This window comes from Grampus griseus (assembly GCF_964374135.1).
Source record: "Grampus griseus genome assembly, chromosome: 2".
In the NCBI taxonomy this organism is placed as follows: Eukaryota; Metazoa; Chordata; class Mammalia; order Artiodactyla; family Delphinidae; genus Grampus; species Grampus griseus.
Window position 1 is genome coordinate 145,172,788 of NC_139018.1, and position 288,358 is coordinate 145,461,145.

At 44.2% G+C, this 288,358-nt stretch overlaps 6 protein-coding genes across 10 annotated transcripts; 4 read left to right on the forward strand and 2 right to left on the reverse strand.

Annotated features, from left to right (window-relative positions):
• Window positions 1-12,054: 12,054 nt before the first annotated feature.
• Window positions 12,055-147,512, forward strand: TRPM1 (transient receptor potential cation channel subfamily M member 1; the record flags this gene model as incomplete). 2 transcript variants are annotated; one of them, XM_082648546.1, is made up of 27 exons in its annotated part: window positions 12,055-12,129; window positions 65,643-65,722; window positions 74,412-74,607; window positions 77,162-77,375; window positions 78,004-78,128; window positions 79,222-79,393; window positions 83,159-83,333; window positions 83,767-83,890; window positions 85,250-85,322; window positions 85,993-86,093; window positions 93,265-93,438; window positions 94,531-94,665; window positions 95,411-95,461; window positions 98,282-98,422; window positions 99,307-99,336; window positions 105,085-105,377; window positions 107,792-108,020; window positions 118,839-118,961; window positions 119,505-119,636; window positions 121,689-121,817; window positions 124,153-124,404; window positions 125,498-125,672; window positions 127,184-127,204; window positions 127,973-128,117; window positions 129,592-129,794; window positions 130,866-130,998; window positions 146,255-147,512. In XM_082648546.1, the coding sequence occupies 27 exons, from the start codon at window positions 12,055-12,057 to the stop codon at window positions 147,510-147,512; spliced, it is 4,959 nt and encodes a 1,652-aa protein (XP_082504672.1). The 2 variants fall into 2 exon arrangements, with proteins under 2 accessions (XP_082504672.1, XP_082504671.1); XM_082648545.1 differs by lacking the exon at window positions 12,055-12,129 and having other exon boundaries at window positions 65,595-65,722; window positions 125,498-125,690.
• LOC309818685 (palmitoyl-protein thioesterase ABHD10, mitochondrial-like) lies at window positions 102,851-103,807 on the forward strand (the record flags this gene model as incomplete). The annotated part of the gene is made up of 1 exon (XM_082648547.1): window positions 102,851-103,807. The coding sequence occupies one exon, from the start codon at window positions 102,851-102,853 to the stop codon at window positions 103,805-103,807; it is 957 nt and encodes a 318-aa protein (XP_082504673.1).
• A 10,124-nt stretch (window positions 147,513-157,636) lies between the features above and the next one.
• On the forward strand, window positions 157,637-202,115 carry MTMR10 (myotubularin related protein 10). The gene is made up of 16 exons (XM_082648969.1): window positions 157,637-157,813; window positions 158,355-158,415; window positions 168,867-169,003; window positions 170,792-170,864; window positions 171,643-171,785; window positions 178,090-178,180; window positions 184,580-184,763; window positions 186,703-186,790; window positions 186,872-186,960; window positions 189,389-189,519; window positions 190,633-190,702; window positions 191,298-191,368; window positions 195,081-195,250; window positions 196,374-196,544; window positions 197,786-197,968; window positions 199,057-202,115. The coding sequence occupies exons 1-16, from the start codon at window positions 157,754-157,756 to the stop codon at window positions 199,651-199,653; spliced, it is 2,319 nt and encodes a 772-aa protein (XP_082505095.1). The 5' UTR covers window positions 157,637-157,753; the 3' UTR covers window positions 199,654-202,115.
• A 1,010-nt stretch (window positions 202,116-203,125) lies between these two features.
• On the reverse strand, window positions 203,126-231,588 carry FAN1 (FANCD2 and FANCI associated nuclease 1). 2 transcript variants are annotated; one of them, XM_082647434.1, is made up of 14 exons: window positions 231,552-231,588; window positions 229,461-230,867; window positions 226,560-226,700; window positions 223,695-223,896; window positions 221,905-222,138; window positions 217,287-217,418; window positions 216,545-216,653; window positions 215,335-215,454; window positions 211,841-212,005; window positions 211,248-211,395; window positions 207,500-207,603; window positions 206,770-206,964; window positions 206,033-206,161; window positions 203,126-203,368 (listed from the first exon to the last, which is right to left on the reverse strand). In XM_082647434.1, exons 2-14 carry the CDS (start codon window positions 230,713-230,715, stop codon window positions 203,231-203,233), a joined length of 3,072 nt encoding a protein of 1,023 aa, XP_082503560.1. In that variant the 5' UTR covers window positions 230,716-230,867; window positions 231,552-231,588; the 3' UTR covers window positions 203,126-203,230. The 2 variants fall into 2 exon arrangements, with proteins under 2 accessions (XP_082503560.1, XP_082503561.1); XM_082647435.1 differs by lacking the exon at window positions 231,552-231,588 and adding an exon at window positions 231,345-231,419.
• An 11,044-nt stretch (window positions 231,589-242,632) lies between these two features.
• MPHOSPH10 (M-phase phosphoprotein 10) lies at window positions 242,633-258,656 on the reverse strand. Its single transcript, XM_082649049.1, has 11 exons — window positions 258,528-258,656; window positions 256,013-256,691; window positions 255,303-255,457; window positions 254,605-254,776; window positions 252,374-252,515; window positions 251,447-251,514; window positions 249,873-250,010; window positions 247,282-247,392; window positions 244,427-244,534; window positions 243,185-243,415; window positions 242,633-242,825 (listed from the first exon to the last, which is right to left on the reverse strand). The coding sequence occupies exons 1-11, from the start codon at window positions 258,614-258,616 to the stop codon at window positions 242,676-242,678; spliced, it is 2,043 nt and encodes a 680-aa protein (XP_082505175.1). The 5' UTR covers window positions 258,617-258,656; the 3' UTR covers window positions 242,633-242,675.
• A 473-nt stretch (window positions 258,657-259,129) lies between these two features.
• On the forward strand, window positions 259,130-284,925 carry MCEE (methylmalonyl-CoA epimerase). 3 transcript variants are annotated; one of them, XM_082649544.1, is made up of 4 exons: window positions 259,170-259,206; window positions 263,117-263,215; window positions 267,582-267,919; window positions 284,530-284,925. In XM_082649544.1, exons 3-4 carry the CDS (start codon window positions 267,632-267,634, stop codon window positions 284,680-284,682), a joined length of 441 nt encoding a protein of 146 aa, XP_082505670.1. In that variant the 5' UTR covers window positions 259,170-259,206; window positions 263,117-263,215; window positions 267,582-267,631; the 3' UTR covers window positions 284,683-284,925. The 3 variants fall into 3 exon arrangements, with proteins under 3 accessions (XP_082505668.1, XP_082505670.1, XP_082505669.1); XM_082649543.1 differs by having other exon boundaries at window positions 259,175-259,210; XM_082649542.1 differs by lacking the exon at window positions 263,117-263,215 and having other exon boundaries at window positions 259,130-259,210.
• The last annotated feature ends 3,433 nt before the right edge of the window (window positions 284,926-288,358 follow it).

The window sequence follows — 288,358 nt, forward strand, 5'->3', positions numbered from 1 at the left end:
TTTGTAATAGTTTCTTCAAGAGGTTGCCCCAAATTGTACAAGCTTTGGGCCTTGCTAAACGCAGACCTGCCCTTATAGATGCACCTAGAAACACAGGGAAGGGAGGCTGTGAACCTGCCGGGATCCAATTGGCTGCAGACCCGGATTCCACTGAAAGTGGCTGCTGGAGCCCCACCCACTGTGGTTCTCTGCCTCATTGTGGGCGGGGAAGACGGAGCACCTTGACAATGGCACCCTGCAGCACCCCCATCTGTGGGTGAGACAGTGAGAAAAGCGAGTGATATGGGTTGGCCTAGAACAACTCCACTACAGCAAACAGGATCCCAAAGCCCCTGTCCGGGACCTTCCTGTCTCACCATACGCCCACCAGGACCAACAGCTGCCTTGTCATCTTGTTCCCTCCATGAAAAAGGAGGGGTTTGTCCACAATGCTTTCCATGCTCTGTGGCAACAGATGATAAATGAAAGCATCAGCCTTGTGGATTAGTATGGGCAGGAAAATATGATGTGGTGTGTGGCACGGCATGGCACGATGTCTGGTGTATGGTGTGGTCTGTAATATAGTATGGTGTGGTATGGTGTGATATGTGAAATGACGTGACATTCTTTTTTTGTTTGTTTGTTTTTTGCAGTACGCGGGCCTCTCACTGTTGTGGTCTCTCCCATTGCGGAGTACAGGTTCCGGACGCGCAGGCTCAGCGGCCATGGCTCACGGGTCCAGCCGCTCCGCGGCATGTGGGATCCTCCCGGACCGGGGCACGAACCCGCGTCTGCTGCATTGGCAGGCGGCCTCTCAACCACTGCGCCACCAGGGAAGCCCCGACATGACATTCTTGAACTCGGAGTTTTTAGGATGTTGGTGATATCAGCCCACGTAGCCTTTCCTCTGGGATTCACCTCTAGTGCTCATCGACCCTGGAATCCAGAGTGACAAGAGGGGTCTGCCTACACTGCCCACCCTGCCCCTGGGTCTTCTGTCGGATGGTGTTATGAGTTGGAAGGTGTCCCCTCCAAAATTCCTCTGTGGAAGTTCTCATGTTACCCCAGGATCTCAGAATGTGACCTCCTTTAGTAGGAGGGTCTTTGCAGAGGTAGTCAAGTTAAAACAAGGATGTCATTTTACCCTCACAGCCACCCGTTGGGCCCATGAGAGGATGAGGGGCCCCAGCTCAGAGTTCTGTCCACAGCTTCGCCTCTGCTGCTCCCAGGGGTCTCTCAGGCCCCTTTGCTTCCTTTGCTGTCTCATTCATAAGAGTCAGCCCTGCCCACACTATATCGTCATTGGCTCCAGGGACACTCTTAAATTCACCTCGCTCTTCCCCATTGCTTTCCCACCCATACCCAGCAAATGTGCTCAGTCCTTTGCAAATGTCAGACACTCAACAAATGGATGTTGAAAACAGCAGAATGGGTGACCGTGGCCCCCATTTGTCACCGTAAAACCTCAATCACGGCAGCCAGACCTCAGGCCTTACGTGACGGAGTTTCCTGCAGTTTACAAGGGACTGAGGGCCGCTAGGGCTTTTGCAGCTGTGGGAAATAAAGACGCCCAAAGTCCCACGGCCGCCACGTGGCCGGGCCAGCACTGAGCCCAGATCTCCCGGCACGGAGCAGGCAGTCTCGGGGAGAGGGCAGGGCCACCTGTCTTGTCCTGAGATACAGGGGCAGATGGGGGGCCAGATGGGCCATAGGGAGGACAAAAGCCACCCCGGGCTGCTCTCCCAATACAGGTGATCACCCCAGCTTCTGTGTACGGGCTCAGCTCCGGCCTGGCTCCACAGGCTTGCCTTTAATCCTGATTTAGGACGCTCCCTAATGCAGGACACTTAAGCCCGGGGAATGGGGCAGGAGTAATAACATTTGGGCTTAGTGTGAAGTTAATTCTTTCCACTCTTTGGGGTCTGGAGATCGCGGAGAGCGTGGGTTTCTCAGGCACATGTAAGGACATGAGCTCTCCCGGGCTCTGTGTTTGCAGTAGGTTCCCACCCAGTCTGCTCCCACCCGGGGAGGAGCCCTCCTCCCCGCAACCTTGACCTTTCTTTGGGTGCTGCTATGAGGAGACATTTTTCTTCATTGGCCCCAAACAGCAAAGCCTTTCTGTGTCCTGATAAACCAGGGGGCACACTTTTAAGAGGCAGACGAGTCTATAGAAAGAGGGGGAAGGAAGGAGAGAGACGGAGAGGCAGAAAGAGAAAACAGCAGAGAGATAGAAGGACAGAGAGAGGAAGAGATTTACACACACAGTCAGGGCAAACATAATGTTCTTAGTGAAAACCAGAGGCTCCTGCAGCCCTGACACCCAGACTTGATGAATAGATGAAGATACAGCTGAGTGCCAGGCCCACCTAGAGCAGACATTACTGATCCATTGCAGAGTTCTTTATTCCTGGCTTGTTTCAGGTGTCTTCCAACCCAGAGACCCGGCAACCACAACCCTATATATTTGGCAAGAAACTCTATCAGAGCAGTCATTTTATTCTGTATTTGGTAAATATTTATTTTTTTTGGAGGTGGGGGGAAAGTCTGTGAATGGGAGTCTTTTTTTTTTTTAATTGAAGTATAGTTGGTTTACTATAGGATGTGTTAATTTCTGGTGTACAGCAAAGCGATTCAGTTATATGTACCTATATATTCTTTTTCATATTCTTTTCCATTATAGGTTATTACAAGATACTGAATATAGTTCCCTGTGCTATACAGTAGGACCTTGTTATCTATTTTATATATAGTAGTTTGTATTTGTTAATCCCAAACTCCTAATTTATCCCTCCCTCCCTTTCCACTTTGGTAACCATAAGCTTGTTTTCTATGTCTGTGAGTCTGTTTCTGTTTTGTAAATAAGTTCATTTGTATCATTTTTTTTTAGATTCCACATATAAGTGATACCATATGATATTTGTCTTCTTCTGTCTGACTTACTTCACTTAGTATGACAATCTCTAGGCCCATCCATGTTGCTGCAAATGGCATTATTTCATCCCTTTTTATGGCTGTGTAGTATTCCATTGTATATATGTACCACATCTTCTTTATCCATTTATCTGTTGATGGACATTTAGGCTGTTTCCATATCTTGGCTATTGTAAATAATGCTTCTATGAACATTGGGGTCCATGTATCTTTTTGAACTAGTTTTCTCTGGGTATATGCCCAAGAGTGGGATTGCTGGATAATACAGCAACTCTAGTTTTAGTTTCTTCAGGAACCTCCATACTGTTCTCCATAGTGGCTGCACCAATTTACATTCCCACCAACAGAGCAGGAGGGCTCCCTTTTCTCCACACCCTCTCCAGCATTTATTGTTTGTAGACTCTTTAATGATGGCCTTTCTGACTGCTGTGAGGTGAGACCTCATTGTGGTTTGGATTTGCATTTCTCTAATAATTAGCGATGTTGAGCATCTTTTCATGTGCCTGTTTGGCATTCTGTAGGTCTTCTTTGGAGAAATGTCTACTTAGCTCTTCTGCATTCCTGGTAAATATTTACATTTACTGTCCCACTGGCAGAAGGTAAGCTCCTTCGGGGTGGGGATCTTGTCTTTAGGAATGAAACTGACCTAGAAGTTTCTAAACAGTGGATGATGTCAATCATTAGGGCTCATTCTTTCTGAATCAACCCCTCCTGCTCCCACTCCAAGTTCAGCAGCTCTGCCCACAGAGTCCTGGAGCTGAAAGATGGACCCCCCCTCCCCCTGCCTGCAACCACCAGGGAAATATCCAGATTTCCTTCATCAGTGACTCATGGCAAAATCTCCCCAGTGAGCTGGGGTGAGAGCCTCCCGGTGTCACCGGGAGACAGGTTTGCAGGCAGGGAAAGTGTCAGAGGGGGAAGGAGGGAGGGAAAAACTCATGTTTCCACAGATGCAGCTGTGGGATCGGTCCTTCTGTACCAAGTACAGGTTTGATTCTCTTCAGACCAGTGTTAGCGTAAAATAACTTTATTGTTGAACGCTAAGAGTCTAAAGGTAGTAGGATTGTATCTGGTATGTGTGTTAAATCATTAATAATCAGAGCTTTTGATTAACCAGAACTCCCAATTGGGATGGCTAGTGAGGATTGATTCAGCAACTATGCCTCTAACTGCACCTGAGAACTTCAAAATCATCCATCCCCCTTTTTTTTTTTTTTTTTTTTGCGGTACGCGGGCTTCTCACTGTTGTGGCCTGCTCCCATTGCAGAGCACAGGTTCCGGACGCGCAGGCTCAGCGGCCATGGCTCACGAGCCCAGCCACTCTGCAGCATGTGGGATCTTCCCGGACCGGGGCACGAACCCACGTCCCCTGCATCAGCAGGCAGACTCTCAACCACTGCGCCACCAGAGAAGCCCTCGTACACCCCCTTTAACCACCAGACAAGGTCCCTTACACCAGGTGGCCTCCATTCAAATTCCTTCTGCCTCAAGCCTGTTTTTTTTTCCCCCCATTCCATCTCAGCTGAGAACTCAATTAGCACCTGTCAGATCAGTAAACACAGGATGTTGCAGCCATCAAGCCATCACATTATAGCCACCCGGAAGGTGAGCCTTGAGGGAGCTCAGGATGGAAATAGGATGCCCACCATCTAGCAGTCAGACACTGCAGTCACCCCCAACGGTGCACCCGAGGGGCTTCAGGATGAGAAAACGCAGGATACTGGCCCCAGATAGCTGAGGTGCACATCAAAGGAATGATTTCAGTGAGCCCAAATTCTTGCATCTTCCCACACATAGAAAAGCCCTAAATTCCTTAACTTGAGATATCTGGTTTTCTTTAATTAACAGTAATCTTTTGATGTTCCAGCTACCTGATTCTGTTGCAAAAACTCCTATATATCCTGGTTCCCCACTTTGGAACAGTTTCTCAGTTATCTGAGATGCGGTGTCCCGGGCTTAGGTTCTCAGATTTGTCCACCAAATAAAACTTAACTCTCAACTTTCAGGTTGTGCATCTTTTTTCAGTCAACACAGCTTAGGGATAAACTGTTACTTTTAACTCTAAATAAACATGTTACATATCATCCCCTTTCCTTATCTGCCTGAGCTCACCTAGAACAAACATGATTAGGAGTCATTTCTGTCTTTATCTCCTTGATTGTAGGGCTGGGATGCGGGCGTTGCTTCCTGATGCCACAGACAAATCGGACAGTTGCCTCTCTCTTCAGCCAGCCTTCGGGAAACTCCACCCAAACTCCACGTCTTTGCTGCTCCAGGGTTACTTGGAACATTCCGGGGTATCACTGAGCTATTCAAACTCAGCAGCCTGCCCACAGCCCCTACCTCTTCACTATCCCAGCCTTCTATTTTGCAAACAACACAAGGGAAGGATGTCAGCAGGTCAGTGTTGACACTTTGGAGACCAGTCGTGGAGAACAGGCCGCAGCCAATGCTGTGCTCGACGGCTCCAAAGTAGATGTGCAGGACCCGGCAGGCGGCCGCCCTCACTGCCCCTTCATAAAGAGTGTGACTGTCCCTCATAAAGATGCCCCATCCTCTTATCCAGACACACTGTTCCAGACACCATGACCTAGCCTATGTGTGTCCAGCTGGCCGAGCTGAAAGCAGGCAGCTGCCCCTTGACCGCCTGGGCTGGGAAAGGGAGGGTCCAACCCCTCGGCCTCCTGAGCAGGGACCAGAGCCTCCAGGAGGGCACCCTTCTCAACACATGGATGGGAGTGGATAGAGAACAAAACCTCACAATTGTCCCCCCATGGCTGCTGAGTGTACTTCCACGTCCCCGGAACTTCACCGGCCTGGGGAGGTATAAATTGGGAGTTTGGGTTTAGAAGGTACAAACTACTATATATAAAATAAACAACAAGGACTTACTGTATAGCCCAGGGAACAACTATATTCAATAGCTTGTAATGACCTATAATGGAAAAGAATCTGAAAAAGAATATATGTGTGTGTGTGTATGTGTGTGTGTGTGTGTGTGTGCGTGTGCGTGCGTGTATAACTGAATCCCTTTGCTGTACACCTGAAACGAATACAACTTTGTAACTCAAATATACTTCAATTAAAAAAACCAAAGAAACATGAAAAAAACGAGACCCAAATGTTCAACCAAAGGCAAGGATGCGGGGTCCGGAGAAACAAATCACGGGTCATGTGATGGACAGATTCTGATGGACAGTCCCCTCACTGCTCAGACCTGTGGGGCTGTCAGTCAGGATGCTTCCCTGAGCAGCTGCCCCTTCGCCCACATGGGGATTCCAGGCTCAGAGGCCACGGTCTGGCTGCTGTGCCAAGGACAATGCGAGGAAGAGAGATGGGGAGAGAAGATGTGATCAGGGGAGCGTGGAGGCTCCTCCTCCATCGTCCTTCTCGCCTGCTTCCTTCAACTAGAAGAAATGTGCCACACGCAGGGCGCACCCTTTCCTTTTCCTTGAAAGCAAGAGAAACTACCATTTAAGCAAAAGAGGAAGCAGCCGGGCATCTTGGAGCGGGTTTTGTTTATTCTTCAGACACTCTGCTCAGTAGCGGCCCTGGAAGGAAGTTGAACAAAGGAGGCGCCGTCACGAGGGGGAAGGCTTCGGGAAAGGTGGGCGGCAAATTGGATGGGGGCCGAGAAGGACATGGGAGAAAACAGACTTTAAACCCTGACCCCTTCTCTCAAAAAAGAAAAGTACGTTAAAAAAAAGTGCAATGTATAATCCTATACGTATATAATTATTTTTCATGACATAAATAATACCGTAACATGCTCTATTTGTATAAAATCAAGCAACACACAAAAAAGCAAAAATCCACCTTAATTATCCTCCCCACGTGGGTGCCCCAGTCCCCCTCCCTGGACCTGCTCCTCTCAGCTGCTTTTTGGCCTCTTGCCGTACATTCAGGGCCGACAGACGGTGTGTAAACACATGGGAGGATGCAGTCTGGGAAGACAGTATCAAACACTTGTCCTGTATCCACTTAAAACTGTAGCTGGGATGTCTTTCCATAGCCCCACCTCACTCTGCAGCACCTGCCTACTATCTCAGAGTATGGATGTACCATCGTCTACTTACCAACCCCCTACCAATAAATACCTAAGTAGTTTGCAGGTTCAGTGAGAACCAGCAATGTTTCAATGAGAATTTTACTCACAGCTTTGTGTCCACGTGTGCACGTCTCTTGGCGGTAGATGGCCAAGAAGTGGATTTTGAATATTCATAGAAGCGGCCATTTGCTTTCCGTACCAAGTAAATTTCTTTGCCCATTTAAGTTTTTTTCTTCTCCAGAAATTTTTCTTTTTTCGGTACGCGGGCGTCTCACTGTTGTGGCGTCTCCCGTTGCGGAGCACAGCCTCCGGACACGCAGGCTTAGCGGCCATGGTTCACGGGCCAAGCCGCTCCGCAGCATGTGGGATCTTTCCGGACCGGGGCACGAACCCGCGTCCCCTGCATCAGCAGGTGGACTCTCAACCACTGCGCCACCAGGCAAGCCCTGCAGAAATTTTATAAAAGAAAATAAGTAGCACCTGAAATCTCAAAACTCTGAGATAATAAACATTACCATTTTTTATACATACACACGCGCACACACAAAGACACCCACATCTACATGAGTGGGCCTCACCAGCATGCATTATTATAAAAAACTTAAGTGTAAGGTCGGATCTTAACAAACGGCACCGCGAAACAGAGGAAAGCTTCAAGTGAGCTTTATTAGGGAGCGCTCCCGGGCGAGGTTCACTGGTCCGAGACAAAGGGGCCCGAGAAGTCGCACCCGGGCGAGGGTTGGGCAAGACTTTATAGGGGAAGAAGGGAAAGGGGTGTGGTGAATCTGGGAGGGCGCAGGGTATTCCTTATTTGGTGGTCTTTTCGGGTATCCTGGGGGACCGTTAGTCCCGCCCCTCGAAAGGCGGGGCTGGGTTCAAAGTCCCCGGGTCAGTTCCTGGAACTGGGTGGTCCGCAGAATTTCGGTCTGATGCAACCTGTGAATCTGATTGTGTTCCCCTGCCTCGGGCCAGTTGGCCTTACATTAAGTACTCTTTGAATGCAGTCATTTTCCTTTTGACTTTCTCTCTCTTTCAACTCCCCACCTCCCTCAGGCACTAATCTTTTTAATCTAATATGGACTTCTGGTTAAACATGGTGGACTGAAAATATGCATTAACCTCTGCTCCCTCCCCAAACTCCACTAAAATGACAGTAAATGGATGACAAAGGCATTATCCCTAAAAGACAAAGAGATCAGCAGAATACCGGACAGCACTCGAGAAATGCCCAGGACATTTGGGAAGCTGGAAAGCAGCTGGGTTGACCGCTATCCTTGATTCAGCAGGGCTGGGGGAGCTGAAACCTCGCTGCCTTCAGTGGGAAGCCCACAGCTGATTTGCCCCTGATGACCCCAGACATTTCAGTATTGAGGGGCATCTGAAATCCTTTGGGAAAATATGAAATCAGAAGCAGTTTTAAGTCAGCCCAATAAGCAATTTGATCTCCAGGTGGTCTCCTTCACCCCTCAAGTGACTTCCCTCCCCTCTCCTGGTAGGAGATGAAGTTGCTGTCTGCTGGGGTTGAATCATAAGGCCCGTGGATGTGGGAACCCCATGCACAGCCCAGGGAATGAATTCCACTCTGGACACAGGGCACAAGTGGACGCGAAATGCTTGGGACCACTCCTCCCTGTGAAACTTAACAGCCAAGCTTATCCTCCCAAGTCAGAGGCTGGGGGGTTTCTCTCTGCAAGAATTACTTTATAGAAAACATACACAGATGCTGGTGTTACCAAGGCTGTTGCCCCAGAATCACACCCCTGCCTTCCCTCAGATAGAAACCAATTACTCTTATCTAAGTTTTGGGAGAAAGCTACAAAAAGATAAAAACAAGAACTGGTTAGAACCAACTAGGCCCAAGATAGAAGGAGACTTGACATCCAGTGGACCTTGAGCCTCATTACATGCGCATTGTAATTCATTAGCTAAATGATACACCCATCAGCCCTTGACAGTTGACAGTTGCCATGACAACAACCAGAAACTCCCCTGCAAGGGGAGTTGCCTCAGTTCCGGGACCAAACCACAACCCTGTTCTCAGATAACTCATGAATGTTCCTCAAACTCTTTCCAAATCCCTCCCTTTTAACTCAACCCTCCTATAGATTTGATGTCTCCCACCAACACCCCCCCTCACAATTGGGTTGAGCAGTTGATTTGCAAGCTAGGTTCCCACTTCTCCATCCTTTGACCATTGAATAAAGCTTGTGCTATTCCAGTCTCAGCATCAGTTTCATCACTGGCTGCATGAATCTGATCAAAAAAAGATGAGGGATGGCGAAGATGAGAGATCTTGGCCCGGCCTAGGATCCCAGTGTGGGTTCAGTCGACCAATTTGGTAACACTAGCAAGTCCCAAATACCAGGTCCACGCCAGCCCCCTCTTCACTGAACTCAGCAGTCAGGCACGCTCTCCAAGCTCTTATTCCTAAAAAGAACATTTGAGAAGAGCTCATCACAGGAAAGACAGAAACCAAACCAAAGCAAAGGAAAAAGAACTCAGAAGAAACAGAAACAAGGCAAGGAGCAGAAGAAAAAAAATTTCTTTTAATACAATATCTTCAGAGAGACAAGTGAGTATTGCATCTGTGGTACCAGATGTTATTTTTTAAATGTAATTTATTTATTTATTTTTGGCCGCACTGCATGGTTTGCAGGATCTTAGTTCCCTGACCAGGGATCAAACCTGTGCCCTCTGCAGTGGAAGCACGGAGTCCTAACCACTGGACCACCAAGGAATTCCCCAAAAGTGTAATTTAGGGAGTGAACAACAGCTCTTGGAAATTAATAACTCAATAGCTAAATTCAATTTTAAGGATGGCAGGAAAAGCTGGGGACATTTCCAGAAGATAGGATCGAAAGACAAAGTGAAGGACGTTAGGAGATAAAAAGATTTAAAAAAAAAAATCAGAGCATCAATCTAGAAGGCCCAACATCTGAAGAATAGGAGTTCCAGAAAGAAAAAGCAGAGAAAATGAGGGAATGGGGGGGTGGCGGTGGGAATTTAAGAAATACTAATTGTGTGGCTGGACCACACTGGCTGCAATTTGCCACCTCCCCTTTCTGCATGACTGAGCTGTAGCCTACTCACAAGGAATGCACCCAAACCAGATGAGTTCCCTGCCAACTTGTACCCTTGCCTCCATGTGATATGAAATTGAAGAATGCCTTTTTGCTGGTGCAGAGATGGTTAATGCTGCTCAAGGAATAATGGTCAAGAGACCCGGGTAAAAATCCCGGCTCCTTTCGGACTAGATGTGCTTCTCCCTTAGTAGTCAGATTCTGTATTTAGCTTTGGCCCCTTTAAATTCCCCTGTACCCCTTTCCATGGTGCATTGTGTAACAGGGAATGCTTCCAGATCCCTGTCTGCCCATCCTACCTGTATGTAAATTACATGCAATAAACTTCATAATTGTACTTTATGGAGTGCCTGCTTTTTTTTTTTTTTTGGCTGCCTTGGGTCTTCATTGCTGCACGCGGGCTTTCTCTAGTTGTGGTGAGCGGGGGCTGCTCTTCATTGCAGACCATGGGCTTCTCACTGTGGTGGCTTCTCTTGTTGCAGAGCACGGGCTCTAGGTGTGTGGGTTTCAGTACTTGTGGCGCATGGGCTCAGTAGTTGTGGCTCGCAGGCTCTAGAGCGCAGGCTTAGTAGTTGCGGTGCACGGGCTTAGTTGCTACGAGGCATGTGGGATCTTCCCGGACCAGGGCACGAACCTGTGTCCCCTGCATTGGCAGGTGGATTCTTTTTTTTTTTTTTTTTTTTTGCGGTACGTGGGCCTCTCACTGTTGTGGCCTCTCCCGTTGCGGAGCACAGGCTCTGGACGCGCAGGCTCAGCGGCCATGGCTCACGGGCCTAGCTGCTCCGCGGCATGTGGGATCTTCCTGGACCGGGGCACGAACCCGTGTCCCCTGCATCGGCAGGCAGACTCTCAACCACTGCGCCACCAGGGAAGCCCGGCAGGTGGATTCTTAATCACTGCGCCACCAGGGAAGTCTCGTCTGCTTTGTTTTTTGGTCTCAAAGTTCTTTCTCAGTTCTGAGGATATTATTCAATATCTTTTGAACAATAACGTTTCCTAGAACTGAATAACATGATTTTCCAGATTGAATGAGCCCATTGTTTCCTCCATAATTTTTTTAAAAAATACCATACCAAGGTACATCATACTGAGATTTCAGTACACAGGAGATAAAGCAATAACCTCCAAATAGGAAAAAGAAAATCACATTCAAAAGATCATGAATCAAAATGGCAAGGCACTTCTCAACAGAACATCGGGAGCTAAATATAATGGAGCAATGCTCTCAGTATTTTGAGGAAAATGATTTCCAGGCTAACATTTTTATACCCAGCCACAGCATCAATCAGATATGAAGGTAGAATAAAAACATTTTCAGTTAGGCAATATCTTAAAAAATTATACCTCATATATCCTTTAACAAAAAGCTATTGAGCACCAAGTGAGGAGGCAAACCAAGAAAGAGGAAAACATGGGCTCTAGGAAGCAGGATCTCACACAGGAACAAAGTGGAGGGACAGAGCGCCTGAGTGCCAGCCCAGAATGAACAGGCAATTGACACAGGATGTACATAAAAGGCCGTGTTGCCAGGTTAACAGGGGAGAAAGCGCATACCCAGGGCTCAGAGGAAGGAGCTGTGACCCAAGGGGCTGGGCCTTTGTTCTGATCTTGCTTCCAGACTCTGGAGTTTGGGTTCCGTCCTCTGGAGGCTCAGCCTGCAGTTGTGGGCTGTCTGCCCCGCTTTGCCCATTTCTGCTCTGCCCACCCAAATCCCTCCCGTGTGACCACCCTTTGCAGCCATCACTTTCTCAAAGTGGATTTACTTTCAATCGCCATTTGCTAAATCTGCCCCCTCTAAACCTTGGGGGGAATGTAGGGATTAAGCCTGATTACAGATGTTATAGAAGGGCCCGCCTGGGAGCACCGGAGCGGGAGTGGCTGGAACTGGCACCCGCTCCGCCTGGGCTGACCCAGCTGCCCCGCGGGGGCTCCAGGCTCTGGACCCCTTTGCCCGGCCCCGCAGGGCCACCACGGGGGCTGTGCCTCCACCCATCCAGGGATGCGGGAGGCATGCTCATGGGTTCCGTGAAGAAGATGAGCAGCTCCTTCAAAAGGGGTTCACTCAAGAGCTCCACGTCGGGGTCACAGAAGGTGAGTGAGCCGGAGGGCAGCCTGCACGCAGGGGGACCACAGGACGGGGGATGTGGGTTTCCTGCTGTACCGCTTTGCAGCGCCCACAGAGGATGGGGATGGGGGCCCACGTCTAAAGCTCCTGCATCAGAACCACTTCTCGGGAGGGGGCCTCACACTTCCCGTCACTGTACCCGACACCCATACCCTCTAGGCCTGCCCCACCTTGCACACGCTCCCCACGGCACACGGGGAGGCGCTGGGAGTGTGAGCCGTGCAAGTGTGGAGTCTCACACCGTGATGCTGCCCCCTTAGCTCTCGGTGTCATGCCTCCCATTTCACCTTCATTCCTCATCACATGTTTGTGCGAGAATCATGTGGACTTGGGGAACCCTCAAGTGACCATCAGAGACACCTCAGAGGCCCCGGGAAGGGCCAGGTGGCTCCCAGGACTCAGAGCAGGCTGAGGGGAAGGGGCTGTGAAGCCCCCGCCCCTGGGCCCCGGACAGGCCCTTGCAAAGAGGTGTGCTGATTTGGACACCTACATGTGCTTTTCCCAGGTGGCCGGACTGGGGGCCCTGGGCACCCAGGGCTGCCTTAAATGACCCTCTGAGTGCAGGGGGCCTGGACAGGCCACCACCTCACCCTGCTGCCCTGACTACCACTCAGAGGGGTGGTGAGATCCAGCCAGGGGCCCAGCCTGGGCCACCCTGGAGGCCTCTGGACACCTCCTTATCTCCCCAGGCTCAGGGGGGATCTCTGCTTCTTCTGTGGCGTGCCCACTGAGGGCAGAGGTAGGGGAGGCAGCGGAGGTGCTCGAAGTGCACGAGCAGGGGCACACCCTGTGTGGGCAGAGGGGACAAATTTCTCCCACGAGCTCTCACTAGCACCACTTGCAGGTGGTGCTCCAGGAGCTGGACCCGAGCCGGGAAAGGTCACTCACCTGGGCTGGAAGCCGAGGGGTCACCACACAGCTCACCAGGCTTCAGAGTCCCAGCTGTAACTGGGTGGGCAGGTGTGGGCAAGTCTCTCACATCCCATGAGCCTGAAAATACAAACGGAAAAAATGGAAGGCTTTCTTTTTTTAATAAAGAGTTAAAACTGCTTCAGAAATAGGAAGGCCCCATCCCTGGGGGGCTCCGTGGGGCATCTATCTGCTTTTGTGCATGTATGAGTCAGCGTTCTTTTTAGGGACAGCGCACACCCATGTCTTGTGCATATCAAAATCTGCAAACCTACCGCAGCACTTGGCAGGAACAAGAGACTCAGGTGCAGCCTGGGGCCACGTGACCTCCTCCTCCCTAAACCAACCCGTCCACACAGCTCTTGATGATAAAGTCTGAAAAGGAGCAGGCTTTTGTTTTTCTCGAAAGTGACGTCTCCTGTTGACCTGTGCCAGGTGTTCTGCCTCATGCTGGTGATGGCATGGGAGCTGGGGAGGCCCCAAGTTGTAATAGGCGGGTTCTGGGCGCAGGAATTCGACAAGATGGGAGGAGGGGGAAGCACTTAAATTTTGCTCAAGACTGAAAAACAGCACCTCACTTATACACACACACTCACGACTTTTGCTGCAGGACCACACACTGCCAGTTACAAGTCTAAGAACAAAGATCTCCGCCACGGCCCCCCACCCTACTTCCGAGGAGACAAACTCCTCGAAAAGCAGAGAAAGTCTTAATGGCATCCTTTGCCCTGTTTATAACAGCCCTCAAGCTGAGAAGCAAAATTGCTGATAGAAAAGTGAATGACGACACCTATGGCTTTGAAGGAAGCTGCTCTTTAAGGCGGGGCCAGGAAACAGCCACAAAGTCACACAGGCAGAAAGTGCACGGTGCTCATTCTGCTCTCTCACATACTTGGCCCTACTTTGACATCACTAGCTTGCTGCCAGTTCCCTATTTCCTAACCAGAAGCCACATCCCTCTGCCCAGTGTTCACTGAAACACACTAGCTGTCCCCACGGGAAAAAAAGCAACACAAGGTACAGCGTGTACAAGCCTCCCTGGGCTCATCTCGGCCGGACCTCTCATTGTCAAAGGCAGATCTGACCCTTTGTCCACGTCTGGTCAGCTCTTCCCGCTTCTGAGGCTCTTCCTTTGCTTTTAGACAGACAGGGATGGCCAGCGTGCAGTCCCGGGGCCATGAACAAAACCCAGTGGACTTTGGAGCCCCTGGAGCTCCATCCTCAGCTCCATCCTCAGAAGGTCCCCCTTCCAGAAAAAGCCTCGAGTATTTATGTGGGAGATAGAAAATGTGCCTGTGATTCTTTGTCTTCACTTTGATCCCTGTCTACATTTTATTTAGCTAAAAGATGCAGACAACGTTTAGAGCCCACAGCCAAGGTCCTAAAGACAACTAAATAATAGTACAGCCCAGCAATTATACCCTAGAGTCGACCTCGAAAAATTGTAGCCCACGTACTCAAGGAAACGTACACAAATGCTCGTGTCAGCATCGCGTGCTGCAGAAAATCAGAGAGAACCAAACGATCCATCTAGGAGAGTGAGGATCAGCCTCTGTTTATTCAAACAATGGAATACCCTACAACTCTTGAGATGAATAAGCAAGCCACTTGTCTCGACATGGATGCATTGAATAAAAAAGCGAACCCTGAAAGTGCACTCTTTACAGAAATTCTAGAACACAGGAAAATTCCACGTAAATACATATATTTCTTCAGGGTGGAGGTGGTTAGCTGTATCTGTAATGTACTCTCTCTCTCCCCCTCCTTCCTTCCCTCCGTCCTTTTAAAGCGGAAAAAAAAAAAAAATACGAGGCACATATGGAAAGTCAAAGCATCTGTAACAGGACTGTGGGTCCTCACTTATCTGTTGTATTAGTCATGTCTCTGATTTTGAAATCAAAGGCATGTTTTCATGACTTTTAAAAACTGTTCTAATACTTTTAAAGGAGGCCACGGGGAGAGTGAGGGTAAACCCAAGTGTCCTGACCTGGGGCTGCCCCAGCTGACCCCACAGAAGATGAATTCTGAGTGATGACAAAGCACATTACAAAGTCAGGCTGAGAAGGGACTCCTGTAAACTCGCCCTGAGTTTTCTGAGCTTCCTTCTTCCGGTCAGTGTGCTTTGCTGGCCCCCTAGCTTCAGGCTGGGGTCACGGCCATCGGTGTCACCTCCTGCAGCCCCGCCACCCCTCCCCGCAGAGCAGCAGCGGCAGGAGGTGTGTGTCCAGGTCAGGGACAGGGCTCCTACCTCAATAACCTTTGGCACTAGGACCAGATCCAGCTCCCCAAGGGGTCGTGCCAACCCCACTTCTCAGAGGGCCTTGCTGGAACCTAGGGTGTCATGTACACCCACATAGCCTGCATCTGGAATCCACTTGAATGCAGAATTCCACACGTAAATCCAAAACAATCCCCATTCTGGAGCGGGAGGGGACCCCGGCTCCCCACTCCTTGGTAAAGGCCCTGAAGGTACCAGACCCATCCCAAACTCACCCGTCCCTCTACGGCTTCCCCGTCACACACAGAGCAAAAACTGAAATCTGAGGGTGGTGAATGGCCACTTGTGGTCTTGTTAAATTTTCAATCCATTATAGACCGGTACCTTCATAGAATGCAATAAAAATGAATTACTAAAAAATGAAATTTTACAAAGATATACAAAACTGAAGCCTTAAGGTTTGTAAAAAAGTTATTAAATTTAACAAACGTCCATTGATTCCTTCAAATTGCTGACCGACGCTGCTCTCGCCTTCTGCCCTAATGGTCTGCAGCCCATGCTGGGAGCACAGTTTGAGTCCAAGTGTCCAGGAGACCACACGTTCCATTTAATCCCCGCCCCCACCCCGGGGAGCAGGGACTCTGGTCCCCTTTCAGGCTGAGAAAGAGTCGCAGAGCGGAGCCGAGCCAGGGGAGCCTCAAGCCGGCCCCGTCTTTCCCCAGGCGCTGCGGTGCCTGACCCGCCAGCCTCTGAGCTGGGCAGGGGGGCTTGGGGGGGCTCCCGGGCCGAGGAACAGGCCCCAGACCCCGTGCCCACACCTGAGCAGAGTTCCCCATGCAGCCGGGCAACCCGTGGGAGAAGGGGCACAGGGCCTGGGTGAGGTAGGGGTGCCACAGCGGGCCCCAGCCTGCGGACAAGCCAGCCAGCCGGCAGATGCTCCCTTCACCCACGTGACGATGGGTATTCCTGGGGACAGTGTGTCCAGCGCGTCTCTGGGGCCGATGGGTTTGCCCCACCTGCCGGCAGGTCTCAGCTTCTCCTTTGCTTGGATTCCTCCCTGTTGTGCAGCCCCTACCTTTAGCCCGGGGGCAGAAAGATCACGGGTCTGGTTCTTCCACTCTGAGAGGCCCAGACCAGGTCGGGGAGTGGGGAGGAGGGCAAGGAATGGGCTTTGGGGTCATTGGCTCAAAGGACACTGCCCTCTGCAGGACCAGAGAAGGGGCGACGGAAGGAACTGCCAGGGAGACACGAGGCCAGAGGTGGTGGGTTGGGCTGCGGGCTCTGTGTTTGAGGAGGTTGGCGGGGAGGACGATGGAGGGGAAGCACCCAGGGGCTCAGGGCTGATGCTGCGTCCAGGCTGGGCTGAGAGGCACCCCTGGGCTGCTCAGGAGTCGAGACCTGGCCAGAGCCCCCCGTGGCTGCTGCATCGTCCATCTAGCACCCCCCCCCCCACCTGTGGCTGCTGCATCGTCCATCTAGCCTGAAGCTCTTGCTTCCCGCAAATACTCAGGGGGAGCTGCGTGACCCTGGGCAGGTTCTGCCCCTACCCCGCCCCAGGGTAAAGGGGATGCCAGGGGGAGAGACCCTTGGAAGGCGGCCCTGTGGATTCCGTGGAGGACTCTGGCCAGGAGAGTCGGGAAACATTCGGTTGTTTTGTTCAGTCAGCCTGAGGGTGAAGGACAGGCATCACAGGCTTGAGTAAAAATCTCTGATGCGTTGGGAGTGGCTGTACTTAACGAGATGTCCTCTTGCTTCAGAACCCCCAGGGGACCCTCTAAAACCTAACACCAACTAAACCCTGGAGACAGCAGCCCCAGGGCGTGCTGAGCCCCAAACTAGAGGGACCACAGAGTCCCCTGTTAGAGATTCACAGCACACACCAGCATATTAAAGGTTCTGATAAGTCTTGCAAGAAAGAAACTTCCATTTAACTCAACATGCCCTACAGAAACCATTTTCATGTCACTAGTTTTGGAGCCCAGGCCTGAAACACCATGCTAGGCTACAGGAAAGGCAGGAGTTGGCTCCTGGGGGTGAAATACAGAATCCCCCTCACTCCTGATTCCTGCACAACCTTCATCCACCCAGGCCCCGGGGTGCGGCCGTCATGGAATGCCGAAATGTTTGTGAAAGAAAGGAGAAGAAAAAGATTTTGCCACCAAAAGTCACTATCGAAATGTTGAAGTTCACCAGCAGAATATTTTTAAGTTGTAGCTGACACTCTTGGCAGGATGTCTGAAGGAAAGAGGATTTGAAAGGTGCACATAACCGGCCACTGCAGCCACTGCACCCCGAGGGCTCCGTGCGGCTCCCAGTTCACGCGCAAAGGCGCGAAGACAGCATCCGGTTTTCAGGCCCCCTCCAGTTACACACAGCAAGCGATTGCTGAATGCCTTGCAAACACTTGGTTTCTTAAAAACAGCCAGAGACCCTCCCTCCTTAATCTGATCTGGAATGCTGTTTTCTCAGGGATTTATATGACGTCACTGGGGGATGCAGCCAGACGGGTCTCCTCAGAGACCAGGGTAACTCTTTTGGCTGCGCGCACTTCTGAAAGCCACCTTCTCTCACCCACCCCCAACCCCAAAGCCATCAGGGGCCTCTGGTCTTGCTCTGTCCATTCCTGTGTTTCCCAGTGTCACCCAGAGCGTCCCCAAAAGCCACAGTGGCACCCCAGGCAGCCAGCAACCTGGAAGTTTTCGTGTCCTCCGAGGTGGGCCAGAGCCCTGGGGGGAGGGTCTCTCCCAGCTCCTCTCTGGCTCCTCTTTTCCTTCTCCTTCACCCCAGGTTTTGCGTCCCGCCTGGTCTCCCCAGCCCTCACCCAGGTCCCAGCACCTGCCCCCTTCCACCCTCAGGTCCCTCCCAGGCAGAATGGTGATGCTTGTGGTTAGGCTGATCCAGTGTTTTCCCAGCATCCTGACGTGTGACATTTTCCTGTAAAGGGTCCAGCCGTATCTCAGCCCTCGGGGTGTGCATGTGCGGGGTGTGGGAGCTTGTTCTATTTCTAGGTGTGGTGTACAGGGCATCTGCGGGCTGCCCAGGGCCACGGCAGACCCCTGGTGTTCAACCCCGGGTGCCCGGCTCCTAGCAAGCCCCGGAGATGATCAGCCCACCCAGCCGTTTTATAGCCGGCAGAACTGAGGCCACCCTGGGCGCTGTCTGCATGCTGGTCAACCAGACAGCCGCCACCCTGCTCCTCAAAGGTTTCTGGGGGAGGACTAAATACAATTGCTCCCGGAGGTGGCACGATGAGCATCCTGGAACAGCATCAAGCCAATGGGAGCTCTCCTTCTCTGGCCTGGATGCTGGGCTTCTGTAACTTGCAGGAGGACAACACCCACCAGCTGCTCTTTCATCTTTCTGTTCTCCCATGGGGGAGGGACAAGCTTCCCCCATTCCCAGAACAAGGCCACTCCTGCACGGTGAGAGGCCCACAGGCACCTGACAGCTCCTCCTGGTTGACTCATTTGTTCCTGGGGACTTCGATCTCCATGATGGAGAAGGAGCCTTCCCCCCTTTGCCACGTGGGATGCTGCTCAGTCAGAGCAGCCACCCCGAGGTCCACAGCTGGAGGGTTTTCCTGGGACCTCATCGCTCACCCCAGGCTTATTAGCACAATTTCATTCTTTCATCTGCGTTTCAAAAGGTCCAGAGGCCAGGGCCCTGCTGTCCTTAGGCCTATGGTTCTGATCCATTTCATTGGAAGATCTTTGAATGGGAAAGTCGTCTTGTGGCTTTGTCCCTTCGTGAGACCCCTGGGCTTTGCCTGGCCTGTCTCCCTTCCCTCCAAAGACACACTGAGCAGCTCTTGGGGAAGGCTGAGGATGCAGTGGCAGCCCTGGTGACCTCCGACCCTCCCCTTGCTCCCTGGTCCGTGTTGCATTTCTTCCATTGCACACAGCAGATCAGAAGCCACAAACCAGGGCTTCCCTGGTGGCACAACGGTTAAGAATCTGCCTGCCGATGCAGGGGACACGGGTTTGAGCCCTGGGCCGGGAAGATCCCACATGCCGCGGAGCAACTAAGCCCATGCGCCACAACCGCTGAGCCTGAGCTCTAGAGCCTGTGAGCCACAACTACTGAAGCCTGCACGCCTAGAGCCCGTGCTCCGCAACAAGAGAAGCCACTGCAGTGAGGGGCTGCGAGCCATGGCAAGGAGTGGCCCCACTCGCCGTAACTAGAGAAAGCCCACGCACAGCAACGAAGACCCAATGCAGCCAAAAATAAATAAATAAATTTATTAAAAAAAAAAAGAAGCCACAAACCAAGCCCTTCACCAGACCTGCCATCCGTAGAAGGCAGCTCAGCTGCCCCCCACCTCCCTGGGGCCTCAGCTCTCTTCAAAATTCCCTCCCCAGGAGTTTTTCGGCAGCTAAGAAAATTCATGGCTTCTCCACATCAAGTCCATCTGTGTCTTGGGACACGCTTCCTCTTGTGAATGCAAGTAAATGTCTGGAAAAGGTGCGACTGACCCTGAGAGGTATCACACCATCTAACAGTGGGCTTTGCTGGCATCCTTGATCATCAGCTCTGGGGCGACACCAGCACCCAATCTGAGAGCAGCCTGGAGTGCTAGAAAAGAGCCAGGGGGAGGGGGGAGGCCTCAGTCCAAATCCCAGTTTTGCTGTGTGGCCACAGGGAAGCCACTCAACCCCTGTGGGCTTCAGTTTCCTCATCAGTAAGATGAGTTGGTTCTGCATGTACCTTTTCACTAGAAAATTCCTTCCTTTCTACATGGTTTATGCCATGAAAAACGAAAAAAAAAAAAAAAAAAAAAACCCAAACAAACTTGTAACAGGTCACAGGTTTAATTTTTAGAACACTGGCTGAAAGGCAAACCAAATCCCATGACGATCCGCTAGGAAGTTGTTGGTAGAAATGTGACATGGTTCTCTGCAAACCCACCGTGGTGTTTTAGTAAAGCCAGGTGCCCGCCGTCATTCCCCAGCGAGCACATCTGAGCCCTGCTGCATGCTGTGGGGATCCTTCTGGAGCTCAGGGGCCACTGATGGCAAATCAGAAAACACCACCACTGTCAGGGGCAGACATCCAGCAGGGTCAGCCTGAAGATGTGCACCACGAAGGGCCAGAACATCAGGACAGGGGCTGCAATTCTTCGTTGGTCCCAGGGAAGGAGACATTGAGCAGAGGTCAAGGAGGGGAGGGAAGGAGCCATCCAGACGCCTGTAGGAAGAGCATTCAGGCAGAGGGAACAGCCAGTGCAAAGGTCCTGGAGCAGGAGGGTGTCTGGTGAGTTGGAGGAGAGTGGAGAGGGAAAGAACTGGGGCGGGGGGCGTGGGGAGCAGCAGGAAACAGAGAAGGACCTGGAGGCCCTCAGCTCTGGAGGCCACCGCACAGAACTTTACTGCAGTTGGCTTTTACCTGTTATGAAGGGTTTTGATTCAATAGTAAAAGGGAGATTGTCCAGGAAGGCTGAGATTTGGGATTTGTTGCAGGGGGGAGAGGTTGAGCTAATTGTCTCTGGATTAGACTGGATTTCCCTTGCCACAGGCTTGGAAGAAATGCTGGCTTGAACAATGCAGTGCTCCAGATGCTTTCTAATTTTACATGATGCTGTGACATGTATTTCACGGTGGAAGACAGTCCCTGTGTTCATAGGGCAAGCATGACAGGGGCTGGCAGGGTGAGGGGAAACACACAGGGAAACAGAGACAACGTTGCAGTGGCTGGGGCGTCCTGCTCCCCTGAAACCCCAGAGTCCACGTCAGCGCCTTCCTGGCCCCCTGCTGCCCGTCCCCCTCACCCCACATGCAGAGGAAGCAGCACAAGCCCCCCCCTCCCTGAGATAAAGCCCACCAGCCACATTTTGCTTACAGCTCCTACACGCTCAGACTGAAAAGTATACACACGTGGAGGGGTTTGCAGGTGGAATCATCTTTACTCAAATGGGATTACATAATTCTCATCACTGCAACTTTAGTGGTCCATTTACTCTTTCAGGGAGCATCCCTATAAACTAGTACATTTAGAGCTAACTCTCTCGCATTTCTGGGTATTTCATCCATATGTGTGTACCTGTAATGAGGACTTTCTTTCCCCCCCGCCCCTTCCCTGCCCACGTAGCTATGCATGTGTAACACGGCTTCATTATCACTGTGCTCCAATGAGCAGGCAGTAGAGTCTGTGCACATAGAATGTGTACACATATCTTGGGTTCTTGTCAGTGTTTGCTTCTAAAGATGGGATCAAAATTAACACGTTTCTCTGTATTTTGGGACATAGATGATTTAAGATTCTTGAAACCAGGCCAATCCCTTCATTTGAGGAAACCGAGGCCCAGAAAGGGGTGACCTGCTAGACTTGGCTGGGCCTCCCTTGCCCCGCAAGACCCTGTCCCCCTTCCCTCCTCCCCCCTCAGCGCTTCTGCCGACATGGCGCCCGCGGCTCCGCCCACTGGTCCTGCGGTCTGAGGGCCTTGCACGCGCTGCTCCCTCCCCCGGGCTTCCTCCCCCGGGCTGCCCTCCCCAGATGCCTCACTCATTCACTCCTTCAGGCCACCCCGTCTGCAGCAGCCACCCCCCTTAATTTTCCCTCTTTACATGACGGATCCGCTTGTTTATTCATGCTCAGTCTGACTAGAGTAACAGCTCCAGAGAACAGAGCTCCGTCCACCTTGGCGGCCCAGCTCCGCAAAACTGCAGCCCGAGTGAGTGAGAGGGTTTCCTTGGGCCTGGAGGGCCCTGTCGGGGACGAGCCCGCCGTGGGGTCAGCGTTTCCCTTGTGCTCCTTGGCATTCTTTTCCTTCATTTCCTTTCTGCAGCCAGATTCCCACCATCCGCCTCTCCAGCCCCTCTGTGGTTAGAGAGACTCTCTGGTACCAAAAACGAACAAAATACATCTGCACTTGAATCCCCCTGCCCACTGCGAGGTGTTCCAACTATAGATGCCAGAGGTCTCCCTTGGGAGGGGTGCTGCAGCCAGCCACGCCTCCTTCCCTAGGGTCTCCTATCCCCCCAGGCCCTCGGAAGAAAATGCGCTTTTTAATACCGGTAGTCGTGGTTAATAGCAAAGGGGGTCTCTCTGGCTGGAGATCTGAGGGGCGCTCATTTTGCTGGGTAGCCGGTGGCCGTTCTAATACAGAATTAGGGCTCGTTGGGTAGTAACAAAGAAATTGACTCTACCTGGCTGTTTACCAACTGGGACCGGGCAAGTCCCAAACGCCACCGAAGTGCTGGGTCAGCCAGCTGAGCGCGGTGTCGTGGCGGATGGCCTTAGGCTTGGACGAGAAGCCCCCACTGCATCCTCCGCTGGTCCTGCGGATGCGCTAAGCGCGCCTTTCTGCTCCTGGACCCTGCGGATGCGCCTGTAGCCTCGGCAGAACCCGGTGCGCTTTTCTTGGGTTCCTGGAGCGGCTCCTCGGGGCCGTGGGAAAGGGCGCGGGACATCCTGGCGAGATGGAGGCCCCTCGCTGGGAGGTCAGAGGTAGAGGAGCCGCTCTGGGGCCACGGAGACCGTGGGAGGAAGGGTGTGCGCTCAGGGGGCCAGGCAGCCCTGGGGGTCATGGACTCGCCTGCGGCCCGCCCCCTTGGGCTGCAGGATCCCCAACAATCCCGAGACAGGGGGCTGAGGGTGACTTTCAAGGGTAATCCGCGTAATGGCCCAGGAAGTGGGGTGGCAGCTGGCGCGGCTAATGCTCCTTAATATCCGCTTTCATGTGATTAATGGCTGTGGATAAATCCTTGAACCCGGCAAAGCGGGCCGACGGCTAAGCCTGGCCGAGAGCATCACTTTGGGTTATGTTGGGAGCGGGGAGTATTTCAGCGATTTAACATTTTAACGCAACAGTTTGAGGACAGCAGCCATTTCTATTTAGTAGAAATACTAAAAGCCAAATAATAAAAGAGGTGAGGACCTGAACTCATGGAGAGGGCAGAAGGGACAGGAGGGAGCCTGGTGCTGGGGCTTGAAAACGGCCGGAGCCCCAAGTGCCTTTTCACTGCTCCTCCCGCGGGGCTCGCGTGTCTCCTGCTGCACCTGGACCACTCTAGGCTGCACCAGTGATAACACCACGAGTGTTCTGCCACTATATCGTCTACGCATCTTTTCTCAGTATGTGGTCCCATCTGCTTCTCACCAGGGGTAAACAGCAGGATCAGTGCAGACGGGTCAGATGCCAGGAGGGGCATTAGGCAGGTCCACAGACGCACCAGGCATTAACCCTTCAGTTGCCAGTTCATGGAGAGGTGCCCAGGGTCCCAGGGGAGGCACTAGGGCACCTGGGCAGCTCTGGGCAATGGCTATTTCCTGACCTATATGGAGGCATCCTGATATTTTCCCATCTGGAAGTGCATCCCTGCTGAAGACCAGCCCTGCCTGTAACATGGAGCAGGCAGGTGCTTGCTTCCCAAATTACAGGTGAGAAAACTGAGGCTCAGAGAGCTCTGGAACCTGCAAATGTCCCCACCAGAGCCAAGCACTGGCTGAATTCGACATGTTCTTTCCCCTCTGCCAAGTTGGCCTGCTGCTGGAACTGAGGGTCATTGCCCCAAGGCGGCTCTCACTCATTCTCCAATGTTCCATAACCTCTGGGCCAGGAGAGGCACAACACACAGGTGTCAGATGTCCCCGCCCACCTGTCCTCAGGGGAGGAGCCCTTGTCTCTCTCCCAGGAACAGCGGGCTGCGCGGAGACAGCTGCCTCTGCCTGGGGCACCCAGTGGCTGCTCTCCCTGAACGCACCCTCCCTCCTCATCCTTCCTGGTTCTCGGTGGTGGTGGTGGGGGTGAGGGGCATTCCTGCGGCACCTCTTCACTCCCCACAAGCAGCCAATTTCCATGCCAGCGTCTAGGGCCGCCCTCAGAGCGACCACAGACAGCTGACAGATACCCGGGCTCTCCTGAGCATGTGCTAAAGTTGTAAGTCAGCATTGTTCTTTATACCCATGACTTTTACCCTATACAGCCGACCTCCATTCCCATTTATAAGACCCTGCTGATCAATGGTATGAGGTTGAGCCATTGACAAATTGCCATTTGTATGGGTCAAAACCAGCCAACCAGCAGCAATATTCTGTTCTTTCAGGGAGTTGTCAAATTAGAGCCAGCTACAGCTCTGTGGAGGTCAGGTGGGCTCTGGAGGCGGCCAGGTGGGGGCAGCAGAGAGCTGAGCCGGCACAGCCAGGGTCCACAGGTGGGGCTGGGGCCAGAGCCAGGGCCAGAGAATGACCTGTCAGGGGCCCACCAGATGACCCAAAGTGAGAGGGCCACACTGCCTGGGAGCCCTTGGCTGGACAGAGCTGGAGGGTGAGCACAAGGGTGGCACCGTTACTGGGGCCTTGCACCAGCCGCTCGGAATAGGCCCTCCTGCCCAGTGTAGGCCAGCTCACCTGCAAAGCCCCCCTCCCCATCCTACCCCCACTCCCCGACCCCAGTCCACAGTGGAGAGATGACCTGGCCAAGAGCAGCGCCACACAAGGCTGGGGAGGCTGACCCACACACAGCTCCCGGTGACTGAGACCCTGAGCCCAGTTTGGGCTTGTGTGTTTCCCACAGGATTCCTTTCCACTCCTGCTGGTGCCCAAGGAAGCCCCACGCGAGCAACATGGGGGCCTCGGCACTGGACGCAGGCTCCTCTGGTTTGAAGCCAGAGGGGCTTTTGTCAGGATTGGCTACAAAATTTGCTGGGTCCAGTGCAAAAGAAAAACGCTGGCTTTTTGTTCAAAACTGATTCGAATTTCAAGACATCAGGAGCAGAGCATAAGACCAAGGGCAGAGTCCTTCTGCGGGCAGGACCCCCTGTGAGTCACAGGTTGGGGTTCATGAAACCGGCTCTGGCTTCGTCTTGAGCCTGGATCCTGTCTGGAGTGGGTTTGGGGAGGGGGCAGCTGCCTTCTGCACATCCATCTGCGCCCAGCAGAGATGCCGGCGGCTCCAAAGCTCTGGAAGCAGGGAACCCCTGGCCCGGGCAGCCAGTGGTGTCCATACTGCCCTTCCCACCCCCTAATTGTGAGCAGGAAGGGAGCTGTGACACCAGAAATAAGAACAGCACCAAAGTCCTGAGGCTCAGAGGCAGCATGGGAACCTTCCAGGTGAAATGGGGAGTGTGCCCAGGTACGCACACACCTGTGTGACCCGGCCTGGTCACAGCAGCCAGCATCTTTTACAGTTCATGGCTTCTCGGGAGTAGGGCTCAGACAAGAGAATTAGGAACAAAGATAAAACCATGCAGTTCCACAAGAGAAGGAGGAGAAGGGCGGAGGAGGAGAGGGGCCAGACTCTACGGCAGCTGGCTGGGGCAGCCCAGGGCACCGAGATAAGGATGCTGTCATCTGTTTCCGTCCCACGGCTGAATATTGCATGTTGCCGTGGATTGCTGAATAGTGTACATTTCACTCCTGGGCGGCAGCAGGCTTGGTCCCTCCCAAGGTAGGATGGTCACCATTCCTGATGAGCGCATTCTGGAGCTCATGGCGAAGAGGGGAGCCTTCCATCCTGTCTGCCCTGTTTGACAGAGTGGGGAGGGGTCCACAGTCAAAGACCTGGCTGATGAGCTCCAATGTCTGTCCTGGCTCTGCCGAGGACCAGCTGTGATGTACACTGTCACCGGCTCCCTGGGCTGAGTATCCTCATCTGTAAGACAAAGGAAAGAATGCCGCCTTCCTTCCTCACCAGGTATAGACCTGCTTGCCACGGAGGCCCCAACCTCCAGCCCCCAGGCATTATTTTCTTTCTAACACTTAGACCAGATTGGTTCATTTCATATCCTGGGAGGCCGGTGTCTGCCCTAAGATGTCTGAAGATCTCTGGTCCTCCCATTCAACGGTCACTGCTGGTTCCTGTAAATTCTTGATGCCCGCCCCTCCCCACGCAGCCCCAGAGCCTCCGAAGGAAGCTCCTGCAGCTCTCGTCACCACCATCATATCCCAAGTGTGGAACTGCACCCTTTGCGACCCACCCCCCAAACAACCTTTAGCCAAGGCGGTTATATGAGGCCGAGGTGTAGTGAGGGTTTGGGAGCAACCGTGAGATCAAAATGGAATGTTAGGATCGCCATCTCCCTGTGCTGAGCTGCCCCAGCCTGCTGCCATGGAGCTCTGCCCCCTCCCACCTTCCCTTGCCCATCCAATTCACCTCACTTATCTTGTTTGTTTGCCATCTCTGTGTCTTCTTCGGTGAGGTGTCCAGATCTTTTGTCCATTTTTAAATTGGGTTGTTTGTTTTCTTACTGTTGAATTTTAAGGATTCTGTATATTGGGGATGTAAGTGCTTTATCAGATGTGTCTTTTGCAAATATTTTCTCCGCGTCTCTGGTTTGTTTTTCCATTCTCTTAACAGTGTCTTTCACAGAGTAGAAGTTTTTCATTTTAATAAAGCCCAACGTATCCATTTTTTTTCTTTCGTAGATCATTCTTTTGTTACTGTATCCACAGTCATCACCAAACCTAAGGTAACCTAGATTTTCTCCTATGTTATCTTCTAGAATTTTATAATTTTGTGTTTTACATTTAGGTATTTAGTCCACTTTGAGTTAATTTTAGTGAAAGGTGTAATTTATTTGCATGTAGATGTCCGCTTGTTCCAGCACCATTTGTTAAAAAGACATCCTTTCTCCATTGGATTGCCTTTGATCCTTTGTCAACGATCAGTATATTGTATTTGTATGGGTCTATTTTGGGGCTCTCTATTCTGTTCCATTGATCTATTTGTCTATTTTTTTCTGCACTAATACCACACTATCTTAATTATTGGAGCTTTATAGTAAGACTTGAAGTCAGTCCTCTGGCTTTTTTCTTGTTCAGTTTTGTGTTAGCTATTCTGATCTTTTGCCTTTCCATATATACTTTAGAATCAGTTTGTCAATATCCAAAACATACCTTACTTTGGGGGATTTTTAATTTCTCACCATTAGTTATGATGTTAGCTGTAGAGTTTCTGTAAGTTATCTTTATTAAGTTGAGAAAGTTTTCCTCTGTTCCTAGTTGTTAAGAGTTTTTATGATTTACAGATATTGGATTTTGTCAAATGTATTTACTGCATCTGTTGATATAATCATGTGATTTTTCCTTCTTAACTTGTTGATGTGATGGATGACACGAATGTTGAGCATGAATGAAGGTATCCTTGAATACCCAGAATAAATCCCACTTAGTCATGATGTTTAACTCTTTTTATACATTATTGGATTCAATTTGCTAATATTTTGCTGAGGAATTTTTCATCTATTTTCATGAGAGAAATATTGCTGTAATTTTCTTGTAATGTCTTTGTCTAGTTTGGGGATTAGGATAATGCTGGCCTTGTAGAATAAGTTAGAAAGTGCTCCCTTTGCTTCTATCTTCTGGAAGAGATTGTAGAGAACTGATATAGTTTCTTCTTTAAATGTGTTGTATAAATCACTAGTGAACTCATCTAGTTTCCTGGTGCTTTCTGTATTGGTAGCTTATTAACTACTGGCTCAGTGTTTTAGTAGATATGAACCTATTCAGGTTATCTATTTCTCCTGTGTGAGTTTTGATAGATGGTATCATTCAAGGAATTGATTCATTTCATCTAGGTTATCAAATTTGTGTACATAAAGTTGTTCATAGTATTCCCTTATTACTCTTTGAATGTCCATGAGGTCAGTAGTGATAGCTTCTCTTTGATAATGATATTAATAACCATGTCTTCTGTCTTTTTTCTTGGTTAGCCTGGCTAGAGGTTTATCGATGTTATTAATCTTTTCAAAAAGTTAGCTTTTGGTTTCATTTATTTTCTCTGTTGATTCTCTGTTTTTCATTTCATTGATGTCTGCTCAGATTTTTATTATTTCTTTTCTTGTGCTTGTATTAGATTTAATTTGTTCTTCTTTCTCTAGTCTCCTAAGGCGGAAGCTTAGCCTGTTAATTTTAGGTATTCCTTCTTTTTAGTAAATGCATCAAGGCTATATATTTCCACCTAAGCACTACTTTTGCTGCATCCCACAAATTTTGATTAGATGTTTTTACATTTTTATTTAGCTCAAAATATTTTAAAATTTCTTTTGAGATTTCTTCTTTGACCCATGTGTTATTTAGAAGTGTGTTATTTAATCTCTGAATATTTGGGGATTTTCCAGCTATGTTTCTATTACTTATCTCTAGTTTAATTCCATTGTGGTCTGAGAACATATTTCGTCTGATTGCTAGTCCTTTCAATTTGTTGAGGTGTGTTTTACATCCCCAGATGTGGTCTATCTTGGTGAATGTTCCATGTGAGTTTGAGAAGAATGTATAATCTGCTGTTGTTGGGTGAAGTATTCTATAAATGACAACTAGGTCCAGTTTACTGATGGTGCTATTCAGCTCAACTATATCCTTATTGATTGTCTGCCTATTGGATCTGTAAATTATTTATAGAGGTCTGCTGAAGTGGATTAGTCTATTTCACCTTGCAGTTCTATCCGTTTTGCCTCACTTATATTGACTCTCTGTTGTTAGGTGCATGGTCATTAAGAATTGTTATGTCTTCCTGGAGAATTTTCCTCTTTACACTATGTATTGCCCTTTTTATCTCTGATAAATTTCCTTTTCCTGAAGTCTGCTTTGTCTGGAATTAATATAGCCAGTCCAGCTTCCTTTTGATCTGTGCTAGCATGGTAGAGTCTTTCCTCACATTTTTACTTTTTGATTTTTTTATGTTTAAGGTGGGTTTCATGTAGACATAATATAGTTGTGCCTTGTTTTTATTATACATTCTGACATTTCTGTCTTTTAATTGGTGGGTTTAGACCAACCACTTTTAAAGTGATTATTAATATAGTCAGATTAATATCTACCATATTAGTAACTCTTTTCTATTAATTGCATTTGTCCTTCTTTGTTTTTAAAACTTTCCCTCTTTTTCTTCCTTCTCTGGTATTAATTGATCATTTTATATGATTCAATTTTCTCTCATCTCTTAACTTATCAATTATACTTCTTTATAAAATTTTTAAGCAGTTGCCCTAAAGTTTGCAATATACATTTGCAACTAATCTAAGTCCACTTTAATAACACTGTGTCACTTCATGGGTAGTGGGTAATATAACAGAGTATTCCCATTTCCTGTCTTCTATTCCTTATAACATTCTGTCATTCACTTCTCTTACCTATAAGCTATAATCACCCAATACATTGTTACTATTATTTTAAAATAGTTAGCTATTAGATTAATTGATAATAAAAATAAAAAGGTTTATTTTACTTTCATGTATACCTTCTCTAACATTCTTCCTTTCTTTATGTAGATCTGAGTTTCTGACCCATATCTTTTTCTTCACTTGAAGAATTTCTTCTAGCATTTTTTTCTACTGGTGACAAATTCCCTCAATTTTTTGTCTGAGAGAGTATTTATTTCTCTATTTCTATAGGATAATTTCTCTGGATACAGAATTCTAGGTTATTGGGGTTTTTTTCAGTACTTTATTTCACTCCATTCTCTTCTTGCTTGCATGGTTTCTGATGTGATTCTGATATAATTCTTATCCTTCTTCCTCTATAGGTAAGGTGTTTTTTTATTCTCTTGCTTCTGTCAAGATTTTCTCTTTGTCTTTGGTTTTCTGCTGTTTGAATATGATATGGCTAGGTGCTGATTTTTTGATATTTATTGTGCTTGGCGTTCTCCAAGTTTCCTGGATCTGTGGTTTAAGGGCTGTCATTAATTTTAGAAAATGCTCAGCCATTATTACCTCAAATATTTCTTCTGCTCCTTTTTTTCTTCTCCCTCTGGTATTCCCATTATGTATCTGGTATTCCCTTTGTAATTGTTCTATAGTTCTTAGATATTATATTTCTTTTTTTTTCATTCTTTTTCCTTTTTGCATTTCAGTTTTGGAAGTTTCTATTGATATCTTCAAACTCACTGATTCTTTTCTCAGCCATGTTCAGTCTACTGGTGAGCCCATCAAAGGCATTGTTCATTGCTGTTAAAGTGCTTTTGATTTGATTTGATTTCCTTTTGACTCTTTTTTAGAGTTTCCATCTCTCTGCTTACATTACCCCTCTTTTTGCATGTTGTTCTTTTTTTTCCACTAGAGCCCTTAGTATGTAATCATAATTATTTTAAATTCCTAGTCTGCTGATTCCAAAATCTCTGCTGTATCTGAGTCCAGTTCTGTTGTTTGTGTTGTCTCTTCAGACTGTTTTTCCTTGTCTGCTAGCTTGCTGTGTAATTTTTTGTTGAAAGCCAGACATGTTATATTGGATAATAAGAACTGAGGTAAATATAACTTTAGTTTGATGGTTTATATTTATCTGGCTAGGAGTTACACTGTGTTTACTGTTTACTGTATCTGTAGGTGTCTAAGGCTTTACTTTCCTCTAGTGTCTTTCTTTTTTTGCTCTCCCTGTTGTCTTTGAGTTCCCTTGAAACTCCTTAGAGTCTGAGCCTTGCGGTTCACTCGGCTGTAACCCTATTATTATATAGGAGCCATGTTGTGGTGGTAAGGTATGAGGGGCAGAGAAGCATCCTATCAACCTAAGATCAGGTCTCAGTCTTTTAGTGAGCCTGTGCCCCTGGGCTCTGACCTTCACAAGTGCTTCTCAGCGTTTTTTCTCCCACTTACAGGAGAGAAGAAGACTGGAGGGGTTTGGAGTTGGGTATTTCCCTTTCCCCACATCATTTAGGTTCTGACTAAGTAGTTTCCCTTGAGGGCAGATGGGGAACAGAAGGCCCCCGGCATGTTTCAAAATGGATATGTTTCCTCTCCTGCTGCCAGAAGCATGGGGAGATTTTTCTCTGATCTTCACCATGAGAGCCTCATGGGGGTTCCTGGAGGTAATACTCACAAAATTGGGGGGGCCTCCTAAGACTGGGCCCCCTGGAGTTTTTAACTCTCAAGCTGGTCCAGTCTGCTTCCAGCAATTTGTCAATTACAGTTTAAGGTTTCCTAGCCTTTCCTGGGTGGTGGAGAGGGCAAGCTGGGGGACATGGGGGAGTCTGAAGTTGCATGTGTCAAATAAATTTGAACCAGGTCATCTCTGAGAGTCTGTGCACTTTGGATCAGTGACCCTACCTGCATAGATTTCATAATGGATGAAACTACGGGTAAATCATTCCCCCCAGCCATCCAAACTTAGCCTCAGAGCTTTTGCCCTTAGAGATGAGACTGTTTAGCTAAATTTATCTCTGGTCACTTTCATGGCTTTAGAAGGCTGTGATTCTCTGTACTTTCCTGTCTCTCCAGTTTTCTGGGTGTTACTTCCTATGACCTTGATTCTCTTATGGATTTAAGAAGATTTTTCTTGTTGTAAGAGTGGGAGTGATTGGGACTTCCCTGGTGGCACAGTGGTTAAGAATCTGCCTGCCATTGCAGGGGACATGGGTTCGATCCCTGGTCTGGGAAGATCCCACATGCCACAGAGCAACTAAGCCCGTGCACCGCAACTACTGAGCCTGTGCTCTAGAGCCTGTGAGCCACAACTACTGAGCCATCAGGCCACAACTACTGAAGCCCGTGTGCCTAGAGCCTATGCTCTGCTACAAGAGAAGCCACCACAATGAGAAGCCTGTGCACTGCAACAAAGAGTAGCTCCCACTCGCTGCAACTAGAGAAAGCCCATGTGCAGCAACAAAGACCCAATGCAGCCAAAAATAAAACATTAAAAAAGAAAAAAGAGTGATGACTTTCAACATCTTTACATATCCAAGCAGAAAACAGAAGTAATTTTCAAGTATTTAAATTCTGTATCTATTTTAAATCCCATGCGATATTACTGCTATTATTTTATATAGTTGTTATCCATGTAAATGTACACACACATGTACTATTTTCATTGTTCTTTATTCCTTTCTGCTCCATACTTCCATCTGTGATATTTTTAGCTCTCTCTGAAGAAAGCCCTTTGTAATTCTTTTAATATGTGCTTGTTATCTATAAGCCCTCTGTTACTCTTTGCCTGAAAAAGATTATATTTTCCTTTCATTGTTGAAGGATATTTTTCTGGGCATAAAACTCTAGGTTGGCAATTGTTTCCTCTCAGCACTCCGAATAGATCATTTCATTCTCTTTTGACTTTCTTTATTTCTGTGGAGAAATCAGCTGCCTTTTTTAGTAGCTGTCTGCTCTGTTGAAGCTAATCTGATTTTTTCTCTGCAAACTCTTAAGGCTTTCTCTTTGGTTTTCAGCAATTTCGCTATAGTATGTCTAGATACACATTTCTCTGTATTTATTCTGCTTGGAGTTGATTGGGATTCACAAGTTGTGGATTAATATCTTTCATCAGTTTGGAAGATTCTCCGCCACTATCTTTTCAGATGTTGTTTCTACTCTGTTTTTCTCTACTCCTTCTGGGATTCCATATAAACACTCTGAGAACTTTTTTATTGAATTCTCTGTCTTTTATCCTTTCTTCTATGTTTTCCTTACTTTTCTCTCTCCTACTCCATTCTGAATAATTTCTTTTAATTTGGCTTCCAATGCATTACTTCTCCCTTTAGTTGGTCTAATATATTGTTAATCCAGTCCATAGATTCTTAACTCCAGTTACTAAATTTTTCAGTTCTAAAATTTCTAGTTGGCTGCCTTTCTAAGCTGTTAAGGTATTTTTTATCGTTTTACACTTTCTGCAAAAATTTTAAACTTTGTCTTGATCATGTAAGGATTATTGCTTTAAAGTCTGTATCTGGTAATTCCAATACATGGAACCCCTGGAGTTCTTTTCTATTGTCTGTTGTTTCTGCTGGTTCTTTTTCATGTTGTCATGTATCCCAAAGTGTCTGCTTATGTTTGGCTGTGTGCCATAAATTATATTTGAGAAATCATTTGTAGAAATAATTTGAGGCTTAGGATGATGCTATTTTCTTTCAGAGAGGATTTTCTTTCTTTCTTTTTTTTTTTTTGCGGTACGCGGGCCTCCGGTACGCGGGCCTCCCACTGCTGTGGCCTCCCCCGCTGCGGAGCACAGGCCTCCGAACGCGCAGGCCCAGCGGCCACGGCTCACGGGCCCAGCCGCTCTGCGGCATGTGGGATCCTCGCGGCATGTGGGATCCTCCCAGACCGGGGCACAAACCGGCGTCCCCCGTATCGGCAGGCGGACTCTCAACCACTGCGCCACCAGGGAAGCCCAAAAAGGAAGGAAATTCTGACACATGCTACAACACAGATGAGCCTTGAGGATATTATGCTAAGTGAAATAAGCCAGATACAAAAAGAAAAATATTGTGTGATTCCACTTAAATGAGGTACCAGAGCCCTCAAAGTCATAGAGACAGAAGGTAGAATAGAAATTGCCAGGGGGTATGGGGGAGGGGAGAGTGAGTGAAAAAGTTCTGGAGTTGGATAGTGGTGATGGTTACACAACAAGTGAAAGTACTTAATGCCATGAAACTGTACACTCTAAAATAGTTAGAATTATAATTTTTATGTTGTATATAGTTTACCACAATAAAAAAGTTTTAAGTTAATTAATTTAGAGTGTTTTATAGGTGTGTAAAAAAATGTTGGCTGTTATTAGCTATTCTGAGATGGGGACAAAGAGGAGGAGCAGATGATAGTTCATCATTAAAGAGCCTCGGGGCTGTTTGGACATGTCATGGAGAAGCCACCCACTTCTCCTGTTTCCAGGTTAGAGCCTAGCCCATCCCCTGCAGTTTCCCAGACTACTAGGTCAGGCAACTTCCCACTTCCCCATGCCCCACGATGACCTGACACTAGGGCCATGGTTTCCAGAGTGGCAGAGCAGAACCCTCAGAAATATTTCCATTTCTAAACCTATACTCACATTTACTTGCACACACGTAAAAATCTTTATGTTAAATGCCCTGGCCAGCAGGGCATTTAACACTCAGGGGAATACCTACCAGGCCCATGGGGACTCCTGGGCTATGATGATGTCCCGTCCGGGGTCGGGGAGCTCACGTCTGGCAGGGACCATCGGCCTGTGCACAATCGTTCCCATCCAAGGCGGAATGGAAGATGCTAGGGAGCCAAGGACAGCACAGCCCCCAGGCTGGACCATCCAGGAAAGAGTGCGTCCTGCTGGAGATGCTGCCCCCGCGTAGAGCCTGGCACAGAAAGTGGGGCCCACTCTTCACAACATGCTGGATAAAACGTCAAAGTCCAGGAAAGAGGAGGGAAGAAGGGCGGTCTGTAGATCCCTGCAGGGAAAGGGCAGAGTCAGCTGGTTTGATGGGGGTGAGAGCAGGACCACAGAGGTGGGTTTGCACAGAATGCTGAGCACAACCAGTGGTCCTGCAGAGTGCCCTCCAGTAGCCACAGGACAGTCACCAGAGCACCCTCTGTCCCTGGCTGTCTCCAGGTCCTGTCTGGCAGGGGGCTCAGGGGGCAGACCCTGGAGTCTGAGAGGGCAGGAGTCCACCTCCTCTTCCCCATGATTTAGCTGGGACACTTCTTTCAGGTATCATTCCCTGACTGGAGGTGGGTGAAAGTGTGTCACAGTGGGAGTGATTCAGACAGAACCCACATTGGGAGTTGATCCCACCTCACCAAAGCCAAGGGAGGTTTCAATAGGGACCATCAGCCTCCCATCTCCATGGACCTCAGGGAGGCAGTTTGCTTCAATACAAAACAGTCATCAGCCCCTCAGACGGTTAAGCTCCTGGTACCTGAGGGTGAGGCTTCCCAAACCCTTCCTTGTGACACTTTGGATCTGAGAGACATATGCTGGTACTTCAGAAGAAAAGGGGGGATTCAGGGTCAAACTAGTTTGGGAAATGCTGGGTTACCTAAAAGCAAAGAGGTTTCTTCATTGTAGGACTTCTCAGAGCCTTTCACATCCTAACATGTGAATCTCTAAGAGGAAAATACAGTATGCAGAGTGGCCCCAGTTAGTTCACATGGGATCATTTTTTGAGAACATCCAAGCTCTGAGAAGCCCAGTTTAGAAATTTAGAGATTTTATTTTATTTTATTTCTGGGCAGGCTCAATTCTCTAAGAGCAGCATCTCTGAGTTAGGAGCCCCTCAGAGCAGATGACATTCCTCTTCATCCCAGTGACTTAAAAAAAAAAAAATTTAATTGGTACCTTGGGAGGAGGGAACTGGGCATGACGGGAAGGAGAAACCTCAGCTAACGAAGTTTCCCAGCACTAGGGGAAATTTGGGACTCGTTGCTAACAATCTCTTTAGCCAGCGTGTTTGTCATTTGCTTGCTTTCTGAATCAACTGGGAAAGAAATGATGACCTGAAAAAGGTAGAATGATTCAGCCCTGAGAAAGAAGGAAATCCTGCCCCCCCCCTTTTTTTTGACAACTCAGATGGACCTTGAGGGCATTATACTAAGTGAACTAAGTCAGACAGAGAAAGACAAATACTGTATTATATCACTTATACATGGATTCTTTAAAAGTTAAGCTTTTTTAGGCTCTCAGAGAAACAGTGATGATTACTAGGGGCTAGGTGGTGGGGAAAATGGGGAGAAGCTGGTCAAAGGGTACAAAGTTTCAGTTTAAGATGAACAAATTTGAGTATCTAATGAACAGCATGGTGATGATAGTAAAATACTGTGTCACACACCTGCATGTTAGGAAGAGAGTAGATCTTAAATATTCTCACCACAAGAAAAGAAATGGTGACAGGGTGGAGATGGTAGCTAATACTATGGTGGTAACCATTTTGCAGTTTATCAATGTATCAGATCGACCCTAGTACACCTAAAACTTACACAATGTTGTGTGTCAATCATATCTCAATAAAGCTGGAAAAAAAATAAATGTAATATGAGACCTTGGAACAGAAAAAGAACATTAGATAAAAAACTAAGGAAATCTGAATAAAGCATAATCTTTAGTTAGTAATAATATGTCAATGTTAGCTCATTAACAACATACCATAGTATATATGGTACCATAGTAATGTATACCACATATACACATTTATATCATAGTATAAATGGACCATAATAGTATGTTAATATTATCAGAAGAGTACAGGGGAGACGGAAACTCTCTATACTGTCTTCTCAATTTTTCTGTGAATCTAAAACTGTTTTTAAAAATAAAGTCTATTAAAAAAAATTTTTTTTGAAATAGAATGCTAGAATCTTTCCTGCTGTTTCCAGAACTGGCCCTTACCCACTGTAAGCTCTGTGCTCTCACACTGGCCACCTCCCTCCAGAGCGGTCCTGCCTGCTCAGAGACTTCAGGAGACTTTTTTCCAAGAGATTACAAATCAAAGACTTGTTCCTAATTAAAATAAGATTCAAGCGACAGGAGTACTCAATGCCCAGAACATTTTGTTTAAAGCTTTACTGAGATTTACAGGATGTTCCTAAATTTTTGTTTTGGTGCTTTTTTTTTTTTTCATTGGTTATTGCAACAAAATTGGGTAAAATCCAAATTTTAGTAGCGGTGAAGCGTCACTCAGAAGAGATGAGGCTGGTAGGAGATTATCTTGAACACCATTACGAGCTCTCCCTTTCCAATGAGACGTGAGGTGTGAGACAAATAACTTATGCTAAAAGGATCACTGGGAGATAAAAGGGGAACCTGGAGCTTCAGGAAGCCAGCTGTGCCTTCTCACAGATGGGCCCTGAAAGGTGCCTCAGAACACGGACACCCGTGACAAAGGAGAGCCCTGTGCGTAGAACGTGTCCGTGCTCTGAGGCATCTTTCGGGGCCCATCTGTGAGAAGGCACAGCTGGCTTCCTGAAGCTCCAGCTTCTCCTTTTATCTCCCAGAGATTCTGTGCTGATGCAGGCCGCTGCTATAAACAAAGTCAGACAGAGGCAAAATGACTTCTTGTATGGTTCCTGCCCAAAGCTCTCCTCAGAAACACAGACATCTCAAAGGAAGACAAGGTCACACTGACTTCCACATAATTGGACCCACATTTCGGGAGACTCGCCATCACTCCAGAGTGAAGATTAAAGAAGTATTAGCCACGGCGTTTGGAATTTTGAATAAGTGCCCTCCTCGCTCCCACCAGAGGGCAGAAGATTACATTCAGACGTGTAGCGACTCCAACACTGTGATGCGGTGGGGCTTCTTACACGTGGGTGGTGGGCTTGCAGATGAACCAGATGTCAGGAACTTGGTAAGAAAGAAAACCAGCTAGGAAAATGCTCACTCCTTGGCACTTCCAGAAGCTCCAGCCTTGGCCAGGCCAGCCCGCAGCAGCAGAAGGTACATTCCCTCTTTGCCCAGACTGGCCACCCCAGATCCTGACATTCACACCATTGTGAGACTCCTACAAAGCTTTGAGACAGTTGGTCATTTCCACCGCAAAATCACCGGCTTTCTTTTCACTGTAGAGATTATTCTGGAAACTATAATGTAGTCAACGTTTGGCAGGGTTTTTCTGCCCATGGACTTGTGATCCCAGGACACTTCATCTGCCAACATTACAACATAACCCACTGAGAAGCCAAAAATAAATAAATAAAAGAGAAGAGAAAAAGAATGAAGAGAAAGCTCCCGTGATCAAACAGGAAGCGGTTGTCCACTTGGGATCCTCCCGTTGGTCCTTCCATGGGAGGCTCTCTGGGCCTGTGTCCTGCACTGCAGAGTGGCCGGCACTCCAGCTTCCGCCAGCCTGGAGCTGCGTGCAGAGGAGGAGGGCGATGCGAAAAGGCTGCTGCCAATATTCAGCTACTGACCAGCCAGGCATCCTTTGGAGAGTGACCGACACATTTTGGCCAACTTGGTCCTTGAGGTTCACCAGAAAGACCCTCTGCCTGTCAGACAGAGAGAGGGGAGCTTCCCAGGCCTGCAGACCAAATGTTTGAGGATCTTCTTTCCCCCAAGTGGCAAAAGTTACCTTGTTCTTCGGGCAGTCGGTGGAGGATTTCCAGAGCAGTGGAGGCAAAGTTTATGATGATCAAAGGCATTGATGGGCCTATGAGTCTCTGCCTGATCTAGTTATCCATTTATTTATTTATTTATTTATTATTATTATTTTTTTTTGCGGTACACGGGCCTCTCACTGTTGTGGCCTCTCCCGTTTGCGGAGCACAGGCTCCAGATGTGCAGACTCAGCGGCCATGGCTCACAGGCCCAGCCGCTCTATGGCATGTGGGATCTTCCCGGACTGGGGCACGAACCCGCGTCCCCTGCATCGGCAGGCGGACTCTCAACCACTGCGCCACCAGGGAAGCCCTATTTATTTTTATGATTATCCTTGATCACAACACCAAAGGTTTTCATTTCTGCTCTAGCCTTCCTCATGCTAGAGGCATTGTTCGATGAAACATGAGTTTCATTTACAAAGCAAATGTATTTGTTTAATATATCTACCACTTTAGCTTCTTGATTTCGGAGATTCTGCTGATGGAGTCGCTCACAAGTCAACACCATCTGGTTTTAAACTTTATGTAAAAAATTCAGAAATATGGAAAGTGGATGCTCACGCCTGCAGCCGATCCCAGGAGTAGTATAGTTTGCCACACAGATATAAGTCCTACCTCAAATGAGACTTTGAGAAGGAAGGTATTTGGAACAGGGCCTCCAGGTCAGGATTCACAAACCTTTTGCTTGGCCAGTGCTGGCCCGAGCCCTCGGCACTCCCCCGCGCTCTCCTACCTGCCCTCATGTCCCAGCCTGGTCTTCTCCTTTCCCTCCCTCCCCATCACCTGTCCTAGCCTGGGACCCATGCTCCAGTCCACAGGGCCTGCTGGTCTGCCTGCAGACCTCCTGTATCCCACCTCCAGCTCTTTGCCTAAAGCGCCTCCTTTCAAATCTGCCACCTGGACTTGCACCCAAACTACATGCCCAGATGAAGCAACCCCCCCTTCTTTTAACAAGTTCTCTCTCCTTTCATATTTTCCTGTGGCTTGGCAAGTGTGATTAGAAAGAATCCCATGGCCTGCCTTGTATTCCAGTGTGTCGGTGTCAGTGCCATCTCCCCCATTAGCCTGTGAACCTTGGGAGTCATGTCTGAGCCATGCCCACTGCACAGCCTAGAAGAGGCTATGTCAGTGGTGAATTGAGTCAAGTGGACAGAAAATAGCAAGGAAGCAAGAAGCCAAGGCTAGTAAGTAAAGTTAAGAGACATATGTGACAAACTGGGGGAAATTATCTGCCACTTTATCATAATCACAAGCTTGCTATCTTTAATATATATGAACAAGATTTAAACACAGAGGAAAGAACCCTATAAAATGACCAGGGGATGTGGAAAGTTCACAGAAACAGAATGCAGGTGGCCCTTAAACATGGAAAGATGCCCAGACTTACTCATACTAATATAAATGCACATTAAAACTACACCGAGGGCTTCCCTGGTGGCGCAGTGGTTAAGAATCCGCCTACCAACGCGGGGGACATGGGTTCGAGCCCTGGTCTGGGAAGATCCCACGTGCCGCGGAGCAACTAAGCCCGTGCGCCACAACTACTGAAGCCTTTGCGCCTAGAGCCTGTACTCCGCAACAAGAGAAGCCACTGCAATGAGAAGCCCACGCAACGAAGAGTAGCCCCCACTGGCCTCAAAAAGAGAAAGCCCGAGCACAGTAATGAAGATCCAATGCAGCCAAAAATAAATAAATAAAAATATTTTTTAAAAAACTACATTGACCTACAGACATCTAGTAGAATACTCCACCCAACAGCAAGAGAATACACATTCTTCTCAAGTTCACATGGAACATTCACCAGGATAGACTATATGCTAAGCCTATGTAAGTTTAAAAGGATTGAAATCATACAAAGTATGTTCTCAACCACAGTGGAATTAAATTAGAAATCAATGACAGAGAGAAATATGAGAAATTCACAAACATGTGGACCTTAAACTATATACTCCTAAGCAACCAGTGGGCTAAAGATGTCACATGAAAAATTAGAAACTACTTTAAGATGAAGAAAAGTGAAAGCACAACATACTAAAACTTATGGGATGCAGCTAAATCAGTGCTCGGGGGAAACTGATAGCTGTGGACACCTATATTAATAATGAAAGACCTCAAATCAATAATCCAACCTTCAGCTTTGGAAAACTAGAAAAAGAAGAGCAAACTAAACCCGAATCAAGTAGAAGAAAGGAAATAAGACTAGAGTAGAAAGAAATAAAATACAGAATAGAAAAAACAGTTGAAGAAATCAATGAAACCAAAAGTTGGTTTTTTCAAAAGATCAACAAAATTGATAAATCAGCTAGACTAACCAAGAAAAAAGGGAGAAGACTCAAGTTAGTAAAATCAAGAATGAAAAACAGGATACCACTACTGCTTTTCTAGAAATAAAAAGGATTTTAAGGGAATACCATGAACAACTACATGCCAACAAATAAAAAACCCAGATGTAATGGACAAATTCCTGAAAAGACACAAATTATTGAAGCTGGCTCAAGAAGAAATAGAAATATCTGAATAGATCTGTAAAAAGTAAAGAGATTGAACTATTAATTTTAAATTTTCCCACAAAGAAAACCCCAGGCTCAGATGGTTTCGCTTGTAAATTCCACCAAACTTGTAAAGAAGAATTAATACCAATCTTTCACCAGCTCTTACAGAAAATAGAAGAGAGAGGACATTCCCCAAGTCGTTCTATGAAGCCAGGATTACCCTGATACAAAAACCAGACAAGAGCATCACAAGAAAAGAAAACTATAGACCAAAACTCTACTGAGACACCATTTCTGAATAAGATTGGCAAAAAACCCAAAAGTTTAACAGCACATTGTGTAGACAAGGCTGCAGGGAAACAGAACTCTCGTAAAATGCTGGTGGAAATGCAAGATGGTACAACCTCCATGAAGGGGAATTTTGCAATATTAGCAAAATTACATGTGCATTTACCCTTAATCCCAGTAATCTCACTGTTGCGAAACTAGAGATGACTGGCAAAATGCAAAAGGAACGTGACAAGGCTTTTTGTTGCTATGTGATTTCTAAAGACCAAAACCCACCTAAGCGTCCATCTGGTCGAATCAATTTTTCATCCATTCACTCAAGGATCTGGGCTACGCAGCTACAAAAAGAAATGAGATACGGCTAAGCAGTCCCCAGGAAAAGTGGAGAAGTGCAAAAAAAGCAAGGTGGCAATAAGTGTGTAAAGTCCTCTACCATTTCTGTGAAAAAGATACATGTATCTATATAGACACAGAATTAATATTATATACTAATACTCAAAAGCAGACAGATTAAAACAAAAAAAATGTTTTCAAGTTTAATCTTGGGGAGATACTAAAGTTTACTACGGGGGAGATAGAAATAGTAGCCAGACACTTCCAAATAAATCTTGTTTGCAGTTTTGACTTGGGAACTGTTTATATTATATATTTATATATACATAAACTTCATAGTTCTGACTACTGAAAAGACCTAGAAACAATTCAATTCAGAAGCGGATACTGGTTTCTAAATACCACTTCCCACTAAAAAGAACCATGGCTCCTTGGAGGAATAGCCAAGTCCAGGTCTAGGGGAAGAAATGTACAAGATGAGCCCGATAGCAAGGAACTTCTCAGATGCTCCTGGTGTCATGCCAGAAGGATTCAGGAGCCCATGTGAAATTGGGACAATTCACAACAGTAAGGAAACAGTAAAGGAAATTAGTGTTGTGGATTGAAACGCATCAAGTATGTTTCAAGTTCAACGCATGAACTATGAATTCACAGCTGACACTCTGGAAAAAGAAACATGTTAGTCACCTTGGGAGGGTGCCAGGGAACAAACTCATTTCTCTGGAAATGGAAACCTTTTCCCTGCCTTTCCTGTGTGAACGGTGTTAACCGACGTAGTCAGGGGAAGCTTCTTGTAGATGAATTCTACAAGAATAGAATAAACGAGGCTAATAAACAAGACAGGGATGGTGGAATGACGTCACCATCTTGCAAGTCCTAGTGATGTCCAGGCTGTAGACCATCGCCATCAAGGTCCACTGACCTCACAGAAGGGAGAAAAGCGACATTAGGTGGAAGGACAGACACCACCCGTGAATCTTGCCAGGAAGTCCTCCCTGGACCGGAACAGGCTTTGAGATCTCACTGTTGGTAGGGAAATGCAGGGGACAGAGGACCAAGAGAAAAACATCATGGGCTTGTCTCCGATTCTCCTTGGAGGGAACCCAAACCAAGACCCCCCCAGACAGAGTGTGGGCGCTGCCTCCACCCGGGGCGCCCCTGCCGCCTTCTCAGGGGTCCACACTGCAGGGACGCACGGTCACTGTCCCCATTCCCCTCACCAGCTGTGACCCTGTGACCACAGGCAAGCTGCTCACTTCCTCAGAGCCTCGGTGTCCTCATTCTTCACCCAGGAGAAGAAGTACGCCCACCTCTGAGGCTGGGTGACGACTGAGTGGATTAATTCACAGACTGCAGACCTGGTACCACGTAACTACCTGCCCAGTGCTTCTTTCCTGTCGCTGGTCTTGGTGCCGTTGTCATTGGCTCGGACGGCTCCCTGGACACGTAATAATCCTCACACACGAAGAGCCCGTCCACAGCTCTAGAACGTCGTTCCCAAGCACCTTGCCATACAAGGAAGAGACCCCCCAAGAATGGGGATGCTGCCCAGGATCCCCTGCCCCCTGCAGCCCTGGCTCAGAGCCTGCCAACAGGAATATAATGGGAGCCACAGCAGTGAGCCCCAAGAGGTCTTCGCAAATCTTCTAGTAGTCACTTTTTTAAAAAGTAAATGGAAGCAGGTGAAAAAAAATAATAATACATTTTATTCAGAAAAAAAATCAGATTGCAAATTTTTTTTATAGAGAAAAAAATCACATATATTTTTATTAACATAACCTGTTAGCATATTATATTCCTTTCTGGTCCTTTTTTCTCAAAGTATATTTTTACAGTTAGAGTCAAACAGTACATAAAATTGACTCCTACTTTCCTCCTAGGATGAATCATATTGAAATTTAACATATTGAAATAAAATATATTAAAATACTAATGATATATATTTAAAATAATACATTATTTTCAACCCCAAACATCCAAAATATCATTTCAACATGTAATCAGTAAAAAATATTATCACCAGTCTTGGCCATCCCATGTTTTTTATGCTCAGAGCACATCTCAGTGTGCACCGGCTGCATTTCAAGTGCTTGGTCACCAGGCAGACGGGGCTCAGGCCACCATGTTGCATGTGGCAGTCCCAGGGTGCCGGCCCCAGGAAGGAAGGGTGCTGGCTTGCAGAGGTCTGGGGATCTCTGTGTTATCTGACCCTGAGAAGGGGTCTATGTGACCATTAACAGTCGTGTTCACTGGCTGGAGAGGCACTTACTGGCCAGCTGGGATGGGGCACTGTCCTTGGCACTGACCACGTGGCTTCATGCTTTGTAGCCATGGTGGGGTCCCTCCCGTGGGGCCTCCCTGGCTGCTCCCAGTCTGATTCCTGATGTCCCAGGAATGCCCTGCATCAATAATTCTGCCTTGGCCATGCAGTCAGACCTACAGCCACTTACAGCATCCCCTCTGCCCCCGAGGGACTCCTGCTAAAAGCCGTGAGTCTATCAGGCCTGCAGAGCCATCAACAGTTTATAAGGCAGACAACTCTGCTGCCGGGCCAGAGCAGTGGCTGGGCAGGCGGACACTGCCGGGCTCACCCCCAGGCTGTGCACCTGCAAAGCACGGCGGAAGTCACACTTCATCCCCCACAACCCCCATGCACCCACTCTGCTGGGGCAAGGTTGTCAACCTTTGGTGGGCACAGACCTGAGAGAAGCTGCTGAAAGCAAAGGATGGACCCCCTCCCTAGAAAATGGCCCAGCCCCCCTGCCCAATCCTGCATCCACGTCCAGAATTCAGAGGCTCCCCGAGCCCCTGGGCATCCCCCCGGTGTGGGTACGAACTCCTGCAGCTTGCGGTGGGGACTGGTCCCAGGCTCAGGCTGCAGCCCCTGGGCTCTATGGGATGAAACACGACAGCCGGGGCCAGTCAATCTCCTCCCCGCTTCACAGGCTCTCTGGGCAAGCAGCCACGTGACTCACATGAGCCTCAGTCTCCTCATCTGTAAAGTGGGAACTGCCCTAACGGCCCTTGGGTCCAACCTGTCTGCACCTCTGTCCCTTCCTGTGATGAGGGAGGCAGCCCAGGCCGAGGAGACTTACAGGTGGGAGGCTGGGGTGGGTGACTCCCCTGCGTGGAGGGTCACGTAAGGGAGAATTTCAGGGTTTGGATGTCTTCTTTCCTGTCAGGCTGAGAAAGCTCACTGATCACTGGCTTAACCATGCGTTATAGCAAACCCCAAAAGCTCTCCTTAGGGCGGTTTTGGGGTGACTATGGATACAGGTCACTCGGGCTGCTGATGGAGTAGGGACCGCGAGTCTTAGGGGCGCCTAGACAAGGATGACAGTCACATGGGACTCACGCCGCCCTCGCACTGGAGTTCACCTCAACCTCTGGTCCAGCTTCAGATGATCTGAAAAGGATTAGTGATGATTAGTGCCATGTGCTGCCTTCCCCCAGCTCCCCAGGGCTGGGCACCGCCCGCCTGATGAGGGGCTTCTGAAAGAACCATTTTGTCCAATTGTCTCAATTATGCAAATAGTGCTGACATTTCTAGCTGAAGGGCTGGTTGGGGGAGGGTCACTTCAAAGGGAAAGCTCTCGCTCCCCTCCCCTCCCCCCAGATCCCAAGGCTGCTTTTGTGGGATCCTCCATTGAGCAGCCTGGCGTGGGTTTGGCCATGGTTTCCTCTCCAGGCCTGGGAGCAAGGTCACGAGACCGTAGCCTCGTGGGGATCATGAGGGATCAGCATAGGGGCTCACATGCTCTTCCTGCGGATGTTCCCTCTTAAAGGGTGGGCCCTCCTCAGCCATCCTCCTGCCTGGCCAGAGGAGGAGACCGAAGGAGGCCGGCTGCACCCTCTCCACCCTGCTGCTGCGGCAGGTAAGCTCCGATGTGGGTAAGCTCAGGCTGGCTGGACAAGGTCCTGTGGGAATGACCAATGAATCCATGCTCCCTGAGGGGACAGGCCCCTTGTAGCTGACCATCACCAGGCTTCAGCATCTAAATGCAGGTGCCGGGGGTCTGCTGAGAAGCCCCCAGCTCCAGGGCTCAGCGTCCTGGCCTCTCAGTCCCTAGCACCTCCACTCTTGCTTCCCGGAGAATGTGAGTCTTCCCGAGAGCCTCCGAGAGCGCTGAAGTTCCTGGCGTTTATCAGCCAATATTTTAACCGTTAGTTAAAACCTCAGGGGAAAGACTGATTCGGCTGTAAAGAGAGCTGGAGATTCCTTCTCACTGCCATGGGTAGTGGGAGCTGGTTTGTGGAAGGCAGTTCCGCAGTAGGTGCCCAAGTCCAACAGTTTCATGTCTAGGGATCCATCCTAAGGAAATAATCCTAAAGGAGTAATGTAAATATAAGCCAACATTCTAGAGCGTCGTTCGCTACAGTCACACATAGGAAACAATCCAAATGCCCCAAATCGAGGGTTGGGCACATAAATCATGGTCTATCCACAGGATGAGATGTAATGTAGTCACTTTTTAAATGACAGAGAGGAATGCATAACGACAATGTAGGATGATCACATTTCTCATTACACACATACACACAGACACGTCTAATCTATTTATAGGAAAAAGCCGAGGAATACATTGAAATGTTAGCCAATATTTTAGATGGAGGCTGTATGCGTGATGTTTATTTATTCCTTTGTACATTTCTTTTTCTTTTACTTTAACAATATTCTATAACAAATACATCTTCCTTTTGTTACCAGAAGTTGTATCTTTTTTTTTTTTTAACCTTAGCAAATATAAGCAGAAATAGTGGGGATGTGGGAAAGGATGAAAATATTCACGGGAATTGTTCCTGGTTGACCAGAGATAGGAGATGAGAATAAAACAGGGGAGAGAGGTCGGGAGAAAAAAGACAAGACAAATTTGCTCTGTCTGAATCAAGTATTTAGGGAGGAATTGAGAAGGGAGATAGGCCTCTCTGGGAGTGGACTTGAATAATATGGGCTTGATTTTTGGGAAGGGTTGTCTTTGGGAATGTTCGCCAAATTACATTTTGCAAACCGTCACGCAGCAGTTTTAATTCGTGGCGTTTGCAGTGATATTTGTAGCATAAAGTGGTCGCTCCCTGCCGTGTATTTTAGGCCCCAGAAACTGTAATTGGAAACATCAATGAATGTGGAGGGTGTTGCTGTCATTGTTTATGTTTTATTGGTTATTTTCCAGGAAAAGTCTGGGATTTTGTTTGGTTTGGCTCTTTGCAACCTCATTTATTTGCTTTGCAAAGTTGATAAGTACAAGACACAGAATGACGCTCCGGCATCATAAGTGGTTAGTCGTCATTCTGAACTAAGTGAAAACAAAACAGACTTTCTATTAACTTACAATCCTCTCAACTTGGAGCATTAGGTATTTTTAGAAAATTCTCTTTTGCTTTGTTTGAAAATGTTTTCAAGATGTCCTATAATTCTGTATGTGTGTGTGTGTGTGTGTGTGTGTGTGTGTGTGTGTGTGTGTGTGTGTAAGTTCTGGACCTGGGAACATAGAAGCCCTCAACCAGGGGACTAATTGGACCTAGTCTCTGACCTAGAGATTAATGGGGTTCAACATCTTAACACCTCCATTAAAAAGACAGTCTCTGATTCACTTTGTTATACAGCAGAAACTAACAACATTGTAAAACAGTTATACTCCAGTAAAGATGTTAAAAAAACCAAAAAGAGTCACCAGGGATACGTTGAGACATAGAAGGATCTTACCTGCCCCTCTTTCTCTAGATTTAATGTTAGACTCAGCAGTCAGTGAATGAATGACAGCATCCGTTGGGAGCAACCAGGGTCCAGGAAACGGCTGGTGCACACGTCACACACAGCAGCAAGTTTCCTAGGCTCCCATAGAAAGCACCTACTAGAATTTATCTTTCCGTTTTCCAGAAACTGTGTCTTCAATTGCTATTCAAGGAGGGGGGAAGAATGCATTTATTATGCTAGAGATGCTTAAAGAAAACTAGCTAATGTCAGCCCACAGAACTCCCGTCCGCAGCTGCTGGGGCCTTCTTGTTGCTGGGTGCCTCCCCGCCACTGCTTCTGGCTGTCACCCCCCTGGTCTGCCTTCTCCATGAACATGGGGAGGACAGAGTGTCCCACTTCTGTTCCCCAAGGGTTGGTCATGCTTGATATGCCCCAAGGTAAAGGTAATGCTGAATTAGCGGATGGCCTCTCTCCATGGACCATGGCCTCCGTGGAGACAGGGCATCAGAGCGGGCAAATTCATCAGGCATGGTGAGGTAGAAAGCATGCCGGCCAGAGAGCATGACAACAGCATCCTATTTTGTTTGTTACTCGTTGTAAAAGTGATATATGAATATGTAAAGTTGTACAACCATGTGGAAGAGCCAAGTATAGGTCCTGCTTCACACACTTCTCCTAATCCACTCCCCACTGCTGACCACGCTTGGTGGTTTGATGTCTGTCATTCTGGACTAGGGCTGCCCGATCACCTGGGGCACAGATATCATTTTACATTGTAGAGTAGCTGCATCCAAAAGAGGTGAAGCAATGTCAAAATAAGTGAAATTAATATAAAAACATATTTAACTCAATATATCCCCAACATGATCATTTCAATATGTAGCCAACATAAAAAGCACATTAGTGAGATACTTTGTGTCGTTTTTTGAATACAAAGTCTTCAAAATCCAGCCAAACATCTTTTCTTTTTGAGGTCTAATGTTAGACATAGCAAATGGTAGTTTGCTGTTTTAAACTCACAGCGCATCTCAACTCAGACCGGGCTGGATTTCAGATGCCCAATAAGCCACATGTAGCCAATGGCTACCACGTTGGATTCTAGACGTTTACATCTCAAGGTTGGTTCTTGCACAGCTGGATAGTACCAGAAAGATCTTACTACAACTTTTTTTCGGTTCATAATAGAGACAGTTACACTTTAGAACTTAGAGTTCTATTTTAGTCTTTTTAATAAGTGCATGATACAGTCCATCGTAATTGGTTCAACCAGTCCCCGATGTAGATGAAGAAAAAATTGGTGCTTTCCAATTTTTCACTCAGTTCAAAAGGTACTGCAACGAACACCCGTATATGGCCTTGTACACGTCAAGGTATTTCCAGATAACAGGTCCCTGGAAGCGGGTGTGCTGGTCAAAGGGTGTGTGACTGGACTCGACAGATGCTGTCCCACTCCCTTCCAAAGACATGCTGCCAGAGGTCTGCGAGAGGGACGCCGGCTCTCAGCCAAACTGGCCACCAACTGGCCTTGGGATTTGGACCTCAGGCCCCTTAGAACCGAAGTAAAACCTAAGGGTTGGCCTAAACACTCCTGAGTTCCTGAATGCCCAGCTCCGTGGCTGTCATGGCGGTGGTTCCAGCCCATCCGTTTGGCGCATAGAGTGGTATGTGGGTGAGAGGTGCCCGTGTCACCTTCAGCAGGGCTGGCTTGGAGGGCAGGTGAGCAAACGAGCTCCGCACCACCTTGACCGAGGTCAGAAGACAACACTCAGCGAAGACCCTAACTCTGTTATTTGTACAATTACGATTACACTAATTCTTATTGATATGGGATCACGTATTAAGTGTTGTCACAGCGAAGAGGCAGCGGGGCAAGGGACAGCCCAGGCAGGCAGGCTTCTCAGCTGCCAGCCTCGGGCATGCCTCCTGATGGCGTGGCATCCCGTACCCTTCCCCACCCCGGGGGCCCCAGTTCACACCACAGTCCCTGAGGGAATAGGAGTGCTGGCTACCCAGGAGCCGACACCTCACAGGTCTACGGGCTGGGTCTGTGTTCACGCATGCCACCCATGCTCTGGGCATCCTCACAGGTCCCGAGAATCCTGGGAGAGGAAGCCCGGGGGACAGGAACCGGGAGGGGTTGGAAGGACTGAAAGCACCCCTGAAAAGGAGAGGGCATCCCCCACCGGGGCCAGGTGGGCACAGGGGGACTGGCCTGGTCCTGCCACCCTCTCTTCCATGGGCACAGGACTGCACCCTCCCCACCACTGAAAACCAGATCGGGATCTCAGGCAACTACAGGGAGTCCCTGTAAACAGCACCTTCCCAACTCACTTGCCCTTCTAAGCAAGTTGTCCGGGTGATGCTGGCCAAGCCAGGAAGAGGCACTGGGGAGGGACCCCCAGATCCCTGTTTTCATCCCCAGGCTCCCAGGCAACCAGGGAGGGGCTGGTGAATGGGAGGAAGGGAAGCTTGAACCAAGCATCTATCCCCTGCTACGTGATTCTTTTTCTCTCTCCTCCTTTTGTTTATTCTTTTAAAATATTTTATCATGAAATACAGTATTTATAAGAAGTGTATATCTGCATAGAGTTTAAAGAAGAATAACAAAGCAAGTCTTGTGTATTACCACTCGGACCCCCCTGGTTCTCCTCTCCTCTCCCACAAACACCCTGACTTTTGTGATGCTCACCCCTTTACTTTTCTTTTCTCTCTTGTTTTGCTTTGAGGTTGACATGGTTTTAAGTTTAAAAAATAATTTATTGAGATGAAATTCATATAACATCAAATTAACCACTTTAAGCTGAACAGCTCAGTGGTATTTAGTACATTCACGATGTTGTGCCGTCACCACCACCTCTATCTAGCTGATCAGAACATTTCCATCACTACAAATTAAAATGCTGAACCCATTAAGTGACTTCTTCCCATTCCCGTTTCCCCCACCCTCTTGGAAACCACCAGTTTGTGTTCTGTCTCTATGGATTTATCTATTCTAGTTAATCATTAATCTAAGTGGAATCATACGGTGAATTACTGTGTCTGGCTTCTCTCCCTCAACATAACATTTTCAAGGTTCATGCACATTGTAGCCTGTATCAGTACTTCGTTCCTTTTTGTGGCTGAATACTAATCTCATTGTATGTATGTACCACAGTTGGCTTATCCATTCATTTCCTGAATGGCTTTTGAGCCATTTCCACCTTTTGGTTATTGTGAATAGTGCTACTCCGAACACAAGTGTACATGTACTTCTTTGAGTACCTGTTTTCAATTCTTTGGGGTATCTACCTAGCAGTGAAACCACTGGGTCATATGGTAATTCTACATTTAACTTTTTAAGGAACTGCCAACCTCTTTTCCAAAGCAGCCGTATCATTTTAACGTTTCTACCAGCAATGTATGAGGGTTCCAATTTCTCCACATACTTGACAATACTAATTACAGTTGACCCTTGAACAATGTGGGGGGTTAGAGGTGCTGACCCCCCAGCACAGTCGAAAATCCACATACTGCTATCTCTGCCTCAAAAACAAAGACATTGATAAATGATTCACCCCAGGGCAGGAAATGAAGAAGTCTGGCTAGAATCAGGACTCAAACCCTAGTTCTTTTGATTCCACACATTATGATCTACAATCAGACACAAACTTTTCCCCACATGCAGTTAAAGATCTGTAAAGTGAAAATACAGATACTGTATTCATTGAGAAAATCCTCACGTAAGTGGACCCGTGCAGTTCAAACCAGTGTTGTTCAATGGTCAGCTATACTTCCTTTTGTTTTGGGAAGCTCTTTTATTATGGCCATCCTGGTAGGGGTGAAATGGTACTTAATGGTTTTGATTTGCACTTCCCTGATGACTAGTGATGTTGAGCATCTTTTCATGTGTTTGGCCATTTGTACATCTGCCTTGGATAAATATCTATTCAAGTCCTTCACCCATTTTTAAAATTGGATTGTTTCTCTTTTTGTTTTTGAGTTGTGAGACATTTTTTTTTTTTTTTTTTTTTTTTTTTTTTTTTTTTGCGGTACGCGGGCCTCTCACTGCTGTGGCCTCTCCCGTTGCGGAGCACAGGCTCCGGACGCGCAGGCTCAGCGGCCATGGCTCACGGGCCCAGCCGCTCCGCGGCATGCGGGATCTTCCCGGATCGGGGCACGAACCCGTGTCCCCTGCATCGGCAGGCGGTCTCTCAACCACTGCGTCACCAGGGAAGCCCGTGAGACTTTTTAATATGTTCTGGATACTAGACCCTTGCCAAATATATGATTTGCAAATATTTTTCTCTCATTCTGTAGGTTGTCTTTCACTCTCTTGATAGTGTCCTTTGAAGCACAAACATTTAAATTTTGATGAAATCCAGTTTATCTATTTCTTCAATTATTGTATTATACAAAAGCATGAGTCTATGAATCCGTTGCTAAAACCAAGGTCGTGAAGATTTACCCCTATGTTTTTTTCTAAGAGTGTGATGGTTTTAGCTCTTACATTTAGGACTGGTCTGTTTTGAGTTAATTTTTGTATATAGTATGAGATAGGAGTCCAAATCCATCCTTTTCCATATGGATATCCAATTTTCCCAGCACCATTTGTTGAAAAGACTTTCCTTTTTGCTGGACTTGCAGTGACCATCCTCCAGGCCAGCAGTCCCTAGCCTCTTTGTGTCACAGGAACCCAGGGTGGCTCTCAGGCCCGTCTCCGCCCCCGTCCCCATGCCCCCAGGAACGTGCCTTCTGGGTTGTGAGCCCAGGTCCACGCAACATGGACCTCACCACTGCCATCCAGCAGCCATGTGGCCAGCAGGAGGGTCAGCCTGCCAGGGTCACTAGCCACTGTTGTGGGCCAGGTGCCAGCCATGTTGGAGTCTGAGGGAGAAGGACCAACGCGCCCTCTATAGGCACTCCTCAGAATACGCTCCCCTGATTTGAACTGCATGGGAGAAATTTGATAAGAACTCTACGATCAAAAAGCATGACTATATATAAGGCCTGGCACTGCCCTACATGCTGGCATGTCATTGTCAACCCTCACACAACCACCCAGGGGACTCCCAGCCCCAGGACTCTGAGCTGATCAGAAATGACCTTTGCACAATATTGCAAGGTCACAAAGCAAGCAACAACACAGCCTGCCTTTAAAATACTGATATTGTGTTCACCAAGGATTTTTTTTGCATTGATTTTATTTTTTTAATGTTGTGTGAAATGTTATTTACCTTAATCACTGAATTTGCGGTGCCCCAACATGAGTGCCTGACTGGCCTCACCCTAACCCCGGCCCCCGCCCATCAGCCGAGAAAGGTCCAAGAGCATTTCACCCACTCAGCAGATTCTGAGTGAGCCCGGATTTCTTCCCCGGGGTCCAGAGGTAGGCCTACCCTCAGAAGCATATCCTCTGACCTGTCTCTCCTACACTGGAACATGCAGTTCCTTGAGAGGAAAGACCCAAACGGAGGGGCAGGAAGCTGAGCGCAGCACGGGCAGTGGGGCTCAAAAGCTTGTTAAAATACAGAGTCCTCGGCCCCAATTCTGATTCCAGGGCCTGGAGTGGAGCCCGGATATCTGCAGGTTTTTTTTTTTAACATCTTTATTAGAGTTATATCCGACATAAGCAGATGTCATAAGTAGATATCATATGCATAAGCTGATGTGAGTTGGTCCCACGAGGCCTTCATTCCAGGATATCAATGCTGTGTTAGCTTCTGCTTTATAACAAAGTGAATCAGTTATACATATACATATGTCTCCATATCTCTTCCCTCTTGCGTCTCCCTCCCTCCCACCCTCCCTATCCCACCCCTCTAGGTGGTCACAAAGCACCAAGCTGATCTCCCTGTGCTATGCGGCTGCTTCCCACTAGCTATCTATTTTATGTTTGGTCGTGTATATATGTCCATGCCACTCTCTCACTTCGTCCCAGCTTACCCTTTCCCCTCCCCGTGTCCTCCAGTCCATTCTCTACATCTACGTCTTTACTCCCGTCTTGCCCCTAGGTTCTTCATGACCATTTTTTCTTTTTTTTTTTTTAAATTCCATATATATGTGTTAGCATACGGTATTTGTTTTTCTCTTTCTGACTTACTCACTCTGTATGACAGACTCTAGGTCCATCCACCTCACTACAAATAACTCAATTTTGTTTCTTTTTATGGCTGAGTAATATTCCATTGTATATATGTGCCACATCTTCTTTATCCATTCATCTGTTGATGGACACTTAGATTGCTTCCATGTCCTGGCTATTGTAAATAGTGCTGCAATGATCATTTTGGTACATGACTCTTTTTGAATTATGGTTTTCTCAGGGTATATGCCCAGTAGTGGGATTGCTGGGTCGTATGGTAGTTCTATTTTAAGTTTTTTAAGGACCCTCCGTACTGTTCTCCATAGTGGCTGTATCAATTTACATCCCCACCAACAGAGCAAGAGGGTTCCCTTTTCTCCACACCCTCTCCAGCATTTATTGTTTGTAGATTTTTTGATGATGGCCATTCTGACCGGTGTGAGATGATATCTCATCGTAGTTTTGATTTTCTGCCGTTTTTTAAATTTTTATTTTCAATTGTGGTCAAGTACACATAACGTAAAATTTAGCATTGTAACCGTTTTTCAGGGTACAGTTCGTTGGCATTAGGTACATTCACATTGCTGTGCAACCACCACTACCATCCATTTCCAGAGCTTTTTCATCTTCCCAAACTGAAACTCTGCCCCCATTAAACACTAACTTCCCATTTCCCCTCCCCCAGCCCCTGGCAGCCACCTTTCTACTTTCTGTCTCTCTGAATTAGACAACTCTAGGGACCTCATATAAGTGAAATTAGACAGTATTTGTCCTTTTGTGACTGGCTTATTTCACTTCACATAAAGTCCTCAAGGTTCATGCATAGTGTAGCTGGTGTCAGAATTTCCTTCCTTTTTTAAGGCTAAATAATATTCCCTTGTATGGATAGACCACACTTCCATCCACTGATAGACACTTGGGTGGCATCCTCCTTTTAGCTATTGTGAATCACGCTGCTATGAACATGGCTGTACAAATATCTCTTCAAGACCCTGCTTTCAATTCTTTTGGGTATATACTCAGGGGTGGAATTACTGGGTCATATGATAATTCTGTATTTAATTTAATTCTATATTTAAATTTTGAGGAACCATCACACTGTTTCCCACAGCAAACGCACCATTTTTAAATCCTACCAATAGTGCACAAGTGTTCCAATTTCTCCATGTCCTCACCAACACTTGTTATTTTCTGGGTTTTTTTTTTTTTCTTTTGATAGTAGCCATCCAAATGCTGTAAACTGGTATCTCACTGTGCATTTCTCTAATGATTAGTGATGCTGAGTATGTTTTCATGTACCTGTTGGCCGTTCGTATATCTTCTTTGGAAAATGTTTATTCAAGTCCTTTGCCCTATTTATTTAGTTATTTATTTAGTTAGTTATATTTTGGCTGCATTTGGTCTTCATTGCTGTGCGCAGGCTTTCTCTAGTTGCGGCGAGTGGGGGCTACTCTCCATTGCAGTGTACAGGCTTCCCATTGAGGTGGCTTCTCTTGTTGCGGAGCATGGGCTCTAGGCATGCGGGCTTCAGTAGTTGTGGCTCGCGGGCTCTAGAGCGCAGGCTCAGTAGTTGTGGTGCACAGGCTTAGTTTCTCCGTGGCACGTGGGATCTTCCCAGACCAGGGCTCGAACCCATGTCCCCTGCATTGGCAGGTAGATTCTTAACCACTGCCCTTTTTTAAATCAGGTTGTTTATTTTTGTTGTTGTTGAGTTGTAGAAGTTCTTTATATATTCTGGATATTAATCCCTTATCAGATATATGATGTGTAAATATTTCCTCACATCCCATAATTGCCAAATATCTGCATCTTTAACAACCTCCCCCATAATACACTTTAAGGAACACTGGCCCAGACTCTGAGGACACCTTTCCAGAAGCAAGTTTCTGGGCCAGGCTGTACGTAGGGGCAGGGGAAGGTACCATCAGGAGGGCTGGCTCCACTCAGCACCTGCTAACCCATTCCAGGAGAGGGGTGGACCCTGGCCTGAATACACACTACCTAGATACGGGTCTCTGGCTCTGGAAGAAGAAGGCTGTAAGGGTGGCGCAGGTTCTGGTGCTCAGAAATTGGTGGCTTCCCCCATTCACAGAACAAGGCATGTCCCAGGGCACGACCTCATTCAAATTGTGATCCTGAAAAGCAGGGGTTGTCCCGGAGTCCATCCTATGATGGGGAAGGAAGACCACCCACAGCTGTAAAGCACAGCTTGTGTTGAGGAGTGTCTGCCTGGCTTAGCTTTGTGCAACCCTGTAAATGGGGAGCAGAGACATCTGACCCCCAGGCAGGGGTGTGACCTGCAGGAGCTCTCTGCTCAGATTCCAGACCTGGGGCTAAAATGATGGGGTGGGGTCTCCCTGAAGGGCCACAGTGGGGAGTCGCAGCCAAACCACCCAGAAGCGACCTGTTGGACCTGGGGCCAGGGCCTCCTACAGTAGTGGGGTGAGAGAGTAAAGTGTGGGGCGGGAAGGAAGGATTGTGGGTTTTAATCCTCTGTGCATGTGAAGATGGGTGGTTTGTGCCAGCGCTCTGGAGAGCTCCCAGGCACGTAGGTGCTGCCCCAGGTGGGGTCTGCAGGTGCCCCCAGCGGCCAGGCAAGGGCAGGGCGGGGTGTGTGGTGACCCACTGTCCCCTGCAGCTCTGCAGGACATCAGTCAGAGTCCCCACGTCCCCAGGGCGGTCCAGAGCAGCCGGAAGTCAAGGTTTTCACAAAGGACTCTCCCTCTCGGTTAATAACAACAGCTAATTCTTCTCTTAATACAAGGTCAAACCAAGTCCACGTGTGGGCCAAGTGCAGCTGTGGGATGAGAGCGTGAGGCGTCTGCTCTAAATAGACACATGAAGACAGCGGTTTCTTTCAGCTAAATTGGTCCACAAATCAGTCATTTCACTGTGGCATTTGCTGTTAATTTTGGCCCACGAAACAGGGCCGCTGAGTAAACAGAGACTCGCCCAGCAGCAAACCAGCTCTTAGGTTCCCAAACCACTTCCTGAGGCCGAGGCCCGGCTGCCCTGTTGCCTCGGTCCCACCCTCCCCTCCCCACCTCCCCTGTCCCCCCATCCCAGCCCTGCCTTCTCCAGGGTGTCCCCCTGCAGCCTGCCCTACCCTCCTGCACCCTCCCCAGAGGCTCCTCCCCGTCTACGTGGACCTGTTCCAGAACGTCCTGGTGCCCCTGCTTCCCGGTGAACCTCTCCCGGGGGTGAGGCTGGCTGTCTACACTTCCTCAGGCCTTTGCCCTAAAGCCACATAAAAATCCAGAGGATGATCGAGCATCCTGTGACCACCCCCCGGATCGTACAAAGGCTACCTCGGTCATGTTTGTAGCAGATACTTCCTTCTTTTCTTCCTTTCTTTAAGCAAACAAACAGGGCTTCCCTGGTGGCGCAGTGGTTGAGAGTCCGCCTGCCGATGCAGGGAACAGGAGTTCGTTCCCTGGTCTGGGAAGATCCCACATGCCGCGGAGCGGCTGGGCCCGTGAGCCATGGCCGCTGAGCCTGCGCGTCCGGAGCCTGTGCTCCGCAACGGGAGAGGCCACAACAGTGAGGGGCCCACGTACCGCAAAACAAACAAACAAGCTGTCAGGGCCCGTTCCCACGCCCATCAGCCCACTTCTCTCTCACTTCCCTCCCACACCTTCCGGCCCATCGTGGGCACACGGTCCCTGGTAGACAGCACTCCGAGGCCCCCGAGACGCTGTGTCTGTCCTCCGCCTCCCCGGCCTTGCATCCTCAGCCCCCTCCACTGCTCCTGGGGGCTCAGGGCCGCCGCCTTCCTCTCTTCTTCCTGCAGTCACTCCATCAGCAAGCAATCCCAGTGACTCTCACTGTCTAGCATTATCTAGATATCGCCTGTGCGCTGAGTCCCATTCGTGCCACCAGCTGCTGCACGACACCTCTGCCCTCCCTGCAGGTCCAGTGGGCGCCTGGAGCCTACAGTGTCCACTGCTGGGAGCTGGCTTTCCTCCTCAGGCTGGGCCTGCGTGGCCCCCTCCACAAATCACACCACCAGCCGCCCGCTCCGCCAGCCAGAAACCCAGGGTCGCGCTTGGGCTCCTCCCCTCCCTCCATCCTCACGGGCAGCAGGTCCCTTCCCCGCCTGCCAGCCACACCGAGTATCTCCCGTCCACCCACCCACTCCCAGCCTAGCCCCGGCCTCCAACCTCTCTGGCCTGGACCACACTCCGGTCTTCCCACGGGTGCCCTGCCCCCCTTTGCCCATGTATAATCCAGTCTCACCAGCTCATGTCACTCCCTGCTCACCAGTCACTGTGGCCTAAAGGCCCTGCAGAATGAGCCCCACCTGCCTCCCCAGTCACCAGTTATTCCACATTCCCAGCCCAAGCCCCTCAGCCACCCCCCAACCCCGCAGCTCTTCCCACTACACACTGTCCCCTCAGTGCGCACTGTTCCCTCCCCCTAGAATTCTCTGCCAGTCTTTCCGTTCTCAGTTGAAATGTGGAACGTGTTTGGCAAAGACTTCCCAATGCAACAAGGCCCCGGCCCCATGTGCACACCCCGTACTCTTTCATACCCTCTTCTCTTGTCCCTTCCTACTGTTCCCCAATCTGCAGTGCTCTGGCTTATTTGCTGCCTTGTTCGTTGGCCATGAGCTGTTACCTGACAGCAATGGAAGCCTGGCTCACCTCCACCCCAGCTGGTGGCCCTGCACGCAGCCTCACACTGGCCACACAACGGGCCCCCACGTACACGGGGTGTACGAAGATATGGCAGCTTGGTCTGTGCCTGCTCTTCCCTTACCAAGAGAAGCCCCCACTCAAACGCTCCTCTCGTGCTGGGTCCTCTCCTGCCGCTCCACAGCCCAGCCCCCTCCTACTCAGATGCGGGGTGGCACAAGGCATCTGCCCTCCCCCCCCAAACCCCGTTCCCTTGCCTTTCTGCTCCTTGGTACCACCCCTCCCCCTCCGCTCTCCAAACCTGTCCTCACTGTACTGCTTCCCACCTGCTGCTCCACCCAGCCCACCACGCCCCGGCCCCAAGCGTCTTCCAGCCACCTCTCCAAATCCTGCCCACCCTTTGAGACTTAACTCCCTGCACTTACCCACCCCCTGAACTCCCAGCCCCTCGTGGTCTCTGAACCACCAGTTGAAGCCTTGCTGACACACCACCTCTGTTTCTGTTTGCATCTTACTACCCTGTGATAGAAATGCAGTCGTCCCCCCTCATCCGTGATTTTGTTTTCTGCAGTTTCAGTTACTTGCGATCAACCCAGTCTGAAAATATTAAATGGAAAACCTATTGACAGAGAACGTCTTATTCTTTTTTTTTTTTAGAGTTTCAGAAAATTGACAACTGTTCTATGATTCAGGTAACAATCCCCTACTGATAAACAGCAGGTGACTCCAAGCCTTTTGATATCATAAGCAGTGATGCAGTAAATAACCCTGGACATGCGTCATTTGTTCAGGCATATCTGTAGAATAAAATCCTAAAAATGGCACGTCAAAAGGTATAAGCTTCATAATTGTGACAAATTATTGCCAAATCACCCTCGATGGAGAATGTACCAATTTCCAGTCCCAGCAGTGGTGTTATATGAATACGTATTTCCTCACAACCTCCAATATTTTTTTTTCTTGGAAAATACTTTAATTCTCCCAAAGAGCCATTCCAAAAAAAAAAAAAAACCAAAATACATGAAGGAGAGATATACACTAAGATAGAAAAAACTTGGTAGCTACATAGGACATCAAAAACTGACCCATTCAAGAAGATGCTACATTAAGTCCTTTTTAAAATGATTAATATAGTACCTTTTAAATAATTCAGAGATAAAAGTTCCAATTTTAAAAAGAAGAGGACAAATCAGATAGCATAGTTAGAACTTACGGGGTGATTTCACCAATTAGACAAAAGAAAAAATTGTCCAGTCTTCCTGCAGTCATCAGAGGTCTGCTCAACAGGTGAACATGAACATCTGCTCAGAGATACTCAGGATATTGGTCAAACTAATAGAAACAAAGCATTCACATAGTAAAGAAAATATATCACTAAGATCGAAGACTGGATATGCTTATGCTAATTGGCTTTCACCATGTATTTTCTTCACTAACAGCCACTTCTCATGGATATAGTTTGTAGTCATAAAAATAAATTATTTTATAAAACAACAAATCCCAATTGCATGTTAATATTGTTCAACTCCTCTTAGAATGGTTCACTTAGGAAATGTCCAAGTATATAATCGTGCTGTCAGACCGCAGAGTGACCTGAAAATTCTTCCCGTCACACTCATCCCAGGAACACTTTGCCTTTTGCCTTTTTGTTTTAATATATCATTATCATGTTATAGTGAATATTGCTATTTAATTTTCCATAAATAAACATTCTAAACTTTTGTATATGATATGAGAATAGTTTTCTGGTTGGCCAGAAAATAGTAATAGTAATTTTGCTCAAAAATATAGGTGCTTATAATCAAACAATGGGATTTATGGTACACACTTCAAAAATGCTGAAGATCAAAGAGTATAGCAACTGTGAATATACTTAAGGATTATCATTTAGTTAGTTTATATTATTCTACCAGTTTAATACACAAATTGTAACCTTCTAATTGCTAGTTCCAAAGACTCACATTGTACATAAAGAATCTTCAACAGCTGTCAAAATTCTCTACTTTTTCTTTCCTATAAATGTCTCGATTGGGAAAGATAAACACAAAAAGAACTGTATGGTTTTCATTAAAATAGGAAAAATAGAAATTAGGGAACACTGCATCCTTTACAGCATCCTGGGTCCCTAGAATCCTCGTGGAAATACACAGTTGCCAGTGATACTAACCAAACAGAATGACGGTTTTTTCCAGGGATAAGTAGCACCTACTTTATACTTCTGGAAGGAGGAGAGTGTTATAGCTTCTTGACTTCTCCCACTGCTTGAGATTCTGGAAAGGGTTTGCCAACTACCTGATATATGTATACCAGGTACATCTAGCATGGAGGAATTTACTGAGAGGTAGGTGAGTTATAGGTCAAATCTCAAGCTTCCCTGAGCATTTGTCCAGAACTAGGCCCCAGACTTCCTGGAAGGCTCCCTCAACATATGTTCAACCACACTTGTATTTGGGAGGTTCTTATATTGAACATGGTCTAAGGACCACAGTTACAAATCCATTTCTCCACAGTCTACTCCTTGATCCTTAATGAGTTATTTAGCCAGTAACCATGAGGTATATATTTTTGTATATTTTGTAACTGGGGATCATAAATCCCCAGACATATATAGGTATGATTTTATGGAACACAATCTGTTCTTTTTGAGCATCATCATGGACTTAGGGTTTTTTACAGATTCAACTAGTTCTAGTTATTATAATCATGGTCTTCTTTTTCATATTTAAATTATCAAAATTCAGTCAATAAAAGGTCTTTGAAGTTGGCATCTTTGTCAGTACTTCTAAACATCTTGGAAAGTATTCTTGCTTTCTCACAACAATAATATATTCTAGACCAGTCTTATTTATTCTGGCTGCAAACATAAATGCAGTGTTCTCCAAACAATTCTGGCTCATTTTAGTTGACAATAGTATCTGCAGAAGGCCAACAAACAAGATATTTAAACTCAGAGAGCCTTAGTTTCCTCTCTACAATGAGTATTTTAGAACACACTGAGCACGCTGAAAATGTTTTCTAAATACTATTACCCATTATACAGAACCAGGGCTCCTTGGAGAAATGGCTCACTTTAAGCCTGGGTGAAGAAGTGAACAAGACAGGCATATAGTATCTTGTAACAGAAAGAAAATAAGTACTCAAAACAATGTGCTACCTAGAAAAAAATTTAACAAAAGAAGTGATTCAGTGTACAAAAGACTTGTACACTTGAAATTATAAAACATTGTTGAAAGAAATTAAAGAAGATTTAAACAAATGGAAAGATAGCCTATGTTCACAAATTGAAATGCTTAACATAATTAAAATGGCAATATTCCCCAAACTGATGAAGTGATTCAGCACAATCCCCATCTAAATCCTAGCTGCTTTTTTTTTTCCTCCCAGAAATCAACAAGCAGAGCCTCATATTCATATGGAAATACAAGGGACCCAGGAAAACCAAAACAATCTTGCTCCCTCTGCTATATTTTGGAAGAGTTTGAGAAAGATAGGTGTTAGCTCTTCTCTAAAAGTTTGATAGAATTTGCCTGTGAAGCCATCTGGTCCTGGACTTTTGTTTGTTGGAAGATTTTTAACACAATTTCAATTTCAGTGTTTGTGATTGGTCTGTTCATATTTTCTATTTCTTCCTGGTTCACTCTTGGAGGGTTGTGCTTTTCTAAGAATTTGTGCATTTCTTCCAAGTTGTCCATTTTATTGGCATATAGTTGCTTGTAGTGATCTCTCATGATCCTTTGTATTTCTGCAGTGTCAGTTGTTACTTCTTTTTCATTTCTAATTCTATTGATTTGAGTCTTCTCCCTTTTTTTCTTGATGAGTCTGGCTAATGTTTTATCAATTTTGTTTATCTTCTCAAAGAACCAGCTTTTAGTTTTATTGATCTTTACTATTGTTTCCTTCATTTCTTTTTCATTTATTTCTGATCTGATCTTTATGATTTCTTTCTTTCTGCTAACTTTGGGTTTTTTTGTTCTTCTTTCTCTAATTGCTTTAGGTGTGAGGTTAGGCAGTTTATTTGAGATGTTTCATGTTTCTTGAGGTAGGACTGCATTGCTATAAACTTCCCTCTTAGAACTGCTTTTGCTGCATCCCATAGGTTTTGGATTGTTGTGTTATCATTGTCATTTGTTTCTAGGTATTTTTTTATTTCTTCAGTGATCTCTTGGTTATTTAGTAGTACATTGTTTAGCCTCCATGTGTTCGTATTTTTTACAGATTTTTTTCCTGTAACTGATATCTAGTCTCATAGTGTTGTGGTTGGAAAAGATACTTGATACAATTTCAATTTTCTTAAATTTACAAAGGCTTGATTGGTGACCCAAGATATGATCTATCCTGGAGAATGTTCCATGAGCACTTGAGAAGAAAGTGTATTCTGTTGCTTTTGGATGGAATGTCCTATAAATATCAATTAAGTCCATCTTGTTTAATGTGTCATTTAAGGCTTGTGTTTCCTTATTTATTTTCATTTTGGGTGATCTGTCCACTGGTGAAAGTGGGGTGTTACAGTTCCCTACTATTATTGTGTTACTGTCGATTTCTCTTTTTATGGCTGTTAGCATTAGCCTTATGTATTGAGGTTCTCCTCTGTTGGGTGCATAAATATTTACAATTGTTATATTTTCTTCTTGGATTGATCCCTTGATCATTATGTAGTGTCCTTCTTTGTCTCCTGTAATAGTCTTTATTTTAAAGTCTATTTTGTCTGATATGGGAACTGCTACGCCTGCTTTCTTTTGATTTCCATTTGCATGGAATATCTTTTTCCATCCCCTCACTTTCAATATGCATGTGTCTTTAGGTCTGAAGTGGGTCTCTTGTAGACAGCATATATATGGGTCTTGTTTTTGTATCCATTCAGCCAGTCTATGTCTTTTGGTTGGAGCATTTAATTCATTTACATTTAAGGTAGTTATTGATATGTATGCTCCTATTACCATTTTCTTAATTGTTTTGAGTTTGTTTTTGTAGGTCTTTTCCTTCTCTTGTGTTTCCTGACAAGAGAAGTTCCTTTAACATTTGTTGTAAAGCTGGTTTGGTGCTGCTGAATTCCCTTAGCTTTTGCTTGTCTGTAAAGGTTTTAATTTCTCTAACAAAACTGAATGAGATCCTTGCTGGGTAGAGTCATCTTGGTAGTAGGTTTTTCCCTTTCATCACTTTAAATATGTCCTGCCAGTCCCTTCTGGCTTGCAGAGTTTCTGCTGAAAGATCAGCTCTTAACATTATGGGGATTCCCTTGTGCGTTACTGTTGTTTTTCCCTTGCTGCTTTTAATATGTTTTCTTTGTGTTTAAGTTTTGAAAGTTTGATAAATATGTGTCTTGGCATGTTTCTCCTTGGATTTATCCTGTATGGGACTCTCTGTGCTTCCTGGACTTGACTATCTCCTTTCCCATATTAGGGAAGTTTTCAACTATAATCTCTTCAAATATTTTCTCAGACCCTTTTTTTTTCTCTTCTTCTTCTGGGACCCCTATAATTCGAATGTTGGTGCCTTTAATGTTGTCCCAGAGGTCTCTGAAACTGTCTCAATTCTTTTCATTCTTTTTTCTTTATTCTGTTTTGTGGTAGTTATTTCCACTATTTTATTGTCCAGGTCACTTATCCGTTCTTCTGCCTCAGTTATTCTGCTATTGATTCCTTCTAGTAAATTTTTAATTTCATTTATTGTGTTGTTCATCATTGTTTGTTTGCTCTTTAGTTCTTCTAGATCCTTGTTAAATGTTTCTTGTATTTTCTCCATTCTGTTTCCAAGATTTTGGATCATCTTTACTATCATTACTCTGAATTCTTTTTCAGGTAGGTTGCCTATTTTGTCTTCATTTGTTTGGTCTGGTGGGTTTTTACCTTGCTCCTTCATCTGCTGTGTATTTCTCTGTCTTCTCATTTTGCTTAACTTACTGTGTTTGGGGTCTCCTTTTTGCAGGCTGCAGGTTCGTATTTCCCGTTGCTTTTGGTGTCTGCCCCCAGTGGGTAAGTTTGGTTCAGTGGTTTGTGTAGTCTTCCTGGTGGAGGGGACTGGTTCCTGTGTTCTGGTGGATGAGGCTGGATCTTGTCTTTCTGGTGGGCAGGACTGCGTCCAGTGGTGTGTTTTGGGGTGTTTGTGAACTTATTATGATTTTAGGCTGCCTCTCTGCTAACGGGTGGGGTTGTGTTCCTGTCTTGCTAGTTGCTTGGTATAGGGTGCCCATCACTGTAGCTTGCTGGTTGTTGAGTGGAGCTGGGTGCTGGTGTTGAGATGGAGATCTCTGGGAGAGCTTTCCCTGTTTGATATTACGTGGGGCTGAGAGGTGTGGTGGACCAATGTCCTGAACTCGGCTCTCCCACCTCAGAGGCTCAGCCCTGAGACCAGTCTGGAGCACCAAGACCCTGTCAGCCACTTGGCTCAGAAGAAAAGGGAGAAAAAGAAAGAAAGAGAGAAAGAGAGAAAGAGAGAGAGAGAGAGAGAGAGAGAGAAAGAAAGAGAGAAAGGAAGGAAGGAAGGAAGGAAGGAAGGAAGGAAGGAAGGAAGGAAAGAAGGAAGAAAGAAAGAAAGAAAGAAAGAAAGAAAGAAAGAAAGAAAGAAAGAAAGAAAGAAAGAAAGAAAGAAAGGTATTAAAATACAAAATAAAAAAAATTAAGAATAAAAAAATTAAAAAGTATTTAAAAAAAGAAAGAAGAGAGCAACCAAACCAAAAAACAAATCCACCAATGATAACAAGTGCTAAAAACTATACTAAAAAAACAAAAACAAAAAACCGGACAGACAGAACCCTAGGACAAATGGTAAAAGTAAAGTTATACAGACAAAATCATACAAAGAAGCATACACATACACACTCACAAAAAGAGAAAAAGGAAAAAATACATATTTTTCTTTTAAAATAAAGGAAGAGGGCAACCAAATCAATAAACAAATCTACCAATGATAATAAGCTCTAAATACTAAACTAAAATAAACATAAAACCAAAAACAAATTAGATGCAGAAAGCAAACCCCAAGTCTATAGTTGCTCCCAAAGTCCACCGCCTCAATTTTGGGATGATTCGTTGTCTATACAGGTATTCCAGAGATGCAGGGTACATCAAGTTGATTGTGGAGATTTAATCCACTGCTCCTGAGGCTGCTGGGAGAAATTTCCCTTTCTCTTCTTTGTTCGCACAGCTCCTGGGGTTCAGCTTTGGATTTGGCCCTGCCTCTGCATGTAGGTCGTCTGAGGGCATCTTTTGGGAAGTCTGAGGTCTTCTGCCAGTGTTCAGTAGGTGTTCTATAGGAATTGTTCCACATGTAGGTATACTTCTGATGTATTTGTGGGGAGAAAGGTGATCTCCACCTCTTACTCCTCCGCCATCTTGAAGGTCCTTCTGCTGATATTATCAGTGTTGGGTGGGGATGAAGCGACAATCTGCCAAAATCTGAACCATCCTTGCCAGGTTTGGGGTTTCTGCAGAGATGTTACCTCTACCAGGTCTGACTGCCATAGCGCAGGAAAATAGTGCAGTCATTCCTCCTAGCGTAGAATGTACTTCAGAAGAAGATGTTTAAGGGGTCAGTGGCCCCTCGCTGTCTCCCTGGAGGCAGCCCTACAACAGTTGCCGCAGTCAGAGCACCACCCCGAGGTGGGGTACATCAAGCCTGCCCTCAGCTCTCGGATCCCACCTCCAATATTTTTAATTCTAAAAATAACATTCAGTGAATCTGAGCACCAGTTAGAAAAATTACCTGTAAATTAATTAATTAATAAAAAATGACTATGGTGTGTGGGGAGCCTGAAAGTCTGGAGAAGATGGGGTCTTGAGAGCAAATCAAAGACCTGACCCTAGACTGGCCGACTTTGTCAGCTTCTCCGGTAACTCACGTCCACACCAGGCTCCGTGGGGCACTGGCTTACTCCAGGGGCATCATTGTTCTCCCTTTGCAGACTCTGACTAGCATACAAAACCCAGGTTGTAGCCCTATGGAAACCATGAATACATACTTCTGAGCCATTTCTCTTAAAAGAAACCAGAGCTAAGATCCTGAAAGACTTGTGTCCACCATTCTTGGACGTGTCTATTCAGATGTTTTGGACAGACTTCCTGTTACTACTCATTTTATAAAAGCAAAAGAATGAACTCTGAGGATGGCTTGGGAATATCTTGGTCTAATTTCCACTTTTTTTCTCTTCCAGGGACAGAAATCTTGGATAGAAAAAACCTTTTGCAAACGAGAATGTATCTTTGTAATTCCCAGCACTAAAGATCCTAACAGGTAAGTTGGAAGCCATAATTAAGACATTATTCAAACTTGCACTTCTCTGCCAGTTGCCAGCAACGATTCTGGTGTTTGGGGGAGGGAGAGAAGAAGTCAAGGACAACTAGAACTTATGCCCCATGTGAGTCATTAACCAGGGAGTCACCTGGGCTATAAGTTCCTCTGTCAAGATGCAGACAGCCTCAGGGGAGAGGCGCTGTCCTCCATTCACTCATGTGAGTTTTCACAAGCAGATGGGCCCACACTTTCCTCTTAGACTTAGTGAGATCAAGGAGCTGAGGGCTTTAGACAGATTTCCAGGGTATCTTCTGGCCTTTTTGTTAGAGTTCCTAATGTTATAACACACTGGGAAGAGAAGGGCAAACTAAACCTGAAAGAAAGAAAAGGGAGGAAATAATAGAGAATAGAATGGGAGTTAATGAAATAGAAAATCTTAAAACGATAGAGAAAAATCAATGAAATCAAAAGCTGTTTCTTGGAAAAGAGCCACAAAATTGACAAACCTTTAGCTAGATTGATGAAGAAAGAGAGAAGACTTAATTCTAAATCTAAAATCTTAATTCTAGAATCAGAAATGAAGAGACATTGCTACCAATCTTACAGAAATAGAAATGAGTGTAAAGGAACACTATGACCTGTATACCAATGACAATAAATTAGATAACTTAGATGAAATGGACAAATTCCTAGAAAGACACAAACTGCCAAAATGATTCAAGAAGAAATACATAATCTGAAGAAACCTATAAGAAGTGAAGAGGCAGGATTAGTCATCAAAAATTACCTACAGGGGCTTCCCTGGTGGCACAGTGGTTGAGAGTCCGCCTGCTGATGCAGGGGACATGGGTTCGTGCCCCGGTCCGGGAGGATCCCACATGCTGCGGAGCGGCTGGGCCCGTGAGCCATGGCCGCTGGGCCTGCACGTCCGGAGCCTGTGCTCCGCAACGGGAGAGGCCACAACAGTGAGAGGCCCACGTACCACAAAAAAAAAAAAAAAAAAAAATTACCTACAAAGAAAAGCTTAGGTCCAGAGGGCTTCACAGTTGAATTTTACCAAATATTTAAAGAAGAACTGATACCAATTCTTCCCAAGCTCTTTCAAAAAATAGAAGATGAGAGAGCACTTCCCAACTCATTTTATGAGGCCAGTACTACCTTGATATTAAAACCAGACAAAGACAGCACAAGAAAGGGCAATTACAGATTAATATCTCTTGTGAATATGGATGCAGAAATCTTGAACAAATACTATCAAACCAAATCCAAAAACATATAAAAAGAATTACACATCATAACCAACTGGGATTTATCCCAGGAATGCAAGGTTGTTTTCACAGCAGAAAATCAATTAATGCAATACATCAAATTCATAGAATAAAAAACAAAAATCACATGATCACCTCAACTGACACCAAGAAAGTGTTTGACAAAATCCAACACCTTTTTACGATTTAAAAAAAAAAACAGAAAACTAGGACTAGAAGAGAACTTTCTCAACCTGATAAAGAGCTTCTGTGAAAAATCCATGGCTAACATCATACTTAGTGGTGAAAGATCGGATGCTTGCCCCTAACATCAGAGACAAGACAAGGATGTTCAGTCTTACCACTTCTATTAAAATTTTACTAGAGGTTCTAACCAAGGCAATTAGGTAAGAGAAAGAAATAAAAGGCACCCGTATTGGAAAGGAAGAAATAAAACTATTTCTATCAGCAGATGACATAATCTTGTATATAGAAAATCCTAAGGAATCACTAAAAAACTATTATAACTACTAAAGAAGTTCAGCAAGTTTGCAGCATACAAAATCAATATACAAAAATCATATATATTTCTATAAGCTTGCAATGAACAATATGAAAATGAAACTAACAGAACAATTCCATACACAATAGTATCAAAAAGAATTAGACACTTAGGGATAAACTTAACAAAAGAATTACAAAATTTATATCTGAGGGGCTTCTCTGGTGGTCCAGTGGTTAGGACTCACTGCCGTGGGCCCAGGCTCAATCACTGGTTGGAGAACTAAGATCCCACAAGCTGCGTGGCACGACCAAAAAAAAATAATAATAACAAAACTTATATCTGAAAACTATAAAACATTGTTGAAAGAAATTAATGACAATCTAAATAATTGGGAAAACATTCCATGTTCATGGATTGGAAGACTTAACATAGTTAAGATGGCAATATTCCCAAAATGACCTACAGATTCAAAGCAATCTCTATCAGAATTCCAGCTGACTTCTTTCTAGAAATTGACAAACTGATTGATATGGAATTGCAAGGGACACAGGATAGCCAAAATAATCTAATAAAAAAAGAACAAAGTAGGAGGACTCACTTTACATGATTTCAAAACTTACTACAGACCTACGCTAATCAAAGTAGTATGGTACTGGAGTAAGGGTAGACATACAGACCAATGGAATAGAACTGAGAGTCCAGAAAGAAACCCATTCATCTATAACCAACTGATATTTCAGCAAGGTTGCCTAAACCAATGGGGAAAGATTAGTCTCTTCATCAAATGGTGCTGAACACCTGGACATCAAAGGAATGGATTTAAGTCCCTACATAACACGATATAAAAAAATTAACTCAAAATCGATCAAATATCAGATGTAAGAGATAAAACTATAAAACTCTTAAACAAAAACATAGGAGTAAATCTTCATGACCTTGGATTTGGCAAATAATTCTTTGAAATGACACCAAAAGTATGAGCAGCAAAAGCAGCAAAACAAATATTCTTTCTTTCTTTCTTTCTTTTCTTTCTTTCTTTCTTTCTTTACATCTTTATTGGAGTATAATTGCTTTACAATGGTGTGTTAGTTTCTGCTTTATAACAAAGTGAATCAGTTATACATATACATATGTTCCCATATCTCTTCCCTCTTGTGTCTCCCTCCCTATCCCACCCTCCAGGCGGTCACAAAGCACCAAGCTGATCTCCCTGTGCTATGTGGCTGCTTCCCACTAGCTATCTACCTTATGTTTGGTAGTGTATATATGTCCATGCCTCTCTCTCGCTTTGTCACAGCTTACCCTTACCCCTCCCCATATACTCAAGTCCATTCTCTAGTAGGTCTGTGTCTTTATTCCTGTCTTACCCCTAGGTTCTTCATGACATTTTTTTCCCCTTAAATTCCATATATATGTGTTAGCATATGGTATTTGTCTTTCTTTTTCTGACTTACTTCACTCTGTATGACAGACTCTAGGTCTATCCACCTCATTACAAATAGCTCAATTTCGTTTCTTTTTATGGCTGAGTAATATTCCATTGTATATATGTGCCACATCTTCTTTATCCATTCAGCTGTGGATGGACCCTTAGGTTGCTTCCATGTCCTGGCTATTGTAAATAGAGCTGCAATGAACATTTTGGTACCTGACTCTTTTTGAATTATGGTTTTCTCAGGGTATATGTCCAGTAGTGGGATTACTAGGTCATATGGTAGTTCTATTTGTAGTTTTTTAAGGACCCTCTGTACTGTTCTCCATAGTGGCTGTATCAATTTACATCCCCACCAACAGTGCAAGAGGGTTCCCTTTTCTCCACACCCTCTCCAGCATTTATTGTTTCTAGATTTTTTGATGATGGCCATTCTGACTGGTGTGAGATGATATCTCATTGTAGTTTTGATTTGCATTTCTCTAATGATTAATGAAGTTGAGCATTCTTTCATGTGTTTGTTGGCAGTCTGTATGTCTTGTTTGGAGAAATGTCTATTTAGGTCTTCTGCCCATTTTTGGATTGGGTTGTTTGTTTTTTTGTTATTGAGCTGCATGAGCTGCTTATAAATTTTGGAGATTAATCCTTTGTCAGTTGCTTCATTTGCAAATATTTTCTCCCATTGATTTGAGTCTTCTCCCTTTTCTTCTTGATGAGTCTGGCTAATGGTTTATTAATTTTGTTTATCTTCTCAAAGAACCAGCTTTTAGTTTTATTGATCTTTGCTATCGTTTCCTTCGTTTCTTTTTCATTTATTTCTGATCTGATTTTTATGATTTCATTCCTTCTGCTAACTTTTGGGGAGTTTTTGTTCTTCTTTCTCTAATTGCTTTAGGTGCAAGGGTAGGTTGTTTATTCGAGATGTTTCCTGTTTCTTAAGGTAGGACTGTATTGCTATAAACTTCCCTCTTAGAACTGCTTTTGCTGCATCCCATAGATTTTGGGTTGTCGTGTCTCCATTGTCATTTGTTTCTAGATATTTTTTTATTTCCTCTTGATTTCTTCAGTGATCACTTCGTTATTAAGTAGTGTATTGTTTAGCCTCCATGTGTTTGTATTTTTTACAGATCCTTTCCTGTAATTGATATCTAGTCTCATAGCGTTGTGGTCGGAAAAGATACTTGAAACAATTTCAATTTTCTTAAATTTACCAAGGCTTGACTTGTGACCCAAGATATGATCTATCCTGGAGAATGTTCCATGAGCACTTGAGAAAAATGTGTATTCTGCTGTTTTTGGATGGAATGTCCTATAAATATCAATTAAGTCCATCTTGTTTAATGTATCATTTAAAGCTTGTGTTTCCTTATTTATTTTCATTTTGGATGATCTGTCCATTGGTGAAAGTGGGGTGTTAAAGTCCCCTACTATGAATGTGTTACTGTCGATTTCCCCTTTTATGGCTATTAGTATTTGCCATATGTATTGAGGTGCTCCTATGTTGGGTGCATAAATATTTACAATTGTTATATCTTCTTCTTGGATCGATCCCTTGATCATTATGTAGTGTCGTTCTTTGTCTCTTCTAATATTTTTTATTTTAAAGTCTATTTTGTCTGATATGAGAATTGCTACTCCAGCTTTCTTTTGTTTTCCATTTGCATGAAATATCTTTTTCCATCCCCTTACTTTCAGTCTGTATGTGTCTCTAGGTCTGAAGTGGGTCTCTTGTAGACAGCAAATATATGGGTCTTGTTTTTGTATCCATTCAGCCAATCTGTGTCTTTTGGTGGGAGCATTTAGTCCATTTACATTTAAGGTAATTATCGATATGCATGTTCCTATTCCCATTTTCTTAATTGTTTTGGGTTCGTTATTGTAGGTCTTTCCCTTCTCTTGTGTTTCTTGCCTAGAGAAGTTCCTTTAGCAGTTGCTGTAAAGCTGGTTTGGTGGTGCTGAACTCTCTCAGCTTTTGCTTGTTTGTAAAGGTTTTAATTTCTCCATCAAATCTGAATGAGATCCTTGCTGGGTAGAGTAATCTTGGTTGTAGGTTTTTCTCCTTCATCACTTTAAATATGTCCTGCCAGTCCCTTCTGGCTTGCAGAGTTTCTGCTGAAAGATCAGCTCTTAACATTATGGGGATTCCCTTGTGTGTTATTGTTGTTTTTCCCTTGCTGCTTTTAATATGTTTTCTTTGTGTTTAAGTTTTGAAAGTTTGATTAATATGTGTCTTGGTATATATCTCCTTGGATTTATCCTATATGGGACTCTCTGTGCTTCCTGGACTTGATTAATTATTTCCTTTCCCATATTAAGGAAGTTTTCAACTATAATCTCTTCAAATATTTCCTCAGTCCCTTTCTTTTTCTCTTCTTCTTCTGGAACCCCTATAATTCGAATGTTGGTGTGTTTAATGTTGTCCCAGAGGTCTCTCAGACTATGCTCAGTTCTTTTCATTCTTTTTTCTTTATTCTGCTCTGCAGTAGTTATTTCCACTATTTTATCTTCCAGGTCACTTATCCGTTCTTCTGCCTCAGTTATTCTGCTATTGATCCCATCTAGAGTATTTTTAATTTCATTTATTGTGTTGTTCATCATTGTTTGTTTGCTCTTTAGTTCTTCTAGGTCCTTGTTAAATGTTTCTTGCATTTTGTCTATTCTATTTCCACAGTTTTGGATCAGCTTTACTATCATTATTCTGCATTCTTTTTCAGGTAGACTGCCTATTTCCTCTTCACTTGTTAGGTCTGGTGGGGTTTTATCTTGCTCCTTCATCTGCTGTGTGTTTTTCTGTCTTCTCATTTTGCTTATCTTACTGTGTTTGGGGTCTCCTTTTTGCAGGCTGCAGGTTCGTAGTTCCCGTTGGTTTTGGTGTCTGTCCGCAGTGGCTAAGGTTGGTTCAGTGGGTTGCGTAGGCTTCCTGGTGGAGGGGACTAGTGCCTGTGTTCTTGTGGATAAGGCTGGATCTTGTCTTTCTGGTGGGTAGGTCCACGTCTGGTGGTGTGTTTTTGGGTGTCTGTGGACTTATTATGATTTTAGGCAGCCTCTCTGCTAATGGGTGGGGTTGTGTTCCTGTCTTGCTAGTTGTTTGGCATAGGGTGTCCAGCACTGTAGCTTGCTGGTCGTTGAGTGAAGCTGGGTGCTGGTGTTGAGATGGAGATCTCTGGGAGATTTTTGCCGTTTGATATTATGTGGAGCTGGGAGGTCTCTTGTGGACCAGTGTCCTGAAGTTGGCTCTCCCCCCTCAGAGGCACAGCACTGACTCCTGACTGCAGCACCAAGAGCCTTTCATCCACACAGCTCAGAATAAAAGGGAGAAAAAGTAGAAAGAAAGAATTAGTAGAAGAAGAAAGAAAGAAAGAAAGAAGGGAGGGAGGGAGGGAGGGAGGAAGGAAGGAGGGAGGGAAGGAAGGAAAAAAAGAAGATAAAGTAAAATAAAGTAAGATAAAATATAATAAAGTTATTAAAATTAAAAGATAATTATTAAGAAAAAAGAAAACGGATGGTTAGAACCCTAGGACAAATGGTGGAAGCAAAGCTATAGACATACTCTCACACAGAAGCATCCACATACACACTCACAAAAAGAGGAAAAGGGGAAAAAATCATAAATCTTGCTCTCAAAGTCCACCTCCTCAATTGGGGATGATTCCTTGCCTATTCCTGTATTCCACAGATGCAGGGTATATCAAGTTGATTGTGGAGCTTTAATCCGCTGCTCCTGAGGCTGCTGGGAGAGATTTCCCTTTGTCTGTTCGCTAGCGCCCGGGGCTCAGCTTCGGATTTGGCCCCGCCTCTGCGTGTAGGTTGCCCGAGGGCGTCTGTTCTTCACTCAGACAGGACGGGGTTAATGGAGTAGCTGATTCAAGGGCTCTGGCTTACTCAGGCCACGGGGAGGGATGGGTATGGAGTGTGGGGTGAGCCTGCGGCGGCAGAGGCCAGCAGGACGTTGCAGCAGCCTGAGGCGCACTGTGCCTTCTCCTGGGGAAGTTGTCCCTGGATCCCGGGACCCTGGCAGTGGCGGGCTGCCCAGGCTCCCCGGAAGCGGGGTGTGGATAGTGACCTGTGCTCGCACAGAGGCTTGGTGGCGGCAGCAGCAGCCTTAGCGTCTCCTGCCCGTCTCTGGGGTCCGCGCTGATAGCCGCGGCTTGCGCCTGTCTCTGGAGCTCCTTTAAGCAGCGCTCTTAATCCCCCCTCCTCGCGCACCAGGAAACAATGAGGGAAGAAAAAGTCTCTTGCCTCTTCGGCAGGTCCAGACTTTTCCCCGGACTCCCTCCCGGCCACCGGTGGCGCACTAGCCCCCTGCAGGCTGTGTTCATGCCGCCAACCCCATTCCTCTCCCGGCGCTCCGACCGAAGCCCGAGCCTCAACTCCCAGCCCCGCCCGCCCCGGCGGGTGAGCAGACAAGCCTCTCGGGCTGGTGAGTGCCGGTCGGCCCTGATCCTCTGTGCGGGAATCTCTCTGCTTTGCCCTCCGCAGCCTTGTTGCTGCGCTCTCCTCCGCGGCTCCGAAGCTTTCCCCCTCCGCCACCCGCAGTCTCCGCCCGCGAAGGGGCTTCCTAGTGTGTGGATACCTTTCCTCCTCCTCGGCTCCCTCCCACTGGTGCAGGACCCGTCCCTATCCTTTTGTCTCTGTTTATTCTTTTTTCTTTTGCTCTACCCAGGTACGTGGGGGGTTTCTTGCCTTTTGGGAGGTCTGAGGTCTTCCGCCAGCGTTCAGTAGGTGTTCTGTAGGAGTTGTTCCACGTGGAGATGTATTTCTGGTGTATCTGCGGGGAGGAAGGTGATCTCCGCGTCTTACCCTGCCGCCATCTTCCCGGAAGCCCCCCTCTTCTGAATAACTAGGCTTTAAAATGCTTAGGCCCTGGATTCTACCTCACCCAGTTTCTGACTAAAACTGAAGTGGATTTAGCCCCTACCTGGCTTCCGAATAACTAGGCTTTAAAATGCTTAGGCCCTGGATTCTACCTCAGCAAGTTTCTGCCTAAAACTGAATGGATTTAGGCCCTAAGCAGCTTCTGAATAACTAGGCTTTAAAATGGTTAGGCCCTGGATTCTACCTCAGCCAGTTTCTGACTAAAACTGAAGTAAATATACTTTCAATGTTACTTGTGTAGAGAAATGTTTTACATTTCTTTAGCAACAGAATAATTCAATAATATTGAAAAATCATTGCAGGTCAACTCTGCATGGGGGAGCGTGATTGTCCTTTGTCACAGAATATTCAGTGATTGATGGCCATAGTCATGTTGTCAGGACACCAGAAAGCCTAAAAATGTGTTCAGTAGGGAAGGGCAACCATCCAATGTGTTTAGAATAGTCTGGTATTTATACTTTTCTGGTATGGAAATAGATATGCATTGATTATCTGGAAAAGGACATCATAAGTGGCATTTCTGTCTCCAGTAAAGCTGGATAAGGAAGGTGTTAGGCTGCTTCTGTTCAGGTTAACTCATCTTAAGGAGGAAAATGTTATAGAAAGACTGAGCTTTGCCTTTGTTTTCAGGTGTTGCTGTGGCCAGCTCACCAACCAGCATATCCCCCCTCTGCCGAGCGTAACAGCCAGCAAAAATGGAGAGGAGAACAAGCAGGTGGAGACTCAGCCCGAAAAATGGTCTGTTGGCAAACACACCCAGAGCTACCCAACAGATTCCTACGGGATTCTCGAATTCCAGGGTGGCGGATACTCCAATAAAGCCATGGTAAGAGGGGCCTTGGGAAGGGATGCCACTGAGCCGCAGCTTCCATCAGAGGCCCCGCCTCCCGGACTGCAGACACCTGGGTCTTCTTTCTTTCCTGTGGCTCTATCTTCCTAGAGTTTTCAATGCAAAGACAGGAAATATATCCACACACTCGAGTTTTTAGCCATGAGATTTGGAAACTGGGCGCTATGATAGGGAACACGGAGTATCCTTTAAATCCGTACCAAGATTGTGAATTCATACATCACAGTCCAGCCCCACTCTACAAAGATACCACCCCATCTCCAGTGATGAGAGACGAATTATGTTGTTTGTTTTTTAGGGTTGTTTGGGACTTTGTTTTGTTTTTTCTCACAGTGGACATTTACCACCCCCCTTACATGGGTTAGGAGTTTCTGGAAATATTTCCCTCTGAAGTCCACACACAGCCTCTCTGGGCTTGCATTCAGCTGGCCCAAGAAGACGGAGGCCTTTCACATTTGCATGTAAACAGGGAATGCCCTCTGCCTTTCTCATGAGCCCTGCCAAGAGGGGAGGCGTCAGCACTGTGATCCCTTTCAGCTCATTCTGAATAATGCTCTCACGTGCCCAGTGAGACCATTTTTGCAATTTCATTCTATTTCACCGGCCCAACATCATTGTTCAAATAAAATTCAGTTGTGTTCCAAAGACCACAACGTAAGGTCTTCTGGAAGGGCACCCTGCCTACTGGCCTGGACACAAAGAGGCTGTTCACAGGGGCCAAGGCATCTGCTCATTAACCTCTTCTTCACCTTGAGGGGAAGGTCCAGCCCCGAGGTTGGCTGTTGATCCCCATTCCCAGCACCCACTCCCTCCTCATCGTCCTGGCCAACCTCTGGATCCACATTCTAGCTGAGCCAGCTATGGAATTTTTAAAAAAATTTTTTATTGGAGTATAGTTGATTTACACTATTGCGTTAGTTTCTGCTGTACAGAAAAGTGAATCAGTTATACACAGACATACATCCACTCTTTTTAAGATTCTTTTCCCATATAGTCATTACAGAGTGTTGAGTAGAGTTCCCTGTGCTATACAGTAGGTCCTTATTATCAATAGTTATCTATTTTTTATATAGTAGTGTGTGTATGTAAATCCCAATCTTCCAATTTATCCCTCCCCCGCCTTTCCCCCCTGGTAGCCATAAGTTTGTTTTCTACGCCTGTGACTCTATTTCTGTAAATAAGTTCATTTGTACCATTTTTTTTAGATTCCACATATAAGTGATGTCATATGATATTTGTCTTTCTCTGTCTGACTTATTTCACGCAGTATGACAATCTCTAGGTCCATCCATGTTGCTGCAAATGGCATTTTTTCATTCTTTTTTATGGCTGAGTAATATTCCATGTATGTATATGCATGTGTGTGTGTGTGTGTGTGTGTGTGTACCACATCTTCTTTATCCATTCATCTGTTCACAGCAGACAGGTTGTTTCCATGTCTTGGCTACTGTAAATAGTGCTACAATGAACTTTGGGGTGCATGTATCTTTCCAGCTTTGGAATTGATGCCTTCAAGATTAGGGTTGCCATTGGATAAAGTGAACAATATTCTATTTTGGAACATGTTTGCTTTTGATTGCATCTAAAGTGTATATAATTTCAGGTAATTCTGAACTGTGATTTACCTGTGATTTACATAGCCCAACAATGACTAATTGTTAAGAAGTTTTACCTAAAAGTACATAAATTCATAAGTTGCTCTAAATTTTGTGTAAACCTGGCAGGTATATTTCCTAGAAGTTTCAGAAGAGCAAAAAGTATCCAGAGATAAAATCAAACGAGTAATTTCTGTGTTCCTAAGAATGCTAGACACATTGAAGAAGTATTTCAAATTTTGTTTAGAACTATAAATGGTCTTTGCTTTCAAATTTTAAAATGTTTCCTTTAAACTCCAGTTTTATTTTCTACAAATATGTTTCTACAAATTTCCTACGAATTTGTTAATTTGGAGACATTTGCGCATATATGCATGTGTGTGACTGCACATAATTTTTGATGAACTCATTAAATAACTAAAATAAGTCTTTGCTAATATTACTGTATTTCATTATTGGAAATTTTCAGGATTCCTTTTACTCTCAGTATTAACTATTGTCATTATAGAAGTTCTGATACGATGAAAATTAGCTGGGAACTTTGATAAAATAAATCATCCTAAGGCAATGAAAAAAAAAGATTAAGGTTGCTAGGTAAAATATAAGACCCCCAGATATATTTGAATTTCAGTTAAATAACGGATGAATTTTTAGTATAAATGCATCCCAAATATTGCAGGAGCCATAATTATACTGAAACATTGTGCATATAAAATTCAAGTTTACCTGTGCATTCTCTATTTTTATTTGCTATATCTGGGAACCCTCCAGAGTTCCCTTCCATCGTTTGGCCACAGACTCACACAGAGGGCCCCAGAACCCCATGGGAGAGAAAGCCAGGCGGCTGTTGCTTGGACAGGAACAGTAGCCTTGTTCCGCGTGACACAAGAGTCAAATCGAAGAACGAGTGTTGAGGGTCACACCCTCTTTTGCAGTATATCCGGGTCTCCTATGACACGAAGCCAGACTCACTGCTTCATCTCATGGTGAGAGACTGGCAGCTGGAACTCCCCAAGCTCTTAATATCCGTGCACGGAGGCCTCCAGAACTTTGAGATGCAGCCCAAGCTGAAGCAGGTCTTTGGGAAAGGTCTGATCAAGGCTGCTGTGACCACTGGGGCCTGGATCTTCACTGGGGGCATCAGCACAGGTAAGTGCAGGCTGTATCCCTTGCTGCAAATGTACAAACCCAGAGCTCATCGTGGTTCCCAAAGAGCTTTTGGATAATTATCATTAAAAACCAGAAGATACTGCATTCTGATAATATTTATGGCAGAATGAAATCTTTATTCAGTAGCTCGTTTTTATTTCAGTATGATCATGATAATGGTCAACATTTCTGGCACCTACTATGTGTCATTCCTTGAAGTGAGCCCTGTACAAGCCTCATTTTCACTGAGGCCCCTGACAATCCTTTCCCGATCACATGAGGGAGGTCACCAAGGCCCAGAGAGGTTGAGGAACATGGCAGGCCATCTGACTCTCAACTTTAGCTGAACGCAGCCAAGGCCTGCCAGAGAGACCCCTCATACTTCCATCCTTAGGTCTTGGAAACTTGTAAAGACAATTCCTGCACAGTTGCTTTGGTTTTGGTTTTGGTTTTCCCTTTTCTAGGAGCTAATGCAGGATGACTAGCTATTATGAGCTCAGACTTTCAGTGTCTTAACCCTGTTCTGTAGGAAATGTGGAGTGGTTCAGAGCTGGGGTCCCTGAAGTTCATGAATAGTGGTTTGATGGGAGGTAAGGGGCCTACAGATATGACTTATGGCCTCTCACAGGTGTCATCAGCCACGTGGGGGATGCCTTGAAAGACCACTCCTCCAAGTCCAGAGGCCGGGTTTGTGCTATAGGAATTGCTCCCTGGGGCATCGTGGAGAATAAAGAAGATCTGGTTGGAAGGGATGTAAGTATTTTCTCCCCGGAAATGGGCAATTTTCAAAAATCAAAGTCTTTGTTTTAACTAGATTTCACCTGCAGGTGTAGGAGATAATAAAGCAAGGTCCCATATAGCCTTTATCTTTTCCCCAAAAGTAAAAACTTGCAAAACTATGATACAAGATCAAAACCAGGATAATTGATGTCAGTCTAGTCAAGATGCAGAACATCTACTAGGAGCCCTCATGTTGCCCTTTTCATTCATTCGTTTTTTTATTGAAGTATAGTTGATTTACAATGTTGTGTTAATTTCTGCTGTTGCATATATATATGCGTATATATATGTATATATACGCATATATATACACACATATACATTGTATACGTGTGTGTATATATATATACACACACACACATTGTTTTTTTTCATATTCTTTTCCATTATGGTTTATCATAGGACACTGAATATACTTCCCTGTGCTATACCGTAAGACCTTGTTGTTTCATGTTGCCCTTCAATATCCATACCCGATTCCCTCCTGCTTCCACTCCTGCCTTAACCCCGGGAGCCACTCATCTGCCCTTCATCCTACAGTTGTATCATTTCAAGAATGTTATGTAAATGGGATCGTACAGTATGTAACCTTTGAGGGCTGGCTTTTTACTTGCCACTTAATTCTCTGGAAATCCATCCAAATGGTTGCATGTATCAACAGTTTACTCCTTTTTATTGTTGAGTGGGGTCCCACCGTATGGATGTACCATTTATCTGTTGAAGCCTATCTGGGTTGTTTCCAGTTTGGCTACTGCAAATGAAGCTGCCATAAACTTTTGTGTACAGGATTTTGTATTAATGTAAGTTTTCCTCTCTCTGCAGTAAGTGCCCGGGAGTGTACTTGCTGGGTCATCATGATCTGTTGGGTTGTCATGATCTAAAATAATTTTTTCTAATTTGATATAAAAATTTACAGAAAAAATCCTTCAATAGAGAGGCTAGGGAAGCGAGAGTAGGTTGAAGTGCACAATTAGGTGAAGCTGTCGCTCCACACCCATATATTCTTGCTTCCCCTGTCTTACTGTCCAAGTTTTGCAGCTCTGACTTGTGCTGTGTATTTCGTCAGGTGACACGGGTGTACCAGACTATGTCCAACCCCCTGAGTAAGCTGTCTGTGCTCAACAACTCGCACACGCACTTCATCCTGGCTGACAATGGCACCCTGGGCAAGTATGGTGCCGAGGTGATGCTGAGAAGGCAGCTGGAGAAGCACATCTCTCTGCAGAAGATCAACACAAGTAAGTTCTGGCCACGGCCACTGGGCTGCCCTGAAAACCAGGCTGGAAGAGAGAGCACCCGAGGGTATTTAGAGCCTTCACCTTGACTCTTCTGTGACCATCAGGAGATGACTTAGCAAGACCCTTTCCCTTAGCCACCTACCAAGTCACTGAGCTGGGCTGTGATGCTTTGTCTCAAGTTCACGAGGAGAGTGGACCCGAGAAACAGCCCCACAGCCGTTTTCACGGTGGTGGCATCTCCCGCCACGTTGCCAGTGGTTTTCATTCCTTATAATGATTATAGTTAGTTTTAAAAATTTTATTGGAGTATAGCTGATTTATAATGAATGCTGTGTTAATTTCTTCTGTACAGCAAAGTGACTAAGTTATACATATATATATTCTTTTTCACATTCTTTCCATTATGTTTTATTCCAGGATCTCGAATATAGTTCCCTGTGCTATACTGTAGGACCTTGTTGTTTATCCATCCTATTGATAATGGTTTGCCTCTGCTAATCCCAAACTTTTTAAATGTCTGAACAGGAAACACATTGGTCACTCAAAGGCTTGGTATGATTCCTTCTATCAACTACATGCTCTGAGTTCATTAAATTAAATATCTCAGTAGCTCTGGGTCTCTCACCAGAGATGGGCCAGGTGGGGAGGCCTCTGGAGAGGCCTGCAGGAGCTGGCTGCTCCCAAGAGGGCACCCCCCACCCCATGCTGGTCCAGGAGGATGCTGAGGTCAAGCTAGAGAGAAAGGAATGGACCTCAGTCAGATGAAACGATCATAACAACTGGTTAGAATTAAAATAGCTGGTGTCACCTCTTGGGGCACTGAGTTCATAACTCAGTGATTCTTACTGTCAAGCAATTGCTGAATGATCTTAAAGAGTATTTTGTTGTAACCATTACTGGTAAGATTGCGAAAGACAGTCTAGGCCTGGGAAATGGTCATTTTAAAGCATAATTAAAGGGTCTGTGAGACTGCCACGTGGTTAGAATGACGGTCTGCCATGACAAGTGGTGGGTTTCTGGGTATCAGCTCCCTGGCTGATGGTTCGCACATTTTCGCTGTCTTGGCCGTGTGCGCGTTCACACCGACCAGCCTCCCCTGACCGTGTGACCTGTGGGCTTCCCTTTGTCATCCTTTGCCTAGGGTTCTGAGTGGGGCAGGGACAGCAAAGGGGTGCTCAGTTGTCACCTGCCACGGCACGGAGTTTCAGGGGTCCAGCCTAAACCACGAAGAACCAGTTCTCCTCTGTTTCTAGAAAAGAAGGTGATTTGGCCACCGGAGTCCCGAAGATCTCAAATGTCAAGCCTTGCTGGGGTTGGAAATCTCAAGGGCAGGGTCCATTGTCATCTTGGTCTATTTCTCCAGCATCTCTTGGCCAGGCGCCTGCCTGGCACAAAGCAGACGGTCAACGCATAGCTGCTGAAATGAACCTAACTGAGATTATTCTGGTAGGAGATGGCAGAGTTGTTCAAAATATTTAAGAGCTCCTGACTGTAGAAATGCATCGTGGAAGCAAACCAGAAACTCTGAATTTCCCCACTTGAAGTTCTTAGACCTTCTCCTAACTGTGCTGGCAGATTTTATCCAAAGGCCTTCAGAATTGTGAGACCAAGGACACATCTCCTATTCACCATCTATTAATGTTGATCAAATAACTCCCATCACAACTAACGGACACCTGGTGAAACATGCTCAGAATATAATCTGTTTTAGCCAGTTTGGGGTAAAATTGTGAAATAGGCAAGTTTGTCTTGATGCCAAAATATTGGCTCTCTGTACACCAATGCCGAAATGAGATATGGAAAGAGTTTTGGAGGAGAATTGAAAGAGTAGCTTTATTCTTTGCCAGGCAAAGAGGAAACACAGCGGGCTAGTGCCTCAAGAACTGTGCCCCCTTCCTGGGGAATAGGGAGAGGTTTTATAGCCCAGGGCTTGTGGTCGGGGGTAGGTGATAAGGCTCAAAGTAATGAAGATCTTGCATTTCTTTTCTTCTGCAAATTTACAGCCAAAGCGGTTGTCAGGCAGCTCAGCAACCAGGTCTAGTGTCCCTGAAGTTATTGGCCCATGATCTTCTTTCTGAAATGAAGAGTGCTACGAGGGAGTGTAGGGGGAGAGGAAGTGCCAAGTGCAGAGTGCAATTCACATGGAGTCAGAGAGTAATTATTTTTATGAAGGATAAGTCTAGCTACAAGTGCTTGTTAGTAGTAACAGCTAAAAAAATAACCAAGATCACTTAACTCTTTCAGGCCTGTTTATGCTGTTTCCCCAGCCTGTTCATTGTTTCTTTGTTTTCCTTTTCTATCAGAAAAGTCTTATTTCTATGTTGGCTGCAACAGCCTCTGCTGCTCCTTCGCTCCCACTATCTCCCCCTGCCCTGGAATCCTGGGTTCTTGGGATGCTCTTGCCACCTCCTGCTTCCCAGAGCCCTCCCTTCGGGTTCTGCCACCAAAAGTCAGCTTGTCCTACCGTGTTCCCAAAGAGTCCTGTCATCTCATAGAGACAGAGGGAGGACTCTGGGTACAAGATATTAACTGGTGGGCTAATGACGGTCTACAGATTTGCCCTCCTGGATAACTCACTGCCTATTCCAGCCCCTGGAGGCTGAATCAACACCTACTAGGACACTGCATACTTACACACCACTTGAGGTTGACAAGGACCTTGATAGCTGAACAATTTCTTATACTTTATATCTATTGCTCTTTTAGGAGGTAGAGGAGGCCCTGTGGTGATTCACCTGTTACGGATGGTTCCCTGCTCTTCAGGGTGGCCTGGTGATTGGCCCCATGTCATAAGGCTAATACGTGTGAGGCCAGGCATTGAACGGAGTTCTCCTATCGCTGGTCCAGACACCTTTTGCTGTGTCATTCTTGAAGGGACAGCCATCCAGGGTGGGAACTTCACCTGGGGCAAGGCAGCAGGGAGGTATTCTTTTAGCAAGAAGAGCCTCCCGTGTTTCTCACATCTCACCTTGAAGTAGTCCGTAAGCCAGTTGAGTGATACATGGAGTTGAACCACATGTTTTGGAAAGTTTGTAATTTAAAGGCTCTGCTTCTTCCAGTAAGGCTATAATATGGGGTTTGAATAAAAGAATGTAAACAGTCATCACATCCTGAGTTCCTTCAAGTCTCCTGGTGAACACTAACTCCATATAAGCATACTTCCAGGCCTAAAGGTTTTCCTCTTCACCATGTTTCAGGAATTAGAGTGAGTGCTCTTGAGACAGGCTGGGACCTGGGACTCTTTGCTGGGACCTGGGACCCTTTGCTGCAGTGCTGCAATGCTTGCACATGGACACACCTCTCCAGGAGCAACAAAATACTAAGAAACTGTATGGGACTGAAAATAACTGCTTTCATGCGGGCAGTTGGGGCAAATTCTGGACCTAAAAGATACAAAGAGACCAAAAAATCCCACAGCCACTTTTGAAGAGCCTGGAGCAAAAACAGGGTGTCCGGAGCAAAAACAGGGTACTGCGCATGCCCCCTGCACACAACACACCTAAGCCACCCCTCCAGCCTGACCCATGGACACGCCCCCCTCACCCCATATAAGGAACAAGCTTGCCCCCCCTCGGGGAGCAAGGGAGCCTGTTGTTTGTTCCCACTTCCTGCTGCTGCAGCAGGCGCCCCAATAAAGCCTTGCCTGAATTTCTTGTCTGGCTTCTGGTCAATTTCTATTGATTGGGGAAGGCCAAGAACCCTGGTCGGTAACACTTGGATGGGGCCGTGACCGTGGTCTGAAGGTGGATGTGGTGTGTGTTGCAGGACTGGGGCAGGGTGTGCCCGTCGTGGGCCTCGTGGTGGAAGGGGGCCCGAACGTGGTTTCCATGGTCCTGGAGTATCTCCGAGAAGAGCCTCCGGTCCCCGTGGTGGTCTGCGACGGCAGTGGCCGGGCCTCGGACATCCTGTCTTTTGCACACAAGTACTCTGAAGAAGGAGGGTAAGATTTCTGATATGTTACAAGAGGTGGGGTTTTGAATGCCTTCTTGTTAGGCCCAGAGGAAATCGTGATCCATCTAGCTGTTCCAAAAATGTAAAAGAAGGAAGACTTACTAGCCCTCCTCTCCCACTTCCCAAGGTCAGCAAGTGAGGGAGCTCTGAGGAGCGTGGTGTTTCTTACGGATTCTTTCTCAGGAGGGAAAATGCTCTCTCCCAACTGCATTTTCCCTTGTAAGTTTTTCAACAAGCCTGGAATTTAGGACAAGTGTGAACACAGTTTTTGAATATAGTCCTTTTGGGTCTGCTATCCTGGGATATCCTCCAATGATAAAGTTTCAAATCAAAGGTACCAGACGGGCATAGAGATGTCTGATTTATTCACGTACAGATTTCACCTGTGTTGTTTTCTTCTCTTTCCCGTTTCCTTCGAACAGGATAATCAATGACTCCCTCAGAGACCAGCTTCTAGTTACCATTCAGAAAACATTTAATTACAACAAGACACAATCGCATCAGCTCTTTGCGATGATCATGGAGTGCATGAAAAAGAAAGAACTTGTAAGTGTCTTGAGTTGACTTCCCAAGTGCTCCACAGAGAGAATTATGTTTCCTTTCTAATTCTGCCCATGTGTGCAGGATGGAGTAGTTCCTATTTCCATTCACCCTTTTCCAAGAGGCATTTTACAGATCCTGACCCAACTGGTGGTTCTGTCCATGTGCGGGAAGCAGGCTAAGCATAGGCAGATTCTCTTCGGAAGAGGGACACGGGTGCTTCAGATCTTGTAAATGTCAGGGCACTTCAGGCCACATCCCACAATTCTGAGGCTCATGATATCAATCAGATTCAAAGCATCAAGGAGTGACATGTGCCATGCTTTCAGGTGTACTTACAAAATTCTACCAAATACACTCATTTTCTCCCACTCTTTGCCTCCTTAGTTACGCTTATAAGGAAGAGGCACTCTTGTCGCACAGAAGACAGCCTCTTCGAAATTCTAAATCTATAAGTTTCCTACAGATATATCAAATCTGAGTAGAGATGACTTTGTCATCTTCAAGAGCCATTTAGATATTGACATGTACATCCTGCATGAGCTCCCTCAGCTCCAGATGAGGTAAAGAATAAAATAAGATCCAGGCAAGGATTCAAAATCAGGATGAGCAATGCTGTTCTTTCTGAATCAGAAGCACCTGGTGCAAAATCATGTCGCTCTCGGGATTGCTGCATTAGCGTCAGACTCTGTGGTCCTTTTTATTTATTTAGTCATTCATTTATTTTAACATCTTTATTGGAGTATAATTGCTTTAATGTTGTGTTAGTTTCTGCTGTATAACAAAGTGAATCAGCTGTATGTATACATATATCCCCATATCCCCTCCCTCTTGCGTCTCCCTCCCACCTTCCCTATCCCACCGCTCTCGGTGATCACAAAGCACTGAGCTGATCTCCCTGTGCTATGCAGCTGCTTCCCACTAGCTATCTGTTTTACATTTGGTAGTGTATATATGTCCATGCTCCTGTCTCACTTTGTCCCAGCTAATCCTCGCCCCTCCCCATGTCCTCAAGTCCATTCTCTACGTCTGTGTCTTTATTCCTGTCCTGCCTCTAGGTTCATCAGAACCATTATTTTTTAGATTCCATATATATGTGTTAGCATATGGTATTTGTTTTTCTCTTTCTGACTTACTTCGCTCTGAATGACAGACTCTCGGTCCATCCACCTCACTACAAATAACTCAATTTCATTTCTTTTTATGGCTGAGTAATATTCCATTGTATACATGTGCCACATCTTCTTTATCCATTCATCTGTCATGCCAGATCTTGTTTGTGGTCCTTTTTAAGCAACTCTCCAATTCTCCCTCTTGTTTTCCACTTTGCTTTACTCAGTCTTTTCACGATTAATCTGTTTTCAGGTCACTGTGTTTAGAATGGGTTCCGAGGGTCAGCAAGACATCGAAATGGCAATTTTAACTGCCCTGCTGAAAGGTGAGCTCTCAGGAAACAGCCACTCCTGTCCTTTCGTGCTGGCCTCCCCGGAGCTCTGCTTGTGGCTGGGAAACCCCTCCCCCCTCCTCCCGCCGGGAACTGTGTCTGCTGGGGATGGAACCCCGAGCCCGCCAGGCTGCCTAGAAATTATCTCAGGATAAAGCCGTGGTAAAACCGTCGGGCTCGAAATGGGTTTCTTGGGAGGGGGACTTTTCTTGACGGGCCAATGGACCATGATGGGCTGAAGTCAAGAACCAGTTTCTGTCTGTAACTAGCTCATCACAGGTTTGAACTCACAGAGGGTAAGCGTGAAATTATTTTTCATTTGCGATCCCTGCATCTCGCAGTGCTCTGTCCAGTTTCCCCGGCCCACTCCTAACGACAGCTGCCACCTGGCTGCGCATGGGGTCACCTCTCTGCTCCACTGGGAAGGGGAGTGGGCTGGAGGAAAGGGGCGGGGGTCACCATCAGGCTGGCTGCTTGGTAGTGCTGAGCTGGTCCTCGGCTTTGGGGCCTGAGTGATCCCTCAGGGGCCAGAGAAAAGGCAGCCGTGCTTATTTCCAGGCTGATGCTGAGCCAGCCTGGGGAAGCCTGTGTTCCCCACCCAGCCCCTGTCACCCCCAGGCGACCCAGGCATGGAGTGAGTAGTGCCCCATCTCTTGCCTTCCAGGCACAAATGCATCGGCTCGGGACCAGCTGAGCTTGGCGCTGGCCTGGAACCGCGTGGACATAGCTCGGAGCCAGATCTTCGTCTTTGGGCCCCGCTGGCCGGTGAAACTAAGTGTTTTTCAATTCATACCATTTGTCATGACTTTGTACAGAGGATGCATTAATATGTTCTCCCTTGTGTCGTGGATCTCAGGAAGTTATCTGGGCTTTCTGATGACCCGATGTCTAATCTTTAGGATTATTAGGAAATGTTGCTGTTTCATTTCAAAGAACCAGCAAGAAGAGCTCCTAGCACTAACTTCAGATTCAAACCAGTGCTCTTGAAGAAAGAGCACTAAATATTTTATCATTGCTGGTGAACATGGGTTTTTACCCTTTTAAAGAAAAAGAAGAAAGAAAATAGCTCATTAAAATGAAATACAATGATTGCATTGAAAGCATTAATTTTTCAAATTATGTTCCATGAAACCCCGGCGGCCTAGGGGACTCTGTGAGTGTGACCTTTGTGGATAGTCTTTGGGATGTGGAGTGTGTGTGTGTGATTTGGTGTATTGTGTGTGTGTATCTGTGTGTAGCACGTGTGTAGGTTGTTAAATGTGTGTGTGGATGTGTGGTGTGTGATTGTGCTGTGGTTTACCGTGCATGTGGTGTATGTCCGTGGGATCTGTGTGTGTGTGTGGTTGTACGTGGGTGTGGTGTGGTGTGTGTGGGGTGATGAGCAGCTTTTAGCCTCCCACTCCTTCAATCAAAGCAGCTTCTTTACAGACTTGTGGTTGCCAAGGGGGAGGGGTGTGGGGAGGGATGGATTAGCAGATGCCAACTACTATATATAGAATGGATGGACAACAAGGTCCTACTGTATAGCAAGGGGAACTATATTCAATATCCTGGGGTAAACCATAATGGAAAAGAATATGAAAAAGAGTGTATATATATATATATATATATGTTTATAACTGTATAGCAGAAATTACCATTGTAAGTCAACTATACTTCAATTTTTAAAAATTATTTCTTTTAAAAAAGCAGCTTCTTGGATGGGTTTTGTAGATTGGGACTCAGGGTAAATTTTTGTTTGCAGAACAGGCTCTGCTGCTTCAAAAGGAGTTTGGAATATCTAGAGGGTTCATGTTGGACTTTAAAAACCATATTTCTCAAAACCGGCCTGGTATATCCCTGCAAAAGGCATTTCATTTTTCACACTCACCCTTTATTTAATTAGCGTGAAGAATTTAAGGAATCAGATGAGTGTATTAAAGGAATAAGATACAGGGTTGGGGGGTGTGGTTTGTGCCTGTTGTTTACTGAACTACGCAAATTAAGAAGAATAGCACAACACCTTAAATATTTTAATTCCTTTTGAATCTCCTGGTTTTAACACTCTTGGTAAAGGACTTGAGAGCAAAGTGAATTGCTCCATGAATGGTTATGAGGCAGCTTGCTGTGGCAGAGAATCTAAGAGATTCCAGAAAGGATTGCAAAAAAGGGCTCTGTCATGAGCTCCCAAGACCAGCTACTCAGTAAGAGGGATCCCGGCTTTTGTTTGCTTTTTTTTCTTTTCGAGCGGCAGCTTTCTGAGGATGAGGTCCTGAGTCAGCCACACAGAGAGGGCCAGGCTTTCAAGATTACAGAAAGGACCTGACCCAGGGAACGGGCCACACACGCAGGCCTTACCTGGCCTGAAGCAACGGCCTTCAACCGTCTTCTTGTTACAAAAGCAATAAGTAATTTCCAGAAAGCGTAGAAAATACAGACAGGCAAGATGAAAGAAACAATCACTCATGACTGCCCCCCCCATAGAAAAATTCAGCAATACCGTGTGTGTTTTATAATTTCATTTTTTCACTCTTATGTTGGCATTAAATATTCTCCAACCTCCTTTTTCATGTTGCTTAGTGTTTTTTGCTTTCTATTATCCAGTGGAGGCATAAATACGGTTTGAAAAGCAAATAACAGAGCAGTGTACCATGAAAAACAGAGCCCTCGCACCCCACCTCCCAAAGGCACTCAACTGTCCCCGTGTTCTGTTTTCCTGACGGTGGCCTCTGTTCGTTGACATAACACGTTTTATCACTTTCTCGATTAATCACGTGTAGATGTGTCTTTCAGTTCTCCGCTTGGAAAGAGAAGGCAGTAGCTCGCTTGCCCTGCCTGCTTTGCCCCTCCTGCGTTTGATGCCTGTATGTTTAATTCTCTTACTGGTTATCATGATAGCTTTGAAACATCAACTTGCTTCATCAACGTTAGGCTCCCACGTTGTAAAATGAGGAAATTAATGGCTCTACACATCACCTTCCTTTCCCTGCACCATCCGTGTTCCTACTTGGGTCAACCTCATCTTCTACATGATGGAGATGGTTGATGTTTACACGTCGTTCTGTAATCCTCACTCAGGTCTGTTTATGTCTGACTCTTTAATCATCACATTTTCATAGTGGTCCTTTATTTTTATTTTTTTACCTGGATTTTTATTTTTTAAGTGGGTATTTGCTTCCAGTTCTTGACTGAGAACAATGAATTATGTTGCTGTGTACATTTATGGGCAGGTCTTATGTGGACGTATGTTTCCATTTCTCTTCAGTCGATAGCTAGGAATGGATTTGCCGGGTGGATGGAAAATGTATGTTTACCTTTTTAAGAAACTGCGCGTCTGTTTTCCAAGGCAGCTGTAGCATTTTACATTCCCACCAGCAGTGTAAGGAGAGTTTCTCTATGTCCTTGCCAATATTTGGTATTGACAGATATTTTAATTTTAACTATTCTAGTGATATGTAGTAGTATCTCATTATGGTATTTATTTATTTATGATCAGATATATTTTAACCTCAATAAAGGAGGGACAAGCTTCAAATAAATTTCTAATATAATTCTCATTTAAGACATGCATATTTTTTCTTTTTTAAAAAATTGAAGTATAGTTGATTTACAATGTTGTGTTAGTTTCAGGTGTACAGCACATATATAATTCAGTTATTATGTATATAATCTTTTTCAGATTCTTATCCATTAAAGCTTATTATAAGATATTGAATCTCGTTCCCTGTGCTATACAGTAGGTCCTCATTGTTTATATTTTTTAATTGAGATATAATTGACGTATGATGTATTAGTTTCAGGTGTACAAAGATTCGATATTTGTATAAATTATGAAATGGTCACTACAGTAAGTCTAGTGAACATCCATCACCACACACAGTTACAGTGTTTTCTCTTGTAATAAGAACTTTTAAGATCTACTCTCTTAGCACCTTTCAAATACACAATACAGTATTATTAGCTGTAGTCACCATGCTGTACCTTGCATCCCAAGACATTTATTGTATAACTGGATGTTTGTATCTTTTCACTATCTTCATCCACTTCACCCACCCCCACCCCGCATACTAGGCCTTTATGTTGATTCTAAAAATGGAGAAAACAGAAGACTTTACTGTGATTCTGTACGGATTGTTCACTGCTGAACCTAACATTATGGCTGAACTCAAAGAGAAAGAAAGGTAGCCCTGGGTCAATCACCTGGGCCACACAAAGGAAAATACAACAAGCATCAAGGTTTCTACAGTCCATCCATTGTTTAAAATTATGAGACCTTTGAGTTTCCTTCATATTTGGACCATGACTTATTTGAATAGCTAGATGTTTGCTTTCCCTTGCATTTCCAAATTGATTCTCTTTTTTCTTCATAGCATATGCCTCACATCATTAAGATGATCTATTCTTTTAATTATTACTGTCCACTGAGTGCAGTTCCCTTTCTTCTTGTAGAATCTTTCAAAGCCTCGTGTTTCTCTGGATGCTCTCAAAGTTTGCTGTGCAGCTGACCACATCAGACACCCCTGCAGTGTGTTGTCAGACAGGCTCAGTTCTTCCCACATTCCACGTCTTCCTCTCTCTCAGATTTCTTTTTCATTTCGCTGCAGTAGATCTTCAAGTAATTTTTTTCATGAACGTGTGTGGGAAGATAACCATTCTCTGTCTTCACACGTCTGAAAACACTCTGCCACACACCAGGCTCATGGTTGCCATGTGATCCTCCTCCAATTAAGATGAACCACTGTCTTTTCTCAGATGTAGTTTGAGGTCTGCTCTTTATCTTCAGTGTTTAGAAATTTCAGAAGGACATGTGTTCTATTTCAAACAAATGAGAATGAAATGTACAGAGACAGCAAACTCAAGGACTCATATGGCCACTCATGTGCCATTCATTCTGCTTGGCTGTCAGAGGCCCCTTTATGATAAAGACCCAAGTCTTTCCCCAGCTCTGTGAAATTTTCTTCTACCGCTTCTTTGAGTATTTCAGCCTTCATTTTCTCTCTTTCTCTTCCTCTGGAATTCCTATAAGTTAAGCAAATGTTGGTCCCCTTGGGCTGATCCTCCATTTTATCATTTCTGTCTCTCTATCATTTTGCTGTAGGTTTTTGGAAATCGCAACTTTTTCCTTAGCATTTTTTTGTGCTATTTTTTTAAATGTAGGCAATCCTTTTTTTTTTTTTTTTTTTTTTTGTGGTACGCGGGCCTCTCACTGTTGTGGCCTCTCCCGTTGCGGAGCACAGGCTCCGGACGCACAGGCTCAGCGGCCATGACTCACGGGCCCAGCCGCTCCGCGGCATGTGGGATCTTCCTGGACCGGGGCACAAACCCGTGTCCCCTGCATCGGCAGGTGGACTCTCAACCACTGCGCCACCGGGGAAGCCCAGGCAATCCTATTTTTGATGTCTGAGAAAGCTTTCTTGTTTTCTGATGGTTCCATTTTCATGTCAGCCTGTTTTCATCTCATGAATGCAATATCTGAGGATACAAACTGTACTTTTTTTAAGTCCTCTCCTGTTCCCTGAATTATCTCTATTTTCTCCCTGGTCAGCTGTTACCATTGTTCATTTTATCCTTTTCTGTTGCAGGTCCTTGCTTGCCTATCCCCATTTCAGAGTGAGGGATGAGACAGAATAATTAGTAGAAGGAGCCTATTTTACAAATAGATTTTTCTCCTCCCTGGGAGGACTGACCAAGAGTTCCCCATTTAGGAGGGGGTTGTCTACTGAACAGCTTTTCTTTGTTCTCTGCAGATTGGAGCAGGCTGGTGTGGCGCTGGACCTCCCTATGCAGGCCCTCCCTTTTTTTTTTTAAACATCTTTATTGGAGTATAATTGCTTTACAATGGTGTGTTAGCTTCTGCTTTATAACAAAGTGAATCAGCTATACATATACACATATCCCCGTATTGCCTCCCTCTTGTGTCTCCCTCCCACCCTCCCCATCCCACCCCTCTAAGTGGTCACAAAACACCGAGCTAATCTCTCTGTGCTACGCAGCTGCTTCCCACTAGCAATCTATTTTATATTTGGTAGTGTATATATGTCAATGCCACTCTCACTTTGTCCCAGCTTACCCTTCCCCCTCCCCATGTCCTCAAGTCCATTCTCTATATCTGCATCTTTATTCCTGTCTTGTCCCTAGGTTCTTCATAATCTTTTTTTTTTTTTTTAGATTCCATATATATGGTTAGCATATGGTATTTGTTTTTCTCTTTCTGGCTGACTTCACTCTGTATGACAGACTCTAGGTCCATCCACTTCACTACAAATAACTCAATTTTGTTTCTTTTTATGGCTGAGTAATATTCCATTTGTATATATGTGCCACATCTTCTTTATCCATTCATCTGTCGATGGACACTTAAGTTGCTTCCATGTCCTGGCTATTGTAAATAGAGCTGCAGTGAACATTGTGGTACATGACTCTTTTTGAATTATGGTTTTCTCAGGGTATATGCCCAGTAGTGGGATTGCTGGGTCATATGGTAGTTCTATTTTTAGTTTTTTAAGGAACCTCCATACTGTTCTCCAAATTGGCTGTATCAATTTACATTCCCACCAACAGTGCAAGGACCCGCCCAATTCTTCAGCAGACATTCTTCCGGGTTCTGCCTGGGGTGAAGCCCAGGAGTAGAGTTGCTCTGCACCTACCCACTGGGGAGGGGGCGTGACATACGAGAGGGGATGGGTGGTCTCCTGCTCTGTAGACAGTCCTTTACTAATCACCATGCTTTCTACCCACCATTTACTCTCCCTCTTTGGAAATCTGGTCCCACCTCCACTATTACCCCCACATTACTCATCCTGGGCTTCAGCTGCCTCACCACAGCTTTAACTACCCAACAGCATTTCCAGAAACATCTTAATGGCTCTGGTCTGCCTCTTCTCCCTGAAATGAATTTTTCTTTTCCATAGTCCTCTGTTTCCTGCTATCATTTCCATGGGAAGAGAGGGAAAGCAGGAAACACGAGATCAAGACCACAACCTGGAACCAAAAGTCCTTCTTTGTCTCCCCCACAATCAAGTATATGGTCTCTCAGGTCTTCCTTTAATAGTTGAAGTTCTCCATCAACTATGTGCCTATGACTCTGTAGTCTTTCTAGAATTCTTTTTTTTTTCAATTTATTTATTTAATATATTTATTTTTGGCTGCGTTGGGTCTTCACTGCTGCCCATGGGCTTTCTCTCGTTGCGGCGAGCGGGGGCTACTCTTCGTTGTGGTGCGCGGGCTTCTCATTGTGGTGGCTTCTCTTTAATGCAGAGCACGGGCTCTAGGCGCACGGGCTTCAGTAGTTGTGGCACCCAGGCTCAGTAGTTGTGGCTCACAGGTTCTAGAGCGCAGGCTCAGTAGCTGTGGCACATAGGCTTAGTCGCTCCGTGGCATGTGGGATCTTCCCGGACCAGGGCTCAAACCCGTGTCCCCTGCATTGGCAGGTGGGTTCTTAACCACTGCACCACCAGGGAAGCCCTGACCCCTTCACAGTTGTCTTCTCTGGTCTTCATCAGCTGTCACAGACACTTCTCTTTGGCGCCTTTAAACTTACCTCTCAGCACCCTTTCCTTCGGGCAAAAACACGCTCAGTCAAAACTTCAGCCACTTTAAGTACATGAGTGCACTTCATCAAGCATATAAGTAACAGACGGTCACGAAATCAGGAGCTTCTCCATCAGGCAGCCAGGCCTGCAACAGCTGAGTATGTGTGCGTGTGTGTAGTCACAAGTATGTGTGCCTGCGTGCATGTCTGTGCGTGGGTGCTCATGTTTGCACAAGTGTGTGTGCATGTGTATCTGTGTGTGCACCTGTGTGTGCATGTGCACCTGTATGTGGGTGCATGTGTACCTATGTATGTGCATGTGTGTGCGAGCGTGTGCATGTAGAGGGGAGGGGCGGTCTGTGCACTTGTCCTGGGACATGGGTTGGCTTTAATCCCTTTCCCAACTCTGCCTGCTGTGGACTGCAGCCCCTGGGAAGCCTGGCCCCCCCAACAGATAGCAAGGCCATGGAGAAGGAGAAGAAGCCACCCACAGGGACCACCAAGGGGGGCAGAGGAAAAGGAAAAGGCAAGAAGAAAGGGAAGGTGAAAGAGGAGGTGGAGGAAGAAACTGACCCCCGGAAGCTCGAGCTGCTGAACTGGGTACGTGGGACGTGTCTGCTCCCGTTTCCCAGGCTCCTGGGGACCTTGGAGCCAGTCACCCTCCTCCAGGGAAGGGGGCAGTTCTTGCTGCCTCTGCCGCAGCCCCACCCGGGGCCCCGAGCCCAGGAGGCAGTGATGAAGCATTGTTGGGACAGTGTCAGTATTTCAAGTGGCTGGCAGGATGTCACAAACGCCAAATGGTCCTGCTTTGGGGGAGAATGAAGTCACTCACAGGGGAGGCCCGGGCCACCTTGCCCCCCAGTGCCTTTCTCCGCCTGCAGACATTTGGATGTTTGTTGCGTGGAAACACGGGAAACAAATCAATCGTGAATAAATGCAGCTCAGGGACAAAAGATGGAGCCTGTGATAGGGATGCATGGGTAACTGCAGTCGGCTGGGCTGGGAGGCTGAGACACGCAGCACCTGTGGTTCTGGCCTTGCTGCTGTCAGGACACAGCAAGACAGGGCGCTGGGCCTCTGCGGTGCCCTGTGAATGGCATCATCGCAGTCACTCACCCTGGTGGCCCATGGCATGCCCACAGGGGGTAGTTCTCAGTCAAGGAAACATTCTCCCCAGCAAAACCTCACGTTACATTGAGCGCTGCAGGTTCCACCATTGTTGAAGGGTAGAGACACAAATGATAACTAATAGTAGATAAAATGTTACAGTCTACCACCTCAAAAAAACATTGTATATGGAGATCCGAGCTTGGAGACTCAAGCACTGATTGCAGTTTTATTTTGAATTTCCTTCTCATGTTTACATTACAAGAAAAGCTAATCAACTCTATTTTAATTTTTTTAAAAAACCTGATAACTAGAGAGCCACCAGTTTGGCTGTCATTTTGAACATTTTTCACTTTGTGTTAAATGTATCCATCTGTGATGCTTCGATATGACACCTAGGGACAAACTGAGAAGGAAGGAGGGGGCAATGGGGCATGTTTACTCAGGACAAAAGGTAAAGAGAGCCTTGTTCAGGATGCTCTGGGTCTGGGGGCCTGAAGAGGCTTTCTGAGAGCTTCCAGGGTCCCCTGCCCAGTGTCCCTGTCCCTGCTGAGGCACTCACGCCCCTCTCCTGGGCTCGCACAGGTGAACGCTCTGGAGCAGGCCATGTTGGACGCGCTGGTCTTAGATCGAGTAGACTTTGTGAAGCTCCTGATTGAAAATGGAGTCAACATGCAGCATTTTCTCACCATCCCGAGGCTGGAAGAGCTTTATAACACCGTGAGTGGTCCAGGAGGAGGGAGGGCGGAGGGGAGCTAGCCCTGGGGGTGCAAGAATGCACTTGGAGGAGCATCCCCATCAGAACACGGCTTCAGCGGGAGGTCCATCATTTAAGGACGACTGCTCTCACCTGACACGCGGGCTCGGCGGATGGTCCCATCTTCACCCACCGCCACCATGCTAGCCAGCACCCCCGTCTGTAGCATTAACTCAGGGGTGGTGCACGAGGACAAGTTTATACAAAGAGTCCAGCCCCCGGAGTCATTAGCAGAGTGAAAAGATCCCGGGGTGAGCAGTCATTTGTTCCTGGGGACTCCCACGTTTTAAGAGGCTTCGGTGAAAAATGGAAAACTGAGTTTGCACAGCAAGGAGCTCCTGATATTAGAATGAAAGTGTTTGGATGAAATCCTCTTGGCTTTTATTATTACCATGTGAATTTTGAGAATGTACATTTCCTTCCCCATTCTAAAATTTTAAGTAGCACAAGTGGTCCTGGGTGGTTGCTTGCTGAAGCTTGATGAACTGTTAAGAAAATATAGTACGTCCTAAGATGCTCTTTAAAATAATTCAATAAAAGGTATTTAACATATTTTTGAACATGTGGGATACTTCTTACCCATGACCAGTCCTAGTCCTGTCTTGTAAAAGACACAGGACTTCATTAATTCTATAAAGTAGAGTTGGATTTTACTCCAAAAGTTGAACAGAAAAACATATTTAATATGGCTGAATGTTTCTCTTTCAGAGACTGGGTCCACCGAACACACTTCATTTGCTGGTGAGGGATGTAAAAAAGGTCAGTCTGCTCTTTCATAGTCCTTTACCTGTTGACGTCTTTTAATGAGACCTTTTTTTTTAACATCTTTATTGGAGTATAATTGCTTTACAATGGTGTGTTAGTTTCTGCTTTATAACAAAGTGAATCAGTTATACATATACATATGTTCCCACATCTCTTCCCTCCTGTGTCTCCCTCCCTCCCACCCTCCCTATCCCACCACTCCAGGCGGTCACAAAGCACCGAGCTGATCTCCCTGTGCTATGCGGCTGCTTCCCACTAACTATCTATTTTACATTTGGTAGTTTATATATGTCCATGCCACTCTCTCACTTTGTCACAGCTTACCCTCCCCCCTCCCCGTGTCCTCAAGTCCATTCTCTAGCAGGTCTGTCTGTGTCTTAATGAGACGTGTTTTAAAGCAATTTTTAAAATTTCCAAATGTGTTGTCATCTTATTGGAGGCATAAGAAGTCATGAATTCCTCTCTCCATGAAAAGAGTTTACTTTTAAAAAATGTCATCTTCTTTAAATGAAATGTTCATCCCACACACAATGGGCTTGCGCTGAATGACTGTTTGACGGTGGGTTGGCCCCCTCACCAAGGCAGGAGCGCCAGCCAAGGGGTGGGCTCCTCACTGCTGCCCAGAACCCCCACGCTCTGCGTGTTTCAGATCTGCCCCTCATCCCTTCACGGTGCCTCTTTCCAGAAGTCCCAGCAGGATGGGCCTCATGTCATTCTGTGTGTCCTGTGCAGCAGTTCTTGGTTCTTTCTGTCTCCTCTTTAGTAAGTGATAGATGCTTTCCCCCATCCCCAGCGCTGCTAATGCCTTAGAGTCTGCCTTCTTGTAGGATCCCGTCCACTCCCTGTTCTGTCCTGGTGTTTCTTGGGTCCTGTCACCACAGCCTGGAGGGTCAGACCAGGTTAACGCAGAGCAATTCATTCAGCCAGAATGCAGTCCCTGGCATGCAGAGTGCAGGACGTGTACTCATGTTCTGAGCAGAAGGAAGTAACGCAAAGGAGAGAAGAAGGCCTTCAGCCAGAGTCCCAGATAGGCTGGTCAGACCTCATACAAATATCTAATTTTGCTAATGTGAGAATTTGGCTTTTACTATGCACACTCATTGGATCAGAGCAGAATCAGTGGATCTGGGAACCAAGAGAGACCAGCAAGTGCACTTGTTTCCCACTTTCACAGATTTCTTAGATTCAGAAGCACTAACATTCAAAAGCCACAGCTACTCAAGTGTAGACCCAACCACGTCTCTCCTAAGTGGCTTCCATCATCCTCCTCCCACCCTCCCCAGACACAGGCCGCCCCCACTTAAAACCTCCACGTCTCATGAAATTCAAGCTCCTGCTAAGAAACTTGCACCCACTGGGCCTAACACATACCCACCACACGTGTTCTGTCCCAGGGCCGTGCCCGTCTCACATCTGCAGTGCTCTCCCCCCTCGACCCCTACAGCCCCTGTTCTGCCCACTCCTACCTCCACAGGAAGCCCTTTCTCACCCTCCCACCTGCCCACCCTAGCAGAGCAGGGGCCTGAACATGCTGCTGCATCGGGACTGCGGGTGGCTTGGCCCTATTTCCCCAAAAGAGGAAGCTCCCCAAGGCAGGGCTGTATCTCCTTATCCCCTCATATGGAATCCCCGACTTGGTCAAGGATCACGGTAGGGGCTGAACAGACTTGCAATGGCTGAGTGAAGGATTCAGTCCTCATGTACAGGGAGGACATTTGGAAGGTGTAGCCTCCATGGGACGGACCCCAGGTTTCTACCATCATTTCAGCCATAGGAAATTAACCAAGCAGGAAACAGCACATAGCAAAACATCCTTATAATGGACCAGTCAGCTCTGCCTCCTGGATAAGCCAACTGCCCTCTGGCGTGAATGACCGACTTACAGATGCATTGATGCCCCTCTGCACTCCTCCCCTCCACCCACACGCTACCTTTATCTCAACACAGCCTCTTCCGTTCTGCTGCAGGACTCTGCCCCTTCACCGACTCCCGGGCACATCAGATAGTTTGCAGTGTTTGTGTTCTTACTGAAATCTGAGGGGTCCCCCAGAAAGTCACAGGGCACCATGTGGAGCTTTCCCTAGAAAGTTCCCGGCCCCAGGGATATTCTGTCCGCCCACTGTCTTCCACAGAGTCCTCCTGCCTGCCACGCTGCTCATTCCCTCCTTCTGCAGAAAATCTGGATGCCAGCCCCCCGAAACTGGATTCTCCCCTGCAAGCAGCTGTCAAAGCACCTTCTCAACAAAATGAATCTGCTCTTTGCACCAGCTACACCATCTTTCCTTTATGTATTTTTTCCTTAATCAATATTTTTTTATCAAAGCATAGTTGATTTACAATGTTGTGTTAATTTCTGCTGTACAGCATGATCAGTTATACATTTATATACATTTTTAATATTCTTTTTCATGGAAGGATAGTTCATAATGTTGGGTTAATTCCTGCTGTACAGCAAAGTGATTCAATTATACATATATACATTCTTTATATATATATATTCTTTTCTTTCCCTTATGTTTAAATGCACATTACAGGCCATTCTGTCCGAGCTCATGGACAAGCCCAGGCCTCTCCCCTCCAGCCTCATGGGCTTCTAATTCTTCTCATTGGGAAGTCTAACCCATTTTCTGGAACATGGTTTACCCCCTTATCTCCCACAATCCTATGGAAACAGACTGAAGATTGTTTAATGCCCCGTTGGTACCACCAACTTTCACGTCGTAGGCAGGAATGACCATGATGCCGAGGTGTTGCCGAAGTCCACGCTGTGGGTCCCTTCTCGCAGGGCCTGAGACACAGCTTCTTTTCTTACAGGGCAACCTTCCACCCGATTACCACATCAGCCTCATAGACATTGGGCTCGTGCTGGAGTACCTCATGGGGGGCGCCTACCGCTGCAACTACACAAGGAAGGGCTTCCGGACCCTTTACAACAACCTGTTTGGACCCAAGAGGGTAGGACTCAGCGAACACGTGGTGTTCTGTGGTTCCCGGAATCACATGTGGTTCCTTGCTAGCCTTTCTAATAACTCAGCCGCTTCAAAGCCGAACTCATCACCCCATCCCCCAGCACACCTGCCCATCCTCCCGCAGTGGCTCTCGGTGGGAGGTCTCAGCATGCCTCCAGACGCCCAGGCTTCACCACGCACCTTCCTCCCTCAGCTCGTGGGGCCGCACAGCCCAGCACTTGCCCCTGCCCCATCCTTTGTTCGCAATAGCCTTCTTCCCAGGCTCCCTTGTCTCTGCCCTCTCCCATCCATCCTGCCGCTGGACCCGCCCCAGTTCTCCAAAACGAGGGACCCAACAGTGCACTCCCTGCTCAGAAATTCCCAAGGATCCCCAGCGCCTGACGAAGCACTGTCAAGCTCATGATCACAGCATCTAAGAGTCTCCCTAGCCATCCCCACCGTGTTGTGGGCAACCATGTACCACTGCCAGAATCAAACTCTACTACTGTGTCTGCGGCATCTTCCCCTATCAAAACCCCACGTGTGCCGCAAGCCCAATTCACGTGCGAGATCTCCCATGAAGCCCTCGCCTCGCCCGCACTCAGAGCTCCATAGCTCTGTGTCTCCTCTGTGGGTGAACTTCTCTGGTTCTACCTGGGATGCGGGTCCCATGTCTGCACATCTCTCTCCTCACCTGACCTGGGCTGACAGAAGCAGAGGTTCCATATTAAAGCATTTCCTTTCCTTGGGTTTGTCCTTAACTGTTAACGATACCAAGTACTTTTTAATCTATTATTATTGCTACTAAAGATATTACTAATGTACAACCCCCAGTATCATAACATCAGTTATCTGATTCCATTCATTTTTTTCTCCCCTTTCATTATGCAGCCTAAAGCTCTCAAACTTCTGGGAATGGAAGTAAGTAGGACTTGTTTCCAATGGCTTTATGATATTGTGGTTAAGTGTGTGGAGCCCTCTTCGTTTTGTATTTAACATAAAATTGCACACATTTGTTTTCCATGAATAAATCCACTACACCACACACCAAAATTTACTTGGATGATTTAGTCAAATTATGTAAAAAAAGATCACAGACATGTTTCAAAAGGTAAAAGCCACCCCATTCATTTTTATCAAAATCAAGAACAAGTCAAGCACATCCATTATTGTTGGCATCATTAACCCCACTGGTTTTTAAAAGTGTTCTGGGAATTTTACCACGTGAAAAAATAAATAAAGGAAGGATACTTTAAAAAGGGGGAAAATTATCATTGGCAAAAAAATTTGGTTTCTAGAAAACCCAGACGCATTGACAAAGTTTCCTCATAATAGGACAAAAGTATCCAGAAATAACCTTAACAAGGAAACTCAAGAACAAAGCACTAGGACTTCGCTGGTGTGCAGTGGTTAAGAATCCTCCTGCCAATGCAGGGGACATGGGTTTGAGCCCTGGTCCAGGAAGATCCCACATGCGGTGGAGCAACTAAGCCACAGCTACTGAGCCTGTGCTCTAGAGCCCACAAGCCACAACTACTGAAGCCCGCGCACCTAGAGCCCGTGCTCTGCAACAAGAGAGGCCACCGCAATGAGAAGCCTGTGCACCTCAATGAAGACCCAACGCAGCCCCAAAAAATAATTAATTAATTTTAAAAAAAGCACTAGACATGAAAATATATAAATGAGTGAAAGAAATATCATAACACAGAATATTAAGACTGTCTATTGTAAAGACTCTTCTCAAATTCATGATTCAAATAGCATCCCAATTTCTGTATGGATACAGGGTAGGTTTTGATTCTGTGTTCACAGTGGACACCGACCTTCAGCGTAACTAGAAGGGTTATGATATGCAGCTTTCCGTAAGTCCATGCTCTCTTAGGTTGGTTGCATCATGTTGGCTTTATCTGTTGGGTGAAGGTTTGGTGGCACTCTCCTGTAAAATAGCCTGGTCCCAGTCCTGTGTTTTAGGGGCATATTTTTCACTGCCTTTATAATAATTTTCATAACATGAGTTCATGGAGCTTTTCTATTTTCTAGAGTCAGCTTTGGTCAATTATATTTTCCTAGCAAACAATTTACTTCTAGACTTGCAAGTACTTTGGTATAAACCTTTACATAGTATTCTAATTTTTTCAATATCTTTAGTTGTGTGCTATTTCTTGTTCCAATTTTTTTATATTTATATCTTCTCCCTTTTTTTCTTAACCGTACTTGCCTTCAGATTTGATTGGTATTTTTGCTTTATTAAGCAACTTTCTTTTTTCTGTTTTCTATTTTATTAATATATTTTATTTGTATTCATTCCTTCCATATACTTTATATGGAATTACTGTGTTATTTTTATTGACTCAATTTGAAAGCGAAGTTTGCCCATTTTCTTTTTAAAAAAATTTTTATTTTAATTAATTAGTTTAAAGGAATCAATCTATACTGACAGATTGTCAAGGCACTGGGATAGATGGGGGAAGATTATTTGGGAGTGTATGAGAAAGAGGCCCTTCCCAAGGGACTCCAAATTATACCATATTTATAGTGTTCACATCATTTTTTTTTTTTTTTTTGGCCATGCCATGTGGAATGTGGGATCTTAGTTTCCCAGCCAGGGATGGAACCTGTGCCCCCTGAAGTGGGAGCGTGAAGTCTTAACCACTGGACTGCCAGAGAAGTCCCTGCCTATTTTCAATCTTTCCTGTATGCCAATAAATGCATAAAGAGTATAAATTTTTTCTCTGAGCATTGTTTTCATGGTATCCCACAGGTTTGGGTAAGTAGAACTTTCATTGCAGTTCATTTCTAAACAGTTTATACTTTCCTCATTAATCCACAAGTTATTTATAAGTGTATTTAAAATTTTCCAGATACAGAATTTTGTTATTGTTGTTATCCTACTCTTGTTGATTTTTAATTTTATTCTTTGAGTGTATACTACATGATTTCTGATATCTGGAATTTGTTGATATAGAAAATCTCAAAAGAATTAGGGAATAATGCCAGGTGGAATTTTGTTAATGATTCATGTGTGTTAGAAACAAATGTGTACTCCCGGCTTGTTGGGTACAATACGTATACGTCTTTGTCAGATCAAACTTGGTAATGTTATTGTTCAATTTGCTTCTATCTGTACTAATTTTTTCAAGTTGATTTCTAAGTGAGGGGTGTTTAGAGGCTCTTACTGTGATTGTGGATGGGTCAGTTTCTTTTTAACTTCCAGTCCATATCTTTTGTTATTTTATTGGGTTGTTTCTTTTTCTTGTTGCTTTGTGGCTGTTCTTGCATTTTAGGGAAATTAATCCCTTGTTGGTTATATTCTTTCTCTAGCAATCTTAAAATTACTTTAACAGAATTTGCATACAACTGGTATTTTAACAATACAATGTATTATTGAAAGATAGGCTTAAAAGGGTTTCTGTTTTACAGCCTTTCATTAGTCCTTAGTGGATTTTTATTTGACTGGATATATTCTTGAAAATAAAGCTATGTTTATTTTTTAATTTCCATAATGTCAGTTTTTAACCTATATAGACCAACCTTCCTAAATGACCAAAACTGTAGTTTTACTGGGACAAATTAGAAAATTTGAACAAAAACACTTTTAAAATTCATTAATTAATTAATTTATTTTTGGCTGTATTGGGTGTTCATTGCTGGGCACGGGCTTCCTCTAGTTGAGGCGAGTGGGGCCTACTCTTCGTTGCGGTGTGCGGGCTTCTCATTGCGGTGGCTTCTCTTGTTGTGGAGCATGGGCTCTAGGTGCATGGGCTTCAGTAGTTGTGGCACACGGGCTTAGTTGCTCCGCAGCATGTGGGATCTTCCTGGCCCAGGGATCGAATCCATGTGCCCTGCATTGGCAGGCAGATTCTTAACTAATGTGCCACCAGGAAAGTCCCTGAACAAAAACATTTCAATCTAAGGCAAGATACCATAGTTTCAATTAAAATGTCAGACAACTCATTATAAGGTTATAAAACTTGGGTTAGTCATGAACAACATGTGATAGGAATTGGAGAGCCAGTCTCCCCCCTCACCCCCACCCTGCCCAGCCACTCCAGCCGTGTGTATGTGGGCAAATTATTCAGACTTTGGGTCACAACTTCCTCATCTGATGGAATGGAAGACATTCACAACCTCTCAGAGTCAGTATAAGAATAAAAGTGGATCATTGACAAGAAAGCTGTTTGCAAAAGAGCAAATACCCATTTCTGTCATTCTACTGGGTACTGAAGCCCTAGCCTGGAGTAGTCTGAGCCCCATATATTTCCATGACACTCCTGTGTTTCAACCCCAATTCTCCCAGTCATGACAGACATTCCTTTAGGATCCTTCTCCGTTTTCAGAATCATCCCTCACAATCCCTTTAGGAAATGGGAAATGTTGACCGTGTTTCAACCCCAATTCTCCCAGTCATGGGAGACCCTCCATTTATAGCACATCCATGAAAAGACAAAGCTCATTCAAAATGGAGCACTTGTGGGACCTCCCTGGTGGCGCGGTGGTTAAGAATCCGCCTGTCGGGGTACCTTGTCATAGGTGGGGCTGGATGGCCGTCTCCTTCGGCTTCCACTGTGGGCTCAGCACGTTACTTGCACCGAAGGCCGAGCCGGCACCACAGTGGCTCCCAGCTTGCAGACAAAAGACATCAATCTCTTTCCTTAGTCGGCCAGACCTTCCAAACCTGGCTCATAAAAGGCTAAAATGCAAAAGTCCAGGAATCATCCCTGGCTATATTAATATGAATGGTACAAAAGCATTGGCGATTGAGGAGTTTTGCAAATCTCTAGGTCACGCCTGTATAAGCTTTGATTACTCAGGAGTTGGAAATTCAGATGGTAACTTAGAAGAATGCACAGTGGGAAAATGGAGAAAAGATGTTCTTTCTATAATTGATGACTTAGCTGAAGGACCACAGATACTAGCTGGATCTAGCCTCGGTGGATGGCTTATGCTTCATGCTGCAATCGCATGGCCACAAAAGGTTGTTGCTCTTATTGGCATAGCGACAGCTGTGGATGGCCTAGTGACACAGTTTAATCAGTTTCCTGTTGAGGCAAAAAAGGAAATAGAGATGAAAGGTGTGTGGTCCATGCCATCAAAATACAGTGAAGGAGGAGTTTATCGCATTCAGTACAGTGTCATTAAAGAAGCAGAGCACCACTGCTTGTTACATAGTCCTATTCCTGTGAACTGCCCTATAAGATTGCTCCACGGCATGAAGGATGACATTGTATCATGGCATACGTCCATGCAGGTTGCTGACCGAGTAGTCAGCACAGATGTAGATGTCTTCCTCCGAAAGAATAGTGATCACCGAATGAAGGAAAAAGCGGACATTCAACTTCTGGTTTACACTGTTGATGACTTAATTGATAAGCTTTCAACTGTAGTTAACTAGAATCACAGTTTTAGTTGGAATGTTAAGTAATGGACCCAGAAGATGGAAGAGGGATAACAGATGAACGACCCTGATACTTAGAAGGTTTTTTTCTCTTATCTCTACCTTGTAAATATCATGTGCGTATTTAATGATGTATTTGCACAAGTGATTCAGATTGTGAAGAAAGAGCCAGCTGCTGTTTGAAAAATTTTCTCCTTCCTTCAATCCTTGACTTTTTTCATTAAAATATTTCCTATTTCTTTATTCAAGAGATGTTTACCTTCTAATGCTTGTGTTAACTGTGCCAGCTCTTACTTAGAATTGCTAATAAAACTTGATTTTTTTGTTTTCTGTTTGGTATCATTGTATATGGAGATCTGCAAAATTATTTCTGATTTTAAAATGCGGTTTACAAAATATAGGAAAATGTTTATTGAAATAAATCTAAAATGACTAGAGAAATGTCTGAAACATAATAAATTTCAAAATAAAGCTATTACTTTATATATTAAAAAAAATAAGAAGAATCTGCCTGCCAACGCAGGGGACACGTGTTCGAGCCCTGGGCCAGGAAGATCCCACATGCCGTGGAACAACTAAGCCCGGGCACCACAACTACTGAAGCCTGCGGGCCTAGAGCCCCTGCTCCGCAGCAAGAGAAGCCACCGCAATGAAAAGCCTGCTCACCGCAACAAAGAGTAGACCCCGCTCACGGCAACTAGAGAAAGCGTGCAGCAACAAAGACCCAATACAGACAAAAAGAAATAAATAAATAAATTATAATTTAAAAAAATGGAACGCTTGCTTCCTTAAACCATTAGTAGGGAAACAAGACATTTTTCTCCATCCCCTTTTACATTTTTCCTATTAATCTCCGGTTCAGCGGTATCTGGCAAACGAGTGTTGGTACTTGAAGACTCCCCTGAGGAAATAAGCTACAGGCTTTATCTCTCCCATGGGGTGATTTGGATTGAAGTGTTTTCTTTGTTTTAGTTTTGCAGCATCTCTTCAATTTTTAGAGGCTTCTGGGGAAAAAAAAACCCTGCCAACCCAGGCGTATAAACTCTTCAAACAGTAGTATGCCTTTTCAGCTCATTTGGTCTTCGATGGTTTACTTCTCATAATAAACATGTGCATCTTTTCAAAAGAATTAGTACACTGGTTGGAAACCGCAGATGTACTTAGAATTCTCTTTATTCCCTTGGAGGGAGAGGTTTCCCTTTTTCCAGTTGTCTTGAAACCCTTTGTTGCACGTTTATGGCGGAACCATGGCAAAGGTGCTTCTCTCCCCTCAGGATGATGAGCCTCCAGCCAAAGGGAAGAAAAAGAAGAAGAAGAAAAAGGAGGAGGAGTTGGACATCGATGTGGACGACCCCGCCGTGAGTCGATTCCAGTACCCCTTCCATGAGCTGATGGTGTGGGCCGTGCTGATGAAGCGCCAAAAAATGGCGGTCTTCCTCTGGCAGCGGGGGGAGGAGAGCATGGCGAAGGCCCTGGTGGCCTGCAAGCTCTACAAGTCGATGGCCCACGAGTCCTCCGAGAGCGAGCTGGTGGACGACATCTCCCAGGACCTGGACAACAACTCAAAGTGAGTGTCCAGAGGGAATTTAAGGACCAGGAGACACTATGGTCCTGAGCACTGTCCCTTTGCTGGGAAGGGTGGCAAATGTATCTCTCACTTAAGTACAATTACCTTTAAAGCTTGTTCATCAAGTACGTTGTCCATTGTGTCAGCATTTTTCCTTCTGTCTCTCTGAGGCGTTTCTGGACTCTCGTTGTTTTTGTTGACTGCCTTCTGGTGCAAACTATGGAAACCCAATTTTAATCAATATATGTTTTTTGTTGAAATATAGTTGATTTACAATGTTGTGGTAATGTCTGCTGTACAGCAAAGTGACTCAGTTATACATATACATATATATACATATATATATATATATACACATTTTTAAATATTCTTTTCCATTATGGTTTATCACAGGATATTGAATATAGTTCCCTGTGCTATGCAGTAGGACCTTGTTTATCCATTCTATATATGAAATCTTACCCCAACTTCCCTCCCCCTTGGCAACCACCGGTCTGTTCTCTATGTCCATGATTCTGTTTCTGGGAAACACAATTTTAGTGCAAAGACAACGAGACCAATTTTCATAAGGAAACAACCTTAGTGAACCTGTGCCCTTGGACTTGACCTTCACAAGTACCTCTGGATGTCCCCCCCTTAGGACGGCTACAGGGGGCTGGAGTTGGGTATTTCCCTCCCTCTAGTTCAGTTAGGCTCTGATAAAACACCAATAGGTTAAGCTCTGGTTAGCCAGTTTCCCCCGAGGGCAGGCCTTGTTATGAAGAATAGAGTGCTCTGGGCATAGTTCAGAATGGACCCTTTCCCCTCTCCCAGATGGCAGCATGAGAGAATTCTTCCCCCATCTTCTCTGTGAGAACTTGGTGGGGCTCCTGGAGGTAAAACTCACAAAAATGTGGACACTTCTCTAAGCCTGGGCCACCCGGAGCTATTAACTTGCAGACTTGTCCTCACGGGGCCTCCAGAAATTCATCAATTACAGTTCAGGTTTTCCAACCTGGCGCTGGTTCCCCGGGTTTGTGCTCCATTAAGTTGTGATTCTCAGTATCTGCCTTCTGTCTTTCCAGTTTGGTGGACAGCAATTTGCCCTGTGACCTCAATTCTCTGATGAATCTAGAAAAGTCGTGGATTTTGAGTTTGTTGAGCTTTTGTACTTTTTATTAGGACAGAGTGGCAACTTCCAAGTCCCTTACGTGTGGAACCAGAAACCGGAAGTCCCCGTGCAACTTTACAGACGTGTGAACTTGAATTGTACACAGGCCCCTCTGCCAACATGTAATATCTTTGTTTTGTGAAGCACCCTGCTTATCTTTCGGACTGGATTTCTAAAATCACTAGCTGACTTCTAAACATCAGGTGTTCAAGACTCTTACAAGTAGGGAGGTGTTCCCCTGCCTCCATCTGTTGGCAAGCCCTGTCCCTCTGCTTCCTAGAGGACCCTCGTGGTGACCCCCTGCAGCCCGTGGGGCCTGAGGCCAGAAGATACTGCAGAGTCTGTGTCTCCATCCCCCACAAGTAATGCCTCCCTTTTTCATCCTTCCACTCAGAACTGGCATCAAATCTTCTATAAAATGGAGAAACAAAAGCAAAGAAAGGTGATCCCTATAGGACTGTACCTTAATCACATCGATGCCACACAAAAAGTTGAAGGAACAAGAAGTGTTCATGACTATCATTAAATCCTCGCATCAGGGTCATGTGGAAAGGGAATACATCTTATGTTCACAAATCACCTGTGTCCCCTTCTCCATCCGCCACTTGGTTCCCATCACTCCCCCTCCCCCACCTCCAGCAATTGGTCCTCTCCGCTCTGGGTCCCCATGGCAACTAGACCTTGTCTCCTTCACAGCACTGAGAGCGCTCTTGTAATCCATGTGTCACTGAAGTATTACACTCATACAGGAGAAGGCACGTGTGCAAAACATGCAGCTTGGTGACTGTTCACAAACCCAACACACAACTTTGACCAGCACCCTCAAGAAACAGCACCCTACCTGTGCCACCAGCCCTCCTGGAGGCCTTTTCAATGTCCACCTCTCCCCTGCACCAAGGATGGCCACTGTTCTGACTTCCGGTCCCACAAGCGCTGTTTTCAAACTCTCATTTGCCATCTTTTCCATCTGCATCCCTGTTCCGTGAATGCCTGAGGGAAGGGGCTTTGTCTTTGCTCTGTCCCTGGGGCCTGAGGGGCAGACTTGGGCTCCACCTAAAGCTCCATCTACAGCAAGAGCAGTCAGCCCCTGACATGGCTAAGCACAGCCCCTGGCCCCTGGCCGTCCCCCCTGGGGACATCCCCTGGAGCTCCCAGAGGACAGGGAGTCACAGACTCTGTGTCCTGTGGCTCCACGACATCCCCGCGGACACAGCTCTCGAGTGAAGAGCACGTGACCACCCTGCTCCCATTTCTGTCTCTGCAGAGACTTTGGCCAGCTTGCTGTGGAGCTCTTGGACCAGTCCTACAAGCATGACGAGCAGATCGCCATGAAACTGCTGACCTACGAGCTGAAAAACTGGAGCAACTCGACCTGCCTCAAACTGGCTGTCGCAGCCAAACATCGGGACTTCATCGCCCACACCTGCAGCCAGATGCTGCTGACTGACATGTGGATGGGAAGGCTGCGGATGAGGAAGAACCCTGGCCTGAAGGTATGCGTGACGTGGTCGGTAAGCACGGTATAGTGACAAGTGCCACCCGTGAGCTCTGACTCCCTGCCTGGCTGAGCTAAGCGCTTGCTGTGGTTTATACATCCATGACTCTGAACAGCCCCAGGAAGGAGATGCCATGGCAATCCTTGTCTTACAGGAGAACTGGAAGCTTCAAGATTAAGGGATAGGATCTGAGCTGCAAGGCATGGGTCTGGCTCCTGAATCCACGTGGTCTAACGCCAGAGCCTGACCTGCAGCATGAGTGGCTTACAGGCTTGGAGTCCACCCTAACTAGCCATGCATCCCTGGACCAGCCACCCGCCACTATAGTGGACACCGGAGCTCTATTTCTATAGATGCCCTTATAACTCTGAAATTGTCTGATATCGTTTTGTTTTACTTTTTAAAAACTTTTACTGAAATATAGTTGATTTACAAGGTTGTGTTAGTTTCAGGTGTACAGCAAAGTCATTCAGATATATATATATATATATATATATTCTTTTTTTTACATTCTCTTCCATTATACGTTATCACAAGGTATTGAGCAGAGTTCCCTGTGCTATACAGGAGGTCCTTGTTGGTTATCTATTTTATATATAGTAGTTTGTGCCTGTTAATCCCAAACTCTTAATTTATCCCTCCCCCTCTTCCCCTTTGGTGGCCACAAGTTTGTTTTCTATGTCTGTAAGTCTATTTCTGTTTTGTAAATAAGTTCATTTGTATCCTTTCTTTAGATTCCACATATAAGCGATATCATATGATATTTGTCTCTCTCTGACTTACTTCACTTAGTATGACAATCTCTAGATCCATCCATGTTGCTGTAAATGGCATTATTTCATCCCTTTTTATGGCTGAATAATATTCCATTGTGTATATACACCACATCTTCTCTATCCGTTCATCTGTCAACGGACACTTAGGTTGCTGTCTGATATCATTTTAATTGGCAATGTTTTCATTCTATGGGGTTTATGAGAGAATATGAAGCTATGAAAGTGTCTGAAAAGGATTTAGGGGATAGAAAATTGTACTGAGACCAAATCCCATCTCTGCTGTTTACTACTGTTAATGACTAGGTTATCTTAAGGAGAGATTCTAACCTTCAGATAACCTACTCTGTGATGGCAATATTATACTGAGCTCATGGGATTGCTATGAGGATAAAGAAAAGACCATATATGTTATCCTGGGCATCAGGGTTCTGACATACAGAAGGCACTTCATTTCTTAAAAATATGTTGGAAACTGGGGCTTCCCTGGTGGCACAGTGGTTGAGAGTCCGCCTGCCGATGCAGGGGACACGGGTTCGTGCCCTGGTCCGGGAAGATCCCACATGCCGCAGAGCGGCTAGGCCCGTGAGCCATGGCCGCTGAGCCTGCGCGTCCGGAGCCTGTGCTCCGCAACGGGAGAGGCCACAACAGTGAGAGGCCCGCGTACCGCGAAGAAAAAAAAAAAAATGTTGGAAACAGTTCTCAGAGCTTTCTGAGATGCTTTTCCTGGGTTTTATAATCCTCAAATTTGACTTGAATAAAAATTTCCATTTCTTTCTTTAAAAAAAAATATAAATGTCATGCCTAATTGCCCAATTATATACAATGCACTAAGCTGATATTATACATAAGTTTGGATATTAATAAATAGTTTTTAGAATATCAAGAATAATGAGAAGATCCTGAAGATTTTTTTTTTAAAAAGAGCAGGTTTCCTACAAAGCGATGAACATCAGGTTGGCATCAGACTTTCCGTTAATAATACTGAAACCTAGAAGGCACTGAAACAAGGCCTTCATAGTTCTGAGAGGATTTGGAACCTGGATTTTTTTTTTTTTTTTTTTTTTTTTTTTACCCAGTCCAGCTACTTTAGACATGAGGATAGGATATCTATTTAAGATAGACAAAGATTCAAGTTATATACTTTCTACTTACTCCTTCAGAAAAAGTACTTCAGCAGGCATTCCATTGAAAGAAGCGTTCAAAATTGCTAGAACACAGGTGATGTGGAATGCAAGAAACAAGCCCCAGTTTTTAAAAATCCCCATATGAAAAAGCAGTTGGATGAAATGAGTGCAAAGAGTCAGTGATATGCAAGAAGAAAGTACACAGAAGAATAGAAATGATTCCAACAAATAGATGCAGTGACTAAGATGCTATAAAGGATCAGGGGTATGGGTTAGGGAAACAAAAAGAGTTCATAATCATTAATGAGAAAATAGAAGTAGAATCAAATACCAGGGAAAACAAAAAAAACTGCACACAAAAGTTAAGGCTCGGTTATGATTTAAATTAAAATTTGGTACGATTTTTGAGTGATAGAAGGTAAAAAAGACCATTTGACCTTTGATACCATGATCAGGTTTCTCTAGTAGCACCAGAATTCTACATTAAAATTGCAATCACAGCACACCATGTGACTGTACAATAGACAGTATTTTATACGGTAATAAAAATGTAAATGCTTTTTATTGATCTTCAGTTTTTTAGAATAATCCAATAGACAGAGTATTGAAGACCTAAATATAAATCCTAAATACAATACAAAGGTTATCAAGTATGAAACTACGAAAGTAAAGGTACAGCTAAGAAAAGTTGGCTGGTGGGAAGGAGAAGAGAGAGGGGTAAACAGCATAATATCCCCATGTTGTAAAGTGGGGAATCAGAACTGTCAAGAGTTGTTGAAACAAGAGGTGAAGATTCCAGTTTATTGTGTAAAGTTACAAAGGTAACTTCATAGGAACTGAAAATACCGATGTGGTTGTTAAAAACGGAAGCAGAGGGGAAGGAGATAAATTAAGATAAAGTCTCATCTAAAATAATAGGATGTCTATAGATATTTAGATGACTAAGATAGTACTTAAATTAACAAAGAAATAGCAACATAAGATATTGCCTATGTTGCTAAAAATATGAAAGTATCCATAACAGCTAAAACTAGAAATAGAAGCAAGTGTCTCAAACTAGAATTCAAAAATTTCTCTTGAAGACAAATTATATGAAACTATATATTTAAAAAAACACACTGAGAACCTGAGTACATCAACCCAGAATAACCAACATCAAGACACACTTTAATAAAGTTATTGGATTTTAATGAAAAAAAGAGTTCTTTGAGCTTCTAGGCAAAAAAAAAAAAAAAAAAAATCAAGTGACTTCTAAGGGAAAAAAATTCAATTATCATCAGACTTTCAATAGCAACCATTTATGTCAGAAAAAAAAATAGTGTGTATCATATAAAAATACTCCCAGAAAGAAAATTGAGGCAAAGATTTTATATCTAGCAAAAGTGATGGTCAAATATAAAGGGTACACATGACATGTTGCCAACAGGCAAGAACTCAGGGAAATATTGTTCCTATGAGCACTTTCTGAAGAATCTATTACAGAAAGAATCTCCAACAACCAAAATAACCAGAGAGGCATCAGCAACAGGGCTGATAGCATCAGATACATATTTACTTGTAGTGTTAAAACTAAGTGACAGTTAAGTGGGAGAGAAAATAGTATATAACAGCTATATGTTCTGATAATATAGATATAATAGAACCATTTAAAAATGAGAGGAGGGACTTCCCTGGTGGCGCAGTGGATAAGAATCCGCCTGCCAATGCAGCGGACATGGGTTCGAGCCCTGGTCTGGGAAGATCCCACATGCCATGGAGCAACTAAGCCCGTGCACCACAACTACTGAACCTGCGCTCTAGAGCCCTCCAGCCACAACTACTGAGCCTGCGCGCCTAGAGCCTGTGCTCCGCAACAAGATAAGCCACAGCAAGGAGAAGCCCACACATCTCAACGAAGAGCAGCCCCTGCTCGCTGCAACTAGAGAAAGCCCGTGCGCAGCAACGAAGACCCAACACAGCCAAAAATAAATAAAATTACATCTTTTAAAAAAATAAAATCAAATTAAAAAATTAAAATGAGAGGAGAATGGGGAGCACCTGTACAAAAAAAAGTGTAACTTTTCAGTAATCATAATTAATAGTGGTAGTATTAACATCATTATTCTGAAACTATTAAGTTAAAGCAACTGATTAACAGTGAGATATTTTAATTCTGTCACCCCCCTCTGTCCTTGAGAACTAGGACTTGGTGTGGAAGAAAAGGAAACACAGATGTAATCTGGAAGAGGATAAGCAAAAAAGCCTATAGTACTTAATTGGAAGCATCAATATGAATTCATTCCAGCTCTGGCCAATGAAAAGCCTAGAAACAAAGACCTACCCAAAAGCATGAACAGTCCTAGTGCCCAGACTGTGGCCTTGAAATATCATTTCCCATTCACTGAAGCCAGAACTTCTTGGAGATATGGTTGATTCCAGGTCTGTAGCAGGATATGTACAAGATGAGCCCAGAATAGTTGACACACCAGTTGTTAAAGAAGCTATCAAGGACCCCTAGGGTCAGATCAGGGGGACCCAGGAGCAAACATGAAGAGGCTTCCACTGGCCAAACGAACAGGACAGTTTGACCTTCAATACTATTACTAATAGTAATGAATAGCAAATATCTTTAAATCCATGAGTTCATAACAATATTTTTAAGTAAACATATACACTAATAAAGAACTATCAGGAAGAAAAATTAAGAAAACAGTCATTCCATATACAGTTGTATCAAAAAGAATAAAACACCTAGGAATAAATTTAACCAAGAAGGTGAAAACCTGTATATTGAAAACTATGAGATATTCATGAAAGTAATTGAAGAAGACACAAATAAATGGAAAGATATTCCATGCTCAAGGATTAGAAGAATTAATATTGTTAAAAAGTCCATGCTACCCAAAGCAATATACAGATTTAATGCAATCCCTATTAAAATTCCAATAGCATTTTTCACAGAAATAGAACAAGCAATCCTAAACTTTAGGTGGATCCAAAAAGTTTCCCAATAGCCAAAGCAGTTTTGAGAAAGAAGAACAAAGCTGGAGGCTTCATGCTTCCTGATTTCAAACCTTATTACAAAGCTATTGTAATTAAAACAATGGAAACAGGAACATAGATCAGTGGAACAGAATAGAGAGCCCAGAAATAAATCCATGCATATATGGTCAATAAATTTATGACAAAGAAGCCAAGAATATACAATAGGGAAAGGATAGTCTCTTCAATAAATCATGTTGGGAAAATTGGACAGCCACGTGCAATGAAACTGAACGACTATTTTATACCATACCCCCAAATTAACACAAAATGGATTAAATACTTGAACATAAGACCTAAAACCATAAAACTCCTTGAAGAAAACATAAGCCTTTGACACGGTGATGATTTTTTTTTAATCTGACACCAAAAGTAAAGGCAACAAAAGCAAAAATAAACAAGTGGGACTACATCAGACTAAAAAGCTTCTGCACAGCAAACGAAATCATCAACAAAGTGAAAAGGCAACGTACTGAATGAGAGAAAATAGTTGCAATTGTATGTCTGATAAGGGGCTAATATCCAAGATATATAAAGAACTCATACAATTTAAAAGCAAAAAACAAAACAAACCAACAATCCAATTAAATAATGGGCAGAAGATCTGAATAGACGTTTTTCCAAAGAAGACATACAGGTGGCCAACAAGCACATGAAAATATACTCAACATCACAAATCATCAGGGAAATACAAATCAAAACCACAATGAGATATCACCTCACACCTGTCAGAATGGCCATCATCAAAAAGGCAAGAAATAAGAAGTTTTGGCAAGGATGTGGAGAAAAGGAAACGCTGGTGCATTGTTGGTGGGAATGTTGGTGGGTGTTCAGCCACTATGGAAAACAGTATGAAAGTTCCTCAAAAAATTAAAAATAGAACTACCATATGACCCAACAATTCCACAACTGAGTATTTATCCAAAGAAAACAACACTAACTTGAAAAGATATCTGCACCCTAGGTTCATTGCAGCATTATTTACAATGACCAAGACATGGAAACAACTTAAGTGTGCATTGATGGATGAATGGATAAAAAATTGTGATATATATGTACATATATATGTATGCAATGATATATATACACACAATGGAATATTATTATATATACACAGTGTATATTTTATACTTTTATATATATATATATACATATATAAAATGGAATATTATTCAGCCATAAAAAAGAACGAAATCTTGCCATTTGCGAGGTGGATGGACCTCAAGGGCATTGTGCTAAGTGAAATAAGTCAGACAGAGAAAGACAAATACATTATGATCTCTTTTGCATGTGAAAACTAAAAAAACCAAAAAGCAAGTTCATAGACACAGAGAACAGATTGGTTGTTGACAGAAGCAGGGGTGAGGATGGAGTGGGAGAAATGGGTGAACTGGTTTTTATTTTTTTAGTTTAACTAAATTGAATACTTTATAATAAAAATAACCCACAATGAGATAGCACTACACACCCACTAGAAAAGCTAAAATTAAAAGCCTGACCATACCAAGTGTTGGCAAGCATGTGGAAGAACTATAACTCTTCTATACTGCTGGTGGGAATACGAAATAGTTAAAAAAAGAAAAATTAGTTACCTTCAGTAGCTGATAGGAAATCAATTCATTATCTTGAAAACAGGTACATAAAGGGGAAAGAATCAAGCATTTATCCTGCATTTTCTATATGAACTGAACCACTGGGTAACCACTGAGTAGATGAGGGAAACATCTCTTTGTAAAATTATTCCAGCCAAGAAATGGAAACCAAATGATAGCATTAGAACAGCACCAATTTTCAACCCCAGTGAGTTGATGAATTGACATCAACTGCTGCTAACATCACCAAAAGAGAAATGGTATACTTTTTTTTTTTTTTTTTTGCGGTATGTGGGCCTCTCACTGTTGTGGCCTCTCCCGTTGCGGAGCCCAGGCTCGGGATGCGCAGGCTCAGTGGCCACGGCTCACGGGCCCAGCCGCTCCGCGGCATGTGGGATCTTCCTGGACTGGGGCACAAACCCACGTCCCCTGCATCGGCAGGCGGACTCTCAACCACTGCGCCACCAGGGAAGCCCAAGATAAACGGTATACTTTTTAATGAAAGAACATGCCATCTACAGTCTTGCCATAGGGCTCAAACCTGAGTCTGTTTTTGTTTCATAGATATGTTCATTTGTGTCGTATTTTAGATTCCACGTGTAAGTGATATATTGTATTTGTCTCTGTCTGACTTACTTTGCTTAGTATGATAATCTCTAGGTCCATCCAGGTTGCTGCAAATGGCACTATTTCATTCTTTTTTATGGCTGAGTAGTAGTCCATTGTATATATGTACCACGTCTTCTTCATCTAGTCATCTGTCGATGGACATTTAGGTTGTTTTCATGTCTTGGCTATTGTAAATAGTGCTTCTATGAACATTGGGATGCATGCATCTTTTTGAATTATTGTTTTGTCTGGATATATGCCCAGGAGTGGGATTGCTACATCATATGGCAACTCTATTTTTAGTAACCTTCATACTGAACATATCTACAAAGCAGAAACAGACTCACAGACATAGAGGACAGACTTGTGGTTGCCAAGGGGGAAGGAGGGGTGGGGGAGGGAAGGATTGGGAGTTTGGGATTAGCAGATGCAAACTAGTATATATAGGATGGATAAACAACAAGACCCTACTGTATAGCACAGGGAATTATATTCAATATCCTGTGATAAACCATAATGGAAAAGAATATGAAAAAGAATATATATAACTGAGTCACTTTGCTGTGCAGCAGACATTAAACATGACATTGTAAATCAACCCTACTTCAATAAAATTTACAAAACAGCCTGGGTCTGGTCCAGCCTCTTCATCCAGCTGCCAAGTGGCAGGAGAAAACAAGGGCAGAGGAGCATCCCCAAATCCACTCCGTGATGAAGTCTACAGGTCCAAATGTTCTATCTCTTCAACCCATAAACAACCAGGAAACATATATTTTAAAAAGCAATTTTTAAACATGCCAGAATTTTAAAGAGCAAGATGAAACTATAGAATCTATAGCAGTGCTGTCCAACAGAAATAAAATGCAAGCCACATATGTCACTTTAAATTTTCTAGTTAAGAAAGTAAAATTTTTAATAGTTACAAAAAGTTTTTTAAGTACATTGTAAAAAGTAAAAAGGAAGCAGTTGAAATTAATTTTAATAATATATTTATTTAAACCAGTATATACAAAATATTATCATTTCAACATGTTTTTGAAAGGAAAAAAATCACTAATGAGATAGTCTATATGCTTTTTTTTGTACTAAGTCTTTGAAATCCAGTGGGTATTTTTCTATCATTTCCTTCTTTACCTAATGCTACTTTTAGATATAATGTCTACCCAAAGGTATAAATATTTGTAAACATCAGACTTCCTTCCAAGCATTTTTTTTTTTTTTTTTTTTTTTGCGGTACGCGGGCCTCTCACTGTTGGGGCCTCTCCCGTTGCGGAGCACAGGCTCTGGACGCGCAGGCTCAGCGGCCATGGCTCACGGGCCCAGCCACTCTGCGGCATGTGGGATCTTCCCGGACCGGGACACGAACCCGTGTCCCCTACATCAGCAGGCGGACTCTCAACCACTGCGCCACCAGGGAAGCCCCCTTCCAAGCATTTTTAATTCACAACATAAATATATAATTATTTTAAAGCAGGGATGGTTTGTTCTTTTTTTAATTTAATTCTTTGACTAGGTCATAAAGACATGCACATATTAAAAAATTAAAACTATTTTAAAGTATAAGTGACAAGTCTCCTTCCCAACTCCTGTCCCCCATATGGCTTGTTCTACCCATTGGCAACCACTGATATTTGTTTTTTATGTATATTTCCATATATAAAACTACTATGAATAAATATTCTTTTTTTCCTTTTTTTCATGATGAAGTAAATATTCTTTTTTTTTTTCTCCTTTTCACAAGGGTTGGCATCGTTATTGTTTTGTACCTTCCTTTTTCACTTCCTCTGGGACACAGAATATTCCTTCATTCTTATGGGCTTCCCCATTTCTCCTTCATGGTCGATGGCCACAGTTTATGACCAGTCCCCAGTGAGGCCATGGAGGTCACTCCTGCCTGGGGGTGCTACACTCACTGCCACCATGAGTGCTCTTGGACACATACTGTATCTCACTTATCTGCTGTATAAATGTCCAGAAGGGGAATTGGTGGCCCCGTGGGGATATGCACTTGCAATCTTGATAGCTGTCCCTCTGTGGAGGTGTCCACCTATAGTGTAGGGAATGTCTTGTTTTCCCACAATTCCACCAATACAGTGTGTGAGCAAACATTCCAATCTAATGGTAAAAAATGAGATCTCTGTGTAGTTTCTTTGAATGTCTCTTATTATGAGTGAGGACAAGCACATTTTCCTCTCAGTACAAATGTCCCTAAGTTCACTGCCTTTGCCCATTTTTCTGCTGGGTTGTTAGAATTTTTCTTCTTGACTTCTAGAATATCCTTTCTAATTAGAAAGATTAGCCCTTTGCCTGTCACATGAGCTGCAAATATGTTTTCCCAGAAGTTATTTTTTACTTTGGTTAAGGCATGTTTTCATTGTGCAGAAGTTTGTGATTTTTTTTCAGTATCAAAGATATTGATCTTTATTTTGATTGCTTCTTGATTTGGGAGCCTAATTAGAAAGGCCTTCTCCTACTCTCCATTTATGAAAGAATTTTCATGTGGTGATTGTTAGTTGTTTTATCTTCTGTCTGTGCCCCCTCCCTTTCTTTTCTTTCACAAAATATTTGAGCTAGATGCAATTTATTCTGGTGTATGTGTGAGATATGAATCCAACCTAATTATTTTCTAGATGATCACCCAGTTTCTCAATACAGTTTATTAAATAGTCATCTCTACTCCTCCCATTGGAGGTGGTGTTTGTATCACAAATTAATTGCCTATGTGTAGTTGAATCTTTTTCTGGACCTTCCATTCTGCTCTATTGTTTGGTCTCTTCGTGCACCTGTACCACTTTGTTTTAATTATTGGTGCTTTATAATATAATTTTTAGTATATGGTAGAAATAACCCTTTTGTGTTACTCTTTTTTATTGAGATTTTTTTTTTGATGTGGATCATTTTTAAAGTCTTTATTGAATTTGTTACAATATTGCTTCTCTTTTATGTTTTGGTTTCTTGGCCGTGAGGCATGTGGGATCTTAGCTCCCCAACCAGAGATCAAACCCACACCCCCTGCATTGGAAGGCGAAGTCTTAACCACTGGACCGCCAGGGAAGTCCCCCTTTTGTGTTATTCTTAATAATGGATTGCTGAGGGAAAACTTTAAAAAATTAGCATTGAACATTAGGGACAGAGTTCCATATTGGAGACACACTGCATGGCACTGACAAAAATGTCAAGGGTTTCCACCTATGAGCTAGGCCATCCTTTTGCTGTCTAGGCAGAGCCCAAGTAAGTCCTACATTCATGAGTCACGTTTGTCTTCCAACTCTTGGTCCATATATTCACATTTACATCTAAGTTATTCCTATATAAAATATTTTTGGTCTACTTCACTAGAGGTATCATTTCATTTATTTATTTATTTTTACTTACTATATTTTACTTTAAAAAATTGCCTGCTTTGAAACGCTATTGCTAGATCTTCGCTTTTTAAGTCAGGATTCCACACAATACTGCTTGCTGTTCATCTAGAAAAATCTGGTGGATGATCTTAAATTTCTCAGTGTCTGCAATTCTATCAACATAGCAAACAGAATAAGCCACAGACCGTCAGAGCAGAGATAGACCTGTTCCAGGGCTGCTAGATTACTGATTAATGCTGAAGATCATAATTAAAAATTTTTTGCCTATAGTGGGAAAATTTTTAAGAATTACCATAGCTTAAAAATCCACTTTTCTCTTCATACCTAGGTTATCATGGGGATTCTTCTCCCCCCGACCATCTTGTTTTTGGAATTTCGCACCTGTGATGACTTCTCATATCAAACATCCAAGGAAAATGAAGATGGCAAAGAAAAAGAGGAGGAGAATATGGTCAGTGATACCCTTGATTCTAAAAGTATACATCAACTCTCATTTTCAAAATAGTTGTGATTTCTCTCGCCGTGAATTTAGAAACTGCAAGAATTGGGGACATTTATAATCCTTGATTTTTTTTTAACATCTTTATTGGAGTATAATTGCTTTACAATGGTGTGTTAGTTTCTGCTGTATAACAAAGTGAATCAGCTATACATATACATATATCCCCATATCTCCTCCCTCTTGCGTGTCCCTCCCACCCCCCCCATCCCACCCCTCTAGGTGGTCACAAAGCACCGAGCTGATCTCCCTGTGCCATGCAGCAGCTTCCCACTAGCTATCTATTTTACATCTGGTAGTGTATATATGCCCATGCCACTCTCTCACTTCATCTCAGCTTACCCTTCCCCCTCTCCGTGTCCTCAAGTCCATTCTCTATGTCTGTGTCTTTTATATCCTTGATTTTTGAGGCACCTGTCTGTTAAATATGGTGCTGGAGTCCAAGGCGTTTCCCATCTGGCAGCCTGCTTGCCACATGCTCTGCTCTGTTTCCAGGATGCGAATGCAGACACTGGCTCGAGAAAGGGGGACGAGGAGAATGAACAAAAAAAGCAAAGAAGTGTTCCCATCGGGACCAAGATCTGTGAATTCTACAACGCTCCTATTGTCAAGTTCTGGTTTTACACGGTAAGTTCCCTGCCCTTAGCCTTCACCATTTAGCATGTTTTAGACATGTCAGAATCAAGAAAATTGTCAAGGGCTTAAAAAAAGTGTTTTTTTAAAAAAATCAATGGATTAAAATTAATTATGAAAACAGAAGTGGGACTAACTCAGAATCTTCAGCTAAAATTGGATCTAGATAGATATCTTGTCATATATTTATACATAGGAATGTGGTCATCCTAGCCCCAAATACACCGTTTCATAAAGCAAAATAGTCATATTCTATTTGCTCAAGATGAAGGATTTTTCAAATGTCTTTAGTAATACAAACTTAGGGAAGTAGAGTTTTATTCCAACAATGAACAAAGATGACTAGTATTTAGAGAGCAAGCTCACAGATGTCATTTTTCAGGAGACTGACGGGGTTACTCAAAGAGTAGGGTTGAGCCCAGAGCATGAAGTCCTGGAAGAGAGGAGCAAATCAAGGCATCTCTGCTCTCAAGTGCAGGCCACACTGACCTCGTGACCACACACTCTCCTCCGGCCCCATCAGTGGCCTCTGTCTGGACGGCTCCAGCAGAGTGATGCACCCAGAACAAGAGTGGTCCAGCCTTATGCACGTGGATGGGCAGGAAAAGTGGGGCGAGGAGACTGGAGCAGCTTGGAAGCCTTTGGAGGAAACTGGCTCAGGTGCAGGCCGTCCCAGCAGGGGTGGCAGGCATGCTGTGCTTCCTGCAACCACTGCGGTCCGTGGGAGGGACAATATTCATGAAGTCCCAAATGCCAAGCAGCAGCACACGCCTGGCACATCCTGGCACTGCAGTCCCATTAGTGACTGGGTGCGAGCAGTGATGGGACGTGAGGGGCCAGGTCCAAAGCCATGGACAGGGTAATGGATGAGGAGGGCAGAAGGCAGAGCCAGAGCTCTGGGGCGTGGCACCCAGCGGGCTGCATGGGGACCCAGGTCAGCTATAGCCTGGACACCCAACCTTTTGGCAGCCACATCTGGCGATACCACCAAAGCCATAGCTGCCCACCTGTTCTGGTCAGAACCAGCTGAGGACCAGGAAGATACCTGGCCTCCACAGATGCGTATGAAGAGTGCGGGGCCAGGGGGCTGATGAGCCTTGGGCGTCTCCTCAGGGCCTCTAAATGCTGCCTCTGGATGTGGGGAGGGGGTCGCACATTTTATAGCTTGCCAGGGGTTCCCAGTGCAGCCCCACTTTGAGAACTCTTGCTCCAATCCTCCTGCAAAGACTAGATAGTGGATACATGGGATGCTACCTGTATCCTGGTAAAACTTAAACAATCAGGAGGGAGGCATCTTTTAAAAAAAAAGAAAAAAGGCTGCGAACCACAAATATAGTTGCTAGTATACACCCTCCCCCCACCTACCCAAGACTTCAGAAGGGGCCTGTACCCGTGGTGCGTACAGCTTCAGAGTGAATCAACCTCGGTCATCTTCAGACCACCCTCCCTCCACCTCATAGCTCACTCCCATATCCCTCCCAACTCTACATGCCACAAGGATAGGCACCCTGCTGTGGGCACAGCACATCACAGACATATCAGGGCTGACTGAGGGGCCTCAAGACAGGTGTGTGTACCTGGGAAGACACCTCATTGTCAGCCTCCTCCCTTCGAACCTCCCACATCTGCCAGCAGTGGAAAGGTTCAAGAAGGAAATTTGCAAGTCAGGGAAGAGTCAGTAACATTTTCCAATTTCCAGGAATGTAGAGGGCACACCAGTCAACTACTAAAAGTTTCCCGACTCATCATAATTTCGTGCAACTTTATAATTTCCCCTTGAGGCTGATAGTAGCAACAAATGCATCTTCATTTAGAGAATGGACTGTCAGCGCCCATATTGCACTAAAGTACAAAATGCCTCCCCATCTGCCTCAAAGTCCTCTGCCTGCACTGGTGATGTGAGTGGAAGTTTTCCTCTAAAGGATTCAGTGCATCTGGAAATGAAAATTTGTTTTAGAAGATGTGTCCACTTGTAAATAGGGTTTCGAAGCTTTTTTCAGGCACATGTGACCTCCCCAGACACTGCTCACAGTTTCTGCCTTTCAGATATCTTACCTGGGTTACCTACTGCTGTTCAACTACGTCATCCTGGTGCGGATGGAGCGCTGGCCCTGCCTCCAGGAGTGGATCGTCATCTCCTACATCGTGAGCCTGGCCCTGGAGAAAATTCGGGAGGTGATGCTCCAAAGGCCTGTCCCAGCCCCACCCACCACTGACTTCAATTCAGATGTAACTTCTTTTAAAAAAAAAAAAAATTTTTTTTTTTTTTTTGGCCACAGGGCGTGTAGGATCTTAGTTCCCCAACCAGGGATCGGACCCATGCCCCCTGCAGTGGAAGCACAGAGTCTTAGCCACTGGACCGCCAGGGAAGTCCCCAGATGTAGCTCCTTATTTTAAAAACGTACTGTGCAAATCCCAAGTGCCGTGGAACTTTTCTTTCGAGGTGTCACAATCCCAAGTTGATTCAGTTCCCTTGCTTGAGATTTATACACCTTCTGCTTCCAACTGAATTTGAACTTGGAAATCAAAACACAAAGCAGAATAGATGGTGTTTAGTAATAAAAATAAGTCTGAGTGCCTAGAAAAGCAGCATAAATGCTGCCAGGTACCTGAGATAAACCAATGACTCCAATTGGGTACAAATTTGGGCTCTGTTTTCTCGGAGCTGAGTGTAGAAAGGGAGATGTAGGAGATGACATTTCTCCTGTAACTCAGGACTTTGAACCACACTGTCCTCCCTCCAACCCAGAAGGGGATTCTTGTGCAAGGGGTTTATTAAAGGAGAGCTCCCAGGAGAGCAGAGAGAGGCAACAGGGTGACCAGGTCAGAAGAGGGGACGGGGCTGAGCAAGGTGTGGCTTCAGTGGAATCTGTCCCTGGCCTAATCCTGCAGGGAGCTCTGAGTGTATTTAATACTGTAGAGTCTGTCCCACTTTGACCAAAGGGAACAGACTTTTGTACCCACATCAGCCAGCCACCAGCATCTCTGGGAAAGTGGCTGCAATTGCCCAAGGGGGCAGGTGGGAGCCGAACAGCGGCACCTGCAGCAGATGGGGCTGGGCGCATCCACCTGGTGGAAGCCTCCAGTGCCTCTGGGCAGGCTGCCAGCGCAACTGCTGCAAACAGAGGGAACAGGATTTTCAAAGAAGTGTTGGAAGAGGACAGACACCATCTCTTGCAGACTCGTGTCACAGGAGACTTGAAACTAACATGTAACTTCAAGAGGGCAGCCCCTGCAGGCTGCAGAGGAAATATGGGCCAGGTCCTTTTCTTTCTAATATCACCTGCAAGTTTTAATTCTTTATATCAGCTTGTAAAGGAAAAGCTTATAGCCAAGAAAAAGTGAACTTGAGAAAGCACACAGCAGAATTTCATATTCTTTCTCCCACTGATAGAGAACCAATATTCTTATTTTGCAATCAGCAGTGACCCTTTCACTGAACTGAAAAATTATCACTGGCAACTTCTTCCCAGGAGAGCTAATTCGAGGCTGTCAGTCTGATGACAGCCCGAGAAACGCAGAGTGCCAAATCTAAAATGTTATAACCCATCTCCTACTACTCCTGTTTCTTTTCTAGCTGGGCTTCACTCAAACTTTGCCCACTTTACAACTGGGATTTCCCAAGTGGCCTGCCGTGCCACCTCTAGGGACACCGTGAGCTCACTGAGCATCAGCCATATACTGACACTGTTCTTTACCCCCAGTTATAGGAAAGAGGGTGGGCGGCCATCAGTCAGAGTGCACAGGTTGTTAAACTAGTGAACGCCTTCTGGGTTGGCCCATAAATAGCCACCACCCCATCCCACCTCTGGAGCCCCCAGAACCTCCCCAGAGTCTCGGTAAGTAAAGGGGTACCACTTTTAAGACCCCCACCCTGCTGCACGCCATAGCTGCGTACGTGGGGCTTGCTCTAAGTGTGCCCGTGCCTGCTGCTTGTTACATATATTCAGGTTTACTCTGAGGAAGTGTCCCTTTAATCAGTGGTGATTTTGAAAGGGTAAGCTCTCAAGCAGGAGAAAATCAAGTTCAGCTTCCCCCTGACTTCCCACCTCTGAGTTACAAAGCAATTTTGGCTGATAAACATTTCCCATCCCGGTTCTGCCATCTCCCCTGGGTGGACTGCCCCTCTGTGGGACCACTCAGGTTTATCTCTGCTCTAGAGTTTTCCTCCTGGACTAACTCTGGAACGTGGGCTCACAGGCAAGTGTCCAGAGAATTAGAAAAGGGATCAAAAGGCAGCTACTTTAATTACAGCCAGAGGGACATAATTTAGAAGGCATTTCCTGAGAGTTTGTGAAACCCTGACTCCAGGCATACAGAGGATTTTGTGGAATTTCCCTTTCTAGATATGTTTTTCTGCCTGAGAAGATTAGTACTTAGAAGTCTTGAGCAGGAAAGGGGACCAGATGCCCTGGAATGCCGCTCCAGTCCTAATGTCCCAAGATTCTAAGAAGACAAGTCTTCCAATACCACACTCCCTTGTTTTTTGTTCTTTGGCATTTCTTTATAGATCCTCATGTCAGAACCCGGTAAACTCAGCCAGAAAATAAAAGTTTGGCTTCAGGAATATTGGAACATCACAGACCTCGTGGCCATTTCCATGTTCATGATTGGAGCCATCCTCCGCCTACAGAAGCAGCCCTACATGGGCTATGGCCGCGTGATCTACTGCGTGGATATCATCTTCTGGTACATCCGTGTCCTGGACATCTTTGGTGTCAACAAGTATCTGGGACCCTATGTGATGATGATCGGAAAGATGGTTAGTCCTGACGCCCCGTGAGTAACTACAGACACCGAGACTGTGGTTAGGACCTGAGGCCAGGCCTCCAGCATGGCTCTGTTGCATTTCATTTGACCTTTCCCTTGCAGTTGGTTTCCTACAGGAAATGTTCTTTGCTTTAAGATACACAGCTCTTCTACATACCGACAATTTAATTAAGTCCAATTGATGAACATGAGGTTGAGGGCCTACTGTAGGTGCATGGATTTCTGGCAATAACCCGATACATAACCTCCTAACGTGCAGTAGAAGCCAGAGACAAAGGGGGCCCGGGGTCACCCTCCCCGACCCCTACTCCAGACAGTCTTCCAGCGCATGTGCTCTGGCATGGAGTGCACACAGGCAATTCGTGTGATGAGGTCAAGACAAATCCATGGCAACATTTACTCCAGAACAGGCCATAAAATATGAAACTAAAAATGAACCAGCAGATCATCCTTACATCACTTAAAATAGCCCAAGTGTTGGGACTGGTCCCAGAAGAAAGGAAGTCTTCCAAGCTTAGGAATAACTCTTTGTAGGGCAAGTGGTTTTGAGCAAAGGGCTATATGGTTGAGCTAATCCCAGCCAGGGCCCTCATCTTCAGGGACGTTCAAAATTAGGAATTCTGTGAGGTCAGTATCCATAGTAACCAGAGCATTTTGCACTGTAACTACTCACTGTTTGTATAATGAATGAATATCAGTATGTGCTCTCAACTCACGATCTCATTACCTCCTTAGATATCTACTGCTCTTACTCCTTAGTTTCCCTCACAAATTCCTATATTTTCCATAATTGTTCCCTTTCTCCATTTGCAGTTGTAGTTACTAGAGGAATTTATTTATGGGTAACAATAGAGGAGAGGAAAGATTGAGAGCATGAGATGAGAATGGCAATGTTCTAGAATAAGGTGTATGCATTGCATGAAGTACAAGAATCAGTAGCCCATGGATGGGATGGAGGGAGGGAAAAGAAGCTTCCTCCATCCTAATTAAGCACTCATGAAGTCTTTGAGGAGCACAGTGTAATGAACCAGGTGAACTTGGCCCATGAGTCAAGACAGTAAGAGGCCCATTTCCTCTCTCCTCAGATGATCGACATGCTGTATTTTGTGGTCATCATGCTGGTGGTGTTGATGAGTTTCGGGGTAGCCCGTCAAGCCATTTTGCATCCAGATGAGGAGCCTTCTTGGAAGCTGGCCCGAAACATCTTCTACATGCCCTACTGGATGATCTACGGAGAGGTGTTTGCAGACCAGATAGACCGTAAGACTAGAATTCATAGTAAGATTCTCTTCCCTGCTTCCCAAGGCAGATGATCAGTTCCAAATTAATGGAAGAGCCTGTGTTAATTTGGGAATAAAGTATTTTTTATTCTGCCATAGGCATCAAACTATTTTGTGAAGAAATCAATGCAGATTATGAAATACAGAGTTTTGAGACATCAGTCCTGTCTTCTACTCTGAGAACCACTAACTGGAATTCTGAGTCTTACATCCCTTGAGCATGTCCGACACATGAATGTAGTCCCAATGCCAACATCCTAATTTTTCTTCAACCTGAATCTTTTTCTGCCCTGAGATAGAGCTGGTAGTGTTATTTCAGTCAAATGAGATAGTGACTATTGCCATGTGCCATCCTCTTCTTCAAGCTTCAAAGCCCATTTTCCACATAGCTATCCATTTCCTCTTCACTCCTGGAGTGATATTTTTGTATTATCAACAGTATTCTGGATGTTAGCAGAAGAAATGAGCTGCAATCCTGCATGGATTTCTGGGGAATGCAGGCCCCAGCTCTGCCCAGGCTGAGCTGGTAGGTCACAGTGTCTCTTGTGTTGTAGGGAAGTGAAGTTCAAATGCTCTTATGCTATTTCACCCAGACAGTTACAACATCACCAATGAACGAGCATCTTCAGACAGGACAATAGCATGGCTGCTGCTTCCAGTAGAAGCAGAAGCTTCTTGAGAATAGAAGGTTCTGAACATCCTTGCCTTGTAGGAAATGCAGGGTTGTTTGGTATATCTCCACTAAGTGAGACTGATAACCAGTTGCACAATGCCTTCTACCTACTGGCTTTCATCACGTGATTCAGAACACATCCTTATCATGAGTATCTCAGGGTCAATTAGCGAATGTGTTTGTAGCTTGGTAAACCAGAACGTAAAAATCTAATTTGGTTTCAAAGGAATATTAGCTTCAGTAAACATACATAAATGCTAAAAGTCCCTGGATCCAGACGTAAGTTGTAATATTTTTTTTTTTTTATTAAATTGGGTAACAAGAGAAGATGAAGAGGCAAACTTGAGGCTATTTTCAGTAACACCGTGAAATGTAGGTTTTCAATTCTTGGTCTGATTATTTCATAATAATTTTGTATTTATTTGTGCTTATGATGTGTTTGTGTTGGGATAAAGGGAATGCTTGATTAGTCAACCTACATGTTAAAATGATCATCTGTTAGTAGCCTCATGTCTTTTTCACAGTTTTTTTCACTAGTGAGTTTTACTATTGCTTATGACGTGGTAAAATAAATATTCATGAAATATATATACATATATTTCCTATAATTAATAATGTGTAAAATTCTCCTAAGCAGATCACTGTTTCCAAGTGTGAATCTGTAATTCCCAAGCTTGAACACTTTACATTTCTTGACAGCAAAACAGTTCTTGTGTTGTTCATCATTTGTTTGACTTTTCTCTCAACTGTCTTATTTTTTTCTTCCTTCCCGTCAAAACTAAAAAAAAATAAAATGCTGCTTTCCAATCACTCTATAGTCTACGCCATGGAAATCAATCGTAAGTTTATGCATAATTGATGACTCTAGTCCATGAAATGTGTGTATTAATTAGTTTCTTCCTCAGCTAATTACCAATAGTCTTAATGCCAGTTTCAAATATTTCTCTTGTTTTCTGGTGTCAGTACTTTTGTAAACGATAAGGAAGTGAAAAGTAAATAGACAATAAATTGATGGATATTACTTCACTAATTACTGTTGAGAGCATCCTATCTTTTTCGTCAGAAAATAAGTCCCATATGATCAAAGTGGCATTTCAAATGAGCAGAGAGAGAAAAGATTCTTTTTCAAACATCACTCAGAACAGTCAGTTAATGGATTGGAGGCTAGAGGGGATCCGTACCTCCTACCTCACAATAAAATTATTTTCAAAGTTAATGTACAAATGACCAAGAAGACAACATAAGTTAATGTTAAATAATTAGAAGACCCAATCACTTTCTAATGGATAACAGTAAAGAAACCCATAGACGCATAGATAGATGCGTCTGCTTAGAAATGAAGAACTTCTGTATATGACAAACACAACACAGAAATGAGAAAACGTTTACAAATATAACAAGTTAAGAATGACTGTCTGTGAGTGCAGAAATGAGTTCCTTATCTCCTTTGTATGAATTGATATTTTTCACATGGAAAATTATTGCTTATGAAATCAGAAAAAAAACATAGTAAAAAAGAAATAGGTCCTTTAATAGCATAGGTCAGTTTATTTATTCTTTTCATTCTATGTAAAAGTCAAGTACAAAAAGACAGACTCTCGTTTCAGCTCCTTGTGGTGACAACCAGTACGATGAGGAGGGCAAGCGGCTCCCTCCCTGCATCCCGGGCGCCTGGCTCACGCCCGCCATCATGGCTTGCTACCTGCTGGTGGCCAACATCCTGCTCGTGAACTTGCTCATCGCCGTTTTCAAGTGCGTGTCACCGCTGATGACCGTATATTTGTTATTTATTATTTTACAGATTTTTCAGTGTAATCTCGGAAATCTCCCAGGCTGCCCAGGATTTACATGGAATTCCACTAGGGCTTTCAAATGCGTAGAATTTTTCACAACGTTTTTTTGTTCAACAGTAATCAGCCTTCATGTATTCCTAAATCAAGAGTTGACACTTAAATACATTTAAATTCAATCTTGGTTAGTATTTTCACACTTTTGGCTTTTTTTTTTTTTTTTTTTTTTTTTTTTTTTTTTTTGCGGTACGCGGGCCTCTCACCGTTGTGGCCTCTCCCGTTGCGGAGCACAGGCTCCGGACGCGCAGGCTCAGCGGCCGTGGCTCACGGGTCCAGTTGCTCCGCGGCATGTGGGATCCTCCCGGACCGGGGCACGAACCCGCGTCCCCTGCATCGGCAGGCGGACTCTCAACCACTGCGCCACCAGGGAAGCCCCTTGGCATGTATTTTAATCTAATGAAAATATTTTCTTAGACGAAAGTCTCCTGAGACAGAGAAGATTTATCAAACTGAGCCTTGAATTCATTATCAGAGGCACAGAAAGCAAAGTTAATTTCATAGGCTGTGACAATTGCTGTACTATTATATGAAATATTTTTCTTATCACTTACCGAATAGAAGATAAAATGGCCTAAGAAAGAAAAGGCTTAAAATCCACAATCAAATTTCTTGTAAAACTTGCCCCTTTTGTCATGATATGTTGAGGATGTGACCATGCTTAATAAATGTTGGAAAAATTTATTTTAGTTTCTAAGATGAAAAATATAAGGGAAAAATCCTTCACAGAAATATAGACTTTCAGAGCTGACCAGGGCATTGGAGAGAATCTGGTTACACTCCGGACTTGACAGATGAGAAAATGAAGGTTGACAGAGGTTAACTGACTTTTCTAAGGTCCCCGTGTAGACAACACGCCTGATCAGGATTCCAACAATTCTAGGCTTACTGCCTCCCACTGGAAACTCAAAGAAGACAAAAGACTGTACCTACCCAACATCCAAAATAACCCACCTTCAATCAAAATGTTCAGTAATTAATCAACTCGGTTCCAAAAAAATGTAGTCAGCTAGTTGACTGAATTTAAAGTTTAAATACTTCAAAATGCTTAGTGGGATGGCTCATACCTTTAAATATATGAAATAAAATTTCCTGAGCAGTCAGTAGACTGTGGTGTGGTTTTGCAAGAAAGCAGTGGGTAGCAATTTCAATACACTTAATTCTTAATTATTTATATGAGTAAAACGTCCTTGAATGTTGGTAAGCCACGCTGATAGATAAACCAAAAGACAGGTCATTCAGAGTCAGTACTAACTCGTGGAATGACCCCAAAAGGCCATTTCATCTCATATTTTCAATTCAGTGTGAGTAATTCTGATTGCCCTGGGAAATCACAATTAAAAGTAATACAACTAACTAAACATGTATTCTTTTTAAAGCAATACCTTCTTTGAAGTAAAGTCAATATCCAACCAAGTGTGGAAATTCCAGCGTTATCAGCTGATTATGACATTTCATGACCGGCCAGTATTGCCTCCACCAATGATCATTTTAAGCCACGTCTATATAATCATTATGCGTCTCAGCCGCCACTGCAGGAAGAAAAGAGAAGGGGACCAAGACGAACAGGATCGTGGATTGAGTATGTGCAGGACTCTTTCATTTCTATCTTGGGCTAATCTAGAAAGACCATTCTAATTGGATACCTGCATGGAAATCTCCTTAAACTACTTAAATGTGTGAAAACACAGCACTCTATCCAAATGCTATTCTTTGCAGAATGCTTCTTATTTTATGCTGATTTTATTCTAGTTTTGTTCATTTATTAGTAATTCATATCACTGAAAGTCCACTCATGAAGAGATGAGAAATTGAGACAGTTCTTGAAAATAACTTTTCTCTATAAAGCCAATGTTCCTTTCAAAATGTTTTTTTTTTTTTGCGCTACGTGGGCCTCTCACTGTTGTGGCCTCTCCCATTGCAGAGCATAGGCTCAGCGAGCCGGCTCCGCGGCATGTGGGATCTTCCCGGACCGGGGCACGAACCCATGTCCCCTGCATCAAAATGTTTTTATACATATACATTTATTTATTTTTGGCTGCGTTGGGTTCTTGTTGCTGCGCGAGGGCTTTCTCTAGTTGCGGCGGGTGGTGGTACTCTTCTTTGCGGCGCGTGGGCTTCTCATTGCGGTGGCTTCTCTTGTTGTGGAGCACGGGCTCTAGAGCACAGGCTCAGTAGTTGTGGCGTACGGGCTTAGTTGCTCCGCGGCATGTGGGATCTTCCCAGACTAGGGCTCGAACCCGTGTCCCCTGCGTTGGCAGCCAGATTATTAACCACTGCACCACCAGCGACGTCCTCAAAATGTTTTTAGTGTGTTGCATCTAAAGAGAATGGGAAAATACTCCTGTCCACTTGACTCTATCCATAAAATACATGCAAAACCTTTTCCAGAAAATCATACTTGGTTTCGCTTTCCAAATAGCTGTAATTTGGATTTTTGTGTTAAAAAGTGAGCCGTTTAGCTCCACCAGAAATATCAATATGATCGCCGCATATTACAAGGAGTCTTTGTGTGATATAACCAGTGGCGGGAGCAGGGCGCTGCCTGCAAGGGGTGGGGAAGGGAGCTTGGTTAAAGGCGGGCTGTGAAATTCGAAAGGGTGCATCTACCTGGCTGGTTTCTCACGTGGCAACCGCTTCTGCCTTTGCACAGAGCTGTTTCTCAGCGACGAGGAGCTGAAGAGGCTGCACGAGTTTGAAGAGCAGTGTGTCCGGGAGCATTTCCAGGAGAAGGAGGACGAACAGCAGTCGTCCAGCGAGGAGCGCATTCGTGTCACCTGTGAGAGGTGCGTCTGGGGCGTGGCCACCGCGGGCGCGGGGCGCAGGGCCAAAGCGTGCGGCTCCTCCGTCCTGTCTAAGGGGAATGCCAAGTCCATTTACACATTCACTCCCAGTTCTCCTGTTGACTCAACGTTGGCTTTTGAACGTGTTCCCCACCCCCCAGAGTAGTGTGAAAGTTCCAAACGATGGTTATATATTGTATATAGAATTGAATGATGACATTTATCACAAATATTCCAGGCCAAAACCAAACCAAAACAAACAAAACCCTGATGGTTCTTGCCCGCCCCCAAAGTGGGCACTTTTACAATACAGTACATGGAGAGAACCGTCAGGTGCAGGGCTGTGTAACTGCTGGGGACGTTTCTCCACGCCCTTGACATATGTTGTTGCCTTGGCCAAGTGTGGTCGGCCCCGGCTTGACCTCCTGATCCTGACTTGTGCTCTCCTTGCACCTTCCCAACACCTTTCCAACCTCACGGAGCAGAGGTACAGGAGGGGCAGAGGCGTCTGTCTTGGGTACCCAAAAAGGTCAGCATCATCAAGATGTCAGTGCTTACTACGTGGGGAATGGACGGCTTGCCTGTATGGGGCAGTGAGTAAATGAGCAGAGGAGGGCAGGTCAGGGAGGAACAGAAAGGGTGATGTGCTCCATACTTTATAGTATTGCTTTTCCTGCGGCTGCAAACTGCAGAGCAACCAGCAAAGGTAGACGGGAACAATCAACCCGCACTAGAGACATTTTTTGAATCATAATTTTTGAGAACGTTGGTCACTTCATAAAAGCAACTGAAGCTTGTTAAAGAGCATGAGAATTGATAAAACGTTGTTCCAAAGAGTTTAATCAACAATGCATGTAGAAGGATGAGCTTGGCGAGGGAGACATGCCTAAGGGGATTCCAGAGCATCATTCTATCCTGGAGTCTTCAGCATTAAAGTTTTCTGATACCGTGTATATCGTCTGATATACGTGTGTATATCGAGAAACATAAAAACATGGTAGGACTTCAAGAGAATATTTCAGCACATACTTCCCAATCAGGGGCCCCAGCAATTATAGCAGAATTCACGATACACCGTGAAATCTTCGTGGTGGGTGTTCAGGCCAGTGCCTCCACCTCAGCCCACAGGAGGGATGATGCCCCCGGCAGCTGCAGAGCTCTACCCCTCCCGCCCTCCTAAACCTAGTCAACTTGCAATCCTACCAGCCAAACTCAAAGGTTATCTGCACCAACCTTCGGCCTTAATAAGGTATATTTTCAATAAAACTTTGGAACACTTCTTTGCTATTTTACTGGTAATTACTAACCTTTCAAGATATAATCATGATTTCCTTACGAGAAAGCTAAAGCGCCCCCATCTTGATAACCTAACTTCCACTTTCTAGGTGGACATTAACTTGAATGGAATCACAGGCGTAATTTACCATGGGTGGAAATGGTGTTCTCTCTCACCCTGCCTCCTCCCCTCCTCCCTTCCCAGAGCAGTGTTTGGATTTTTACCCTTTTTGGACCAAGGCTCCAGGGGTGTGGTTGTCAGGTCGCTACCAAATTGCATTTTCCCCTTGGGGCTCCGAGCACAGGTAAGAGGAATGAAAGTGCGCGGGGCGGTAAAAGCAGGCTACTTCCCGTTTGCCTTGGCCGAGCTCCCCGGGGGTGACGGGAGCACATTCCTGCCCCTCCGGTTCCCTTTGTTGACTCTTTCTTGGCTGAATCATAGGTGAACGCCAGAGACAGAAAGAGGAGGTCCGGAAAAGGGAGCTTTCCTTCACCCTAACCAGGACCTCTGGGGTGCAAGAGATGGTGGGAGAATGGGAAGAATTAGTTATTTCTACCTAACTGTTGGCACCAGTGATGACTTTTTTTTTTCTTTTCTTTTGTTGAAGTATAGTTGATTTACAGTGTTGTGTTAGTTTCAGGTGTACAGCAAAGTGATTCAGTTATACATCTACATATATCCACTCTTTTTCAGATGCTTTTCCCATATAGGTTATCACAGAATATTGAGTAGAGTTCCCTGTCCTATAAAGTAGGTCCTTGTAGGTTATCTGTTTTATGTACAGTAATGTGTAGATGTTAATCCCAAATTCCTAATTTATCTACTTCTTCTGTAGTCGCTTTTTTTTTAAATTGAAGTATAGTTGATCTACAATGTTTCGGGTGTACAGCAAATTGGTTCTATTATAGTGGTTTCATCATACATATATATACATATATATATATATATAAATTCTTTTTCAGATTCTTTTTCCTCATAGGTTATTACAAGATGTCAAATATAGTTCCCTATATAGTTATACAGTAGGTGCTTGTCACTTATCTATTCTCTACATAATAATGTGTATCTGTTAATCCCAAATACTTAATTTATCCCTCCCATCAGTGATTACTTTTAAAATCAAATTTTTGAGTACTCAGATGTTTCTGCCACTTCTTTAATCTTCCTTATAGATTTGCTTGCTTTCATTTTCTGTGTCACCATTTGCCGTTTGATGATTTTCCTGTTCTTCTCTCAGTGGGACCGGCCCCAGCACCATGCGGACGGCAGGGTCTGGTTAGGGGTTAGCGTCTGTGATCAACACCGTTGGTGTTTTTCCCTTCCTGACCTCCCTGTGGTCCGGGCACCTTGCAAAACCTGGGCCAGTGATTTGCAAACGTGTTCACACCGGAAGTGTACATACGCGTCGTGCTCCTCCATGCAGGGTGCTTTGAGGGCTTAGGTTCAGGAACCAAATTCATGGCTTTCCCCTATTGCTTGGAAAGGTATATATAAAATTCTACCAAACTAACCATTTAATAGAATTTCAACATTTTGTAAATTCCAACATTCAGTCCCTCAAGAAGAGACGTACCATGTGACTCAGTTTTTAGCTAACACAGCGCTGGTTGCAGCCGGGCATTTAACCCAAAGCCCCAGCCACCGGCCCTCTCAGCTGTCTCAGGGCACCGCCCTCAGGCTTTTCCTCCCAAAACGTCCCCCCGGGAGCTCCATGAATAGCACCACTGCCATCTCATTCAGCAAGACAGTCACTGGCAAAGCATTTGGAGTCCTCCCTCTTCTGCACTAACAATCCCCAAGTCAGATAACTTACCCTCACGTATAAATCATGGTCCACCCACATCTTTCCTTCTCTACCCTCAGCACCTGAGTACAAGCCAGCATCATTTTTCACTTGGGTTCCTGCAGCTGTCCCCTCAGAAATCAGTCCTCGGAATTCAGTCCTGGTCTTTCAGTCCATTTCACACCAGAGAGACTCTAACCAGCCCCCACAGCCCCCATCACCAGCTCGCCTGAAAAGCCCCCTCAGTGGCTCCCACTGCTCCTGGGCCCATGAGGCCCTGCCATCCGTCCAGCCGCACCCTGGACTGTCCGCCCCTCATGCTCAGTCCTCCAGTCTTGCTGGCCCTCTTCCACCCCCTCAAAGCCACTGCTTTCTTCCTGCCACAGGGACTTTGCACATCCTCTTCCCTCCACCTGCTCATCTTTTGGAACTCTGCCTAAATGCCAATTCCTTCTGGCAAACTTCCCTGACCGCTTCCCACCTTAGTAGACTAGGTCAGGGCTCTTGGAGTCTAAGCCCCACGAAAGCAGGGACCAGCTACAAATTCCACTCACCACGGTGTTCCCAGAGCCTGCACATGGCCACGTTAGCAGGAGCTCGATTTTTGGGAAGGAATGAATGACTCCAAAGTTTGTCTCTTGATTTGAATGCAACTTTCTGTCCTGTCCTCCATGAGTTCCCTCCTGGAATATCAAATAGGAAACCAACGATGCTCCCTCTGGATTCAAAACTTTGGTTTTACTCTTAGGGATGAGGAACAACCTCAGTATGCAAATGATTCTGGTCCCTGGAAAAGGAAGGATCCTTCAGATCAGTAAGATCAAAACAAGAGTTGGTGTTGGTACATGTTGTCTCTTTGCCCAAAGGCATAATATCAGATAAGCAAGAGGGCTGGTGCGGGGACAGCATTTACAAATAACTTCCCAGCACGACCAAGGTAGAACTGGTCAACCTAAACATTCTATTCTCGTCTCACCAGTTTAATAACTGGTAACAAGTATCCCTATCAATTGAAGCTTGAAGCCCACCTCTGTGTCTCTCGCAAACCCACTGTCGAACACACCTTTCTTTTTGTGCTTTGGCATCCCCATCACTGGTCCACAGGTTCCAGAGCAATTGAGTTGGAAAGAATCCTTTCCGACAAAACTGTGTTAGAGATTCAGCTTCCTTTTCTCGAACAATGAGAATTATGTAATCCAGCGTGTTTACCTTTTTTCATGGCTTCAAGGAAGCTTAGCACCAAACTTAATATTTAATTATAACAAGTGTATTATTGTAAGGTTTGGGAATGTGTGGTGTATATTGCTCTCCTTATCTCCTCTACTCTTTCATATATTTTATAACATTTACATAAATTTATTTTCTATGTCTGATATTTCAAAGTATGCAGGATATAACTCATAAATCACACATTTTAAATGCAGTTGGTCCTATACTTAAGGAGCTATAGGTCGTAGAGTAGCCAAACCTATAATAGCAGGCTCTGATTCCCCCAAAACCCTCTGGGTTAAGTGGTTTCTTGTCATATTTGTGGATCTGGGTTAAGGTCTTGGGTTTCCTGTTGGCTTGATGGGAAATCAGCAGCTGATCTTGAGATCTTCTTTGGCGTCCTCTTTCCAAGTGACCAGGAAGAGAAGATTATGGTAAGAAAGACCCTGACAAGAAAGACAAGGAGAGAAACAAGACAGTAATTAGAAAAAGACCTGAAAGAAAGATCAGTCTTAGAAAGGAGGTGGTGATTCCTCTGATGGAGAGAAAGCCGTCCAAAGACACACACGTAGGGATGGAGAAGGTTGGGGAAGAGCTCACCTGAATGCCTTAATCTTATAAATTAATAAGAGTCAAGGGTGCTTGGATGATGGGGGAGGGGTGGGATGAAGTGGTGGAGTTTTGACATGCCTAGTAAATGACAATCTTGTCCCTTACCTGACTCTGAAAGCCAATTCAGAGAAAGACGCAGACATCAGACAGAGGTTAAAATCTCAGCTTTATTAGTAATAAATGTTGTGCTAGAGGGTGTGGTCCAGTTCTTGCCAAATGCACACCCCAGACGTAGATGTCCCCACCCAGTCACAGGCAGCACCAGCAGCCTGAAGGCCTCCCTTCTTCCCTGCTAAGCTTACCGTTCAACCTAGACAAACTGAGAATCCACGCGTCCTGCAGGCAGCTGGCTCCCAAAGAGAGAGAGAGAAGCATACTCATGTCCTGGTCCCCAAACTCCAGCCAGAAAATTAATTCTCTCAAGAGTAAATGAGGGACTTCCCTGGTGGCGCAGTGGTTAAGAATTCGCTGCCAATGCAGGGGACACAGGTTCGAGCCGTCGTCTGGGAAAATCCCACATGCTGCGGAGCAACTAAGCCCATGAGCCACAACTACTGAGCCCGCATGCCACAACTACTGAAGCCCGCACGCCTAGAGCCCGTGCTCCCCGACAAGAGAAGCCACTGCAATGAGAAGCCCATGCACCACAACAAACGGTAGCCCCCACTCACTGCAACTAGAGAAAGCCCGCGCGCAGCAACAAACACCCAACACAACCAAAAATAAATTTATTTTTTAAAAAAAGAGTAAATGAAAGGCTGAATCACCCAATTGACCAAATGAAACCCAAATGAAAAAAAAAATGAAAGCAATATAAGAGACCTATGGGATAATATAAAACGTGCCAATCTATACATAATAGGGATCCTGGAAGGAGAAGAAAGAGAAAAGGGGATTGAGAATGTATTTGAAGAAATTATGGGCTCTCACATGTATTAATGTTGATTTTGTCAGGGATTGCATTCTGTGTTCTAGTGAACAGGCCCTTCCTTCTACACAAAGCAAGTGTGTGACTCTGAGTACACTAATTATTGTTATTTGTTAAATGGATCTGATTGAGCTGTAGCCAGATTGACTGATGCATCTTTACTAAAGTGCATGTGACAACACAAAAAATAAAAAAAGAATACTCTGCCTGGTAAGAGTGTTGTAGGCCTGAGGCCTTGGGCCAAGCAGTATCAGTTTGGTCAAATAGTTTATGCTAACAATATGATTCATGGTGAATGCCTATTTTTTCCTGGGGATCTGGAGTCTGAACAGCTGAGAGAAATCATGCTGGCACTGCATGTCTACATGACTGATCCCCAGTAAAAACCCTGGACACCAAGGCTCAGGTGAGCTCCTCTAGTTCCCTGGCTGCACATCTTATCACAAATCATTGCTCAGAGAATTAAGCACATCCACGCAACTCCCCTGGGAAAGAAGTTTTGGACGCTTGCACCTGGTTTCTCCTGGAAATCATGCCCCCCACATCTTTCCCTTTTCTCTCTTTTAATTTCTATCCTTTTACTTCAATAAACCACAGCCACAAGTGTAATAAAAATTAAAAAATAAAAAAATTATGGCTGAAAACTTCCAAAACCTAAAGAAGGAAACTGATATCCAGATACAGAAAGCAAGCACAGAAGGTCCCTAACAAGATAAACCCAAACAGACCTGCACCAAGACATATTATAATAAAAATGGCAAAAGTTAAAGATAAAGAGAGGATTCTAAAGGCAGAAAGAGAAAAACAAAGAGTTAATTACAAGGGAAACTCCATAAGGCTATCAGCTTATTTCTCTGCAGAAACGTTGCAGGCCAGAAGGGAGTGGCAAGATATATTCAAAGTCCTGAAAGGGAAAATTCTGCAACCTAGGAATACTCTACCCAGCAAGATTATCAATTAGAATAGAAGGAGAGAGAAAGAATTTCTCTGACAAGCAAAAACTAAAAGAATACAGCAATATCAAACCTGTCCTACAGGAAATATTGAAAGTTCTTCTCTAAATAGAAAAGAAGTAAGAATCTATGCGAAAGAGAAAATCACAATTAGAAAGTAAACCACTTAAGTAAGCCGGTACACAGATTAAATGAAACGCTGGAGAGAGGCCAGGAGTTTTACAGTCATGGAAAATTCCGACACGTAAGAAGAAGCAATAAGAATGGTGGAAAGGAACCCGCCCAGCAACATTACAGACTTGAAGCCAGTAGAGAGGATTTGAGTTCACCTCGAGGGAAAATGCAGTAGGAAAGTTGCTAGCCAAGAGATTGCCTGGTGGGAATAATAACAACCCAGCTGTGACTTTGTATTGGGCCAAGTCAGTGTGGCTCCGTGACTCTCATAGGTGACCGTGACATACTATAGCCCAAGGGCAAGGATGCAGAAAATGAGTGATGCATGAGGCACAGCAACAGGGAGGTTGATGGGACCTTGCAGGTACCATGGTGATGTCAGGGTTTGCAAATGGCAGCATAAACATATTACATCGCCTCCAGCCACCATTTATTCCTGCCCAGCCCTGGAGTCCTAGTCGTGATAGATGAAGGCTTAGGGATTGTCACTACTATGTTGGAAGTAAGGGAGAGACAACCCAGGATATATCAACAAAAGCTTCACTGAGTGCCTGACCCGAGTCTGGCCAGAGTAGAGAACATAGTCAGAAAAGGCTAATGATTTAGATGATCTGAATTCTAGAAACCAAGGAGGTCTGAGGTGTGGCAATGTTGGTGTGTATAAATGATGCAGCATAGAGGTAGAATCCCAGAGAGCTTAATATTCTTTCAGCAACTACTCAGACTTTTGCTTACTAAAAAGAATGAGGACGGAAGATTTAAGACTTGAGTCTTGTTCTTTGTTTAGTCTTTCACGTATAAAAACTCCGTAAGTAAGCACAACCAGGTTCTACCCTGGCTGTTCTCTCTACAATTACTAAACTTAAAAGGCAGCCCCATATGAAGAAGCAGATGGAAATTAAAATAGCTGAATGTAGAATTTGGACAGGATGAGACAACTTTATGATCCTGAAATTAAATGACAGGGTAGGAATAGTCTTAAAACTCAATATAGGCGACCATGGGATCTTGAAACATGGATTTCGTCAAGTATGAACTGGACCTTGTTGCTCCACTAACATTAAGTTTTTGTGTTAACTTTTAACTCTATCATTAAGGAAATGTTCCCATGTAATTTATGAGATGCCTGGCAGGTAAAGGGTGATCGTTGCACATGACAAGATGACTGTACATAAAACAAGTTTTAATAACTGGCTTACTACAGAGCTCCCAGCATCTATGTTCTGTTCTTAGGAAAGACACACAGGACTCTTACCTTGAGAACGTGAATTTGGACATTATATTTAATAGATCAGAGTCTATGAAAGTCCAATAAAGTTATTCCCTACATAGGCATATATTCTCCTGGAAGTCACTACAGAAGTTCCACAAATTTTATAGATTGTCGTGCCTATTATTTGAATGGAATGGAAAACATTATTCACAGTGCCTTAACAAAAATGCATTTTAGTTAAACTCCTTTCAGGTTTAGTGGTATAAGATTCAAAGTCAAAACCCCTAGGTACTAGATATACTGAGATACGGATAAAAAATATTTGAAGATTTGTAACCACCCCTACTCATATGGTCACATCATTCTATACCTGTTCAGCACCTAGAGTTCAGGGAGTACTTTCACTGAAAAGGTTTTTATTTTTTTATTTTTTATTTTTTTGCAGTATGCGGGCCTCTCACTGTTGTGGCCTCTCCCGTTGCGGAGCACAGGCTCCGGCTGCGCAGGCTCAGCGGCCATGGCTCACGGGCCCAGCCGCTCCGCAGCATGTGGGATCTTCCCGGACCGGGGCACGAACTCGTGTCCCCTGCATCCGCAGGTGGACTCTCAACCACTGCGCCACCAGGGAAGCCCACTGAAAAGGTTTTGAAACTAAACTGAAACTGAAATCACAGCCCACAGAAAGCATCCATAAAAGATAAAAAATGATAAACTGGTTTTCATCAAAATAAAAATCTTTCGCTCTACAAAAGACACTGCTAGAACAATGGAAAACAAGGTACAGACTGGGAGAAAACATATGCAAATCATACATTTGCTGTAGGACTTGGGTACAGAATATCTAAAGAACTCTCAAAACAATAATAAGGGGGAAGTGACCCAGTGAAAAATGGGCCAAAGATTAGAAGAGACACACCGGGGAAAACATAAGTTTGGCAAATAAGTATATGAATCTATGTTCAACATTATTAGTTATTAGTAAAATGCAAGTTAAAACTACGATGAGATACCTCTACACACATATCACAGTAGCTAAAATTTTTAAATATCAGTAATACCAAGTGCCAAAAATGACACTGAGTACCTGCTGGTACACATATACTGCTCATGGGAATATAAAATTCTGAAAAATGGTCTGGTAGTTTCTTTTTTTAATTGAAGTCTAATTGATTTACAATGTTGTGTTAATTTCTGCTGTACAGCAAAGAGACTCAGATATATATATATATATATATATATATACACATTCTTTTTTTATATTCTTTTCCATTATGGTTTATCTCAGGATATTGAATATAGTTCCCTGCACTATACAGTAAGACCTTGGTGCTTATCCATTCTATATGTAATATTATAGTTTGCATCTGCTAATCCCAAACTCCCAATCCATCCCTCCCCCACACCCCCCGCTTTGGCAACTACAAGTCTGTTTTCTATGTCTGTGAGTCTGTTTCTGCTTCAAAGATAGGTTCATTTGTGTCATATTTTAGATTCCACATATAAGTGATATCATGTGATATTTGTCTTTCTCTGTCAGATGTACTTCGCTTAGTATCATAGTCTCTAGGTCCATCCATGTTGCTGCAAGTGGCATGATTTCATTCTTTTTATGGCTGAGTAATATTCCATTGTATGTATGTACCACATCTTCTTTATCCATTCATCTGTCGATGGACACTTAGGCTGCTTCCATGTCTTGGCTATTGTGAATAGTGCTGCTATGAACACTGGGGTGCGTGTATTTTCTTGAATTATATTTTTCTCCAGATACATGCTTAGGAGTGGGATGCTGGGTCATATGGTAGTTCTACTTTTAGTTTTTTGAGGACCCTCCATACTGTTCTCCACAGTGGCTGCACCAGTTCACATCCCCACCAGCAGTGCAGGAGGCTCCCTTTCCTCCACACCCTCTCCAGCATTGATTTGGCAGTTCCTTAGAAAGTTAAACACACGCTCATCATAAGAACCACTCCTAGGTATTTATCCCAGAGAAATGAAAACTTATTGGTTCAGCCACCCTGGGAGTCAGTATGGAGTTTCCTCAAAAAATTAAAGATAGAGCTACCCTACAATCTAGCAATCCCACTTCTGGGTATTTATCCAAAGGAAATGAAAACAGGTTACCAAAGAGACATATGCACCCCATGTTTATTGCAGAATTATTCACAAGAGCCAAGATATAGAAACAACCTAAGTGTTCGTCCATATCATGTAATACTACTCAGCAAGGAAAAGGAACAAACAACACATGCAACAACTTGCGTGAATGTCAAAGACATTATGCAGAAAGAAGCCAGTCTCAAAAAGTTACCTACTGTATGATTCTCTTTATTTGACATTCTCAGAAATAAAAAACTATAGGGATGAAGAACTGATCAGTGGTTGCTAGGATTAAGGGGAGGGGAGGGTGTGACAACAAAGATTTAGCACAAGGGAGTTTTGAGGGGTGGTAGAATTACTCTGGATCCTGATCATGACATTGGTTATAGAAATTTATACATGTTAATATCCATAGAACTGTACACCAAAATAAAAAATAGTCAATTTACTGTATGACAGTTTTAAAAAGAAAACATGATGTTAGAAATATGACGTATTAGAAATATGTCGTTTAGACGAAATCAACTTTATTTAATGGGAAAGCCAAACAAATCGCTTTGGACCTAGAACAGTTTTTTGTTCTGTGCTGAAAAATTATTTCATTCTGTGCCTAAAGGAAAGCAGAATTAAGACGTCACAAGTTAGGGACTTCCCTGGTGGCGCAGTGGTTAAGTATCCACCTGCCAATGCAGGGGACAGGGGTTTGAGCCCTGGTCTGGGAAGATCCCACATGCCGTGCAGCAACTAAGGCCATGCGCCACAACTACTGAGCCTGTGCTCTAGAGCCTGCGAGCCACAACTACTGAAGCCCGTGAGCCACAACTACTGAAGCCTACGCGCCTAGAGCCCGTGCTCCGCAACAAGAGAAGCCACTGCAATGAGAAGCCCGCACACCACAATAAAGAGTAGCCCCCACCCACCGCAACTACAGAAAGCCCATGAGCAACAGCGATGGCCCAATGCAGCCAAAAATAAAAAATAAATTAAAAAAAAAAGATGTCGCAAGTTTGGAAAGCTCATATCTCACTATGAGCTCTGTCGTAAATGATAAATTTCTCTTATATGTTTTCCTGCCATTCAGTGTGTCAATAGATATGGGGCTCTTGTCAAATTGTTTCCTACAGAGCCTCTCTTTCCCCATCTGAAATGGAAATCTCTCCTTGGATTTCCATCTACGGATGTCATGTCAAGGTTTGTGAAACATGTCTAAGTCATTGTGGGAAGTCACAGAACAAGGCTGACATGGGAGATAGTTCCTCACGCATCCTTTTTGTTAAGCATTCCAGATCGAAGTGAACTTCACCTCAGTTTTTTTTTTCTTTCTTCTTTCACACATACTCTAGAAACTCAATACGACTTCCCTTGATTTGGCATAGCTGTCTAAAATGTGCTGTCTCCACCTGGTTGCTGTTTACGACGAGCTTGAAATAGCATCTGACAATTTTTCTTAACCTAAACCACATCGTGAAGCTTTGTTTCTTCCACAGCTTCAAACTAAGGGGGTGGCAGTAGGGATGGGACATTTACGGGACACCTAAAGAGGGGTCCTACACGGAGCTTGAAAACCTATTCAACGCAGGGGGAGGGAGGTTAGGGAGGTGTAAAGGAGACAGAATCAGATGAGTTTGAGGTTTCCTTTTTCTGTGTGAGTGGCCAGCAATGCTGTTATCTGGATTAGGTCACACAAGGAAAAAAACAGGCAGAGAATTATAAAAGATTTGAGAGGAAAGATACGTATCTATATTTTACCAGCTTATTTATTTTTAAAAGTTTGCACAGCTGCTTTAATCTCTAAATGTTGTGTTTGTTAAAGGATTTCAAGTCTGTTCCAGAGGCAATGCGGTTTTTAACACAAAAGGAATGAATCCTTGGGGAAGTAGATTTGAAGTGAGCAAGGAGACATGACATTTAACAGAGAAAACCAAGTTGGACTTGAAGTCATGGAAAATTAAGAGTGCAAAGTTCTTCTGATGGTCCCTGAAATACAGGACAGGGAACACTTAGAACCTGTTGTCGGGTTCCCTATGGTAGGGAAGCTTTTTTTTTTTTTTTAATTTATTGAAGTATAGTTAATTTACAAACTAACACAATGTTGTGTTGGTTTCAGGTGTATAGCAAAGTGATTCAGTTATACATACACATATATATGTTTTCCCTTATAGCTTATTACAAAATATTGAGTAGTGTTCCCTGTGCTATACAGTAGGTCCATGTTGATTATCTATTTTTTTAAAAATTAATTTTATTATTATTATTTTTGCGGTACTCAGGCCTCTCACTGTTGTGGCCTCTCCCGTTGCGGAGCACAGGCTCCGGACGCGCAGGCTCAGCGGCCATGGCTCACGGGCCTAGCCGCTCCACGGCACGTGGGATCCTCCCGGACCGGGGCACAAACCTGTGTCCCCTGCATTGGCAGGCGGACTCTCAACCACTGCGCCACCAGGGAAGCCCCTGATTATCTATTTTAAATACAGTAGTGTGCATCTGTTAATCCCAGTAGGGAAGCTTTTAAAGAAGGAAGTCACGTCTCCTCATACATGGTGCATTTGGCGAAGTTGGTCCTCCTGGTGGCAAACTTCCAGGAAGCCAGACCCTTCCTGATCAGATGATGTGATTTCCTAAGGGACATAAAAATAGTCCTCTCCTCATGAAAAGGGTTAAGAATGGAAGCCAAGGACCCTCCCACACAACGGAGCGCAGCTGTCAATGTGGCCAACAGAAGTAGAACATGTGCAAAAGCAGTTCTGGGAGAATGTAGGACAAGGTAGCTGCAGAAGCAGCAGAGTGGGGAGAGCACAGGAGATGCAGTCAGGCGGAGGGCGGAAACGGTGCAAGAAGAGCAGCAGGTAATCAGGAAGTAGAGGAGAGGAAAGCAAGCGCAGGTGAGGGATTTTAGAAGGATATGCAGAGAGGGTAGCAAAGCCATATTAGACACAGACTCGAAGCAAACTGGGTGACCTTAAAGTCTGCCTATACATTTCCACAGAAAGATAAAAGATGGGCAAGAAGCAACAGATAACGAAAGTACAAAGTGTTTGCCTTCACCCACGGATGAGCTTGTGAACAGACCACCACACTGTCGGGTGCAGAGGGTCCAGAGGCTCTCAGTGGGAGCCAGGATCCCCTCTGCCTGGCTACCCCAGGACAAATTCAACTTTTAGAAGGTAGTCCCAGGTCCTGGGCATAACTTGCTGCCTTTTAGAGTTAAATTTCATAAGCCGATGGAAAGAATTCATAGTGTATGTATTCCTGAAATATAAAATATAGTCTACACCAGCAGGCTTCAGTTCAGGCAACACTATGGTCTCATAGGCTACTGCCTGATCTTCTAGGAGTTAAAAAAATCTAACAGCAGATATTTATAATCTGTCATGATCTTTCTTTCTTACAACCCCATAAGGGAATACCAATTATTAAATACAGCGAACAATTTAAAGTTACTGGTATTGTTCAGATGATTTAATGACCTCTTGTCCCTGAAGTAAACCATCTGATAATCTGAACTTAATTTTTTGTCTTTTTAAAAATTTATTTCATTGAAGTATAGTTGATTTACAATGTTGTGTTAATTTCTTCTTACAACAAATTGATTCAGTTATACATATATATATATATTCTTTTCCATTATGGTTTATCCAGGATATTGGATGTAGTTCCCTGTGCTATACAGTAGGACCTTGTTGTTTATCCATCCTATATATAACAGTTTGCATCTGCTAATCCCAAACTTGCAATCCATTCCTCCCCCACCCTCCATCCCCTTTGGCAACCACAAGTCTGTTCCCTATGTCTGTTGGTCTGCTTCTCTTTCATAGATAAGTTCATTTGTGTCATAATTAGATTCCACATATAAGTGGTATCATATGGTATTCGTCTTTCTCAGTCTGATTTACTTAACTTAGTTATGATATTCTGTAGATCCATCCATGCTGCTGTAAATGGCCTTATTTCATTCTTTTCATGGCTGAGTAATATTCCATTGTGTGTATATATATATATATATATATATATATATATATACACCACATCTTTATCCATTCCTCTCTTGATGGACATTTAGGTTGCTTCCATGTCTTGGCTATTGTGAATAGTACTGCTGTGAACATAGGGGTCTTTTCAAATTACAGTTTTCTCTGGGTATATGCCCAGGAGTGGGATTGCTGGATCATATGGCAACTCTACGTTTAGTTTTCTGAGGACCCTTCATACTGTTCTCCATAGTGGCTGCACCAATTTACATTCCCACCAAGAGTGTAGGAGGGTTCCCTTTTCTCCACACCCTCTCCAGCATTTGTTGTTCATAGATTTTTTGATGATAGGCATTCTGACTGGCATGAGATGCTATCTCATTATAGTTTTGATTTGCATTTCTCTAATAATTAGCGATGAATCTGAACTTAATTATTAACAATTCATTTTCCGAATTCCCTGAACTTCAAATAAGGATGTTATTGTATTTATTTTGTCATGATAACCATTCATTGCTGACAGCTATACTCAAAACTCAGAAACCTAACTGCTAGTGTCTCCCTTTATCATCAGAGGCAATGTGATGTACCAGATGAGAGACCAGAGCTGGTGCCCCTGCTGGTGCCACACTCTTTGCCAGCTGTGCGTCCGTAGGCAAATTACTTACCCCCTCCGTGACTTGATTTCCTCATCTGTAAAATGGGGATGGTGATAATAGTGCCTTCTTCATAGGTCTGTTGTGAGGGTTAAACAAGCCTAGAATAGGACCTCGGTGAGTACGTATTAATGAATACATAAGGCATTTAGAGCAATGAACAGTAAATAGCACCATATGCGTTAACCATATTTCTATTATTTTCTGATGCTCCTCACTGTAATTTTCAGTAGTTATATTAGGAGAGTGTGAAGTTTAAAAATATGCCCCAATCAGCCCATGATTCCCAAAAGCCTGCAAAATCATACAGCAACAATAACATTATATTTTTGGTTTTAATCCTTAGTTCATCTCAGTGTAATAAACCTACCCCTTTGTATCCGCCAGAGTTGAAAATATGTCCATGAGGTTGGAAGAAATCAACGAAAGAGAAAACTTTATGAAAACTTCCCTGCAGACTGTTGACCTTCGCCTTTCCCAACTGGAAGAACTATCTAGCAGAATGGTAAATGCACTGGAAAACCTCGCAGGAATCGACAAGTCCGACCTGATACAGACCCGGTCCCGGGCTTCTTCTGAGTGCGATGCAACATACCTTCTAAGGCAAAGCAGCATCAACAGTGCCGATGGCTACAGCATGTACAGGTATCTTTTCAACGGGGAGGAGTTGTATGAGGATGCTTCCCGCTGCATGCCACCAGGGACAGGGTTCAGGAAAAAAGTTGGTTCCTTCCGTGTGAAGGAAGAGAAGGACCAAAGAACGCACCTGGTCCCAGAGCGTCAGGGCAGCCTTCGCCTGCCACCCAGCACGAGCACGCCAGCATCCCCAGATGGCGATCGACTTGCATCAGACAACATGAAGAGCACCTCAGAGCCGAAATTAGGTCCAGATGTTGGGATTTCAGCTGAAGATGATGAAAGGCAGGCAGACTCTAAGAGAGGAGAAACGAGCTCCCCAAGTTTCAGTCAAACAGATGTTATGCACGGACAGAACAATTCGGATTTTCAAAGCACTCAGCTAACAGTGGAAACAACGAAGATAGAAGGCACCATTTCTTATCCCCTGGAAGAAACAAAAGTGACCCGTTATTACCCTGATGAGACGTTCAGTGCTTGTAAAGCAATGAAGTCCAGAAGCTTTGTATATTCCCGGGGAAGAAAGCTGGTCGGCGGGGTTAACAAGTGGAGTGCAGCTGGGGACCAAACGTGCCCCTCCACGGTTGAGCAATGGACCACAGAGTGGAGGTATCAAGTTCAAAAGATTATGCGTTCTCAGAGCACGGATATCCCTTCCTTTGGGTCTGAAACAGCAGTGCAGGCTGAGCATCAAGGGCATTTCACAGACACCGAAGATGAAAACTGTGTTTCTGAAACAGGCCCTCAGATCTCTCGTTTGTCACTAGCTGTTACTGACAGAACTGACAAGGAAAACTTACTGTCTGTGAAAACACACCAAACTTTGGGATTCCCATCTTTAAGGTCAAAAAGTTTACACGGCCATCCTAGGAATGCTAAAGCCATTCAGGGCACCTTAGACAGATCTAGACATGCCAGCAGTGTAAGTAACTTAGCAGTTGTGTCCAGAATTACAACGGAAGACCTGAAAGTTAAGCGAGAGAAAAATTCCTCAGAAACTGAATGCTAATGAGTTTTGTTTCTTTGATTTTTCAGTCAGAACAACTGATGAGTCCCATCTTGGTCATCTAAACATCATCCATTTCTGAAATCATTTTCATTAAAAACGTTTGACAATTTGGACTTATTTAAAATTTAGAGTTTAATTTTAGTGCATTACAATTTAACATGTAATGCACTAAACTTAACGTTTTGTTAGCACATGTTAGTAAACTTAGCTTTTTTAGTTGGAGTAGGATCAATGGAAGTGATAATGCTCCAGTCACGATAAATGGCTTCATCTCTTTATTTCTGGGGGCAACGAATAGCCAAAGAAATGCCTTTGGGTGACACCAGTAGGTTACTTAAGGGAGTAAGCAACTATGTAAGAAAGGGAAATGAAAGACAAAGCAAACATGAAAAAAAAAAAAGGAGGGGTGGAGGAAAAGAACAATAAAACTATGAGGTGCAAGAAGTGAGAATTGGAAAGGGGAAGTAAACATCATATGTTCTTTATGGGTTTCTGTTTATTTTATGTTTTAATGCTTTATGTTTTAAAATTACACGATGGAAAAAAAAGGCCACGATTATATCAAAGGTCACACTGTAATAGGGTAGGGTGACCAAGAGTTTTGTTAATGTGTAAAAATAAAGTATCCCACATGAATTTTCCTGTTGTCATCTAGTCCTTGATGGCAAACACAAATTAATTGTACTTCTGTCTACACAATGGTTGGTGTAAAGCTGTGGCTAAAACCTAAAGGATACATACATGTTCAAGGCGGGAATTCTCAAGAGCTACAAAGACGATTCGTGGCTAAAAACACAATGTGTGCTTCAACTTGTAAGTTCAAAGATACAGCATCGCCATAAACTGGCAAGGGGCAGGGGGAGGAGAGAGAGAGAGAGAGAGATTAATTCACTGCAGTTATGCCAAAGGTACTAATTAGAGACCACAGGAGACTTAAGAGTTTAATAGCCAGATGAGAGTCCCTGAACTGAGCTGGATTTGGGACTATTTAATCAATCCTGCTACCTGTGTTATTTGACCCAAGGATAAACCCATTCCATTTGACCTCATTCCTAAATCTCTGCTTTGGGTGCCAAGAAAACTTGCAGCCCTTTGCCACAACCTAAAAAAAGCTTTCTCAGAACAAGCTGGAGAACCTCTGACAGCTCAAGAGAGCAGGTCTGAAGAAGGCAAAGCTTTTGTTTGGAATTCTCCACCTGTCCGCTTATTACACAGGCCCATTTTGTAGGTCACTCCCACCTTGCCTCAGGTGTGGGGCCTGAGTTTATTCCCAGAAGTCTCACTGAGTCTCCTGTAGAAGTGTTGGTTGAAAGGGATGTGGTTTTTTTTCTTAAGGTATTTATCTTACAGACCCAGAATGTGTACATTCTAATGGTGGAATTTCAGAACCTACGGCAGGGACTTTTCTTGTAAACCCTGAATCATACAATATAGCTATTTATGTGCTCTACCAACTCTGTTCGACTCAAATATTAAGGGCCTATTACGCAGGGCACTAAGCCAGACTGCTTGTTATTATATTGCTATTATTCCAATATCATTCCAATTTTGCTAAATATGGAAAACTGAATATTAAGAACTAATATCCAATCTGATCAAATCTAGCAGTATCTAATACATTAAAATAGAAACACCACATGTTCAAAGCACTTAGCATAGACTGTTGGTGGGAATATAAAATGGCACAGCCACTATGGAGAACAGTATGGAGATTCCTTCCTGGGCATATATCCAGAGAAAACCATAATTTGAAAAGATACACGCACCCCAGTGTTCATAACAGCACTATTTACAATAGCCAAGACATGGACGTAACCTAAATGTCCATCGATAGACGAATGGATAAAGAAGATGTGGTATATTTATACAATGGAATATCAGCCATAAAAAAAGAATGAAATAATGCCATTTTCAGCAACATGGATAGACCTAGAGATTATCATACTAAGTGAAGTAAGTTAGAGAGGCAAAGACAAATACCATATGATATCACTTATATGTAGAATCTAAAAAAATGATACAAATGAACTTATTTACAAAACAGAAATAGACTCACAGACATTGAAAACAAACTTATGGAAGCCAAAGGGGCTGGAGGGATAAATTTGGAATTTGGGATTAAGAGATACACACTATTATATATAAAATAGATAAACAAGGACTTACTGTATAGCACAGGTGACTATACTTAATATCTTGTAATAACCTATAATGGAAAAGAATCTGAAAAAAATAGATGTATATAGGTATAACCGAATCACTTTGCTGTTCATCTGAAACATTGTAAGCCAACTATACTTCAACAAAAAAATAAAAATTATTAAAAAATCATTTCGCATAGAACTGTCTTAGTAAATTAGAATTATATTTCTGTTCTATGTAAAACCTAATAAGAAACATAATGAGGGCTTTTATTCTTATATCCCATAAACTCTGTCACACTCATAAATGAGTTATGATGTGATATTTGATATGAAGTTTAAAAACTCATTTTTAAATTTCTATCAAGGGGAATTAAGAATTGAACTATCAAAGACCTTGTTATAAGTGACTCTCTCCTTTGAGACTGTATGATTGCCTACTTTCTGTACATACAACTGCATCACCACAAGGCTTCTACAGGTTTCCATAATTTAGGTTTCAAAATTTAAAAATTAAACGTTAATGTTGTCATATAGTTATTCCATATCAAAAATGCATTTTACTGGATATAAATTGGAAATAAAGAGAAATGAAATTATTGTCTTATTATCTCCTACATAAAAAAGCAATTTTAAAGATAATTTTTATTATAAAAGATACAGAAAATCACACAAAACAAATATATGTCTTAATTATTGTCAGATGGACATCCTTTATAACCACTACCCGTTTGCATAGAATTTGCCAGCCACCCCAGAAGTTCCAAAAGTTCCTGTGTCAACCACCTTCCTCCCCACAAAAATAACCACTCTCCTTTTATAGTAACCACTTCCTTGCTGTAAAACAATGACTCCAAAACTGGGTGGCTTGAAACACCTATTTTATTATGCTCATGGATCCTGTGGGTCAGGAATTCAGACAAGGCATAGCAGGAATGTCCCTGATTTGTAGTGTCTGCTGATTTCCAAGGTGTAACTATTCCTACCCTGGCCAACACCAAGCTACTCGTGTGACGTCACTGAATGTGGATTTGGGGAAAAATGCTAACAATTTGCTGCTGTGAGCCAGTACAAACTGGCTACAGCACTTCAGTGTCTCTGCTCCACAGTGTTTGAGCTGGGAAGACTCAGTGTCTGGAGGCTGGAATCATCCAGAAGCACCTTCCCTCACAGGTCTGGGAGTTGATCCTGGCTGTCAGCAGGGATCTAAATCTCAGCTAGAGTCCATCCACCAGAGCACCTGTGCATCGCCTTTCCGTGTGCCCTGGGCTTCCTCACAGTATGGCAGCCTCATAGGAATCAGTTCAGGGTTCCAAAAGTGAATGTCCCAGTGAGCAAGACAGAAATATTGTTTTTTATGACCTCGCTTCCACTGCATTCTCTTGGTCACAGGTGAGTCAGTAAGGCCAGCCCAGACTCAAGGAAGTGGGTCATATTTGGGAGGCGTGTTGAAAATTTTGCAGACATGCTTTAAAATCCCCACACTTGCATTTCATTATAGCTTTATCACCTGAATGTTCCTTAGCACTAGAGTTAAGCATCCCTCTTTTTTGTTTTTTAATTTGCTGATTCCCCTTCTATCCGTTTCTCCTTCTTATAGTTCATCTGTTGAAGAACGTGGGTCATTTGACTTGCAAAGTTTCCCACAGCCTAAATTTTACTGGTTGAACAGTCATATGCAGTTAGATGTGTTCCACTCTGCCTGCAAGTTGGCAGGAGCATTGAGAGGCTTGTTCAGGCTTAGGTTCGATCCTGATGGCAAGGCTACTTGGGTGTTGTTGCTTCTTTCATCATGAGGCACATCTATGTCTACTTGCCTCTCTTTTTGTGATGCCAGTAGCTGTTCATACTCAATATCTGGATCCCTTCATTCATAGGAGGTTGAAAATTTTAATACTCGAATCCTATTATTTCTTTTTCTTTTATTATTTAGAATACTTTATAAAGAGATGATTCCTTTCACCTACTATTTGATTATGCAGTGGTATAGTTCATACTGTACAGCAGGGATAATGATTGACTTTTCCCATTTATTTGCCAGTTTTCAAGATAATGAATTGGCTTTTATCATCTTCCAAAGGTGACTGATAGATTTTTAAATATATGTGTATATATATATATATATATATACACACAATTATGATCGCATGAATTGAAACATGTGATATGTTTCAATCCATTGCAATTATTATCCTTTTACATTTTCTTTCCTTGAGTACCTTAAATATGTTACTCCATTTTTTTTTTTTTTTTTTTTTTTTTCTGGCCACGCTGCACAGCCTGTGGGATCTTAGCTCCCCAACTAGGGATTGAACCCAGGCCCCTGGCAGTGAGAGCGCCGAGCCCTTACCACTGGACCGCCAGGGAATTCCTGTTACTCCATTTTCTTCTGACATAAAGGATTGTTTCCAAAAGGTCTGATGATAATCTAATTTTTTTTCACCTAGAAGTCATTTGTTCTTTTTGTCTAGATACCCAAAGAAATTTTCATTATTTTTCCTTTAAATTCCAATAGTTTTACAAGAATATGTCTTAGTGTTGGTAATTCTGGATTGACGTTCTCGCCTGCAGTGTGTTCTCTCAATGCATAGTTTCAAAGCTCTTTTTTTTTTAATTTCAAGGAAGTTCTCTTGAATATAGTTTGCAGTATCTCGTCTGTCTCCTTATCTCCTCCCCTGCTTTTTCCACAAAGGCTCTTATTGTTTCTTCAAGGGCTGGATCTCCTTCGCTTATCCTCAATATTTGCCACTTTCTCACTAATCTTTTTTAATCTCTATTGATTTTTGAAAATTTTTTCTCCTTTTTATCTTCTGCTTCTCTTAAGGCATAACAAATTGTGTTTATTCACCCTTGGGTTTCTTTTGGTTTAGTCTTCATTTCTGAAATAATTCTTTCTCTTATTTCTAATTCTCTTCTGAATTTGTTCATTTAATTCCAAAAATTCCTAATTCTGATTTACATAATTCATTCATGTCTCCTATCATTTTCTTTGTGTCTTTTAGCTCTTTGAAATGCTGGGCGTTGGTTCTGATCTGCATTGAGGGCATGTTTTTCTGATGTGCTTTTACTGTCTACAGGAGTGCTATTCAGTTCTTCTCTTTTTCATTACAATAGTTTTCTATAGGATTTGACTTCCATACTTTCCCTTGGTTATTTTTATGTGAAATTGGTTTTCTCAAACTTTTTGAAGGAGGCAGTTGTCAGGCTAGTTTTTCTAACTTTGCAGAGAACCTTTTACTTTCTGGCTGCGCCACGTGGCATGCAGGATCTTAGTACCCCAACCAGGGATCGAACCTGTGCCCCCTACATTGGGAGCTTGGAGTCTTAACCACTGGACCAGCAGGGAAGTCCCAAGAGAACCTTTTTTATTTTTACAGTCTAGCATTAAAATTTTGTAAAGTCAGCTTACTTTCAGAGATTTCCTGATCCTCCATCTTTACCTGGACCCTCTCTTTCCTTTGTCTCTCCTTGGCTCAATTTTGCTCCCATGCCAAGCAGTTTGTCTTCAGTGTGGGTCCCTTTCCTTGAAGGAAGCCATGGTAGGTCAGTTTCAAGAGTTCCTACAGCAATATTGTTCCATCCCTCAGACCTCACCAGGAGCCCTTGCACTCTCAAACACCACTTTGTACTTCACCTGCTCTTCTCAACCTGACTGGGTGGGCCAGTAAATACCTTCTGGCTATTTGGGGATTCTTCAGATGCCTCATTGATTCCCTTTGCTGATATAACAAAGGTCTTGTAAGTACTATGGTTTGCTCCTACTTGCCTATATTTTGGAAATCATAGGGATACCATTCCATTTAGATTTGTGGTTAATGTTGTCCATGGGCCTCTGGTTTTGCTTTATAGTTCCTTTCTCTATTTTCATGGGGAGACTGAATAATTATGCTGCTGTTGTCATCTTCCCAGAATTCCCCCTCAAGAAACAGATTTTTTAAATGACTTAATAGTCATCTTCCAGGACCATATACTCAGGCAATGGTATAGTTTTGTAGACATGATACTTAACCACTGTACACTACCTCTCCCACTGCTACCACCATCACCTTCTTTTATCTGGACTCTTCTGATAGCCCCCAACTAGTCTTTTTACTGAACGTAGGGTCTGGCTGCTCATTGCTCTAAAGCTAATAAGGGGGCAAGTTGGTGGAAAGTTTGCTTGATTTCAGAGGCCAGCAACCAGGGGTTGGGGGAGAGGGCAGACTCCTGTTCAAAGGCCGACCCCCCCCCCCCCACTGTGGGGGTGAGAGCTATAAAAGCTGAAGGAGGGGACTACATGTAGAAACAGCACAGGCAGCTCTGACAGTCATCTTGAAATTGGTCATGGGGTGGTCTGATCAGCGTCATCTTGATGGCTTTCAGTACAGTTAATCTTTAGTTCCAGGGTCGGTTTGTTCCCATTTCTCTGAGGGCAGCTCTCAGAATTGTGGCAGCTTATGTCATGGCTACAGCCTGGTCATCATGTAGTTAACTTCTTCCACCTGGTGTGGGTTTCAGTAGCTATAAGACAGCTCACAGGATATGGCTCAGAATATTATCCATAGCCCTTGAGGAGGAACTAAAGGTCCTTGACTTTGCTTAATGACTAAACTATTACTATTTTGTCCTGTTTGATTGTTTTCCTTTGCTTCTGCATTTTCTCATTTCTCTGATCGAATTTATTCTTTGACTGAAGTTTTCCTGCAGACAAAAGGCGGGCTGAGGGCATGGGGTGCATAGACCATAGTAGGGTCCTGCTCCATTTCAGTCTCACTGCTTCCACCACGCTGTACCTGTACAGCAGGGGGAGTGATTATTTTTAAATGTCAGATCACGTCATTCTCAGCTCAAAATGTTGCAGAAGCTTCTCAATTTTCAGGGCCTATGTGATCTGGCTTCTTTTTCTCTGACCTCTTCTTCCACTAGATTAGGCTGCTCTGAACACACCAGGCAGGTTCGCACCTCAGGGCATTTGCACGGCTAACCCCTCTTCCTCCTGATCTCCGCCTGGCTTGCTCCCTCACTTCCTTCCATCTCTGCTCAAACGTCATCTTATCAGAAAGGCCTTCCCTGACCACACCCCATCTCCCATCGAAAAACAAAACCCTCATCTTCTTCCCATTTGTTTTTCCTCATGGCACTTGTTATATATTAATTTTTTATATCCTTCCACCTGGAGTGAAAGTGCAGGAAGTAGAAACTTTGTCTTCTTAGTGACCCAAGTCGTTTTTAGCACAGAGTTAGCAATCAATACAAATTTGGTAACTGACTGAATGAATATATTAATTACCTAGCACCTAATAGATATTCAAGAAATGTTAGCTCTTTTTTTCCTCTTCACAGGGAAAAGGAAATGATCTGTACAGAATGCCACTATCCCCTGTGATAGGAGAACCAATACTGGAAATAGAGTCAGAAAAATAGGGGACAAAATACTGACATCAAAACCAAAGAAGGAGACAGTCAGCTATTTCGAATGTACAGAGTATCAAGGATATCAGGACTAGTGCTAGGAACTGCATTTATTCTCCCAAAATTCAGACGTTGAAGCCCTGACCCCCAATGTGACTGTATTTGGAGGTAGGGCTTTTAGGAGGTAATTAATTAAATGAGGTCATAAGTGGTGGGGTCCTAATCCAACAGGATTAATGCCTCTATAAGAAGAAACACCAGAGTGTGCTCTAATACCCTGCACCCGTCCACCACCAACCCTCCTCCCTCAGCTCTCTCCACTGTCTGCAAGCCAGGCAGAGAGCTCGCACCAGAATTCCATCTTGCCTATACTTCACCTTGGACTTCCCAGCCTCCAGAACTGTGAGAAATAAATTTCCGTTATTTAAGCCACCTAGTTTGTGGTATTTTCTTATGGCAACCCAAGCAGACTGATACAATTACATATCTGAAAAGGCCCTAAAATTCAGGGTAAGTCAGGACAAATCTGGAAATCAGAGTTTTTCCACTTTTCGACTGTATGGTCACTTATTAGAGTTGTAGATCCTAAAAAAACCTGTATGGCAAAAGCCAAATTATAGTAAGTCGTTTCAGTATAAAGATCCACATATTCCTTGAAGAGTATTTGTGGAAAAAAAATAAATTTTGTCTAGTTTTATTGAGATGTAATTGACATACATCACTGTATAAATACAGCTTAAGGTGTACAGTCTAATGGTTTGACTTGCATATATTGTGGAATGATTACCACAATAAGTTTAGCGGGCATTCATCATCTCATGCAAATACAATAAAAAGAGAAAGAAAGAAAAAAAACGCTTAGGATTTACTCTCCTAACTTTCCTATATAACAGACAGCAGTGTTAATCATATTTATCATGTTGTACATTACATCCCTAGTACTTACTTATCGCCTAACTGGAAATTTGCACCTTTTGACCACCTTCCTCCAATTCCCCTTCCTCCCATGCCCTGCCTCTGGTAACCACAAATCTTTTTCTATGAGTTTTTTTTTTTAATGCATTTAATAGAGAAAACACGGACTATTCATAAAAAGGTGTTAAATGTATGTGCACAACACTATCTTTAGCATCTATAACTCAATGGGCTTAACATTTTAAAGTATGATTGTGGTTTCCGGTCAAAATGGAATCATACGGCACTCAAACAAGTTAACCAGAAAGATCAGTGGGGTTCTGGATCCAGGATAAATTATTTTCCAAAAAAACGTACCTTTTGAATCTTTGTTTAAATCCTTTAGTGTTTCCATTAGCAACACTTGTCAGTATGATTGTGATTCATATGTCCACATTGGAGCTTCCCTGTGACATTAATTATAATATGCTGGATTAGGGATTTATTCTTCAAAGCATAAGAAAAATCTAGTCTCAACTAATAGATTTACCAAAATGAAACATCACTAGCCCCCTTACCAAAGGCTGCTCCAGTTCGGAAACATGCTAAAGAGTTCAGAAATGCCCTGCGTTTGATATGCTGAAATTCGCTGGTTCTTTGCAATTAACGGGCAGATATTCGGTCCATAGCCTATTCGGTCCACACCACTAAGGCCTGACTCTTGCTGGGCTTTTGATCATTTATCTGCTCACTGGTATTTTTACACGTGAGGATAGGCACGAAAAGAAAGGAAGGTAATTTGCTTAATATCTTTTTCCACATTAAAGTTTAATAAAGAGGGTAGAAGTTAAAGTAAATGGAGGAGTCCGGGTTGCCTGGCAACGTCCTCCGTCAATAGCCTCAGCACCCCGTGGAATTCAGCAGCAGGACACCCCAGTCTCAAAGCTTTCCGCACAGACAACCGTGCGATGGGAGAAAAATCTCCCCCAGTGTCGACCTTGAAGGCACCGCGCTGACCGCCTGATCCCAGTCACTGCCGGCTGCCCCGGGCCGCCTTCCCGGTGCCCGTCCCTCACACGCTGGCCGCAGACAGCGTGACCGGCTGAGCCCAGGGTTCCAGGGTCCCCTTCCCCCGCCCCGGGCTCCTCCCGAAGAAGGAAAACGACACTGGTCGCGCGAGCTGGAGGACTAGCGAGCAGCGTCAAGGGGGTTGTCCCGGGGACAGGGGGACCGCGGGGCAGTCGGCACGGAAGCTTGAGCAAAAGCCGGGGCCGCCTCCCGAGACCCCTATGACCCCCGCCGGCCGCCGTAGGTCCCTGCTGGCCGCTGTGACCCCCCTCGGGCCGCCCCCCGCGGCTCCTCTGACCCCCGCGGGCCGCCGTACGTCCCCGCGGACCGTTGTGGACCCTGCCGGCCGCCATAGCAGTGCTCCCACCCCCGCCCGGACCGGCCTTTCAAGATGGCTCCCGCGCCCCGCTCCCCCCCGGCGCTCTCGCTGAGGGCCGGGCAGCGGCGCAAGGCGCCAGCCTCGCGTTCCGACTCCCGCGCGGCCTAGAGGCCGGCAGCGGTCGGCCGCCGGCCTGCGCGCTCCGTCTCTCGGGGCGGGGCGGCACGCCGGGCCCCTTCCGGGGATGGGCCCGGGCTCCTCCCCGCTCGGGCGGGCGCTCAGCCGTGTCCACGCCCGTCAGCCCGCCCGGCCCGGCTGGCCGCAGACCGAGCCCGGGCGGCCGCACGGGGAACTCTCAGCCAGCGGGCGTCGGGAGGCGGATCCCGGGCCCCGACCGGGACGGGCCGAGCCGAGCAGGCGGCGGCACCATGTTCTCGCTCAAGCCGCCCAGACCCACGTTCAGGTCCTACCTCCTGCCGCCGCCCCAGGTAAACAGCCGTCTCCCCGCGGCGCCCTCTCCTCGCGTTTCCGGGGAGCCGAGCACGGGCAGGCCCAGGAGACTGCCCCGTCCCCCGTCCCCCGGACCCCGGCGCGGGGAAACCGCCTTCCCGGGAACCCCGCCGGCTCGGTGGAAACTTGCAAAAGTCCGCCGCAGCCGTTCTCGGCTCCGAGACGGGACTCCAGGGAGCGATCGGAGTTAGGATTTATTTAGCCCTTCGCCTGGCGACGGTCCCCGTCGTGACCGCCGGCAGGATCGCATCGCCTGTGGGCACTTAGTGGAAGGGGTTACTTACCTGTCGTAAATGTGAACACCTGGAAGCGGCACTGGCGGTTGTAGTATTTTTATGGCCAGACTCTCAATTCCATCACGAGCAGATCCTTACAAGAGTTCGGTAAAAATGTGTAAGAATTTAAGTGGGGGGAATACGTGGCTGTCGCCTGTGTCATCACCTAGAAAATAAAATTTGCTTTTATCTCTCAGGCGGGAAAAAAGTTTTGATTTTGATTTGTTTTGCTAATGTATTTCAGACTGACGATAATATTAATTCAGAACCGAAGATTAAAAAACTGGAGCCTGTTCTTTTGCCAGGTAAACATGAGTGTTCTAACAGATACTTTAGTAATGTGTTTTGGCCTAAGATTATTCCACCAGCTAGTACCATGTGGTTAACTTTCCTCATTTACTTTAAACTTTAGCCACTTAAAAATCTAACGACTGAGGATGGAAAAAAAAAAAAAAAGGATTGGTTAGAACTAAAGGACAGCAACAAAAAGTAATGATTAATTGGTGTTTGTCCTTGAAAACTTAAGCATCGTAGAAAACTGTCAAGAATACCACTACCTTATTTCCTTTTCGTCTCCTGAAATGTTCTTTTTTAAAGCGATCATGAATTGCTTAGGTGGTGAAAGGACTTTTTGCCCTTCTTGTCCATCTGCAATTTCATGCATTCATGGTTAATAATCAGATCACATTTCAATAGTATTAAAAGCGACTTTTATTATGTCTGGGTCTCTATACCAATAACAAAGCTTAGTGAACTTTGAATTACTTACTTGGCAATTGTTTTTTGAAGGTGTCAGCTGTGTTTGCAAATCTTGTTTCAATTTAGAATAGGGCTTCCCAGCAGAGACACTATAGATGTTTTGGGCCTGATAATTCTTTGTTGTAGGGTTGTCCTGTGCATTGCAGGATGTTTAGCAGCATCCCTGGCCTCTACCCCCTAGATGCCAGGAGCACCACCTCCTCTACCTCCTACTTGTGGGAACCAGAATGTCTCCAGACATTGCCAAACCCTTTTGTTAGGGGGTGGGGGGAACGCTAGGGGCAAAATTTTCCCCCTGTGGAGAAGCACTGGTTTAGAACAAAATTGAGGTTAGAAGACCTTAGAGGTAGAGGTAGGAATTGATGGTAAATTGGAGATTAGTTTTAAAGCGTATAATGCATTTATTTGATTGGTATTTTGAGTTGTATAATAATTATGTAACAGCTAGGAAGTCAGTTGTTTAATCTGATTATTAGGGAAAGTAGCCAGGAAAGCCTGTTTTAAACATGAAATATAATCAAATACCAGTTTGTGTGACTACTATCAGTATTTTAAAATCTCAGTTGTTACTTAATGCTAAATCTGATAAAATGATTAGAACTCTATAGGTAGTAATTGAACAAATAGGGTAACTTAAAATTTTGTGCTTTAAAATTTTAAATATTAAGTAGGAACAAACAAATTTAAAACATAAACCTATGGTTCCCTATTATAGATGTTAACTCTTAAAATTGTTTTAAACTTTATTTGGGGAGTTAGTTATAACTATTTTCCCTTTATTTTGTTAATGCTTTTTAGCCAAACAGTATGTACTAAATAATCCTTTGTACTTGTCCTGGAAGTGAACAATAGAATTAATAAGTAACCTTTGCTCCCTGTGTGTGCTCTGTTTTGGTCTTAGTCACTCCAGGCATTTAAACAACCCAGCGGCAAACAGTGCTCTTCCTGAATGAGTGCCTGTGAGCTATTGAACTTTGGGTCCTTTTACCCTGAACAGGCCCTGTTCTTTGATTTCCCCCTTCTGATATTTGATTTGATTTGACACTAATAAACCACATGATCTTAGCTACAAATGATAGTGCTTGATTTTCTTTAGTTAACTTCTATATTTAAGCTTTGCTTGTGAAATTGTTACAAATATCAGTAAGCTCAAAGAACTTTACATTGAGCGATTATCTTTTCTATAGAATTAACTAAAAACTTACCTTTCTGTTAAAAAGTCAGCGTTTTCTGGGGAAGTTGTAAACCCATTTCCTGACTGTCAGTGGTTTACTTGTCTTAAAAATCATAGCTAAGTCTGGATCCCCTGACCTGTGGTAGCTTTTCTTCATTGGCTCTGTGTGTGCATACGTGATGGCTTTGGCCCCCGGATTCTGTTTGCACCTAACCTATTCCTCACAGAACGTTTAGTCAATGCTAAATTAGTGTGTCTTTGCCCTCCTTCCCCACCCCTTCTGTTCTTACCTTCCCATCCTGGTCTTCCCATGCTCTTCCCGTTCTTTCTGTCAGACCCCCCCCGCCCCCCCCTTCCCCCCCCCCCCCCGTCATGGTCTCTGTGCCCTGCTTCACCTCTAACCTCACCAACTCCCGCCAGAACCTCTGTTGCTCCCTTTTCAGCCTGTGAAATCTGGAAGACAAGTGGAGAGTAACTGAAGCATTGGTGATCTATAAGACCTGGGCTGCACTAGGGCTTTGCCTAAGAGGGCTTCATAATATAGTTCTGGCCTTCATTATAGTCAGAAACCAAGAGAAAACTTGGCCAAGTCACCTGCGGCTTTGCACAGGCACGCGAAACAAGGAAGTAATTGTTCAGAGGTATAGTGTTGGATGTTATGCTTTGGCAAAATGCCTTGGGTTCAAGGATATCCTACTTCAGTTGCCCAAAGTTTGAACTTTTAATTCAATAAGCAGATGAAAATTGAAACACAAAATCAATTGTTTATTTGCAGTTACCAAGTGCTCTGTTGAACTTAACGAGGCTGAATTTAAAATGATCTTCAGCTTTTATTAAACAAAGAAAACAGAAGAAATTGACTAGGAATTTAATTTAGATTGTGGTTTATGTTAGTAATATTCAGCTTGCCTGGTTCATGAAACTCCTTGAGATGGAGATTGTATCTAATTCAGTTTTGTGGTACCCAGTGTCCAGCATAGTGCATCGAGATGTTGGTTGAGTGAATGACAGTGAAAGGACCCCTCAGACCACCTGCTTAAATTGTTCCCGTAGCCATGCGTGTGCGCGCACATACACAGACAAACAGACCAACTCTCAGGTTTAGGAGGAAGGGGAAAACTCTTACTTTATGCCATGTGTCTTGCTCTCTCCCAAAGCCACACTTCTCAAGAAAATTGTACCTGAGCCTAGAACTGAAATACAGTGCTCTGTCAAAGCACCTGGCCTTTGCCTAGGCTTTCTCTTCATCTTCCCGTCATTACCTGAATCTCATTCTTTGACGATTGTGTTGTGTGTGTAAAATCACCCCAGTCCTTTTGAAAAGAGGGAGAGTATGAATTCTAAACTGTGTATGTGTGTGTGTGTTCCAGCATATGTTTGTGAGAACAGGTGTTGCCACACTAAGCTTGTGTCTGTTTGGGTAGCTGCTGGGCTGGTGGATCCGTTCACTGAGTCTGTGAGCACCTCCTGGGTTCCTGGCTTCATGCTAGCTGGGAAGGTGCTGGAGGAGGAGTGGGCTTGAATTGCAGCAGGGCTGGGGCAAGCTCCATGCTGCCTGTGGACAAGGCAGAAGACTGTGACCTGGACCAGTGGTTCCCAGATTCTAGTCATGGCCTGGCTGACATCAGATCTGGATGAAGTTTTTATCAGCCCTTGGTCAAATTGAGAAAATTAAGAAAAATGCAGGTTTTTTCCATAAAGCTAAATTGATTTGCTTTAAATTCTGAGATTATGTCCTTCCAGCTTCTTTGGTGTAGATATGTTCTTCTAGTAGTAGCTGTGACTTTAAAAAAGTTTTTAAGTTAGCTCTTGTGTAGTTTCCCTGAATTATTTTTGTAGTATACCTGTTTTGTGGAATCTGAACTGGAAATCACTCCATGAAATTATTGTAATATTATAGGTACAATTTAATGAACACTCACACAGAGAACATCAGTTGTTTTATCTGCCTGGAGTCTTTCCACCATCTGAGAAATGCACCCTCTCTCTTCTGACAAATTCTCCTTCCCATCTCCACCCAGCCCGGGGTTCTCGTGTGGCCAGCAAAGATGATAACCCACCCCCAGACTGCTAGCATGAGCACAGGTTTGCCTCTGGATGTTTTCAGATTGGTACTGAGGAAAGAGATCCTTTTCTATAGCGCCATCCGTGGCTGAAGCACCAGCAGACTTGTCCAAAAGAATGACGTCACGTGTTGAGAGCGGCAGAGGCAGAACACCGAGGGAGAGTTCTGATGGTCCCATTTTCCTTGAAGTCCAGCTGACACCAGAGCCACAGAATATTTCTTTTTGCCAGGCTAGTTCCGGGCATGTTTCTTACACTTTCAACTAAGATCCTTAACTAATATATGATATAGCTTACAGGTTACTCCTCATGACAGCCCTGTCAGGAAGGTACCAGTTTATCTTCCTTTGACAGGTGAGAAAACTATACAAGTCATAGAGGTTAAGTAACTTGTCTAGTGTTGCCCAGCAAGCAAGGGCAGAGCCAGGATTAGGAGCCTGACTCCCAGGCTATGTCTTTAACCACTAAGCAGCAGGGCCTGCCTGACTGTGCTGACACCAGGGTCCAGATTTATGCTTTGGGATTGGATAGCCGGTGGGTTGGATGTCATCCTAGAGGGAGTGCTCTAGGTGAGGTAAAAAGAGCTCTGTCCTCGGCTCTGCCCTTTCCACAGCAGACAGATTTGACCCAGCTTGACAAGCAACTTTCAAACGATTTCAGCTGCCAGAAAATGGAATGTCTCGGGAGTCAGTGGACTTCCTGTCTCTGGCCGAGCTGAGCAGAGGCTGGTGGAATGCCAACGGCTTTGTCGTGAGGGGATGAGATTTGCAGCGAGTGGGGCTCGATGGGCTTTCTCTCTCCTCTCTCTCTCTGGGACATGATTTTTTTTTTTTAGTATTTATTTATTTATTTTGGCTGCACTGGGTCTCAGTTGCGGCACACGGTATCTTCATTGCGACATGTACACGGGATCTAGTTCCCGACCAGGGACTGAACTCGGGTCCCCTGCATTGGGAGCACAGAGTCTTACCCAGTGGACCACGAGGGAGGTCCCTGGGACGTGATCATTTTAGGGATCTGTGGGGTGGGAGGGGGATGGCCTGAAGTGCTGTGGCCACGGCCTGAGTTGATGGTTGAGTGGGTACTGACTGCTCATTCCGTACTGCTTGGTAGAGGGGGAGCAGCCGAAGAAGAGGGCTTCTGCCCTGAGTCTCAGTTCACTGGCAAGTGCTTCAGTGGAGGAGAGCCGAGGTTGTGCAGGCTTGGAGGAAGGGCACCTGAGCCGCATTTGGGGAGGGCCTGGCAGTCGGGAGAGGACTTGTGCTCTGCCCCGTGGTGCCCGCTAAGACTCAGCCTCTGTGCACAGGCGAGGGTCGGCTCGGCCCTCCCTCTTCCATCTGCAGTGCCAGCAGCACTTCCATTAGGAGATTAACTAGTAGATCGATAATGAATGCGCTGATTGTCCGAGTCTTTTGTAATCAGATCAGAAAAGGATACGACCTAGGGCCATCCGGAAAATGAAAATAGCCATTGTTGGGCAGCTGTCTTGTTTATTGCTTTTTTTTTTTTTTACATGTTCACTGTTTGGACCATTTATGTTCTACTGTCCTCTACCTCACTGTACGTCTTATTTCCTCAACTAGATTGTGACTCCCTTAAAGCAGACTGTCTCTTTCAGGTGTTTTTTGTTTTGGTTTGGTTTTTTGTAGATAGGCTTTAGAGATCCTTGTAGACTGAATTTCGTAGTATTTTAACTCTTAGATACCCTGCTTTTGAAAGACAGAAGACCTTGTAACTGCTCCTTGGAACCATGAACGGTTTATCCAACTGCGGTGTCTTAGCATTGGGTCTGTGCCTCACCTGGACAACCTTCTTCTGAGCGTTTGGAGCTGTCCATTCCTCCAGCGCCTGTTAGAGGACCTCAGGTCACCTCCTTACTCCTGACCTTGCAGCTCCTGCTCAGAAACTCTTCGTGAATCCCCTTAAGGAAAATCCTGCTTAAACCAAAAATAAAATCCAAAGTCTGTAACCTCTGTAGTTTGCTGACACTCACCTTGCTGACCTCTTGCACTGTTTCCCAATGTTGATATCTGCTTCACTCAGACCCAGATGCCTTTTTCCTTATTCAGGCCTTTGTTTTTGTGATCATGTGTTCTCTCTGTCTTAACCCTCATCTGCCTTCAAGATTCTCCTCTGGTTTCTTCCTGAGGTCTGCGCTGCTGACCTTCCTCCAGCTCCCATCGTGGGTAGCTCTTACTGGACGTGGTACTTGATTCCATGCTTTTTTGTATCATGCGTGACCCTGTGAGTACCAGGAGCGGCCTCCGATGTCTTGTGCTCATCTTGTACAGAGTTTCAGCTTCCCTTAGTAACTGTTAGGCCACTTTAATTCCCGAAGTTCGCTGCAGCTCAGGTGACACTTGGACTACCCTGGCTTTAATGTTGGAAGTCCTGCACGCCAGGAATCCCCAGTCCCAGGCTGTCTGGGATGGTCACTCACTGAATGTAAAGCCACAGACTGAGCTATGCCTTGGGCCTCTGCACATTCCGTAAGTTAGCTACTGTGTACAGTGAGGCTTTGTCTTAAACTATCTTTCAAGCTAAAATTTATGGGAAAAATTATTTTAATTCATCAAACATGTATTGACTTTCTAAATGTGTAAGGTATTATGAAAGATAATGTGACATAATTTTTGGTTCTCAGGGAGTTAAAAACTTCCCTAGCTATACCATTTAGAGACTTATTAATTTTAATTATATTTCCTTTCTTATTTATCTTTACAGATGAAAGGGTCTTGAGAAAACAAACTGATGATTTATTGATTCCTTCCCAGGTTATAGTAGAACGTCTTGGCCCATCATCTTCTAATTTAGACAATTTTTTCTCTGGTGCTTTTTGCATATCCTGCACTGAAGCTCGCTTCCTGCTTTTTCTTTCGTGCGGCTCCTATCGCTTCCTGCCCGTGGTGTGCTGGCAAGTGCCCGGTGCTGAGGGTCCTCCCACATGGCTGGCAGCACACCGCCCTCCTGCCGGAAAAGCCCAGGAGGACAGTCTCTGGGAGCTTTGAAGCTTCAGTTCAAAGTTTCCTCCTCAAGGTCACTAATTTAAAATGTAGCAAGAACCGTCTGGGCGCTCTTCTGTTTCTGCATCTGTCCCCTCTGGGAAGAGGCGCTCTGAATCCCCTGTTTCTCTCCCGCCTGTGAGCTGGTTTCCCGGCCCGCAGGACTGCAGTTCGTGCCTGGCAGTAGCTGAGGACAGTTCCTACCCAGGGTTTCCGCTTTTTTTATGAAGTATGAGCAGAGAGCCGTGCTGCATGATCCATGTATTTTAGAGAATGGTTCCATGTGAACAAAATTTAGTGTCGTCAACTAAAACTCAAGCCAGGTTAACTTGGTGCTTATTTTATTACATGCTTATGATAATAAGAAGTCCCAGTTCGGCATCTCCCCGGAAATGCCCTCCTTTTCTTCTTTCCCTCCATCCCACCCTACTTCTTTCTATCCCCCAGGCCCATTTCCACTGTCCACTAAGAAAGCTATGTAACAGTTTTCCTTCAAAGACCATAACCCAGTGGGTCCCTATTTTACTGTTGTTGCTGTTGTTTCGTATATTTCTTGTCCATCTTCTTTTCTTTAGTAGTTTTATTTTTAAATAAACTTGGATTTGTAAAAGGGTACAGATAGTTAACACATACTCTTCACCCAGCTTCCCCTAATGTTACTATCTTATAACCTCGATAAATTTAGCTGAACTAAGAAAGTAACAGTACTGTTAACTAAGCTGCAAGTTTTATTGACATTTCCCTAGTTTTTTCACTAATGGCCATTATTTTAGCGCCCCTGCCAGGACACCATGTCTCCCTAGTCTCCAGCCTGTGACAGTTTCTCCGTCTTTACTGATGGATGATGAATTCTTTCATCTTGGCTCCTCTATCCTTTTGAAATGTCCTCTCTCTCTTTCTCTCTGTCTCTGTCTCTCTTTCTCTCCCCCACCCCCATTCCCCCCTCTCTTTTTCCCTTCCCTACTTTCTGGCATTCTGGAACTATCAGAAACTCCAGATTCAGTATGTCTTTCCTCTGCCCCAGCCCTGGAGTCAAACATTTCTCCACTGAGTCCTGGTTCATTTTATTGGAGAATGGTATTTAAATACCAAGATCTGAGTGCCGAATGTGGTTTGTTACTGGAGGCGTTTTCAGGAGACAGAGTAGAAAATGAACACATGCACACTAAGCCATGTATGCACACACCTCCCTTTGTTTCTTTACCTCTCCATCTTTGTATATATTAAGATATACCTGAGTTTATACCAATGTCTCAGACTCTAATCTAGCCCCACAGAGTTCATTCACAGATTTGTGCTTAATTTTGCTTTTTTATGATGGAGAATGGGGAGCAGAGCAGTTAGGCCTGGATTTCAGCTTCACTTCTGCTGAGTGCTGCGGCTCATTGGTGAGAAAGGAATCTTTTGACCTGACTGTGGCAGACACATTCTGGGGGAAGGTTGTTGGTCCTCAGTGCTGCTGAGCAGGCCTCCCAAGCTCTGAGGGCATTGTACCATTGCAGGTGGAAAGTGCCTTTCCTCTGACAGGATATGCCTGAGTACTTCTTCCAAGGCTTGTTTCACATAATGTTAAGAGTTGTCACTTAAGCCACCATCTCTAGCACAGAGCTGGGCAAGCTTTTCCTGTCAAGTCCCAGACAGTAAATGTTTGAGACTTTTCAGGCCGTGAGGTCTCTGGTTGCAAGCACTTAGCTCTGCCTTTGTCCTGTGGAAGCAGTCATAGACGGTACATAAATGAATGTGCATGGATAGGTTTCAGTAAAGCTTTATTTACAAAAACCAGGGGGCTGCATCTGGGTTGGCCAAGCCCTGGACCCATTAAATGCCTTCTCCTCCTTTCATCTGTGTCACATTCTCGCTGCCTTTGTGGACTGGATATGTTACATTTGTGCCCTTGGGAAGAGAGTCGGGTTGGTGGAGAAGTGCTGCCCAAGCACGTGCATCATAAACGTGGTTGGCTGACGGCACTAGTGTGGCCGTGTGTCCTGTCCCACAAGCCCTCCATCTCTTCCTTCCCACTGGTAGATTTTGCAGCTCTCTGTGCGTGTGGTAGGCGAGCAGGGGTGGCTCTGGGACAGTTTTCTGACTCATGTGCATTCACCCGCCAGCACTTATCTCCTGACCCTCTTGGCGCGTGGCCGTGTTACGTCACTGGTTTCTGTCTGTCTGGAACCACTCCTGCTCCATTGGTGGTGCTGGTCTGGTGAACCTGGAGCAGTGAAGTGGTTCATTCACTCGGGTGTTCAGCACTCATTGACCAGGCCCCTGCCCCATGCTGAGCCTTTGCCTTGCAACTAAAATGTCAGCATCAGAGAAAAACCAGTCCATTTTTGACCCTCATGGGGCATGTGATCCTGAGGGTGAGACAGGCAGTGGTGTTGAAATATGTAGAGTATGCATAATTGCAGCTGTGGTCATTGCTGGGAATTACAGGTAAATGATGCTGTGATTGAGGGAGTTAATCTAGGCACGGAGAGTTTTTAAGGCATTCCTGAGAAAGCGATTGGGCTGAGGCAGAAGGAAAGCATATTCCAGGAAATGGGCACAGCATGTGCGAAGACCCCATGGATCTTTGCAGTCCGGCCTCTGAGAGGGACTAAAAGGCCAGTGTGGCTGGAGAGGGAGAATGAGGACAGCAGCGGGGCTCAGGGTGCGGGGGGTGGTGGGGAGGAGGGCGGGAGGCTACATGGAGGAGGCTTGTCTGCAGAAGAGACAATTACTCCATTGGTCTGAGCCGAGAATTTGACATGGGCACGTTTGAATTTAATCCTCAGGTAAATGTTAGGGTTCTGTTCTTAAAACTCGTCTTGTACATTTAAGAACTTTGAATAAAAGTTATTTTTGCAGTTCAAATTTATTATAACATTTTATGTAAGAGAGAGGATTGTTTTGAGACTCTAGTTGCTCTCTGTGAATTGGTGGGTGTTTGGGGCTTGTCAGCAATGGTTCTGTCCATCACTATTAGAGGTGTTTGTACTGACAGAAATAGGCAAAGTAGCACAGTACCCTAACTCTTCTACCATGGACCCTAGAGAATGATTACTTAAAAATGTCCCTGGGTCTGGTTGCATTTTAGAACTTGAAATTAAGGATTAATGATGACCAAGCTTTAAATCAATTGCAGAAAATTATTCTCTTCAAAGAACATTAAAACTTTTGTTTCAGTTTCTTATATTTATTTATTTAGTCTTCCATTTTAACTCTAAAACTATATTTTAAAGTTTTATTGCCAACTAAGTTATAATGTGAGTGCAGAGGGAAATTCAATTTGTCTTTATGGAATGTATGTTAAAATAAATAGATTGCATTATTAATTTTGAGGTTAATACTGCATTGTTTCTCATACTGAATTGTCTTAGGAAGGAATCTAAGATATCGGTTTGGGAGATCAAGTCACATGTTAATAAAATACAAATACCCCATCAAGTAATACTCTGAAGGAGACAGTGCAGCTTATTTCTTCTCCAGGGCGCCTTTCGGTAAATAAATAATGAGAGACAGCATGGCATAGTAAAGAATGCAGACTCCAGCTCAACCCTTCTGGTTGAACCATCTCAGACCCTGAAGCTCTTTGTGCCTCAGTTTCTGTATTTACAAATGGAGCACGATGCCCCATTGTGACTGTTACCGATGTGAGGTCCTGGTTCAGTGTTTCTTCTTACCATCATCATGAAATCTTCCTTCTAGGTCACACAGCGACTGTTGACATTTTTGGTGTGGTTGTAGCTCACACAATGATATGTTTCTTTTTGTAAAGGAGAAATTGTCGTAAATGAAGTCAATTTTGTGAGAAAATGCATCGCATCGGACACAAGTCAGTACGATTTGTGGGGAAAACTGATATGCAGTAACTTCAAAATTTCCTTTATTACGGATAATCCAATGCCATTACAGGTGTGTTTGATTTGTATGCTGTTTAATCGTATCAGGGCTTTTGACTCTGAGCAGTATGTATTATCAATATTATATAAAGCACAGATATGGGAAAATTATAATACAATTACTAATAAGTGATTAATATAAGTTTGGGAATGTATTATATTAAAATTCAAAATAAAGTTTAAGGAGAATGTTGAGACTTGAGGAGTATAATTAGTGAGATGGTTTTAAGTCACATTGCTGTGTTTATCCTCTGTGATCTTTGCTTATATATCCTTTTCAATAAAGGAGTTATTCTTTCCTTCTAAATATTTTAACCTATCTATAAAAACAAAGGTATCCTTTTTTACTACTCATAAAGAGAAAAAATTATATAGCAAATAATTTCATAGATGCTGCACATTTTACATATTTTATAGTATCTTTAACTAGTATTTTTCCAAAAAAGTCAAATTCTCATTTCAAATTTCTAGTAGTTAGAATGAAGAAAAATATTGATAAAGTTTTTCTTTAATAACCCTCTTGCTATTTTATATTCTTACTGGAAAACAACAGTTCCATATAATTTGAGTTTTCAAAAAGTCAGTCATGGGCTTCCCTGGTGGCGCAGTGGTTGAGAGTCCACCTGCCGATGCAAGGGACACGGGTTCATGCCCCGGTCTGGGAAGATCCCACATGCCGCGGAGCGCCTGGGCCCGTGAGCCATGGCCGCTGAGCCTGCGTGTCCGGAGCCTGTGCTCTGCAACGGGAGAGGCCACACAGTGAGAGCCCCGCGTACAGAAATAAATAAATAAATAAATAAATAAATAAAGTCATTCGTTTGTCTAACTTAAAAATCCTGGACTTTCCCTCAACAACTATTTTCTGTTTTGATTTGTAAAGTGTTATATATACACTTTTACTCCCTAGACCTTTATTTGTAATAGTAATATTTGGATGTTAACTCTAAACTTTTGACTGAAGCACGTAACTATGGATAAGTGTATTTAAATCTATTGCAATCTGTAGGTATATTGAGACTAAATTTAAGGCATTTACAGATACCCAGTATGTAGAGACACAGCTTATTTGGCTGTAAACTTGGGTTTTTCCTTTTATTTTTGGCTTTATTTCAATCTTTGGCTCCAGATTTCACTATAATTGAGACCCATGTACCTGGAATAGCTTAAATCCAATACCACTAATAGGAAAAATAACCCAGTGTCCTACCAACAGAAGGTTAATAGCATCAACAATGTCCTTAGTCTGAAAGTGTGTATAAAAAATGGGTTTAAAAAATAAGCTGCAGTTTGACTAAAGATTTTTATTTTGAGTAGACTTTCTGCTGTAAAAGTTATTTTCTGCTCTAAAATCTCCATTGTGAAACTCAAGCCATGATTTTACCCATTAAAATCTGATGACTTTGGAGCCCCTTTTTTATATTATTTTAGTGACAGTTTAACCAGAACTAGGTATGCAAGTGTTTGCCTGTGAAGTGATTGACAGTATAATATCACATATCCTGTATGTTATAATGACATTGTTGTATATAACTTGACCTAATTTTATTGTTTAAAGTGTGGGAAGAAAGGTGGAGAGAATGTGAACACAGTATGTGTTTCTCTCTTCCTCCCCTTACTTTCCTACTGAAGTGTGTTCTGTGATAACTATAGCCTTAGAATTGTCATAGCTGCACAGGCAAAAGCTTTTGTTCTTTTTAGAGATGGTCGTTGCAATTTCTTATCACACCTAAAAGTAAGGCTCATATTACCATCGTGAAGTTATTGGGAAAATAATTAACATGAATGTATTTTTTTATTTCAGAAATTCCATTATAGAAACCTTCTTCTTGGTGAACATGATGTCCCTTTAACATGTATTGAGCAAATAGTCACAGGTATGTTTTATTCTTCACTCAGCCCCTAAAAGCTGGTTCTACTCGGGAATTCTTGCTTGAAGAGTTACACCTCTCAAATACTTGGGCTGGAGTTTTATTTCTGTAGGTTTTTTGCTTTTTCCCTTTTTTTTTTGAGTCCCAGGAAAATTAATCAGTAAATTATTTTTAAATGGAGATATAAAATATATGGCTTTTAAAAAATATTTATTTATTTATTTATTTATGGCTGCATTGGGTCTTCGTTGCTGCGTGCAGGCTTTCTCTAGTTGCAGTGAGCGGGGGCTACTCTTTGTTGCGGTGTGCAGGCTTCTCATTGCAGTGGCTTCTCTTGTTGCGGAGCACGGGCTCTAGGCGCACGGGCTTCAGTAGTTGTGGCACGTGGGCAAAGTTGCTCCATGAAATGTGGGATCTTCCTGGACCAGGGATTGAACCTCTGTCCTCTGCATTGGCAGGCGGATTCTTAACCACTGCACCACCAGGGAAGTCCCAAAATATATGACTTTTTATATTTTCTAGTATTTGTCCTCTTTTTAATTAAAATTTTAATCATTAAATATAGATGGTGGTGGTTTTGTGCAAAGAAATATCTTTAATATCATCCAAAGCAAAGTTAAAACTGATCCTCCAAAGTTCTAGGAATTATACACAAATATGAAAGATTCTAGAGAAGCAGTACTAAGTGGTGGGTGACCTTCCGATTGTTTTCAGTAAGAATTTGTTAAAGTGTACTAAAGAGTGAATATCAAGAAAGGAATTTTTTTATTTTTTTATTTTTTAGTAAATGACCACAAAAGGAAGCAGAAAGTCCTGGGCCCAAACCAGAAGCTGAAATTTAATCCAACAGAGTTAATTATTTACTGTAAAGATTTCAGAATTGTGAGATTTCGCTTTGATGAATCAGGTCCTGAAAGTGCCAAAAAGGTAATCCTGTTAAGTTTTATCATTGGTTTTGCACTATATTTACCAGTTGCAGTTCTGTATGGAAGTTCTCATTTCTCAATTGCTCAGTTTTTTGTTTTTTGGTTTTTTTAGGGGAAGTTATTTGATATCTCCTTATGTAAAGTCAAAGCCAGGGACGTTAATAGAACTGTTTCCTTGGACCAGTTTATGACTGCTTTAAAGTATTCTATGTAATTTTTTAATCAGCTCCTAAAATATGAAAAGCTGTCATGCATATATTTTACATTAAGACCATTACCAGCTGTTTTTTTTCTTGGTTAAAAAGATTGAAAAGATGGTGATGTATTGTAATTGAGGTTTGTAAGACTTTTAATTCAGTACCTCAGAGCTTTATCAATAAACTAAAAGCTAGACTTAGGTTACATAAGGGTTAGGTAAATGTGTAGTTATAGGAGGGGTCTAATAAATATTAGTGCTTTAGAGAAATTTTAGTGAATTAATTTGATATTCCACACAGGCGGCTAAAAGCTAGGGACTTTTTAATTGGGTTGTTTTTCCCCTGCCTTCCGGGGAATGTTTATTGCAAACTCGTGGAGTAAGATTCAAGGGCAGAAATTCCTCCTTCTTTGATTCCAGATTTTGGGTTTAGCAGAGGAGTGAAGCTGGTGGTCCTAAAGCCCCCCGGGCCAGTCTGTGGTTCAGCAAATGCAGAGAATAGTAACAGAATCTCCAGAAGCCTGCTCTCATGTATCGGGAATAGAGGAACGATGAGGGAGCTTTTGTGCCACCAAAAAGGGGTGCATTTGTTTTCCATGGTCAGTAAACTTACTGCAGTAAATTTTCTGTTGATATCAAAATGTGGCTGTCAGAAAGATCTTAAGGCAGCTGTCTTCTTATGGTTTGGTGAGGAGGTGATAGATTTATTTTTAGAACCAGAGTCAACAGTTTCTTTATAGGAGGGCAAACACGAAATGAATGTCTGACCATTGCAGCTAGGCTATGTAGCAGAATGGTGGTGGGATCTGTGGCTAAACATTTTCAGGTAGAGTGTGTATAACTACTTTCTTCATGCTGCAGGATGGGAAATTCAGCAGATAACTTTTAAGACTACTTTTAGCCATTCAATTCTGCAGTTGGTGATTTTGGCATTTTACTAACTTGAGATGCCTATTATGTAGAAAGACTTTAGAATTAATTAGGTAGTAGACTGTGTATAAAATAGTTTAGCCAAGTTACTTTCTTGAACTCAGATGTAGTTGTAATTTCATCAGAGCATCAGGAATCTGCTTGTGAAAACGTTACCTTCAGCATGTGTATCATTTCAAGAACAGGGACACCATGGAACTTAGGAGATGGGGTTAGGACACGGTATTTTTAAAATAAGAAATTGATACAGTGGCCCAATATTCTTTTAGAAAGTTGATATCTCTCCCATTTTCTCCTCTATTTTTCAGATGACAGTATTTCAGTCATTGCAAAGCATAATTATCTGGCTCGTTCTTGCACCATCTAGAGTACTTGTTGGTCATGTTTGATGTGTGAGGCAGTGCACTAAGTTTAGTTGAGGAGATAAAGCATGAACAAATGAAAACAACAGTACAAAGTAGCAGCATAAAAGATGTTCCCACATAAATGATTAGCTTCCAAATGAATGAAACACATAACAAGTGCTGTGGAAATTCAGAATATCCCTTCCCTGTTGTTGCTGCTGGTAAGTGCTATAGGGGGCCTCATTGAACCGTCTACTCAAAACAGGCTAGGCTGGTCCAATTTTTTATGCCCTTTCCCAAGACCAGGTTTCTGGCAAAAATTCTTTCCCCACTGTTGTAAAATATCAAAAGCAGTTACCTCAGACCCAAAAGAAATACTCTCTTTGTATGTGTACAATAATAAGGGGGGAAATACAGAAAAGAAACAGTGGCATTAAGAATATAAATGGAGAAATTTTTCCCTGATTTACATGTTTTCAAACACAAAGGGTTAAGTCATGTATGGCTGCCAAAGCTTAATGGCTTCATGAGTTAAAAACAAAAATTCTAGCACACCGTGTTATTTCAAGTGAAAGTTTTCATCTAAAATTAGGTAACAATTGGGGAATTACAGCTTGATTCTACCTCCTGGAAATTTTGAATGCTAACTTTTCTCTGGAAATGCTTTGATTTTTGTGAATTGTTTTAAAATGACCAGATGCATGTTCAGAGTTCTCTGGTGGGTAAACCATTGATTATTTTTGGAAATACTGAAAGCAGTTATATTCCTATTTGAATTAATGAAATCTCGGAATGCTAAATTGGTTCACATTTTGTTAAATATTGCTCTAAAGCCTTCTGGTAATCTAGCTGGTGTTTCCTGAGTAGTATTATGACAAAATTAGATGACATTCATCCTCATTATTCTTGGATTGTAAATAAGGATTTTTGGGAAAGGTCTATGTAAAGGAAAAAGGAATTTGGATATCTAGAATTGGACATCTGGCCTCAAAGCAACTTTGAGCCACCATTTCCTTTTGAAGAACCTTTGCTGAGGGGCAAAAGATTGTTTTTAATGATTTATCACTTACATAAAAAAATATATAAAAGATGGTAAGTGAAATATATGCCCCTTGTCTCCACTTCATTCTCAAATTAGTTGGCTCTGATGAACCACTTGTTCAGGCATAGTTTCTAGAAATAAAAATTCAACTCATCTATTTAAAGAACAAGTTGGCCTTTCCTGAATTGCCATTTTTGCCTTTAATCTGAGACTTACTCCTCGGTGGCTTTCAGACCACAGAAATGCAGGAAACCAGTTTTGTTTGCCCACGTGCCAGCACTGGCTGTGTGTTAATCTTCTCCAGTGCTGTGCCCCCAGCTGGTCTGGGAGGAGAAACCACCAACCGTGGGTACTTCTGGCTTCTGTCCAGACAAGAATATCAGCCTTGGTCCAAAAATCACCTCAAAAGTAGTTTACTTTTTTTTCCTCCAATTAAATATTTACCATAATTTAATGTCTTTAATAAAGATTTTCTTCATTTTCTCTGATAGCCAGGCCAAATGAACTATTTCAGGGGCAGTTTTTAAAGATGTAGAGAGAGGTTTTTCTGAAATTTTTTTAACACTTAGGGAGTACATTGTAAAATTAGAATAATTTTACATGAAAATGAGACCTACTTTTTTAAGTCAAACTCTTAGTGATGGAATCTAGGAATGTGGGTGTAGGCTTTTTAAATAGTGTGTACAAAAAAGCTCAAGGAAGAGGACTTCTGGGAAAAAGCTCAAGGAAGAGGACTCCTGGCTTTCTTGATCTTCTCAGAGTGTCCTGCAGTGACAACAGGAATGTAACCCGGATGACACAAGTTGTGTGTACCTTTGTCAGGGTTCCTAGAGGTACCCCGTACTGAGGTTACCTGAGCTAAGTCCTACACACTTGTGGTTACACTGCTAAACAACAGCTATAGTTCAGGCTGTGTCCCCTTCCCCCCCAAAATCAACCATTGTGCAAGTGATTAAACTGAGTTGCTTTCACATTATTACAGTATTTATAGTCTTCCTTAAATGTGGATGCCATTAAATAAGCTCATTTGTTTCCTAACCTTTATAAATGTGAGATTGTGCTATTTTAAGGGCTTTTTAGAAATGGGCTACGTTGGGTTTTGCCTAGCAGATAGGCTTTGTGGCCATAAAAAACATATTCCATCATCAGTGATGTGTGCATTTCTTTTGTGTAAACAAGGCCCATGACTGCTTTCTGAATGTCTCAGAGAAAGTGATATCTAGTATTATTGAATTGGAGCATTTTCCTGACTATATTAGTAACTTATTTTGTGAACTAGTATTTTTAGTGCAGCAGCTGTTAAGCACAAAGACCCTCCAGAAAGCTACTGATGAGATGGCAGAAATGCAGGGGTCTTCAGGGCTTCCTCAGATCTGTGCAGAGAGACCTCTCCTGGTCTCTTTCTCTAAATTATTAACCTGCTCTCTTCTTCCCTCACTGTAACACTGTACATCCTCTTCCCTGCTGGATTTATTTTCCCCTTTGGCACTTATCATTGTCTAATTTACTGTAGTCTTTCCTGTTTCTCTGGTTTAGTGTCTGTCTTCCCCACTAGAATGTAAGCTTAATGAGAACGGGGTTTGTGTCTGTTTGTTCACTCCCGCATCCGTAGGACTTAGGACATGGTGGCGGCTCTGTAAATACCTGTTGAAGGAAGGAGACCTGGTGCCTGCCCTTGAGTAATTGAACTTTGTGGTAGAAGTAAAACAAAGAACCTATGTCCTCCTTTTTATCCACTCTCATGACTATTGGGTGAAGACCTGGAAAGTACCGCTCCATAAGCACAGTTAACTGAAGAGATGCTTTCTATTGGAACTATTGTTATTCAGAGAGAACGGGAGGGTTTCCACAGTCAATACTGTGCAGTTGGCTCAGTCTGGGAAGGCTGGTGAGGACAGACACAGCGTGGTTGGCTAAGCAGCGGGGAAGGGTTTCTCGAGCAGAGTGTGGCCGAGGGGATGGCGAGGACTGAGTGAGACACGATATGTGCTTCTAGACCAGGGACGGCTGAGGGGTGGTGGGGAGGGCACGGGATGGCTGGTAGAGGAGAGCTGGTTTGGTGAAGAATCTAGAATAAGAAGGTTTAATTTAGTATGCAGGTATCTGGGAACCACAGCAGATTATACGGAGAACAAAGTTGTTGGTCAAAATTTGATCTTTGGAAGAGAACCCTTAAGTGTTGTTGATTTTTTTTTTTTTTTTTTTTTTTAAGAATGTAGGGAAACCCACAAAGATGCCGTAAGGCGAGTATGGCTTAAGGTTGTGACTATGATGGTGTAGAAAAATGGGACAAAAATGAAAAAGAATCTTGAGGAAAGTGCAACAAAGCTTATAAACTAAATATGGTGCCCAGAGGAGCAGGAAGTGATGAGGACTTTTTCAAGGTGTAGATTTCAGTAGTTTGCTGCTGGAAGAAGTGCTTTAAAGACTGTTGAGCAGGTAGGGGATGGGAATGTAGGTCACTGTCTCCTAAATTTCCTCGGTGGGAATCTCATAGAAAGCTCTCCCATAGACATTACATAAGTTTCAAGGAGCTTTCTTTGTTGTTGTTGTTGTTGTTTTTAGTCAAAACTAAAACTAATGATAACTCTGTTCTCTTAGATGTATGTTTTAATTTAGTAAGACAGGAAACATTTATTCTATAGAAGACTCTTAAAATATATTTTAAACAAGCAACTGACACATACTTACCAGTCAATAGAATTTGCATCAACCCACCCCAGACACCGCTAATTTGACATGGACTAACAATTAACTAAACTTCTTGCTTGCTCACTGTTAAAAGTATATCATTCTGGCTTAATGCTTTTTCTTCTAAATGATGCTTAATCTTTTGAAGTAAGAACATCTATTATTCTCTCCTTGCATATGTCTTCAGTTTCTTCTGTCTTCTTTGCTCATTTAAGAGTGTTTTCTCCCATGGTCTAGTCCAGGGCTTTATGGGCACAGAGCACTATCTTTCATTCTTTCCAACAGCAGTAGAGGGTAATCGCAGCCATGTTTCCACACGTGGCCTCCTCCCGAGGCCAGGTGTATGCTAAGGTTATTCATCCTCACCGCAGCCTAGGTATTATCTTCATTGTACAGGTGCGCAGATCGAGGCTCCAAGAGATGAGTTGACTTCACACAGGTTACATGGCAGGTGCTTGGTAGAGCTGGGATTCAAGCCCTGATCTGTTGGATTCCAAAGCCCACACTTTTTCCACCATAGGCATAGTCTCAAACCATTTTATTTAAACACAGTTTTTTTGATGTACCTCTTTGAGCCGCCCATGTACTTCTGGATTTCTTACTAATTTTTTTTTGTAAGAAAAAATTGTAGCTTTTCTATTAAGTTTAGATTTTTAATGCATGAGGTAAGAACATTAAAAGTTCATACCTAACAGTAAGCCTTCCAAATTGATGGTATTAAATCATTATAGTCCATAAAAAATGAAACTTCTCTTTTTCTTTTTTTTAGGAGTAGATATGTCACTGCCTTTTTGGAGAATGCTTCATTAGTTTTCAAGTTTTGTTTATCTGAATAAAAGTACATTCCTGTTAAAATTCAACTCAGCAAACACTTACTGAATACTTAGCATGTAGTCACTAAAGATTAAACAGTGTCATGGGGCACAACAATGAATGAAATCCCTGGCATTAAGGAGCTCTTTCACACTCTAGGTCAACAGGAAAACATGGAAATAAGTCTATAATCCCTGCCCCAGATGACGCTCCCACACTCAAGGCCTTATTGTACATTTCATTTAACTAAGTGTGTTGAAATCAATTCTAAATGTAGAATTTTTCCTAGGTATGCCTTGCAATAGCTCATTATTCCCAGCCAACAGACCTCCAGCTACTCTTTGCATTTGAATATGTTGGGAAAAAATACCACAATTCAGGTAAATATGAAAATATTAACTATTGTGACTAACTTTACATTGTCTAAATTTTATTCTTATGTTTTATGAGACGCCTCCAAGTACATGAGCTTTAATGATTGTAGAATTATTAGCTTCATAACTGTTAGAGAAGTAAGCACTATATACTAAAAGAGATAACATTTGTCAGATAACATTTAAAAAGTGACGGGGAAGAACCTATAAGCAACTGTAAACATAGGCTTATGAGAATCATGTTAAGTATTTTGCCTGTAGTCACTGGCTTGTATTTTATGATGAAGGAAGATACCTCTCCCTCCCCGCCTGTTAGTTGGTAACTTGAGTTAAAGTAATCTTATCTTTTAAGAAAACTGGCAGAAAATTAAAAGATATTTGAAACTCATGATCTTTTTTGGCAAGGTGTGATTTCATGCAGAAGCTGAAATGGCTAAACTTTTTAGTGGACTTCATTAAGATTGTCAAAATATTGATTTTATATTTCTGAATAAGATTCATGAAAGGAAGATGAGCATTCATCCAAAAGACAAGTGTATTTTAAACGGTTTTTATAAAAGTGAATAGTTCTGTACACATATATGTCAGTGATGACATCACCAAGGAATATTCCAAGTGATCGTGTAATTCTGTGTATTCTTTTTATATACAAAGAATTGTAATTTTGATCAACCAATTTTCTTTTTTTTTAACCTCATAAAAGGCTAGAGAAAAAGCAATGAGGTCATGTCTGACATTAGCTCCTCGTAGGTTAGTGACCACATGTCCATTTGCCTGCTGGATCATGTGCTCTCCCAGTCTTCAAGGGAGAGAGATGACTCAGCTACACGTTTATAGTGAAAGGGCCGTTCACCCCAGCCAGCATGGTCTAAAATAAATTACTAATTTTACTGGTCCTTTACATTTTGTTACCTCAGAACATATATAGTAATTTAAATAATCTGTATAATAAAAGTATATTCCAGTATCACTGTATTGTAAATTCATTAAAATGTAGGAACAATACACAGTATCTGCAGATGCATATGGTATAAGTACACTGTAAACGCCACAGGGATGATATGCAAAGGTCATAGCTTTTATCTTATGGTACTAACAGAAATGGGGTAACGAAATACTTATAATTTAATTTTTCTTATCACTGTGCAACTAATTGTAATCTAGCCTTGAACAATACAACTAATTTTTAAAGTTCATTTCTTAACATAAAGAAAATTCACTTATCGTCCGAAAATAAAGTATTGTAGATCCGCACTAGTAGCTAGGCAAACATTCCTTTGGCGCATCTTCAGCTGCAGACCGTGATCATCAGGGTTATCCTCAACAGGACTCTCACCCAGAGATGTGAGAGAGTAACTGAGATGAAAGCTTCAAGGGGCACAAGAGTCGTAGGAGAGCCTTTGATTCCCACTTGCATTTGTTGATGATCAAAACCAATTCTGGATGATACCTTTTTCCTAGTAGATGATACCTTTTTCCAGTCCAGGGTACAGACCCATGAGTTCTGCACAATGTTCAGCAAGTACAGTGAACTTCATTATGTGTTTGGTGACGTGATGCCTGCTTCAGTTACTTCTCACGGTTGTCTTCATCCGTTCCTCGTGGGCATCTCTGGGTTGATAGCAGTTTATTCAGTCCATAGCTTTCCTACTACTGGTTTCCTTATTCCCGTCAGTCACTTCTCTGTATCTTCTCATATGTAGCTTGTGGAGAAAATAACGATTGATAAGTAACACTTAAAATATTCAGGAACACTTTTATATTGCATCCTTCAGACTCCTCCTCCTTGACAGTCACTTCATAAACATAACACTTGGCCAAAGTTTTGTTAAGATTCCTCATAGGGTAACATCCTTTCATATCCTTCCATGCTGTTGCAGAAGCATAAACTGCACCTTTAAGAGCAAAAGAAGCCTGAAATTTCCACACACTGCAGTCAGAATTCATTAATTTGTGAGTGAAAGAGGCCCAATAATCCACTCTTGAACTTCTGGATGACACCTTGATTCATTGGCTGGATTAAAGAAGTCCTTTTTGCAGGCAGGTAGGTGACAAAGCTGTTTCCACAAATAAGATGTGAAGCTAGAGAATGTCCCCTGCAATTGTCTAAGAATCTGGCCTTAGGCCTTCTGAGGTTTTCTTTCGTGTTCGGCATCACTTGAGTGAAAAGCCAGTCATCCAGGTTCTTCTGCGAGGATCCTGAAGTATGGGGGATGCCCAGCACCCACAGGCTTCGGGACGCTCCGCACGCTGACACCGCAGGCGGCACTGGCACAGACAGGAACGATGGTTCTATTTTTGCTCTTTTAACTTGAAAGAAACCACGAGGATGCTGTTTTCACCAGTTAGCTTATTATTGGACAAATAATGTCCCAAAAATACAGATCCATCTTTGTTATAAAATTGATAAGATGTCAGATTATACTTCTGGACTAAAGAATTGAAAACCTCAGGTTACCTGCAGCCTCAGTGTTGGCAGCTCCACTGCATGACAGACACCTGCTTGCAGATGCAGTGACATAATCTCAAGGTGCAGTGTAGGCTCACAGCAGAAGATGGACATTTTCAGTGACGTTATTTTACTTCGTAATTTTATCCTTTTTTTTAAACATGGGTCTTAGTATTAGGTTTTCCTTTAGATGCTTATTTGAAAACCACTTACAGAGGACAAAATCCATTTGAAATAGTGTAGAAATTTTTAAAGTTTGTTGCTTGTCAGTTTTGTTAATATTTTCAGTGTAGCTGTAAATGGTTGTGATTGGTCCTCGTGTCTCGGGAATAGGAGTACACCAGCCTTGTGCACCGGAATCCCTGGGGGAGCTTTTAGAAAGACAGCCATGCTGCCCCCACCCCAGGCCCATAAAGTCCAAATCTCCTGTCTGAACCACTTTGTTGGCTCCGCTCTCTTGAACTTCTTAATGATCGCAGTTCTGTTTTCCCCTTCTTCACCCTTCTTTGTGACTTCTCATTTCTGCAGTGTCATCAAAGCGATAGGCTTTCTTTTCATTTGTTGACAACTTTTATTGTCTTTACTGTTGCTTGAGGCCATTCTAAATATGGAGGGGGCTAGTTAAGTGGAAACTCTAAGATCATTTCAACTTGATCTAGGATGAGACTTGTGAACTGTGTCACAGAAGATAATGACGGTCGGGAGGGCTGACCTTGTTTCATTTTCAGTTGGCTGAGGAGGGGTGTCCTAAAACCTCAGTCAGGTAACTGTCAGGGGAGCCAGATCTTCCTAAGACGACTGGCTTGGCCAGTGTGTTGCTGCAGCCCCTATTAGTAATCCACTAGTAGAGCAGGCCACAGGCATTGGGCCTCTGGGACCTTCTGAAAAGCATTAAAATTTCCAGACTTTCTAATGGCAGATTGGGTACCTGCTACACATTCCATAATAAGCTCTCACTGAAGATGTTGAGTGTATCAGAAATCTGGTCCTGGTTGCTGAGAAATGGACAGGTTCTACACAAGTAAAACCTGTGAAATAGCAAACAGTACTAGATCTTGTAGTTGCTCTCACTTTGTGTTCAGAAAAATTCACCTATTGTTAGTTAGATCTTGAGATTTTATATGTTTTGCCAGAGGACCAATCTTGTAAACAGTGAGCATGTTCTCAGCCTAGCTTCCTAAGTCTGTAACCTCAGAACACTGAAAAGTATGCAGGTCTGGACTCCCAGCTAGGGCTGAGCTGCCAAGTATTTACATAGCTCTTTACAAAGTTCCAGTGTGTCTTGGTGGTGGTGGTCATTGCATGGCGGGGACCTCTGTGCAATGTTGAATAGTAATGATGGTAGCAGGTAGTGTTTCTGTTCCTGGTTCTAACAAGGATGATGTTTGCTGTGTGTTTCTGATAAGTACCCTTTATCAAGTGAAGGAAATTCCCTTTTATTCCCAATTTGATAAATTTTTCTGTATTTTATATCATGAGCACGTGTTGGACTCTTTCAAATGTTTTTCTGCACTTGCGAGGGTTTTTTCCCCTTTAATTTGGTCATATGATGAATTCCTTAGGTTTTCTAGTATTGACTAGCTGCTGTGGTTTTTGGTGCTCTGCTACACAGCGTGTGAAATGGGAATTGCCTGGAAGTTCCACGCAGGTTCCGTGTTCTGGAGAGATCCCAAGTCCCAAGTTCCCCAGCACGTCCTCTGGTGGTGGTTACTCCAGAGCAGGCACTGAGACAGAGTGGCCAACCAGAATACGGGCTTAGAAGTGGCATTTTCATTTTTAACAAGCTCGGTTAAAATCAGAATCATCATCATTATAATTCTGATGCCACTTAAAGGATAAAATGCAAAAGTGCTAGCCCGGCACCTGAGACCCTTTATAATCTAGAGTAGCGCCGTCCAGTAATGGGAATGTTCTGTCACCTGCATCGTCCAGTAGAGAAGCCACTGGCCACATGTGGCCATTGAGCACTTTAATGTGCCTGGTGCAACTGAGGAACTGATTTTAAAATCTTTGTTTAATTTAAATTTCAGTTGAAATTTAAGCAGCACGTGTGGCTGGTGGTTCCTGTCTGGTGCAGCACGGGTTGAGAGGCTAGGCCCCGTCGCGTTTCCCAGCCTCCCTTCCGCCACCTCTGGCACCCTTACTGTGCTCGCTGTAGTTCATTACTCGGTGCTGTGCCGTCCTTCCGCATGTCTTACGTCCCGCTCTGCCTAGCACGCCCGTCTCCTCCTCACCAGCCACCTGCGAGCATTTGGATTGGCTGGTTCCTCAGGACTCTGCTCAGAGCTGCTCGGGTCGGAGACCTTCCCGTCCCAGCCTGCAGCCCCAGCCACAGTGGGCTTCCCTCTCCGCCCGCATCGCTCTCGTCCACCCGGCGCGCTGTCACCAGCGCCTCAAAGTAGGGGTGAAATCTTAGCTCGCTTGTCAGTTTTCAGGCCTTAGCACGTGGTAGGTTCTCAGAAAATACCTGTTTTGCACCAGGTTTAGTAAATAGTCCACGGGAACGGGCGTGGCATGTTGAGGGGACAAAGAAGGGTTTTCACGGCTGCAGGGGGATGGGAGTTCGGCAGTAACGGGCAGGAACTTTAGTTACAGGGCAGGTCTGCGAGGGCTCTTTTTTTTTTTTTTTTTTTTTTTTTTTTTGGCGGTACGCGGGCCTCTCAATGTTGTGGCCTCTCCCGTTGCGGAGCACAGGCTCCGGACGCGCAGGCTCAGCGGCCATGGCTCACGGGCCCAGCCGCTCCGTGGCATGTGGGATCTTCCCGGACCGGGGCACGAACCTGTGTCCCCTGCATCGGCAGGTGGACTCTCAACCACTGCGCCACCAGGGAAGCCCTGCGAGGGCTCTTTAAGAGAAGCTGTTTAGGTTTGCTGGATTCAGTTGGAAATGAGTATGATTGCACAGTTGGGGGCAAGGGTAGCATCCTGAAAGCCTGATTTCAGGAAGTGTGTCCTGTGGCAGCTGCAGGCTGGTCTGAGTGCAGCAGAACATCGGTCGGGCTGTCAGCTGAGAGACTGGCCGTGGTTGCAGCCTGCACAAGGAGACCCTGGGCCAGGAGAGGGATGGCGTCTGTCACCCAGATCAGGCTGCCTGTGGGGACACCTTCTTTCTCTGTGGTCACTCTGAGGCCCTCCTGAGGCTGTGCGCATGCTCCCAGCATGTGGCCGTGCCTCTCAAGTGGAGAAGGCTCCTTGCTAAGGAAGGTCAAGTCCAGGCCCTCTGCTGAGTCTCCAGTGGACTGGCACTCTGGTGGAGGCTAAGGAATCTATGTCACCTTATCAAAGAAAAATCGTGTAGATATAGGAGACCAAGAATGTCATAGCGAGTCATACATAGAGAAGGGTTAAGAAGTAAACACTGGAAAGATGAAAGATTCGGACAGCTTGAGAATGGAGTTGATTGTTGGATGCGTTTATTTTTCCAGGCAAAATGTGGGGAGAAAAACTAGCAGTGACTTGGATTTACGCCATAGCTTGGGGTAGGGAGTTGAGGGACGCTTGTGAATGGTGTCCGTAAACCGGTAGGGATAGGAGACAATTGGAAGTTAAGGAGGAAACGTGAGCAGCAGGCATCGGTCACCCTTTCAGAAGGTGGCCAGTAAAAGGGAGGGGAACTGTGTAGCGTAGTAGTGAGAGTGGTCTAGTGTGGTCACGTGAAAGCCCTTTCAAAGCCAAGTTTGCCCGTTTGTGAGTGAAGGCGTTGAAGGCAGAGCCAGCGGAAGGACAGGGTATCGAAGGTGCTGCAGGGTGGGGACGAGCTGGACGAGGACGGGACACAGTGGGCTGTCCTGCGGGGGGGCCGCCCCTTGCCCAGGACGGCCGGAAGGGGTAGGGGGGCTTTGGAGATACCTGAGACAAACAGGGAAGAGGTGCCACATTGCAGTGTGTTTGTGACAGGAGGCACAGAGAGGAGAGGGAATTTGAAGCAGAATTAATACTATTGCTTTTTCTTACAGCCAGCAAAGCTAATGGAATACCCTCAGGAGGTGGAGGCGGCGGTGGCATTGGAGTTGGGGATGGCAGCAGCCAAAAAACTCCTCTGTTTGAAACTTACTCTGACTGGGACAGAGAAGTCAAGAGGACAGGTGCCTCTGGGTGGAGAGTTTGTTCCATTAACGAGGGCTACATGATATCCACCTGGTAAGTCCAGCTTTGACAGTGTTGTTCATGGCTGGGAGTGACTTCTTAGGAGTAATCATCAAACTCTGCTGTCATTGATAACTTTCAAGTTATGGCTAATGGAATATTTATTTTTAATAATGTTTTAATGCATATTTTGTTTTTAAAGATAAGGACTTTTTTTTAAAACATAATTGCAATGTCAATATCCATTGAAAGAAATTGATAATTCCAGTAGTATTGTCAATCATCCAGTCAGTGTTTATTTGCGTTCGTATCTTGTACGTGTCTTTTACGGTTGGTTTGTTCAGATCAGGGTCACATTGAACTTGCATGATCTGTCTCAGGCTTTTTAATCTATGATAGTCTCCTTCCATCCCTTTTTTTTACTTGCCTTTTTTTTTGTTAACAAAACTAGGTCAAATGTTCTGTGGACTTTTTCCCTTTCTAGATATTTCTGGGTTTATCACTGTGGTGTCCTTTAATGTGTTCCTCTGTCTACTGTATCTGAAATGTTAGCTAGCTCTAAGGGCTTAAATAATTACAGCTGACCTTTGAACAACACGGATTTGAACAGCGTGGGTCCACTTCCACACAGATATTTTTTTTAACGGTAAATACTACAGTACTGCAGGATCCCCGTTGGTTGAATCTGCAGGTGCGGAACCATGGGTGTGGAAGAAGCACATACCAACTATAAGTTATGCAGATTTTCGGCTGCGCAGAGGGTCTGCACACCTAACCCTGGCATTGTTCAGGGGTCAGTTGTAATTAGATTCAGTTCCAGGTTTGAGGCAAGAACGCTTCCTCAGGTGGGCTGGGCACCCCCTGTGGCATCATGGGGGCTCCAGGCATCATTGTGACGCTGACTGACCTGTGGGCCCCACAGCAGTCAGCCTGCTCCACCCAGTGCTAAGTTCCCCTTTTATAGAATGGGTTTAGCTGCCCAAAATGGTTATTCATTAGCAGTGAGGATCATTGCCCAGATCCATTATTTATTGAGGATTGCTATTGTCATATTCCAGTTCTATCGAACTCTTCTCTCAGCAGCTCTTTAGTACCTGAAATACAGTTTGTATGAGGAAGGCAGTATCAATGTTTACTTTTTCCCCTTTACTTAACCAGTTTTCAGAAGGAGCTGTTTCCTAGAATCCTCCAAAAGTGACCAGAAAATTGTTTTTTAATTTTTTACTTGTTTAATATTGTTTAGTATTCAGATTTGGGGGATGTTTTGTTTTAATGTCATTCAGGTCCTCCTTAGTTTTTTCAGATAAGCAGTGTTGTGAACAAAGTACGAGGACCTTCTAGGAGTGCAGTGCTGAGGAAGGGGCTTGGGAGCACACGGCTTGAGTCTTCCTCTGCCTCCCCTTGAATTTGAACTTTGTGGCCAGCGTGCATTATGTGTTGAGAAGCCTGTGACAGGGCCTGCCTCTGTCCCCTACCTGGCCGTGTGAGCAGAGGAAGGAAAAGAGATGTCTTCAGGTGCAGTGAGCTTGCCTGGTAGTAACCGCTCTCTAACCCACATCCCGGAGTCCACCTGCCTTTGGGAGATGGGAAACAGAGAAGGGGGAGATGAGAAGGGGGTGGAAGCTTCTCGGGAGATTTGTGGGCTTGGTTTGGTTTGGTGTGGTGTGCCTGGTATCTCCTACCCATAGCCTGTCGAGAGAACGATGATGGACATGTTTTTCAGAAATTGCATATGTTTGATTAATAGTCATTCTGGAAAATATTTCAGATGCTTCCTTTGGATTGTTCCCCTGCTATGAGTATAACGACTGTGTTAATTGAGCACCTCGCACGTGTTTTAGACTGAGATGTCTAGGCTCATCAGTGGCACCCACGGTGCCCACTGCACGGCCACTGAGTAGGGTGCACGTTAATTAAATGTGGGGTCTGCAGAGCACGCTTATCCTGCCTGAAGCACAGGCTCTTACATTACGATTCGTGTTTTCCTCTCCAGCCTTCCAGAGTACTTTGTAGTGCCAAGTTCTTTAGCAGACCAAGATCTAAAGATCTTCTCCCATTCTTTTGTTGGAAGAAGGATGCCAGTAAGTGATATCTGTTGGATTTCATTAATACTATTGTCCATTTTTCCACCCAGTTAAGTAAAGGCTCTACTTCTCTCCTAGTTCTGGTGCTGGAGCCACTCGAATGGCAGTGCTCTTGTGCGCACGGCCCTCATAAAAGACATGCTGCAGCAGAGGAAGATCGACCAGAGGTGAGCGGGAGACAATCCTTGGTACTTGGGCATCTTTCGTTGTCATAGCGAAGTACAGTAACCTCCTGACTAGCTAAAGATAGCTGGGAAGCACTGTGTGTTCCATACAAGAATTACTGTGGAGAAAATTGAATATATTAAAATTAACATTTAAGTTATATTAAATGTAATTTAATACTTTGGCTTATAAGACACTTGAAGGTCTTACGTTGCTGACACTTTTCTATAATGTTGCTTCTAATGAACTTTCAAAGTGCAGTGATTTCCAGTTGAGACACTTGAGGACAAATCAGATTTTTCGTGTAGTTCAACGTGTCCTAGGTCTGCCAAGTCACGATAACTAAAAGTGGTGTAATTGGCTACCGTGAGCAAGTTTGTCGTCATCTGCTGAAGTCCCCAGTGACCTCCGTGTTGGTGAAGCAGGAGGCCTTTCTCAGGTGTCCTCACACAGTGGGCACCGCTGTTGGCCAGGCTCTCCCCGGGCCCCGGCTTCTGCCCCCCTCCATCTCCTGAAGCTCCTCGTCCCTGCTGCACTCCATGCCCCTGCCAGCCCGTCCTCCTGTCTCCAGGCACGACAGAGCTTGTCTCAGGCCACCTCCCCTTCCCATTCCATATTCCCTTCTGAAAGAAGTTCATCTGCATCAGTGGCTTTAGTGACTGTCAGATTTATATCTCCAACCTAAGTTGACACTTTCCACGTGGAGGTCTCAAAGTCCCTTTAAATTCATGTTCAAAACCAAACTCAAGTATATGGGCACCACGCACCCCCTGCCCCCACCCCAACCCCAGCCTGCTCTCAGGAACCGAGGAGTCATCCTGATGCCTGTCTTTCACTTCCCTTCACGTCCAGTCCGTCATCAGATTCTGTCCTTCACTTTTCAGAAACCTTACCCCTCTCCTTCCACCCCAGCTCCACCTCTGCCAGTGTGTTGGAGGGGCCTCATCCTTCCTCCCGTATCTCATCCAGGACCATGCCCTGTCCCTTCTGGGCTCCGGCCGCCCTGGGGTTTTGCTGGTCTTTGGTATCTCCTGACTTTTGGCTGTGCTGCCCCCTCCTCCTGGACCACCTTCTTCATGCTAGTCAATGAGCACTCCGCACACACACAACCACACACACACACCCTGCCACACACACACACACACACACACACACACACACACACACACACACACACACACACACACACACACACACACACACACACACACACACCCATCGCTTGGTACTCGCTCGTTTTCTGCACCTGCATTCAGACATCACTTCCTTAAGATAAGCCTTCCCCTGTCTCCCAAATTAGATCTGGCCTCAAGTTACACATTCGCTATATCACTATAATTTTCTTCTTAACACTTATTTTGGTTTCTCATTGTACGTGTGTGTTACAGTTTGATTACTGCCTGTCCTTACGCGACCGTGAGGTGACAGAACTGTGTCTGTTTTGCACACCATTGTTCAGCTATATTCAGCACCCAGGAAATACCTGCAATTGAATATTTATTCAATACTTGTCCAATAAATGAGGAACAAAGGAAAAGATCTCAGAAAACAGGCTCAGAGAGCCTCAGAAATTGTGTATCACAGTCTGTTATTGGGACAGCCAGGTCGTCCGTTTTTTCCACAGTGCCATAACTGACAGCCACATTTGCTGAAGCAAATAACTATCAAGTGACCCTCAAATGACCCTTCAGTTTTCTGGAGAGGGTGACTGCAGTCCCACAGGTCCGTATTCTCTCGTGGATTTAAATTTCGCTTTAATCACATTAGTGATTAATGTCCATTCTGTCCTACCTTGTCCTGCCTTGTGGACATGTCGCTGATTAAGTGCTCCGTCAGGAGTGTTGCTATGAAAGGCAAGGCTGCAACACTGTTAACTAGAAAACCTTAGAACCGGTGGCAGTTTTAATTATTTAACTTAAGCGAAGAATTACTTTAATTCCCTTTGTTTTTTCAGCTATTCTATTCTTTGTAACTAGGACAGATTCTCTTTGTTGTCCAAACTCATCTCCACCCTTTTTCCCTCAGACACGTCATCATCGCCCCACTGGCCCTCGCTAGGTTTCTCCAACAGCCAGGCTTCTGTTCTACCACAGGATCTTTGCACTAGCAGCTCCTCTGCCTGGAACACTGTCCCCCGTCTTTGCACAGCTCCTGGCCATTTGGGCTTCAGCTCCGGTATCATCGTCACGGAGGAGCGTTTTCTCACCACGTGACCCGAGCTAACCTGCATCCACTCTGTTCCATCACCCTCAGCGTTCACCACGGCCTGTCGTCTCTCCTCTATCCCCCTCCCCCCACCAAGAGCACAGACTGCATGTCCCTCTCTCTGTCCCCAGCCCTCAGAGCAGTGCCTGGGCTCACAGCAAGCACTCAAAAAATATGTTTTGAATACATGAATGAGTAGTGACTCAAGGATTTTGTCTTTATTAGGATTTGTAATGCCATAACTAAAAGTCATCCGCAGAGGAGTGATGTCTACAAATCAGATTTGGATAAAACCTTGCCCAATATCCAAGAAATACAGGCGGCTTTTGTAAAACTTAAGCAACTGTGTGTTAATGGTAACTTCATTTCTATTTTATATATATGTAAATAATGAATGGGTGATTATATGAGGCATGTCAGGAAAAGTGACATTACTTAAAAATTTAGAAATAGGTATATATTTAAGTAGAGGCTCGTTGAAATATTTGTACAAATTACTATTGTATGAGAATGTCAGGAGCTCTTAGAAAATGAAGTTTAAGCTGCTTTTAGTTTTGTAGGAAAAGTGTACCAATTAAGTCACTTTCAGATCATGAAAGGTCTGGTAGGATGCTTCTGTAAAAGTGTCTGCTCAGTAGAAGAGCCTACTACCTCACAGACAAACTTACGAAGACCTTAATGTATTCAGTTATATTTTGAGATACGTGACTTGACATGAATTTCAAACAGAGCCATGTTATAATCTGTGCAGCCTCAGAGTTCCCATATGTCTGTTAGAGCAGATGCTTATGGGGTGCTTTCGATGTACCCTGGAGGGATGACTCACTTGAAAGCACCTTTGGTGTGAAGTGTGCACAGAGAGCGAGCCCCTTGTCACCAGGCGGCAGGACTGGCGCCGGCTTGGAAGGAGAGCTGGGAGGGGGTGTGCTTAAGAAACACAGTGACTGTGTCTTTCAGCCGTCCCGTGAGCAGCATGTGGCTGAAGCGTGAGGCGAGGGGCACCTCGAGACAGGCCAGGACAGGCCCCACCAGGAAGCTGCCCCGTTTCCTGCAGGGGTCAGCCACCAAGGACATGAGAACCGGGCGCTGGCAGCAGGGAGGGAGGGAGGGGCAGGCCTACAGTGAGGAAGCTGAGGAGGGGGCCGGGGTCACCTAAGCACTTGCTTAGGGGGCGGAGGCCGGCAGACTCTCCAAGCTTTCCCTGGGAGAGCCACAGGGAAGGAGATGGAGGTCTGGGGAACGCTTTGTTTTGTTTCTTATAGAATTGTGACGTGCCTTCTTAAATGTTTTTATGACTAAATGCAAAGGCGTAACACTTTCTTAAAGCCAACTTTTAAATGTTAAAAACTGATGTATCACCTAGCTCTCAATTTGATCATGAAAAATAAGCTTAAGAAGCCTGAAAGTGTTATATGCCTGTATATATGTGCGTGTGTATAATTATATATGTATAATTATATTAATTACAGAACCATTTGAAGAAACTGAAGAGAAATGGCTGTCTTCACTGGAAAATACACGGTGGTTAGAATATGTAAGGTGTGTACAATTGCTTTCCTTTTCTCTTATTTTGAAATAATTATCAAGTCACAGGAGGTGCAAAAGTATTACAGAGCCATGCACTCCTCACCAGCCCCCCGGTGGCAACGGCTTACATAAGTAGACTATGGTTATCAAACCGGGAAACGGACAGTAGTACAAACTACAGTTCTTATCCAGTCTCCCCAGTTTATACGTGCTCTCATGTGTGTTTCTGTGCAGTTTTACCGTGTGTAGATTCACGTGACCACCAGCACAGGCAGGATGCAGAGCTGCTCCGTCACCAAGGCTCCCACCCCCAGCCCCAGCATTTCCATCCCCGTCCCCTGGGAACCACTGATCTCTTCCCCGTCTCTATAGTTGGTGATGTCAAGAATGTTATGTAAATCAACAAAGGTTAATGAATTTCCCTGATATAAAAATCAGACTGTACTCTGTTGATGAATCGTATAAATACTGAAGAAATTCCAAAAGGTTATAGAGAATATAAACATGTATCGTGAAAGATCAGATTTGCTTGACTTCACGTACTTTAAAAAATATATTCGTGGTGGAAATTTGGTTTTTAACAGTATTTTTCCATTTCTCTTTCCAGGGCATTCCTTAAACATTCAGCAGAACTTGTGTATATGCTGGAAAGCAAGCGTCTGTCTGTAGTCTTACAAGGTAATTCATTACTGACAACACTGGTCCCCCGGCCAGCCATTTTGACTGGAGATCCACACCCAAGTAATTACATGCATCTTAGCCATCTCCTACTTACTGCATGCCACCAGATAGATACAGTACAGATCCCGCACATTATTAAACAGCGGCACAAAGACCTCAGACAGAACAGAAAGGAGTCAGACTCTTTGCCCTGTGTTAAATCTGCCTTCCTGTATTATGGCAAGGGTGGGTCACATCCCTCACTGGATTCAGACAGAGTGTTAATCTCGGCGGAGCATCCTTTCTCTCTAATCTTGCTATCTTTCTGATTCATACAAATTTTAGTTGAAATGCCTCTGGCTCATGCTAGATTGTGACTTTAAAGAAACAGTTTGGTATCACGAAATGGACTGAACTGAGTAGCCAGCAATGTGAATTTTGTCTAGTGTTTGGTAGGAGTAGATGGCAATAAAAAAAAAAAATCTTTCAGTTAAGCAAAGAATAATTGTATATTAAATAACTTTACAGCTAATAGCATTTTTAAGCTTCCGGATAAAGTTTAATAAACCACAAGCTACCTGATTTTATAATATATTCATGCATAGTTCATGAATATGCTGTGCTACTGAAGCTTACAGAAGTATTTTTACCAACTGTCAAATTCAACTGACTTTAACAAAGTAAAGTGACAAGGCTTAGGGGGAAAAGAAGAAGAGTAAGTCACTGTTTCCAGTAATCCTTAGCTCATGCCGGCAGCGCGTATGTAATTCACAGACGCATGGAGAGCCAGCCATTGAGAACCCGCACCTCTCGCAGCCAGTGGTGTTCTCATCCGTTCCAAGACGCTACTTAGCACACTTCTTCATGCATTCGTTGCCATGTAAAATACCTCAGAAGAGATACTGAGCCTGCACTTTACTAACACTTTATTTTAGAATGTGTTTTCTAAACAGTTTATTGAGGTATAGTGTACATACTATAAAATGCACCTGTTCTGAATGTGCAATTCAATACTTTTTAGTAAACGGAGTCCAGTTTTAGAAATTTTCCATCACCCCGAAAAGATTCCTTGTGTCCCAACCCCAGGCAACCACTAATCTGCTTTCTGTCTCTCTAGATTTGCTTTTTCTGGAAGTTTCATGTAAATGGAATCATGTAGTATGTGGTCTTTTGCCTCTGGCTTCTTTCATTTCACATACATGTTTTTGAAGCTCGTTCACGTAGCATGTCTCAGCAGTTTGCTCCCTTTTATTTCTGAGTAGTGTACCATTGTAAATACCACATTTTATTTATCCATTTACTTGTTGGTGGACATTTGGATTGCTTCCACCTTCTGGCTGTTATGAATTATGCTGCTTTTAACATTCACATAAACGTCTTTGTGGGGACATCTGTTTTTCTTTATTTTGGGTAGATACCTAGAAGTAGAACTGTTGAGTTATATGGTACGTTTATGTTCAGCTTTGTAAGAAACTGCCGAAGTGTGTTCTAAAGTGACTGTACCCAATTCCCCTTCCCCTCAGCAGTGTGTGAGGGTTTGTTTCTGCACTTCATCGTGTACTGTTAGGAGTGCCGTCATTCTAGTAAGTGTGAAGTGGGAGTTCATTGCAATTTTTATGTGCATTTCCCTAATGCATACCATGTGCTGACTGGCCGTTCATGTATTGACTTTGGTGAAATACCAAATCTTTTGTCTATTCTTCAGTTAGGTTGTTTTATCATTGAGTTCAAAGAATTCTTTACAATTCTAGATACAGGTTCTTTGTATCTTTATAAGATTTGCAAATATTTTCTCCTAGTCTGTGGTTTATCTTTTCACTTTCTTGATGACTTCTGAAGCACAAATTTTGAAATTTTGATGAAGTCCAGTTTATCCATTTTTTCTTTTATGAATCATGTCTTTGGTGTTATATGTAAGAACTCTTTGCCTAATTCAAGGTTATGAAGACTTTCTCCCATGTATTATTCTGTAAACATTTTATAGTTTTAGCTCTTACATTTAGGCCTATGATTCACTTTGAATGAATTTTTGTGTATGATGTGAGGTAAAGGTCTATATTCATTTTCTTTGCATGTGTGTTTATTGCATTGTCTCAGCAGCATTTATTGAAAAGACTGTTCTTTCTCTATTGACATGCCTTGGCAAAGGTCTGCTGACCGGCTCTTTATTTTTGGACTCTCAGTTTTACTCCATTAATCTGTATGTCTGTCCGTACGCCAGTACCACATTATCTTGAGTGCTGTAGCTTTAGAGTATGTTTTGAAATTAGGACATGTAAGTCCTCCAACTTTGTTTTCAAATTGTTTTGCTAATTCTAGGTCCTTTGCATTTCTGTATAACTTGTAGGATCAGCAAAAAATCCTATTGGGATTTTGATAGGAATATGTTGAACCTGTAGATTGGGGAAAATGCCATCTTAACAGTATTCAGTCTGCCAATCCATGAAATGAATATCTCCATTTATTGGGGTTTTCTCTCACGTCATGTCAGCAATGTTTTATAAGTTTTCAGTGTACAACTCTGGCACTTATTTTGTTAAATCTCCCTGTAAGTATTTTCTTTTTGATGCTATTGTGAATACAGTTGTTTTCTTAATTTCATTTTCAGGTTTTTTGTGTACTCCTTGTGATTGTGTATAGAATTCCTGCAACCTTAACTAAACTCATTCATTAGTTCTAGTAGTCGTTTGTGGATTCTTTAGGATTTTTTTTCCGTACATACACGTGTTGTCTGCAGACACAGTTATTGCTTTTTCCTCTCCAATCTGGATGCCTTTGAGTTCTTTTTCCTGCCTAACTTCCCTGTGTAAGTTTCCAGGACAATGTGCAGTAGAAGTGACAAGAGCAAACGTCTTGTATTGTTGCCCATCTTAGGAGGAAAGCATCCAGGCTTTCACTAATAAGAATGATGTTAGTTGTAGGTTTTTGTAGATTCCTCTTATCGGGTTGATATTCCCTTCTATTCCTAGTTTGCTAAGAGTTTTTATCCAGAATGAATGTTGGATTTTCATCACACAGATGCTTTTTATTCATCTAATGAGATGATTGTGTTATTTTTGTCCTTTATTTTTTTATTACGGTGTGTTAGATGTTAAACCAACGTTGCATTCTTAGGATAAATTCTTGCATTCCTGAGATAATTTGGCTTGCTTATACTTGTTGATGACTTTTACATCTAATCATAAGGGATATTATTTGATAGTTTTCTTCTGATTTCTTTGACTGGCTTTGATATCAGAGAATTACTGGCCTCATTAAAAAGAACACCAGCTACAAAAGACGCAAGGGAAATATTTGCCACCATTTTGGATGGTGGTGGACAGTTCCGTTTCTCTCATTCACCCGTGAGTCACCATATGAAGCTATCAGTAGAAAGACTGCATGATATTTAATATCCTTGGCACAGAAATAGAATGGGCTCTGGAAAGATTTCTACCACAAATCACGTAAATGTAAAAAGTGTGAGAGATATGCTTCTAATTATCTAGAAAACATTCAAATATAAAAAGCCACCTCCTCATTAAACATTACTTTAGTTGATCTAAATCTTGATCTAAATCTAAAAGTTTATAATGTTTTAGAGTGGCTGGGCCTGAATAAAATTTCCTAACATGGGTGATTTTGAAGGCCGCCCAGGCACAGAACACTGAAGTATACACTTTGCTTCTCCTTCCTTTCTCTCTTAGCATTTTTCTACGTACTAATCATTTTCTTTCCATCTTATTGACAGAGGAGGAGGGAAGAGACTTGAGCTGTATTGTAGCTTCTCTTGTTCAAGTGATGCTGGATCCCTATTTTAGGACAATCACTGGATTTCAGAGTCTGATACAGAAAGAGTGGGTCATGGCAGGGTATCCATTCCTGGACAGATGCAACCACTTAAAGAGATCGGAGAAAGAGGTAACAAAACCTTCATGCCTATTATCAGTCCTTCAGTGTGCACAGGATAAAACCTTTCGTTATATGAAGAGATGCTCCATCCGTAAAGAGATGAGGAGACTTTTTAAATATTGCCTTCAGTACATCTTAGCTTCTTGGGCCAAGACTGACTCATGGATTAGAGTCCAAGTTGAGGTACTTATGAAGATTCTCATAACTATATAGATAAAACTCTTTAAAAGTTGCCTGTTGAATTTCTCTAAGTTGAAAACTGCTTGAAGAAATGCTGCATTAACTCTTCTGCAAGCAGACAACGAGCATGTTAGATATTTTGAAAAATCAGCTTTGGAATATCATAGTTTCTTAAAATGGGGCACGTACGTTAAGAATGGCAAGTTGAGGGGGCATCTTTGTAAGAGCTGCGGGGTTGGTGGCTGCATGGGGTCCTAGTGGAGCTGTGACAGGCCCTGCAGGTGTCTTGTGGTCAGGGTGGCTCCCGAGAGCACACTTTGACTCGTGCTGTCTCATGTAAAACAGTCTTTGTCATCTGAGGAAACCTCAACAGTGAATGCTTCACTTCTGAAACGCTAGGACTCGGGGAAGCACTGGGCAGGAGGCAGTAGCTGTCACAGTGGCTGTTGTAAGCTGCTGTACTTGGGGGTGCACGCCGTGACCCCGAGGCCACGCCAGCTGTTTTCTGAAACTCCGAGAAGGTTTCCGGACGCTGAGTCTGCAGGGTCCACCAAAGAGTTGTTTCTTGGTCTTGGGGTTTTGTGGTTTTTTGTTTTGTTTTAAACATTCTAAAGAATTGTTTCCAGGATCAGCGGGAACACGTGAAACAAGTATTTCACTGTCCCCCATTCACATGGCCACACCCTGCCCGTCTGTTGACTTTGCCACTTCAGCTTGGTGGACTTGGTGGGCAGAGGAGGGCTGTGATGATGTGTCTCAGACCAGCCTAGTTCTTAGGTTAGACATGGCCGTCTGATGTGCTCACGTCCCCTTCGATCAGCTTCGGAGCCAAGTGCTCAGGCCTCGCTGTTTTCTTATTAATCTCTTCCTTCATATCAGCAAGAGGTTTGGAAATAGATGTGAACACTGAAGGGCAGCATTGAGTAATCCCGTTTCAACGTGTGTCCGCCAGGCTCCCGTGTTCCTGCTGTTCCTGGACGCCACGTGGCAGCTGCAGGAGCAGTGCCCAGCGGCTTTCGAGTTCTCCGAGACCTACCTGGCGGTGCTGCACGACACCACCCGTGTGGCCCTGTTCGGCACCTTTCTCTTCAACTCCCCGCACCAGCGCGTGCAGCAGAGCTCGGTGAGTGGCGCCCGCCGTGGCCAGGGTGAACTGCTTTATTGAGATAGCATTGAAGTACAATCAGCTGTGTGTTTAAACTGTCTTAGCTACCATTTTATGCGGTCATTTCTGAAGGAATTATTTATAGATGGTTAAAAATCCAGGAACTTGAACTTGTTTCATTTTTATCAGTGAGCATTTTATGTATTTCTCTCTGATGTTTATTGTTCATAATAAGCCAACTGAAAGATGTAAATCGTTTTAAGTGCTGTAAATGTCATGCTTTTGTATTTATATTTTCACATTTGGGCTGTCTGAATGGGTAATGGATAAGATCCTGTTTGAGGACATTTGTTTCCTAGGTCAGCAGAATAAAAGTTGTACAAAGCAAATTATTTTTCTTCAAGAGTCCTGTGGAGAAGAATTTGAGAGAGGAAATGTAGGCGTGACGTGAGACTGTGGTTCTCTCAGGGCGCTGCTTACTGGATGTGCTTAGACCCTCATGCCGCGTGGCAGTCACCTTTACGTTAGGACCATTGGTTTCTAGTCCCAATTCCTTGACTGAGAGGAAGAACCATGAGTAAGGAGGGTCTCAAGCCAAACTTGAAACTATCTATAGCTTCTGGTTGCCCCTGGTGGAACCTTCCGGAACCACAAGTTCTGTCTCACCCACATTTGGAGCAATGAGTATAGCCAACAAATGCTGCAGTGACCACTGAGGGAGACAGAAAGGACAGCTCTCGTGGGCCTTCAGGAAGACTTTGGTGGAAGGGGGGCTGCCCTCACAGTGAGCTGTGGGATCCTCAGGCCCGGGTCTGGGAAGGTGCTGAGCCTGGATTCCTCATCCGTGAAACTGCTCCATCAAATCAGTAGTGGAGCAGACACTCTGTGAGCTGAAGCATCACGAGGAGCATCCTGAAGAAATGCGTTGTTCAGGATTGGGGGTGTGGATGCATAAGGAGATGGGTTTATTCAGGCCGTGGCACCAGGGAGAACTCCATTCACGAGTCATACTCACCAACACGCTCATTGCCCAGGGGCCCAGCTCCCCTCTCGGTGCAGGGGTCCACGCGCTCCTCCGTGTGAGGCGCCAGGAATGTCTGTTCTCGGGAAGCGGAGCGTGCTGCTCCAGTGGGGTTGGAGGCACTTTAGTTCAGACAAGTTCATTTGTATGATGATGAACGACTGTCAGAAATGAATTTACTATGAGAAAATCTTAGTTTGGCATCTTTTCACAAATGTTCAAATATTTTATTTTGCAGGAATTTGCTATAAGCAAAAATATCCAATTGGGTGATGAAAAGGGTTTAAAATTCCCTTCAGTTTGGGACTGGTCTCTTCAGTTTACAGCGAAGGATCGCACCCTTTTCCACAACCCCTTTTACATTGGAAAGAGCATGCCTTGTGTACAAAACGGTTCTGTGAAGTCTTTTAAACGGACAAAGGTAAGTTACAGAAATGCACTAACACTAAAAAACCTGGTATTTGCTCACACATAACCAAAAACATCTTTTTCAGAACAGAGTATTAAAAGTCCAGTCACTTCCCCTGACAGCATTGCCAGTGTAGGTTTGGAGGGGTCATTCACTTCCTCACTCAGGTGACCCCACCCCGACTTTTCGTCTTGCTGTCTGAGGCCCACACAGCCCTGATCGTCATCTCAAGAGTCAGCAGTTGCAGCCCTGTACCCAGGGCCCTGCTCCTGAAGCCCGTCCGCTCAGCCTGTTCTAGAATCAGCAGGTCTAGCTTTTTTCTGACCAGAAATCTTAGAAACTCACACTTCAGCAAATTATACGCAGACCTTGTTTTACTGCACTTGCTTTATTGCACTTTGCAGATACTGCATTTTTTACAAATTGAAGGTTTGTGCAAACCCCGCGTTGAGTTCGTCCGTCGGTGCCATCTTTGCAGCAGCGTTTGCTCACTTTGTGTCTCTGTGCCACATTTTGGTAATTCTCACAATCCTTCAAGTCTTTTCATTATTATTATATTAGTGATGGTGATCTTTGATCAGTGATCTTTGACATTGCTATTGAAAAAAGATAACTCACTGAGAGCTCAGATGATGGTTCACATTTTTTAGCAATAAAGTGCTTAAATTAAGGTATGTACATAGTTGTTTTAGACATAATGCTATTGCACACTTAATAGGTTACAGTATATTGGAAACGTAACTTACATATGCCCGGGGAAACCAGAAACTTCGTGTGACTTGCTTTATTGCGATACTCGCTTTACTCCGGTGTCTAGAACCGAACCCACTGTATCTCTGAGGTCTGCCTATAATGAAGAGGATATATCTCCCCCCACCCCCATGCAGGCTACAGCCTAGGCAGAATCAAGGCCTAAAAGTGTTAAACTCCAGTGGAGGAGGATTGGAATAAGTATTACCAGGGAAGGAACAAAACATTCTTTAGGTTGAAATTCTACCAGTTTTTCCTAATACCGAGTTTATATTTACCATTACACTTCTACTGTCTTTCTAAAAACGGAAGCTCCAGGAAAATAATGCTAAAATCTGTCTTCTGTACAGAAAAGCTACAGCTCCACTCTAAGAGGAATGCCAAGTTCCTTAAAGAATGGAATCATCAGTGACCAAGAGTTACTTCCCAGGAGAAATTCATTAATATTAAAAGTAAAGCCAGACCCCCCTGAGCAGAGCGACAGCCAGGACAGGGGTGCGGAGCAGTACTTCCGAGAGTGGTTCTCCAAGCCTGCCGACCTGCACGGGGTGATTCTGCCGCTTCTGTCCGGAATGCACATCAAACTGTGGAAACTCTGCTACTTCCGCTGGGTCCCTGAGGCCCAGATCCAGCGCGGGGGCTTCATCACGGCCTTCCACAAGGTCTCCCTGCTGGCAGATGAGGTGGACATGCTGAGCAGGGCGCTGCGGCAGCCCCAAGGCAGCCCCCCGGAAGCCCCCTGCCCTGAGCTGGTCCAGAGCAGGGTGTACTTCCGCGCTGGTGGCCCGCACGACGCCCCAGGGACACCGGACTTCCTCTCCTCCTCGTTCCCCTTTTCCCCAGTGGGCAATCTGTGCAGACGGAGCATTTCAGGGACACCGCTAGGCAAGTTTTTAAGTGGGGCCAAAATATGGTTATCTACTGAGACACTAGCAAATGAAGACTGAGGCGGAGTGGCTTTCTGAACATCCTGAGGGAGTGAGAGACCTTCTCCTCTGAAGTAAAACTGCCGGCCGAGGCGTTTGAAGCTCTAATCGTTCTATACGTAAGAATAACAGTTGAAATTTGCACTAATACTTTAAAACATGTTGAATTATGCTTCCTTCACAATATTTTTAAAAGATAGGCATAACTTTGTTATTTATGTCCTCTTTCTATCATTCTAGGTCTGGCTCATTTTTAGATCATTTGCAGGCAGACATTCCCATGATCTTATTACTGTGGTCAAACTAATCAGGTTTTGTCTGCGACATTTGTTTTGTCTACATCCATTTTTACAACCACCTCCTAAAGGTTCCCTGATCCTCGGTTGGATTAGCAGCCCAGAGAAGCAGACATCAGGAGAGTTAAGAAATTAGTGTTTAGTATATTTTCAAGGAGCATCCAGTAAACCCCCAGTGGGCGTTAGTAGGTATTTGTGTATTTATCTGGTCACTTTCTATTCTCTCTAGTTGAGCTCACCTGAGAGTTGTGTGTTCTCACACTGTAATTTATTTTAGATCACTTTGGGACCGTAGATCACTGTGTTTTAAAATCATGAGTTTCCTTAGGACTAACTTTAAAATGATATGCACTGTTGACTTTAAAAGCATTTACTATAGATAATTAAATTTAGAAGTGCCTTTGACATTAATATTAAGATATGAAGAACACAGAGTAAAACAATTTGTTTTTTAAATTAGGGTGTCAAAGTCCCACTGCACATTGGAAAGAGGCTGGTCACTCTCGGCATTGTACCGACAGCCAGGAGTCCCCAGAGGCACACATCCCTCTGAAAGTCACCGAACACAGTGGGTCTGAGGCAGGGTCCAGGTCGGGGCGGCAGCATCACTGACACCCACCCTCAAAGTAGAGGCCCCGTCACAGTCCAGTGGGGAGCACTCCCGGGGCACTTTCCCTTGGAAGTCAGTGATGAGGTCTTGAGTCGGGTCACCTGAGTGCACAGTGCTTAGGAAGGGAGGACAGGAGCCTAACAACGGACTTCTCTCAAAATACTGCCACTGTAAAATGGTGAGCGCACCCGCCCCACCCAACCCATGACAGGTGTTCAGAGGCACAGACAGAGGTGTGCTCTCGTCTCAAATTCCCGTTTTCAGGTTGTGTCACAAGAGCCGAGCCAAAGCTGTGGGCCAGAGCTGGAGCTTACTGTGGCCATGCTGGTCACAGCCTCCCCAACACCCCTGACTTCTGTGTAAAAGATGGATGTTTTCAATGTGGCTGTTTTTAGAGTTTCTGAAACTGCCATCTTAAGCTTTTTAAAAAACGTTTATAGTAAAGTATCTAGTTAGCTTATGTCCTTTTTTAAAACAATTTTTTTCAAAACTGTGTGTTTTACCTTTATATGTAACAAATAGATGTTTCTATTTGAATTATTTGCCTTTTAAAAATGGTTGGATAATGTCTCTGAACTTACAGGGACAGAAGTTCCTATGCAGTCTTAGGAAATCCATTGTGTGGATAAGCCCAGTGTTTTGCCAACTTGTCTAGAAAGTAAGGGCTTTCTTAGTTTATATAAATAGCACTGTTGCCATTAAACATTTTAAAGTCCTTGATTAGAAACCAGCTCCGGTCCCCTGAAAACCCCACAGCATATCCTGCCACTGGAAGTGTAATAATTTTTCTTCCTTTTTCATTAGGCTGCTTTTTTATTATTACAAATTGTTCTAAATTTGTTAGTTTTTTTGGGTTGAGCATTTACTTCTTTATAGCTTTCTTCCCTCTCACATTTATTTTAACCCTTTTAGTAATTTTTTTTGATTAACTTGCAAGTTTAAAAATGATTAGGTACTATTAATACTGTTTTAAAATAGAAAGTGTGCATATTTTTGTATGATAATCAAATGTAGTATAGTTTTTTGTTTTATTTTTGCTGAACAGTTGTTATATAATGATTATTGTGCTACAGTTTTATCATGCATAATATGAAAAACAACTATTACAGCCTTGAGTCCTGGCCCCTGCAGAGCTGCCTGGCACCACTCCTGGCACGGAGGACGTGTGGGGACAGAGTCCAAATGTGGTTCTGGACGCGGACACGGAGCCTGTGCTGACAGAGGGCCACACAGGCGTCAGGCAGCTCCGGACTCGCTAGGATCGGACTTAAAGGTGTACCATGTCTTACTGTTTTGTGATGGAAACCAGTTTTAAAACCAAAAATTTCTAACTTTATTTAAGAAAGTATATTAATCTGTGCTAACAGAGGGTGAAAAGTATTCAAGGCGTCCTTCAACAAAATCTGCTTGCTGTAGCAGTAACCTCAAGCAGTTAAAACTTGAGAGAAAATGAAAACCTTTGTGCCTAAAATTGACTATGACTTGGGTTAAAGTAGGATGTGCATGAAGGTGAGAGACCCTGCTTTTCAGCAGTGGTGAATGTGAAGGAAGTGTTGACTGCTAATAAAATTTCCACAGGAATCACTGCCTTCGTTGTCAATACGAGTCCCCTGCAAGAACAGAGCATCAAGAAGCGAGGGTGTTTTCTTCAGCCGTGCTTGTGTGTCGTCCACCCGACGCTCTGCCTGCTGTAAAGCAAGGCAGAGATGGGTAACATTTCTAACCTCAGTGCACAGCTGGCTGTTGTCACGGCCATGTGGGTGTCCTTCCATTTAACAAATTAAAAAGCTGGGGAGCACCATTTCCTTAAGAAGGTCTTGGAACTAGTCTCTGGGAGCGGGAGCCTGGCCCGCCACGCCTGGGCCTACCGTTCTGATAAACCCCTTCCCGCGTCCACCTTCCCCAGCCCAAGGCTCTTCCAACAGTGACGGCAGCCCTGTACCTGCACACCTTGACGATACCGCAGGTCAGTTCCAGAGCCCCACAATAAAGCAAGGATCTCGATAAGGCAAGTCACGTGAATTTGCTGGCTTTCCAGTGCATATAGAAGTTATATTTCCACTATACTGTAGTCTTTTAAATGTGCAGTAGCATTATGTCTAAAAAAAGTGTTCTTACCTTGAAGTATTTTAAAATACTGTCCTGCTAAAATGTACTAACCACCATCTGAGCCTTCAGCAAGTCATACCGTAACAAATATAATGATGATGAAGAAGTTTAAAATATTGTGAGAATTACCCAAATGTGACCCTAGACCTGGAGTGAGCAAATAATCATAGAACAAGAATTTTAGCAGCCAAATGTGTAAGGGCAGTATAGAAAAACATAGATAAATTAAGGAATCTCCATTTCCAATATACTTTTTAGGAAGACACATTGTGTATGCTCCTTTATAAAAGACACAAAGCTGTGAATCATCTCCTTTTGGGGTGGGGGGTTCCAGCTTTCCTATAAGTCAGATGCATCTAGCTCCTGAAACGGCCACCAAGGTTTTGACCTTTTTAAAAGTTCATTACCTGCTCTATGGAATCAGTGAGTGTCCTGAAGCCAATACCAAGGTTTGTGATACACAGACGCTGTACAGTGATGAGTCCTTACACTGCCAGGTTTATTACGACAACAACAAAATTAAATAAGATGTAGTGACACTTGACGCTTCTGACGCTCTCAGATGCTCCCAAGCCCACGGCTCTCAGTTGGGGCCCCTGCTCTTGGCTCCGACTGCAGCCACATGGCAGACCTCCACGTCCGCCCCCAGCCGGTGCAGCTCATCCAGCCAGATCATCTGCTTCTGCGAAAGACGGTCACTGGGGCCCTTCACTTCCACCAGCTGGGAGACAGAAGGGTCATTCAGGTAAGCTACGGTAGTTTCCACTGACAACTATTTAGATGGCGTATCCTCTATGCTGCTGTACTTACATGTGTATAGCAACTAAACATACACATATGATATTCAATGAGAAAGTTTCCTTTTCTGTAGAAACCAGACAGTTCACAGAGGATTAGGAAATCGATTCGTAATACAGCAGTTGAAAAATAGTTTTAAAGCACACACTGCACTGTTACTCTCCTGCTTAACACGCCTCAAACACTTTGTCAGGTCTGCAATTAAACCCAAACTTCTTGCGATGACCTACAAAACTGTGTAATCTGGCGCCTGCCAACCACACCAAAGGCTTCCTCTCAGTTCGCGAGACAGACAACATCTGCCCAACCAAAGGGTAGACATTCATCACGCTTGCCGTTCCCACCGCCTAGGACACGTCTCCCTGTTCTTCACGTGTCTGACGTCTTCTTCCGTGCTCAGCTTAAATTCATCTCTAAGAAGGGTCCTTCCTATGCACTTCTTCATGGTGTTTATCACAAGATAAAACTGCTCATTACATATCAGCTCCATGAAAGCGTAACTGTGTCAGTTTTGTCCACTGCAGATCACCAAAATTCAAAACAAAGCAATAAAAACTATCCAAAATGAAGTATAGAAAAAAAATTTTTAATGAAGAGAGCATTTCAGCAACCTAAGACTAGTTTAATTAGAGTCCCCAAAGGGAAGAAGACAGAGAAAAATATTTGAAGAAATAATGGCCAAAAATTTTTCAAATTTGATGGAAACTAAACCCAAAGATCCAAGAAGCTCAGTGAACCCCAAGCACAGAACCATAAAGAACACAACACTAAGAAACATCATAACTAAATTGCATAATCAGTGAAAAAATGAATCTCTTAAAAGCAGCCAGAATTTTTAAAAGCCAGAGGGGAAAGACTACTGATTTCTCGTTGAAAACAATACAAGCTAGACAACAGTGGCCCAATATTTTAAGGTACTGAAAAAAAACTCAACAGAATTCTTTGCCCAGAAAAAAATATCTTTCAAAAACAAAGACTTAAAGTCTTCAAATATCAATATATGAAACCTAAATAATTCATTACTAGCAGACCTCCATTTCCAGAAATGTTAAAGGAAGTTCTTCAGTCAAGAAGAGAATGATAGTACATGGAAATCTGGATCTATATAAAGGAATAACAAACATTAGAATTTGTATCTACATGAGTAAATATAAAGACTCAGTCAGCTGTAGAAAGCAAAAATAATGTGCCACAGGGTTTATAACATGTCGAGGTATAATGTATGAACACAGCACAAAGGCTGGGAGAGGAGATATAAAAATATACTGTTGTTATGTGCATAAAAATAGCCTGTTGTTATGTGCATGATAAATGAAGATCCCACGTGCCGTGGAGCAACTAAGCCCGTTCGCCACAACTACTGAGCCTGTGCTCTAGAGCCTGCGAGCCACAACTACTGAGCCCGAGTGCTGCAACTACTGAAGCCTTCACACCTAGAGCCCATGCTCCACAACAAGAGAAGCCACCACAATAAGAAGCCTGCACACTGCAACAAAGAGTAGCCCCCACTCGCCACAACTAGAGAAAGCCTACACGCAGCAATGAAGACCCAATGCAGCCAAAAATAAAATAAACTTATAAGTGCATCCTTTAAAAAAAAAAATAGATGACAGGTTTAAAGCCAAACATGAATAACATGAAATATAAATGTTCCAAATACCCAATTAAAAGGCAGAGGTTGTCAGATTAGATTAAGAAGTAAGACCCAGGTAAATGCTGCCTACAAGAATATATAAGAAACTCAAATATAAAGAAAAAATATGTTAAATGTAAGAGAACAGAAAAAGTATCACATTAAACTAACCAAAAGAAAGCTGGAGTGGCTATATATCAGTTCAACTTCAGAGCAAAGAACCCAGGAATAAAGGAAGGTCATTTCATAATGATAAAGAGTTCATTTCATCAAGACATGACAACCCTAGGTTTATACATCGAATAATATATGAAGCAAACATTGACATAACTGCAAGGGAGAAAGAACCAAATCCACAATTACAGTCAGAGACGTCATATGACACTGATTCATTAAAGAACAGATTAGTTTCTCAGAAAGGACTTGTACCAGAGGTTTTTTTCATCTCAAAACTCAATAATAAGGAAGCCACCAGCCTGTGATGGGCAGCAGGGTGAGGCAAGGGAGGCATCCAGCCTACAACACGTGAGGAAGTGCTCACTCCTGGAGCTTAGAAAACAGCTCCCAACCATCCTGGCCTCCTGGAGCTCACACCTGCAAAATCTCCACCCTTGAGCGTGGACTTGCTGCTAACAGTGGACACAGCAAAAGCAATGGAACTTCACTGCCAAGATCAGCTGCTAAGAGACTGACTTCCGTCTTGCTCACACCCTGGCCCTTCTCACTCACCTGCTCGGATGAAATACGCTGCCATCGGGGGAGCTGCCTGCAGAGAGGCCCACATGCCAGCACCAAGGGCACCTCTGCCAACAGCCACCGAACAACCCCAGCCCTCAGTCCAGCAGCCTTCAAGGGATTCGGCCTTGTCAACCACCATGCTAGAAATGCCTAGATTGTGGCATTAAGTTGATCATTAAAGTCACCACCATGACTTTCCATTCTGGCTCAACTGACCTTAACGTGGTGACTTTGGGAGCTCCACACCACCAGGTCAGGGAGGCCCCCTCGGCAGTGTCGGAAGTCCATGGCCAGGCGCCGGCACACACCACTGAGGATGGGGCCCCCCAGGCAGGACACAAGATCCTGGACACGAAACACAGGGACAGTCAGCCCTCCCCTGGGACGGAGATCCTGAAGCCCCCCCCCAGTGACTGTGAGATGGGGCAGGGACTCCATGTGTCATTCAGCAGAGATGCGTCCAGGAACACCAAGTGCCCTTCTGCTGCTTGTGCTGGGGCTCCAGAGCCAGGGGCTAAAATGCCCCCGGCAAGCTCTGGGGACCACTTCTCCTTGGGTCAGTTACCAAGCTTCTGCCCGGTCGGAAACATCCGGGGAGCAGCTAAGGAAGAGGGAATTTGGGGTAAGCACTCAGGAATGTGACAGTGATGACCCTCAGAGGCCAGCAGTCACAGGACAGGGATGGTGTCCGCCCTCCAGGGGCCACAGGCCAGGCCAAGGGAAGCTGCCAACCAAATGGGCAGAAGGCGTAAGGGAGGCTTGTTCATGCTTGTGATTGTTCCTTCAGTAAGAGGCCTGTGGGCTGGGGTACCACACGTACACACACACACGTACGTGTGTGCGTGCATATATACCCACACACATACACGTGCATGTAGGCATGCGTGTGTGTGTTTTGTTACAGTTGCCAAAAGGACACCTTGCATCAAGGAATCCTGCCTGCAGACCGTCACCTGGGCTTGCTGAAGAGAAGCAAAGCGATCCCAGCTGACAAGGGAGGCCACCCTGCCTTCCTGGGCCTGCCACGCGGCTGCCACCCAGGCCCGCAGGCTCTCCGCGGAGGCACCGTGAATCTGCCGCAGCCGGGTCTCGATGGCCGGTGCTCTGCTGGCGAAGAAGCTGTCCGTGCAGAGGTCCAGCGGGGCCGCCTGTGTGCAGGGAAAATAAGCTCACACTGTGCCTGGGGAGGCCGGAGTCATGAGAAGAGTCAAGATCAAATTTGGGAACTGGCCAATCTGATGAAGTTGACACATTCTTTTTCTCAAAAGACATGTAAAAATTACCTAAGTAATCTGATATAAAAGCAACTTATTACACTGGGTATTTTAGAGTAATAATTTGCAAAAGGAGCTTTTAGGTTAAACTGGTGGAACGCTTAGCCGGCACATGTGACAAAGCATATGAGAGCACCTGGGCCCACCTGGGTGAAGCTGAAGAAACTTACACTAAAAGTTTCAAACGGAATGATTCCAGTAAAGTAGGCTTAAAGTTTAAAACTTAACATACTTACATTTTAAATTGTATGAATCACATTTTAAAATTAAAAGCTATCCTTATGGTGGAATTAGCACCAGGATCCAAAAGAGGGGCAGGTTTCTGATGGCTGCAGAGGCGGGGCACCCAGGCGGGAGTGACTCACGCGCGTGCAGAAGTGTCTGCTGCCTGAAAACGTGCCATGATTACCTGGTAGGCGTTTCTGAAGGCGTCTGGTATCCCGTCCATGAAGATGACATCCCATAGGAGGAGACCGTACAACGTGCTGAAGGTGGACCCTTCCCCGTGAATCCCTGAGACAAAGTCACACACACACAAGAAAAATCCATTTCTTCTGTTTTTTAAAAACCACTACCATATCCTACTGCCTACTCAATTTGAAGAAAATAGCAAATATTTTACATTCAAACGCAAATGCTGTTTTTGTTCCATTCCTAGGTCATTTTTTTACGTTATGTTGCTTATATGCAGAAGCCTTGTTTAAAGGCAAAAAATCTTAGTAATCATGAGAAAATTCAAATGCACATTTTGGAGCTAGAGTGGAAAAACCTAAGGAACACGTTTAAAAATAAAAGCAGATTCCCTCCTCAGGCTCTGGGGGTTCCATTCGGTGGGTTCGGAGGCGGGGGCATCCCCTGAGGGGCTCTGGGGCAGGGGGCCCCTCGGCCTCACTTGGAAAAGCCCTCTGGGAAGGAGTCTGGGCGCCCTGGGAGCCTGTGCCCTCTGACCCCATTCGCCTCCTCCACCCAGTACTCCTCTGCCTCGGCCTGGACACCGTGCCCAGGGTTTCTAAGACTTGGGGTTTTACAGAAAGCTTCCGCGTCAGAGACCAGCTAGTCCAGACGCCTCCTTCACCCCACATCCAGACCACACGATGGGGCGGTGACCTCAGAGGCCAGGCCCAGCCCCAGGCCGTGTGAACGGCAGAGCAGGGTCCGCAGGGCCGGAGCCTCCCAGAGAGAGCCGAGCCCCACATGGCCCCTCAGCACACCTGACGCCTGCGCCCCCTGAACAGGCTGTGGCATCTCTCCGGCCAGTGGGCCCCAGGCATCGCACATGAGGTCAGAGGCAGCACAGGTCCCATCAAGGCCCGCTGGAGGCAGCCCTGGCCCAGGCTGCGCTGTGCGCCCCCTCAGCTGGCCCCTGCCCCGCAGGCCGTCCTCCGCTATCCGCTCGGGCCGCCAGCTGAAGCCTCGCCCTGGAGCCCTGCACCCTGCCGGGCCCGAGGGAGGCAAGCCTGGCTTTCCACCCTGGACAGCAGCATCCCTGAACCCTGAGCCGTCGGCGAGCGTTGGTGCTGTTAAGTTCAATCATTTGAGGAGATCCTTCTGAGGAACTCTGAAAGAAACTTCCCCAGAGGGTCTGAGGTCGCCCTCACACCAAACCTTCTCCAGAGGAAAGACCCACAGCAGGGTTCTGCTCAGGTTCACTGCATCAATCTTAATAAAGGAAAAAAATATTTTATAAAAAAATTGATATTCCAGAATCGGAACTGTCCGTCTGTCTTTCAAGCTCATGGCTAAACTGAAAGCATTCGCTGCGTGCGGCTCACAGCTGGCAGCCGCCTGCCCAGGGCCTGCTCCTCCTCCCTTGACGCCGGGTTACAGGGCTCCCGCCACGCCGCGGGGACCGATCCTGCATTCTGTTCTTTTATTCCTAACCCTCCGGGTCTCCTGTATCTCTGTCCTGACTGGCGTGTGCACTTCGTCCTCAGTAGCATCACCTTCCCGGTAAGCGATACTGACATCACACAGGTTCATCTTAACCATCACCTTGGACACGCAGCAGAGAGAGGCCCGTGTGTTACGAGGTCCCCTCCTGCGGGGTCGTTTTGTGTCCTCACTCATCTGAATGATCACATCACACGCCAGTGAAATGATGTCCTGATTTTCACATACGTGAAGACACCTGAGTGTTCTTCAACCTAGTGACCCTTCAGCACAGACATGGGGGGGCCTGGCCTGGACATGTGGACCGAACCCATGGGCCCCCTGGGAGTAACCACAGGAGCCAAGGTCTGGGGTCTGCTTCCAACATTAGGGGGGACGGCGGATGGAGGAGGGCTGGGTGAAGCAGGGGGCGCGGGGAGCTCGGCACACCCCTCTGCTTTCCCATAAAGGCATGTTCCGCAGCTTCCATGACATTAATAACAAGTTATTTTTTAAAAAAGGCTAAAGCCCCCCCGCCCCAGTCCCTCCAAGGTAACCGCCCAGCCGCCGTCGTCGTCGCCCTGATGGGCAGCTGCAGCTTCCTCTGCGGTTCCCTCACGGTTTTTATGTTACTTTTCTATTCAGTACATTCACTGAGGACAGAGACTGACCAGTTCCTTTTACCAATTATAAGGCAAATTCTCACGGTCTTTTCTTTAGTCTGGCCTTAGACAAAGCACTGAATTTGCAGCTCCTTCTCCAAGGCCAAAATGGAAGAAAGCAAAGGGAAGAGGGCTCACGGGGACACACAGAAGCCGAGCCACCTCCAGTGGACGGGAGGGACGAGCACACGATCTTAACACAGCTCTGTGCTGCTCTCAGGTGAGCAGGCCCGCGGGTGACGACCCTGAGGACCCGGCGCGGGCCCCACACGCGTGGGCACCCGGTGCGGGCCCTCCACTGTGTCTGGACACCGGTGCCTGGGCTGCTGACAGCACACAGGCCGTCACACACGAGTCACCACACGTCTTACTCAGGTGTTTCTCAAATGGCCAGGCCCAGCTCCCGAACGTGGACCCCTTGCCCTTGGCGTCTCCTGGCTGAGACCCGCATGCCGGGGACGTCCCCAGGATGGCCCCGGGGGCTGGGAGGGGGGCTGGGGGCTGCTCCCAGCTCTCAGAGGGGACAAAGGACACACAGGCTTGGGAGGAAGCGAGGGACAGGATCCAGGTCCGGGCCCGTCCTGGCTGGCCGGCCGCATCCCCTCCCCGGCCAGGGAGGCTTATCACCTCCCAGAGGTTCCAGTGCTTCTGCCAGCTGCGGGGTCTCTCCCTCTGGCGCCTTCATCCCCGAGCAGCAGAGATGCCGGGTGCCCTCTCCAGCCCTCCTCCCCTCCCCTCGATGGCCAGTGGGAGTCCTCAGCTCCCAGTTCCTGGAACCAGGCAGAATTAATTCCCACTTGGGCTCTACACAGTTCAGAAAACGGCTTCTGAGTGAAACCCACAAAGTCTGAACAAAGAGGATGCCAAGCAGCCCAGAAAGAAGAGAACCAGGGGCACCTGGTCCTGGTCCCTCTGCACATCTGGCCTGAGACACAGAGAGCATCTCATCAGCGGCTCAAAGAGCAAAGTCCCGCTCACCCCTGAGGGGCCGCAGACCACCTGCCTTGCAGCCGTACACGCCCTTGCACACCCACACACACACACACCCCCACCACACACACACAGCAGCCCGGTTCAGCGGGAACCAGCGGTGTTTCTCTCTTGCGAGGTCACGTCCATCATTTCACTCTGAGGCCTCAGCCCCCAGGAGACGCAGCAGAGCGGGCGCGGCTGGAGGGGCGGGTGATCGCACACGTCTCTTGGGAAGGAAGATGGGAAAAGCTCCAATTCTTACTGACATTTGCTCTCCTCCCTCACCTGGGCTAGAGAGCTCATTTTACAAGGAATCTGACCCACAACTCTTCCAACCACGTCTCTGGTCCCAGGCGTGACGTCCTGTCAGGGCTCGGCCCTCCATCCTCTTCACTCCACCCACTCCCCCAGACTGCCGGGTACTCTTAGAAGCAGCCTGGCCCCGGCTGCCCTCCTCTGACCGGCTGGCTATCGGCAGAATCTCGTGGTCCTCTGCCCCGTCCTGTCCCCCTGCCTGACACAAGCTCTGAGGGTAACCCGGCCTCCCTTGCTCCTCGCGTCCCCCCAGAAGGCGCCGCCCTCACGGGTGGCAGGTGCGGACACTGGCTGTGGGGCGGGACACCACCCACTGTGGCCACACAGCCCCAGCGTTACCCTGGTCGAAGCCACAGCGTCTGTAATGGGCCAGCGCCAGCTCCTCCACAGAGCACAGGACGGTGGCAGGGGCGGTCCCCCCAGCCTCCAGCACGAAGACAGACTTGCCCGGCCCAGACTGCGGGCAGAGCCGGCCCGTGACGGTCACCTGCGGGGGGGGGGAAGGGGAGGAACACCATTAGCTTTCCTCCTGCTCCAGCCCTGCACACCCGGCTCTGCTACCCCAAGGACACACTGTCCTCCGCCCCCGAAAGGCCACCCATCCTCAGCGCGGTGCCAGGCCATGTGACCCGCACCTTGGTGCCCATGAGGACGCAGGTCACAGCCTGGCCCTCTGCTCTCTGGGGCCCTGACCAGGCAGGGGGACCTGGAAAGGCTGTGAGCTGCTGACTCAGGAGTTTACAGAGTCACAGCCCCTGCCGGCCCAGCCTCCCAACGCCCAGGTGAGGACGGGGGCGAGGCCAGGTCGCTGCCCACAGCAAGCCAGAGGGTCTTTGGAGTCGACAAGAAACACGCGCTGAAAACCTCTCTAAGGCTGTGTTCAGGAATAAAAACAAGAATTCATCCCAAGTGCCCCAAGAATATTTACTTACATGTTTGACGTCACCCACAGTGACTTCTGGGAGCTGACGGAAGAGGTGCGCGTACTTCTGGCAGCTGGGAGAGGCCCGCAGGCGCACGGCCCTCTGATACAGCGAGAGGCGGTGGCCTGTCCGCACGTCCGGATCCGCCAGCCCTGCTGTGATGCACTTGATGGCCTAGCAAAGAGCACGGTGCCTGTCAGCGTCCTGAAGTCCCCGTGCAGCATCCCCTCGTTTCACGTGACGGGAAACCCCACTGTTAATTAATCATTCATTTTGCTAATTAGTGGTGGGCAAAGCAGCCCTTCCAGAGACAAGGACATTCCCTTAGGTCCCATGCCGAGCACAGAAGCAGCACAGACCCCGATGCAAATGTCTGGGGCACAAGCAGCCGTGCTCCAGACACTATGTCCTGGTCACACGTGTGGACACAGCCTATCTCAGCTGCCACACCCTCAGGAGATGGAGGAGGCTGGGGAGAGGGACCTGGTCCGGGATGCGCTCGGGGCACCACCCAGGGGCTCGGTATGCAGAGCAGGCACCTCTAGGGCAGAAGCCCGGCCGTCTGACCACCTCCCAGTCCCAGGGAGCCTCATTTATAGGGAGAAGAATCTTAGGTTTGAAGGGGTTATGCATTTTCTAAGGTTATTCAGGGCTGGACAAATAAACAAAAATACTGAAAACTACATGGGATACTACTTCACACCCACTAGGATGACTGTACTCAGAAAAATGGACAATAAAAAGTGTCGGCGGGGATGTGGGAGAAATTGGAGCCCTCGTGCTTTGCTGGCAACAATGGAAAAACGATCCAAATACTGTGAAAAACGGTTCGGCAGTTCCTCACAAAGTGATACACGGAATTACCACGTGACCCAGCAACCTCACGTCCAGGTACACGCCCACCACGACTGAAAGCAGAGTTTCAAACAGATATTTGTACACAGTAGTGCTATTCACAACAGCCAAACAGTGGGAACAACCCAAGTGTCCATCTACAGATGGGATCAACACAACGTGGTCCGTTTACACAATGGAGTATTATTCAGCCTTGAAAGGCAAGGACACTGACACCTGCTACAACATGGATGAGCCTTGAGGACGTTATGCTACTGAAATAAGCCAGGCACAAAAGGACAAAGATTCCATGATTCCACTTCAGAACAGGCAGATTCCTAGAGACAGAAGCAGACTAGAGGTAACCAGGAACCGGGGCAGGAGGGAACAGGAGTAACTGTTTCACAGGAGCAGAGTTTCTGTTTGGAGGATGAAAAGTTTGGGGAACAGACAGTGATGATGTTTGAACAACACGGTTTTGAACTGCTCGGGTCCACATATGCACAGATTTCTTCCAGTAAAGACTGCAGCACTGCACGGTCCACAGTTGGTTGGATCTGCAGACACAGGACCTCAGAAATGGAGGGCCAACTACAAAGTTATCCGTGGATTTCTGACTGTGCGGGGGCAGGGGGGCTCGGCGCCCCGATCCCCGAGTTGTTCAAGGATCAGCTGTATAATTAACGCCACTGAACTGTATACCTAGAGATGGTTAAACTGCAAGTTTTCTTTGTTATATATATTTACTACAATAAAAGAATAAAAAGTTTTTAAAAAGCCCTGAAAATCAGTGAAGATCAGGCCATCAGAGCCGGGTGGTGCAGAGGAATCAAGCAGAGAACGAGGCGGGGCTGCCACCAGCTCTGTAGCCCCGTGGGAGCCGCGCTGGCCGCAGGGAGGGGCGGCCTCGGGCTCAGCCTGGCCTGGCCGGCTGGCTGCTGGGCACCTGCAGGCACGAGCCTCTGCTGGGCTGGCAGGTGCCCTCCCTGGAGACTGATGTAGAGAAGGGAAGGAACGGTGACAAAGTAACAGGGGTTATGAGCATGGCCGGGAAGATTCTTGGGAAAAGGCAAAAAGGAACCAGGGTTTTCCATCTGTCTCAAAGATAACCTCGGAGTATGAGTGAACGCTCCTATCAGCAGACCCGAGCAAGGGGAAAGTCTATCAACTCTTTGGAACCTTTATTTCAATGAAAGAGACAGGCAGCGCGCACACACCCTCTGTCCACGCTGGGTGAGGGGCCACCAGAGGCCTCTCTTGCCCTGTCAGCCTGAGTCAGCGCCAGGCGGGGGCACCACACCCGCCTCCGGGAGAGGAAACAGCTCTCCCGGCTGGAAGCACTTGAGGTAACAAGGCACCTTTTCAGGTTAAGGCAGTAAAAATAGTATGTCATCGTCCACCACCGTGGTCAAATTTTCCAGCTCTCCATCATCCTGATTCACTTGACCTGCCCCTGGAGAAACAAAAGCTCCCAGAGCCGTAGTGCCTCTGCTCAATGCAAACACGAGGTTGGCAGGGACAGGGGATCGCAGGTGGCCACACAGAGGGCCACTGTCGCCACCTCGGGAGGCCCCGCCCTGCTGGCTGCAGCAGCTGACAGCCAACGCTGTCCTCGGACTCACAAGGTCCCCGCCACAGAGAAGGCAGAGCCTGGAAGGGAAGGCGCCCGCCCTGCTGAGTCAGACACCACGTCGCACGGTGGGAGGAACGCCTTCCATCCATCTTTCTCCCAGGAGGCCCCGGGCAACGAGTGAATACAACCACCATTTCCAAAACTACCATTTCCAAAACTGTGTGGAGGCGGACACATCTAACCCTCCAGCTCCCTCCACCCCTAGAACTTCATCCCTGAATCCCGACACGATCCTGCGGCCGACACACCCACCAACCCCACTGTCACCCCCATATTCGCGCCCCTGCTACTTCTTCTGGGGTTGGAAGAACACAGACAAAGAAGGATGTTTAAGAAATCAACGTTCTAAATCAACCATAGTCCAATATAAAATAAAAATTAAAAAAAAAAGAAACCAGGGGCTTCCCTGGTGGCACAGTGGTTAAGAATCCGCCTGCTGGTAGGTTCTCCCTGGTCTATCAGGAAATCGGCCGGCTGTATTTGCAGTGCCCCTCGCTAACTCTGCTCTTTGTTCTCAATAAACTCACTCTCATCTAAAAAAAAAAAAAAAGAATCCGCCTGCCAATGCAGGGGACACAGGTTCGAGCCCTGGTCTGGGAAGATCCCTCATGCCGTGGAGCAACTAAGCCCATGTGCCACAACTACACTGCACTCTAGAGCTCACGAGCCACAGCTACTGAGCCCACGCGCCACAGCTACTGAGTCCACGCGCCTCGAGCCTGTGCTCTGCAACAAGAGAAGCCACTGCAACGAGAAGCCCACGCACCACAAGGAAGAGCGGCCCCCGCTCACCATAACTAGAGAAAGCCCACGCATAGCAACAAAGACCCAACACAGCCAAAAATTTAAAAATTAATTAATTAAAAAAAAAAGAAACCGATGTTCTAAATCAACCGTAGCCCAGTATAAAATAAAAGTTAAGAAAAAGGAAATCAACGTTCTAATTACATTTAGATTTTTAAGGTATTAACAGTTTGCTATATTTTTAAATGTATGCCAAACTGAACAAAGGCTGGGCGGCTCCGCAGCTGAGTACCGGCTCCAGGCGCTTCAGGTGCTGGTGCAAGTTGAGAGCCAGCCGGTCCCACCACCGGCCTCTGCTGTCAGGACAGTACACTTTCTGGGACAAAAGGTTTTCAAGCTCCTTGACGGCTTCCTGTGGCAACAACAAGGGATGCGCATTAGACACCTACACACCAAGCGTCTGCCATTATACTGAGTAGTCAGGAAAATTGTCAAAGTATATCTATACAGCATTCCTCTCCATTCTAAAGTAAGGCTCAGGACGCGGACTGCCAAGTGGGGCCCCGGGACGTCCCTCGGGAGTGGCCTGAGCTCCGGAGGCGCCCCATGCTTCTCAGCAGGCCCCCCACCAGCTTGTGCAGCTCGGCACTCTCTGCAAACCAGGTCGGCAGCACAGGCCAGACACGGTCAGACTCTGGGCAGGAGCAGTGGCTGGGCTGCAGGCCCATGTGCATCTGGGAACCCAGTCGGTCACAGGGCCGAGGCTGTGATGGGCAGGGGTCAGGACAGGAACAAGGGGGTCTTCACCCAAACACCCCACCTCAACAGGGGGACTTTCTGGTCTAGGTTTACTGGTCACGCTTCATGTTCATCTTTGGTGGTTCCCGGATCTCTTTGAAGGATCTAACGCATCTCCCGAGAAAAACGCACAAACCCCACAGACACACTCGCAGATTCCCCGAAGCCAACCCCACAGGGCCTCTGGGGCGGGTCCACAGACCCCTCGTGGGGGACCCACTGGCCCAGCCCTAGCACATTCTCTTTGTAAAACACCATGTTTCAATTACACAAGTGTCAACACAACAGAAGCTAACTCCAGCAATCTCACAACGTTTAATACGAGGAGGGATACAACTGAACTTCTCATTCGTGATTATAAATTATTTCCAGACCGTCCACTACTGCTGCCAGGGAAACACAAGCAGAGGTGAGGTTTCTGCCTCAGGGGTTTGGGGAGACCCTCCCTGTCACACAGGCTGCAGAGACCATCAGCGGCTCCCTGCGGAGCTCTGACCGTCACCTGGCCATCCTGGCGCACAGGCGTCAGCTCACAGCTGGCGGAACAGCAGGTCGCCCTCGGCCGTCTTCCTACCGACCAGGAGATGGCAGGTGCCCACGGGAAGCAGGCCCTCGTCGCATCGCCGTGTGCTGACCAAGTACTTGGGAGAAGTCAAGAGCCAGCCCCCTCGCTAAGAGCCGGGGGCGGGGGCTTGTGCACTCACCTGGTACATGTGAAGTCTCTGCAGTATTTCAACGGTTCGGGACAAAATCCTCGTATAAACCCAACCAACGGTAAAACACCGGAGAAAGAGTGGCAATTTCTCATGGTATCTAGAACAAAGACGTACGCCAGCAGTTTAGCGCTTTGTTTATGTGTTGTAAGACAATCACAAGAAGTGACAGAGCAGACTGAATTCCTACCTTTTAAGAAGATATATTCGGAACACTGCCTGTCGTGGGCAGTTTTCTACACCACAAATCTACGCTCTCACAGCCACCCTTCCGAGGTCCCCCAGAAAGCGGTGTGAAATGAGGGCTGGAGGTCAGCAAACGCCCGCCCTCGGGCCAGACACAGGGCTCCCACCTGATTTTATACAAACCCAGCGTATATATACAAACCAAACGTGATTTCCACGTTTCTAAATGGTTAAAATAAGTCAAAAGGAGAAAAATAGTCTGTGGCCTGTGAAAATTACATGAAACTCACATTTCGGTGTCTGCAAACACACCTGCATTGGGACAGCCCCGCCCACTCGCTGGGAGGGAGGTGGGGCACGCTCACAGCAGGACAGCAGAGGCCAGTGAGCATGTGGCTGGCAGAGCCTGACCACTGCCTAGCTGGCCCTCCACGGAAGAGGCTACCAACCTCTGTCCGACAGGAACCCAAGTTCCTTAGTTGTTCTAAGCAGTTAGAACAACTCGGCTAGACAGTAAACTTTGACAGGGACCCGAGAACCACTTCACCTCAGGGACGGGTGGCCTTTCAGTCCGTCCCAAGCCTGCTTTGCACACCGAGCGAGCTCCCTGGCTTCCTCCCAGGCCCCGCTGGCCATCGCGGTGGAGATGTCGTTCAGCATGTGCGCGGCCGTTGCATACCTGCAGGAGGCGGGGGGGGCCGGGCCATCCAAGCTTCAGGGGTGAACGAGCACTGACACACAAAATTCCACATCCTGTCCACCACGTCTAACTCTGCTTTTGAAAATACGAGCGTTACATTTTACCTCAGTAATAATTTGATGTATTACCCGACGGGAGTGGCCTAGAAAAACTCAGACAGGCTACCCAACCGGAAAGATGAAAACACTCACACCGCACTAGTACATAACACATCCCGTTATATGCATGTAATACTGACCCGCGCTTCCTTTCTGACTTTTGATGCTCGTTCATTCAGCAATCTGGCAACCTTGTAAACAGGTAACTGACTTCAGAATTACACACAAGCGTAGGTTTGGTCATTTAATCATTGAGCCAGAGGCAGACAGAGGGATGCTGCCCGAGCTAAGAGAACTATTGGGGATTTTCAAAAATAACTTCAGGGACAGTCTTTGGGAGACGGCCATGCTGAAGTGTTATGAACACACTTCAGTGAAGAAAGACAACTTGCCAGTGCACCTGAGACATTCGCCCAATCAGTTCTCTAACACTTCGAGGGCACAGTCATTGTGTTCTGGACTCACACTTAAAAGAAAAAGCACGCACGAGCAATATGTGCAAATACTATCACATAAGAGTAAAAGACAGATGTAGAACTGAATCACTTTGCTGTACAGCAAAAATTAACATTGTAAGTCAACTATACTGGAATAAAATAACTTTTTTTAAAAAAAGAGTAAAAGAAATGGCCTCTAAATATAAAAATTTGCTCATGAACGCTTCGATCTAACTCTCTTTTTTTTTTGTTGTTTTTTTTTTGTTGTTTTTACGATACGCGGGCCTCTCACTGTTGTGGCCTCTCCTATTGCGGAGCACAGGCTCCAGACGCGCAGGCTCAGCAGCCATGGCTCACGGGCCCTAGCTGCTCCGCGTCATGTGGGATCTTCCCGGACTGGGGTACGAACCCGTGTCCCCTGCATCGGCAGGCAGACTCTCAACCACTGCGCCACCAGGGAAGCCCGATCTAACTCTCTTATAACGTGCAACTGGACAATTCTAAGGTCGATAAGGAAAGAGAAACAGGGAGAGGGTGCCCGGAGGTTGGCCCACCCGGCAGGAGTGCCCTCCCGCCCACCTGAACCAAGCCCCCTCTTCACGAGCCCATTGAGCCCAGCGCCAGCCCCACGGTGCCGCCATCGCCGCCTGCACGGTCACCAGCCCTCCCTCCCGTCTCCCAAACCTCCCCCCCAACCCCCGCGCTGCCAAGAACAGCATCCCTCCTGCACCCCAATCTCTGTCTCCTGCCCTCCGTACACCTGGCTGAGAGCACGGCTTCCCCGCAGCCCCCCTCGAGCAGGGACAGCTCTCCTCACTCAGGGCCCAGACGGATGGAAGCATCCTCCTCCCTCCCACCTCCGCCTCCAAATCCTCCCACCTCCGCCTCCAAAGCCCCCACCTCCGAAGCCCACGCCTCCTCCTTGTGGGCACCTGCCAGTGCCCCCCACCCCTGTCCCTGTCCCCTCTGCCTTGGTCTCCCTGGGTCTCCCGCCACGATGGCCACGACTTCAGAATTCTCCACCTCCTTCCTCCCTGATAACACGATTCTCCAACCTCTTCTCAGCCACCCACATGCCCGTGACCACTGAGACCTTCTGTCCCCAATGGACCGAGTCACCCTCAAGATGCTGACTTCAAGCATCTCCTCCACTGATCCCCGCCCCCAATCCTTCCAGCTCGTTCACTGCTGACAGCAGCTCCCCACCTTCACCAAGGCCCCACCTCCAGCACGGTCCCTGTCCCAGCCATAGTGCCTCCTGTCCTGCAGGCCCACAGACCACGCCTGGGGAAGAACACACACCGGCCACAGCCCCACCCTGGTCGGGGTGCCCTGGCCGCTCACTCCTCTGGGCCTGCACCAACTCCCCGAATCGTGCTGAAGACGATAGCAGAGCCAGGCCGGCTGGTTTCGGCACGTGCTCACACACCTCGGCCCAGCCCTGCTCGAGGGGTCCCCAGCCTCCACCATGGCAGCCTCAACCCTGCCCACATCCCAGTCCTCCCGCCGGTGCTCCGGGGCCCAGGAGGTCCCCTCCTCCTCCTCCACCGACTGCCTCTCCCTTTCTATGGGTTTATCTACACGTGCACGTACACAAACACACACACACGAGTATCTCCTACCCTGAAGACACCAGGGAACTAGACCGCCCTGCCGTCGCAGGCCGCCACAGCAGGGGCTGCTTCTCCGAAGCCCAGTGGGCCATCCCACTCGACCTCACTGCCCTTCCTCCGGGCGTTAATCGAGCCCCATCCTGACACACCTTCTTCTTCTCCGGGTCCGCCCACCACACACACCCCTGGTTCCCTGCCGCCGCCCATGTGCTGCCCAGCCCCTGGGCGCTGGCTGCCAAGCTCCTTCCTCCTCTTCTCCCTCAGGGACCTCATCCCCGGCCACGTGCTGGTGACTCCAGTTCCTCCCCAGGCCGAGCTCCGTCCTGGGCTCCGGACAGCACGCCCAGTACCACACGGGGCAGCTTCAGTCATGGGGCTGGGGGCATCCCCCCACGGCATCCCAGCCCCCCCCCACGTCCCCCATCTCATCTGATGGCGCCACCACCCACACCAAAACTCACTCCTTTCCTCCCCAACATCTCGCACGTTCACTTCTCTACAATGCCCGCCACTGCCAGCCCAGCCAACACCTCCATCCGGACCACCAACGCTCAATTAGCCTCCTGCCGCCCCCCAGCCGCCACTCCACGGGACACTTTTGTAAAACGTGCACCAGATCCCTCGCCTGCCTAAACCCCTTCCCCAGCTCCCCATCCAGCGGATATGACCCAGTCGGCTCACCGGGGCTCTGAGGCCCAGCGTCCCCTGACCTGCGGTCCTGCCCAACCTCCCCTTCACAAGGCCCCTGACGTTCCGGCCAGAGGTCAGCAAGCTCTCTCCTGCCCACGGAGCCTGGGCGCGGGCACCCAGACCCCTGCAGGACCGGCTCCTCCTCATTCTCAAGCCTCAATTCCAACCTTTCGGGGACACTCTCTGCCTCGCACTATCTACACAGGACTTCTCCAGCCTGCCCCGCAGTTATCATATTATTCTGTTTTCTTTCCTGTCTTCCCCAGTAAAGCGTAACCCCACGGCGGCAAAGACCCTATCTGTTCACACTGCAACTCCACCACCTGGCACGTAATAGGTACTCAACACTCAACCCATGGGCACTGAATAAATGAGAAAAGAAAAGAAAGGATCAATTATTTCAAGTACCAAGGTGGTGGGAAAGGTTCCTCAGGCCAGGTGTCACACTACTGGTGTTGTATAATCACCCTTCCTGAAGTCACTTCAACCAGATTTCATTTCCGTGCTACAGCCCTCTGCATAACAAAAGAATGTTGACTTATTTTTAACATTTACAGGATACTACTTTCTAAAAAAAAGACATGATGGTTTATTTTTTCTCCCTAGCCTCCCCACTTCTGAACTTGTCAACCATGGTTTTGTCAACCATAGAACTGAAAAGCAACCTCCCTTAGATACGCGGTAATGATGACAATTCTACCACTAAGATGCACTGAGCAATCCCCACAGGCCAGGCTCTAAGCACGCTTCACATATCAGCACAGATCTGTGGGAATGTACTATTATCTCCCCATTTTGCAGATGAGTAAACTGAGGCACAGAGTAGATTCATGGTTCATTAGAGAGACCGGAACCTGGCTTCAGAGTTCTCACCAAAGAGAACAGCACCAAGTCACTAAAAACAAAGATGTAAAAGGACATGAGACGAAAGAAAGCACAGTCAGAAGAAATATTCTTACTAGAAGATTTGACTAAAAAAGTTATTCTAACTGAACACAAATAGGATATTGAATTTCCTGATAACTATGGCAAAATGGGCTAAAATCAGTTTATACTGACCCTGTTTTGATACAATAATCTCAAGAGTTTATTTTTTAAAGCACATACTAGACAACACTTAACTTTCCTAAAATCAAATATCAGAATCAATTTCTGCTAAATTTGAGTCATAAACCTTAAATCAAGAATCAAAAGTGAGGACTTCCCTGGTGGCACAGTGCTTAAGAATCTGCCTGCCAATGCAGGGGACACAGGTTCGAGCCCTGGCCCGGGAAGATTCCCACAGGCCGCGGAGCAACGAAGCCCGTGCACCACAACTGCTGAGCCTGCGCTCTAGAGCCCGTGAGCCACAATTACTGAATCCCGTGTGCCTAGGGCCTGTGCTCTGCAACAAGAGAAGCCCGCGCACCGCAACGAACAGTAGCCCCCGCTTGCCAAAACTAGAGAAAGCCCACGCGCAGCAACAAAGACCCAACACAGACAAAAGTTTAAAAATAAATAAATTTTTTAAAACAACGATTTTGGCTATGAACTCATGTTTCTGTTGTGGATGGCAAAAAATAACAACAAAGCCTTCTACATAAATTTTAAAATACACAGATTTCATAGAGAGCAAACACGCCCTTACCTGATGAGATCCTCTCTATCCTGGAAGATTTGGGTTTTCCGACTGACGGTATACCTGGGAAACTCCATGCGGCCAAGGTTGACCAGCAGTACCGTAGAAAGCTGGCCCTGCCCGCCACAGGCCGCCTCCTCCTCTTCCACCTCGTGGGTCAGTGAAAACAGCAGCAGGACCCGGGAGAACACAGCCCGGGGGTCTCTACACACTCTCAGAGACTGTCCCGCCCAGTCTTTAGCTCTGAAAAATACATGATATGGAAATAACTCTCTGGCTTTTAAGCATTTGGATGTCAGATTTCACAAATTATTTCAAGCTAAACAGCATGCATTTTTCTAAGCCTGAAGCAAATCTCCCACCTCCAACTGTGTGACTTAAAGCATTTCTTAACCTCTCTGGGGCTCAGAGCCCCACCTAGGAACACGGTGAGGATTAGTTGAAATTGTATCTGCAAATGATTTCACGCACTGGTTGCCTCAATAAAAGAGCAGGATAGGGTTTACGCTGGTCCTGAACATGTGAAATACCAGGAAAACTCATGAAAGTGTTATCTATTTGACACTAGCAATTCTCAAATCTTGACTCCAGTGACACTTGAGATGAAATAATAGGTATTTATGTAGAACGTCGCTACCAAAGGCTCTTGGTAAGGCGGCATGTTAAGCCCAGGGCCCTCCGGCTCCAACAACTGCAACACCACACACGGCAGGGTTTCGCTACTGACATCCGGGCCGGGTAACTCTTTCCTGGGGGTGGGATGCCCAGGCTGTGAACTAGAGGATGCTCAGCTGCGTCCCTGGCCTCCGTTCACTAAATGCCCGTAGCACCCACTACCCACCTTAGTCAGGACCATGAAAACGACTCCAGACGATGCCGGGTGTCCCCTGGAGGGCACAGTCGCCCCCAGCTGAGAGCCACTGGTCTAGTGGAGGACCTCACACTTTCCTACCAGCCCAAAAGCCATTAAGTCAAAAGCAGAGTGGCATCCCTGGGGCGTGCAGAGATCAGTGCCACCACCACAGCCGAGAGGACACAGGGGTGGGATTCCCATCACACCACCATTTACTTGAGGACCATTCACCGACAGAGACTGCCAGAAAACACCCTCCTCCTCCATCTCCATGTAGAGTCCCAAGGAGGTCCAGCGGACCGACATTCCAAACTCCTATAAGAATAGTAGTTAAAACTGCATTTTTCTTGAATAATAAAATATTAGAATTTGCCAAGGGCCTAGTGCCTCTAATCTCTTGCCTCCTGATTTTTCTTGGTCCTAGAAATCAGTGTGGTATCTTAAGAATTAGGAATAATAAACCAAGAAAGAATCCAGTCTTTATAATAATGGTTCACCGCCTTCTCAACCTAACTGCAATTGAAAAAAACAATTACAATCTGAAAATACGTACCACCCATCATAAGAGTTAATGTGTGCTATCAGGACTTTCCTGGTGGCGCAGTGGTTAAGAATCCACCCGCCAATGCAGGGGACATGGGTTCAAGCCCTGGTCCGGGAAGATCCCACATGCCATGGAGCAGCTAAGCCCGTGCGCCACAACTACTGAACCTGCGCTCTAGAGCCCACGAGCCACAACTACTGACTCCTCATGCCACAACTACTGAAGCCTGTGCACCTAGAGCCCGCACACCGCAACAAAGAGCAGGCCCCGCTCTCAGCAACTAGAGAAAGCCCATGCGCAGCAACGAAGACCCAATGCAGCTTAAAAATAAATAAAAATAAATAAATTAAATACGTGCTATCAACATTTCAAATGTTTTTACTATAACAATAGCCACAAAACCTTTTCAAAATCACTGCACCAATGCCAGGCTGATTCTTGCGCCAAGTGCAGACTGAAGGCTGTTTGGCCAATTTGAGAAACGCATTCACCAGCTGCTGCTTCTGCCCATTGGGATTCACCAAGTGGAAGGTCTTTGCCAGGGCTTTCAGTTCCGGAGCAGAAAGGAGCTCGAGCACCTCAGACAGTTCTTGCAACTCAGATTCTGAAATATTAAAAAAAAAAAAAAAAAATTTAAAGTAGTTTTGAATAAGCTTACTGTTTTCTAGATTTATTTACTTTAAGAAGAAAATTCACATGCAAATAAAATGAAATGCTACTGTAGAAATTTTAGTTTGCCAAACTGATTGTTAAAAATTACGGAAAACAGATATTTCACAAAGGCTATAAAACAACAGAACTTCTCAAAGAAAATCTGAATAAAATAAAGACCCACATGGATAGCCACTGGTACATCGCTCACAACAGAACCTACGGCTGGGCCTCTCCAGAGCAGGTCAGAGTCAACTGTTCATCAGCTGTCCTCTCTCCACACAGGCCTGGGGCTGAGAAGACTTTCATGGGGTCACTTGCTCGGCACACATGTGTACATCACACTATTAGGGGACCCAGACAGCAAGCCTGACCCCCGGGATGCAGCTGAATCAGAGCTGGCTGGTCTCTGGCTTCACTGCATCCACAGCTTAGGGCAGGGCCATCTTCCTCCAGGCAGCAAGTCCTCACTGGGTGTACACTGCCTGCCAGGTAGCACCTGCCCATGGCATACAGTGAACAAGCTGCATCTGTGCCCACAGGGAGCTTACCTCCTAGCATAATAAATGTCAGGGGTGACAACTGCTACAAAGAAACACAAAGCTGGCAGCAACATGGACGGACCTAGAGATGATCATATTAAGCGAAGTAAGTCAGAAAGAGAAAGACGATTACCATATATCACTTATATGTGGAATCTAAAATATGACACAAATGAACATATCTATGAAACAGAAACAGAATCACAGACATAGGGAACAGACTTGTGGTTGCCAAGGGGGAGGGGGGTGGGAGGGATGGATTGGGAGTTTGGGATTAGCAGATGCACACTATTATATATAGGATGGATGAAAAACAAGGTCCTACTGCATAGCACGGGGAACTATATTCCATATCCTGTGATAAACCATAAGGAGAAGAATATAAAAAGAATACATATATGTATAACAAGCACTTTGCTGTACAGCAGAAATTAACACAACACTGTAAATCAACTATACTTCAATAAAATTTTTTTAAATAAATAAATAAAAGGAGGAAGAATGAACTAGGAAAAAAGAAGAAAGAAAAGCAAAGCTGGGCAAGGCAAAATGGACTGGCGGGAGGTGGCCGTATTTGACACTAGGTGGTCACGCAAGTCCCTGATGAGGTGACACGGAGCAGAGCTGGATGACATGAGGGGGTGAGCCGAGTGGGAGCAGGCACAGGCTCTGAAAGAGGGGTGCACTCAGCCAGAGCACCCAGGGAGCAGAGTGAGGGGACGGCCAGGGCTACACCCCACTGGGCTGTGCAGACCACGGTGGGACCTGGGCAGGACTGAGGGCAGCGTTAGGCCACTGGGGTTCTGCTTTTGTTGCTTAACTGTCATTTAAAGGTAAGTCAAGGCTCAGGGCTTCCCTGGTGGCACAGTGGTTAAGAATCCACCTGCCAATGCAGGGAACACGGGTTCGAGCCCTGGTCCGGGAAGATCCCACATGCCGTAGAGCAACTAAGCCCACGAGCCACAACTACTGAGTCTGCGCTCCAGAGCCCGCGAGCCAACGAAGAGTAGCTCCCGCTCGCCACAACTAGAGAAAGCCCGCATGCAGCAATGAAGACCCAACGCAGCCATAAATAAATAAATAAATAAATTTATTAAAAAATAAATAAAGGTAAGTCAAGGCTCACCTGGCTTGCCTGTTACAGCTGTAGATTTCTGGAACCTGCACCTAATCTTCCAGGTCAGGTGAGGACACAAGCTCTCCAGTGCCCCTGATGGCCTGATGTGAGGGAACCCGGGGTCCCGCTGCCTGATCCCTTACAAGCCCTCACATCCACGGAGCCTCCAGGCCTCTCCCCCAAGGCTCCCCACTCCCCCCAGCCAGGCCCACCACGTCACCCTAACTGCACTTACTTACTGCTCTGCACTACAAACTCTGCCGCACAGAAACCGTCTGGCTTTGGCTTGATTCCCCTATTTCAGTCTAAACGGTGAACAACTTGAACCCAGGACTCACATCTTTCATCCTCCTTATACCCACGTTTCCAGTACAATATTGTACTCAACACATGTAGGGACCTAGTGAAAGCTACTGATGAGACCACCAAGGTTACCTCATATTCACATGGGCTTAAATCAGTGAAACAATTCCTGAGACAATCAACCTACAAATTATAAGAGCTGCCTGTGTATACATGGGGGGCAAATTAAGGTTTTAGAGGCAATACTAGCTTCAAACAAACCAGCTTTGTTCCATCATAAAGATGAGAAAACTGGGTAAGATGAGTCAAGCTCTTGCTGGAAGGAGAGCCAGGAGGGATGAGTTTCCCCTGTGGACCCAGACACCCATCTATCCCTAGGTGACTTTACGGGACTAAGCCTGGGACCATCAGAACACAGCAGCAGGCCATCTTTTGTTATCCTAGGAGTCTTAACTCAGGCTGAGGATGGCTTTAACAACACATGAATAATTTGTTGTCCTAAGAAGATTCAAAACTCAATTTAAAAAGACATACACAATTACTATTTACCAGGCACCAATCAGGAGACGACACCAAACTAACATCAGCCTCATTTTGCAGAAACTGGATTCCCTACGTCGGATTTTCAATTTGGTTCCCCTGGACAAACCGTACCCGTCTGCAGGAAGCCTGCATGCGTCAACTCTCTAACCACCGGGGTTAAGTCAGCGGAAATCTCTTCATATTCCAGTTTGTTCATCTTAATCCAGCCGAATTTACGTTGAAAAAGTCTGACATATAACTTCTGACCGCTAGCTGCAACAAAGTTAAGAAAAATAGTGAAAAACCTTCTATTTCTTCTCGAAAACATATACTATAATTTACTTTTGTAAACTGAGGTGAGTAAAACAGGCTGTTAGAAATACACAGAGGCTGACTCAACGGATCTTCCAAGAAAATCATTTTCTTCCTTAGGAAGACGTAACTTATTTCAAACACAGAGTCCCGTGGCGATGTCTCCTTGGCCTGTATGCCTGTCACTGCAGGACAGGAGAAGCATGAGGATGCAAAGCCAGCCCTGCCCCCCCAGTTGTGCAAGTCTTTGGAACTGAGACTCCCTTTTCTCTTCTATTATAAAAAGGAAGAGGGGGTGGGCAGTAACACCATCTTCCCAAAGTTGGTGAAAAGATTAAACACGATGAGGTATTCAATAATTAGTGTATAAACCATAAAAAAAGTTCCGAAGTTGGTAATGATTATTGGCCATTTAAAAACCTAAGACCCGGGTTCCCCACTTTCTAGCCAACATTTCTACTCCCTCAAAAGAAACCCCCCAGGGTTCCCGTTATTTTGTTCTCTCCTTTTGGTTTAATATGCATTATTCTATTTTTGGCTGAAAATCATCTGAAAAGAATTTTCCAAAAATAAGTCTAGCTTTGGTGGGGTGGCCATCTCTAAGGCAGTGATCTCCACCAAGCTATTTAATTAATCTGGTCTCAAGTTTTCCTATTACCCAAATTATCTTTAAATTTCTAACTCTAAAATGGTATGGGGACTTCCCTGGCGGTCCAGTGGTTAAGACTCCACACTTCCATTGCAGGGGATGTGGATTCGATCCCTGGTCGGGGAACTAAGATCCTGTATGCTGCATGGCGCAGCTGAAAATTTTTAAAAATAAAATAAAATGGGGCTTCCCTGGTGGCGCAGTGGTTGAGAATCCGCCTGCCGATGCAGGGGACATGGGTTCGTGCCCCGGTCCGGGAAGATCCCACATGCCGCGGAGTGGCTGGGCCCGTGAGCCATGGCCGCTAAGCCTGCGCATCCGGAGCCTGTGCTCCCCAACGGGAGAGACCACAACAGTGAGAGGCCCACGTACCACAAAAAAATAAATAAATAAAATAAAATGGTATGACTGTATTTGTTACATCTTCAACATTTATTTCCCTTTTTTCTTTAAAGAGGCAAAATCGACTTGCAGTAGTTATTTTTACAACAGAGACACTGTAGATGATTCTCTGTGGAGAGCAAGCCACAAGAATCTGCAGAACTTACACTAAGAAACTGCTCCTACTTCTCAATCATACTGAAGCCAGGGGCCACCAGCTATTCAAACAATTGCTCACATGAATGCAAGCAGCACCCAACCAAAGATCTGTGACCACCCCGGATACGACAGTCAGTGGGGGTCATTCACACCCACAACGGGGGAGGCCAGTGCAAGTAGAGATGGAAGCTGTGTGGATACTTCATAAACTGTTCAAAGGGCTTCCCTGGTGGCACAGTGGTTAAGAATCCACCTGCTAATGCAGGGGACATGGGTTCGAGCCCTGGTCCAGGAGGATCCCACATGCCGCGGAGCAACTAAGCCCGTGCGCCACAACTGCTGAGCCCGCAAGCCACAACTGCTGAAGCCCACGCGCCTGGAGCCTGTGCTCTTCAACAAGAGAAGCCACTGCAATGAAAAGCCCGCGCACCGCAATGAACAGTAATCCCCGCTCGCTGCAACTAGAGAAAGCCCACGCGAAGCAACGAAGACCCAATGCAACCAAAAATAAATTTATAAAAAAGAAAAAAAAATTTTTTTTATTATGTTAAAAAAAAAGAACTGTGCAGAGAAGTATCACCCACGTGTTAAAAAGTAACACAAGCAGAGCCATAGTTTCCTTGTGTGAATGTAAAACCGAAGCCTTTCTCTTAACCATTATTGGTAACACTCAGGATTTCTTTTTTTTACTCTACTGGGACTCAGGCCTGCTACTATTGCTAGAGGTCAGCGTGGCCCCCAAGTAAGGTTTTCCTACTCGGGAGGTACTCAGTTGCACAGAGCCATCAAGGCCCTTTGGATGAGCAGCCATCAAGGGCCGGGGTGGGGGGGGGGGCGCTCTTGCTCCAAACCTGCGCTATTGGCTCACAGCCACCGCCGGCTGCCACGGAACTGAGGCATATTTTTAAACGTACTAATTTACAAAATTTAAAAAGAAAAAAAAGACCAAAAAAGTTTTTAATGTACCAATTTAGCTTGAAAGTTTCCACTTCCTGCACACCCTGACTTTAAAAGGTAGAGTCCAGGCAACTAAAATATTGTTGGAGGAAAAGAATATGCCTGAGTATACCTTGGTTTGTTTTTTTCCCTGTATTTTATTTTCACTTTGGAGGAAGTGGCCTGCAAAAACAACAAAACCACCTAACAGTCAGCTTGATTACGTGCCCGAAATGAAAAGTACACTTTCCTAAATCACACTGTGTTTTTTTTTTCTAATCTGGGAAAGGTTGTTTTACAACCATCAAATATACAAAAACAGGACAAACAGCTGCTTCCAATACAACCAAAGTACAGCTTGTAAGGATGATACTGCAGAAGCAGACATCACCAGGCCCAAAAATCTTGTCTCTTTTACAGGCATATCTTTCTCTAGATGAACTCTCATTGGCTGGGGGGTCCCATGAGTACTCCCAGGGGACTCCCAAAACCACACTGACTGCTTGTGGTCATGAGATTTCTGCCTATCACATCTCAGACCAAATCAGGGCAGCAAAGGGGAAACAAAGCCTCGAAAGCAAACACGTTCAAGATACCTGATAATTGATGAAATTTAGTTATAATGCCCTTCTCGTGCTCATCAAAGAGCATCCTGTCTTCTTCATTCTCAAACACGGCTTTCAGCACCACAAGGAAACTCCGAAGGTAGTAAGGATGGTCTGGCGGTGCTGGACTTGTTACACGGGAAACATCACAGCTTGACCCCTGCTCCAAAGGAGTTCGGTCAGTGCTTTCATTCTTTAAGCCACTGTCACCTTCTGGAGGAAGTGCTTGGCTGTCACTCCATATAGAAGCATCGTGTGTAGAATTATGAGATTTTGCCTCCCAATGTGATGACTGGGTTGGAGCTTGTGAAACAAAAGTCATTTTTACCTCTTCACAACCACCTCCTTCACAGTTTTCAACACCTTTATCATCTGTTCCTTTGATACTCTCCTGCTTTGCAAGATGGTCCTCTGAAGCAGACTTTAATTTATGTCCAAGAGTTAAATCTGGTGAAAGTAACACGGGAGCATTATCTGAGAAGGTGGGGGTGAGAGTTGACCTCCCACATTCCTGTGCAGCCGTTAGGCCTTCACCTTCCATTATTGTAGAGCCTCCCACAATATGTTCGGGAGTGCTTGGTTCCTCCAGAGAATTACAGGCAAACATGTTTTCCTTTTGAGAACTATTCTCCAAAAGCTGATCCTGGCCTTCCATCTCTGAACACTGATCCACCAGGCTCCTAACCCCTGTGGACGAGAAACTCTGTGGACTCTGATTGGCGAATCCCTCATTCTTATCTATTGATCTTTTAGCCTTTATGTATCTTCTGGACAATTTAGATGACAGGCTTCCCAGAGGGATGACTTTCACATTATGATGTCTCAGCCCATCTTGATTTCTGCACACTGCGTCACCATTACTCTTAAAATAGGGGCTGGTCTGCTGTTTTATGCCCATTTTTGCTGAATCGCTTTGGCCAGGGGTTAAATTGATCTTTGATGGTGACGACTTCTCTGGCGTTACATCTTCTAAGGCAATATTGGTCAAATCTACTGTGGACACATTTGAACTTAAGTCAGCATGCCCAGGGTCAGCTGGAGTGATGTCACCGTTGTTAGCACACATTTCATCAAGGTGACGGTTTAGGTCATATCTTGGCACCATTTTACTACAAATGGGGCAGGCAAGTTTAACAGGTGGTACATTGTTAAAAAACGCAATAATAGAGTTAGATTCATTTTTTTTAGTTTTGCTGCTTGATAAACTTCGAGGTCTTTTTTTTGAGGATTTCCCTACAGACATCATGAGTATTAGAAAAACTGGGTGTTTCAAGTAGTAAAACACAAGAAATCAGCAGGGAAAGATAGCAATGATTTACTTTTACTCCCCTGAATTGAAATGATAAAAAGTAGGATTCTATTGGACTTCATGTTATTCATTTAGTCAGTTTCTTCTCCCTACAAAATAAAACGCATGTGGATTAATAGCATTTTATGAATTCCACAACAGAGGGGGTAAGCTCTAAAACGTGCAATGGCAGAATCCCATGGGATGAGAAAAACCCTGCGCTTGGAACATAAGACCAAGGCCTACTCTCAGCTGTCCACGCGACCTCAAGTGTGTCCCTTAGCCGAGAAATGACATGGGGATAAGTTCTAAGACTTCTCTTTAAGATCGAAAATCAGCCGTTTTAAAAAGGGAACATCTGACTATGCCAGGTCCTTTTTTAAAAGCACCGCATCATTAACTTTTTCCAGGAGAGAGAATGCCTATCCCGCCCTCACAGGCCTGCACAAAGAATCGCCCAAAGTCTCGGGCATCTGTCCATGCTTGGACGCCCCCCCGCCCCCGCCGTCCCCCCGCAGCTCTGGCCGCCGAACCTAAGGCTCGGACTCAGCCACGCCCGCCCTCCCCGCGGGGCCGCGACCGCACACCTGGGATGAGCACCTGGGATGTGCACCTGGGGCTCCGCCGCCGGCTCGGCTGACCTCCTCCCGCCCCCTCCCTCCCTTCCTCCCCCCCTTTCCCCCCTTTCTGTCCCCGCCCCCACCCCCTCCCGGCCTCACCGCCCCGAGCCGCCAGCTCTCCCCACCTCCCGCCCAGCGCCCGCGACCCCGGCCCGGCCGCCCCATGCGTCCTACCTGCTCCGCGCGCCAGGCATTCCCAGCCGATCCCCGCGGCTCGACCGCCACAGGCTCAGTCAGAGGAGGCTCGAGCGATCGATCGCCCCTCCCTCCCACTTTAAAGGCATCCCGGGTCCAGGGAGGCTTACCCGGTGGAGGTCAACCGAGACTCTGCCCCTCCTACCCTCCGCACCTGGGGGAGGCGGGCCGCCGGGAACGTGGGCAGGTTGCTGGTCGGGGTGCATTTGGAGTCCGAGGAAACCGGCCTCCTGGGAGGAGACACAGGCGCGGACTCGACTTAGCCGGAAAGCGCGTGCTGGGGTTCCCGGAGGAGATGCCGTTCGCCGCCTGAAGCAATAAATTTAAACATAAATGTTTCCTTTGCAATAGATGCCCATAACCTCAAGAGCAAAGAAATAGATCAAGAACAAGGACCTACTGTGTAGCAGAGGGAACTATATTCAATATTATCTTGAAATAACCTATAATGGGAAAGAATCTGAAAAAGTATATATACTTTTATACATACTTATATATATATACATATAAAATCACTTTGCTGTACACCTGAAACATTGTAAATCAACTATACTTCAATTAAAAAATAATAAAAGAATGATAAAATGTAGTCAGGTATTTAGGGAGTGGTGAGTTTGGATATTTCTTACATTAAAATGTAGTTTTCTTTGTGTTAATATAGTTTAATATAGCCAGGTTACATAATTTAAAATAAGGGCCATGGGGCTTCCCTGGTGGCGCAGTGGTTGAGAGTCCGCCTGCCGATGCAGGGGACGCGGGTTAGTGCCCCGGTCCGGGAAGATCCCACATGCCGCGGAGCGGCTGGGCCCGTGAGTCATGGCCGCTGAGCCTGCGCGTCCGGAGCCTGTGCTCCACAACGGGAGAGGCTAGAGCAGTGAGGGGCCCGCGTACCGCAAAAATAAATAAATAAAATAAGGGCTATGTTTAACAACGGCAAAATTACTGAAAGTTTATCAGTCAGCGCTTGAGTGCTGATGTCAGCTGGTTCCAGCACCCCCTGATGGTGACCCGGATGGAAGCTTCCTAAGCGCGGAGCGCCTGTCTGTGGTCCTTTACCACCGCCTGCAGCAGCGGCCAGCACTGTGTGATTACTCCATAAATATGTGTCAAATGAATGCATGAATAAATGAGCAAACCAAAGAGAAAATGGACGTGAACAGGGAATTCATCGACAAATATGTATTGAGTGCCTCCCTCGTGCCAGGTAATGTCCTTGGCTCTGAAAATATGGCCGTGAACAGAATGAGGACTGGGGGGGAAATCCTGCCTTCATGGAGAATTCATTCTGATGGAGGAAGATAGAGAAAAAACAAAATATACGTAAATTATGTAGAGAGTTTAAAAGGCGAGTATTGATTAAATAAAATTCCTATTTTATGGCAAGATGAGAAAAATTTAAACATAAATGTTTCCTTTGCCCATTTGGGCCTCTGCATTAGTATTGTGTCTCCTGCATCTGCATTAATCAGACCTCCTTAGGAGATAACATTCCTTTTTAATCTCATCAAGGGTCACAACTCCTTAGGAGAAAACCTTCCTTCTTAATCTTGTAAGGGGCCACAATGACCCATGACCACTACTCACTTGGTATAGATCTAGACTGTGTACACTGTCAGTAATACGTCATTTAAGGTACAGCCCTGTGTCTCAAAAACTTACATAACTGTGCCTTAACCTCTAACAGGCAGAACAGTTCTCGGAGCTTTCTGAGAGGCTATTCCCGGGTTATAATCCTCAATTTGGCTCAGATAAAATTTTCTATTTCTTTTTTAGATCGACTGATTAATGTTTTCATCGACGGTGCTTTGAAGAGAAATCAAGCAGAAACATCGTGGTGGGGGGCGGGAGGGGCATTACAGTTTGAAAGAGCGGTAAGGAAAGGCCTCACTGAGAAAGTACTATCTGAGCAGACTTGAAGGAGGGAAGGCAGTGGATGTTCCAGAGAGGAGAGTTGTAGTCAGAAGAAACAACCTCAGGGAGTGTAACAGAGAGGGTGCCCCAAGGTAGAAGCTCGCCTAGCAAGTCTAAGGACACCCAGAAGGCCAGGAAGACTGGAGCAGAAGTGAAGGAAGAGAGATAGCAGAGGACAGGTCTTGTAGGGCAATGGTAGTGAACTTTTTTCTGTAAAAGGCCAGGTAGTCAATATTTTAGGCTCTGCCAGCCATAGGGTCTCTGGTCAAAGTCTGCAGTGTGCAGTGTGAAAGCAGCCATAAACAGTACATAACAAAAGAGTGTGGCTGTGTGCCAATAAAACTTTATTTACAAATAGAGTCAGCTGACCAGATTTGGTCTCTGGCTGTAGTTTGCTGACACCTGATATAAGGCCTTGTACATCATTATATGGATTTTAGCATCTGCTTTGAGTGTGTTCAGCAACATATGGTTGGGGTAGGGGAGGCAGGGAAAACAAAAGGCGAATGGAGTAATCCAAGGACGGTGGTGCCTGGGGTTAGCTGATAAAAAGTAGTTAGGAATATTACCCAGCCATGAAGAAGAATGAATTGATGACATTTGCAGCAACATGGGTGGACCTAGAGATGATCATACTAAGTGAAGTAAGCCAGACAGAGAAAGACAAATATCGCAGGATATCACTTGTATGTGGAATCTAAAAAAAAAATTATATAAATGAACTTATATACAAAACAGAACAGACTCACAGACACAGAAAACAAACTTATGGTTACCAAAGGGGAAAGAGGGAGAGGGATAAATTAGGAGTTTGGGATTAGCAGATACACACTACAAGATAGATATATATACAAAATAGATAACCAACAAGGACCTACTGTATAGCACAGGTAACGATATTCAATATTTTGTAATAATCTATAAGGGAAAAGAATCTGAAAAAAATATATATATGTATAACTGAATCACTTTGCTGTTCACCTGAAACTAACACAACATTGTATATCAACTATACTTCAATAAAAAATTTAAAAAAATGAAGTAGTCAGATTCTGGATACATTTAGAAGGTATAAGCAACAGAATTTGCTCATGGTAGAGAATGTAAGGTATGAGAAAATTCAAGGACTGCTCTTAGGTCTTTGGCCTATCACCTGGGAGGATGAAGGGAAAAGGTTTAGAGTTCAGTTTTAGATGTGTGTCTTTGTCCATTCAGGCTGCTACGACAAAATACCACAGATTGAGTGGCTTATAAACAATGGAATTTTATGTGCCACAGTTCTGGAGGCTAGAAGTCTGAGACAGGCTATCAGCATGGTTGGGTAAAGGCCCTCTTCTGGATCCCAGACTTCTCACCATGTCCTGACATGGTGTAGTGGAAGGAGCTAGGGAGCTCTGGGGGGGGGGAGGTCTAAGGACACTAATCCCATTCATGAGGGCCCCAGACTCATGGCCTAAGCAGCTCCCAAAGGCTCCACCTCCTCACACAATCCCGATGGGCAGTAGGATTTCAACATATAAACCTGGGGAAGGGGAGAACACAAACATTCAGACCACAGCCACGTGTAAGTTTGAAATGCCAGTTAGACATTCTTGTGGCTAAAAGATACTTAAATTTATTAACTAAATCAGGCCAGGAAATATAAATTGGGGAGTCATCAGGGTCTATATGGTATTAATATACGGCACAAAGGAATGACTGTGGATAGAGAACTGAAAGGTCAGAAGGCTGGACACTCTGATAAGAACAGGAGGGAAGGTGAGGATGAGGCAGCAAAGGAGTCTGAGCTGCAACCAGAAAACAGGTGTGTGGTATGTGCTGAGGATCAGGGGGTGTCGGATGCAGCTAGAAGGAAAGTGAGGTGAGGTCTGCAAGCAGCCATAGATCCAGCAATGTGGATGGCACTGTTACCTGACAGAAGCCAAAGCTGTGGAATGGTGATTGCAGAGGATTCTAGAAAGAGTGGGGAGACAGGAATTGGAGACAATGTGGGGACCCATTCAGTACCCTGGAGTTTGTGTGAAGATTATTTTTGTTTGTTTGTTTTTTGGTTTTTGCGGTACGCAGGCCTCTCACTGCCGTGGCCACTCCCGTTGCGGAGCACAGGCTCCGGACGCGCAGGCTCAGCGGCCATGGCTCACGGGCCCAGCTGCTCCGCGTTATGTGGGATCTTCCCGGACCGGGGCACGAACCCGTGTCCCCTGCATCGGCAGGCGGACTCTCAACCACTGCGCCACCAGGGAAGCCCATCACAGACTTTCTTATCTCCCATTTGCTCTTCTAGAAACACATTTGCTCTTCTAGAAACCCATTTGCTTTTCCCTAACAGCCATTTCTACCCCCTTTCTTTTCCCTGCTAAATTAGGTGTATAAATCTCTAACTTTAACCACTTACCTAGCTGCTTCTTTTATAAACTACAATATGTATATGAATAATTTCTTCTGTTAATCTGTCTTTTGTCAGTTTAATTCACAGGCCCCTAGGGACTCAACCTAAGAGGGTAGAGGAAAAGTTTTTCCTCTCCAACAGCAGAAAGTATAGATGACTCTTTCAAGCGGTTTAGCAGTGAAGGAGAACAGACAGGTAGGGCAGAACTAAAGGGGGAAGTGGGGTTAAGAGTATTGTTATTTAACAAATTGTTGGAGAGGGTGTGGAGAGAAGGGAACCCTCCTACACTGTTGGTGGGAATGTAAGTTGGTGTAACCATTATGGAAAACAGTGTGGAGGTTCCTTAAAAAACTAGAGTTACGGGAATTCCTTGGTGGTCCAGTGGTTAGGACTCCACATTTCCACTGCAGGGGGCCCGGGTTTGATCCCTGGTCTGGGAACTAAGATCCTGCATGCCCTGCAGCATGGTCAAAAATCCCATAAGCTGCATGGGGCAGCCAAAAAAAATCAAAAAACAAACCCCCCAAAACAAAGAACAAACTAAATATTGGAACTTCCCTAGTGGCACAGTGGTTAAGAATCTGCCTGCCAATGCAGGCGACATGGGTTCAAGCCCTGGTCCAGGAAGATCTCACATGCCACAGAGCAACTAAGCCTGTGCGCCACAACTACTGAGCCTGAGCTCTAGAGCCTGCGAGCCACAACTACTGAGCTCACATGCCACAGCTACTGAAGCCCACACGCCTAGAGCCCATGCTCTGCAACAAGAGAAGCCACTGCAATGAGAAGCCCATGCACCACAATGAAGAGTAGCCCCCGCTCGACGCAACTAAAGAAAGCCCGTGCGCAGCAACGAGGACCCAACGCAGCCAAAAATAAATAAATAAATAAATTTATAAAAAATGAAAAACTAGAATTACCATATGATCCAGCAATCCCACTCCTAGGTGTATATCCAGAGAAAACCATAATTTGAAAAGATACATGCACCCCAACGTTCACAACAGGCAAGATATGGAAACAACCTAAGAATCCATTGATGGATGAATGGATAAAGAAGATGTGGTACGTATATACAATGGAATACTACTCAGCCATAAAAAAGAATGAAATAATGCCATTTGCAGCAACATGGATGGGTCTAGAGATTATCATACTAAGTGAAGTTAAGTCAGAAAGACAAATACTGTATGATATCACTTATATGTAGAATCTAAAATGTGACACAAATGAACTTATCTAAGAAACAGAAACAGACCCACAGATATAGAGAACAGACTTGTGGTTGCCTAGTGGGAGATGGGTGGGGGAGGGAAGGACTGGGGATGTGCGATTAGCAGATACAAACTACTATATATAGGATGGATAAATAACAAGGTCCTACTCTATAGCACAGGGAACTATAGTCAATATCCTGTGATAAACCATAATAGAAAAGCATATAAAAAAAGAATGTCTATATGTGTATAACTGGGTCACTTTGCTGTACAGCAGAGATTGGCACAGCACTGGAAATCAACTATACTTCAATAAAAAAATAAAATAGAATAGAATAAAAGAAAAGAAAAGAGAATACCAAAGACAGGAGTGGAGGGGTGTAGGGAGGCAGAGAGAGAGAGTGTGGTCTGGAAGGGGCAATGAGCAGCAAGGGCATCTAATCCATCCACCTCCAGGCCAAATGAAGATTGGGGGAAAAACAAAACAGAAAACTGCCACCATTTGAAAAAGCTGCTGAAGAAGCCATGTCCTCAGGGGGAAAAAAAAGGGAGTATTACCAGAGAAAGAGATCATTTTATAAAGTTAAAAGGGTCAGTCATGAGGAAGACATAAAAATCATAAATCGTTGTTTCTAATAACAGGGTTTCAAAATACAGGAAGCAAAAACTGACACATCAAAGGAATAGACAAATGCACAATCATAGAGATTTTAATATCTTTCTCTAATTGGTAGAATTAGACCCCCTTTTCCCCCCAAAAGTAAGGATATAGAATAACTGAACAGAACTATCAAAGCTCTGGACTCATTGAAATACAGAGCTCTATGTGTACCTGTAGAGCACATATTTTTTCCTTTTCCCAGGGGTATAAGTTTAATAATTCTGAAACTGCTTCTTATATCATCTAGAAGCAAATGAATAAATATACTGAAGACAATGGGAGTAAGATTTCTTACTGTTGGAAAAGGTGTTACAAGTACGGAAAGAATGAAACTAGAATATAATGTGCTGTGGTACTGGATTAGAATTGGAGGTATTGATATGAACCCATGCATGAAATACATCACACACACACACACACACACACACACACAGTTTCCCGGCTCTGTCTTTTTTTTTTTTTTTTTTTTTGGCATTACACGGGCCTCTCACTGTTGTGGCCTCTCCCATTGCCGAGCACAGGCTCCGGACGCGCAGGCTCAGCGGCCATGGCTCACGGGCCCAGCCGCTCCGCGGCACGTGGGATCCTCCTGGACTGGGGCACGAACCCGTGTCCCCTGCATCGGCAGGCGGACTCTCAACCACTGCGCCACCAGGGAAGCCCCCGGCTCTGTCTTTTAATTGGACCTAGTAGCAACAGTAGCAGTGAGCATACCTAGCACCTAGACCTTTTGTTTCAAAATACCATTCTCCACTAAGAGGAGCCAGGGTTCCTTGGAAAAATGGCCAAATCCAGGAAAAGTACAGGATAAAGCCTGGGATGTTTTGTAGCACCACAAAGGAAGGAAGTGCTCAAAGAATGATGGGGACCTATCATGACCCAGGAATCACCTTGAAGGGCCTTCCACTGTAAAGTCAGGGACAATTGGAACATCAAAAGTGATAAGAAAGGATTATAAACATTAAATAATATAGAAACTTGAGTCTATACTGATATAAATAAATGAGAAGGGAAAGCTCTTCCTTGCAGTAGAATGTCAATAGATACAAAAGAAATGATGGGAGTTAGAAAATCATCAGTGGACACTCAAATTTGTGAGTGAAAGTTTGGTGAGGAGCAGGGTATTTACAGTATCTCCACTATAAATTACTAATTATTAAAAAGAAAAGATAACTTTATAGTGGGAAAGCCTGACATCACTTTAACAAACTAATCATTTTCCTCACCAGCTTCACTGGGACAAATGGATATCAAACCTCTGTTGATGAGGTACTACAGACACATCACTGCTATGGTTTTCTTGCCAAAAATGCTAACCTGAATCTAATCATCAGAAAACAGACAAATCCAATTTTGAGGGACATTCTATAAAATAACTGGCCTGTATACTTGAAAAATGTTACAGTTAAGAAAGACAAATGCTCAGAAACTGTTCCAGATTACTAGAAGCTAGAGATGTAACAGCTAAATACGAGTGACCTTGGAATGACCCTGCACTGGGGAGCAGCACTATAAAGGATGTTATTGGGACAACTGACAAATTTGAATATGGACGGTGGATTGGATAACTGCACTGTGTCAATGTTAAATTTCCTGATTTTGGTGATTATACTGTGGTTATATATAAATGATTATTCTTATTCTTAGGAAATACATAATGATGTATTTAGAGGTAAAGGTCCATGATGTCTTCAACTTACTCTCAAACTGTTCAGAAAAAGAAAGAATAATAAAGCCAATGGGGCTAAATTTATTGGAATTTTCCTGGAACTTTAAAATATCAAAATTAAAAGCTAATTAAGGGACTTCCCTGGTGGCACAGTGGTTAAGAATCTGCTTGACAATGCAGGGGACATGGGTTTGAGCCCAGGTCCAGGAAGATCCCACATGCTGCAGAGCAGCTAAGCCTGTGCGCCACAACTACTGAGCCTGTGCTCTAGAGCCCGCAAGCCACAACTACTGAGCCTGCAAGCCGTAACTACTGAAGCCCGCACTCCTAGAGCCCGTGCTTCACAACAAGAGAAGCTACGGCAATGAGAAGCCCACACACCGCAACGAAGAGTAGCCCCTGCTTGCCGCAGCTAGAGAAAGCCCGCACACAGCAACAAAGACCCAACGCAGCCAAAAAAATTAATTAAAAAAAGCTAATTAAAAACGATACAGAAAATAAACACATAACAAAATGCTCAATCCCATTAGTAGAGAAACATAAATTAAAACCACACAGATTCATCGTATTATACCTACCAGAATAGCAAAAAAAAATTTTAATTCCCCCCAAGTGCTGACAAAGATATGATTAAGTGCAAATTTGTATGACTTTGAGAAACAATGCCACGTTATCTTTTGGACTTCCTAGCCAGCAATTCTAAAGTACCTTAGAGGCTAGAGCCTACACTAGCACTGTGATGTTCAAATGGGATTATTCATAATAGTGTAAAACTGGAAACAAATGTCTTGAAGAGAATGGTTAAATAAAACTGTAGTATGTTCATACAATACTATGCAGCAGTGAAAATGAACGAATAGGATTATGGATAAATTTGAGGGATGTCAACAAAGAAAAAGCAACCTATCGATATAATATTCTATTTTCATAAAATTCACATATTAGGAAAATTAAACAATGCATTGACTATGGATATGTGACTATATGGTAAAATACAACAAATGCAAAGGAATGATAAATGTGAAATTCAGAACTGCGGTAATTCTTTACCTCTTTACACAGATGAGTGAAGCAGACAGTGCATTGTTTTGTTTTTAGGTAAAAGGTGATTTCACAGATGTTCTATTGTGCTTCTAATTTATACAGAAAATGAAATGTATGTAAATATTCTACCAGAATACACACTTCATAAAGTTAGGAACTGTTATCTGTTTCGTTCAGTTATAACCCTGGTACCTACAATAGTGTCTGGCACAAATCAAATATTTAGAATGAATATAATCTTTATATCAAATGTGATATTAAAGCAGCAAATGGATTGATATATCTCACCCAGATGTGGGGGGAAAATGTGGAGATAAGTGACTTTACTCTGCAAGTATCAAACTTGGACAGATAAAAATGAATCATCGCTCCAGGATCAACATCTGATCCTGACAGATTATCATAAACAAATAATCATTACGAGTTTGGGATTAAAATATACACACTACTATATATAAAACAGATAACTAACAAGGACCTACTCTATAGCACAGGGAACTATACTCAGTATTTTGTAATAACCTATAATGGAAGAGAGTGTAAAAAAAGAATATATATATATATATATATATACACACATATACGTAACTGAATCACTTTGCTGTACATCTGAAACCAACACAACACTGTAAATGAACTATATTCCAAGAAGTTAAAAAAATAATAATCAAGGGAAAGAGAACTAAGCTAGCTATGAGTGGGAACTGGAAAACTGTTTTTTGTTTTGTTTAAATATTTATTTATTTATATGGCTGCATCAGGTCTTAGTTGTGGCACGCGGGATCTTCGGCTGCAGCATGTGGGATCTAGTTCCCTGACTGGGATCAAACCCGGGTCCCCTGTAGGGAGCGCGGAGTCTTAGCCACTGGACCACCAGGGAAGTCCCCAAACTGTTTTTAGGAAGAAAATAGCAACTCCTAGGGTCACTCCAATCACCACTAAAAATCCTGACACTTTCACTAAGGCTAGAGGGAGACCAGGTGGTTACTCCAACTGTTTTGTTTAGAAGACAAAGGCACAGTAGGGGAGAGAACTGTGTCCTGAATAAGACCTGAAACAAATGACAGTTCAGTACTGACTGGGGTACCCTGAGGGGCCAGCTTCTTTGTCAGCAGGACCGCAGATCACAAACCTCCAGGCTCCTGACGACTGTGACTGTCCCTTCGCTATTGCTTCAGCTTCAGCTTTGTTCTCATCCTCTACCCACATAAGGCTTAAGACATTTCTACCAAGAGCATAATGTGAGGGCTTCCCTGGTGGTGCAGTGGTTGAGAACCCGCCTGCCAGTGCAGGGGACACGGGTTCGATCCCTGGTCCGGGAAGATCCCACATGCCGTGGAGCAACTAAGCCCTTGCGCCACAACTACTGAGCCTGCACTCTAGAGCTCATGAGCCACAACTACTGAGCCCATGAGCCACAACTGCTGAGCCCACGTGCCACAACTACTGAAGCCTGCGCGCCTAGAGCCCGTGCTCCACAACAAGAGAAGCCACAATGAGAAGCCTGTGCACCGCAACAAAGAGTAGCCCCCGCTCGCCACAACCAGAGAAAAAGCCTGTGCACAGCAACAAAGACCCAACGCCGCCAGAAACAATAAATAAATAAAATAAAATAATAAAATAAATTTTTTAAAAAAGCATAATGTGAGACCTGTCAGACAAAAGGTGGTCTTCCCTGGGTGGGAGGTTGAGACAGGGAGCACCCGGTGGTCGTGGAAGGCTCCAAGGACCACCAGTCTGTCCTCCCAGCAAGCTCACCTCCTCTCACGGCCGAATCACCCCCATCCTCCTGCATCTGATGGGGACAAGACTCCCCGGCCTCCGCGAGCCTCTGCTCACATGACATGAGATCACTTCCTAAGGGGAAGAATGTAAGGCACACGCATGGAAATCCCACTGTTCTGTGAAAGGATGACAGGGCAGTGGGAGAAGAAAATCAAGGCCTCTTGAAGACACGTGAGGACCTCTGCTGTGGACAGCTGGCTGTGATGGGGTTTCCAGCATGCAGGCCCGCCCCCTCACCAGCTGGGCCTGGGGTGGGCACACCGTGGGGAGGGTCTGGGAAGAGAGGTCCCGCCACATACCCAGATGAAGGTTTGCTCTTCTCAAACATCTCCATCCATGCAAAGAAAAGTTCTCAAAAATTTTATTACAAAAAAGAATGACAGAATATAAGCTTACATGTTACTATTTACATTATATGCAAAATCTATTACAGCTTTAATTTATGAACAGAAATATACTGTTTTTTCTTCTTTTTCTTCTCTGTTCTCTTTGCATCATTTATTTGCATTTTTACTTGATCTTGTAATTTAGAAAAGAATGCTTGTGATGATTTTAAGGCTTTGTCTTTACCTTCATCCTGCAATTAAAAAAATACAAGTTCACGTTGTAAGATGTGCTTAAAGATGAAAAAAACCAAATGATTAGAACAGGGCATCAAAGTATAAATATGAAAAAGAACTAGACAAGAACACGAAAACTTACATCAGTTAGTGCAGAGATATTATATACATTTTAAGCTGCAACAATGGTCTCACAATGTCAGGTGACCGTGAGGACCCTGCATTAGAAAGCCGGCCAGTCCCCACGGCCTCTCCCGTCCCCTTCCCTCCGCAGGTGGGCAGCGGTGGCTGGCTCGGCTACTCCGCCACCCGGATCACCTAAAGCTTGCCATCCGCTCCCCTTGCCCCTGCAGCAGCTTTCCTGCGCCATCCTCACCTTTAACAGTGAAGCTCTGCCTGTCTTGGTTAGCTGCTTTAACTTCTCGGAAGCTACTGCTTTGGTGTATTTCCCTGCTCGGTCTGGGTTGCTCTTTTCAAGAAGTCTTCTCCGCTTTTCTTTCTCCTTTATTTTCAAATGCTTTTGATATTTCTTTTTCCTCCTTTCTCGTTTCTTGTCTGTAGCTGTTTTCTCAGCAGCTGTTTTTGTATCTCCAGCTTTATTTTTCTCCTATTGAAAAACAACCACAAACACACTCATTCATCTAAACTAACAACTCAGGAAATTAGAAGAGAAGCAACTCTATGGAATGTGGCTGATGGGCTGTACACCGATGGCCAAGCGAGAAGCAGAGCATCCCTGCCTACACTCTGAAGGGCTCTGGTCACTCAGCTTTCTAAGACCCAGGATGCGTTCTCTGACGGCGACAGTTCAGTCCCAACACTCCTTCACAAAGGCAGCCTGGAGAGCAGGGGTGTCAGGCTGTCCCTCCTGGAGAAGCATGGAGACCCCAGCCGGGGCTGCAGTCACCTGCCCGCAGCAGCCCAGCTCTGAGCTGCTGGCAGCCATGGGGGGCTGACGGCAGGAAACCTAGTTGGTGAGGGTCCATTTCCTCCCTTTTCTCTTCTGCTGCCAGCCCAGCCTAGCAGAGGTGGCAGAGGCTCTGAAGGGGTGAGTGTGGGTGGAGCAAAGCAAATGAGCACAAAAAAGGAGGGCCGTGCTGCCAGGTGCCAGGAGGCCGAGGCCTCGGCAGAAGCCACCATTACTGTGCAAGGCGAGAGCTCCCACGCTCACAAGGCAGGGACAGCCTGCATGTGGTATGTCCAACTCCTCCCAAGATCCAAATGCTATTACTGATAAGCATTACATGTATACAACACAAAGGGGGAAATGCTGATTAATATCAAAGGATTGCTAAATATATGCAGTTTGTTTTAAACCTAACACCGAAGCTAACAACCTCAAACTTCTAATATTCAAACTGAATTATAACAATATACTGATGTTGGATATTTACAATTAGCTTTTACAATATTTCTCAATCTGTATCTCACAATAATACCTGATTACAGAAGACTTGTATTTGAAGATTCTATATTATTAATGTGATTACACTTGGAAACTGCTGAGCTACGTTAGAATAAAGACTACAAGCTCAAGGAAAACGAGCTTAAATGGAGATCTGACTAGAAACGACCAACTTATAGACAGAGATTTGAAGCTTCAACACTGGCTTCTCACCTTGACTTCCTCTGGGGCCAGGAGGGCTGCATCGCTGACACTCACTGGGGCGACCTCCTCCATGGTGACGGCTGGCAGATTCGACACAACTTTAATCTCTGGGACAGGCTAGAAAAGAGACAACACACTTAACAGGAAGTCAGAAGTGGTCCTCACATAAAATATTTAAATTGTGAACCTACTGAAATACATAATACATACAATACTTCATGGAGATTATTTCTATACTTTTTCAGGACCTGTCTGCCATATTCAAACACACATTCTTTCATCTGTTAGTAAATCATTTCCACCTGTCATGTAGGTGTATATTCTCAAACAATCCTATCCACCGTTTAACAGAATCTATTGGTGTCTGTAAGTGTTATCTTGCCTTTGGGTATAGGAAAAAAGCTCACTATAAGAAATACACGGAAAACGCTGCAAGGAAAGGTGCTTATTGGAACAACATGTTCCAGCAACTAAAAACAGATGTTATAAAGAGAAATATGAAATGATACTAAGTTGTTTTGGAAAATGAAGACAGTACTGAAATAAACACAACCTACAAATTATAAAAACAGGAGGAAAGAATGCAACACTAACTGAAGGGCCATTTGTTTGTCCTTTAGTTTTTTTTTTTATTCTTGAAAGAACTGCCCAAGGGATTCAGAAGTTACAATGGTTGCACCCCACTCACGGTAGTAAAAGGGCAATGGTCATGGAAGACTTACACTACTGCTCTGTACACTAGTCCTGCCCATCTTGACGCAGGGACAACGGGGTCCGCAGTGGAGTAAAGGATGAAGTGGGAAAGAGTAGGTGTCCTGAGCGAACACGAGACTGAGCCCCAGGAGACAGGGCTCTGTCCCAAAGCACAGTGCTGTCCACCTCACCAGCTCATTTCCTATCACAGTCCTGCCCACGTTCCAGTTAACTAGGCAGATATGCACCCCAGGATCCTTCATAAGGAACAAAAACAAGCCCTGAAGACAACAGGGTCCTGGACTCTAAATAAGAGAAGAATGTCAGAGTGTGAAAGAAATCATCTCTTCCCCTGGACCGCTGTTCATTTATTTATTGGGAGCACTGTATTCCATTCTACAATTTAAAGAGAAATATACAGAAAATGGAGACAACCCAAAAAATAACAGAAACTGATGACTGGTTAACAGTCATGGAGATGACTTGTGAAATACCAACCTGAATATGAAAAAAGCAATATCAAGAGGAAGCTAGACCAGAAATGACATTTCTGACAAGGAAAAAAATAAGAAAGGCTTTTATACTGTGGCCCAAGATTCCAAGGGATGTCTGAGGACTTCCCCATAGCCGGCTCTAGGCTGGTGTGAAAACACAGCCGCAAAAAAAAAAAAACACAACTGTGGGCTTCCCTGGTGGTGCAGTGGTTGAGAGTCCACCTGCCGATGCAGGGGACATGCGTTCGTGCCCCGTTCCGGGAGGATCCCACGTGCCGCGGAGCGGCTGGGCCCGTGAGCCATGGCTGCTGAGCCTGCGCATCCGGAGCCTGTGCTCCACAATGGGAGAGGCCACAGCAGTGAGAGGCCCGCGTACCAGAAAAAAAAAAACAAAAAAACCCCACACAACTGTGGGGCTTGAAGATGAGTAGTGAGCAATGAACCATCCACCAATGAGTGCACCTGTGCCATGGGGCTATGAGGGAGAAGGGCAGAGACAGACGCGGGAAGAGGAGGTGTCAAACCTGAGACCCTACAGATGGAAGAGCCCGGAGGGAAGGAAGGAGACCAGGGTGGCCGGGGAGCAAACCACGGGGACCAGAGGGATGGGAAGGAGTCATGTCCCGCGGGGCCTTGTAAGCAGGGAAGGGATCGCATTCTCCACATGAGTAAGACCTTTCCACAGCAGGACCTGCTGGCCAAGAAGGTGGAGACATCCCTCTCCTCTCTTCACCTGCTCACTATACACGGTCAGACCAAGCACTCTGAGACTCTCAAGATGGGCCCCACCACCAAAAACGTACCATCATGTAAAGGACACCAAGATTAAACAAAAACAAAGAAGCAGGTGATGACCAAATACTCACATAGGAAAAGTTACCTGACCATCAAAGGATCGGAAAGGACCTCGGAGGTCACCACCTCCTCTGTACAGACAGAACGTTAGGCAATTTGCCTACATCACGAAGCCACTGAGGGGCAGACAGACTCAGGTCTGACTCTGGACTAGCCCTTGATGCTCGACATCCCACTTCCAGACAACACAAGTGACCCCCGGGGGCACCAGGCGAGCAAGTACCAGGAGGCTGGTGCAGCATGTTCTGCAGGCTCACAGAAGTTGGTGAGCAGGAGGGAGCTGCGGAGCAGATGGGCACTGAGCTGTCCGGGCGGGAGTCGCAGAGGCAGAGGGGGAACAGCACGCAGTGCGGAGAGCAAGGGCCCAGGAGTTAGGGCTCACCTCCCGCCCCGAAGCCTTGCTGTCCTCATCTGCAAAGTGGAAGGAGTAGTATCTGCCTCAGGTTCTGTGGGGTAAGAGTTAGTGGACATGACGGACCTAATCTGACAGGTGGCAGGTGCTCAATAACCGCCAGGTACAGACACCACACACGCTCCCAAGACCATCACACAAGCAACCAGAGACCAGACAAGGAAGAAGGGTGGGAACTGAGGAGACCCTGTGGCTAAGGTCAAGGGTCTGGCAGGGACCAGCAGGGTAGAGCCAGAACTGTCATGGGACCAGACACGAGCCTTCCTCATGGGAGGCCCTGCCTGTAATTTATGGGGAATTCCCGCAGGTTTGTATCCTGAAACCAAATAAAGCACGAGTCTCACAAAAGCTCAAAGAGGAATTACAATCACATCTGCTCTGTCTGTTCACTGAGATGTAAACACACTTACCGGCTTAGGGATGAAATGGAAGTTGGAGAGGGCATCCAATTTTAAGAAGAGGGAATCCATCATCTTCTGAATTTCTACGTGCTCTGGATTTTCTTCCTCTGCTGATTTTTGCTTAGGAAATAAGTTCAATGTTATCAGACTAAGCAGCGTCACAGGCATCATAGGACAAAACACTCAAGGCCGATAAGGGTATCACCAGTTTCTCGTCGCCAGGCTTCAGCTCCAAAGAAACATTCCAAGGCAAGATCGAAGTCACCAATACCAGGGCGGCACTAGCACCCACCCAAGAAGAAACATGACGTGCACTTGAGAAGCTGTCGCAACTGTATCACTAACATTTAGAATGTACAGTTTAGTTCCCTTGATGTTTACTTCCGTCAGTAACTAAACTACTCCCACTAGGATGGCTATTTAAAAAGAAACAAAACAGAAAATAAAAAGTATTGGCCAGGTTGTGGAAGGACCGGAACCCTTAGGCAGTGTGGTGGGAACGTAAGATGGTGCAGGCACAGTGGAAACGAGTCTGGCAGTGCCTCCAAAAGTTACACAGAGAATCACCATAGGAGCAGCAATTCCACTTTTAGGTACATGCCCAGGGGAATTAAAGCAGGTACTCAAACAAGTACATGGACACACATGTGCATAGCTGCATTATTCACGAAAGGCAGAAACAGCCCAAATGCTCATCAACCGGTGACTGGATCAGTAAATCGTGGTACACACACAACAGAATACTATTCAGCTATAAAAAAGGGGACAAATTACAGACACGTCACAATCCTGAAACATTAAGCTAAATAAAAGGCATCAGACACAAAAGGTCACAGGTTGTATGACTCCATTTACATGAAATATCTAGAGTAAGTAAATCCACAGGGAATGAATGCAGATTGGTGGCTGTCAGGGGAGGGGTGACGAAAATGTTTTTGAATTAGATACAGGTAGTGGTTGCACGACACCATGAATGCCCCTGAACTGCTCTCTTTAAAATGGTTAATTTGTTATGTGAATCTCAACTCAATTAAAAACAAGAAACAAAGCAAAAAACAAAACTAAGGAGTTAATGAAGATTTTGTAAAATTATCCAAATATTCATTTGGATTGCAGGGACAAACGTATATGTAATTTGTTAAAGATTTTTCTGATTAAATCACATTGGAAAAAATTGACAGCAGTTTTCATTCCACTAAGAAAAGGTAAATTTCACACTTCTCTTTCCCCATGCCCCAAATGCTATTCTAAGAAGCCAAAAGTTTTTGTTTGGTTACTTATTGATGAACCCATGAAAAACCACTATCACCACTACCACTCATCACTGGGAAGCAACTGGCTCTTTACCCCGGTTGCCCTAATGCCACAGCACACCCAGGTCTGTGTGTCCAGTGTCTGTCAGTGCCCCCTTCCAGCCATGCCCAAGCACATACTACTGCTTTTTACTCCTTAAACTTAACACCTGTTTTAAAATCCTAACCACGTCCTTTGCCCTCATCCCAGGTTGTACCTGTGAAACAATGCATCTGACATCCAGCATCTTCCTGACACACACAGATCTAAGGGTTAAGGTTCATTCACATGCTGTTTATCAGCACTCTGCTTATTACCTCCAGGGTAGCTGCTAAACTTCAGGAAATTCAGATCATCCTTCCTTGCCAGACTAACTCTTAATGGAATGAATGAGGCTAGGATTAGCCTAAATTGAGTCCACACTCAAAAACTTGTGAACTGGCTGCTGATGTCCAAGACAGAAACAAAATTAACATTTAAAGACCTGATACGAGCTACATAATTTCATTTTTACCTCTCATGGTTACCAAATACTTTCTGTATTTACTGAATCTCCTCATAGTAGCTGGATTTTCACTAAGCATTGACTGAGGTTGTACACATCTCCCTTCAACTACCACCTTGGGCGGCAAGGCAGCCGGGAAAAATTTTAATTCAAATCCTTCCAGTTCTTCAGCTTCACAGTGGCATTAGGGCCCTATCTGCTGTTGCTGCCTAAGTGGCATTAATTAACACAATCTGGATGGAATCTTAAATGCTCTTGCAGGATAAAAATGCCACTTCATCCCCAGGCACATACTGACCACATTCCCAGCAAATCAAATGTGAAGGAATAATTCCATTTGTCATATTGGGAATACAACATTTTTGGAAATATGACTTGGTCCTATTTAACTAAAAGTATTTTTTTAACACTCTAAGTAAAAAGAAACAACAACCAAAAACTCACCAGACCTAAATACATGAAGGAGTTCACAAATAATCTTATAAAATTTAACAACTTCTAAAGTACAAATGAGAAATGGTTTCTAAATTGTAGCATAATTGCTGAAAAGTTAATAATTAGCTGTGAAAGTATCAGGTGACCAATGAGTAACTGCAAAACAAATCCCCTCTGCCCCTGACACTTAGTGGGAACACTGCAGCCCCTCTATTCCTAGCATGCTCTGTCTCACACTAAACAAGGTGACCCCAAAGTTCAAGACTTAGGTATTTCACACATTTCGACGAGCAGGTAGAACCTGCAGAGGTGGCTCTCCACCTCTCCTCCCTGAATGACAACGCCTTCGCCTTAGCAGTGTCCTTACCTGGTTGAGTTTGATGTACTCCTGTTCATAAATTTCAGCAAGGCTCAACTTACTCTTCTCATGGTCCAGTGTTAAACGCTTTTTATACTCATATGCATCCTCTTTAGGTTTTTCTTTACGTACGACATCATCCCAAGCCTAAAATATGAAAGACACACAGAACACAAACTGACAGATAAAATCGGTAACTTCTTTCTAGGCTCCCTTAAGAATCTTCCTCTGGAGGGACTTCCCTGGTGGTGCAGTGGTTAAGAATCCGCCTGCCAGGACACAGGTTCGACCCCTGGTCAGGGAAGATCCCACATGCTGCGGATCAACTAAGCCCGTGTGCCACAACTACTGAGCCCACACTCTAGAGCCCGCAAGCCACAACTACTGAGCCCATGCGCCCAAACTACTGAAGCCCGCGGGCTTAGAGCCTGTGCTCCACAACAAGAGAAGCCACCGCAATGAAGAGTAGCCCCAGCTGGCTGCAACTAGAGAAAACCTGCGTGCAGCAACGAAGACCCAACACAGCCAAAAATAAATAAATAAATAATAAAATAAAATAAATTTTAAAAAAAAGAATCCGCCTGCCAATACAGGGGACATGGGTTCGATCCCTGGTCTGGGAAGAACCCACATGCCACAGAGCAACTAAGCCCGTGCGCCACAAGTACTGAAGCCCACACGCCTAGAGCCTGTGCTCCACAACAAGAGAAGCCACCACAGTGAGAAGCCCGTGTGCTGCAACAAAGACCCAATGCAGCCAAAAATAAATAAATTAATTTTTTTTTTAAAAAAGAATCCTCTGCTGGAATATTATCTTTCCAGAGTAAGCAAAAGCAAACTGCAGCAAAAAGGAAATCATTTTCACCATTTGAAATGACTACTCAAGTCACAGGAAGTATTATGCAGAAAGGGCATCACTCAAGTACCCTTTTTTGTTTTAAACACGTCTCTCTCCTGGTTACCAACTTGAACTCCACAATTCCTTATCGTGGTTTGCTCAACAGTTAAGACAAGAGTTTGCTTCATTTCAACTTTAAAGATTTTCTGCATATAGTACCCATCTTTCAAACCCTTCCTATTTTAAACAAACAAACACATGTTATAAAGCCATCTCGGGACTTCCGTTGTGGTCCAGTGGTTAAGACCCCTTGCCCCCAGTGCAGGGGGCCCGGGTTCGATCTCTGTTTAGGGAACTAGATCCTGCATGCCACAACTAAGACCCAATGCAGCCAAATAAATAAATAAATAGTAAAAAAAAAAAAAAAAAAAAGCCATCTCTTGGTGCACGTGTCATGTACCCAAGTTTTACTCTAAGTTTACAAAATAAGATCAAGTTTTAAACAAAAACTCTTTGGTCACCCCATTCTCCTCAGGCACGACACCCGTCTTTGTTGTGTGATGGCAGTGCCTCACACAACAAAGGGCAAGGACACTTCTGGTGTAGACTTAGGGCTTTTAAATGAAGAACTGATAGAACAAATATTCTATGAAAATAAAGTGTTATTCCTACTCCCAAAATATTCTTACATATTTCTAAACATTTCAGTGAATTTTGAATTAAGTTAAATTTCATTGTTACTGACCTGATCTTTTATCCTCTGCTTAATGATATCTTCTAGTTGAACAGTGGTTTCCTCTGTGATCACAGGTGCTAAAGGAAACAGGACATGTGCTCATTAGGTATATATAAACTAAGCAGTGGTTCGAAAAGGGTGGTCCTTGAACCGCAGCATCACCCCCATCTGGGAACGTGTTAGAAATGCGAATTCTTGGGCCCACCCCACACCTCCTAAATCAGAAAGTGAGGAAGAAAAAGGGATACCTCTGTGTGTTTTAACTAGCCTTTCTGATGCTCCCTGCAATTTGAGAACCACAAAACTACAAAATACATATGGTAGCAAATGCTAACACTTTTAACCCATGCACCTGGGGACTTGCCCCCTCTTTTCCATTCTCTAGCACTAAATAAAATAGAAATTCATTTTGACTTAACGGGTACAAGAAAGAATTCAATGAGATAATCAGGGTTCTGGCTGGAATCACAATTTAATCACTGGACAATGACAGCAGGCACTGTAAGCAGATCACTAGCAGGACTGATTATGGACTATACATTAGGCATCGCTAGTATAGTAGTAATTCTTGGGTGGATTAATGGTATTGTGGCTGTACAGGGGAATGTCTTAGTTCTTAGAAAAAAATAAAAGTACTCAGGACTAAAGTGTCATGATATTGGCTACTTACTTTCAAATGACTCGGGGAAAAAAGTGCACACACACAGTCACACACATAAATGGGGGGAGAAAGCCAAATATAGCCAAAACTTAACAACTGTTGAATCCAGCTGAATGGCATACATATGTCCACTGTACTATTTTTTCAACTTTTCTATATGTTTACAAGTTTTTAAAATAAAAAGTTTGGGGAAAAGAAATATTACTCCAAATCTATGAGAACCATAGAAAAGGCACAGACACGAACAGCTGCAGGAGCCCAGTGGCCACACGCACCCATACGGATGGCGTGGTCAAAGTGCAGGGTCTCTTCTAGGAGGCTGTTCTCAGGCCGCTTCTGTGCTGTCACTTCCCCTTGAAGTTGCCAAGGTTTCTTTTCCAACAACTGTTTTTCCAAAGATGCAATTTTTTCATTCATCTAAGAGACAAAAAGAGTTACTACGTGTTTAGGGAAGAAAACTAGACTTACAGTTGAGTAAAAGCAACTAATATTTTTAATAGTGGGAGAGCAAGAAAGGTACTGTTCCTGAACACAATTCTGTTTTGTCCTTGCCATCTTTTAATGATGCCAGTAGTGACCTCCTATTCCCGTCCCCTGCGGTGGGATGAGGAGAGGTGGATGACCTCTTTCCCCCACTGATTTGGAATGCCATGTTTATAATTTACTTACTTCTCCCAGCAGCATTTGGGTATATTTCTGGGCTCTGTTCTAGTCAAACGACCTATTTATTCACAAGCCACTATCAATTTTAATTATTAGAGCATTCCAAGACTAAGTAATTTTTTATTAGAACATCAATATTTGATGGAGCCTGACCCTCCTGACTCCACACCCACAATCCAAATTATGTCTTACTTCTGAAAAGGTGGCATCTATAATGACCTCACAGTGTATAAAATGCCAGCCTTTTCAGCTACCTTACTGAATTATTGTTCCTAATAGCTTTTCAATTCATCTGCTTGGTTTTTCTAGTATTCTCTGCAAATATTAATGCTTTCACTTCAGTTTTTCTCACCTCTTATCATTTTCTTTTGTAGCTGTCCTGGCTAAATAACACTTCTACAAGAATCTTAAGTAACAGTGGAAATAGTAATAGTGGTAGTGGGAATAGTCTTATTCTTGATTTTAAAGGGATGTTTCTAGAATTCTACCATTAAGCATGATGGCATCTTTTGGCTAGATGTGTTTGTATTTCACTGGAAGTTAGAAAAAAAAATTAGGAATGGATATTGAATTTTATTAAATGTCATTTTTGACATATACGGAGGTGACCATATGGTTTTTCTCCTTAACCTGTTCTCCTAACAAGTATTAAATTAATAGATTCCCTAATCCTGAATCAAGAGGATGAGGCCCACTTGGTTGTGGCAGCATTATTCTTTCATTGAGCTATTTTGGATTTTTGCATCAATATTCATAAGTGAGACTGTGTGTGTTTTAATGTTACCTTTATCAGGTTTGGGTATTCATGTTACAATAGCTTCACAAGAAAAGTTTGGAAGCTTTACTCTTTATATGTAGGAACTGATCAAACAGCACTAAATTATCTACTTCTTGAAGGTTTGATATAATTCCCCAGTAAAACTAAACCTGCTTCTCTTTTTTTTTTTTTTTGCAGGGGTGTGGGGAGGGAAGGACACTAACTCAAGAACAAAGTTCATATTTTCTTTCCATTTTTTTTTTCTTAAGACTTTTTCTTCTGGGAACAATCTGACCATCATGTGTTTAACTCAGATTCTCTTTTTTTCTTGGCTGCACCATGCAGCATGTGGGATCTTAGTTCCCCAACCAGGGATCAAACCTGCAACCCCTGCAGTGGAACTGTGGAGTCTTAACTGCTGGACCACCACGGAAGTCCCCCCAGATTCTCTTTTTAAAATGATTCTTTTGATATCCTTGGTATCTTTGGTTATTTGCCTAGTCTCACTTCGAACTGTGTGATCTAATTTTAAGATAGTTAAATGATAAAAGCCAAATATTTGGAGTCAGGCTGTACCTATTATTTTCAAATAACACTTTGTTTGTCTCAAATTGTCACAAGGAAATAATTTTTATCGACTCTGGAAGATGTGTTTGAGATGGTATTAGTTAAAATTCTGGCTACCTGGCAACTCGCAGAAGCCATCTGAGATAGGCAGTATCCTTAAAAGCAGGTGAACCAGTTACCAGGAGAGGCTCACAGGACAGCTAGTTAGGAAAAACATGCCCCAGGTATAAAGACAGCACGGAGAAAGAAAAGAAACAAGTTTTACAGACGGGCCCCAGATTGAAAGCCATAGCTTGGGAAAGGCAGCATTGATTTTTGCAAATTAGTTGCTTCCCCTTCCCACATCTCTATACAGGGTGCTACAGAAAGCGGCTGCAAGTTGTTTTTTTTTTTTAAGGACAGTTAAGTGTTCCACCAAAAAAACACAAAAAACAAAACAGGGTAGATTAGTTAGTAGTCTGTGATTTCCACAGTCATGTCAAGCATATGAAAAAATCCCTTAAAATTCCTAATTATTACCTTTTCCTGTCTTATTTCAAAAGAGGATTTGACTTCATCAGAGTCTTTCTGTACATTTAAGACATTTGTATCTTCAGTTTCCTCATCATCTGGCAAAGCAAAGGTCACTCTTTTCAAGGTTTCTTTGTGTTGTTTACTGTCTCCACTTTCTTCAAGGTCATTATCTTCATCCCTGTAAGACCAAAACACTTATGAAAGGAAACACACCACTTTCTGTTAGAAAAACAAAAAGAAACAAACTTAGTAATTTAAGTTCTTCTTTTGTAGACTTAATGCAATTAAATATTCAGAACTTCTATAGTCATTCAGTTACTAAGGAACAGAAGGAATTATTTAGGTGAAACAGAACGAAGTGTCCAATATATAGAAAACAAATTTTTCATCAATCTATAATACAAACTTATCTCACCAAAGTAACAACAGGGCATTTTTACTGACACAAAAAAACAAATCAGAGCTCCTGGTAAGAAGGGTTTGCATGCTACTGCCAGTGACGCTTAACTGCACTAGATCATCTCTGACGTCCCTTCAAATTTGGAGACTTTCCTCTGGCTATTCTGAGGTTCTCTGATCTTAGAGAATCTACTCTCTGATCTTAGAGAATCCCAATTCTTAGGACAATCACAGCTGACAACCAGGAGTACACAAATAGGATGGGGTACCTCCAGCTTACAGTGTAAAGGATTCAAAATACTCACATCTCAGAAAAGCTTTCTTCTCCTTCTTCAGCAATTTCTTCCTCTTCACTTGAAGCCAGTTCATCACCATCATCATGGACACTTGCTATGTCTCCATCACTTTCAACTGGATCAAAGAAATCTTTGTATTTCAGGTTTCTGGAACTTTTACCTGACTAAAACATAAATACTTTTAAGACCTTAAATCAAGAATAGAAAAATACATTAAATCATGCATAAATGTGTATGCATACTGTACAGGGGAAATTGGCAACTAAAAACACTACCATAAACCGTAAGAAAGAACTATTAGACCACAACAAACTGAATGGCAGTATAGATTGATTTATGACTGACTAGATAGAGCACGATATTCTTTTCTCTAAATCTTCTAACTACAATTATTTCCAAAATATCCCTGCCTAAATAAAGTATACAAATGCCTTCCTTTCACTCTTATTTCTAGTGTTTGATGAAAATCCATGTTTGAGGGAAAATTCTGAATCTCTCTAACATGTGTGACTGTGGTTCTGAAGCTACAAAACAAGTGTTCTGTGATAAGGAGACAATGGCTCTGGTTTAATTTTTCCAGTCTTTCTTTTTCAACTGATCTAAATATTTCACTTAAGCCCTGGTGAGTTTTGAAGTATTTTAAACCTCTTCTGGAGAAACAGAACCCCATCTAATTTGAGGAGGCAGAAAGAATGCTCTGTCCTCTCCCAAAACTTTACCTTAAGATCCTGACTTCCAAACAGTCCTCCGTCTTCATCGGAATCGACATCTTCAAAAAAATCAATATCCTCCTCATCTTCATCACCTTTTTGTTCCTCTTCCTTTTCTATGTTTTCTAAAAAGCTCTCCATTTCAGACAGTTTGAAGAATTTATCATCTACTACGGACTTTTCTGTTGGTTTCCTAGGCACTTTGTTTTGCACCTTGCTCTGCTGTTCCAATTTGCTGATATCAAAGTCAAGATCAGAGTCCTCATCACTGAAATCTGGGCTTTTCCTCAGATCCAATTTGCTTGAGTTTATAGCTCTCTCATCCTCTTCAGGATCATCACCACTCAGGTCTGACACTTTCTCTTCCTCCTCTTCCAAATCTTGTTCTAGGTCCTCCTCACCACCGGCCTCCATCTCTGAGGCATCCTCTTCACACTCCTGCACCTCATTCTCTGAGAGAAGACTGATGTCCTCATCTTTAATGGCTTCACTAACTGCATTCTGGAAGTACTGTAAAATTGGTTCATTCTGCAATTCCAGTTGTTGCCAAATCTGCTCATCATCAAAGTTATTTATCATCAGTCTCTGTAAAGGACTTCCACGTTTCCTGTCATTCTCCAGTATTTTATTAAAGTCATAAAGTACTTTTGTTAAAGAAGTAAACTTTGATGCCAGTTCATCTTGAATGCTATTAAGGGGACAGGGAGGAGTTAAATTAGATTTATAATTATAGGTAACAATTTCACAGCACTCAGAATTTTTTTAAAAAGCCCAACTCTTGGGCAAAATCAAATTTTAAAAAAACTGAAGTATGGCTGATTTACAATATTATATTAGTTTCAGTGATTACTTATTATACTCCATTAAAAGTTATTTCAAGATAATGGCCAAGACAATTCCATTGCTATACAATATATTCTTGTTGCTTATCTATTTTATGCATAGTGGTTGGTATTTCTGAATCCCACACCCCTAACTTGCTCCCCCGCACAACTGGTAACTACCATTTTGTTTTCTATATCTGTGAGTCTGTTTCTGTTCTGCTATATAAATTCATTTGTATTACTTTTTAGATCCCACATGTAAGTGATAACACACAGTATTTGTCTTCCTCTGTCTGTCTGACTGACTTCACCAAGCATAATATTCTCTAGGTCCATCCACGTTGCTGCACATGAAATGTCAATTTTAAGTATGTATAGATTCTGGCCCCCAACAGTGTATTATCTTGCCAAAGAACCACATTAGTATATAAAAGGTGTCAACCAAGTATCTGTGAATCTGCTATCTGGATTTCAGACAGGAAAACCGTGCCAGATCTATTTGCCTAAAGATAGAGAGTGAATCTTAACCTTAAATTCTCAACTCTGCTAGATTACAGGCCACTCCATTCAGTCAGCCCATAGTCAACACTTGCTTTGGTAAGAAGGGTCAGAGAATACCTCTCTGAGGATGTGACATCTGAGATGATACCTATTTATAAGGAGACAGTCTTACAAAGCTGTGAAAACATGTACTCCAGGCAGAAGAAACAGCAAGAACAAATTTCCTAAGAGAAACGCACTAGGTGAGTTTGAGGAGCAGAAAAATGATTTAAATTTATGCTTTGGAAAGAAGCCTGTCGAGGAGAAGGAATGAAATTAGTGTGATCAGGAGGCTGATGCAGGCATCCGGGCAAAGGATGCAGAACTGCGCTGGGATTACAGTTGTGAATACGGTGAGAAATAATCAAATTCAGGATAGTATAGTTCCGAGAACTGACAGGATTTGCTAATAACTGGATGTAGAATTGAGAAAAAGGGAGACATCAAGGAAGTAGCTTAGTTTCGTGTCTGAAGGACTGGAAAGACAGAGGTGCTGCTCACTGTGACAAGGAAGGCAGGTGGCGAGCATGGGGAAAGGATCTCAGGGAGGGCAGAGGACAGGGAGCAAACAGAACCAACAGTTCATTTTGGATATACTAAATCTGCGATGCTTAGAGTGTATGGCTGTAGTTTCTGTGAGCCTCAAGGTCGGGTTTCAAATATAAATCTGAGAGCCATAATTTCCTAGATCTTTTCACAGTCTTTGAACAAAATACCACAAGCTCGTGCTGGGGAGACGAAAAACAGCCTTAACTCTCGAGAAGCTCAAGTCGTGGGGTAGATAGATAAGCGACAAGTTAATACTTTCAATTAAGTCTGATGAGTAAGTAAGCACTGGGTGCTCTGGGAGCACATGGAGAAAAGCAATCCACCCGGTGCGTATGGCGGGGGCGGGGGGCGGTGCGGCAACTGAGGCCTCGAAACAGTAATAACCCAGTTAGTTTGATTTCAACAGCACACGACTGGGAGATCCACACTACACAGCTCTTAACCATCTAAAAAAGTATGATAGGCTAGGGGAGCGTAAACTACCTGAAATCTGAGGAAAAGGGAGCTCCCCTTCCCTTTGCCTTCCCCCTACTCTGGAACTTGCCGGGGGTCCGCAGCCCGCGCCCATGCGAGTCCTGAGCTGCACCAGAGCCCGGGCTCCGAGCACTTACGTGAGGAAGCATTCCGGGCGGTCGGTGGCTTTACCGACCTCCCTCAGGCACCGCTCCAGGGTCCGCCGACGCCACACCCGCGGAGCCATGGCTGACTGCCGCTCCGAACACAGCGCCGCATGCACAGGAGGACAGCCGCCCGGAAACCACGCCACAAAGACGCGCCCCGCCCAACTACAGCCGCTAGCCGAAGGTTCCGCGGCAAACAGGTTCCGGATCCACCCCCAGCCACAGCCAATGGCAGCCCGAGAACTTTCACCAAGGGGTGCGGGGGGCGGCCGAAGGGGGCGGGGCAGGAAACCGAAAATCGTCATTGGTCAGCTCGATGAACTTTCTCCAAACTTTTTGTTTTATATTTCTGAGGGGCCCACAGGAGGTGTCGCGTCCTCCTTTTAAGTTTCTGCTTTAGATGCACTCGGTGACTTCAATACGTTGTGTAGTAAAAGAGAGGACCCGCTCCCAACACCCACGGGAACGCAGCACCACTTGTCACGTCCCCTAGCCTCGTCTGCCCCGCCCCCAGGATCTCGCCCCGCCCCCTAGTGTTGTCTGCCCCGCCCCTTCGGGCTCTTGTCCCGCCCCCCACCGCGCCTTCGCCCTTCCGACGCATGTGTACGTCGGGAATTAGCTAACGCTTTCCAAGATGGCGCGTGTGCTGAAGGCGGTAATTGCGAGCGCCGTAGGTGAATACTCTCCGGGCTCGGGGCTGTCCGAGGGTGGGGTGTGCGGGACGGGACGCCAGGGCCAGAGGAGGCCGCTCCGTGGCCAGCGCTCCTGGGTCTGCTGCGCTCTGCCCTCGAGATGCGTTCCTTGGCCGCTGTCAGCACCTTTAGACAGAGAGAGCCAGCCTTCCAGGCACGACTGGGTTAGCGTGGGGTTTTCCTTGTGTGTTTGCGTGTCACAGTCACCACTTCTCTGAGTGGCCGCGGAGGCGAGGGCACCCGGCTAAGGGGCAGCAAGGCTGGACCAGAAGTAAATGCAGTAAATGGCAGAGGGACAGTGAGGTTGTGTTTACCGCACCCCGTGAGAGACGGGGGAGAAACCAGAGGAAGGACAAGCCTTGTGAAAACGCAGGCTGAACTCTGGGCTCGGCCAGCATCCTGCTGAGAACTCGAAGGTCAGTTGTGTAAAGAATACGGAAGGAGCGTTTTTTCCCACATGGCCTAAGATATTTCTTATTTTGTATAAAATCAGGGAAGAAAGCAGTAGACTGATTGGAAGGTTCCTTGAGTTTTCTACACCACCATTAAAAAAAGTAGCCTCAAGTTTTCTGTCACCCCAGTCCATCTACTTTCTCCTCTTTCTCTTTTTCTTTTCTTCATCCTTCATCAGAGGGGCAACTATTTCCCTTAATCTGAAATTCCCTGTTAGGAAAGAAGTGCCGAGTGGTGACGTCTCTGAGTTACTCCTGAACGTCCGTGACAAATCCTTCAGCTGAGCACCTTAAGAAAGTGTTTAAGGGGATGAACTTTCAATAATGTTAGGTTTCTCTCCTAGAAAGTGCTGTATGTTCCACCTATTCAAACTGACAGTTCAAGTCATCTTTCGAAGTCCCGTCTCAAACTGAACATGTTCTTTATCAATCTCTGTAGTCTTTCTTACCAGGCACAAAATGTCTTATGCATCTATCATTGCAAGTCACCAGGGCTAAGTGATGAGAACCACGCAAAATGTGCCGTAATGGTTGTAGCTGTCTCAGCTGTGGATCCGTTTAAAGAGGTGATATGTATACAGGAAAAAATATAACAATAGGCTGAGCACAACTTATTAAAAATTAATCTCTAATTAATAGGTGATACTCAAGGTTTGATAATAACATGCCCTCCTGGCCCCTCTTTCCTCTCCTTGGTAAAATACAAGGCAGCATCTGAGCTCACATACCGTTGCAATAGCCCTTTTCAAAAGAACTCATAAAACAGTCATCTCATCTCTTAGAAAGCTGTCTCTTAGAAAATAGACATTGCTCATAGAACATACACTGAAGATATTAAAAACTGAGAACCAAAGAATGGTAAAGAATGTCAGAGGGATGAGAAAATTAAATATCATGGTTGCACAACATCAACTTTGTTGTCAGACAGACCTAGGCTTAAGGCCCAGCTTTGCCACTCAGTGTGACCTGCAAGGAAATTAATCAGGTCTATTTTTTTTTCTCTAAGTGGGGAAAATCTGAAGTACTCACTGAACTTTTACTATTCTCTCTAATTTATGGCCATTGAGACTAATAGGCAGAGCTGGGTCACCCCATGATACACTCCTGCTTCAGAATTTGTGATCACAGTTTGTATAGGCAAGATTGTGTGGTAGCATTGTTGCGTAAAAGTAATGACAAAATTAACCTGTGCGTCTTTATTGGGAGAGGTCAGATCAGCGAGGTGTTATGCCATGGGATCTGTCCTACACCGATGAAAGATCCCAGCAGTATGGAGAATGCCTAGAGACTGGGCCATATCTGCATTGGGGGTAATAGGTTCTATAAGATATTAAAAAGAGTTTCCAAGATGAAACAGCAGTCATGAGCAGTGTGGGCGAATTAGAGGGTTACTAAAGCAACTGATTTCAACTTGGAAAAATTGTAAATCAGTATTCCTGTATCAAAAAGTGAAAAGAATACTATGCTTATAATAGCTTCCAGCAGCATTATTCCATGAGGATGTCAGTAGTCACTAAATATTGAAATTCTGTCAACAGTGTGCTAAAATCAGAGCCCACAAGAGTAGATTTTCAAGAGTGAAAGAAGAGTAATCTCCTTGTCATAAAAAGTAGTAAGTTATGGATTGATGAAATGAAACAGTGACTACAGGAGCACTATGTGTGCCAAAACATTCTCCAAATACAAACAATTCTTTAGTTATTAAATAAGAGTTTGAACGTAAGAGCAGTACTGTGTATAGGGTAGGTGCACAATCAACTTTTTCCTTTAAAAACATAAAATGCCTTAGAAGTCAGAGATGCTTACATTTATAAGCAAGTTATTGATGTAACCTTTTTAAAAGTGACAGTAATGATAATCCTTGGAACTTATAATGTACTTTGTGCCGGGCACTTTTCTAAACCTTTTGTATGTAATATTCGTTTTAGTCTCATGACAATATTATGAGGTAGGTATTATCTTCCTATATGAGAAACAGAGGCACAGAGAGGGTAAGTAACTAGCCCAAGGTACACACCAATGGTAGCGTCAAGATCTGAACCACAGCAGTCTAGCACAAGAGCCCACATTCTTAACCATAAAGCATGCTACCTCTTATACTTACACACAAAACCTGAAGGTGAACATATAAATAATAATTTGAATATTAGAGAAGAGGCATTTTTACATGTGTATTTTTAGAAATACTTTTATTCAGTAGTTGTTGGGGGGAAATTAAGGGGAAGGGAATATAACTTCCAAGTCATATATTTATTGCAAGAACTGAATACTAATAAAGATGCATGTTTCTTTTGTAACTTTTATGCACATCTTTGCATAAAGGAAAAGCAAAATGAAAATAGTGTATTCCAAAGGCTGGCTTTGATCTATCCTATTTTAGAGGCTTGAACCTTAGATGACTCCACTTTTTATTTCATTGTGGTTGAATATATCTAACTTAAAATTTACAGTTTTAACCATATTTAGGTATGCAGGTCAGTGGCATTAAGTACCTTCATATTGTGCAAGCATCATCATCTCCAGAACTTTTTCATCATTCCAGGTTGAACCTCTCTGTACCCATTCAACAATAACTCTCCCATTATCCCAAACCCTAGCCCCTGGTAACCACTATTCTACTTTCTCTCTCAGAGTGTGACTACCCTAGGTGCCTGTTATAGGTGGAATGTGTATACAATTTATATACAATGTGTATCCTTTTGTGACTGGCTTGTTTCCCTTAGCTTAATGTTTTCAAGGTTCACCCATGTTGCGTTATATGTCAGAACTTCATTCCTTTTTAAGGTTGACTAATATTCCATTGTATGCGTAGACCATATTTTAGTTATCTTTTCATCTGTTGATGGATACGGGTTATTTCCACCTTTTGGCTTTTGTGAATATGCACTTAGGAAATGGGTATATAAATATCTCTTCAAATTCCTGCTTTCAGTTCTTTTGGGTATATATCCAGAGGTGGGTTGCTGGGTCAAATGGTAATTTTATGTTATGACCCCACTTTTAAGGAACATGAAACTAGCAGAAAAACAGGAGAAGCTCAGAAAAAGAAATCAGGTTAAACACACACAATTCGTTCCAGTTTGGCTTGCAAAGGATTGGCTTTGTGAAAAAAGTTAGTTTTGAAAATGTAAACTGAACCTGTTAAAGACAAGAGTGGCCAAGTTACATGACTGTGAGGATAGATCTATGATGGAGTCATATGGAAGTGGGGTAACAGAACTGTTGTCTATTTAGTAACTGCAATGAGTAAAAAATTATTCCTAATCATAGTTTTAAACAGGATGAAAATACGTGTATGGTGCCTCTGGTTGAATGCTGAAAATGAATGGGTTTCTTACCAAACTAACTTGAACGCACTTGTGATGAACGACTTTCGAAGTATGTCTGTCTCCTCAAACCAGATGTGCAAAAATTCAAACTTAAAAACTTATTACAGGGGCCTCCCTGGTGGCGCAGTGGTTAAGAATCCGCCTGCCGACGTAGGGGACATGGGTTTGAGCCCTGGTCCGGGAAGATCCCACATGCCGCGGAGCAGGTAAGCCCGTGCGCCACAACTACTGAGCCTGCGCTCTAGAGTCCGTGAGCCACAGCTACTGAAGCCCGTGCGCCTAGAGCCCATGCTCCACGACAAGAGAAGCCACCGTCATGAGAAGCCCGCGCACCCCCCACCCGCTGCAACTAGAGAAGCCCACGTGTAGCAAGGAAGACCCCATGCAGCGATAAATAAATAAATAAATTCATTAAAAAAACCCACTTATTACATGTTCTAAAATTAGATTATGTGAAGTCTGTACAACTTTGCAAATATACAAAAAACAGAATTGGACACTTCAATTGGGTAAACTTTATAGTATATAAATTATATCTCAATATAATATCTCAATATTTATGTTAAGAAAACCTCATTACAAATGATTATTCACATTCTATGACACTTTATTTACAAATTTAACATATAATTTCTTTAAACAGTAAGTACCGTTAATGTGTTTGAGTATAGACCCTTGCAGCTAAACCTTTTCTTGCTTGGAGTCGATGTCGAGAAAGCCTGGTCTGAAATAAAAACAATCTGAATGGAAAGGAATGCAATGTTATTTTTAAGTCAAGGCACTAAAAGTATTTAGCAAGAAACAATATTGAAAGAAAGTTGAAATTAGAGTTAATCTACATCCAGATTTGGTAACATATCCATTTCTTGTACATCAGATTCCTGACGTGAGTGAAAGTCAGTTGTTCATCTTTACAATCCTGTTGTTTGCTTTTTTTTAACACTCCTATTTTTAAGTATCTCATACCTTTATTCACACCTATGTATACATTGTAGTTTATTCATGGGAAGTAATCCTTTTTGGAATAGTCACGAATTGCACATTATGGAGTTCAAAGTAATGTAGTTCTATTGTACTTTCTGAGAGAAACCTAAAACTGAAAAGCTGTGGATTCCTATAGTTGGGGTGCAATCTGAAATAAAAATATCTTTTAAAAGTTGGCAAAAGTCAAAGGAGAAACTAATATTTTTAAAGTTCAGTTCACAACAAATTCTTCAGCAACACAATTTTTAAAGTATCTGTAAGGATCTATATCACTGTAACCCCTTTATTCTGTTTCTTACCCCAATTTGCTTGGTCTGTAGGATTTCACATTTCACTCATAGACTCCTCACTAACACTTTTTTTTTGTGGGTGTAAAATAATATCTAATTGTTGTTTTGATTTGCTTTTCACTAATGGCAAATGATGTTGAATATCTTATGTGCTTTTTGGCCATTTTTATATCCTTTACCCTTCATTTTATAATTTATTTTATTTATTTATTTTTGGCTGTGTTGGGTCTTCGTTGGTGTGTGCGGGCTTTCTCTAGTTGCGGTGCGCGGGCTTCTCATCGCAGTGGCTTCTCTTGTTATGGAGCACGGGCTCTAAGCCTGCGGGCTTTAGCAGTTGTGGCTCGCGGGCTCTAGAGCACAGGCTCAGTAGTTGTGGCTTAGTTGCTCCACGGCATGTGGGGTCTTCCCGGACCAGGGCTCAAACCTGTGTCCCCTGCATTGGCAGGAGGATTCTTAACCACTGGGCCACCAGCGAAGTCCCCTACCCTTCATTTTAAAGAAGTGGAATTATTGAATTCTCACCAGTATCACCATATTTATTTTGTCCTATTCCTAGAATATATGCTTTAGGGGCCAAATAAAACCAATAAAGTGATGTTTCCTTTCACAAACTAGTTTACACTTCTAGAAGTAAGATCAACTAAAATATGGCCATAAAACCTTGATTTTTACATTATATAAAGATGTTACTATCTTTCTATTTTCCTAACATACAAAGAAGATTTTGTGTTCTGTTAAAAGGAAAAAGTATCAGTCATTCTTGTAAACTGTTCCCTCCTCTCATTTCCAAATGATAAGGAAGTTATGGAGAAAGACTGTAGTGAGGCTTCTAATAGCATGAGTTGCTTGAGCTTCCTTTTCAGTGCCAGAGTTTTTGGAATGTTCCGAAAGCAAACTGGCATAGGATATAAAGCTTCACCTTCACTTGGACGTATTGTAATTTACTCCTTGACAATTGCCATATGTTCCATTGCTGGCAATAGAATGCCGGCCAGAGAACCTCCCGCTGCCCCATCTCTTGTAAAGTTATCACTGGTAAGGAGAATTCAGAAATACCCAGACTCACTGTTTGATATACTCTTAAAGTTTCACAGAGCAAACAACACTAGCGTATGTATTACTCTACAGCTCGTTGACTGTATCTCCAGTTTTTTTTTTTACTACAGGTATGTTCTGTATTGAACTTTCATTGCAAATTGCACACAGAGATGCAAGGAAGGAAGGGAAGAGCAGTCTGACTGATGGTTTCGTTGGTTGTTAGCATTTTTAAAATTCACTGCCACCATGCCCTTCAAATGGTTTCTTGGTCTCCACAGAACCCTGCATGCCACTCAACCAGCAAACAGTCCCTGTGTGTCATTAACAATAAGAATGGCTGAATTTACTGTACACCTGTTACAAATGTCTTGCACTGTAGTATATTTTTTACATCAAATATCTAATTTTCACAACAAACCAGCAAGGTAGATATTTAGTGGGTAGTACCAGTATTTTTTAAAAAGCTAAAATAAAATACAATAGAACAGAAAATATTAGAGCACATCACATCTAGTAAGGATTAGGTATTCTTTTTATAAAATTTGATTTCAGTGGTACATTTATGTATGTGTGTACTGGTTTGGAGTACACTTGAATTTCATGATGACACAATGAGTCCAAAGAACTGGAGTCACCAAGGAGAACACAAGACCAGGTGGGACAGTGCGTAGAGAAGAGACAGAGCTGGATGACCTTAGTGTTGGGTGTCAGCCCCCGCCAGCCAGCGGGCCTCTCCCAGTGGCCAGAGCAGGACAATTTGCCTGTACACGCTCCCCTTTGCCACAGTCCAAGGAACCCTGTCCCCTCCCTGTGGAGGACAGGTGTGACAATGGAGTTGGCCTTGTGACAGTCATGCTCTAAGCAGAGACAAAGGAGCATTTATTGATTCTGAAAGAGGGAGAGTCCCCACAAGGTGATAAGAGCCACTCAGGCTGTGGGCTCTTTATCTCTTGGTGAGGAAGCATTCCAGGCCCGAGGCCCATCCTCCTGCGGCTGAGGAGACTGCCTTCCCGACAAGGTATATGGTCTTAAATCAGATCAAATAGTGCCACTTTAATTTCCCTGTTATCAAAAATTTTAGTAAAGGGGAATTAATTTTATGTTAGCTGAAGCTCTGTAATACTAGGTACTATTTAAAGTGTTATTTCATTAAGAGCTAATAACCCTTTGTTTAAAATATGTATTCTTCAATTTGCTGTTTCATACTTTTTTATTAAGTGATGTAGTTTTGCAGGATTGTATTTAGACCTCGTACACGTATATAGTTTTCATTCTGGGGAGAACCTGGCTCTTAAAGTCCAGTATTTTGGGGACTGAAGAAATAGTAGTACATGGGGAGAACACATTGCAGGCTGCTTCAGTTTCCAAATGAAAGGTTTCTTCACATTAGAAGCAGTTCTGCTTCTAATCCTTCAAAATTATAAGAACAATTTAAAAAAATCGCTCAGAGGAAACTCTCATAAGTTTAAGTACCCTCTTGATCTTTGCTTGTTTTTCCCCCAATAATGAGATATTTTCCTTAGTTGGTAATCATCCAAATAAAGTACACATTAAAAGGTATTTATAGGGCTTCCCTGGTGGCACAGTGGTTGAGAGTCCGCCTGCCGATGCAGGGGACACGGGTTCGTGCCCTGGTCCAGGAAGATCCCACATGCCGCGGAGCGGCTGGGCCCGTGAGCCATGGCCGCTGAGCCTGCGCGTCCGTCCGGAGCCTGTGCTCCCCAACGGGAGGGGCCACAACAGTGAGAGGGCCCGCGTACCGCAAAAAAAAAATAAAAACAAAAAAAAGGTATTTATGGTTCTAACTTCAATGAACTTACTGCAGAACGTAAGACAGAAAATTGGTTGTAGGTAGAGAAGAAAATTGCTTGCTATCATCATTAAATGTATGTCGTTTCACTATCACATTCAAACTTACCCTTTATAAAATGCAGAGAATAGCAAATAATCCTTAATGATATGCAGCTATCCTTTAAGTGTTATTGGTAAATATAAGTTATTATGAAAAATGTCATCCTTTGTCCTGAATTTAGAAAGCTCAGAATTAGCTTTTTAATTCCAGACAGTTATTTCAGAGCAGAGTGAGTAATTCTGACATAAGTTTTTTCATTTATGTACTCTGATTTAATTTCACTAATTAAAAAGAAAAGGTTTGTAAATAATTTTTACATATATGATTATATTTTGTTTTTTCAAAAATTAATTTTAGAAGGGCATCAATTCTCAGAAGAAGGATCTCAATGCCTGCTCCATTTTTCAGGGCTTTTTCCCAGACTTCAAACTCCAGTTCCAACAGTAAGAACTTTTTCCATGTCCCTGTCGTCACATCAAGCGGCTGGTCCTGTATGGAACCTCGGTCGACTCAATCATGTCGCAGTAGCAGTGCCAGACTTGGAAAAGGCCAAGGCATTTTATAAGAATGTTCTCGGGGCCCAGGTGGGTGAGACGGTCCCTCTTCCTGAGCATGGAGTATCCGTTGTTTTTGTCAACCTGGGAAATACCAAGATGGAGCTGCTTCATCCGCTGGGAAATGACAGTCCAATTGCAGGTTTTCTGCAGAAAAACAAGGCTGGAGGAATGCATCACATCTGCATTGAGGTATTTTAATTAGTTTAATCCTTGGCATTGTAAATATCTCTTTTAAAATGTCTTTTACTTTTGAAGGCTACATATTGCCGCTGTCATCAGAAACTTCCATGAAGTTCTTTCAGGGAAATGGTAAAATTGGTTCTCTTCAAGGATGGATCTATAGATATATTCTCTTTCCCTCTAGAAAACTACAAATAATAATGAAAGTATGTTTTATTGAAGTCTGGGTTCAACTATACAAAGGCCACTGAAGTTGGCCAAAACAGATTTGCGTCTTTGCTGTAGTATTTATTGACCACATACGACCTTCCATGCAATAGGAACACGCTGCTTTCGCTGTCACAAGGCAATTAGAAGAAACAAGTGACAAGACTTTATAAAGTAAGAATTTCCATATACATGCCTATTATTATAATTATTTTCTATCTTTAAAATTCTAATAACTTGTTCCTTATTACAAAGGCAATACATTTTCAATTACTGACTGTGATTTCTCAGATCTTTTCAGTTGCATCTGCTAACAATTCCTGAAAAAAACCATGAAGTGTTAGACAAGAACATTCTCATTAGAGAGACTTTATCTGTAGATGTTCATGTTCAGATAACTGCCTTTGGAATATCAGCATTACCAATTATGCTTCAATTTAAATTATTTTGGTAGGACAAGTCTCTTGATAGAAGGAATGACATAATTCATAGTTAGGCCTCATTCCCAATCCAGGAGCGGGGGGGGTTTGGTTCCAGCATGAACCCAAGGATTTATTCAGTTTACATTGCAAATATATTTGAGAGCCTACCGCGTGTACTCCACTGAGGGCTTGGATTCAGCAGTGAGTAAGAAAGGCATGGCCGTGCCCACGGTCAGGAGGGGCAGCTGCTTACAGTGCACTGGGATAAGCAGAATTAACGTGTCTTCTTAGTTGTGCAATGAAGGAAAGATTGATTGCTCCTGGCAGGCCAAGGAGGTGGTAAGGTATCGCAGGGCATGAGTTACAATGAATGTGAAGGAATCCCCAGGTGGACAAGGGGAGGAAGGTATTCTAGGCAGAAGGAAAGCACATAGAAAGGCATCGCGTTATCATAACTACCAGCATTGTGTCCTCTGGCAGGATACGAAATACTAGACGTGCCTTATTTAATCCTCGTAGCTACCCTTGAGGGCTATATTAACCCCATTTGACAGGTGAGTAGTTAGAATAGTTAACTTGCCTGCAGTCACATATGTAGGACATGGCAAAGGTGGGGTTCAAACCCAGGTTTGTTCTGATTCCAGGATCTGCACTGTTAGCCATGGCGCCAGATTGCCTTCATTGGATTAGCTGAGATTAAAATTTCAGGTGGGGAAGCCATAAGGTAGTAGACAAAGGAGCTAAACAAGGCCTAATATTTAACCTTTATCCCTTTTTTAGGAGGTTAATTTTGGCTGCAAGTCTTTGTTTCAGTGGACTTGAGGGCTTGTCTAAGTCTCCCCAGGATGAGAAGCAGGATCCTCAGCCCTTGCATGCACTCATCTCTCTCCCACACTGTACTGTCTGTGTTCTACATCAGAGAACCCAGGCCTTCAAAGGAAGCCACTGTGAGTTAGAAGTTCAGTTAAGTAAAAAATAGTGGAAGTTGAGTAATGTAAAAGTGAATTCAAAAGTCCAGATTAAAGGGGGGAAATGAAAATGTTTGTCAGTATAAAATGAAGGTAGGTGATAGGAGGAGTTGTGAAGAGTGGTTAGTTAGCTGCTGCATTAGTGTGTCACACACCCCATCATTAGTCTCTGCTCTCTGTAAAAAATAACATGTCTTGACTGGGTAGATTTTATTTTTCTATTCTCAGTCTAAGATGAGCTGTCCCAGGCTGATGGCTGCTGTCAGTAACATACGACTTACAGGGTAGCTCCAGTCCTCACCAAAGGCAGAGAGAGAATACAGGGCAGGTATCTTCAGGGGGTGATCTCGAAACCAAACATATCACTCCTGTTCCTGTCGTTGGTTTGGTCACATGGCACACTCGACCTCAAGTGTCGTCTGTATTCAGGCACTTACATGCCTTGCTAAAACCTGGGGCCTGGTATAATTAAAAGGAGGAAATGGAAAGTGGGTACTGGAGGCCACCAGTTTATGCTAGTTGGTAATTTTTAAAAGTGGTATTGCAGGAATAGCATGACACTTTTTTCTGAATGAAGATATGCTTTAAGGTGGAGTCATTTGAGAATCATTGTCACCTGCTGTGGAAACCTGTGAAATGAAGTTGTTACCGCACGCAGGGGCTTGGTTCCCTAACTCACCAGAGAGAGCAGAATTCCTCACCGATCCTTGAACAGGAAAAACATTTTTGTTGCATGAACCTGCAGAGATTTCAGAGTTAATTATTTTACCATAGTGTAACCTAGTCTCTCCTGCTGATACAACTGAGGTCTGAAATTGTCTTCCACTGGCAGTACAAAGGTGATAGAACTCGTCAGAAAATATTTCTTTGGTCATTCCAGGTTCTGTGGCCACATAATACATTATCCCTACACTTCAGGGTGTGATGACAACTATTGTATCTTGCTGGGGATTTTGTGGGTTGGGAGTTTGGGGGAGGGTTCTGCTGGGCAGTTCTTGCTTGGGGTCTGTCCTGCGGCTGTGGTCAAACATGGAAGTGAGGCTCCGCCGGGCCGGGTGTCCCACTCACGTGCTGGTGGCTGCTGCTGGCTGGGCGCCGGGTGTGCAGCTGGACCTCCCAGCAGAGCACATGTGTGTGATCCCTGCAGCTCCACAAGCTGAGGGCGCTTCTCAGGACAGTCGGACTTCTTACCAAGCAGTGGACTTGCTGACTCCTTACCGGCCAGAGTGAATGTCCAAGAAGGCCGGATGGGACTGTGTGGCATTTCCGTCCTGGCCTCGGAAGTCCCACAGCAGCACTTCTGCTGTCTGTTGGTCATAAACAAGTCCTCGAGGCTGACCAGATGCAGGGGGAGAGGAGAAGCTGAGAGGCTATGGCCGCGTCTTACAAGTGCTACAGCCATCCATGTAGTGATGTGTTCTAAACAGAAGGAATGTGTGTGAAACTTCTAGAAGGTCTAGAACGATTTTATTTTCAAATAGCCAGAAGTGGGAACCAGGACCATTCCCTCTGCAAGAGGAGGCAACCTGTCTACCCTTTGTGAATAGAAGGAGACTCAAGAGAGGGGTACTTGAAAGGTGGAAGGTGATAAATACACGTGTGTTTGGCTTTCCCTAGAGGAAGTTTGGAGGTCATCTTGTTCCGTCTTTTTCTTGCTGACGTGCGCACCGAGCAGCCTCAGTTGTCTGGCACAGCTGTGCTGACGTGCATGTGTGCTTCTGACCTTTCGCAGGCCTCTCCCTGAGGAGAAGTTTCTGGTATCGAATAGAACTACCCCTGCTTTCGCTAAATAACTTAGACAGCAAGGTATGTCTCAGTGAAAACCTTAAAGGCCACTGAAAATATTTACTTATTCAACAAATTAGTACTGTTGTAAAAATATTTAAGTGCTTCCATGCTGGTCGGTAAATAGCTGCTGCTCTAAACCTTCTGAGTAACATCCTCCTTCCAGAAGGACCCTTCTCTGAGACCCCTCAGACATCTCCCCCCGCCACACACACACAATTCAGCAACTGAAGGCTTACTACTCAGCACAGCGGGGGTCCTCCAGGACCCTGGATAAGGTGCCTTCTGTTCTGTTTGGTTGCTGCCTTTGTTATGTTCCTGGTCGTTAAGCATTTTCAGAGTCACCGTGACTTTCACTGCATTAGGTGCCGGGATGTGTAGCTACCCAAAAAAGTCCCGGTCCTCTCAGGATTGCCCGCTGCTTCACGTTTTTATGTGTGCCCTGCACTTCCCACAGAGGATTAGAGGTGACTGGCCAAAACACAGCCTATAAGATACCAAAGGATAAACCTAAGTAACAGTGCGAGTTAGAACAAAGAGGAAAATGAATCAAGAGAAAACTCAAGGTAAGATTAGTGTACCCACTCGTTCTGTCAAATATTTCCTTCTAGTTGCCAAAACAAAAGGGAAAATAAATACTATTAAAAACAGTCGTGGCCCCTTCCCCTTCTTCTCCTCCCTTCGTGCCATCCTGGAGACTTTAGGTAGAGCAGAGCCAAACACTAGTGCACGCTGCTGGGGAGAGCGGGGGAGCCCAGAGCGGGGTGCGGGGCCACGTGAGTTGAGGGGCCCCCGCGAGCAGAGCTGCCTGCTGTGGGAAAGCTGGAGGCCGAGTAGGGTACCCACGTGTAGGGAGCTTCCAGCTCAGGGTGTCCGAGTCTGAGCAGAGGATGCTGCCAGGTTTGGGGCGTCAGAGTGAGAAGGGCAGCAGTGCTGGGGGCCAGCCCGATGCAGGGAGTGGGGTCCCAAGCATGTTGGGAGCATAGAGTGTGAGAGCCTGAGCAGAACGTGTGTGCGTGTGCATGCACGTGCAGGGGGCACCTGGCGTGGGGAGGCGGGGCCTGAGCTGTGTGTGGAGTGTGTCAATGCCAGGGGAGACGATGACTCATGGGGAGGTGAAGCCAAGCGGGCTTGCGGATGGGGTGGCCGCTATGGGCAGTCAGGGCCTGAGCAGGGTGAGGAAGGTGTACACACGTTGGGGCCACTCTGTGCAGGAGGGGGGGACCCAAGCAAGGTGGCGAGGACTTGAGTACGGGGAGTGGGGTGGGAGGCCCTGATGCAGGGGGCCAGGCCCAGCGAATGGGAGCTTAGGTGGGGTGAGGAAGCAACCAGATGGGGTAGGGGGAGGACACGTGGGGTGAAGCGAGCGTTGCTGCGGGAGGGGCAGCAACAGGGTAAGGACTGGTTAGGGGGGAGGTGTATCAGGTGAGCGGGTATAGCTCCCCAGTGTCGGCGATGGTGGTACAAATACACAAAGGATGTTAGATTATGAAAGAAAAAAACTTTAAGGTGAGAGACTAGCCAGGTAGCTTATTTCCTGCATGCTGGGAAATGTCTGTTCTCCAATGAAGAAGAGAGAAAATTCTACTTTTTGAAAAACTCCATTCTCATTTCGGCTTTACAGTAAACCCTAGGGAATTGCTAAGCTCTACAAGTGATCTGTGTATCACGGGTTCCCAGACGTGGGGCTTTTGTAGAATGATAACATTTCCAGAGAACAAAAGAAGTGGGCAGTTTGATCAGGTTTTTTAACTTTCTCTGTTATTTAATAAGGAAAAATTTTAAAAATTCTGTCTCTTGCTAACATCATTTTGGAAAAGAAAGGGCATTTTATTACCAAGAAAAAACAGAGGAGAAGAAAAAGGAGAAATCCTCTTGGAATAAAAGAGTTCTGTCAATTAAGATATTTAGTTTTTTTAATGTTTTATTATCAACTGGTGAAAATTTCAGAGCAGCATTTGGGAAACTTTCTATATAGCCACCACCAGACCACATAGCAAGTATGGAAGCTAATGTGTGCCCTTCTGCAATAATCCCCAGGACTACACAGGAACCTTCTGAACACGATACAAAGTGAGAACAGTGTTAGGTTTGCATAATTCACTTAGTTTTTTGTTTTTTGGGAAAAGACAGTTGAAACAGAAATGTTTTATTCAGACTTTTAATTTTAACTTCCATGGATTTATATCAATTTGAAGATTAAATTCATTCATTATTGGTATCAATAAGCACTATTATAATTTTATATAAAATAAAAAGCCTATATTTTTAAGATTAATCAAAATATGCACCATTAAAAGTAGCACATTATTACTTATTCATAAATTTTGGTCACTGTGAATTACATACCTTAAGGTTTTTAAAAAGATGTTATTTAGTCCAACTTCTTGTCTTTCAACAAACAAGATTGCATTGCCAGTTTCAGATGAGGCAGCTGAGGACCAAAGAGAGTATAAGATTTACCTGAAGGTTCTGAATTCTGATTGTGACAATCCAAACATTTTTTTATGTGGAGTACTGTCACTCTTAATTTCCAAATTACAGGGGAAAATCAAAATAAATTCCCAGACACAGATACAATACCCCCTGCTGCCTGTCCCCACCCTACCATACCCCCCCAAACTGATAAGAAGTTGAAATGAATAGCCCGGATATTCACCAATGACATTTAAGGTCTTACAGAGCTATATGATACACAATTGTAATTGTACAAAGGACTATAAAAGCAGATTTTTTTAGATGCGTTATTATTGACTATGTTATTTTTATTACTTAGGGGGACAGACTTAATTTCCCAAATCAAATTACTTCGCATTTTTTCTAAGCATTCTTTATACCCTTAGAGTAGATAATGCATCTACTTTCAATTCAGAAAAATTAAAACATTTTTATTTCATTCTTTTTATTATTGCCAAACAGCACATTAGGAGCACTCTTAGAAAATTGTTAATTTTATGGCAGTACTCTAAACAGAAGGATGGACATGATACAAGATCTTTAAAATCAAAGTCAATGATAGAAATAGTAACAGAAGTAGAAATAAATGCTAGTACAATGTCAATTAGGCATTTTCCCCCAAAATCTAAGTTATTAAATCTTAGAAGTATTTCTTGGACTAAGGGATACTGAAGAAGCAGTATACTAAAAATTAAGATGCAACATCAGGGGACTTCCCTGGTGGCGCAGTGGTTAAGAATTGCCTGACAATGCAGGGGACACGGGTTCGATCCCTGGTCCGGGAAGATCCCACATGCCACAGAGCAATTAAGCCCATGCACCACAACTACTGAGCCTGCTCTCTAGAGCCCACGAGCCACGACTACTGAGCCCGTGTGCTGCAACTACTGAAGCCCGTGCGTGCCTCGAGCTCATGCTCCACAACAAAAGAAGCCACCACAATGAGAAGCCCATGCACTGCAACGAAGGGTAGCCCCCGTTCGCCATAACTAGAGAAAGCCCACGCGCAGCAATGAAGACCCAATGCAGCCAAAAAAATATATGTGTATAAGATGCAATATCAGAAATGTGGATATTTATAATTGAGTAGAATGTTCTATAATGAAAATATCCATGATCATATGTAGAGTAGAAGTTATCAAAAGGGCACTGTGAAAACAGTCATGATTCTATTATGAAAAATTTCAAACATACAAGAAGTAGAAAAAAATGTAGTGAACTCCCATATTCCCATCACCCAGATTCAACAGTTTTCAAGATCTTGTCACACTTTGTTTCTTCCTTTGTTAAACTGTTTAAAAGTAATTCACAGGTCATTTTACCTTTATGTAGTTTGTGTCTCTAAAAAATAAATAACCACAATGACGTTATCATATTGATCAAAATTGACAAAAATATATCTTTTGTCACCATCATATACACAGTTATAAATCACATTTACTAGATTGATTCACGAATGTCCTTATAGTTGATGTGTTCTAATCAGGACCCAAACAAGGTCCACTTATTACAAATGTTGTTAATCTCTTTAGGTTCTTTTTTAAAAATATATTATTAACATCTTACTAGTGCAGTACATTTGTCACAATTAATGAGTCAAATCGATACATTATTAGTAACTAAAATGTATACTTCATTCAGATTTTCTTAGTTTTTACCCAGTGTCCTCCAGTGTCCTTTTTCTGTTCCAGGATCCCATCCAAGTACCACATTACGTTTAGTTATCATGTCTTTTTAGGCTCCTCGTGCCTGTGACGTTTTCTCAGACATTACTTGTTCTGGATGGCCTAGGTATGTTTGAGGATTACTGGTTGGTTTTTTTTATAGAGTGTCCCTCAGTTGAGATTTGTCTGATGTTTTTCTCATGATTAGACTAGGGTTATTGATTTTGGGGAGGAAGACCACAAAGGTAAAGCGCCATTCGCATTACATCATGTCAGGGGTACATACTGTCCACATGACTTATCACTGCTGATGTCAGCCTCGAGCTCCCGGCTGAAGAAGTGTCATCATGTTTCTCCACTGTAAAGATACGATTTTTTTTCTTTTTCTCCGTATTATAATCTTTAGGAGGAAGTCACAGTGTGAAGCCAACACTGAAGGAATGGAGAGTTATGCTCCTTGATCATTCCGTAAATTATTTGGAATTTTTCTGTATGGAAGATTTCTCTGTTTTCCCCCATTTATTTATTCAGTCATTTATTCTTCAATCACTTAGTTATTCAGTCATTTATTTTATATTAGTAATGAGCTATACACATTTATCTTATACTTTAGACTATAATCCAATACTACTTTATTTTGTTGCTCAAATTGTTCCAGCTTTGCCAGTAGGGCATTTTGGTTGACTCCTGTGTCCCTTTGACATACCCTATCTTTTTTATTTTTCCTCCCATGCTTCCTTATTTTCTGGCACTGCAAGATGCTCCAGACACATCATCTGTGTTCCCTCTGCTAATCTTGAACTGGCCATCTCCCCAAGAAGCCCTGGCTTCTTTCACTAGAGAATGGTATTAGAAACCAAGATCTGGGCTCAAGATGTGCTTGTTGCTACTGGGGTGTCATTGCTTCTAGGCCTTCTCAGCTAACAGAGCAATGACCTATGTGTGTGTATGCTGTATATATACATATATCTGTAAGCATGCCTGTATTCAACCATAACTCATAAGATGTCTGTTTGACATGCTCATGAACTCATGAGTTCATACTGATGTCTCTGACCTTAATCCATTACCACATGGACCACTCTAGCCTTCTCCCTTGCTTGTCTATAACCCCTCATTCCAATAGGGAGAAACTTGGCTCCTACCATGTGCCATCCCTTTACTTAACTGTTCAATTTCCGTATGGATATATAGTGATTGTATTAATTTCCTAGGGCTGCCGTAATAAGTTACCACAAACTTGGTGGCTTAAAACAATAGGAATTTGTCCTCAGGTTCCAGAGGCCAGAGTCTAAAATCAAGAGGAAAAAATACAGAAGGAACAAAAAAACAGAATAGAGCATAAGAGAGATGTAGAACATGGTCAAAAGTTTTAGCAGAGTATATGTGGAGTCCCAGAAAGAGAGAAGAGAGAAAATAGAACAGAAGCAATCATTGAAGGAATAGTCGACAAGGACATTACCAATCAGAGGTAAGACATCAACCCACAGATTCAAGCTCCACAACCCGGAGCAGGGCAAATACAAATGACACCACCTGAGTGCCCCACAGTCATGTTGAAAACCAAGGATAAAAAGAAAATCTTAAAAGCAGTCAGAGAAAAACAAGACAACAGAAGTTATGAAATGACACAATATGTAGTGACATTTTTTAGGTACTGAAAAGAAACTGCCAATTTAGAATTCGGTCAATAAATCCAGCCAAGATGGTATAACAGAGACCAGATTTATCCTTTAGCCTCAAAGAAAAAAATTTAGACAAAATATATGAAATAACAATTTTTGGCATTGGACATCTGGCAGCACAACACATTTCTCAGAGAAAGAAAACAACCAAGGTAACCCTACAATTTCCCAGCTTACTGGCTGGAGAGAGTGTTTCCAGGCTGCAGTGCAGGAAGGGAGGATCCAAGTGAAGTTTAGCAGCCTCCCTGCGTTGAGGAGGTGGGAGCAGAAAGGATGGGGAGGCCGTGGTGGTCTGAGTTTGCCGTATAAAGGACTGGAAAGAGATAGCTGCATGGAGAGTATTCTCCAGAGGTCAGCAATGCCTCTCAGCTCTTCATCTGAATAGTGAACAGTGCATGCGTGTGAGGATGCTGCCTGAAGCTGGGAATAGAACTCCTTGAAAGGATTAGAGGGGACAATCCTTACACAGAGGTTGAAAAAGCCATGTTCTTACCAACCATAGTGGAGAGACCTTGTAATTCATGAGACATTGGGTAGAGTATTCAGAAGAGCTTTGCATTAGTTGTGAGGAAAATTAGTCCTAGACTTTGGGCTGCTCTGATCCTTCAGTAGGTGAGTGGATAAATAAGCTGGTACATCCAGACAGTGGAATATTTTTAGCACTAAAGAGAAATGAGCTATCAAGCCATGAAAGGACATGGAGGGATCTTAAATGCATGTATTACTGAGTGAAAAAAGCCAATCTGTAAAGACTGTATATTGTATGATTCCAACTATATGGCATTCTGGAAAAGGCAAAACTATGGAGACAGTGAAAAGATCAGGGGTTGTGAGGGTGGGGAGAAATGATGACTAGGCAGAGCAGAGAGGATTTTTAGGGCCGTGAAAGTACTCTGTATGATACCAAAATAATGGATACATGTCATTATACATTTGTCCAAACCCGTAGAATGTACAACACCAATAGTGATCCCTAAGGTAGACTGTGCACTTTGGGTGATAACGCTGTGTCAGTGTAGGTTCATCAGTTGTAGCAAATGTACCATCTGGTGGGGGATGCTGATAATGATGGAGGCTGTGCATGCTCTTGGGGCAGGGACGTGTGGGAACTCTCTACTTCTCAATTCTGCTGTGAACTTAAAACTGCTCGAAAAAAGTAGTCTTTGGGACTTCCCTGGCGGTCCAGTGGTAAGGATTCTGTGCTTTCACTGCCAAGGGCATGGGTTCGATCCCTGGTCGGGGAACTAAGATCCTGCAAGCCACGCGGCATGGCCAAAAAAAAAAAAATACTCTTTTAAAAAATAACATAACCCCCTGTCACCCTAGAATTCTAACCTTGATGAAAATATCCTTTAAAAATGAAAGTGAACTGAAAACATTTTTAATTAAACAAAAATGAGAAGATTATGCCCAGCAGACCTGTGCTACAAGAAATACCAAAGAAGTTCTTCAGGATGAAGGGAAATGATACTAGGTAAAAACTCAGATCTTTAGAAGAAATGAGGGGCACCAGAAATGGTAAATATGTAGGTTAAAATAATAACTTTTTTATTACCTTAAATTATGTATGAGACAACTGACAATTGAAAATTTTTAAATGCATTGTAGGGTTTATAACATAGAAGTAAAATTTATGACAGTAGTATAAAGGATGGGAGTTGGGCAAATGGAAGTATACTATTGTAAGTTTCATATATTATACATGCAATGGTAGACTCAGATAAGATCAAAATATACATTGTAAACTCTAGAGCAATCAATAAGAAAATTAAGAGATAACTAAAATGTAATTAAGGAGATAAAATCAAACACTACGAAAATACATGTTTAAACAAGAGGTCAGGAGAGGAGGAACAAAGTATTAATGAGACAAAAAAAGTAAGATGATAGACTTCAATTTAACTATATGAGTATTACATTAAGTTTCATTGGATTAAACAGTAGTTAAAATGCAAATATTATGTATCTGGATTAATAAAACAAGACACATCTGAAAATGAAATTAAAGCAATTTCATTTACAATAGCATCAAAAAGAACAAAATAAAAAAAAAAAACAAAAAAAAACAAAATACTAAGGAATAAATTTAACAAGAGAACTGTCAAAATTGTACTCTGAAGACTATGAAACGTTGTTGAAAGAAATTAAAGAAGGCCTGAATAAATGGAAAGATATTCTGTGTTCGTGGATCAGATGACTGAGCATTGTTAAGATGTCAGTATTCCCTAAATTAATCTACGGTTTCAGTGCAGTTGCTATCAGATTCTCAGCTGGCATCTTTGCAGAAACGGACAAACTACTTGTAGAATTCACATGGAAATGCAAGGGATCCCAAATAGTCAAAGCAATCTTGAAAGAGAAAAACAAAGTTGGAGGATTCACACTTATTGATTTTAAAACTTACTACCATCAAAGGTAATCAAAATGGTGTGGTACCAGCATAAGGATAGAAACAGAGATCAACGGATTACTCTAGAATTAAGAGTCAGACATAAACCCTCATACTTGATTTGCAGTGAGGGTACCAACACCCTCCAGTGGGGGAAGAATAGTTTTTCAACAAATGGCTTTGGGACAACTGGATATCCACATGCAAAAGAATGTATTGGAACCCTTACCTCACACCATATGAAGATTCTTTTTATAGCTGGACACAACACAGTGACACTTGGATAGGTGAAAGGCAGAACTCTTTGTTACAGCTCCAAAAGAGAGAAGGCTGCCAGGTAGGGCATGTGGGGTTGTACTGGGGACAGGGTAACAGCAACTGGAGCTGTAGAAGGTAGCTGAGTGGGACAAGTGGAGGGGGGTTAGCTAGGTTTCATGGGTTCCCTGTAGATTAGCTAATATGAGTAATTCTGTGGGCTCTGGGGCATAGGGACTGTACCCAGTTGTCTGGTACCTGTCTCTGCAGCAACTAAGGTGGGCACATACTGGCCCCAGGATATGAGAGCCTGATAACGGAGGTGATTGGCATGCGGGCTTAATCAGTTGCTCCAGAATGAGAACTGACCAGCCTCTACCAGGGCCTCAAAACTGGGTTAAGACAGCATTTCAAAAAAAATCCCCCAAAGTTATATAATACCATATAAAAATTAACCAAAAATGGATCAAAGACCTAAACGTAAGAGCTAAAACTATAAAACTCAGAAAAAACCATAGGTGTACATTTTCATGACCTTGGATTAGGCAATGGTTTCTTAGATATGACACCAAAAGCTCGTGATAAACAAGAAGGTTGATAAGTTCAGCTTCATCAAAATTAAAAACCTTTGTGTAACGACAACTCGTAGAATGGGGGAGAATATTTGCAAATCATATATCTGATAAAGGACATATCCAGAATATTCAAAGAACTATTACAACTTGTCTTTATCCTTAATAACCTTTTATCTGCTTGATGTGTCAGCTACTGAGAGGTATGCATGTTTAGTTTGTTTTTTATTTTTCAAGGCAATACTGTTAGGTACATGAAGATTCAAGATTGTTTTATCATCTTGGTCGATTGTTTTTAGGTTGTATATGTTTTTACTTCTGTTAGTATGTTTCCTTTTAAGTTCTGTTTTATCTGATATTAGTGTTGCTATATCACTTTCTTGTGGTTAATATTTACCTGGTATATCTTTTATCCATCCCTTTACTCTTTTCTTGTGTGTGTGGTTTTCTTTAGGTCTATTCCTAGAAGACATTTATATTCTAAAAAGGAGCATATAGCTAAATTTTTTTTGTTGTTTAAGTATATCTCTCTCAATCAACAAATATATTTAAAAATTTTTATATTCGTATAATCTCATTTTATAATTCATAAATTTAACCTGTCTCCATTTATAATAACTACTAATGTACTTGAACTTTTTAACTTTTTTTGGTTTTTATTTCTTTTTTCCTTTTTGCCTTCTATTGAATTGAGAAACTTTTTTTTTTTAATTCTTTCTTCCTCTGCTATTTTAGAGATTACAAATTCTAGTTCGATTTGTTTAGTAGTTAGCCTTAATTCTTTTAACTTACAGAAAACTTCAAACACAAAAAATGACAGTCATATAATGAACTCTTATGTACCAAAACCCAATTTCAACAGTTATCAATTCATGGATAATCTTATTCCATATATACTCCCTCCATCACATTATCACACTTCCCTTTTCTTATGGTAATGTGAAGACATTTCTAGACGTTATGTAATTTCATCCATAAATATTTTAGTTGTGTGTATGTGTTTATTGCATTTTTTATGTATTTATACAAATCCATAATGGCACCTAAAACAAAATTAATGGTAATCCTCTAATATCATGAAATACCTAGTAGGTATTCAAATTTGTTCTTCTATAACTTTTTATAGTGTGTTTGAATTAAAATCCCAATAATGGGCACACAATTGCTGCTGGTTGGTATATCTCCTTTGAGCCTTTTTGTTGTCATTTAGTTGTGTGTGTGTGTGTGTGTGTGTGTGTGTGTGCATGTGTGTGTAAGCAGGGGTCTTGAATGATAACTTAGCTAGTTTAAAATTCTAGACTGACATAATTTTACCTCAGTACTTTGACATCACTCCCGTATCTTCTGGTCTCTGTTCCTACTAGTAAGAATTTGTTCAGTTCAACTGTAGGGAGTTGTTGTTTTTCCCTGAGAGCTCTTCAGATATTCTCTGTATCACTGATGTTATTCAGTTTCTCTATTATATGTATAGGTATTGGTTTGTCTTTATTTATCCTGCTTTATTCTCAGGTGCACTTTTAATTTGAGGACTCAAGTCTTTCTTCAGTTATGGAAAATTATCAGTTATCTATTCAAATATTGCTGTTGTCACTCCATCTGGTCTCTCTTTCTTTAGCTCAGTTTTGCTAGAATATCTGAATCTGTCTTCCATATCTTTTAATATTGCTTTAACATATTTTTATCTATCTTCACCAGTCCCTGCTATGTGCATATGCCTTCAAATGCCAGTGGAATCTTGTCCATGAACTGTCACCAAACTCTTTTGTTCAATAGGCAACACTAGAGAAGGACAAGTTATCGTCTAACCATTAAGAAGAGTCCAGATTTCCCTTCTTATAACCTAAATGTTTATTAGTAGGGGAATGATTAGGTCACCTTTCGTATTTCTATAAAGTAATTAGTTAGGACAGTATGTAGTAGGTTAAAAGTGTTGACCTATATGTACTACCATGAAAAAATTGCTAAGATATATTACATAAAAAAGCAAATACAAATAATGCATACAGAAAGCATCATGTACCCCTGTACACACATGCACACACACACAATGTATGTGTGTATGTGTGTGTGTATATATATATAAACTTTAATTGATATACATATTAGTTAGCCAGACTGCAAAGTTCAGAGCCAGCTATGAAGTTTAGAGGACACATGGTCCTCCAGAAGACCACCCTTACTCGGTATCATCTGCAAATTTAGGGTTTTCCAAAACCACCCTCATGCTCAATAACGCCCTAGAAATGCTCACAGAGCTCCCCAAAAGCTATTACGCTCATTCTTATGGTTGATTACAGAGAAATGATACAGACCAAAACAGCCAAAGGAAGAAACACAGAGGGCAGCGTCTGGGAGGGCTCTAAGTGCAAAGCTCCCATTCTCCTCAGGACACGTGACCGTTCTGGCATTGATGTGTGACAGTATGCCTTGACTATTGCCAACCAGGGAAGCTCACACAAACTGAAATGTTGAATTTTTCTTGGGGCTTTACTACTTAGGTATGGTTGATAGATTGATTGCCCACATGGTTCAACTCAGTCTTCAGATCAGCTGATACCGTGTGACCCATAGCTCCTACCTTAAATCACATGGTTTCTGGCATGGCCAGCCCCTACCCTAAGACTATGATGGCCAGCTCTACTTTAAGATCCAGATTGGTCAGCTTCTACCCTAAACAGAGACTCTCCTATCAGGTTATATAGGTTATCTCCCACAAGTCAAGGGCAAAGACACTCCTATCAAGGTTACAAAAATTATCTCCCAGAAGTCAAGGCCAGATCCCTCGTAGACAAAACCAGATTCTTTACTACTTCATACATATGTAAGGATTATAAATATATTTTAAGATTTGGAAGAGCATACATCAAACTGAGGGCAGTAGTTACCTCTGGAGCAGGAAGTATTATTAGTGGTAGTCAAGGGGTTCTTAGCTCTACCTGTATGTTTAAATTTTCATGTACTGTATAATTTTTAAATTATCTTTAAATGGAAAGACTGAATTTAGACTAACTTTGGGAAAATGGAAAAAGAAGTCAAATTCAGTAGAATGAAATTCATTATATGCAGATACAAAAAGGGAAGCTATCAGGAATCCTACTGTTCTGAGAAAGATGAGACTAGACCAGCTATTTCAAAATAGCATGAAATGACCATCATAGTCTGGGCATGACTTTGAAATAGCTATCAGGTTTAAAAAGAAACATTGTCAGGAATGTACAAGTAGAATGTACTCTGAAGAAATTATAGTTTATTTATAGTAACATTTAGTATCCTTATCAGTGGTTTGACCAGTTTTAGAATCCAGTATGTAATCCTGGGCTCTTTGAAAGTAAGATTGTATAAATATGAACATTTGTTAAATCTATATTTGGGTACATGGGTGTTATTCTCTCTGGATTTTTTTTTATTATTGTTTGTAATGCTATTAGATCATTAAACTCCAGGGTGATGTATGACTGGCTAGGAATACAGGGATTCTTACTATCCCTTTCTATCCACTTACTGGGCTCCAAGTCTAGGAGGATGATTTTCCAAGACAGAGGAGAATTACTCTTCCATCAGGTATTTAGAAACAGATTTGCTCCTTTCCTAGACTGCTAATAAGGATGAAGAAAATAGAAATGTTTTAGAAAAGACTTGCAAAATTATAAATGTTTGCATTTTTTTAGAATGGAGAAAAACATTTTGGTGACAGTTTAATAGTGATTTTCATGTATATGAAGTTCTAATCTCAAAAGTAATAACCAGACAGTTTGTCAGGTGAGAGGTTTGGAGATCAGGGAAGCACTCATATTTGCTGCGTACCTTCTATAAACTGTGCTCAAAGCTTCTTATCTGTTATTTTAATCTCTTGGCCATTTATATGGCAGGCCTCATGTCCCTCTTATAAATGAAGAACCCAAGGCTCTTAGGAAAAACAATTTATGCAGTATCGTCAACAATACTGCTAGACGAACATGCTATGAAGTGTAGCATACATTATTTAGGTTGTAAGAAATGTTTACTAATGGTGAAAGTTCTTAAGCATTGTGCTTGCTTACCTAGGAAAATTTAGCAACTTCTCCTTCTCTAGAAGTATTAAGCTTATTTCTGTGCTGGTTTAAGAATGGTTCTGCCCAAAGGCAGAGAGCTCGCAGTTTCTTCTAAGCCTTACGGTATTATAATTTGGTATTTTTATGATCTCAAATGTGTTCTTATTTATTTCCTTTTCTCAAGGTGGATAATATAAATGCAGCTGTGATGGATTTGAAAGACAAGAAGATTCGTATTCTAAGTGAAGAGGCCAAAATAGGAGCACACGGAAAACCAGTGATTTTTCTCCATCCTAAAGACTGTGGTGGAGTCCTTGTGGAACTGGAGCAAGTGTGACTTCTATTCTCAAGAAATTAAATTAATTGCCCTGAAAAAGCCTTATCAAAATGTGCTTTGGCATTGAGTTCTTCACTGCTTCCATCACTTAAAAGTTAAATCTAATCACAGAAAGAGATTTTTAAAAATTATATGTGTGTGTATATATATATATACACACACATAAAATATTTGCTAATTACTTTGGTTTTTTTCCTGATTGGGAGAAAACTTTGATTACTAAGTACTTATGGAATATTATTAAAATCATATTCATAGAAATAAATTATTCCTGTTCTAAAACGGGGTAATTGAGTACTGTGTGTGTGTGTGTGTGTGTGTGTGTGTGTAAGAATGGATGCACAGAGGACACCTGACAGCTGTGCATGGCTACATATCTGAGACAAAGTGATTTCTAAGGATGTTACAGAGAGTTTTTTAGAGCAAACTGTTTAAGGTTAAGGAGTTTTTACCTCAGAATTTTTGCTCTTCTGGAGCAGCTCAAGTTCCTTATGGGCCAGTATTTTGGGTGCTAGTGCTAGATGTATGAACAAGAAGTTCTGTGGAAGATTTGGTGCCTGATCTAGTGGATGCAATAGATAGATGAATTTTTTTTAAAATCAGTAAACATGGAAAGGGCAGGGAATTTGTAGTTATCTGTCAAGTACTAGGATACCACAGCAGGTCCTAGAAGAATATACAAAATGAATAGAAACCCACTGCCATGAAATTTATGGTCCAGTTGGGAAAACTACTTCATGAACTAAATGTACTTATAAAACAACATGAATGAGTTGAAAAGAAAAGGAAAGGGAAAGGAATATAGATCTCAGAGATTGTGCTTAGTTAGAGGCATATCAGGTTTTTGGTCGGACTCCCAAAGAGAAACAAGTATCAGATGAATTTCAGGGATCACAGATGTATGTATGGAATGCACAATGTATGGGAAAGTGGTTGGTCTTAAATTCATGGATGATTAGATGTTGAGTGATGAGTAGTGTGCGCACGTTGAGCTTGTGGTTATGGAAGACAGGTATAACATCTAGTTATACTTGTCGTTTAGAAGTTACAATAAAAAATTATAGCATTATCTGACATTCTCAATGCTTGTAGAGGTAATATTTAAGATAACTGTATCATGGGGGGACGGGGATAAAGGGACTTAAATGGTGGTTAAGTTTCAACATTCCACCTGAAGAGATAAATGCTAATACTAGTAGACTGTAATAAACGTCATATGTATATTGCAATCCCTAGAGTTACCATTGAAAATATTAAACAAAGAGATATACTCATAAATATAGATAATTCAGAATGGAATATTGAAGAATGTCCAAATAACCCACTTGAAGACGGATAAGGGGAAACAGGAAAAAACAATAAAATGACAGACTTACATCCTATCAATAATTACATTAAATGTAAGTAGCATTAACATTTAAAACAAGTAAGACCAGGGAATTCCCTGGTGATCCAGTGGTTAAGACTCTGTGCTTCCACTGCAAGGGACCCGGGTTCAATCTCTGGTCAGGGAACTATGATCCCACAAGCCATGTGGCGCGGCCAAAAAAATGAAATAAAAAATAAAAAGACCATGTAAAATATGCTTTGCGATCATAACTGAATCAAACTAGAAATCGATAACCGATAACAGGAAAATCTCCAAAAACTTGTAAATTAAGCAACATACTTCTAAATAACCCATGGGTCAAAGAGGGAGTTTCAGGGAAATAACAAACATTGAGCTGAATGACAATATGTAATCTGTTTTATAAAGTTCACTTTGTGAATTTAATTCATAAATTGACAATAAAATTATCTCATAAGCAGAATAAAATTTGGTAGCAATGTTTGCAAAATATGACGTGTAGTAGATTCTATCGATAGCCTCCTAGCCTCTATTCACCATTTTCTCCCTAATAGAGTCCTGACTTTGTTAGATACCAGTGCTTAGTCCCTCTCCACACACAGATAAGGCCTCAGGTAAAGTCCCCAAGTTAGACTTACATTCCATCACCCTTCCAGTGACGGGTTCACAGTGTGTGATCTGTATCTGCACAAAGAGCGTGAATAAAGGTTTCTAGAGGCTTCTGGGAATGTTCTTTTCCACTTCTCAGTGAGAGTCATGAGAGATCAGTCTGTCCAGATGTGAACAAGCAAACAGGAACCAGAACTATGGAAAAAACACTTAGGTCAGGGTGATTCTGGTTGGCAGAGCAGAGAAACAAAAAAAACCTTTTCAATGACATTTTCAAAGAAATTATTATTGAGTAACAAGTTGAATCTATTATAATGGTGGGGGTTTTTTTTTAGTTAAGAAAAAACTATTTTCACTGAAAAGTTATTTCTGAAAACTAAAAATATTTATCCACTACATCTACATAATTTTAAAACCTTTATATGGCTTTTACAAACATTAAAAACAAAACAAGCAAACTAATTACTCTTATTACAATACTTATTCAGATATTTTAATAAATGCCTTAGCCATATCTATCTGCAAGACCTCATTACTGCATTTTTCTGAAAAATTCAATTTTTTTCAGTATGATAATATTTTAAAATACATGATTGCCTAAGTTTTCATCAAAATTATAATTTAGAGTTTATATATTAGAAATTGTTGACATATCCAATTGACTCTTCTGTGTAGAACATTTATGTTTTTTCCTTTTAAATAGTCTTTATTATTTTTTAGAGCAGCTTTAAGTTCACAGCAATATTGAGCAGAAAGCACAGAGTTCCCATATAACCCCTGCCCCACAAATGCATATATAGCCTCCCCCACTATCAACACCCACACAAGCATGGTACATTTGTTACGGTTGATGAACTTAGACTGACATCATTATCATCCAACATTCATAGTTTACCTTAGGGTTCACTCTTGGTGTTATACATTCTCTGGGTTTTGGCAAATGTAAAATGACATGTATCCATCATTACATATTATACAGAATAGCTTTGTTACCCCACAAATCCTCTGTTCTCTCTATATTCACCTTTCCCAGCAACCACTGATCTTTCTACTGTCTCCATAGTTCTGCCTTTTCCAAAATGTCATATAATTGGAATTATGTAGTATTTAGCCTTCTTAGATTGGCTTCATTTCACTTGAGAGCTCATTTCTTTTTAGTGCTGAGTAATATTCCATCATTTGGATGTACCACAGTTTATCCATTCACCTACTGAAGGACACCTTGGTTGCTTCCACTTTTTGGCAATTATAAGTAAAACTACTGTAAACACAGTGTGCAGTTTTTTGTGTGGACATATTTTTCAGCTCATTTGGGTAAATATCAAGGATTTGTTTCATTTTGTAAGAAATTACCAAACTGTCTTCCAAAGTGGCTGCACCATTTTGCATTCCCAACAGCAACGAAAGAGAGTTCCTATTACTCTACATCCTTGCCAGTATTTGGTGTTGTCCGTGTTCTGGATGTTGGCCATTTTAATAGGTGTGTAGTGATGTCTTGCTGTTTTAATTTGCATTGCCCTGAGGACATAGGATGTGGAGCATCTTTTCATATGCTAATTTCCCATCTGTGTGTGTGTATATATATATATATATATATATATATATATATGTATGTATATATGTTCTTTGGTGAGGGACCAGTCATGCCTTTTTCCCATTTTTAAATTGAGTTTTTGTCGTTGTTGAGTTTTAAATGTTCTTTGTATATTTTGAACAACA

Coding starts and splice junctions, on each gene's coding strand:
- MTMR10 (XM_082648969.1), top strand. CDS start 157,754: ATGTTCTCGCTCAAGCCGCCCAGACCCACGTTCAGGTCCTACCTCCTG. Junction 171,786..178,089: donor GTCCTGAAAGTGCCAAAAAG/GTAATCCTGTTA, acceptor AATTTTTCCTAG/GTATGCCTTGCAATAGCTCA. Junction 186,791..186,871: donor TTGTTGGAAGAAGGATGCCA/GTAAGTGATATC, acceptor CTTCTCTCCTAG/TTCTGGTGCTGGAGCCACTC.
- MPHOSPH10 (XM_082649049.1), bottom strand. CDS start 258,616: ATGGCTCCGCGGGTGTGGCGTCGGCGGACCCTGGAGCGGTGCCTGAGG. Junction 254,777..255,302: donor GAAGAAAGCTTTTCTGAGAT/GTGAGTATTTTG, acceptor TTGGTCTTACAG/GGATGAAGATAATGACCTTG. Junction 252,516..254,604: donor TTGAAATAAGACAGGAAAAG/GTAATAATTAGG, acceptor TTTGTCTCTTAG/ATGAATGAAAAAATTGCATC.
- MCEE (XM_082649542.1), top strand. CDS start 259,171: ATGGCGCGTGTGCTGAAGGCGGTAATTGCGAGCGCCGTAG. Junction 259,211..267,581: donor GGTAATTGCGAGCGCCGTAG/GTGAATACTCTC, acceptor TCCATTTTTCAG/GGCTTTTTCCCAGACTTCAA. Junction 267,920..284,529: donor TGCATCACATCTGCATTGAG/GTATTTTAATTA, acceptor CCTTTTCTCAAG/GTGGATAATATAAATGCAGC.
- FAN1 (XM_082647434.1), bottom strand. CDS start 230,715: ATGATGTCTGTAGGGAAATCCTCAAAAAAAAGACCTCGAAGTTTATCA. Junction 217,419..221,904: donor GATAGAGAGGATCTCATCAG/GTAAGGGCGTGT, acceptor CGCCTCCTGCAG/GTATGCAACGGCCGCGCACA. Junction 211,396..211,840: donor CTGTGGGTGACGTCAAACAT/GTAAGTAAATAT, acceptor CCCCCCCCGCAG/GTGACCGTCACGGGCCGGCT.